The sequence below is a fragment of the Mesoplodon bidens genome (assembly GCF_964165515.1).
Source record: "Mesoplodon bidens genome assembly, chromosome: 12".
In the NCBI taxonomy this organism is placed as follows: domain Eukaryota; kingdom Metazoa; phylum Chordata; class Mammalia; order Artiodactyla; family Ziphiidae; genus Mesoplodon; species Mesoplodon bidens.
In genome coordinates this window covers 52482000-52770357 of record NC_138168.1, presented here as the reverse complement: position 1 = coordinate 52770357, position 288358 = coordinate 52482000, and the positions used below count along the sequence as shown (strand labels likewise).

Here is a 288358-nt window from a genome sequence, read left to right as displayed (position 1 = left end):
GTTTCGTTTCTTTTTATGGCTGAGTAATATTCCATTGTATATATGTGCCACATCTTCTTTATCCATTCATCCGATGATGGACACTTAGGTTGTTTCCAGCTCCGGGCTATTGTGAATAGAGCTGCAATGAACATTTTGGTACATGTCTCTTTTTGAATTATGGTTTTCTCAGGGTATATGCCCAGTAGTGGGATTGCTGGGTCATATGGTAGTTCTATTTGTAGTTTTTTAAGGAACCTCCATACCGTTCTCCATAGTGGCTGTACCAATTCACATTCCCACCAGCAGTGCAAGAGTGTTCCCTTTTCTCCACACCCTCTCCAGCATTTATTGTTTCTAGATTTCTTGATGATGGCCATTCTGACTGGTGTGAGATGATATCTCATTGTAGTTTTGATTTGCATTTCTCTAATGATTAATGATGTTGAGCATTCTTTCATGTGTTTGTTGGCAGTCTGTATATCTTCTTTGGAGAAATGCCTATTTAAGTCTTCTGCCCATTTTTGGATTGGGTTGTCTGTTTTTTTGCTATTGAGCTGCATGAGCTGTTTATAAATTTTGGAGATTAATCCTTTGTCAGTTGCTTCATTTGCAAATATTTTCTCCCATTCTGAGGGTTGTCTTTTGGTCTTCTTTATGGTTTCCTTTGCTGTGCAAAAGCTTTGAAGTTTCATTAGGTCCCATTTGTTTATCTTTGTTTTTATTTCCATTTCTCTAGGAGGTGGGTCCAAAAGGATCTTGCTGTGATTTATGTCATAGAGTGTTCTACCTATGTTTTCCTCTAAGAGTTTGATAGTTTCTGGCCTTACATTTAAGTCTTTAATCCATTTTGAGCTTATTTTTGTGTATGGTGCTAGGGAATGATCTAATCTCAAACTTTTACATGTCCCTGTCCAGTTTTCCCAGCACCACTTATTGAAGAGGCTGTCCTTTCTCCACTGTACATTCCTGCCTCCTTTATCAAAGATAAGTTGGCCATATGTGCGTGGGTTTATCTCTGGGCTTTCTATCCTGATCCACTGATCTATCTTTCTGTTTTTATGCCAGTACCAGACTGTCTTAATTACTGTAGCTTTGTAGTATAGTCTGAAGTCAGGGAGCCTGATTCCTCCAGCTCCGTTTTTCGTTCTCAAGATTGCTTTAGCTATTCGGGGCCTTTTGTTTTTCCAAACAAATTTTGAAATTTTTTGTTCTAGTTCTGTGAAAAATGCCATTGGTAGTTTGATAGGGATTGCATTGAATCTGTAGATTGCTTTGGGTAGTAGAGTCATTTTCACAATATTGATTCTTCCAATCCAGGAGCATGGTATATCTCTCCATCTATTTGCATCATCTTTAATTTCTTTCATCAGTGTCTTATAGTTTTCTGCATACAGGTCTTTTGTCTCCTTAGGTAGGTTTATTCCTAGATATTTTATTCTTTTTGTTGCGATGGTAAATGGGAGTGTTTTCTTGATTTCATTTTCAGATTTTTCATCATTAGTGTACAGGAATGCCAGAGATTTCTGTACATTAATTTTATATCCTGCTACTTTACCAAATTCATTGATTAGCTCTAGTAGTTTTTCGGTAGCATCTTTAGGATTCTCTATGTATAGTATCATGTCATCTGCAAACAGTGATAGCTTTACTTCTTCTTTTCCAATTTGGATTCCTTTTATTTCCTTTTCTTCTCTGATTGCTGTGGCTAAAACTTCCAAAACTATGTTGAATAAGAGTGGTGAGAGTGGGCAGCCTTGTCTTGTTCCTGATCTTAGTGGAAATGGTTTCAGTTTTTCACCATTGAGGACAATGTTGGCTGTGGGTTTGTCATATATGGCCTTTATTATGTTGAGGAAAGATCCCTCTATACCTACTTTCTGCAGGGTTTTTATCATAAATGGGTGTTGAATTTTGTCGAAAGCTTTCTCTGCATCTATTGAGATGATCATATGGTTTTTCTCCTTCAACTTGTTAATATGGTGTATTACATTGATTGATTTGCGTATATTGAAGAATCCTTGCATTCCTGGGATAAACCCCACTTGATCATGGTGTATGATCCTTTTAATGTGCTGTTGGATTCTGTTTGCTAGTATTTTGTTGAGGATTTTTGCATCTATGTTCATCAGTGATATTGGCCTGTAGTTTTCTTTCTTTGTGACATCCTTGCCTGGTTTTGCTATCAAGGTGATGTCGGCCTCGTAGAATGAGTTTGGGAGTGTTCCTCCCTCTGCTATATTTTGGAAGAGTTTGAGAAGGATAGGTGTTAGCTCTTCTCTAAATGTTTGATAGAATTCACCTGTGAAGCCATCTGGTCCTGGGCTTTTGTTTGATGGAAGATTTTTAATCACAGTTTCAATTTCAGTGCTTGTGATTGGTCTATTCATATTTTCTATTTCTTCCTGAGTCAGTCTTGGCAGGTTGTGCATTTCTAAGAATGTGTCCATTTCTTCCAGGTTGTCCATTTTATTGGCATAGAGTTGCTTATAGTAATCTCTCATAATCTTTTGTATTTCTGCAGTGTCAGTTGTTACTTCTCCTTTTTCATTTCTAATTCTATTGATTTGAGTCTTCTCCCTTTTTTTCTTGATGAGTCTGGCTAATGGTTTGTCAATTTTGTTTATCTTCTCAAAGAACCAGCTTTTAGTTTGGTTGATCTTTGCTATCGTTTCCTTCATTTCTTTTTCATTTATTTCTGATCTGATCTTTATGATTTCTTTCCTTCTGCTAGCTTTGGGGTATTTTTGTTCTTCTTTCTCTAATTGCTTTAGGTGCAGGGTCAGGTTGTTTACTCGAAATGCTTCCTGTTTCTTAAGGTGGGATTGTATTGCTATAAACTTCCCCCTTAGAACTGCTTTTGCTGCGTCCCATAGGTTTTGGGTCGTCGTGTCTCCACTGTCATTTGTTTCTAGGTATTTTTTAATTTCCTCTTTGATTTCTTCAGTGATCACTTCGTTATTGAGTAGTGTATTGTTTAGCCTCCATGTGTTTGTATTTTTTACACATCTTTTCCTGTAATTGATGTCTAGTCTCATAGCATTGTGGTCGGAGAAGATACTTGATACAATTTCAATTTTCTTAAAATTACCGAGGCTTGATTTGTGACCCAAGATATGATCTATCCTGGAGAATGTTCCATGAGCACTTGAGAAAAATGTGTATTCTGTTGTTTTTGGATGGAATGTCCTATAAATATCAACTAAGTCCATCTCGTTTAATGTATCATTTAAAGCTTGTGTTTCCTTATTTATTTTCATTTTGGATGATCTGTCCATTGGTGAAAGTGGGGTGTTAAAGTCCCCTACTATGATTGTGTTACTGTCGATTTCCCCTTTTATGGCTGTTAGTATTTGCCTTATGTATTGAGGTGCTCCTATGTTGGGTGCATAAATATTTACAATTGTTATATCTTCTTCTTGGATCGATCCCTTTATCGTTATGTAGTGTCCTTCCTTGTCTCTTCTAATAGTCTTTATTTTAAAGTCTATTTTGTCTGATATAAGAATTGCTACTCCAGCTTTCTTTTGATTTCCATTTGCATGGAATATCTTTTTCCATCCCTTTACTTTCAATCTGTATGTGTCTCTAGGTCTGAAGTGGGTCTCTTGTAGACAGCATATATATGGGTCTTGTTTTTGTATCCATTCAGCCACTCTGTGTCTTTTGGTGGGAGCATTTAGTCCATTTACATTTAAGGTAATTATTGATATGTATGTTCCTATTCCCATTTCCTTAATTGCTTTGGGTTCGTTATTGTAGGTATATTCCTTCTGTTGTGTCTTGCCTAGAGAAGTTCCTTTAGCATTTGTTGTAAAGCTGGTTTGGTGGTGCTGAACTCTCTCAGCTTTTGCTTGTCTGTAAAGGTTTTAATTTCTCCATCCAATCTGAATGAGATCCTTGCTGGGTAGAGTAATCTAGGTTGCAGGTTTCTCTCCTTCATCACTTTAATTATGTCCTGCCACTCCCTTCTGGCTTGTAGGGTTTCTGCTGAGAGATCAGCTATTAACCTGATGGGGATTCCCTTGTGTGTTATTTGTTGTTTTTGCCTTGCTGCTTTTAATATGATTTCTTTGTGTTTAATTTTTGACAGTTTGATTAATATGTGTCTTGGTGTATTTCTCCTTGGATTTATTCTGTATGGGACTCTCTGTGCCTCCTGGACTTGATTAACTATTTCCTTTCCCATATTGGGGAAGTTTTCAACTATAATCTCTTCAAATATTTTCTCAGTCCCTTTCTTTTTCTCTTCTTCTTCTGGAACCCCTATAATTCGAATGTTGGTGCGTTTAATGTTGTCCCAGAGATCTCTGAGACTCTCCTCTGTTCTTTTCATTCTTTTTTCTTTATTTTGCTCTGCATCAGTTATTTCCACTATTTTATCTTCCACCTCACTTATCCGTTCTTCTGCCTCAGTTATTCTGCTATTGATCCCATCTAGAGTATTTTTCATTTCATTTATTGGGTTTTTAATCGATGCTTGATTCATCTTTAGTTCTTCTAGGTCCTTGTTAACTGTTTCTTGCATGTTGTCTATTCTATTTCCAAGATTATGGATCATGGAAATAGAATCTTGGATCAGCTTTACTATCATTATTCTGAATTCTTTTTCAGGTAGACTGCCTATTACCTCTTCATTTGTTAGGTCTGGTAGGTGTTTATCTTGCTCCTTCACCTGCTGTGTGTTTTTCTGCCTTCTCATTTTGCTTATGTTACTGTGTTTGGGGTCTCCTTTTTGCCGGCTGCAGATTCGTAGTTCCCGTTGTTTTTGGTGTCTGACCCCAGTGGCTAAGGTTGTTTCAGTAGGTTGTGTAGGCTTCCTGGTGGGGGGGACTAATTCCTGTGCTCTGGTGGTTGAGGCTCGATCTTGTCTTTCTGGTGGACAGGTCCACGTCTGGTGGTGTGTTTTGGGGTGCCTATGGCCTTATTATGTTTTTAGGTAGCCTCTCTGCTAATGGGTGGGGTTGTGTTCCTGCCTTGCTAGTTGCTTGGCATAGGGTGACCCGCACTGTAGCTTGCTGGTCGTTGACTGAAGCTGGGTGCTGGTGTTGGGATGGAGATCTCTGGGAGATTTTCGCTGCTTGATATTATGTGGAGCTGGGAGGTCTCTTGTGGACCCGTGTCCTGAAGTTGGCTCTCCCACTTCAGAGGCACAGCACTGGCTCCTGGCTGCAGCACCAAGAGCCTTTCATCCACCCGGCTCAGAGTAACAGGGAGAAAAAGTAGAAAGAAAGAATTAGTAGAAGAAAGAAAGAGAGAGGGAAAGAAAGGAAGAAGGGAAGAAAGGAAGGAAGGAAGGAAGGAAGAAAGAAAGGAGGGAGGGAGGGAGGAAGGATGGAAAGAAAGAAGGAAAGAAAGGAGGGAGGGAGGGAGGAAGGAAAGGAAGAAAGACAGGAGGGAGGGAGGAAGGAAAGAAAAAGAAAGTGGAAAGAAGAAGGGTGGGAGGGAGGAAAGAAAAAGAAAGAAGGAAAGGAGGAGCGGAGGGAGGGAGGGAGGAAGGGAGAGTAGGAAAAAAAGAAAGAGCAGGTAAAGTAAAATAGAATAAAGTATGAAATATAGTAGCGTTATTAAAATTAGAAAGTAATTATTGGAAAAAAAAAAAAAAAAAAACCGGACCGATAGAACCCTGAGACATATGGTGGAAGCAAAGCTATACAGAGAGAATCTTACACAGAAGATTACACATACACATTCACAAAAAGAGAGCAGGGGGAAAAATCAAAAATCTTGCTCTCCAAGTCCACCTCCTCAATTTGGGATAATTCGTTGTAAAAAGAGGAAAAGGGCGAGAAGTCTGAAATCTTGCTCTCTAAGTCCACCTCCTTAATTTGGAATAATTCGTTGTAAAAAGAGGAAAAGGGGGGAAAGTCTTAAATCTTGTCCTCAAAGTCCACTTCCTCAATTTGGGATGATTCGCTGTCCATTCATGCACTCCACAGACACAGGGCACATCACATGGACCGTGGAGCTTTAATCCGCTGCCTCCGAGGCTGCACAGAGAGATTTCCCTGCCTCTGCTCTCACAGCTCCCGGGTCTCAGCCTTGGACCTGGCCCCGCCTCTGCGCGTAGGTCGCCGGAGGGCGTCCGTTCTTCGCTCAGACAGGACGGGTTTAAAGGAGCCGCTGATTCGGGGGCTCTGGCTCACTCAGGCAGAGGGGAGGGAGGGGCGCGCAGTGTGGGGCGGGCCTGCGGCGGCAGAGGCCGGCGTGACGTTGCAGCAGCCCGTGGCGCTCCGTGCGCTTTCCCGGGAAAGCCGTCCCCGGGTCTCGGGGACCCCGGCAGTGGCGGGGTGCACAGGCCCCCCGGAAGGCGGGGCGGACAGTGACCCGCGCTCGCACACAGGCCCCGCGGCGGCGGCGGCAGCGGCGGCGGCGGCGGGCCGCGGCGGCGGCGGCGGCGGCGGCGGCGGGCCGCGGCGGCGGCGGCGGCGGCGGCGGGCCGCGGCGGGCGGCGGTGGCGGCGGGCGGCGGCGGCGGCGGCGGGCCGCGGCGGCGGCGGCGGCGGCGGCCCACGCCCGTCTCCGAGGTCCGTGCCTTACCCGCGGCTCGTGCCTGTCTCCGGCGCTTTCCCAAGCAGCCCTCTTAATGCCCTCTCCTCGCGCACCAGGAAACAAAAGGGAAAAAAGTCTCTTGCCTCTTCAGCAGCTCCAGACCCTTTCCCCGGACTCCCTCCGGGCTAGCCGTGGTGCACTAACCCCTTCAGGCTCTCTTCCTGCCGCCAGCCCCAGTCCTCTCCCTGCGCTCCGACTGAAAGCCGATACCCGAGCCTCAGCTCCCAGCCCCGCCCGCCACGGCGGCCGAGCAGACAAGCCTCTCGGGCTGGTGTGTGCCTGAGGGCACCGGTCCTCTGTGCCAGAATCTCTCCGCTTTGCCCTCCGCACCCCTGTTGCTGTGCTCTCCTCCGCTACTCCGAAGCTTTCCCCCTCCGCCACCTACAGTCTCCGCCCGCGAAGGGGCTTGTAGTGTGTAGAAACCTTCCCCCCTTCACGGCTCCCTCCCACTGGTGCAGGTCCCGTCCCTATCCTATTGTCTCTGTTTATTCTTTTTTTCTTTTGCCCTACCCAGGTATGTGGGGAGCTTCTTGCCTTTTGGGGGGTCTGAGGTCTTCTGTCAGCGTTCAGTAGGTGTTCTGTAGGAGTTGTTCCACGTGTAGATGAATTTCTGATGTATCTGTGGGGAGGAAGGTGATCTCCGCGTCTTACTCTTCCGCCATCTTCCTCCGGGGTCCTTGACATTTATTAATTTAAGCATTAAACATTTAGGTGTAACTGGGGACTAATTCATCTTTGGTGTGGATCTGATAAAGCCTGCAGAAGTCCAGATCCCACCTAGCACCTGGAGACTTATTTTTTTCTGTTTTATAATCCATATTTAAGAAATGGATTTGTTTGTTCTCACTGATGGTTTCTAATTCTTGAGAACATATGTATCTGTCTTTATTAAGTCTAGGCAAGATACTAGCTGGCTGGGTGTGAAATATTATTTACCTCATTTATAAAAAATAAACAGTGTTTTACAACACAGTCACATTTGTTGTCAGACACTCCATATAACCCTTATGACAAGTTAATTCTAATTTTTAGTCCAAAAGAACATGAATAGAGCTGATGATCTTTAGCATCCCCTCTCTCACTGTAGAGCCTGTTAAACTCTAATCATCTTCTGAAGACATTTGTCAAGACAAAAGTATAACATGGCATTGGTCGCACAAGCAGTCATTTTGGTATGAATAAAATATTGTTGACTGTCCTGGGCCTTTAACTCTTAGACCAGGAACAATTATAGTTTAAGCTGTATGTTCCCAAGCTGATAATTCTTACACAAAACCTCCTCTTTAGCACCACCATGAGACTTGGGATCTGTAGAAAGCTTCCTAAAAGATCATATTATAATTTAAACTCCTCTTAAATTTATACTTTAATGAAATAAAACCTCTTTAGGGTGATTTGAAAGCACATTCTCCAGCTACAGAGAGAAAGAAAACATCCCTCCCATACACTATTGACACAATTTTATTGTCATGAACTAATAGCAGCAATAGACAATTGATTCAGCTGTCTAATGATTATTAGAAAGCATAGGTTAAGACCAATCATTCTGAAGGTAAAAATCATTATTTGGGGCAGATATTCTCTGGTTCAATTAGTTTATATTCAGTAATTCCATCTAACAAATTATTCATGTGGTTACTTAGGGCCTTGGCAGTTTCGCTGGGAAGCTCTGTGGCTCAGTTTTGCCAAACCAGATGTTTCTTGAGCAAACTACTAGGAACCCTCTATGACTGTGACAGGCAATTGGCAAGTCCTCCTTTGAAAATATTCCAGGATATAATATACCCACTGTGTTTTATAGTATAGAGCTTTGGGACATGATAATTCATTTGTTTTTGTTAATGATGCGATGTAGAGGGGCTTTCTATGGAAAATTTTACTCTTCACCCAAAGATCTTCTTTTGAGTCATCTCAGTGGAGAATTGAAATGACTGTCCATTTAGGCATGAGTTTTAGTTAGATTCCAACAACAACGTCACACATGAGACTGGCTGATAATGGAAGAAGATGGGCTCAGGAGAGACTTCTAGAGAGTGTAACGCCTGATATGGTCATGAGGACATGTGGGCTGGAGTTTGGTAGGGCAAAGGGAGGAATGGTATTCCAGGTAGAAGGAGCAGTGTGTGGAAACAGCACTGCAGCGCAGAGCAGCACAGTGTAGTGAGGAACTTGCATGTTGTTAAAGTGGTAGGAATGAGGGTGCCAGAGGTCGGGAGGGTGGCGGGAAATGAGGCTAAAGCATGGTCAGGAGACAAGCCATGAAGGGCCGTCTGTGTTAACCCCAAATGTCTGATCTTTATTCTGAAGCATTCGAGAGCTCATTCAAGGATTTTAAAAGCAGGGACGTGACACGGTCTGATTTGTCTTTTAGAAATGTTACTCTGGTGACTGTGTGGAGAGTAGGAATGGGTAGGACTGGAGGCGGAGAGGACAGCATTGAAGCAACACCAACAAGAAAGGGCAGTAAGGCAGTGACAATGAGACCCAAGAGCAAGAGAGGGATGTAAGATATTTACGAAGTAGGATTAACAGAACAAATTGGTGGCAGAGAAAGAAAAAGAATAGAATTAAGAATAGTACTCAGGTTTCTGGCTTGGGAAATTAAGTGGATAGCAGTGCCAGTCTCTAAAATAGTGACTGCTGCAGTAAAGTTAGCATCTTACACCAAAATAATGAATTTGATTTGGGGTATGTTGAATTTGCAGGTAGGATATTCAGGTAGAGCCATCTTACAGGCAACTGGGTTACATGAGTATGGAGGTTGGGAGAGAGATCTGGGCTGTGGGTATAGATTTGAGAATCATCAATGCATAAGTGGTAGATAAGGGCCATTGGTTTGAAGGAGGTCACCCAGTATAAGTGAATGGTGATAAAGCAGAGGGCCAGGGATGAAGATCATTGCCCATTAGAAAATCATCAGTAACCTTAATAGCAGCGGTTACACCAGAGCACTGCGGGACAGGAGGCTTACAGCAGTGAGTTAAGTGAATGGCAGGTACAGAGATGGCCAAACCTTTGGACTTTGGTAGAAACAACCAACACAGAAGCATGGGGAGAAATGTGTTCTTTATCAGGGATTTTAGTCATCATTAAGAAAACTAGGAACCTAGAATGAAGACAGTAAAATAACTGATGTGACCATATACTGGATTAAAGAAGTGCTGAATCTGGAACAAAAAAGTTGTCACACATGAAGTATTATACTCATTTGGGGCACTATACCTTGAATTCCAGCTTAATGTGCTTTCAGTTTAAAGAGTCACTCCTCCTTTCCATCACTATTGCAAAGGATAAAGAAAAGACCTGAAGTATTAAGTCAAAAGAGAGACCAAAGGATTACACTTATTAATTGTTATGACAAGTGTTGGATTCCCTAGAAAAACGGGAGGAAGTGGTGGGTCCTCCTCCCTCTCACCCTCTCTAAATGACCTGGCCTACTCACCCAGGAAGCAGAGAAATTGGAAATTAAAGCAAAATCATGGAACTTTCTGGCTGCCTCTAGAGGAGAGGCTCCATCTTGCTGCCAGCGTGCTCACTGCCTGGAAGCAGGAAGGAGGAAGGAGTAAAGTCAAGTCTGTTGTGTGATCCCTGGGGCTGAGGCTGGCAGTGAAAGAGACAGGATAGAGCCTGTTCATCACCTTTTTTTTCAGGCTAACTTTTTATTGCTCTTGATCACATTCTTTCTTGTCTATGCATAGTTATACGTAAATCTTAAAAATATTTCAAGCAAAATTGGAATTATACAGGTAATGCATAGTTTTGTATTCTGCACTTTTTATTGGAGTATAGTTGATTTACAATGCTGTGTTAGCTTCAGTTGCACAGCAAAGTGATTCAGTTATACATATACCCTTATTCACTCTTTTTCAGATTCTTTACCCATATAGGTCATTACAGAACATTGAGTAGATTTCCCTGTGCTATACAATAGGTCCTTGTTGATTATCTATTTTATATATAGTAGTGTGTGTGTGTTATTCCCAAACTCCTAATTTATCCCTCCCCACCACGTTTCCCTTTTGGTAACCTTAAGTTTGTTTATGAAATCTGTGAGTCTGTTTCTGTTTTGTAAATAAGTTCATTTGTATCATTTTTTAAAATTAGATTTCACATATGAGTGATGTATGATATTTGTCTTTCTCTGTCTGATCTACTTCACTTAATGATAATCTCTAGGTCCATCCATGTTGCTGCAAATAGCATTATTTCATTCCTTTTTTATGGCTAAGATTCCACTGTATATATGTACCACATCTTCTTTATCCATTCCTCTATCAATGGACATTTAGGTTGCTTCCATGTCTTACTTAGCTCAAGACATATAAATAGTACTGCAGTGAACACTGGGGTGCGTGTATCTTTTCAAATTACGGTTTTCTCCAGATATATGCCCGGGAGTGGGATTGCTGGATCATATGGTAGTTCTATTTTTAGTTTTTTAAGGAACCTCCATACTGTTCTCCATAGTGGCTGTACCAATTTACGTTCCCACCAACAGTGTAGGAGGATTCCCTTTCCTCCACACCCTCTCCAGCATTTACTGTTTGTAGACTTTTTGATGATGGCCATTCTGACCAGTGTGAGGTGATACTTCACTGTAGTTTTGATTTTCATTTCTCTGATAACTAGTGATGTTGAGCAACTGTTTTTACCTTTGAGCTAAAGTAATCCTGGCCATTGTGAGAACTTTGGCCCAAAGGATGTGTTTTCAGCAATAAGATTAGCTGCAGCTCTTCCTCTCAGTGGGATAAGAAAAAAAAAAGTGGGTACTGTAAAACAAAAGTGTCCACACCCACCCTCTCCCCAAAGAAGAGGGAAGTAAAATTCCCCTCCTCTGTGAAAATATGTGGAAAGGAAAGGAAAGCTTCTCCACCAACAAAGGACAGCACATTCCGAGCAGAGCAGATTGAGTGTGAAATAAAGAATCTAAAGCTATGTCAGCTGAGAATGTTTGGAACAAGAGAAATGTGCCTTAAGTGTGTCAAAATGGATTTATTTAGAAGAAATAATAGCACTTCTTTGCATAGCCCAAGATGGACAATAGGACTAACAGATGAGCATTAAAGACAGAGTGACCATCTGTCCTTGTGTGCCCTGGGCAGAGGGGTACCCCAGGATGCAGAACTTGCAGTTAAAACCAGAGCATTGCTGGGCAAACAAGAACGTTGCTCATCCGGGGTGACAGATTTCCGTTCAATTAAAGAAGGCACCTTTCAGCAGTCAGAACCTTCCAGTGGGAGGTAACAAGTTTGCTGTTTCTGGAGACACTCAGACTCAGCTCAGCGTGAAGCGGCCAATAAAGAGGAGGTAGGAGTCGATAACTTTCAAAGGTGAGCCCACCTATGGAATCAAAGACTTCATGCACATACAAGGTGGATATGAAATGAGGAGGAACATTCCTTGAGCCACCAAGGCAAAGAGTTTCTTTACTTCCAAACATGCCTCATATTCTCAGTATTCATCGCTTTTTTTCTCACAGTTGACTGCTCACAGCTTAAAGTGAGTACAGAGAACAGTGCTGGTGCCCTTCCCCTGAGCCAGCCTTAGGGCCTCAATTAAAAGAAAATAACCAGTATCAACTCACAGAAGCCACCCTGAAGGAGGAAGACCACTTTGGTGTCCTGGCATTTTAAAAATTTTACTGGAATATAAGCATTATCAAATCATTGGCTTGCTTTTGGCATGTGTTTCTTCTTTCTCTAAGAAACTTTTTTGTTCATGTGCTTCACACACACATACACACACACACACACACACACATTCAGGGGAAAAAGGCAAATTTAGCTCTAACAAACCTCAGTTCTTTTCCATTCTGTTTTGCCACCCACCCCACTATCCCTAACACACACACACACACACACACACACACATATTTTTCTTCTGCTAGAAATGGCAAGTGCATTGCAAGTCAGATGCTCTAAAAATGATTTGATTTGACTTGCCATTGAAGACTCATGTCGAATTAAACGGTGGTTGGGCTGGGGAAAGGGAAGTTAGTTCACACAAGCCTCTCAAAGAGAGAAAAAGTCTCTTTCTCTCTCCTTTTTCTCTCAAAGAGAGAAATTTCCTTCTTTCTCAAAGACATTTATTTTAAGACCTGCTTTATTTTGTGAGAGGTGGGCTGGAAAACACCAAAAAGGATATGGTCTGTTATCACAAACTTGTGAGAATACAAAAACGCACTTGTAAACAGTAAGTCCCTAGTTCACGATTAACAGTGGCTTCTGTACATCTTTTAGCCTGTGGACCAAGGGCAGCAATGAGTCACAGCTGCAGGGGTCAGAGCCTCTGTTCCACTTGCAGGAGATTGGACTGGTTCGTGTCATCATAGGAACTTATGGTTGGAATGACTATATGTTCCCATTTTCTTAAGACAGCCCTTGTATAATCATGTTTTTCCAGCCTAATTTTTAATAGTATCCCAGTTTAGATGGTAAATTAAACAATCACCTGGTTATGGCACGTGCACTGGGTGTGGTCAGAATAGGAGCTGGAACTGAATAACCAGTGGCACTTGATTGTAAAGTGTTAGGTTTCTAGCATACACGCATGCTGAGTCCAGGTCTCAAGGAGATGTTTATGTCTGTGTGTATATGGCAATATTTTCTTTATCAATAAATCATTAATTAAAGTGATTGAAGACCACTCAAAACATAATAAACTAGAATCCAAAATATTTCTCAGTACTAATGCCCTTGTGGGCTTTGTTTTGTTTTCATGTTTGTTTAACAATAGGAGAATGGAGAATAACATTGTCTGGCTAGCAGTTGATTTTTTTTTTAATTGGATATTCTTTTTGGCACTGTTGCTGCTTTGCCCTGTCGACTAGAAAAAGATGTAGATTGGACTTCTCATAGGGACATTCCTAGTTTTCACTATCAGTATGCTTCACTGGGTGACCACAGTATTTTAATGGCTAGCTGGCAAAAGTCAAGCCTGCAAATAATTTTGACCCAGGTACTTAAGATTTCAGAAGACCAGAGACAAGATCTAGAACGTAGCCAGCTGGCCCCAAACAGGGACGTTTTACAGATTTAAAGAGCAAGTGTAGGACTGTGACATTCGCAAACTGTCTCAGAGATGCCCACCAATCACCACCAACACAGCAACCTGTAATTAGTATTTAGGAAGAAGGAGGTTTTAAAACAAGGATCATATTGAAAAAAAGAAAAGACTAGAAATATGTCTCCAGAATGGTATGGATGGGTGGGGAGAAAAAGAGGAGGAGAGAGATGGGAAGAAGCACAGCACTAAAATGAAGCTGGTCCTTTAGGGGACTCAGACCTGTCCACAAATGAGGGCGGCCCACCGGGAAGTCTCAGTGATAGAGGCGCCTAGAAAGCTCTACTAATATGAGAGAGTCAGGCAGACAAACCTCATCCAGTTAACAAAAGCTTAGTTATCGCAGGGGAGAGAAGATTCTAAATAAAGCATTGTGCTGTCACTCAACAAATCCTTGTTGAGCATCTGTGATGTGCCAGGCACTGTTCTAGGCGGGGGCATGAGACACCCAGTCAGCAAATGAACAAATAAATTATCAAGATAAATTCAGATAATGAGTACCATGAAGAACATAAGGCAGAGTGATGTAATGGTACCATTATGGGGGAAGGGAGGCACTATTTCAGCTTGAGTTGTCAGAGAAATTCTCGCTAAGGAGATGTGACCTGAATGAAAAAAGGGAGTCATCCTGTGAGTGAAACGACTAAAGACAAGAAAGCAGCCATTGGGTTTGCCAGCATGAAACTCATTGGTGACCTTAGAAAAAGCAGTTTCAGTGGAGAAGTGGCATCTGCTAAATGGGAGTGGGCTGATGAGGTGGGGGCACAATGAATGTGGATGAGGAAGCAGAGACAGAGGTCCAAGAAAGTGGCCCCCTTCAAATCTAAGCTTCCTAAACATTCAAAGGGTGTGTGCACCTGCAGGAGGATTTTTAGGACGAACCAACCTGGAACATTGCTGAGAGGGAGAGTTGGACATGCAGAAAAGAGAAAAGGAGGAAATGCTTGCAAAAACAGGAGAGAATCAGATCCAGAACAAATGCAGAGTCTGGTCTTTGATAAAAGAGAGTACTTCCTCTGTATTAAGAAGAAAAGAAGGGACTCATGCAGGAGTGGTTTTAAATGGGTCTGCAAATGGGAAGTTGAAGAAGTTTCCATCTCATTACTTCTATTTTCTTAATGAAGTAAGAAATGAAATCATCAGTGAGAATGGGTGTAAAGAGAAGATGTGAGATGTGAAGTGAGGGGAGAAAATATAAAATAATTATCTTGAAAGTGGTTGAGTTTACTAGGGAAACACTATAATGTCACGCAGTGCCAAGTGCCTCTTTAAGGGATTTAAATACGATGATGGATTTGTTTAATGTAAAAAACAGTCAGCCTGGTTACTGATTTTTTTCTCCAGCCATACACAATTGTTCAGATGTAGGTGCAAAGAAAGTAGATAGTTGGGCTCAACCAGTGCTAAAGTCAGATGAGTGTGAGAGACAGAGGGATAGATAAGGGAGTTGAGAGTCTCTACAAGGACATGATTATGATTTGAACCATAAAAATCTAAGCTGGGCAAAAAGAGAAGTGAAGAATAGCTGATGGATAATGAAATTGTGATGGAGCGGGCGTGTCAGTGAGGATGTACTAAAAGGCACTAGGTTGTGATGAGATAGTGAAATATGTGAGGGAGAGATTTCAGAGGTAGCGAAGGATGCAGGGTATGTGGTGGCAGTGAGGTGATGTGAAAAAGGTAGAAGAAGGAGTTGCAGCAGAGGAGACAAAGGAAAGAGCAAGGGTTGGGAATGAGCCACATCATGCACTATGAAAAAGCCTTGGAGAACTGAAGCAGAACTGGTTTCAAAGGCTGTGAGCCAAGGATCTCGTTACTGCATGAGGCGAGGTCAGTAGAATATCACCTGGCCGTGCATAATGATGTGTTCTAGAGTCAGACTGCCAGTGTTTGAATGCCAGCTCCCCCACTTTCTCAGAGTCTCCTTCAGCAACAAAATAACAGCAAACACTTACATGGTATTTACTGAGCTCTTTACATACGTTATACCTCACAGGAAACCCAATGCATTAGGCACCCTTTATCCTTGGTATTCAGATGAGAACAAGTTTCTTGGCCTCTATAAACCTCACGATGATATGATAATGATAGTTTCTACCTTACGGAGTTATTGTGAGTTTTCAATGAAATACTCTGTGCAAAGTGATTAGCACACTGCCTGGCTCAGTAGGAGTGTTCAATAAGTGTTAATGAATATTGTTAGATGAGAGGAAAAGGGTTAGCCTCAAAGAGCAGGGTTTAAATGAGAAAGAATAATGGTCTGGAAGCAACACTTGGAAGCAAGGAGGACAATGACCCCACCTCTGGCCTTGAAGAAGATGGAGCATGAAGCAAACAAATAAAACACTACATCAAAAAATTTTTTAAAATCCTGGTTAAGAGTGTCCAACTGGGGACTTTCCTCATAGTGCAGTGGTTAAGAATCCTCCTGCCAATGCAGGGGACACGAGTCAGAGCCCTGGTGCGGGAAGATCCCACATGCCGCGGAGCAACTAAGCCCGTGTGCCACAACTACTGAGTCTGCGCTCTAGAGCCCACCAGCCACAACTACTGAGCCCACATGCCTAGAGCCCGTGCTCTGCAACAAGAGAAGCCCACACAATGAGAAGCCCACACACCGCAACAAAGAGTAGCCCCCTCTCGCCGCATCTAGAGAAAGCCCGCGCACAGCAACAAAGACCCAACGCAGCCAAAAAAAAAAACCAAGAGCGTCCAACTAGGTCTCAGGCAAGGAAAGGAACTGGAGAAAAGAAAGAAAAGCCTACAAATAATTGAATAATTTGTTACTCAAGAAAGGATTTTTAGAGCATGGAGAAAGTGAGGATAATGGAGAGTGTTGAGTTGGAAAAGAATTGTACAGAGGAGTGTGGGTGAGGCTGTATGTCCAGTGGGGATACATCAGACACACAGGCTGACATAGATCTTAACCCTTGATAAAGCTCTGACTCCACTTAGAGGTCATGAGACCAATGCCCATGAAATGACAGCTGTTCAAAAAGGAAAAGCAGCTTGGAAAAACAGGAAACAGGTGGCTCATTTTAAAAGAACTGTGTATATGTTGATCTGACCAGGCAAGATTTATCCTCAAACCCAGCAAACATTTTTTTTTCTTTTTTTTGAGCATTAACTACATGCCAAAGCCTGAGCTAGGTACTTTCACATATATTATCTCATTTAATTCTCACCACCACAAATCAAACTCTATGTATATTAAGACTGCAAAAGTTTAATATATAAACAGAGTGGATTGGTCAGCAGGTAAGCTAGAACATTTCAGAATCCTCCACCCACTTTACCACCAGGAATGTAATGACTGCTTTGAAGGAAACAAGTCAGACACAACTACATGTATTCTTTCCCTTGTTCCTTCCTGTAGTCTACCTCAGTGGATCTTAAAGAATTTCTGTACAAAACTGTACAAAACCACATACACTATCCTGTGTGGATAATTTGAAGGCTTTTCAAGAGTGATTCTGATTTTGCCTTAAGCACCACCTGTATAACCTAATCCCCAAGGAAGATGTGAGTCCTCTGTTCAAGAATTTATTGATACATGGAGAGGCTTGCTTTTTTTTTTTTTTTTTTTTTGCAGTACGCGGGCCTCTCACTGTTGTGGCCTCTCCTGTTGCAGAGCACAGGTTCCGGACGCGCAGGCTCAGCGGCCATGGCTCACGGGCCTAGCCGCTCCGCGGCATGTGGGATCTTCCCAGACCGGGGCACGAACCCATGTCCCCTGCATCGGCAGGCGGATTCTCAACCACTGCGCCACCAGGGATAGGCTTGCATTTTTGGATGATAACCCATATAAAAGGGACAATGGGCAAGATGGAATTGTTTCTAACCCATTTCCAGTGGTTTAAGAGCTAGTTGCCCTGAAATCTCATTATACACTGGGACGTAAGGCAGTGGTACTTTGGCAACTTTCTAACAGAGTATTACATCAAAATAAAGTGCGGTGTCTCCCCAAACTGGCTTAGAGAAGACAAATCTTAGAAGTACAGCTGAGGAAGGAGGAAAAACAGGAGGCAGTAGACATGGGAGAGTGAGAAAAATGTCACTCAGTAATTTGTGAGACGTGTGTGTGTGTGTGTGTGTGTGTGAGGACTTCCAGGAATTCTTGGAGAGAGGGAATTTATAAGAGTCTACAGTCCTGCATAAGCAGGTAGAACAAGGTTAGAGGTGGAAATTTTCAAAAGCAAGAGAAATACTTGGGTGGTAGATTTTAGAAGGATTTGTGGGTTTTGTGGTTGTTATTTAAATATATTTTTGTTACTTGTTTATTTCTGTCTTTTTAGGTTAAAGCATCATTAGGCATAACAATTTATTCAACTGGTTTTCAAATTTACTTTGAATTATTTAAAAAAATGTTTTTACCATTCCACAAAGGTCATGGAATAATGTTTAAAGAACAAGTATGAATGCATACAACTGCAGCACCAAATAGTGTGTCTTTAGCCCCTAATAACTGCAAGATACCAAAATTACTGGCTGATTTATTCATGATTCCAGGTAATAGAGGAAAGCCAAACCCATTGTCTTAGGTTAAGTAAACAAAACATTTGGGTGACTAAATTGGTTTACTTTTCGACCATTACATTTGACAGGGTAGAGCCAACATTAAAATGGTAATGGAAACTTGTTGTTTGTGGTTGATAAACTTAGTAAAGTATTTCAGAAAACAGAAAATAAAATGAGAGTACTTTCTTCCGTCAGATGTTGAAACTATATAGTTGCAAATATTCTTACTTTGCTCTTTGTTAATTGAGAATGTATGCAATAATAATATTTGAAAGACATTAAAGGTTACAATTAAGCCAGGGAAATGCTAATTTCTCTAGAAGAATATCTTAGGAAGGGGTGCATTACAATGGATCAACTTTTATATACACTACACCACTGAAAATACTTTAATAAGCAAGATTGTTTTGAGTAGTTACCAGAGAATCTTACATCTTGTCTTTTAACAATATTTATATATTTATTTATTTACTTGACATTATAATATATAAAATATATTATGGCTGTGTCTATGTGGCTAATAGACACAGCTTTAATTTCTAAAGTATATTCTAGTCCTAAAATTCTATACTTAGGAAATTCTATTGTCAAAAGCTTTCAGAAGAAAAACTAGAAATCCTCATCACAATTGATTCTATCTTCTAGATAATGAAATTGAGTTGCTCTCTCAAATCTCAGTATAACTAGAACAGGATCTCAGAGTTCTTTATTTGGCTCAAACAAAACACCTAATTTTCTTTCCACCTTCATTCATTCTTTTTCCATTTATTGAACACCAACTCTATCAGTTACTGTGTTTTCAGCCACTGAGAAATCAGAGATAAAGGTCCCTGACCAGCAGGAGTTTGAAGAGGAAAATAATTTCAATATAAATGAAAAAGTGCTATGATCTAAGCACAAGATTTAGAATGAGCTCAAAAGACAGACAACGAAACCAGTGGGAAGTTTCTCAGAGGAGCTGATGTCCAGGCTAAGTTTTGAAGGATACATGGTATGAAAAGGGACAGGAAAAATGTGCCAAACAACAATAATAGGATTTGCAAAGACACAGAGGCAGAACATTTGGCCTTTTTCACAACCTGAGAGAGGTTTAATATGATTTGAGTGAAGGCTACAAGAAAGAAATAGCAGTTGTGTTAGGAGTTGAGTTTGGAGAGTCAGAGAGGGGCCAAATAAAGGATCTCCTTCACTATGCTAATGAGTGGGATTTTTTTTCTAAAGGCATTAAAGAGCTATTAAAGATGTTAAATAGGATTATAACATAATATGATTTGAATGTTAGAAAATTTTCTGTTTTTTAAGATGAAGAATGGACTTTATGAGATCGGGCTGAATGTGGAAAGAGTAATAAGGTGATTGTTTCTATCAGTAGATGATAATGCTCAAAATTCAATGAGTGACATGAGAAGGAGATGAATTTGGAAGATATGACAGAGGTAAAATTGACAAGACTCTGACACTAATTAGATATGGTGTGAAGGGAGGAGTTGAAAAATAGACTGTGTCCCAGATTATCTTGGATGACTGGATATCTGTTGGTCCATTGAACAGGACACCACACAGAAGAGAACCAGGTTCAGTAGAGACTCCAATTTTCTGACCAAATTAGGTTTGAGGTGCTTGTGGCACAGTCAAGGGCAAAAGTCCAGGAGAGAAATCTGGGATGTAATATGGATCTGAGATGCACCATCATGCAGGTCATAGTTGAAGCCAGCAAAATAGAGAAGGTCTTTCATAGAAAGTGTGTAGATTAAGAAGAAAAGAGGTCTGAGCACGTAGGCTACTAGTGAGTGCCAATGTTTAAAGGAAATGTAAAGGAAGAAGGATGCCAGAAAAATATCCTGAAAACCATGAAAGATTAGTGTAAAGTGAAAACAAGATGAAAAGTTTTCGTAGACAGAATGAACAAGAATGCTGAACTTTGAGGAGAGATGTAGTAAGCAAAAGACTGAAAAGTGTCATATTTAACAATGAGAACCCTGATGATATGGACAGAGAAATTTTAGTTAATCGCTGGGTGTAGACTGCAGTGAATTCAAGTGTAAAAAAAAAGAGATGAGAGGTAAAGATACTGTTGGCTTCTTGGGAGAATTTCAGCTATAAATGAATTAGAAAAATAATCTAGTAGAGAGAGGGTGCTGTAGGGTTGGTGGGGGTGTGGACTTGTGAATACGTTTGTTTCCTTTGTTTGATATGGAGACTTCAGTGTGTTCATATCCTAAGGAGGAGGAAATCCTAAGAGGACAAAAATACAAGAAAGACCTGTGGTACAAGGAAGAATGCAAAGACGAGTGGAGTCAATGGAACAATGGAGATTAAATTTCTGACAGTAGGAAAAATAATTCCTCTAAAACGGAGGGAGTAAGTTATGTCCTGGTCTAGACAGAGCTATCTTAGTAGTAGGGGGTGGAGAAAGAAATACAAAAATGAGGAGGCTGTCTCCTGATAGACTCTCTGTGATTAAGGAGATAAGAAAATCATCTGCTAAGAGAGATGGGAAAGTCAGGCCTAGGGAAGAATATTTAAGATCTGAAATAGCTTAATAAATTATGGGTGTGCTTAATGGTAAATAGCTTATTGAGATAAAAATAATAATTTCACAAATAAAAGCATTTGTCAAAAGGAAAGAGTTAAAAACTATATTTGTGAATATTTTTACTCCCTGACTTTTGTTTCTTAATTTCATTTGTGTCCTTGTACCCTGCCAATAAGTGGCACCAGTTCTAGAAGGATATTCTACATGATCAACAATCTGCTTTCTATTAGGTGAATTGCAACACTATTGTAATAAACGTAAAAAAATATTTTCCCAACATATTTACTTCATGGTTACATTTATCATAAATTCTGTTATTTTCCAAGATGGTGGAATTCCTTTCTAATACTAGTGGTGGGAGATAGGCCTAAGACTATTTCAATAGGAAAACTGTGTAAATTTACTTTTACATGAAGGGAATACAATGTAACCACAGTGTATAAATCTTTAACAAAGAGCTATATTATAATATATTTTCACTTGTAATTTTTTTCTCTTATCCTGTCATTTTATTTTAATTCTACTTTAGTTGCACTTTGATTTTCTGAAAGGGAAGAGTAAAATTAAATAAATGATACAATGATTTAGACACAGCAGCAGTTTAGCTCAGATTACAGATTGATGATACATAACTGCGTTAAATGAAATATGCTACACGAGTGAGATTTTAAGGAAAAAAATCCGTATTTCATATGTGGTTAATAGTTGAATTCCTATGGAGTCGCATTCCTAAGCCAAAAGTAATGAGCTAAATTCTTCCAGCAAAAACTTTCGGTGGAAGTCTCCCAATAATTCATTGAGAATGTAAATGCAATGAAATGTAAATTAATATCTCCTACAAAGACTGAGCTGGATATTTCTCAAAGTAATAAATTTGCTCAATACATTTTTAAAAATTTGTTTCATTCCTAAAAATGACACAGGGCTACTGAGAATGACAAAAGAGCAGTCGATTGTAGTAATACTGGTACAAAATAATACAAAGTTTGCCGTTAGATATATTATCTTGAATTTGGTACTGTTCCTCCAAAGGAGGAACTGTACTATGTCAAACTTGAGTTCAAACCACTTTCATTTACAAAGTCAACCATTAGTCATTGGCAAAAATTGTTAAACATTTAACCCAATGTTTCCTTCTAGTGTTTACAAGAATTGTACTAGACTGGTGAACAGAAAGACTACACATATAATCTCTTTACTTATAGTGCAGTGCCTGATAATAGAAAATGAATTTGTAATTGTAAATTGGGCAGCCTGTTGATGAACTTTACCTATTAAATTTGAATGCACAGTCTAAGCAAAATGGTTAATTTCAACTAAAATTCCCTTTTAATTCCCCAGCTTTTAGTATCTATAAATGGAAGATTCTTTTTTAAATGTCAAAAAAGTAATTTTAAAAATTTAAAAGCACAAATGAAAAGGGAGTGGGAATTTGTGTGTTTTCTCTTCTCCACCTTTAAACTTAGGACGATTAAATAGTGTGCTTTTGGAAGGTTATATAACACTGATTGTGAGGTACTTAGCAAATGTGCTATCCTGTGTGTTTGTTTATAAAGCTGTCCTAAAGGCCTGCCATTTAAACTTGCAGTCCAGTAGCAATGCCATGAAACATTGGGCAAACATTCAGAAAATAGATGGCCAAACTAACTGATGTAGTATCAGAACATACAACAGAGGGAAAGCTAACTGGCTCAGAAAGACAATTACTGTTAAATTTTTGATTAAAATTAATTTTAAGTTTAGGGTTAAACTTTATTGCCTGCTCTAACTAACTGAGCTAATTTGTCATCATATACTGTTTACCTTTCTTTTTAGTTTTCATGTCTAATTGTAGTAAGAAAAAAATTTACCATTTTAACCAGTTTTAAGCATACAGTTCAGTAATGTTAAGCGTATTCACATTGCTGTGCAACAAATCTCTAGAACCTTTTCATCTTGCAAAACTCAAACTCTGTACCCATTTAACAAGTCCCTATTCCCCCTCCCCACCCAGCTCCTGGCAACCACCATTCTACTCTCTGTTTCTATGAATTTGACTAGATACCTCGTATAAGTGGAATCATACAGTATTTGTCTTTTTGTGGCTGGTTTATTTCACTTAGCAAAATGTCCTTAAGGTTCATCCATGATGCAACATGTGACACGACTTGCTTCTTTTTAAGACTGAATAATATTCGATTGTGTGCATATACCATATTTTCTTTATCCATTTATCCCTTGATGAACATTTGGGTTGCATTCACCTCTTGGCTTATAAATAATACAGCAGTGAACCTGAGTACGCGAATCTTTATTTGAGATCCTTCTAGTGTTTATCTTTTTTTAACCAAATAATTATAAACCACATAAGACCTGTTTACACAGAACATTATATTAATTCTTTAATAACCAGATCTTTTATAGAGAAAGAGCCCAATCAAAATTATGAATAACTGCACACACAAACTATTTTCACTATTTAATTGGGCGATAACATCAAAAACAATAAATACATTTCAGTTATTTGTGAGGTTTTGTTTGTTTATACCTGTTAAGGCCCTTGCCCTGTTGTTTGACTGACTTTAGCAGTCAAGGCAATTAGTCCAGTTCACTTTGTTTCTCTGGCCTTACATCCTGGCAGAGCAGATGGCTGAATGCCATTCTGGGAGAGGTTCAGATAAGGCTTGCATTAAAGGCTGATTATGAGCAGCAGGACTGAGAGGCTCCCTGCCACCCCAAGCCTAGGGGCAGAGGAATCGGCAGGGAAACACAGGAAGATGAGAAGAGGAAATCATTTATACTATTTGTCTTTGGGGTCTGACTTGGGGGGTATGACTTATGTTCTCATTCCTCTCTAAAGAATTTCCTTATCAAAAGACAGTGGATTGGGATTGACATATATACACTAATATGTATAAAATGGATAACTAATAAGAACCTGCTGTATAAAAAAATAAATAAAATAAAATTCAAAAATTCAAAAAAAACCACAGATAGCTAGTGGGAAGCAGCTGCATAGCACAGGGAGATCAGCTCGGTGCTTTGTGACCACCTAGAGGGGTAGGATAGGGAAGGTGGGAGGGAGATGCAAGAGGGAGGGCATATGGGGATATATGTATATGTATAGCTGATTCACTTTGTTATACAGCAGAAACTAACACACCATTGTAAAGCAATTATACTCCAATAAAGATGTTAAAAAAAAAAAAAAGACAGTGGAAAGTCCAGGTTAAAAGAGTTTATTTAAAGAAAGAATGAACACCACTCCAAAAGGTTTTAATTTTAACACATACGAGATAAAATCAATAATGGTAAAAGTTCTAAATTAATAGTATTGTTAATTAACTTCCAAAAATTCTTATTCATATGTTTGAATCAAAAGATGACAACAATATATTATAAATAGTTCTAACTATTAAGTAAAATGGATTCAGTAAAATGAAATTTCAAAAGGCATCAAAATATTTGTCCAACAATGTATAGATTTTTTCCCCAAATTTTCTGCTAAGGAATTCTCTCATTTTCATAAGAAGGAAAAAACATAATAAACTATTATTTTTAAAATGCACAGAAAATCAGTCAAAACAGTGTATTGACCTAGGTTTTAAGAATATGGATTAGAAAAATAATTCATGTTTACAGACTGAGCTTGATGTGGTTAGAAACAATGAAATTTCAAGACTAGACATCAAACAGCACTGCAGTCAGATGAGTCAGGAGCTTTCTGGTGTCAGGTGGACCTTCCTATCACTAGCAGGCTGGTTAAAACTGTGTTCTGTACACTGTAATGAAAAGCTGTTTCCTTCTAATGACTCTATGGTGATTTAGACTAGATTACATATTTAATGTTACAATCTTAGCACAACTAATACTGATTAATTTCACGTTAAGAGTCCCAAAAAAGATCCACAAAAAGACAGCCATCCCCAGTCGTCCTATGTCCAGAGCCTTGCCCTTCCAGAGCCAGGAAGTCCTGAATGAAGTCCTCTAGGAAGCTGATCTTGTTTCCTGTCTTGAAATTAGTTTGGAATAAAACTTAAATATATATGCCTGCAGGACTGTCAGCTAGCCCTACTCAAAAACCTACAAGTCACGTGTGAGGACTCCTTTTCTGATTTGTGAGTTGTTTAAGGGATTGGGGGAGATTTTTTGAGACTGTTTTCAGGGCAATATTATTCCCTTTTAGCAGATCTAATTAGTTAACAAATGGGGGATTGCATTGTCCTGACTTAATGGGAAAGGGATAGAAATAAACATAAATAAATAAATAAATATATAATGCTGGAATGAACAGAGAATGTGAGAATTTAGGCAGATTTCCAAATATTTATCTTGGCGATAAGACAAAACCATGTAATATAATTTACATAAAATGTTTTTAATTATGGATGTGTCTTTCCCCCACCCCCACCTGAAATAAAAGCCAAGAATTCTGTTTTCATCTTTCAACAAGCAAAGCTGCCTGAGAATCTGATAGCTTGACTCTCTATCTCAGTCGTTCTCTGGCTTTGCAAACTTTGTGAAAGAATTAATTGGATGTTTATTAAAATGCTGATTCAGGGGTTTTAGCCCTAGAGGGTCTGATACAATAGGAATCTGATTTATCTACATACACCAGGTGATTCTGAGGTGAACGGTCTGAGAAGCAGGACAAGCTACATAATTTGTGGAGCTCGTTGAAAAATGAAAAGGGGTGGGCCCCTTGTTCAAAAACAACCAGGAATTTCAAGATGGTGACAACAGAGTGTTAAACCAAAAGTGAGGCCCTTCTAAGTGTGGGCCCCTGTGTGACTATATAGGTCACATGCCCATAAAGCCAGCCCTGCTGGGGAGTTTAGAAATGCTGCTCCAGGTAGAGTTGAAGCCAGACAGCCCTACATGTCTCCAGAGACCATAGAGGTGGAAATAGAACCTACCCCATTGCACCAAAAACCAGGCATTAGCCCAGAAGGGACAGCCAAAAATGACCTCTTGTTCTCAGAAATCCTTGAGGAATGGTGAGTTAGGACCTTCTTCTAGAATAGAATGATACCTTTTTAAATCAATTTTTCGGAAAATTCAAGAAAGAGCCAAATGTCAGTAGCCCAGTTGGGGGCCAAACCTGTTTATTTTCATTTTTCTCTCTGATAACTCTTCTATAGTTCTGTCTCATTGATGAGACCACTATGAAGTATAAAGAGAGGCAGAGAAGTTAAAGAACAGTATGGTAGGAGGCTTTTCTCCAGCTGTACACAGGCCTGGCCATGAGCCCCAGCATGGTTGTAAACCCTCTCAGCCAGAAAATGACTGTGGACCAGGATGTCTATTGTCTTCAAGGACTGTCTGTCCAGGGGCTTTCTGCCTGGGGGCATTTCCTCCCCACCTAAAACCCAGGCACAGGATAATGGCTCCTCCTTTCATGGTAAGAGGAAAGTCTAGTGAGTCACAGGACACAAAGGTCACAGTAGAACATTCAGAAAAGTCTGAGCAAAAATGGTAGTGTCACCTGGCAACTGAACCAAGGAAGCGTCAGATTTGCTTACAGAGGTCAGGAACCCACAGAGAATGTGTGTACTTAGGTTACATAGCTCAGCAAAAACCAGCATGAGGGAAACCAAGCCCAGCACAGGAACTGCAACACAGAGTCCAAGAGCTCTGAACAGAAAGTAGCAGCACCGGCCGTAGAGAATTTCTTGAGGCAAGGTGGCAAGTCATCATACGAAACCAATCATGAAGAATAAACCCTTAGAAAAAATGAAATTCTATGTCAATGGTGAAGAGCAGATGAGGATCAGAGGAAAACAAAGAGGGCCCTGGCCAGGACTCAGAACTGTTCATCAGTCCTAGGTTGAGGAAGATAGATAAATAGATAGATAAAAATCTGCCTTATCTTGAGGAGGAAATAGTAATTAAATAAGACCTTTTTTGTTATACATATTTCAATGAATTCTCAAATAATTTCTTTTGTTTTCTAATACCCTGAGTTTAAAAGAGAGAAAACTTCAAGAATTATAAATAAACATATTAAACCAAAATGGATGCCACAGGCTATATATAACATGCATGCTCTTAGTTCCTAATTAGGGAATTACATTTTCCAGGTCACAGATTACGTATAATCCCTGCTACACTGTTAGTTATATCAGGTTGGTCTCGATTGAGCATTTCCAGTTTATTTCATTTTATGAATTGTGTCAAAATAAAACATCCCAACTTGGGTTTATCAAGACAAGTCTTCAAAATATGGGTATCAAATAGTACATGGTTGAACTAGCCTGTATGTGATGCCAGTTAATGAGACAAAAAGAGAGGAAGTGGCAAAGGGAAGTAGGGAATAAAGCATTAGAGTTAGATTAGAATGTGAACAGAAAAGGGAATTACAATAGAAAAAAAGTCTCATGTTCTTCTACTTGAATATAGGCTTCAAAAACTCTACCTTACTACCATTCATTAGAAGAAAGTATTCCATTAGAAGCAAGTATCGGGGGTTTTCACAAAACCATGGTCAAGTCAAGTAATTTTTCTGAACTTCTATCTCATCAATAAAATGGGAATCACCTTTTGGAATTGTTAACATTAAATTAAATAATATATGCATTTGGTTCTTTCAGTTTGTAAGGGGAAATAATGCATATTCTGGTTGCTTCAGTCTCAACAACTATAGCTCCAGGCCTCCTGGATAGAGAAGCAGCCAACCCCCTCAAAAGTGAGCACCCCTGCTCCCTTTGCTTGCAATTGCAGTTACTCTTCCAGCTTCTCTCTCTGTTTCTGCCTCTATAGCTTTTTTTCTCTCTGATCTGCAACTTTGTCTCTTTTCCTATTAGCCTCCAGTGCCTCATGGCTTCTGCTTCCTCTTTTTTGGTGCACATGTGTTCCAAACACTTCTACCTACCCTGGCATCCTACATTCAAACTAGAGAGAGAGAGAGAGAAAGACTGAATGGATTAGCAGACACAATCCAGAAAGTGCATTCCTGCTGGACAGTTCTCCCACCAGGCCCGCTCAAGGTCACTGACTTGCCCATGGACGGTGTCTTCAGATCAATCCTTTGTCCAACCAACTGTAGGACAAATCATGAGGAATCACCCGCGAGTGTGGGTCCTTAGCTGGGACTGCGGAGTCTTTGCTCTAATGTTGGTCTCTGACCCAGGCATGCTCTGGATCAGCTCTGCCTGCTATGCTGTGGGATTTGAAGGATGGTGTTGCTGTCATGCTTGCAACAGAGAGAGTAATCTTTTTTTGGCTTGTAATAATGTATCAGGACATCCTGAAAGCCTTTTCAATAGCTTGTTTCACCTTTGAAAAAGGAAAATTATAGTTTATTTTTAAAGTTTATTTTATCATTATAAATATAACATGCTCTGTTTTTTTTTTTTTTTTTTTTTTTTGCGGTATGCGGGCCTCTCACCGCTGGGGCCTCTCCCATTGCGGAGCACAGGCTCCGGACGCGCAGGCCCAGCGGCCATGACTCACAGGCCAAGCCGCTCTGCGGCATGCGGGACCCTCCCGGACCGGGGCACGAACCCGTGCCCCCTGCATCGGCAGGCGGACGTCCAACCACTGTGCCATCAGGGAAGCCCCAGCTCTGTTTTTTTAAAAAGTTAGAATATACCCCCAAAAAAGTCAGAAAAAAAATTATCTATATTGTTTACAAAAAATTGTAAAGCATGAGGAGATGTTTGTGATCAAATTTTGTTTAATTGACTAAAACAAAAAATAAAGTGGCTGATTCTGTTCTTGTTTCCTTTACTTCACATTCAAATCATCAGGAAGGAAATCGAACTGAAAGCCACCCTCCAAATACAGCTGCTACGATTTTGGTGTAACTATTTCTAGTCTTCTCTGCATGTGTTTTAAAAATCAAAGTTTCAATACACCATGCTAGCCATCTTGTACTCTTATAATTTTTTAGAAGTCCCTAGATGACCCTCTCTAATAATCACACCCCCAATTTTGTGTTCATCATTCCTTGCTAGTCTTTATAATTTGTCCCTATGGTAATGTATCGATAAATAAAACACTGCTCCATTGTGCCTCAGTTTTGAAGTTTATATAAATGAGATCATATTTCATGTGTTCTTCTGTGGCTTGTGTTTTTCTCTCAACATTTGTTTTTGAGATTCACCCACATTGGTACATATTACTCTAGTTCATTCATTGTCACTGCTCTATACTATTCCATCATACAAATAATCAATGATCCATATTATTCTTTCTACCATTGATGGGAATTGAGGTGGTCTTTAGTTCTTTGCTACTATGAATAATGCCGCTGTGGATATTCTTGTACACATCCTCTTTTTCACACAAGAAAATGCTTGTCTTAGTGTTAGCATAATCCAGGGTACAATCTTTGGACGCTGCTACCCTGTCTTCACTCCGTCTCCTAGTGCTCTCAACCAGTCTCATAACTTCACATTTCTTCTGTATGTTTCTGACTTCCAGATTTATATTTTGAGCCCAAAACTCTCCTCCAAACTACAAATCCATGTATCCAAGACTTCAACACCTCCTTTGGAAGTCTAACAAACGTCTTAAAGTGAATATATCTAAAACTAGACCCTCAGTGTTTCCCCTCAAATCCTTTTCTCCTATATTCTCCACATTTCAGGTAATAGCAGTGCCATCTTTCTAATTGGTTTGCCACAAAATTTGGAGTCATTTCTGATGCCCTTCTCTTTCACATACACCCCCATCCAATCCATCAGCAAATCCTGTTGACTCCAACTTTGAAAGACACCCAGTATCTTACCGTTTATCACCACCAATGTGGCTCTCCCCGTTTCCAGCCACCATTGTCTCTCATCTGTATTACTGTAATTGCTTCCTAACTTGTCATCCTGTTTCCGTGTTGCTCTCCCATAGTCTATTTAGCAACTGAATTTTTACTGTTAAAATATAATTCAGATCATGTCACTCTTCCACTCCGCATTTCTCCCACAGTAGATGCCAAAGTGCTCACAATGACTTATAAAGGCCTAAACAATCTGGACCCCATCACCTCTGACCTCATCTCTTAATGCTTTCTCCTCCTTCACTCCACTCCAGCCATGCAGACAACTTGGTTTTCCTCAAAGGTGCCAGAGATGGTCCAGCTTCAGGGACTGTTGTGGACTGAATTGTGTCCTCCCAAAATTCATATGTTGAAGCCTTCCTTAGCCCCTAGTATTTGGGCTAATATATTTGGATATAGAGCCTATAAAGAGGTAATTTAGGCTAGATGAAGTCATAAGGGTGGGGCCCTGTTCTGATAGAATTAATACCCTTATAAGAAAAAACCAGAGAGCTCACTCCCTTTCTCTCTCCAACATGTGAGCATACAGGAAGGTGGAAGCCACCTACAGGACAGGAAGAGACCTCCCGCCAGAAAGTCAACCCTGCTAGAACTTTGACCTTGGACTTTCCAGCCTCCAGAACTGTGAGAAAATTAGTTTCTGTTGTTTAAGCCACCCAGTCTATGATATTTTGTTATAGCAATGCAAGGTGACTAAGACAGTGTCTTTGTACTGGCTGTTCCCTCTGTCTGGAATGCTCTTACCCTGAGTATCTGCATGGCTAACTCTCTTCAAACCTTTGCTTAAATATCCCTTCTCCATGAGGTCTGCACTATGCAGCTATCTAAAATTATACCCTACTCTGAACTCTCAATCCCCATTACCCTGATCTATTTTTTTCCATAACACTTATCAAGTTATGTTTATATTTAATGCCTGTTTTCCTATACTATAATATAAATTCCACTATGACGTAAATTTTGTTCTCTGCTTTATTCACTGCTATACCCCCAGCACTGGAACAGTACCTGTCACATGTGGGCACTCAGTAAAAGTCTGTTGACTGAATAAATAGAAGTGTATATCTAGGAGGCAACTGTCCAAGTTGCTGAGTATGAGCGTGTTCAACCAATTTTACTAGTTAATGTCAAACTCTTTTCCACAGTGTTTTTACCATCAGGACAGGAAGAGAATTCTTCTTATTCTACATCCTTGCCAATACTTGCTATTGTAAAACTTATAAAAACTTCCTAATCTAGTGGGTTGGAAATTACAAACCATTATGGTTTTTTCTGACATATTGTTGATTACTAATGAGGTTGACAGATCTTCATATACTAATTGGCTATTTGGATTTCCTCTTCTAGAAAGAGCTTTACCTGACTTTTTTTCAATTAGATTATTTCTTTCCGTTATTGACAGGAAGGAGTTCGTTATATATACTAATTACTAGTCCTTTGTCAGTTATATATGTTGTAAAGTCTTCTCATTTATTACTCATCTTTCACTATTTTTCTTTAATGAAAAAGAACTGCTTAATTTTAATGTAGTCACATTTATCAGTGTTTTCCATTAGTTTTGTGTTTTTGTGTTTGGTTTAGAAATTCTTCCCAACCCTGGTTCATAAAGACATTCTCAAATATACTCTTCCAAAAGTTGAAAATGTTGCCTTTCACATTTAAATCTATACTCCAACTGGAATTGAATTTTGTGCTATTTAAGAAATAAGATCTCAGTTTAATTTTTTTCCATATTGACATCAATTGTTCCCATACAATCTATTGGAAAAAATCATTTTTTCCCACCTCTCTTCAATAAAACCTCTGTCATATACCCAAAATCCTTATATGTGTGGTCTATTTCTAGGTCCCCTGTCCTGTACCGTTTGCACATTTGACACTGAACCGCTGTATATCTCACTGTATTAATAACTATAGGTTTATACTAAAATCTGGATATTAAGTAGAGCAAATACCTTCGACAGTCTTCTTACTTAAATGTGTATTAACCATTCTCGCTTTGGGCACTTCTACATAAAATTTAGGATCAGTTTGTTACATTTATAACAACCTCCCCCATCTCTAAACAGAAACCCTACTCAGAAATGTATTGGACTTTCATTAAAGCCACAGATCAATAGAAGAACTGACATCTTTAAAATATGGTCTTCCAAACCATGAATATGGTATATCTCTTCTTTATTTAGATCTTCTTTATTAGCTTAAATTTTTGTAATTTTCTCTGTGAAGGTGATGCCCTTACATGATTATATTTATTCCTATATAGGAGATGTTTTGATGATTTTGCTGATAGAGTCATTTTTAAAACTTCATTTTCTAAACATTTTTCTTATTGTAACAAACTTCAATTAATATTTGTATGTTGATTTTTAGATCTAACAATCTTGCTAAATGAGTATATTAACTAATAAATCTTTAGTATATTATTTGGGATTTTCTTCACAATTAAATTTTCTGACAATGATGACAGCTTATTTTCTACTTTGTAATATGCATGCCTTTTTTCCTTGACTTTTTGTAATGTTTAGGCTCTTCATAATTATGATGAATAGAAGTAAAAACAGGGGGCATCTTTACTCCCAATCTGAAAGGGAGAACTTTTAAGATTACAAGATTCTATTTTCTAATTCATTGATTTCTGGTCTGATCTTTATCACTTTCTTTCTCCCACTATACGTGTGTTTCATTTACTCTTAGCTGAGGTCATTGATTTGAGACCTTACTTTTTATCTAGTATAAATGTTTTATACTAGAAATTTCCCTCCAAATACTACATTAGCTGCATCCCACAATTTTTTTATTTGATATTTTTATTTTATTCAGCTCAAGATACTTTCTATTTTCTTTTTTAATTTCTCCTCTGATCCACAGGTTATGTAGAAGGGTGTTATTTACTCTCCAAATATTCAGAGATTTCCATGGATATCTTTCTGTTTTATTTCTAATTTAATTCTATTGTGGTCATGAAACAAGCTTTGTATGACTCTAATTCTTTTAAATTGATTGAGAGTTGTTTTATGGCTCAGAACATGGTCAATCTTGGTAAGTATTCTGTATGCACTTGAAAAGAATGTGTGTTCTGTGGTTGGTTGGAGTGTTATGTAGGTCAAATTGATTGACAGTGTTCTAGTCTTTTATATATTTTCTAATTCTCTACTTTGTTCTATCAATTATTGAAAGAGGAGTTAAAATATCTCTGTCTATAATTGTGTATTAGTCTATTTTTTTGTAGTACTATCAGTTTTTTTTCTTTTTAATGTATTTTGAAGTTTTGTAATCTGGTGCACAAACATTCAAGTTTCTTGTATCCTCTTGGTGAACTGACACTTTACCACTGGGAAATGGTCTTCTTTATCCTTCATAATATTTCTTGCTCTGAAATCTACTTTATCTGAAGTAATATAGCCAGTTCAGCTTTCTTTTGATTAATATTACCATATATTCCTTTTCCATCGTTTTCCTTTCAACCCATTTGTGTCTTTACATTTAAAATGGGTTTTTGCATAATTCAGAAAGACACATGCACCCCAATGTTCACTGCAGCACTATTTATAATAGCCAGGTCATGGAAGCAACCTAAACGCCCATCAACAGATGAATGGATAAAGAAGATGTGGTACATATATACAATAGAATATTACTCAGTCATAAAAAGGAACGAAATTGGGTCATTTGTAGAGATGTGGATGGATCTAGAGACTGTCATACAGAGTGAAGTAAGTCAGAAAGAGAAAAACAAATATCATATATTAACTCATATATGTGGAACCTAGAAAAATGGTACAGATGAACTGGTTTGCAGGGCAGAAATAGAGACACAGATGTAGAGAACAAACGTATGGACACCAAGGCGGGAAAGTGGCGGCAGGGTTGGGGCTGTGGGGGTGTGATGAATTGGGAGATTGGGGTTGACATAGATACACTAATATATATAAAATGGATAACTAATAAGAACCTGCTGTATAAAAAATAAAATAAAATAAAATAAAACAAAAGGGGTTTTTGTGGGAATTCCCTGGTGGTCCAGTGGTTAGAACTCGGCACTTTCACTGCCAGGGGCCTGGGTTCAATCCCTGGTCAGGGATCCCGGAAGCCACATGGCATGGCCAAATAAACAAAAATAAAATGGGTTTTTGTAAGCCACATATAATTGGGTCTTGCTTTTTTATCTGACCATCTGCCTTTAATTGGATATTTAGACCATTTACATTTAGTGATTATTGATGTGGTTGGGTTTAAATCTACCATATTTCTGTTTTCTATTTTTCACATCTGTTGTTTGTTCCTTTTTTCTGTCTTCTTTTGAATTAAGTATGTTTATGATTCCATTTTATCTCCCTTTTTGGCTTATTATCTATCATTTTTTGTTGTTATTTTAGTGGTTGTTTATGGTTTATACTATACATCTTTAATTATCAATTTACCTTCAACTAATATTTTAGCACTTCACATGTAGTATAATAATTTTGTAACAGTATACTTTTATTTTTCCTCTCCCTATCTTTGTGCCATTGTTGACATACATTTTGCCTCTATATATGTTAAAAACTACACAATATATTATTGTTGTTTTTTATTTAAACAATTATCTTTTCAAGATATTTAAATATAAGGAAAATAAAATGTTTTGTATGTAGCCACATAGTTACCATTTCTAGTGCTCTTCGTTTTTCTGTATAGATTCAAATTTCCATCTGCTGTAATTTTTCTTTTGCCAGAAGGTCTTCTTTTATAAATGTAAATCTGAAAATGTCACTCCTCCACAAATCTCTCCAGTGGATTCCAATCACACTTAATATAAAATCCAAAGTCCTAATCCATTATCTCTTACATTCTATATGATCTGGTCCGAGGCTACCTTTCTGATTTAATGTCTCCTCCCACTCATACCTTAATTCTTCCCCAGCCACACTAGCCTCCTGCCAAGGACATGCTTCCCTCTAAGCTTTTGTACTTGCTCTACCTTTTACCTAGAGAGCTCTTAGCCCAACTTATCACTTGCCCTGCCCTCTCATTTTATGGAAATCTTTCTTCCAATATCACCTCATTGGAAAGGGGACACACACACACACACACACACACACACACACACACACACTTCATTTCTTACGCTTTATCTTACTTTCTTTTCAGAGCTCTTAATGCTACTTGAAATCATATTACGTTTTTGTCGATTATCACTTGTCTCCATCATTAGAAGACAAGAACTTTGCTTTGTTCACCAGTATAACTCCAGTGCCTAGAACAGTGGCACCTGGCACATAGAACTGGCTTAGAAAGAAAATTGCTTTTCAATAACTACCTGAGTTAATTCTGGTAACCATTATTATTCTGTATCAAACAAATTCTGAAAAACAGAAAGGCTGGATTCTGGAAAGAATTCAAAAATAATACACAAGTTTGGCAATCTTGCATTGGGAGTTTCTTTTCTATTAATCTAAATAAACTAGCTTTTAATTTCAAAACTGTAATTAAGATTCTGCCTCAGGACAATAGAGGATAAATAACAAAGGACAAGAGAGGCTTTTTTCTTCTTAATTATCCTTCATCCTCCCCAAACCCCCACATTTACTGAGTACACAAAGGCACTAGGAAGGAGGGAAGGGTGAGGAGGATGAAGCGCTAAACTTCCTTGGGAGATGGAAGGAGCTGTCTCCACATCCCTCCTCCCACCATCATAACCCAACAGGTTCAAGCAGATTTTAGAGTCCAAGACTTTGGAAGTGGCTAAAGTCTGTGAAGCTGTTCCAGGGACCCAGCACCAAGGTCCTCTGTCTATGGCCTCTCCACTCATCTTTTCTGTATCCTGCTAGGACAAAAGGATCTTACTTGGAATTATATTATTAGTCCTTAATTTACACTTATTATTTTTAGCTTACACCATACTTAGTCATCATTTCCTGTGATTTACAGTGGTGAATTTATGCTATATAAATTCTGTCTAATGCAAATAACTGCATATTTTATGCTTTTTCCCCCACAAAAATATCCATACTTATAATCAGAGGAGAAACCATTATAAACTGTTATGGTAGTAAATTTGGGATGGGCCTCCATAAGTAAGAATTATCTCCCAAATTCCTTTTACCACACTTTGTTTTCATAATGTATATATTTTAGAATTATTATGCAAAATAACTGCAGGAAATAAAGATACCGCTTCACCTTGGATCCATTCTTTTCTATGCTCCAGGAATCCATGATTACAGTAAGAGTTAGATATTTTGATTATCCTGGTCTTTATTTATATAAAAATTGTCTAAAACCATTTCTATATATATTCCACAGTTTGCTTATAAGATTATTTCAAAAATTAAAAAAAATTATGTAAAGCATTTGACATATAATAAGCATTAATAAATATTAGTATTGATTAATAAGTGATGGTATTACATTTACATAGACTTATCCAAAATATTGTAAAATTATTCTCAAGACAGTCCTTCCAGTTTTCACAAACCTGAATTACAAGGAATCGCTAGTCAAAACTACATACACTGGAGGACATAGGGCGAAGTAACATTTTTAGAAACAGCAATTTTATCATTTCCTCAGTCTATTCTACAGTAAGAGAATGATAGAAATAGCTTTTATTCATCCAGCAAATATGATTTGAGCATCTATTATGGGCCAGATGCTGGAAGACAGCAGCAAACGACACAGGTAGGCTCCCTGCTCCCATTGAGCTTGCAAACTATCATGAAAGAGTGGTATTAAGTGCATGACTTACAAATGTGAAGAGTATTAAGAATGCAATCAGGTAACAGACCCCTAAACTAAAGTTGGTCTGGGTCAAGAAAGGCTTTTTTGAGGAAATGAAATGACTTTGCATTTTATCTAGATATATAGGATTTCATTCTTTAGAGATTCTGAAATACTGGGAACTGAAATTTCAAACTTACATATGTGGTTATAATAATTGTAGTAAAGTCAGGCTTCCCTGGTGGCACAGTGGTTAAGAATCCGCCTGCCAATGCAGGCGACACAGGTTCGAGCCCTGGTCCGGGAAGATCCCACATGCCGCAGAGCAACTAAGCCTGTGTGCCACAACTACTGAGCCTGCAGTCTAAAGCCCACAAGCCACAACTACTGAGCCCACGTGCCACAACTACTGAAGCCCGTGTGCCTAGAGCCCCTGGTCTGCAACAAGAGAAGCCACCACAATGAGAAGCCTGCACACCGCAACAAAGAGTAGCCCCTGCCCACCGCAACTATACAAAGCCCGCGCGCAGCAACGAAGACCCAACACAGCCAAAAATAAATAAATAAATAAATTTATTTTTTAAAAAAATAGTAATTGTAGTAAAGTCATCTTAAGCAGGTGTTAGATTCTGCAGTTGCCAGATGATTATTGTGTATAGTTAAAATTACCTTTGGAAATTCCTTAAATTTACCCCATAATTCAGTATATGTAGTAATATTTATATGATATTGACAGTGTTGAATTTTAACTGCACCCTGTGCTCTTGGAAAATAGCAAAGGTTAAGAAATACCCCCCTGACCACCACCTTTTTGTGTTCCAGGAAATGAATCATTGTAAAAAAATGACCTTTAGATAAGAATTATAGGTACCCCCTGTCAACCTAAATAAAGAAGTAAACTGAGACAAGCTCAAATTACCAGAAATTGAGTTTATTCAGGAATAGCAGAGGAATTGCAATTTGGGAAACACATGCTGTAGCAAGTTATAGGCAAGTCTGTTGAAGGTTTGGGGTGTATTCATGGGCAAGGAGTACAAAGAGGGGGAAGTCCAGCTAGAGTCCAAGCAGTAAGTTCACTGGTTTGAGGATGGGGAGAGATTCTATGAGAACAGTCATTGGTCAGGAGATAAGTCTCCATCTTCTGTAAATCAGGCATTTAAGGAAAATCAGTCTCTCACTTCTTAAGTTCCATTCTTCTGAGGACACATGAATGAGATTCTGCATTTCATATTCTCCAGTTCCATTTTACATTTATTTGTTTGTTCATTTATTTATTTATTTTTGGCCATGCTGTGTGGCTTGCAGGATCTTAGTTCCCCAACCAGGGATTGAACCCGGGCCACAGCAGTGAAAGCACCAAGTCCTAACCACTGGACTGCCAGGGAATTCCCTCTCCAGTTCCTTTTCAGACTGAAATCCTTTCACACCCCCTAGTTACCTATGATGAGACCAAACACAGACCCTCCAAGTTCCCATTCTTTGCTTCATAAATGATTAGCTGAACTGCTCATCCCCACTTATCGCTGTGAACACAATGCTTCTTAACCAAACTTTGGTAGCGTCTCTTCTCCCCGCCAGGTTCCTGAACTTTGGCTCACCCTCAGCCTGAATCAGCACAAAACCCACCTAAACAGGCTGGTTTCAGGGTAAACATCCTCTGAACTACTATCAGATCATGCTGCTGTCTCGTTTCACTTCTCCCCACCTGGTTCCTTCTAGTCTCGTTTACTCCTCTCCATAAAATAAAATCTGCTTTTTTCCCCTCACTCTTGAGATGCTTGCCCTTCCCCCATCTTGCAATAATCCTTTCAAATAAAGTCTCTCCTTACTAAGTCCGGATTTGTTTTTTATTTGACACTGAACGCTGGATACCAACTCAATATCCTCTCAATAAGTACGATACAATCTGCTTTTACTAGCATTTGAAGAGCTTAATATTGTCTCAGTTGTTCAACAGATAAAACATTTATTTGGTGATAGGGCACAAAAACTACGTGCCTTCAAACACTACAGTCACAGGATGCAGGCATCATGAGAGCCCTAAGAGCAACCGAGATTGAAGTAAGAGCAAAGGCCTGTCTTCCACCCCAAGCTCAGGCCAAAATATGTGCTCACTGATGGAATGGCTGGTGAAAACCCCACCATGATTTTTTCTTCCCTTTCTTTCCTGTTTTCCTTTTTTTGTTCTGGATATATACATCAGGTGTGAAATGCAAGTGTGATATGTCTTCTCCATACTATAAAGCACTACAGAGAAAATACAGTATAATCTCATCTATCAGAAATCCTTACAGGACGTGTCACTCTGAAATGTTAGAGATTTGTTCACTTAAATCTCTTTATAGAAAGCTTTCTGAATTGCATTGCATATTTTACTGCTTTCTTCAAAAGGTACTCTAAATATAACTTAACCTTTTCTTGGATGATGTACAATCATTATTATTTTAAAATAAAATTCCACTCTAGTGTAATGCAGTGATGACTGCATGACCTACTGTGGTGCATAAGACTGTGTATTGCTGAGCTTTCTGAGTTCTTTTCCTTCCTCTTCCTCATCTTCCTCCCCCTTGTCCTCCCCTCCTCCTCCTCCTTCTTCTTTTTCTCCTTCTCTTTCTCCTTCATTTTTCATGGTTACTGTCTCCTTTCTACCATAAAAGATCCAATATTTTTCCCCTCTGTTATTGTATCTGCTTGTGTCAGGAACTCTTCTCCTTCCAAATGCTTCTTATTATATGCTTTAGCTTTGGGTGGGGGCGAGGAAGAAGAATGACAGAAATTTCCATACTTCTAGGACGTGTTCCAGAGTATTCCAACTCTAGGGGAGTGCTCCAGGAGCTTTTCTACATAAGAGACCACTCACCTATGAGCAAATTGCATAAGCTTTAGCATTTTGACCTTATTCCCACCTTGGCTGTGCAGAGCTCTGTTTATTTCCTGACTTCCAGCCATATTCCACATGTTGAAAAAGTAAAATATACAGAAAAGAATATCTTAGAAGAGCATGATGATGATAGTTAGGATAAAGGCTAGTTTCTGGAGAATTTGAAGGGGCACACTGATAAATCATGGGAAACCATTTGATTGGAAAGACCAGTTCCGTCAAGTAATACAATTTCCAAATCAGTAGTTTTTTAATAGATAGAAGGATCTGGAAGTGAGATTTAGTGAAAAAGAACATTAAACTTGGGGCGGAGTTCTTTGTTCAAACTAAAGACCTGCCATGCATTAGTTGTGTGCCCTTAAATAAGTGATTTATCTACACTAATTTTTAGTTTCTCAAGTATAAATGGAAATAGAAATACTTGCTCTACCTATACAACAATATTGCTGTCAAGATCAAAAAAAAGTAATATATTTTCGAAATGGCTTATAAACTGTAAAAATATTAAAAGTGAGTGGACAGGGAATAAGGGGGAGGGAGCCTCAGGCTGCTACAGGAGGAAAGCTGAACAAGAACATATGACATTTTCTCAATCAGTAGTTCCAGAAAGGGTCACCTGATCATGAGCTCCAGCAGACCATAAGGCATAACTTTTACCACCATGCTGTGCCTTCTGGGTGGCTGACAGGGTCTTGGTGCTCTGGCTGGGTGTCAGGCCTGAGCCTCTTAGGTGGGAGAGCTGAGTTCAGGACATTGAACCACCAGAGACCTCCCGGCCCCTCATAATATCAATCGGCAAGACATGTCCCAGAGATCTCCATCTCAACACTAAGACCCACCTTGACCAACGACCAGCAAGCTACAGTGCTGGACACCCTATGCCAAACAACTAGCAAAACAGGAACACAGCCTCCCCACCCATTAGCAGAGAGGCAACCTAAAATCATAATAAGGTCACAGACACCCCAAAACACACCACCAGACATGGTCCTGCCCACCAGAAAGACAAGATCCAGCCTCATCCAGCAGAACACAGGCACCAGCCCCCTCCACCAGGAAGCCTACACAACACACTGAACCAACCTTACCCACTGCGGGGAGAGGCCAAAAACAACCGGAACTGTGAACCTGCAGCCTGCAAAAAGGAGACCCCAAATGCAGTAAGTTAAACTAAATGAGAAGACAGAGAAATACACAACAGATGAAGGAGAAAGGTAAAAACCCACCAGACCAAACAAATGAAGAGGAAATAGGCAGTCTACCTGACAAAGAATTCAGACTAATGGTAGTAAAGATGATCCAAAATCTTGGAAATAGAACAGAGAAAATACAACAAATGTTTAACAAGGACCTAGAAGAACTAAAGAGCAAACAAACAGTGACGAACAACACAATAAATGAAATTAAAAATTCTCTAGAAGGAATCAATAGCAGAATAACTGAGACAGAAGAACGGATAAGTGACCTAGAGATAAAATAGTGGAAATAATTAACAGCAGAATAAAGAAAAAAGAATGAAAAGAACTGAGGACAGCCTAAGAGATGTCTGGGACAACATTAAACGCACCAACATTCGAATTATAGGGGTCCCAAAGAAGAAGAGAAAAAGAAAGGGACGGAGAAAATATTTGAAGAGATTATAGTCGAAAACTTCCCTAACATAGGAAAGGAAATAGTTAATCAAGTCCAGGAAGCACAGAGAGTCCCATAGAAGATAAATCCAAGGAGAAACATGCCAAGACACATATTAATCAAACTATCAAAAATGAAATACAAAGAAAAAATATGAAAAGCAGCAAGGGAAAAGGAACAAAGAACATGCATACATAAGGGAATAACATAAGGGAATCCCCATAAGGTTAACAGCTGATCTTTCAGCAGAAACTCTGAAAGCCAGAAGGGAGTGGCAGGACATATTTAAAGTGATGAAAGGGGAAATCTATGACCAAGTTTACTCTACCCAGCAAGGATCTCATTCACATTCGACAGAGAAATTAAAACCTTTACTGACAAGGAAAAGCTAACAGAATTCAGCAGCACCAAACCAGCATTACAACAAATGCTAAAGGTACTTCTCTAGGGAGGAAACACAAGAGAAGGAAAAGACCTACAATAACAAACCCAAAACAATTAAGAAAATGGTAATAGGAACATACATATAGATTATTACCTTAAATGTAAATGGATTAAATGCTCCAACCACAAGACATAGACTGGCTGAATGGATAAAAAAACAAGACCCATGTATATGCTGTCTAAAAGAGACCCACTTCAGACCTAGGGACACATACACACTGAAAGTGAGGGGATGGAAAAAGCTGTTCCATGCAAATGGAAATCAAAAGAAAGCTGGAGTAGCAATTCTCATATCAGACAAAATACCTTTAAAATAAAGACTATTATAACAGACAAAGAAGGACACTACATAATGATCTAGGGATCAATCCAAGGAGAAGTTATAACAATTGTAAATGTTTATGCACCCAACATAGGAGCACCTCAATACATAAGGCAAATGCTAACGGCCATAAAGGGTAAATCAACAGTAACACAATCATAGTAGGGGACTTTAACACCCCACTTTCACCAATGGACAGATCATCCAAAATGAAAATAAATAAGGAAACACAAGCTTTAAATGATACATTAAACAAGATGGACTTAATTGATATTTATAGGACATTCCATCCAAAAACAACAGAATACACTTTTTCTCAAGTGCTCATGGAACATTCTCCAGGATAGATCATATCCTGGGTCACAAATCAAGCCTTGGTAAATTTAAGAAAATTGAAATCATATCAAGTATCTTTTCTCACCACAACACTGTGAGACTAGATATCAATTACAGGAAAAAAAATCTGTAAAAAATAAAAACACATGGAGGCTAAACAATACACTACTTAGTAACCAAGAGATCACTGAAGAAATCAAAGAGGAAATCAAAAACACCTAGAAACAAATGACAATGAAAACAGGACAACCCAAAACCTATGGAATGCAGCAAAAGCAGTTCTAAGAGGGAAGTTTATAGCAGTACAATCCTACCTCAAGAAAGAAGAAACATCTCAAATAAACAACCTAACCTTACACCTAAAGCAATTAGAGGAAGAAGAACAAAAAAAATCCCAAAGTTAGCAAAGGGAAAGAAATCATAAAGATCAGAGCAGAAATAAATGAAAAAGAAATGAAGGAAACAATAGCAAAGATCAATAAAACTAAAAGGTGGTTCTTTGAGAAGATAAACCAAACTGATAAACCATTAGCCAGATTCATCAAGAAAAAAAAGGGAGAAGATTCAAATCAATAGAATTAGAAATGAAAAAGGAGAAGTAATAACTGACACTGCAGAAATACAAAAGATCATGAGAGATTACTACAAGCAACTCTATGCCAATAAAATGGACAACCTGGAAGAAATGGACAAATTCTTAGAAAAGCACAACCTTCCGAGACTGAACCAGGAAGAAATAGAAAATATAAACAGACCAATCACAAGCATTGAAATTGAGACTATGATTTAAAAATCTTCCAACAGACAAAAACCCAGGACCAGATGGCTTCACAGGCGAATTCTATCAAGCATTTAGAGAAGATCTAACACCTGTTCTTCTCAAACTCTTCCAAAATATAGCAGAGGGAGGAACACTCCCAAACTCATTCTACGAGGCCGCCATCACCCTGAAAACAAAACCAGACAAATATGTCACAAAGAAAGAAAACTATAGGCCAATATCACCGATGAACATAGATGCAAAACTCCTCAACAAAATACTAGCAAACAGAATCCAACTGCACATTAAAAGGATCATACACCACGATTAAGTGGTGTTTATCCCAGGAATGCAAGGATTCTTCAATATATGCAAATCAATCGTGATACACCATATTAACAAACTGAAGGAGAAAAACCATATGATCATCTCAATAGATGCAGAAAAAGCTTTCGACAAAATTGAACACCCATTTATCATAAAAACTCTCCAGAAAGTAGGCATAGAGGGAACTTACCTCAACATAATAAAGGGCATATTTGACAAACCCACAGCCAGCATCATTCTCAATGGTGAAAAACTGAAACCATTTCCTCTAAGATCAGGAACAAGAAAAGGTTGCCCACTCTCACCATTATCATTCACCATAGGTTTTGAAGTTTTAGCCATGACAATCAGAGAAGAAAAAGAAATAAAAGGAATACAAATTGGAAAAGAAATAAAACTGTCACTGTTTGCAGATGACATGATACTATACATAGAGAATCCTAAAGATGCCACCAGAAAAATACTAAAGTTAATCAATGAACTTGGTAAAGTAGCAGGATACAAAATTAATGCACAGAAATCTCTTGTCTTCCTATGCACTAATGATGACAAATCTGAAACAGAAATTAAGGAAACACTCCCATTTACCATTGCAACAAAAAGAATAAAATACCTAGGAGTAAACCTACCTAAGGAGACAAAAGACCTCTATGCCAAAAACTATAAGACATTGATGAAAGAAATTAAAGATGATAGAAACAGATGGAGAGATATACCATGTTCTTGGACTGGAAGAATCAACGTTGTGAAAATGACTATTCTACCCAAAACAATCTACAGGTTCAATGCAATCCCTATCAAACTACCAATGGCATTTTTCACAGAACTAGAACCAAAAGTTTCACAATTTGTATGGAAACACAAAAGACTCCGAATAGCCAAAGCAATGTTGAGAAAGAAAAATGGAGCTGGAGGAATCAGGCTCCCAGACTTCAGGCTATACTACAAAGCTACAGTAATCATGACAGTATGATACTGGCACAAAAACAGAAATATAGATCAATGGAACAGGATAGAAAGCCCAGAGATAAACCCATGCACATATGGTCACCTTATCTTTGATAATGGAGGCAAGAATATACAAAGGAGAAAAGACAGCCTCTTCAATAAGTGGTGCTGGGAAAACAGGACAGCTACATTAAAAGAATGAAATTAGAACACTTCCCTAACACCATACACAAAAATAAACTCAAAATGGATTAAAGACCTAAGTGTAAGGCCAGACACTATAAAGCTCTTAGAGGAAAACATAGGCAGAACACTCTATGTCATAAATCACAGCAAGATCCTTTTGGACCCATGTCCTAGGGAAATAAAAACAAAAATAAACAAATGGGACCTAATGAAATTTAAAAGCTTTTGCGCAGCTAGGGAAACCATAAATAAGATGAAAAGCCAACCCTCAGAATGGGAGAAAATATTTGCAAACGAAGTAACCAACAAAGGATTAATCTCCAAAATATACAAGCAGCTTGTGCAGCTCAATATCAAAAAACAAACAACTCAATTAAAAAATGGGTAGAAGACCTAAATAGACATTTCTCCAAAGAAGATATACAGATCGCCAATAAACACATGAACGGATGCTCAATCATTAGAGAAATGCAAATCAAAACTACAACGAGGTATCACCTCACACTGGTCAGAATGACCATCATCAAAAAATCTACAAACAATAAATCCTGGAGAGGGTGTGGAGAAAAGGGAACCCTCTTGCACTGTTGGTGGGAATGTAAATTGATACAGGCACAATGGAGAACAGTATGGAGGTTCCTTAAAAACTAAAAATATAACTACCATATAACCCAGTAATCCCACTACAGGGCATATACCCTGAGAAAAGCATAATTCAAAAAGAGTCATGTACCACAATGTTCATTGCAGCTCTATTTACAATAGCCAGGACATGGAAGCAACCTAAGTGTCCATCGACAGATGAATGGATAAAGAAGATGTGGCACATATATACAATGGAATATTACTCAGCCATAAAAAGAAACAAAATTGAATTATTTGTAGTGAGGTGGTTGGACCTAAAGACTCTAATACAGAGTAAAGTAAGTGAGAAAGAGAAAAACAAATACAATATGCTAACACATATATATGGAATCTAAAAAAAAAATGGTTCTGAAGAACCCAGGGGCAGGACAGGAATAAAGACGCAGACGTAGAGAATGGACTTGAGGACACGGGGAGGGGGAAGGGTAAGCTGGGACGAAGTGAGAGAGTGGCCTTTACATATATACACTATCAAATGTAAAATAGATAGCTAGTGGGAAGCAGCTGCATAGCACAGGGAGGTCAGCTCAGTGCTTTTTAACCACCTAGAGGGGTGGGATAGGCAGGTTGGGAGGGAGAAGCTAGAGGGAGGCCATATGGTCATATATGTACACATATAGCTGATTCACTTTATTATACAGGAGAAACTAACACACCATTGTAAAGCATTATACTCCAATAAAGATGTGAAAAAAATTAAAAAATTAAAAATTTTTAAAAGTGAGTGGACTGTCTAGCTAAACACCGTCTGTCATGAGCAAAGCATCTGTCCACAAGTTTTTTGTGACTCAAGCCTATCATAGCCTGCATGGCAGTTTCCCTAAATTTCCTGATGATACACAGCACCTAGAACTGTGCTTTTCAATTATTGATTGACATGAATCATGTCATGTCATTAAGATGCATTGTTAAATGCACAATCAGATTCGGAAGGCTTTGGTTCCGATGGAAATTTTGCAGTTCTAACAAGCTTTCAGATGGTGCAGGTGCAACTGACCTGGGGGCAGTTTGCTAATCTCCTATTTGTTTGTATGAACTTCATCCCCAGGCTCCCCCAGACCCACAGAATCAGAACCCACATTAAACAAAATGACCAGAAATTAGAATGCATTTTAAAGTCTGAGAGGCACTTTTATAGCTTATAACGATCCTCAAAGTTAGAAATGCAAATTCTCAAACCCTACTCCATCCAGACTGCTGAGGTCTCAGACAAAAATGAGGAAGAGGTTTTTGGAAAATGAAAGAAAAGTGGTCCTTTTTATAAAGTTGCAGAGAACTTGGCTGAATTATGTTTTAGTGTTTTGTAAAAAGTAGAGCTTTTGAGCGATGAATTTAAATATTAGCAGAGGAGATTTCCAAGCAAAGTATTAAAAAGGTGCAGCTTGGGTCCTCCTTACTGCTTTAGTAAAATGTGAGAGGAGAAAGATGAATCAAATAAATAATTGGTAAGCATAAAGGAACGAGAACTTGAAGATTAGGAACATGCTAAGCCTATCCATATTGCTAAAAATTAAGGGGGAGGGGGGAGGCTTGTTCTAAAGACAGGATAGAGGTATGGCTGAACAACTTTTGGTAAAGAGACCATGGGTGTGACTCATGGATTATAATCAACCATCTCAGCAGAAGCTTGGAATAGAGATGCAATTATATCAGCAGTGATACTGCCAGTTTGGACCAAAGGAGAAAGTGGAAAAGAATGAAGGAAGGCTGTCAGACTTCTTGGATTCTACAGGATGGAACCATAGAGTTATTTGGCTGTGAACATGCTTTACCCTTTTAAAAAAAGGGAAGAATGACCCGAAAGGTGATTCAGAGATCATCAGGGCCACCAACTCAGTTTCAACAGGCAGGATAGCCTCTGCCTGACATGAGGTTGTGACCCTTGCCTAGGGTCCACCTAGGCAGGGCCACCACCCCAGTGGGTCCAGAAGGCAGGACATCAAACCAAAGAAGATTATTCTCAAGATATAAGATCTAATGGAATTTGCCTTGTTAGGTTTTGGACTTGCTTGGGCTCCATCATCCCTTCTTTCTTTCCTATTTCTCTCTTTTGGACAAAGAATGTCTATCTTATGCCTGTCCCATCATTGTATTTTGGAAACACATAACTTGTCTGGTTTCGTAGGTTCACAGCTGGAGAGGAATTTTGCCTTAGGATGAATCATACCTCTAGTCTCACTCATATCTGATTTAAATGCTATTTAGATGAGACTTCAGACTTTACAGTTGATGCTGGAATGAGTTAAGACTTTGGCGGCTGTTGGGATGGAATAAATATGTGCTGCATGCAATGAGGATGTAAATTTTGGGATGCCAGGGGCAGAATGCTATGGACTGAATTGTGTCACCCCACATTCATCTGTCGATGTCAGTATGACTGTGTCTGAAGATAAGGTAAAGAGGTAATTAAGATTAAGCGAGGTTGTAAGAGTGGAGCCCTAATCTGATAGGACTGATGGTTTTATAAGATGAGGAAGAGATGCCCCCCCCTCACACACCTCGATGCCTATGCACTCAGGAAAGGCCATGTAAGAACACAATGAAAAGTCAGCTTTCTAAAAGCCAGGAAGCAGGCCCTCACCAGAAATAGTGTGTAATATGACCACATTTTACATTTAGAAAAAAATGGATTCGAGGAGGAAAAAAAAATTCAAGTAGACCAAAGAGGTTGTTATAGCCTGGGTGAGATATGATGGTGGCTTAGACTAGGGTGTTGATGTTGATGGTGGTAAAGCTGTAGAGAAGTGGATAGACTCAAGGGATATTTAGGAGGAAAAATCGATAAAATTTAGTGATGGATTAAATGTGGAGTTGGGAGACAGGGATTGTCAAGGATGTACCCCTGGCTATCGGCTTGTTCAACTGGATAACTGATGGTGCCACTCACTGAGATAGGAAATATTAGAAGAGGACCAGGATTATGGAGGAAAGAAATTCCCATTTAAATTCTGTGTCTATTAGGATACATATAACACATGCAAGTAATACAAATGAACTCTGACTATTTAAGCGCAAGGAAATGGAGAAGAAATGTTATCAAGAGCTCACTAAACCAAAAAATGCTGGACCACAAGTCCTGGAAACCAGGCAGGAATCAAAGCAGGTCCAGAAGTCCAAGAATCAGGGGCCATAACAAGTATCTTTTGACAAGAATCATCTGACCAGAACACCCCGACACTGCAAGAATTATGCCATTTTACTACCAAAGATGAATCCTCATCCTATCTTTATTTATGTCCTCCATATTCAAGCTTACAATCCAAGGTATCAGTGTCTAATTGGCTAGGTCATATGCCCAAGCCTGTCTTCCAAGGGCAGACAAAGAGAGGAGCTAGGATCTTCAGTATTAGTAGTGGGCGGTAAAGCACTTACCTTTCCAAGACTATATTCACTGGGGAATGCCCCAAATAGAAATATGGTTAAATATGAGACAGAAATAAAATGAAAAATGTATGGTCCACACCTTTGGCAGACAAACACTCATTAATATCCTTCTTCCCAAAATTACACTTCCCCCACAATTGTTCTTCCTAATATAATGCATTACTTGTACCACAAAAACACACTCCTTTTCCAAATGAAGACAGTCCCAAATCTCATGAGTTACTCTATCCAGTCACAAGTCTACAAACTCTGGGTAATGTCCCTTCCTCCTCTAGTTTCATTGTGATATGTATTCTGTAGCCTAAAAGATAAATTTTAGAGTTAACCACCACTAATAAGCCATATGTATTATACCCTAATGTAGAGTGTAGAGAAAAGAACTCCACCAGACCTGCAGTTTGGGGCTAGAGGAATAAAAAGTGACCTTAACTGGTTATTCTTCTGTTTCAACCGCAAGGATTCCATGACCAGTTAGTCACTGGCAAAGATCCCTACAGTCAGCCCATTTAATTCCCTGCTGCCGTTACAGAAACCAGACCCACCACTCCTCCAGTGGTGAGTGCTTATCTGTTTTCTGCCACCTTAGGGACTCAATGTTCCTACTGAAATCAGGAAACCCATTTCTATTTCAGCTTCTGCCACAGCCTCCAGAGAACAACCCCTATACCACTTTCGTAATATACCAGAGCTTCAATCACAATGGATGTCTCAAAATCCTAGTGAGTAGAATGTCTTCAGGGCCTGCTGAAGGAACATAGTTATTGGATGAGTGGACAAGACACCTATAATAAATCAAATCCAGTATTCCAAACTCCCAGTTCTTTGTATTATTTTCTTTATATTATTCTAAGACATTTCTGACATCTCAGGTTCATTTGTAAGTCTAGGAGAGTGTTAACCAGCCCAGCTTTTTACCCTCACATGCCATCAGGAATCTCTGGCAAGTGAACTCATATCAATAAATTCAGTTTAATCTAAAATATATTTCTCCATCTTTGGTTATACACCTTAAATTTCTATCCTTATATATGTTTTCCAAATTATTGCTAATATAAATTGATGAAGTCCCACAATCCTTTGTGTGTGTGTGTGTGTGTGTGTGTGCCTCGCAGTTTGTTTGTTTTAAATTAATTTTTATTGGAGTATAGTTGATTTACAATGTTGTGTTTGTTTCTGCTGTACAGCAAAGTGAATCAGTTATACATATACATATATCCACTCTTTTTTAGGTTCTTTCCCCATATAGGTCATTACAGAGTATTGAATAGAGTTCCCTGTGCTGTACAGTAGGTCCTTATTAGTTATCTATTTTATATATAGTAGTGTGTATGTGTCAGTACCAATCTCCCAATTTATCCCCCCCCTTCCTTCCCCCTTGGTAACCATAAGTTTGTTTTCTACATCTGTGACTCTATTTCTGTTTTGTAAATAAGTTCATATGTACCATTTTTTTAGATTCCACATATAAACGATATCATATGACCCACAATCTTTTGATGTCTAAGCCTTCTCCTCCCAGATTTCACTTTTATAACTGGTTCCCTGGGGCTTTCTGGGTTTTAACTCTGGATACAAGTCTGCAAATAATTCTAGTTCCCACTAGCGGTATAACTGCCTCATTTAAGGGACTAGTAGTCACACATTGATTCCATGAATCCTCTGTATCCTTCTAATAAATCCCTCCACTCTCCTTTATTGTTGGCTGAAGGAAACCAGTATTGCTTTCTGTTATTTGCAATCAAAAGCATCTTAACTAATAAAAGAATTTTGAACCAGGAAATAGGGTGTTACAGAAAACGATGAAAGCCTTTTTAATATTATAGGAAGATAATCCAGAAGCTCATGGTATGCAATGACCAAAAAGTAATAAATTATCATCTTTGGTCACCTGCAGCAAGTACCCAATAGGGGTAAAGATTTGGGGGACCATGTTGCCACCACCAGTGAAGGATTCAAAAAATTCAGTGACCATGGGTGGAAGTTAGTGCTTTTGACAGCATTAGAAGTCTTAAAGAAGGAGATGACTAAATTCAAATACTTAAAGTTTTGGCTCACAGTATAAATTAAAACCTAGGAAATTCCAGTGACTATTCTGGAAGTGACTATTCTAGTTCTGACTAACAAAACCTCTCATCTCTGGCAAAACCTAAGCGAAAATCAGACTTTCACCACTCCCAGCATGAATTCTTTTGGGGTTTGCTACATTTCAATGTCAATCTATCCCACTCCAGTGTCAATCTATCTAGGTTTCATATGAAAATAAGAGTTGATTGTTCACAGTGGTACCAAAAGAATTTGGATTACAACATAGAAAAGGACTTCCCCCAAATGCACCTTTGTCCTCAGAAGTAATCCCCACTTTTCTGACTGATCAGGCTTAGAAAATAGATAAGAACTGAGGTCACTCCAGAGGTCCTAGAACCACAAAGGACTGTAAACAGGAGGAACTATCCAGCCAGAACATCAAAACCACTGCAGCAGAATACCATTATTGCCATCTAAGCTAGGGTCTATAAGCCTATTGTTTGAGCAGGGCTCACAGACTTGTGAGTTCATGGTTCTCACCAAACTAGTGTTTGTTTATGTATTTATTTATTATTATTAATGTTATTATTATATATATTTTTGCCACACCACACGGCATGCAGGATCTTAGTTCCCAGACCAGGGATCAAACCCGTGCCCCCTGCAGTGGAAGCACAGAGTCTTAACCACTGGACCTCCAGGGAAGTCCCCAAACTAGCATCTATTTAGACAAACTTTGCTGTGGGTCCCCTATATAAAAACCAGACGAGGTTTTCCTTTCATCTTGTTCTAAGTGCTGAGAGTGTGGCTCTGTGACCAGTGAGAATATTCTCTCTGGTCTCCACCATTCGGAAGGTTGTGTACCAGTGTGCATCTGGTGGCCGGTTGAATAGACTGGGATTCTGATACACAAGGTCACAAGCAGCCTTCTCTTTGTCTGGTTATGCTAGCTTTCAGGAGAGTTTGTCATAAGGAGTCCCAGTCCATAGGGACATTTGCCATCTCAACATTTGTTGCTTTGTTAGTACTGGAAAAGTCTCATCCCACTAGGACCTGCCTGGTATCAAAGATTAGCCGATGTGTAACTGGAGGTGTTTCCCATTACCATGAGAGACTGGAGTCACCGTTTTCACTACACAATTCCTACTGCTTCTGACAACAAAGGTCTTTGCTTTCTTAGGCTAACTCTGAGAGTAAACTTTCTGGATGTTGTAAGGGTTGCATTTTTTGCACCCTCTTTGGGGGCACCTCTTGCATCCTTGGTTAAACTATAAAGAGGCTTATTAGTTTGAGTTGCTATTGAGATTAACATAAGATCCTATTGTCAACGGCTAAATGATGGATCCTTTGATTATATTTGAAAGAGAAAAAAAATTTTTTTAGGGAGCTCTCATCCTAAACAATTGTCTTAATGATACCTGAAGAAAGACCAAGTTGAAAAATGAATACAAAGGAATGTAACACTAGCCTGAGAGACTCCCTTAACAAGATGAAATAATAGAAATTAAAATTCAAACAAAAATTAAAGTCCACATCCAATGTAAATCCCCCATTTCCTCTACTAGTTCCCTTAACTCCCCAAATCCTCCACCTTCCTCAGAAAATTTCTTAAGCATCCAACTACTTATTTTAACTTTCCTTCTCCTACAAGATTTACAGAGAGCATTCTAGTCTCAAGGCCCAGTGTATATAAGTTACTCAGGTAAATGCTGGAAGCCAGTAAGTGAATTTAGCAGAAGCACCCAAGACAGACAATAAAACTTGCTTTGTTGTCTCTTAAAAACTCCTACTTTCCAGGGCTCTATAATCAGGCTCTGCCAGCTTCAGGCCTTCCCAAGCAATGTCCTTCACAGATATGACTTAGGTGCCCCCCCAGCCCCGCCCCCCCCCCCCCGCAAAGGGTTCATGTTACCTAGACAACAACAAGTCTTTTGAATTATAAAGCACTTTTACCTCCACTTTCAGAAGATCCTACCAAATTTAAAGAGGAATTAAAAAGATTAATAGCCATTTACAACCCCACGCACAGGGACCTTGTTTGGCTGCTAAGGGGTATTCTTCCCACCCATGATTATACTGTAGTTATCAGACAAGCCAGATGGCCCCCTGGAAAAAACTCTCCTCACAGAGGAAACAGATGGCCAAAAATTCTCCCAGGCCCTCCTGCAAATGATCAGGAAATGGCTTAACTGGAAGCTGATATTCAAGGACAAATAGAAACATTGGTAGAGGTTTTCTGCTCTAAGGTGAATTAGTTTAAGGTTAAACTGTGCACTCAAAAAGAAGAGCATCCAAACGCCTTTGTTGAATGCTCTGTTCAAACTTTTCAAAGACATACTGCACTAAACCCTAAAGCTCCAGAACATAGAAATCCTCTAATTTCTACCTTGGTAGGAAATTTTCTCCCTGATATAAGATGACAAATTCAAAATAGTATGGCTAGGTGGGCTAATCAACCTCTAAGTATTATAATAAAAGCAGCTACCCAATTCTTTGAAGGTAGATTGCAAGAGTACAACAGAAAAAAAAGGGTGTTAAAGTCAATAATTCTTGATTTGCCACTTGAATCTTTAGAGAAACAAAAGCATAACTCTGAGAGCAACTCCAACTCCACTCATACCCCTTCCTACTTGCCTTCAGACATTTGCAGATGTAAAGAATTGGGACATTGAAAGTACAATTGTCCCGCACAGAAGAAAAAAAAAGAAAAAATATAAACAGTAATTGCCCTAGACTTCTAATATAGATAAATAGACTCCAAATCTCCTAGGAAAACACTTACATTCTTTCCCAATCCCATGAAGTTATAAATCTTACCAAGTCTTTGAAATAGTAACACCTCAGGAAATAAGTAAAACACAGGCCCCAGTCGCCAGAGACTGAAAACAAAGAGGGGAGGCCTTTGAAAATACACACTGCTATAGAAGCTCCCTTGCCCAAAACTGAGTCCACAGCCTCCATAAGATTACTTGTCAAGGGCAAATATAAATCTTAAAAGCCTTCTTCCATAAATGTTAATAAAAAGCTTTAGCCATAACTGATTCACTTCATTGTACAGCAGAAACTAACACAAAATTGTAAAGCAATTTTACTCTAATAAAAAAAAGAGGTATAATTTGAATTCAGTGGTTATTTATAAACTAGTGAGTTTTATATTGTTATACTTGATTCATAGCTAAAATTTTAGAATAAAATTTTTAGATCTCTGTGTCTGTATGTTTATGCAGGTCTATGTATGTACATTATAGGTATGGTGTTTTTCTACCTCCAGATGATATTGCCAATTAATTTGTAAAACAGCTCTATTTAACTGGCTTAAAATTAAGTGTTTATGAATGAAGTATTTCTAAAACTCAGAAATATAGAAACTAATGCAAATGTTTGTGTGTGTGTGTGTGTTTTACGTTTCTGTGATCTGGGACAACCTTTAGTAAATAGAAGCTAATTTAAGTTTGTTGGTTTAATTAAAATAGACATGTCTTCAGAGTTATTAACATTAAATACAATGCAGACATACAATTTTTATTCTACCCGAGTTTACTAGTCAAATAAGTTCATGTTATTTTTTACAAAATTTATCAGGAAGCAAAATAGCTTAGGATAATGACTGACTTTGTCCAATGTCTCAAGAAGTTTTTAACTGTAGTCTAAACATCATTGGTGGGAACAAATGATTTAGATATATATAAGTGAGATAAAAGTTTATAGGTGAACTTTTCAGCAATAATTATGTTTCCTAAAAATTTTTGGTAACTTGAAGCTTTACTAAGTTAAACGATGGTTATTTATTAAATATCTAGATCATTTCCAGATAAGATAAAATACTGAAACATTAATTACTGAATGTTTAACCACTTTTGGCTTCTTATTAAAGAGAAACTAAGATATTTGGATTTGTCAGTAATCATGTTTTGTGCCACATTTTAAAAATATGTACCGTGAGAAAGTGTATGCTTCTAGGATTATGAAATGTATTCATAAATTTGCCAGTTTTAAGAATGCTGATATAACAGTTCGCAATTTCTTACTGCTTAATTTTCACTAGATATTAAGGGTTTTAAGGGTTAAGAATTCTAATGTAATTAAAGCTATTAAAAATAGTAAGAGAAATAACTGTATGCAAAGCAAGTTAGTTGTGTTTTTTTGGCTAAGAACAGGTATGAGGTATGGAGATACTTTTTTTTTTTAAATTTTTGGCCGCACCTGACGGCATGTGGGATCTTAGTTCCCTGACCAGAGATCGAACGCATGCCCCCTACACTGGGAGGCACAGTCTTAACCACTGGACCGCCAGGGAAGTCCCTGGAGATACATTTTTTTTGTTAAGGGAAAAATAAAGTAATTTTGTCCTAAAGTAAAGCTGGTTATTTCAGAATGGGAGAGAGGAGAATAAAGGACAAACTATAGACATAGAAAGTTAGGAAGAGAGAGAGAAAAAAAGAGACAGAAAAGAATCTTTTGTGGTCAAGTTGGCTAAAAATTAAATTGTTAGTACAAGAGTTTTTTTAAAAAGCTTTAATACCAGTAATGTACTTACGCAAAACTAAAAGTTAATTTTTTTATATGCTAAAAGGACATAGTTTTATTGAACTATTGGCTTACTCTTGATAAGATATTGTGAAAGTTTTTTTAAACCTTTTTAAGTAGTCTCTCTAGAAAGCAAAGATTTCTTGTTTTATCAAAGTAATTCACTGTGCATCGTTATCTTTTATATCAAGTCTTTGATTACTTAGGTAAACCAAGTTTTCTTGATATTAAAAGACCTAAGTTTGCTCAGGACTATGTAACCTTCCGTATTTGACTTTGAAATCTTTTATTTTCATTTGATTAAGTGGATAATTATGTATAGTTTCATAGTGATTTGTCATCCTTTTTAGTAAAATGTCCAAAACTTTTGATATATTTTTTTAACATCTTTATTGGAGTATAATTGCTTTACAATGGGGTGTTAGTTTCTGCTTTATAACAAAGTGCATCAGCTATACATATACATATATCCCTATATCACCTCCCTCTTTGGTCTTCCTCTCACCCTCCCTATCCCACCCCTCTAGATGGTCACAAAGCACTGAGCTGATCTCCCTGTGCTATGTGGCTGCTTCCCCCTAGCTGTCTATTTTACATTTGGTAGTATGTATAAGTCCATGCCACTCTCTCACTTCGTCCCAGCTTAACCTTCCCCCTCTCCATGTCCTCAAGTCCATTCTCTACGTCTGCATCTTTATTCCTGTCCTGTCCCGAGGTTCTTCAGAACTTTTTTTTTTTTTTTTAGATTCCATATATATGTGTTAGCATGTTGTATTTGTTTTTCTCTTTCTGACTTACTTTACTCTGTATTAGAGTCTCTAGGTCCAACCACCTCACTACAAATAACTCAATTTTGTTTCTTTTTAAGGCTGAGTAATATTCCATTGTATATACGGGCCACATCTTCTTTATCCATTCATCTGTCGATGGACACTTAGGTTGCTTCCATGTCCTGGCTATTGTAAATAGAGCTGCAATGAACATTGTGGTACATGACTCTTTTTGAATTATGCTTTTCTCAGGGTATATGCCCAGTAGTGGGATTGCTGGGTCATATGGTACAAAACTTTTGATATATATATATATATTTTTTTGCGGTACGCGGGCCTCTCACTGTTGTGGCCTCTCCCCGTTGCGGAGCACAGGCTCCGGACGCGCAGACTCAACGGCCATGGCCCACGGGCCCAGCCGCTCCACGGCACGTGGGATCCTCCCAGACCGGGGCACGAACCCGTGTCCCCTGCATCGGCAGGCAGACTCTCAACCACTGCGCCACCAGGGAAGCCCAACTTTTGATATTTTTGACAAACTTTCCAAAATCAAATTCTAAGTGAAGTTTTGTGGGTTTTTTGGTTTGTTTTTTTTTAACCTGGAAGTACCTTGGGATTTTCCAGAGGGATACTGAACATCTCTAAAGATTTGTTCTCTCTCCTTATGAAAGAGAAATTTAATTTGATTAGTCTTATTTGATATGTTAAATTACATGGGAAACATTGTCAAATAAGAAGATAACACTAAGCCTTCTTTATGTTTTATTTGTATAGGTATATGTCATAAGTGCTCCAGAAATTGTACCAAATACTTCAAAATCCAATATGTCTCAGCATGATGTTATCACTTATAACTCTAATTACTATCTTAAAATATATGTCACAGAAATAACTAAAATTTCCTTGTTAAGAACCTTGTGATGAGCTCTCATCAGATCTTTAATCATGGGCATTTTAAATTCTTCAGCATTTATTATTTTACTCTGATGCTTTTGCAAAAGTGTTTCATCTTCAGAGATATTCATGGAAAGGACTCTGACAAGTACTGATAACTTTCAGGTCATACCACTGAATTGGGTAAGAATTTACAAAACTCTAATGGAGAAACTAACAGCTTCATAAAGCTGCTAACAAAAGATCAAGATCAACAAGAAATAATTACATGGGAGTGTATGAACTGATAAGGATGATTATAATTTTAATGATTTTTTTGTTTGAAAAGTTGTTGGTTCTTTTATGTTTTATTTTTTCAGATTTAAGAAATATTTTTTTGTTTTCTCTCAAGCTACCCCTAACTTAAAGCAGTTTGGTAAGGTATACCCTGTGAACAAAGATAAAGCAATTACTTTTTCTCCCTATGTGATCCCTCTAGAATTTGAAAACTCTCAGTGAGCATTCTTATTTTCATGGCAATACAGTTATTTGCAAAAGTTCAATAAGAATCTGTTCTCCTTGTAACAGGACACAATTGAAAACATTAGTTATATTACCGAGGCTTTGACCGGAATGTCCTACTTAAGAGAGACGTGCATAGACTCGAATTTGACCAGACAGCTTTAAGAAACTAAGATTGAGTTTATGGAGTCAATAAACCCACTTGGAAAAACAACGTGGTATCTTGCCTACAGGGTTCCTAGCAGCCTTACCAGGTGAGTAAGGAAGGTCACTTCCTGGCAGTTGCAGGAACCTCAGGATGTGGGGGGACTCAAGAAGAGAGGAATGTACCCAAATGTATAGGTATTGCAGGCAAAGTCTAATGGCAAGTTCTTGCCTTGCTTTCCTAGCCTCAAGAGGTTTTTTAGAGTTCTGTCTGAGTATGAAAAGTTTCAGCAAAGCAGATTTGAAAGAGCCTATATGATCATTTACCATTCTTGCTGCACGTATGTAAGCAAGCAGGTCAAGTTTATTAAACTAGACTTAATTTGCAAACAAATTAGTCTTATTGTGGTTATCTTTGATAGAAATAGGGATGATTATAGGGAGAAAAAATATGTTTCAGTAATATATCTTTGTGGATATCAAATTTCAGTGCTATTAATTGTCACTGCGGTTTTGTTTCCTACTTGCAAACGGGACTGAATCCTGAATTCTAGTTTTCTCCAATATCTGGCTACAACTCTCCAAACTAATATTTCCAGTTTTTCTCCCACCCTTCTGACTTGAAATCATTGAGAACAAAAACTGCATTTTTTTCCTGATGTAATGCAAGCTAAAATAGGACAACTTGATATAAACTTCAGAAACATCACCACAACAGCTCATATATGGACAATCTTTGCACCTGCTACTGTGTGGACCACTCAGATTATCAAATATATTCAATCCACAAACCAGGAAAATTTATCAAATTACCACTGCTTGCCCTCATCTATCTGAAGTTGCTTTGAGCTTGATATCTAGAAATTCTTCCTTATTGGCTGTCTGCAGAACTCAGAAACTAGATGTATGGTCTACTCCAGTCATTAATTATTGTTTTTCTTTTGTTTCCATAGAAATGCCTCTTATCAAATACCTGAGAGCTAGCACAATATAGGCCTAATTTTGGGATCCCATTTGCATCACCAGTTCCTGAAATGAGTTTATCTGAACCAACCTATTGTCAGGAATAGGAGACTGGTTCAGTGAGATGGAACAATCTACCAACTCAACTTCTGGAGAGTGAAACTTCTTAGGAAAGTTTCAAAGGCAGGATTGAGGGTGAGCAAAATAGGCTACCTCAGAATATGCCACTTTGGCATGTTGATTATTTTTAATTAAACTTACTTAAGAAACAGCCAGTGCAAGAATAATACTGACCCTCTTTGTCCCCCTGAATGCAGAAAATAAGTCTCCCATGTGAAGGTATCCTCCCTATACCAGCATGTAGAAGGCATTCTTACCACCAGAGATAGGAAATTCAAGGCGGAGAAGGCCATATAAACAAACTTTATTACTTCTTTATTAATTTGCAACCCAAGCCCAAACCCCTTTGTTTTGTCAAATCTTCACAAATAATAGTTTCTTTATCTAGAGGGTATAAAAGCTGCCTGAATTGGTTACTTCTTTGAGTCTCATATTTTTATGAACTCCCATAAATATGAAATTAAATTTGTTTTCCTCCTGTTAATTTTTCTCATGTTAGTTTAGCTATTCAACCAGCCAAAGAACCTAGAAGGGAAAAGTTTTCCTCTTCTACATATGTACAAAGGCATTATTGTGGTAAAATTTTAAGGATTTTTTCTTTTTGTTGCCCATACCTTCTAAATTTTCTATAATATATACGTATTATGTTTGTGATAAGCTTATAAAACTATAAAAATGCAAAAGGTAAAAAACAATTAAGAGGAGAAAACATAAGGTTAATGGGTCTATATGAATACTATATGAAAGCAGAAAAATATAAAATTTCTCAGGATATCTGGTTTTTATTGTTTATTGAAGGCATGCAAAATATTGTTTTCTATTTTGGTAGAATTAACTGAACATAGAAGAGTCAGATATAGATTCTACTATAAATTTTATAATATAGTCTATTAAATACTTCTGATTTCTTTAAAAAATAGAATAGTAGTCAATTGTTCAAAATATTTCAACTTTTTGAAATATTAAGTTAAATATCTTGGAGATAGAAGATAGAAAAAAGAAAGAAAGAAATGATATAATAGATATAAAATATTATCCCTTTAGTCTTATCAAAGATCACTGTGTTGGAATTCTGATGCTAGATTCTCCAAGTGCTTAATAATAATTATTATTGTTATTATTAATATATAATGTTATTGTGTTAATAATTAATATTATTAATAGTTGTTATAATACCTTATAGTTGTAGAGCATCCTCTGATATATATATATATATGGTATCTAATTTGATCATCACAACAACCCTTTCAATTAGGAGTCCCCATTATTTTACAGAAAAAAAATGGAAGCTGAGTGTTTGAAAATCCACAGAAATCAGAGCTAGTTTTTTTTTTTTTTTTTTTTTTTTTTTTTTCTTTTTGCGGTATGCGGGCCTCTCACTCCTGTGGCCTCTCCCGTTGCGGAGCACAGGCTCCCGACGCGCAGGCCCAGCGGCCATGGCCCACGGGCCCAGCCGCTCCGCGGCATATGGGATCCTCCCAGACCGGGGCACGAACCCGTATCCCCTGCATCGGCAGGCGGACTCTCAACCACTGCGCCACCAGGGAGGCCCCAGAGCTAGTTTTAAAAACAGGTCTTCTGATTCCTAATACAACTCTCTTGCCCCTGCATCATTTTGCTTAGTGCTTACTCTAAGCAGTTAACTTCTCCTGGAAACATTTTGGTCACTACAGTTCTGTAAGGTACAGTTAATTTAATAGTAATTTTCCACACACAAAAATTATGAATGATATTACTTGTCCATGTTTTACTTAATAGGAAAGAGTGTAGAGTGTGGAAGTGATACATAATTTTAAAACATTCCTATGGTTTGACTACTCAATAAAAATATATATTTCTCAAGCTGAGAATTTGTAGCATTTTCCTCTGTGTTCTTAAAAATCTTTTTTTGACTTTATATTCTCTACTTACTACTTTTCAGGCTTAAATATTTAATAATACCATTTTGTGTGATGTCAACTTCATCTTGTTATTTTTACCATTTTTTGCTTAAGGTATTCCATTGTTCTTAAGAAAGATTCTTATAAATGAGTTCTGAAAGGAAGACATTCTTTTAGTAACAGCTTTACTCAAATATAGTTCACATACCATAAAAACCACCCATTTAGTGTGTACAATTGTAGTAGTACATTCACAGTCATGCAACTATCATCACAATCAACATCATAACATTTTTATTACACCCCCAAAAGAAACCTTGTATCCTTCAGCAGTGACCCTTCTTTCCCCTAGGACCCCAGACCAAGGCAATCACTAATATACTTTCTGTCCCTATGTATTTACCCATTCTAGACATTTCTATATGTAGTCTTTTGTGACTGGCATCTTTAACTTAGCATAAAGTTTTTAAGGTTTATCCGTGTCATAATATGTGTCAGCACTTCATTCCTTTTTATTGCTGAATCATATTCCATTGTATGGATATTCCACATTTTATCAGTTGATGGACATTTATGTTGTTTCCACCTTTGGCTACTGTGAATAATGTTGCTATGTATTATGAATATTGCTATTATGAAAAGTCATATACAGATTTTTATGTACACAGATATTTTCATTTCTCTTGTGTATATACCTAGTACTGGAATTGCTGGGTTATACAGTAACTCTATATTTACCCTTTTAAAAAACTGCTGAAATGTATTCCAAAGCAGCTGCACTATTTTATATTCCCACCAGCAGTGTATGTGATTTAAAACTTTTTTTTTAAGGAGAGGGAAATAATGAAACTATATACACAATAAAATGTACTTAATGGCACATTATGTGTAGCTTATTAATTAATTGAAAAGTATCACAAATTTACGTTTCCTAGCTTTCTTCTTTTAGTAATTTATTCTATCCTATAAACAGCTGTGGAATAAAAGAAAATAGCTCTACAGTTACTTAAGTAAACTAAATTCTTTTAGAAATACTGAAATTAATTTCTTGATAGAGATATATATGGACTTTAATATTAAGAATTTTTTAAATGAATGGCACTTTTAGGCACTTGATATTTTCATTTCTTACTGGGTACTGTTCAAGATATGATATATCATAATAGTTGAATGCATTATACCCATTTAATATTTGGGAGAAACTGGAGAACCTAATCATCTCAGCAGATGCTCAAAAGCTGTTTATAATCTAAGAGCCAGAGTAAGTATCTCAAACTCAACACATATTAAGCCTAGTAGTTTGTAGAAACCCTATATGAGACCCAACTAGTTCCAGACCATTAAGTCTAACAGATATATGGGTCACTGGTTTGGAATTCTTCCCTTCTCTTTTCCTATGTTAATTTCAGTATGTCCCTCCCATTCCCACAGTACAGACCAGTATTAATTATACCAAACAATTAAGACTACCAGTCACACATTCAGTAGATATAATTTGTTCAGGTACTATCTGCAACACAGATCTGCTTTTACCTTAGCCCCTAAATGAAACTATATATTGCAGGGGAATGCTTCAGGTGAACTTGAAAATACGTTCTGTGGACAAAGAACCACAAGTGAATTCCTATTCATTTACAGAGACCCAGGGCTAAGAAAAAGTTGTGCCCTGAAGGACAGTATGAAAGACCAAACATGTAGTGCAAACAGCACATTTATTCTGCAATAAAATTGGGAAGCCAAGTGCTATCGTGTCATAGTTGTAGAGAGTTTCTCCAAAATAGGAATAAGCACATGTGGTTTCATTTCACTTTATTTCATGAAAAAATTTTCAGTTGGGCAGAATAATGTATCATAATTTTTCTCTTTTTCTGAGTTCGTTGGGTTTTTCTGGAAAAGCATGTGATCTTTATGGGACAGAGAATGGAGAGAAAAAATACTTTTTTTTTTAAAAAGAAAAGGCTATTTTTAAAAAATGAATCTAATGAATTTAAATTTAAGAAAAATTTTGTCTCTTTCTCTGGTCATAGGGAAAAAACTTTTTCCTTTAGTTTCACTCAGTTGAGATAGTATACTCTCTTCAAGTCATAAAATTCAAACATTTCATATACAAGGGCTCCGAAAGGTCATTGTTGGCATTCTCTGCCCAGCCTTTCTGCCCTGAATTCTTCTTTTCCTGATTCTTCAAGCACTGAGCAGTAGTATCATTCTCCTCACATGGAGACTTTGCCATCACTCACATTTTCTCAAGGCTTTAGGAAATATAAAGTTGATTGTTTGGTAAACTTTTTGGTCCTATTTATATAAAGAGTGGGGAAACATTGTAGGACGCTCTCCCTACCAAACCTGGGGCTCTTTCCCCCACTTTTTCTCTAGTGGATATTATTTAAATAGAAAACAGAAGTTTAAAAGTGACAACCATGTGAAGAACCACATATCCAAAATTTCTTTCCTGCCACCCTTTTCTGGTTCTTGCTTATAAGAATCCTATAGACACTGTTCTTTCACCACTAGTGAAACTAGTGACATTAGTTCCCTTTTTAGGGGAGGAGAGAAATTGAATTTCTTGAATGCTGTTGTGTCAGACACATTCGTTATATCACTTAATGTAAGAGCCGCAGCAGTGTTATAGATGAAGAATGAGAGATACAGAAGATAGGTGACTTATCACCCATGGTCACACAGCCAAGGACATGCATGTCCTCTATAATAAATTACTCTCTCATTCAAACCCTTGCCCAATTACCTCAGGAAAACCTCTCCAAGAACTTATTTACCTCTTTCAGTTCCTTTGTTAATCAAATCAAAACAAAACAGAAACAAAACACCCTAAGGGTAGCACTAGTGATACACTTGAAACCAAAAAATATGTGTATGTGGTGAAGGAAAACTATACCTAAGAACTTCCATAAACCTTACTGACCTTGCAAGTTGTTTAGAATCTTCCTGAAACAATCATTATATCTCTTCTTCTTCCAAATAAATCTGTTTGTCCTCAGGCTCCATCAATCATGATAAATAAAACACCTACTAATTTAATGCTACTTTGATTACTAGCATTACAACACTATTTTTTCCAACATTTTATTCTTCCCTAGGGTCTTATATATCTTTGCAGAGCAGACTAGCAACCAAAGCACCGTTTACAACTTTGTTTCTATGGAGAGAAATGCTCTAAAATTTCTAAAGAGCTAATGCACGAATACTTTGTGGATCACAATGTTTTTGGAGACTGCTAATATTTACGAAGTGAACGTTCAGAACAAAAACAGATCTTTCAACAGGCGCATGCAGGTACAGAGAGGGCTCCTTGATTCAGCCTCACTCCCTGCCCACTGCCCCCAAGCACACACAAAGGTGATTGGAATTCTATAAAAATTATCTGCTACTCAAGCTATTCCAAAGTAAATTGAGGAGGGGAAAAGAAAGAAGCAGAGATATAGCTGTAAACCCTCAAATGACAAAGAATATTATTGATAGCTTATTTTACAACTTTGGTTAATTCTCATCTTAATACATTTCATGTAAAATTCAGCATTGCCCATTGAAGTATTGAAATTTCAAGATTAATGTTCACAATAACAATTTTTTGCATATTATATTTTGTTTTTTTAAAAATAAAAGCAGAAACCTACTCTGATCTGGAATTTAAAGACAATTAGAAAATCAGCTATAGGAAGATTTTTATCAGAAATCTAACTTGTTGGAGCATTTCAGTATTAATTATTACATATATATGTTAATTCTTTCATTAGATTACTTTTTATTTTTAAAGAACAAAGGTTATCAAAAGGATTCTTCCATAAACCTAGTACTTTCTAGAAACTTCCTACTAAGAAATGTTTTTGCAATTTAATTTTTGAGAACTTATAACTTTATAAAAATGTTTATTCACCAGTTTTCATAAAAATATTGTCACTTTTCCTTCTGTAATCCTGTTTATAATTATCATTATATTTAATTTTAGGCACATCTATGTAAAAGTTAAATCTACCGTTTGTTAAATGTTATTTTAAAAACAGAGAAATTCAAGCAGTCAAATAAAGTGGGGATTTCCTTGTACTTTGGTGGAGAGTGGGGCGATATCTCCAACCAAAACCAGGTTTTAAAAAAATTACTTGATTCTAAAGATTGTATCTTGAAACAAAAAATTTACAAATTGTCAAAGAAAGATACAGAGATATAAGCTTCGAAAAAGGAAAAGGTAAGAATTAAGTTTGCAAGCAAACTTGCAAGAAGTACAAGGGAGTCGCTTCAGGACTGGCTGGCCACAGAAGAAAACACAGTAAGTATTTACACAGAAACGCTGCACAGAATTACTAAGGTTGCTAAGTTTACATTAGACTGTTCATAATGAGAAAACAGCAACTTTATCACAATCACGGTAATCCCAAAGATCATGCTATGTCTTCAGGTAGGCAAGGTAGAGAGTCTAGATTTACAGGACATACTCAAGGTTTTATTATTTGGAGACCAGAACCAGTCCCCTTTATTTTTGCTTTATATGAAGATACAAAGCGTTGTGTTTCCAACTGTAGAATATGTGCTTATGGAATGGAAATCAGGGCAAAGTCTCAGATTTTGCTTCTACAAAATGCACATTTTTACTTATTGAACATTCTGTACTCCTTCCTTACCATGAATACACATGGTTAGTTTTAACGGTTTTATGTGGTTAAAACCGTTATTGGTTTAATTTAGTTGGTATGTCTCTTCAAATACCTTCTCTGTGAATTTTTTTTTACTTGTTTTAGCCCAAATATGAGCATTCCCACGTTTTTCATCCTACCTAACACAGACTGGCACCCTTTAATATGTATCCCATAATCAACCACCCATGCTAGCTTCTTGTTTAACAAGTCACTAAAGGCAGGCTTCACTCATAATAAATCTGTTTTATAAGAAAAACAGATAATAAGACAGCAATCTTAAAATAAGCTACATAAAGGTAAACAGAAATAAACAGAACAGTCCCTTTAAAAGATTTAAACACAATATAGATGAATCAAATTTGAAGTTTTTAGAAAAAAAAATCATCTTTAAGTCCATATGCTAAATTTTGAATGTTTCCACTACAGGATATAGGTTAAATGCTCAAACTGGTTTGATATCAAAATTAAAGAGTGCCAGAATAGCATTAGGTTTATAACCTCCTTTCATCACCACTCTAACATGCATTTATAAGTAGATTTTATTGCTTTTCTGGAACACTTAGTAATATTAATTTCAACATTTCTGAATATTTTGTGGTTACAAGAAATACTTCCATTCTTAAAACACAGTAGTTGAAATAATCATTCCAAAAGAGATGATCATAAAGCGATTGACCTTAATTCCCAGTGATTCAAACTCTTCAGCCTATCTACAAGTTGCAGTTTAAACCAAAAATTATCCTTCCATCATTAAAAACAAAAACATTGTTTTCTTTTTCAGTCCTTCTAAACTTTGTTACCCTGCTTGCATATGCTGCACTCTTCTGGGCGTAGAATTTCATAGCAGCTATAAAAAAAAAAAAAAGCCATACAGTTGGCTTTATCAAACAATAATTTCCCATTAACAGAAACTTTGGGTGTATGACTCATTTTACACAAAACAAGTAATGATGGTTAAAATGAATACTTAAATGAAAACTGTAATAAGGATTTTAAATTTTATTTTCTCACACAGTCTAACACCTGAAAACAACTACATTATGGGCACCTTCCTGAAAGGTGTCAGCTGTTTCCTTTTTTTTAAAGACAACAAGCAGAAACAGAGCTCAAATCACGTTTCCAGAGAAAGGTGAGGGATATAGGATAAGGCTGCTACAAACTAGCTTTCACAAGTGGGAAATGGGAAGTCAGTCAACTCTTTCCTCTCTGATAACCCTTTATTTGCAGAACAACAGGGGAATTACGAACACATTTTGTAAAATAATGCTGTCTTGAAGACAATCTCTGGTGGACCAAGTCCTTACTTCCCTGGAAGTGGTCAAATCCAAGACTTAATTTAAACAGTGTTGAAACTTATTACTTGAAGCTATGGCAGCACAAAACTGTCTCCTTTAAATGGAAAATATGACCAACTTGCATGAGATAAATTAATTTTGAAAGTGGGAGGGGGTGGGGGAGCTACACAACTTTTTTTTTTTTTTAAAGGGGGTTGAGGATGAACACGAAGACTCCTAAGCAACCACAAAACCATTATCAAGTCTCCGGATGCAAAGGGATGTTCGACCGGACAGCCCAAAAGCTGAGCTCAAAAGCTCTCCAAATCACAGCTCCTCACCGAGGGACTTTTGGGTTAACGGCTACTGAGCACTGGGGAAATCCCTGCCTTGGGTAAAAGGAGGGGATAACTGGAGAAAAGACGCGGGTCATAACAATCTAGCAATTCTCTGCAAGACCCTGTCCGTCGTGGCCCTCCTCCGGGCGGGCTCCGCACGGCCAGGCGCAGGTCCGAGGCGCAGGTCCGAGGAGACGGCGGGGAGGTCCCGCATCAGCCCAGGCGCCTCCCGCAGCAACTCCAGACCAACCGCCCCTGGGACCCGGGCCCAAGGCCAGAGCGGGATAAGCTCCCCAACCCCGGGCCCCGCCCGCCGCCTCCCGCCCTTGGCTTCCGCAGCGGGTCTGGCCACCTTCCCCGCCGCCACTCCCACCCGCCTCGCGCCTCCGGGCCCCGCTACCTCCCAGCCCCCGGCCGGGCCCCTGAGAGGCTGCGCTTCCCGTAAACTCCCCTCCCGGCGCTGCCCCCTCTCTGCCTCGGCCCCGCCTCCGCGGGACCCTGAGCCGCGCGTGATTGGCCCGGCCGCGCCATCACTCTCGGGCCGCGTCACCGCCCTCGTTTCCGACCGCCCCGAGACCGGCAGTGGTGTTAGTGCTCGCGGAGCCGCGGCGGAGGGCGTCGTGCTGCCCCGCTCGCTCCTGCTCGCCCGCAGGTCGGCGCGCTAGCCTAGCTGAGCGGCTACCAGCGCTGCGGGGCGGCCGGGCTGCACGCGCACCCGCCAACTGGGAAGCGGAGACACAGCTAGTCCGAGCTTCGGGATGAGGAGCGGACGAAGTTGACGAGCCCCCCACCCACGCTGCGCCTCTGCGGCGCAGAGGTGCGCTGCCCTCTCCAGGAGGTGCCCGCGCGCCGCTCTGCTCCAGGTGTGCACGGGACAGCCCGCCCCCGAGACCCGCAAACTTCACCCCAAGTCCAAAGTGTGAGCTCCGAGGGCGGTGCCGGGAGCCGGACTCCGTGCAGGGGGAGCTGTCCTGGCGGCTCTCGCGGCCGTCGGAGGGCGGAGACCGGTGGAAACTTTTATCACCATCATCATAGTTACTACGTTTTACTGTTGTTCTCCCCGCAGGGCCTGCAGCGAGCGCTCTGTCGCGCCTGTTTGTTTGCCAAAGGAGCCGCCCCGGGGAGAAGACTCGGAGGGGGGAGTTGTCTCCCCAAGGGATACCTGCAGCCCAGGCGTGGGGTTTGGGCGGCCTGGATGCGCAGAACCCAGCCCCGCAGCCGCTGACGCCGGGCGGCGGCGAAGTTTGGCTGCTGAGCGGCGCGGCGCAAGGCCACTGGACAGCGGGCAGCCAGGCGGCAGCGGGAGCGATGCCGGTGGGGGGCCTGTTGCCGCTCTTCAGTAGTCCCGCGGGCAGCGGCCTGGGCGGCGGCCTGGGTGGGGGGCTCGGCGGCGGCAGGAAGGGGTCCGGCCCCGCCGCCTTCCGCCTGACGGAGAAGTTCGTGCTGCTCTTGGTGTTCAGCGCCTTCATCACGCTCTGCTTCGGGGCGATCTTCTTCCTGCCCGACTCTTCCAAGCTGCTCAGCGGGGTCCTGTTCCACTCCAGCCCCGCCCTGCAGCCGCCCGCCGACCGCAAGCCCGGGCCCGGGGCGCGCGCCGAGGACGCGGCAGATGGGCGAGCCCGGCACGGCGAGGAGGGCGCGCCCGGGGACCCCGCGGCCGCCCTGGAGGACAACTTGGCCAGGATCCGTGAAAACCACGAGCGGGCTCTGAGGGAAGCCAAGGAGACCCTGCAGAAGCTGCCCGAGGAGATCCAAAGAGACATCCTGATGGAGAAGGAGAAGGTGGCCCAGGACCAGCTGAGTAACAGGGTGGGGTTCAAGATGCTGCCCCCAGTGGACTTAGCACCCCTCGTTGGGGCGATTGACCGGGATCCGGGCGACGCCGCCATCCTCGAGAAGAGGGAGAAGATCAAAGAGGTGAGTGCACCCGGCCAGTGTCAAAGGCTCTTTCGTTTCCATTTCAGTGTCAAAATAGTTGGGGCCAATTATGATCTGAGGTTGAATCCCGTTGTTCTTAACTTGCATGCTCCGGTGAGCATAAGCCCCACGAGGTAGGTATTAAATACATGGGCAGGTTCTGTGCAAACCTCCTCTTTCACTGCCTGATCCATGGTTAATCGTCCCTGAGAGCAGTGACAGTGAAGCTTCCAAACAGCCCTCTAATGAGGCTTGGACGTGGCTTTGAAATGAAGCTTGCATGTAAACGCAAAGCATCAATCACGCATGGTAGAAATGTTCTAACAGCAAGCCAGCACACCCCGCGTTGGGTCATGTGGCCCCATTCTGCCAGGTGGCATCCTGTGTGTACTTACAGACTATAAAGGTGAAACTCGAGAACTTCCTATCATAGGGGGCACACTGTTGTTTACTTTTCAAAAAATGAAAAATGTAAAAAGCCAGCCTACCGCCTCTTGCATTTCGGGTGTAGTCAGAAAAAGAGTATTCCATATGATGCAACAGGTTTTCCTCCACAGCAGCACAATGATGACAAACTTAATCTAGGACAAACATGGACTTTGCTAAGTCTTTTTTTTTTTTTGATAAGTCTTTCATAATTTCTTTCCTGTGTTTTTCAGTTAGAACTTGTAACATATGGTTAGTTCATGCCTAGCTTAAAGCTGAAGAGGACCTTACAAATCATTTCAGACTGTCATTTTAAAGATGAAAGTTGAAGGGCCCAGAGCCCCAGAACCAGTTAGTGATTGAGTCAGGACTTGAAGCCCGGACTTCCTCTTGTCACCAGGCTCTCTGTGGACATGCCTCCTTTTACAGCTACTCTCCCCTGTGAAACTATGCCAGCCTGGTTTTTTACACAATCCAAGAGCTGCAGGAGCCATATTAAAAGCATTTCATCTCAAATCTTGATTCCAATTTCTAAAATACACTATGAATGGAAGTAATATATTTGTCATTTTTTAAGGTTCACAGAGTCTCTGTGAAAATAAATTTTGTGTTTTGACATTGGGCAGGTAATCAGGAAAGGAAGCTTCCTGATCCCCCCAATTTTCAGAGAGTAAAAAGAATTCTGAGGTTGTGAAGAGGTACTTAGCTTAAGTGGCTCCAGAATGGAGGCAGCTTGGTTGTTGTAGGATTTCTGATTTTAGTATAAAGACCAGATGAATTTGGTTAAGCTGTAATTGAGCAAGTTAAAGTGGATTTGGGTGCCTTTCAGTTTACCCTAGGCAGAATGCCTTGATTCATTCCTCCTGTGCAAGTAGCTTCCTTCCACAGCCCATCAGCCTTTCTGCTTTGAGACCCTTCCTCAGGCACAGAACACTCCTAGACTTGGGGGGGGGTGGATTTTACTCCCTGTGACAACTTCTGTCTAGCAGTTTCCCTTCTCCATGAAATCCTGTCAGTGCTGCAAAACCAGGAAGGTGGAAAAAAGGCTCTGCTTTCACCAACCATCTCCCTCTCCTCTTCATCTCTCAGGCTCCTTGAAAATAGCCGACCAAAACCCATAGATAATTTAGCCCCAAATTTGTATCTGCTTATGTTTCTCTTAAGTTTGAAGCGGTGTAATTCACACGTTTCATGCCTCTAAATTCCTATGCGCTGCCAGTTAGTGCAGATCACAGTTGTCCCAGGAAATTATTTTAAATACTAAAGATGCATGGATGTGAAAAAGCTATCAGTACTGACCAGTAGTGATTAAAAGTGCATTTAGAGCAGAAGCACTAAGACAGTAGCAGTCAATTCAGGACAGCATATTAACAGTATGCATATCTGTCCTTATTAGATCCATGTTATCTATGTCTCTAGATCAGAAGGTCTTAATCAACCACATAAAGGAAATTTATGTAGTCTTCTATGTCCATGTGGTGCTAACATCTTCGCACCTAGATGTTTTGACACTGCCCAGTTTTGCATGAAGTGGTTGAACTAAATGGATTCTTTAAAATTTCATGTTGCCGTGAGAACCCAGGGGGCCGGGAAGCCAGCATGATTAGCTTCATTATTTAGTCAAAGGCTAATGGGAAGAAATGGATTATGGATTTTCATCAGATTAGTTCAGGCAGATGTGTTCCTTTGTAAACCAAAAAAAAAAAAAAAAAAAAAGGTACTCATGCTATTCTAAAAGTACACTGTAAATGTTCACTTTTGGAGAGGAAAGAGGGGTTGCCCGCTGTGAATCAGGCTCTGGACTTTACACATTTAGATTCAGTTCAGGTACCACCATGTATGCCATGTCATGGATCAACGGATCTTTGCCTTGATCTTGATTTTTATTGTTCCTTTATTTTCTAGTTCTCTTCATATACTTAGGTTCTCTATCACACCTGAAAGTACTAACAGTTTTATGGGTAAAATTTAGAAGGTATAAGCAAGTCTAACATGTTGGGAGCTTGGACTATAATATCTGAGCCAAACTTTCATTTTGTAGATTTGGTTTAAAGACAGCCAATGCTATTTTTATATTGCCAACACAGCTGTGTTACTGGTACCGTGGTAAATTTTTAACAAATTTGTGCTAAGGGGAAACACTTTCTCATTTCACATAGGATATTTATTGCCTAGCACCCTTGACAAAAAGGTGCTGCGTGCTTCCCAGTAGTGATCTCTGATGGATGGTAAACATTTGATGTAAAACTTAAAGCCGAAATGAAGACAGCCCCCCACCCTATGAAAACTTTGTAGATAAATTAACTCTGGGATTTCCTTGAAATTTACAGTGCACACATAGTGCCTATATATTCTCATGAGATTGATCTTTTAAAAATTGTGCTCAAGTGGTCCTTAACTTTAAAAAGCACTGGTAGACAAACGAAGCACAGAAGTTAAAGAGCACCATGGAATGTTTAGAAAAGTAGTCCATTTTTCCTTCTACCCCGACTCTTTTTAAAATCAGGAAGTTTTTTTTTTTTTTTTTTTTTTTTTGCGGTACGCGGGCCTCTCACTGTTGTGGCCTCTCCCGTTGCGGGGCACAGGCTCCGGATGCGCAGGCTTAGCGGCCATGGCTCACGGGCCCAGCCGCTCTGCGGCATGTGGGATCTTCCCGGAGATCCCGGACCGTAGCACGAACCCGTGTCCCCTGCATCGGCAGGCGGACTCTCAACCGCTGCGCCACCAGGGAAGCCCCTAAAATCAGGAAGTTTTTGCGGGGAGTCACTACAAAGAGCCTGCACTGTCCTTTAGGATTAGAGCCCTAATTATCAAATTATCAGTGGGATTCCTCCCTTCTCAGACTAGAACTCCTACCAGTCTAAATGGGGTGGAAGTGGGGAGGCTGACAGCCAGCTTTGGGCCTATCAGGTAAGGCTTTCGGACCAGTTAGCTGTAGGGTCACAGTTGTCTTCTCTAGGTTTCTCCAAACAGGCTTTAGTTTTTAATTCCAGAACTATTTATGTAATACAAAGTTGAAAGAAAATTTTCATATTGATGGCTAATGGTGAATATATATTTCTATGCCTTACACTAGCCTTAGGTTGTTCTTGAGTTTATAATTTATGTTCACGACTGACGATTAACCCTTTTATTAAAGGTCAGACATAGGAATAATCTACCTTGACCTATTAAAACATTTTTAATTTGAAACTTAACTTATTTGTGTGGGTAGTAGTGTGGAAAATAATATTTGCAAAATAAGACCACAGTTTGAAGACCTGACTCTGAAGGAGCTTAGATGTCCTTGGGTTACCTTGCCTGTTCTGCTCACCCTGTTCTGAAACACACTGGACATTGAACATGGGCAAATGCAAGACTTCCCCAGTCTTTGGACCTTTCCCAGAGCAGGTAGGTCGTGGAGTGTTTGTAAAAGGCTTCTCTCTTTAACAAGTAAATACATAAATAAAGGTTTCAACAGTGTATGTATTAGAGTAGATGCTCACTGTTGAACATTAATATACAAAAGCAGAAGATTGTTAATGGATAATCAGTTATGCTCAACTTAATTTTCTGTATTGATAATTGATCATTTGTCTGGGAGGAGTATTCTGTCTTCCTCATATTGGGTAACTTAACATTCTTAACATTCATATAAAGGAACTCTATATAGGACCTAGAACCTAGTGTAGGCTGTGGAAAAGAGGTTTAAAAAATGCATTTTTGAGTAAATGCATCCGCATCTCTTAGGTGAGCTAATAGTCTAAACCACTTTGAGAAATTTATGCTAATATTTCACGTGTGTAAAAAGTGTCTCTGGATGAGATCTGAATTTGTTGGACTTCAGCAGCTTAGTTAACTTATTTGTATTAAATTATTTAATAAGCTATGGTAATACAAATTCTTTATTAGAGAGCGTTTAAAGCATGTGTCTCAAGGTCAGAGGGGAGGAAACCCACCAGATCAGTGTGAGGGCTAAATATACATGGGTAGATCAGCACTGCACTGGACCCTGCTTATACCTCATAACCCAGTAGAGAACTTGTGGCCTTTTAAGTTCTTTATAACCTACAAAACCAAAACCAAAAATACATGTGTTTGTCAAAGGTAAGTTTTGGTTGGTCAAAATAGGAGCAGCCGCCCTGTGGGCTCCAGGGATACTATGACATGCCTTTTCCCTAGGTAGGCAGAAATGATACAGGAGAAGCCAGTGTTTGGTAGTTTAAGGAATAGATTGTTTCTTTGGGGAAATTAAGTCTTGACTTTTTCCTCAGTGTTCTTTGTCTAGTACCTTGTTTAGTGTTAAATAATTGAACAGCCTGTAGTCCCCCACCCTTTACTACTAAATATGTTTAAAGGTCCTTTACACAAAGTCTGCAAAATTTTTTTTCTGTTACCAAAAATATGCCATAAAAATTATAACTCTCTGATTTTTAAAAGTAAACATATGCTCTAAGCCATAAAATATTGTATCTGAATGAGACTTTAGAGATAGCTACAATAGAGTCAACTGAGGCACAAAGATTATTCTGGAAATCACTTTGCTAGTTAGTGGTAGAGTTGAGAATAGAAGCCCAATTCTGGATGAATGTTGCTCATTATCCTGACATGGCTTGTCTCCTAAGTAAAATGCCAGAGAGGTGTATAAATTGACTGCCTATATTCATTATTTGCAGACACTAATGTCAGGTGAGTACAAAACATGTACAATCCTGCAGTATTATAACTTTGACCTCGTATTAGTTAAGTTACATTAACTATAGTAATTAAAAAAAAAACTTACTAGGGGCATAATTCAGAAAGCCTCTTCTTTTTAAAGCCACCCAGGGAAAATTTGATGACATCTTTTTCTCCTTATAAAGATATCTGCAGGAAATAGAGGCATTAGTAATCATTCAATTGGTCATTCTTGACAAAGGGAGATGGGGGAGAAATAGGGAGAAAAAAAGAGAAAAGGTGTGGGCCAACGTCAAGGAGCTCTTTTAAACTATAAATGTACATGCTCTTTGGACATTGCACAATGCATAACAGAAGAATGGAAAGCTAATCTGAAGGAGTATGTTTTTTTAAAAGTAAACATATATTTAATGATATCACTTATCTGTGGAATCCATGAAATATGACAAACTAGCGAATATAACAAAAATGAAGCAGACTCACAGATATAGAGAACAAACTGGTGGTTACCAGTGGGGAGAGGGAAAGTGGAGGGGGGCAATATAGGGATAGGGGAATAAGAGGTACAAACTATTAGGTATAAAATAAGCTGCAAGGGGATATTGTATAACGTGGGAATATAGCCAGTATTTTATCATAACAATAAATGGAGTATAACCTTGAATCACCGTACTATACATCTATAACTTATATAATATTGTACAGCAACTACACTTACATTTTTTTTAAAAAGCAGACATGCATTTAAAAATCACACCAGTCTGTGGTCTCTTCATTATAGGAGCACATAGTTCTCTTCACCCAAGTAGGTCCTGGAGATTCTCTGGATGCTTTTACCTGCCCCTGCTCCATTCATTTGTAACAACATGGTGTGGTGAGAAGGGCTAGTTTTGGGAGTCAGTTGACTTGGGTCTGAGTCTTGCCTCTTCCATTTACTAGCTTTGTGACCTTAAGCAAATTGCTTAATCTGTCAGAGCTTCAGTTTTGTCATTTGTAAAATGGAGGTAATAAAATACCCACTTTGTTGGATTGGAAAGTTTAAATGTGATCATCCACACAAAGCACTTAGAATGGTATCAGCTATGCAGGGAGTGGATAATAAATGTTGCTTGCTGTTATTACTGTTATTAATCACTACCTAGAGCCATCAAGCGGAGATTACATTGTTTCAGATACTGTTGAATACATCAGGGAAGTGAGTAATAATGTTTTAAAACGTTAACAAAAACAGTTTAAGTTTGCTTACAGGGATACGTTTCCGGTTCAGGACGATCATTCCAGACAGCTGTGATTTTACTGTGCCACTGTCAACTCTGATTTTCTCACATTCCTGCCAAATTCCAAAAAACTTTTGCTATCCTTAAAATTACATACTTTTCCAGCTTCTGTACTTCAAAATATGTGTTAAGGAATTAGTCTCTTTCTCACAGTCAGATGTGCTTGTTCCTGAAGTACCATCTTCTCAGAAGGATCACAGTTCTTGAGTTACTTCCTTAAGCATTGAAATTGTTCCCCAAAATAGAGAAGAAGAGGGATTAAGTAAAATGCGTTTTAACCTGTTTTGTCTTTGGAGGAATGTTTTTAAGAAGTGAGAAGAAAATTATTTTAGATTTGGCAACAATGTATGTAATTGTGATCAGTTCTATAATCAGAGCTCAATCTGTCACCTGGTAGTCAAAATTCACATAAATCAGCTGTACTTCGTAACTCACAGATTTTGGCCTTTTTTTTTTTTTGTGGTACGCGGTCCTCTCACTGTTGTGGCCTCTCCCGTTGCGGAGCACAGGCTCCGGACGCGCAGGCTCAGCAGCCATGGCTCACGGGCCCAGCCGCTCCGTGGCATGTGGGATCTTCCCGGACCTGGGCACGAACCCATGTCCCCTGCATCAGCAGGCGGACTCTAAACCACTGCGCCACCAGGGAAGCCCGATTTTGGCCTTTCTTGAGAGCTTTGAACTTAGATTTATTAATGTATCAGGCCCAGAAGGACCTCAGAGATGCTTAACCCCGGTAGTCATTTTACATATGAGAAACGGGGCCCTGTGAGCTGTGACTTCCTGAGATTCCCCCAGTGCACTAACTACAGAGCTGGAAACTGCCTCTTAGCTCTCAGGCCCCTGCTCCGCCCGTGACTTCTTGTCTCTAATGAGAACATACGCTTTGGAGGGTGGCTGGCCTGGTCCTCCCTCCTCCTCAGCCCTGAGTAGCAGGCCAAGCAGCAGGAAGCCCACTGAGACCGTCCTAGAAGGAAAGCAACCCTGGCTAGTTCCTTTGCTCTGCAAAATGCAGCAGCACTGCCCCCCGCCCCACACACTGAGTCCTGATAAAGACTTCTGTGATCATTAGGTACTTGAAAGAAAACCAAATGAGATTAAGGCTTAAGAGCATTGAAAAGTCGCAGCCCTCATTCCTGTCATGAATACTCTGGCAGTTGCTTTAGGTACATTAGAGCCCAGCAGAGCTGCAGATAATCCAGAAGAGAGATAATGAAATTAAAAAGCCCATGTAGCCTTTGTTATTTAGTTGACTTTCGTAACTAAAATGCCGCCTCACTTCCTTTTTACTGCCAGTCCATTTGTCTCCCTCGCTCTTAAGCTTATCAAAGGCCCAGTCCCTCATTTGCTCCAGTACTCTCTGGTCACTGTGGTTCTACATCCTTTCATACAGTGACACGCAGGTCATATTATATTAACTTTGACTTGTTAATATTATTAACATTTATATTAACTTTTTATTTTTATATTAAGTATTATATAAATACTTTTTTACGTATTTATATACGTGGGTCTCCCATTAGGTTGTCCTGTCTCCAGTGCCTAGTGTGAAGGTGCTTAGTATAAGAGAAAGACTGGAAGTGAGGGGATAAAAACCTGGTGAAGGGTGCCGAGCTCAGCAGGGGTGGCTTAATAATACAGCGCACTATGCACTAAAACAGTCTTTGTTGCAACACTTGCCTAGGCCAGGAGTTTATGAGAAAAGGTGCAGTAATAATGATGTACATGGGCCTGTGAATGATTGTGGTTGAGACATGAACTTGGGCCATCCAAAGGCCATGAGCTACTGCTGGAATCTTCATATCTGCCAAATCCTTTTTCATGGAAAGATCTTTTTTTGGGGGGCCCAGCTGTGTGGCTTGAGGGATCTTAGTTCCCCGACCAGGGATGGAACCCGTCCCCCCTGCAGTGGAAGCTTGGAGTCCTAACCACTGGACCGCCAGGGAGGTCCTGGAAAGGTCTTTTCAAAGTCCTATGAAGAGCACTTGATTCTTCTAAGGGACAAGAGGGTCCAGAGATAGGGGTCCAGAGATAGGAGTCCAGGGCTCATGGTCCACGCTGGGGGTGGCCACGTCCAGCTTCCCTGAGCTGATGTTTGAGCCATGATTGACTCTAGTTCCTCTTTCACAAGAATACGTGCTGCAACTACTAAAAGGTTGTGTTTCCTCACTGTATGTCTGTCTGTTGGGGCACAAAACAAAAGGACAGACCTGTGGAATGATGAAGGCAGCACGGGGTGTGTACCTAGTCTCAAAATCTCATTCCCAGCTGCCTGAAAATTCACCATCAGTGCCTCCCTTTTGTTGATGTATTGCTTCTTAAAGGCTGCTATTAAAACAATATCACTAAACTTGCCCAGCAGAAATTATTATACTTTGAGATTTATCTTAACAAGGGCGAGAATGGGTTTGTAAAAGAAGCAAGTATCTTTCACTGTGTTATTTCATTATAAAGTAACACTTGCTTAGGAAAGAACATTTTGAAAGTACACAGGAGTAGAAAAAAGAAAAAAAAAATCCTTCACAGTTCAATCACTCAGTCACAAGCAGTGTCAACACTTCCTGCCCCGACATATAGGTTATTTTTTCCCCCAGTTATAACCACACTATATATACATGTTTTTTTTTCATTTTCTTTTAGTGTAATTTTATGATAGCATAGTATATGAAATAGAAGCATCATAGTTTATTTAACCATCCCCTTGGACCTGAACATTTAGATTTTTTCCAGTTTTTTGTTTTTATTTTAAAATACCGAGATAAACACCTTTGTCCATTAAGATTCCAGCTCATTTTTCATTTCCGCCCCCAACCCCATGAGTAGGATTTCCCCTTAAATTCCTAGTAGAGGAAATGAATAAGTCAAAGGATTGTAGTACATTTTGAGGGATGACTTTCCCAAAACAATGTATACTTCCACCTGTAATGCAATGAACCTAGTCTTGGCTCTATAAATTTCATGGGTGATGAAGCAGTATCTTGTATATTTAATTTTCTTTTCTTTAAGCAGCATTTTCTCCTGAGTTGGGTGACTAGTTGGATTTCCTCACTGTGAGTTGTGTAGAACGAGGAGGCTTTTAAAGAAGCAGGATTGGGATGAAGGCAGAGCTTGGAGACTAAGAAGTGGGGTGTCAGAGAAGATGGATCTATCAGGCACATGGCTCCTGAAGGGGGCAAAGTCCTGAAAGGCAGTAGACAGTGTTGTCTACTAAAAACAGCAGCAAAATTTGCCTCTTCCCTGGGCTGGACCCTTAGGATTATAAGTGCCCTTTATTGATAGGAGTACCTACCAAGCATGTTGGAACAGCCTGCTTTCCCTCAGCCAAGACGCAGCCCACCAGCTTCCATCAGCTCATCTTCATTGTAATCGTTGGGGTTTTTTTGGTTTTTTTGTATTTTTGCGGTACGCGGGCCTCTCACTGCTGTGGCCTCTCCCGTTGCGGAGCCCAGGCTCCGGACGCGCAGGCTCAGCGGCCATGGCTCACGGGCACAGCCGCTCTGCGGCATGTGGGATCTTCCCGGACCGGGGCACGAACCCGTGTCCCCTGCATTGGCAGGCGGACTCTCAACCACTGCGCCACCAGGGAAGCCCTATCGTTGGGTTTTTGCATCATATATTTGAGGAAGATGTTGGCCTCTCTGAAGATCTGGGAAAGGAGAGATGGAATCTTCTTTTTTAGAATTCATCAGGATGGCTTCCTAATATTTTAAGATCATAGCTGAAGCTCAGAAATGGTCCAAATAGAATTTCAGAAGTGTTTTTTTTTTTTTTTAGTGGTGCCAGAAAATGGCAAGTCTGACAAAGCTGAATTCTTAAAGAAGAAAAATTAACCAAAAGGAAATTGTCAGTAAGATTTCAAAGCAATATACATGTTTACGTTTGAAGGGGCAGGCTGACCTTTTGTATATTAGAGGCCTTTGGTGTCTTAAATAGGATAAATGTGCATTTTGTCTAAGGTATTTTATTTTAGAATAAAAGAAAAACATGATTTATTTATGAAGTTTAGGCTTTTCTTTTTTTTTGGCTAACTCCAAATGTGTTTTTAGTCATGGTTTTTTAAGGTAGTGAGGAGCTGCACATTTTAAAATGTATTTATATTCTGACCTTGGTTAGTTCATAAAAGTCTGCCAAATGCCAGAACCGTTTAAATTTGGCTTTGAGACTGCATTAACATGGTGAATAATGATTGACATAAATGTACTATATTATTTTTATAAATTGTGGTTTGAGATGATAGTCATCTTAGAATATTTAGGATGCTATTCTCTGAGACATGTTATTTTTGTAGTCAACTAGCAGTGTTGATTGTCAAAATGTATCTAGTCAACTACAAGTTTTCATTTCATGATTAGAAGTGCCTCAACGTCCATGTTGTGATTTCAGGAGTTAGCCTGAGTCAATTTTATAAGGCATTCTTGGTAAGTGTAAAAGGAACTTTATGTAGTGAAAAACGTGTTTTATGATTGGCATGTGTTGAATACATTGTATACATTCACTCATATTAAGCATTTTGGTTAGTCGTCATTATTTAATCCTCCTAGGGCTTGCTTAACTTAGAATGTGTGATGAAGAACTTAGCTTAAAAAAAGAAAAAAGCAGGTGGGGTGGGCGGCTAATTGGAGGAGCATAAAAATGAAGATGATTTATTAACTACTGTTCAAAGCTGCTTTAGCAGTTACGGTGAATAAAAATTATGATTAATTAAGTGTTCTGTCAGTAATAAGATAAAGCCACAGCAGAGGTTAGAAGTACTTCTGTTTTCCCTTACTCTGGGAGTAACGAATCTCTGTGATGTTGGTTCTTCACAGACATGAATCTGTTACAGGACTGTCATGTTAAGAGCAGGAGAAAGAGCTTCCCCTGTATTCGTCCACCGGAGCCAGAGCCCTGGGCCTCACCCATAATAGCACCCAGTAAATATTAGTTGAATGAATACACCTTTTTAAACAAGCGTACCAGGAGGAATTACTTAGGTTAAGTGTGACACCCTCCCCCCCTTTAAATAAGCACATATTCCAAAAGTGGTGTCCACTCATTTTTGGAACCCTTGCTACCTGTCCTCATGGGCTACAAGGCCATTGTCTTGGAGGAGAGACCTGATTTTTTTTTTTTATAACAGTCAAAAGTCATTCAGAACCAGATCTAGTGAATAAAGAGATTCATCAATGTAGGAAACACCTTTTCTAGTTTTAAAGTTGTTTTTTTTTTTTTTTTTTTTTTTTTTTTTTCTTTTTGCGGTACGCGGGCCTCTCACTGTTGTGGCCTCTCCCGTTGCTGAGCACAGGCTCCGGATGCACAGGCCCAGCGGCCATGGCTCACGGGCCCAGCCGCTCCGCGGCATATGGGATCCTCCCAGACCGGGGCACGAACCCGTATCCCCTGCATCAGCAGGCGGACTCTCAACCACTGCGCCACCAGGGAGGCCCTAAAGTTGTTTTTAGAATGATTTATAAAGTGAAAAGCTGTATTCATTTTCTTACATGACTTGTAAACTGGCTGTGAAGGGGGTTCATAAAAAAAAATCTTTTGAGCAGATGTAACATTACTGAAATAAATGTGGGTACTTGTGAAATTCTTTTGAAGGTCGACACTTACTTGAATATAAAAAGTCCTGTTTTGCTTAAAAGTTAGTCTGTTTTATATTTACAGTCAGCATTGTGTTTTTCAGTTCTGTGATTTTTAAATTAGGTAGAGTCCTCATTCATTTCTGTTCATTATTATCTAGAGCTGTGGACTACATTTAATAAGCGTTGTCATTTTTCTTACATTTCAGTTTTGTACATGGTACACCCTAATTAAAGTTAGTGTGGGTTGTTTGTTTGTTTGTTTTTCCTATCCCAGCAAACATTTTTGGGAGGCCATGGTGTTTTTATAAATAGTGCTTACAATACCACATTGAAATGAAAAGTCATAGGTTAGGTTATTTCCTCTAGAGAAATTAGAATTTAATAAAAATTTTCTCTGTAAGAAGGTGTAATATTTTGAGAAAGAACCTTAGTCTTCTGTTTCCCAGTTTAATATTATATCTCCTGAAAAGTGTTGTCTCTTATAAATAATTGCATGGTAGAGGCTCTGTGAATTTATTGAATTTGCACATGGTTCCTTTTCCAGTTCATTCTGCAGATCACTATTAGATTAATCTTCCAAAAATATCACTTCTCTCATGTTGCCCAACTCAGGTTTTAGTGGGCCTCATTTCCTATGGAGCACTGATTCAAATTTTAGCCAGCTTAAGAGTCACCTGGAGAGCACATTAGCACTCGGATTGCAAGTTGCTGCTTCCAGAGTTTCTAATTCAGTAGGTCTGGGTGGGCCCCAGAATTTGCATTTTTAACATATTCCTGTGGGTGATGCTGATACCACTGGTCCAGTGACTACAGTTTAAGAAACATTGTTCTAGAATGAAGTCCCAACTCCTTAGGCTGGCATTCATTGTCTTCTACAAATCTTCCTCAGTTTGCTGGAGTCGCATCCCTTAAATTAGGAAGGACTCTGTGCTTCAGCTAAACTTGCATAGGTACTGTCTCCAAAACACACCTTATTTTATTCTTCACAAATGGAGTGTCTTCTCATTTGCCCAAAAATCTATGCCTCCTTGAAGCCCTCTCTCACATTCCCAACCTTTACTGATCTCTCCCTTCACCGAAGTCATGTGGCATTGATTGTTTCTGTCTTTGGCCTGTTTGTTGTTAAGTTCATGGGCATGGTTATCTTCCATCTGGAGTTTAGACCTCCTCAGTGTGGAGACACCTTTTTCTACTCCATAGGTTCATGGTCCAGAATTTAACAGTGGAGGGCAGTTTGTCTTAAATACAACCAAAATGAGAAACAATTTAAGTATGTCACCAAAATTCTTTACAACCTACTCAGACGGTGAGACAAGATGGTAGAGTAGAAACCCTTCTGAGTCTCCCTTTCCATCTGTGAAATGGGGCTAATAATTCCCTTTTGCAGAGTTCTTCTAAGAATTAAAGTAGAAAATGTATGTGAATCTCTCTGCACGATTCCTGGTACATAGCATTATTCAATAAATAGTATTTATTAGCAACTAGGGATTGATTGGAGTAATAGGTTAAGAAAAAGGATTGTTGGTAAGAACTGGTTTTGAGAAGTCACTTCCAGGAAAGAAAAGGAAGTTTGGGCTGCAGTATTGCTGTGTTAACCAATAGTTGTATTTTCTGCTGTTACCTCCCTGCTTAGTTGTTGTTGCCAAAATTGCTGCTTCCTGTGGCAGGAAAGAAAGCATTCTTTTGCCTCTTCAATTTTTATCTCACAGAAGTGATGGTCGTCCTTAGGAAAACCAGGGAGAGGGTGTCCATTCATCAGTGGCCAGTTACCTCTGGCTTCCCGGCCTGGTGTCACACAAACACTCAGATATGGGAGGAGGAAAAAAGTCAGAGGAGAAGAATGAAATCTAAAATACCTTAAGGGCATGGAAAGAAATGTTTTGTGAGCCGAAAAAACTGAATATGTTTCATTCAGAGATAGCTACGGGTATAAATTTAGCTCAATAATTAGGCATATGGTGCTTTCATTTAGGAAGTATCTATACCCTTTGTGATAAGATCCGTTGATTATTAGAGCTGCTGCAGCTTTAACTACATTGGCAGCAGAGATTCCTAGTGTATTTAAAACAAGAATTGAAGAGTGAAATGGAAAACGGAATTAATAATTTGTTCTTGGTTGGTTTTAATCTGTTCTTTATTAACTTTGTAGTTTATGCCCGGAGGATTAGATTTGGAAACAGAACACCAACTAATGTTCTTAAAGTTTACTTTCTTTTATTGGAACATTATATTAAAGACTTTCTGAAGAATATTTTGGCCGAATTTAGTCTTAACATAAGAGGTGATATGAAAGTTCTTACAATTCAACCTAAAACAATAGAAAACTTTTGAGCTATGATATTTTTAATTTTTAAGTTTTTTCATCTTAAGTTTAAAAGTAGAATTTGTTTAATAAAAACCAATTAAGAAGTAAAGGTATTCTTGTTGGCCATGAGTATGTTTCATTTAGTCTCCTTTTTTTCTAGCTTTTTTTTTTTAATGCCACAGCCCCCCAGCCCCATCTACTTTTTCCAATCTTAGAATTTAAATCTGTTTGCCATTGGTGGAAAGGAAAATAGGAAAAGTTAAAATCAAAGGGTATTTGTATTGCCATGCCTTGTCAAATGCTTCTAAAATTGAAAACAGACAGACGGTTGTAATTATATAAATAGGAAAGAGTAGGAATAGCATGATGTAACAAGCGGAAATACAGAGGTTAAAAAACAGTTGCCCTTAGTGGAGTGGGGAAGAGAGATGCTCTTCTTCTATTTCTTTCTTAATGCTTCATTAATATAGTTTCATTGGGGCTTCCCTGGTGGCACAGTTGTTGAGAGTCCGCTTGCCGATGCAGGGGACACAGGTTCGTGCCCCGGTCTGGGAAGATCCCACATGCTGCGGAGCGGCTGGGCCCGTGAGCCATGGCCACTGAGCCTGCACGTCCGGAGCCTGTGCTCCGCAACAGGAGAGGCCACAACAGTGAGAGGCCCGCGTACTGCCAAAAAAAAAAAAATATATATATATATATATATAGTTTCATTAGAATATGCCTGTAAATCTGGGTTTCAGTGTATGTGTTTCTGTGGTTGTAGTTCTCCATCCACCTGTGATTTGGAGAATTACACTCTAGGTTTTCATAAGGTAGAGGCACTAGAATTTGGGCATTTAGAAGGGACTTCTTTGGGGACCAGAAAGAAATTTGATAAACTGTAATACCAGGACTGAGTTAACCAGTTATAGATTCCTCATCAGGAAAACTACTCTCTGCATGTATGTGTTCTTGATAAGTGAAAGTTTTGACCTAAATACTCTACTTTGACTTTGATGTGGTAATCGAGGTTTAGGATTTTATGGCCAAATACACCACATGTAATTAGGTATTAGTTTTAGCTGTCTTAATTTAGCTTAATGTAGCTGTATTTTTCTGTCATGCTTTTTACCCATGCTGTTAATCATCTTCCATCCTTTTCTGTTTTCTCTCAGAGAGAGGTGGTGCTGATGACACAAAAGTAGATAGCAGAGGGTAGCACAAGTGGGATTACATATATTACATGTCAGATTACTAGTCTCCTTAATAATCCAAAAGTGACTATGCTTATCAGCAAGGACTGAGCAGCACTCTGGCTTCCTGCAACCTTAAGAGGTGGAGTCCAGACATGAGCACTGGCACACAGACAGATCACCTTTTCCCTGACTTGCAGGCACTTGCTGCTAGGTTTTAGAATTCCTGAGGGAGAAAGCTGTCCAGTTACATGATTGGTTAGCATATTTGTGGGCCTTTGGCTCTCAATGGCATTGCTTGAAAGCTATCAGGAAGGAATGCCTTTGATTGATTTGAAATCTCAGGCATCACCATAGTGTTGCTAGGATTTTCCAAAACATGGGAGGATTTTTGAAGACAGCACTTTTGAGAGCTGATCTGAAGGTGTTAAACTAAACTGGCAGGGAGGGAAGCTTCTTTGTCTACTTCTAGGTGAGATTACTGCACCTGTACTTCACTCTGGAGTATACTGTCTTCACAAACCCCAGGGGTACAGAACACATTAGTGATCATAAAAGAGAGTGTCTGTATATAATGCACCCTAGTTTTCTGTCCTTATATAACAAGACCCCAAGTTAGCTCTTTCTTTTATGAAACTGAATTTTGCCTTAATATTTAAAATAAGATTTTTATTCCTTAGTTGACACAAACCTTGGCTATTAGTTTCCAGGTATGTTTCATTTATGAATAACAACAACAATAATAACAATGCCTGATAATTTCCACTTTTTCTCTAGATATAAAATTGCGGTAGCAGTCAAGACTAACTATTTAATTAAAAATACACCTTCTCGGGCTTCCCTGGTGGCGCAGTGGTTGAGAGTCTGCCTGCCAATGCAGGGGACATGGGTTTGTGCCCCGGTCTGGGAAGATCCCACGTGCTGCGGAGCAGCTAGGCCCATGAGCCATGGCCGCTGAGCCTGCGCGTCCGGAGCCTGTGCTCCGCAATGGGAGAGGCCACAACAGTGAGAGGCCCGTGTACAGCAAAAAAAATAAATAAATAAAAAATAAAAAAATAAAAATACACCTTCTTGGTTATAGTCTAAGATATGCTCCCTTCTTTCTACCAATAGAATGCATGTGTTATTTTTCTTTTTCTTAGAATAGTCTCCTTAACTGATTTTCTGTGTAGCTTGATCTATATATAATTAAAACAAACAATAACTAGATTTTTACAATCTCATCTTTGTATACATTGTGTCCCCTTTATCTTCAATTTTAATTCTAGAGTGGTAAAAAGTATGGAAGTAATTACACCATACCATTTGTGGAGTATTTACTTCTAGTTAGGCACAGTGCTAACCACTCTTCATACATAAACTCATTTAATTCTCAGAACAACCCTGTGATTTGTATTATTTTCCCAGTTTTACACACAGGAAATTGAGGCCGACAGGGTTCAAGCAAGTTGCCCAAGGTTACAGAGCGACTGGGTCCTCACCTGGGATTTAACATGGGGTCATCTGGCCCTGGCATACATCCTACTCTCACTGTGCTCACCCCAGTAAATGCCCCTCAGCCTCTCCACCGCACCCACCATGCCTTGGGACCCTTGAGGATCTTACCCACCTTGAGTAAAGCACTGAGATGCCTGTCACAGAGTCACTCCTTTGCCTGAGAAGTATAGGGGGGAAGCAGGAGCACAAAGCTTGACACTACTTTCATCTCAGCTTCTGGCAAACAAAACGCTAAGGGGTTTTTTTTGTGTGTTTTTTTTACACTTAATTCTGCAAGTAAAACCCATGATCAGTTTGTTTGGAAAAGCTGCTTTTAAGAGTAATATTTAGAGAAGCAAGAAGAACTACAGTCCTGCAGCCTGTGGAACAAAAACCACATAAACAGAAAGATAGACAAGATGAAAAGGCAGAGGGCTATGTACCAGATGAAGGAACAAGATGAAACCCCCAAAAAACAACTAAATGAGGTGGAGATAGGCAACCTTCCAGAAAAAGAATTCAGAATAATGATAGTGAAGATGATCCAGGACCTTGGAAAAAGAATGGAGGCAAAGATGGAGAAGATGCAAGAAATGTTTAACAAAGACCTAGAAGAATTAAAGAACAAACAAACAGAAATGAACAATACAATAACTGAAATGAAAAGTACACTAGAAGGAATCAATAGCAGAATAACTGAGGCAGAAGAACGGATAAATGACCTGGAAGACAGAATGGTGGAATTCACTGCTGTGGAACAGAATAAAGAAAAAATGATGAAAAGAAATGAAGACAGCCTAAGAGACCTCTGGGACAACATTAAATGCAACAACATTTGCATTATAGGGGTCACAGAAGGAGAAGAGAGAGAGAAAGGACCTGAGAAAATATTTGAAGAGATTATAGTCGAAAACTTCCCTAACACGGGAAAGGAAATAGCCACCCAAGTCCAGGAAGCGCAGCGAGTCCCATATAGGATAAACCCAAGGAGAAACATGCCGAGACACATACTAATCAAATTGGCAAAAATCAAAGACAAAGAAAAATTATTGAAAGCAGCAAGGGAAAAATGACAAATAACATACAAGGGAACTCCCATAAGGTTAACAGCTGATTTTTCAGCAGAAACTCTGCAAACCAGAAGGGAGTGGCATGATATACTTAAAGTGATGAAAGGGAAGAACCTAAAACCAAGATTACCTGGCAAGGATCTCATTCAGATTCGATGGAGAAATCAAAAGCTTTACAGACAAGCAAAAGCTAAGAGAATTCAGCACCACCAAACCAGCTCTACAACAAATGCTAAGGGAACTTCTCTAAGTGGGAGGAAACACAAGAGAAGAAAAGGACCTACAAAATCAAACCCAAAACAATTAAGAAAATGGTCATAGGAACCGTATGAAATGGTCATACATATCGATAATTACCTTAAACGTGAATGGATTAAATGATCCAACCAGAAGACACAGGGTTGCCGAATGGATACAAAAACAAGACCCATATATATGCTCTCTACAAAAGACCGACTTCAGACCTAGGGACACAAACAGACTGAAAGTGAGGGGATGGAAAAAGATATTCCATGCAAATGGAAATCAAAAGAAAGCTGGAGTAGCAATACTCATATCAGATAAAATAGACTTTAAAATAAAGAATGTTACAAGAGACAAGGAAGGACACTACATGATGATCAAGGGATCAATCCAAGAAGAAGATATAACAATTATAAACACATATGCACCCGACATAGGAGCACCTCAATACATAAGGCAACTGCTAACAGCTATAAAAGAGGAAATCGACAGTAACGCAATAACAGTGGGGGACTTTAACACCTCATTTACACCAATGGACAGATTATCCAAAATGAAAATAAATAAGGAAACAGAAGCTTTAAATGACACAATAGACCAGATAGATCTAATTGATATTTATAGGACATTCCATCCAAAAACAGCAGATTACACTTTCTTCTCAAGTGTGCATGGAACATTCTCCAGGATAGATCACATCTTGGGTCACAAATCAAGCCTCAGTAAACTTAAGAAAATTGAAATCTTATTAAGCATCTTTTCTGACACAACACTATGAGATTAGAAATGAATTACAGGGAAAAAAAAGGAAAAAACACAAACACATGGAGGCTAAACAATACATTACTAAATAACCAAAAGATACTGAAGAAATCAAAGAAGAAATCAGAAAATACCTAGAGACAAATGACAATGAAAACACGACAATCCAAAACCTATGGGATGCAGCAAAAGCAGTTCTAAGAGGAAAGTTTATAGCTATACAAGCCTACCTCATGAAACAAGAAAAATCTCAAACAATCTAACCTTACACCTAAAGGAACTAGAGAAAGAACAAACAAAACCTGAAGTTAGCAGAAGGAAAGAAATCGTAAAGATCAGAGCAGAAATAAATGAAATAGAAACAAAAAAAACAATAGCAAAGATCAATAAAACTAAAAGCCGGTTCTTTGTGAAGATAAACAGAATTGATAAACCATTAGCCAGACTCAACAAGAAAAAGAGTGAGAGGACTCAAATCAATAAAATTAGAAATGAAAAAGGAGAAGTTACAGCAGACACCGCAGAAATACAAAGCATCCTAAGAGACTACTACAAGCAGCTGTATGCCAATAAAATGGACAAGCTGGAAGAAATGGACAAATTCTTAGAAAGGTATAACCTTCCAACCAGGAACCAGGAAGAAACAGAAAATATGAACACACCAATCACAAGTAATGAAATTGAAACTGATTAAATATCTTCCAACAAACAAAAGGCCAGGACCAGATGGCTTCACAGGTGAATTCTATCAAGTATTTAGAGAAGAGCTAACACCCATGCTTCCCAAACTCTTCCAAAAAATTGCAGAGGAAGGAACACTCCCAAACTCATTCTATGAGGCCACCATCACCCTGATACCAAAACCAGACAAAGATACTACAAAAAAAGAAAATTACAGACCAATATCACTGATGAATATGATGCAAAAATCCTCAACAAAATACTAGCAAACAGAATCCAACAACACATTAAAAGGATCATACACCATGATCAAGTGGGATTTATCCCAGGGATGCAAGGATTATTCAATATATGCAAATCAATCAATGTGATACACCATATTAACAAGTTGAAGAATTAAAAACTATATGATCATCTCAATCGATGCAGAAAAAGCTTTTGAGAAAATTCAACACCCATTTATGATAAAAACTCTCCAGAAGGTGGGCATAGAGGGAACCTAACTCAACATAATAAAGGCCATATATGACAAACCCACAGCCAACATCGTTCTCAATGGTGAAAAACTGAAACTATTTCCGCTAAGATCAGGAACAAGACAAGGTTTGTCCACTCTCACTGCTATTATTCAACATAGTTTGGGAAATTTTAGCTACAGCAACCAGAGAAAAAACAGAAATAAAAGGAATCCAAATCGGAAAAGAAGAAGTAAAACTATCCCTGTTTGCAGATGACATGATACTATACATAGAGAATCCTAAACATGCTACCAGAAAACTACTAGAGCTAATCAGTGAATTTGGTAAAGTTGCAGGATACAAAATTAATGCACAGAAATCTCTTGCATTCCTATACACTAATGATGAAAAATCTGAAAGAAAAATTAAGGAAACACTCCCATTTACCATTGCAACAAAAAGAATAAAATACCTAGGAATAAACCTACCTAGGGAGACAAAAGACCTGTATGCAGAAAACTATAAGACACTGATGAAAGAAATTAAAGATGATAGAAACAGATGGAGAGATGTATATACCATGTTCTTGGATTGGAAGAATCAATATTGTGAAAATGACTCTACTACCCAAAGCAATCTACAGATTCAGTGCAATCCCTATCAAATTACCAATGGCATTTTTTATGGAACTAGAAAAAAAAATCTTAAAATTTGTATGGAGACACAAAAGACCCCGAATACCCAAAGCAGTCTTGATGGGAAAAAAACAGAGCTGGAGGAATGAGACTCCCTGACTTCAGACTATACTACAAAGCTACAGTAATCAAGACAATATGGTACTGGCACAAAAACAGAGATACAGATCAATGGAACAAGACAGAAAGCCCAGATATAAACCCACGCACCTATGGTCAACTAATCTATGACAAAGTAGGCAAGGATATACAGTGGAGAAAAGACAGTCTCTTCAATAAGTGGTGCTGGGAAAACTGGACAGCTACATGTCAAAGAATGAAATTAGAACACTCCCTAACACCATACACAAAAATAAACTCAAAATGGATTAGAGACCTAAATGTAAGACGAGACACTATAAAACTCTTAGAGGAAAACATAGGAAGAACACTCTTTGACATAAATCACAGAAAGATCTTTTTTGACCCACCTCCTAGAGTAATGGAAATAAAAACAAAAATAAACAAATGGGACCTAATGAAACTTAAAAGCTTTTGCACAGCAAAGGAAACCGTAAACAAGACGAAAAGACAACCCTCAGAATGGGGGAAGATATTTGCAAATGAATCAATGGACAAAGGATTAATTTCCAAAGTATATAAACAGCTCATGCAGCTCAATATTAAAAAATCAAACAACCCAATCCAAAAATGGGCAGAAGACCTAACTAGACATTTCTCCAAAGAAGACATACAGATGGCAAAGAGGCACATGAAAAGCTGCTCAACATCACTAATTATTAGAGAAATGCAAATCAAAACTACAATGAGTTATCACCTCACACCAGTTAGAATGGGCATCATCAGAAAATCTACAAACAACAAATGCTGGAGAGAGTGTGGAGAAAAGGGACCCCCCTTGCACTGTTGGTGGGAATGTAAATTGATACAGCCACTATGGAGAACAGTATGGAGGTTCTTTAAAAAACTAAAAATAGAATTACCATATGACCCAGCAATCCCACTTCTGGATATATACCCAGAGAAAACCATAATTCAAAAAGGCACATGTACCCCAGTGTTCTTTGCAGAACTATTTACAATATCCAGGTCATGGAAGCAACCTAAATGCCCATCGACAGATGAATGGATAAAGATGTGGTACATATATACAATGGAATATTACTCAGCCATAAAAAGGAACAAAATTGGGTCATTTGTGGAGACATGGATGGACCTAGAGACTGTCATACAGAGTGAAGTAAATCAGAAAGAGAAAAACAAATATTGTATATTAAGGCATCTATGTGGCATCTAGAAAAATGGTACATATCAAGTGGTTTGCAAGGCAGAAATAGAATCACAGATGTAGAGAACAAACGTATGGACACCAAGCAGGGAAAGTAGAGTGGGGGGGAGGGTGGATGGGATGAATTGGGAGATTGGGATTGACATATATACACTAGTATGTATAAAATAGATATCTAATAAGAACCTGCTGTATAAAAAATAAATAAAATTCAAAAATAAAAAAGGTGACAAAGAAAACTAGAGTGTGGCACCCTAGAGCATTTTTGGATATTTTCTGTTTAGTCTCAGCAGTGTCAAATGTCACTGAGAGGCAAGAGAAGGACTAAGAATTGGCCTTTGGGTTTGGTAATAAGCAGGTAGAAGGCGACCCCTACTGGAGCATCTTCAGTGGCGTATTTGCGGTGAGCGCCACGTTGTAGTGGAGATAAGGAAGGACTGAGAGAAGTCTTTCAAGAAGGCTGCCATGAATGGGACTAGAGAGATGGGGTAGTAGCTGCAAGATGACAAGGGACAATGGGAAGATTGAACAGAAAAATAAGTTGTCTGCTGGGCCCTGCTGAGCACACATTTGGGGCTGGCGGCCATGGGTTTGTGATGGTCCCATCTGCTCACTTGTTTGATTTTTCTCTTTAGCAGCATTCAGCAACTCTGCCATATTTGGAGAAGGCAGACTCAACTCCAAATTCCCAGAACAGGGAATCTGACCCAGCAGTAGTTAGGCGTCTAATCAGCTATGGCCAAGGGGTGGAGAATTGGTTGTTAGCACTGGTGCAGCCATGGCACAGAGCCTCCTGACTATCGGGGAGGAGAGGGTTTCCTGGCTACACAGAGGTCTCCCACCATCTCTGCTGCACCCAGCTGCATTTTTCTTATTGGAAGCTTCTCTGTTGTAGGACTACTTGTTAGAGGCAGATTTTCTGTGGTTCTGCTATATGTTCAGTACAGAAAGTTCTCCTGTCATGAAATTGCAGTTCACCAGCATCAGCATTTTCATATTGTTCCAGTATCTATGATACAGGTTTGCCTGAAAAATACCAGTTCATGAACCAAACCTGCCCTGAGATGTTCACTCTTTAATACCTATCATATTGCTGCTTTGATTCCAAGTTTACGATAACAGCAGAAAGTCCTAGCAGTCATCATCTTTTGAAATCCTACCTGTCCATCAAAATACAACTTAAATGTTAACCAGTTCCACAAATTCTTACCTGTTCCTATCCCCCTTCAGCAGAAAATCATTTGTCTTTCTGTGCTCTTATGGCTTGCTTTGTTTAATCCTCTATAATATATTTATTACAGTTTTACTGTTAAAGGCAGCACATGCAAAGGCAGTGAGATGATAGAACTCATGGCTTTGTCACTTATGAACAGCCTTACCCTGTGTAAGTACACAATTCTTTGAGCCTTTCTCATCTGTAAAAAGGACGATAATGCCTACCTTTCACAGCTGTTGTTAGGAGCCAGTGAATGAGTGGATGCAAAACTATTTACTTCCGCTATGATGTAGATATCGATTATTTAAGGAAATAGTTTGGAGGTTGAAAGACCAGGTTTCTAAACCCCTGTCTACCACTTGGTAATTTGTGCCATGGCAGTGGGTGAATTACTGTTCTTTCTTGTCTCAGGCATATTGTGTGCTGTTAGCTTTTATAGCTGCTGCAATAAATTATCACAAACATAGCAGCTTAAAACAATACAAATTAATGTCTCACAGTTCTGTAGGTCAGAGTCTGGGCTTGTTTTTTGGTTTCTCTGCACTGGGTCTCATAAGGCCAAAATCAAGGTGCCAGGCTCTTACCTTCAGGCTCTGGAGGAGGATCCACTTAGAGTTTCTTTCAAATTGTTGCAAAATTCAGTTCCTTGTAACTGTAAGGCTGACATCCCCACTTCCTTGCTGGCTGTCAGCCAGGAGCCTCTCATCTCCTAGAGGCTTCTGCATTCACAGTTTACATAGCCCCTCCATCTTCAAATTGGCAACATAACATTGAGTGTGATGAATCTCTGACTTTCCCCTCTGCTGTATCTCTTCTGCCTCCAGCTAAAGAGTGTTCTCTGCTTCTAGGGGCTCAGGTGACTAGATTAGGTGTGCCTGAATAATACGGGCTTATCTCTGTATTTTAAGGTTGTCTTAATTATCCTCAAGTAACTTTCATTACATCTGCAAACTTTCTTTTTGCCTGTAAAATAACATATTCACAAGTCCAGGGAGTGGGCCTCTTTGGAGGGATTTCTATTTACCACTTGTAGGTACTATGTGTGATCCAGAATGTGGCACTAAGTGCAGTACAGTCCCTTACATACAAGAGTTACTCAACAGCTATTGGTGAATTGTGTGTCCTGTTGCTGTGGTTTGTCATCAACCAAGCTGTTACCCAGGAGGTATTTTGTGCTTCAGATTATGAGTAGGGGAAACCACACCAAAAGAAGCCAGGTTTTATAGTAGTTCCTTTGTGTGTAACCGACTCTAGTTGCTGTATGCAGGTAAATAGGAAAAAGAAACCAGAAATATATTCAGATGTAAAGAGTATTGCTAAATAAGAAAAATATTCTACTCTTTATTCTTAGAGATTTTCTTGAGGCCTTTGATAAAGTATCTTATTTTAATTTCATTATCATTTTTATTTTACAAATGAGTATTCCGAACTCAGGGGTATGTAAGGCTCCTGATGTTATAGACTATTAAAAATCTTGAATGAAAAATAATTCTGATTTGTGTCTATTCTCCATATAGCATAGCAAGTGTAGTATAGAAGTTAGGAACACAAACTCTGGAACCAGACTCCTGGGGTTTGACTTCCCTGTTTGCCACTTATGTGTCTAGTGACCTTGGGCAACTAACTTAACCTCTCTGTACCTCAGTTTCTTCATCTGTAAAATGGAGGTTAAAATAAGCCCTACTTCATAAAGTTGTCATTGAGCATCAAATTGAATCGTGCCTAGTACATGTGCTGTATAAGGATTATTATTCTAATCCAACAGTTTGTTTTAACCATGGCTTCTCAACCAGGGCTATTTTGCCCCCCCACCCCAGGACATTGGGAAATGTCTGGGGACATTGGCTGTCACATCTGGGGTTATATGCTATAAACATCTAGTGGATAGAAGCCAGGGATCCTGTTAAACATCCTGCAATGCACAGAAAATCCCCGTACAGCAAAGAATTATCCACCCAAAATGTCAGTAGTACAGAGGTTGAGAAACCCTGTTTTAAACCAGTGGTTTATGGTTTTAGTAACAACTTCATTTGCAAATAAGATACTCATGTTTCATTAATGACTTTTAAACACTGAGGATGTTCATTCATGCTTGACGGCCATGGGGCCCTGAGTTCTACAGTAAAATAATAATAATAAGAGTAATGATAATAATTGTTTTCCAGTGTTTAAAAAAAATCCTTGTCTATCTACTTATCTATTTTTATATGTAACACAGATTTCACAAGAATGTGTTTAACCTCTAGAATACACAATTAGGTGTTAGAAATACTCTGTTCTTGTGAAGAAATGAGCAGAATTTCTAATTTTCCTAAAAAATTTTCCAGTGAGCTTTCTTTGGGAGATCATAGGAAAGAAATTACTTGAATTTGGGAATTTGCTGTTACTATGTATGTTGAAACAGAGTAACAGTCAAGATAACTACCCACTCTAGTTACCAATTTAGAATTTAACTACATTGTAGTATATGGTCTAGAAAGGCCTGAAACATTTGTGCCAGTGTCATTTTTATTTCTGATTATTATATAAGGCTTGTGTGTTTACTGTCTTCACTCCCTCCCCTCCCTCTTACATGTATCAAATGATTTAGAATATTCTTCAACCAGTCCTTCCTCTCCATTACCCCTCACCCCTGTTACCTCCACCTCAAGTTTAGCTACTTGAGTTGTCTTTCTCACTATCCAGGACTGTATTTATCCATTCTCCCTTTTCACAGAATTTGTCCTTTTGATGACTGGGTCAGTTGGTCATCAATACCTGCACTACCACTAGGGTGCAGAGAACTGGTTAGACTGTCATCCGGGAGGGAAAGCAAAGAATCTGGGTGCATTCCCTTACCTTCCTCTCTGTCATCTCCCTGAAGGAACTGAGAACCACAAGACACAAACACAACAACCTGTAGCTGTAAATTATTATGGATTAAGCAGAACCCGGATATGCTGGGCACCAAGTAGGTGCTGAGAAATACTTGATAAATGATTACATGATTACATTATACAGTTGCTAAGTATTGGTAAAATATGTGATTGTATATAATAGAAATAGATTTTTCTTGTTGTATTTAACAAATTCTTGGCTCATACAAATATCAGCAAAAAGACAGTGTTCATTGCAGTGAGGATGACATCCACTCTGTCCTTTTCAGGTCGTTATGTACCTATAGAGGTTCAAAGAGAAACCCTCAGGCACTTCATTTAAAAGGAACAAACAAAATGTTTTTGATAACGCACCATATCTGCCTTACTTTGTCTTCAGGGCCAGAAACTGGGAAAAGCAGTTTACAGCAGAATTACATTTTTTAGTGTGGTCTTTTGTTGAGCTTCAAAACTTGGTGGTTTTTTGGGGTTTTTTTTTTTCTGTACGCGGGCCTCTCACTGTTGTGGCCTCTCCCATTGCGGAGCACAGGCTCCGGACGCGCAGGCTCAGCGGCCATGGCTCACGGGCCCAGCCGCTCCACGGCATGTGGGATCTTCCCGGACCGGGGCACGAACCTGTGTCCCCTGCATCGGCAGGCGGACTCTCAACCATTGCGCCACCAGGGAAGCCCTGGTGGCATCTTTGAGCATTAAAAGATCAAGCTACATAGCATTTGAAAACCAGTTAAGGCCTTCCTTCAATTTTGAAATGACTGTTATTCAAATTTTATTTTGCCACTTCATAATTTAGAGCCTTGTGATGAAGACTCAGAAAAACTCTTTAACAGCTTTACCAGTGAAACATAGGGAAATGCTTACGTTTCTCCATCGAGAATTAGTTGATATGGGAGAGAGGGACCTTGGATTACAATGAATCGGCAGTTACACAAGCTCTGCTATGGAAGGAACTTTGGTAAACAGGCTTAGCTCAGCAGCAATCACAGGACCATGCCTCTTGCCCATGTAAACATGTAGAATGGCATTTTATTGTGATGGACTGGGGCAGTGACTTGAGGGGACTGGGCTGAAGGTAGAAGTCATGCTAGGAAGACAGTTCCTGTACAAGAGCTGGTTACCAGTAATCCTGAGAATAGAGCTGAGGTGTGAGTCTGGGTTCCAAAGAATATCACCAGCAAGGCATATCACAGTAGTCCTGCGTCTAAGCTGAGCAGAGCCCAGGACCCAGAGGTCCAAGTCAGAGAGAAGAGAAAACAGTGGAACCAGAATTACAGCATTTAGTAACGCTGGTAAGACTTATCACACAGACATACAGCCATGCACAGGTTAGCCCCTTGTGGACAGAAAGTGAATGTAGCACAGGCCTTGTAGCTATAGGCACGCACATGTTCGTGAAAGGAATGAACAGTTCAGCCTGACACAAAGGAACAGGTGGGAATGAAGTTGGGAGTTGGAGTCCAGAGAGTCCAGTATGAAGACAGCAGAGCGGTTGCACCCCACTGCCCCACTGAATCTGTTCTGGAATTTGCTCTCTGCCTGGCTGACAGGTTTCATCTGCTTCCTTCTGTGAGAGCACATCCTCCAGGAGCCAGCCAGTGTGTTGGAGGCTGAGCCTACTGCATCACCCTCATTATTGCCCTGGGTACACATTTGCAGGTTATGTGTTTGATCTATTATTACATTTCAGGACCTCAGATCTTTGCCAGTAAAATTTTAAAATGAGTAGTTAGTTCCTGGGAGGGTATCCTTCTGAGACAGGGCTAAGGAAGCAGGCAGGAGGGACAGATCCCTCATAAATCCTGACAGAGCATCCTGGGAGGAGGCAGAATATTCTCCTCCTTCTGAGAAGCATTTTAAACAAGGATATTCTAAATCAACTTAGAGAGTCTTAAGCCAAGGACAGTATTTTATATTCAGGGCTAGGAAGGTATTTTCTGTTGATGGTAGAAGGTCATACTATGTGGAACAACAGTCTTGTGTTCAGAAATGAAGGATGTGGAATTCTAATATTGTTCAAACAATGAGAAGAAAATATGTAGTACAAAACAGTTTATATGGAAATCAGTAGTTGAAGATCACAAATATACTGACCCATTTTAAACAAGATTTGGTGTAGTTATAATAAAACAGCAAAAAGTTGTGTTCTTTCATACACACACATTTTTTTAACATCTTTATTGGAACATAATTGCTTTACAGTGTTGTGTTAGTATCTGCTATATAACAAACTGAATCAACTATATGTATACATATATCCCCATATCCCCTCCCTCTTGTATCTCCCTCCCACCCTCCCTATCCCACCCCTCTAGGGGGTCACAAAGCACAGAGCTGATCTCCCTGTGCTATGCGGCTGCTTCCCACTAGCTCTCTATTTTACATTTGGTAGGGTATATGTGTCCATGCCACTCTCTCACTTCATCCCAGCTTACCTTTCCCCCTCCCCGTGTCCTCAAGTCCATTCTTTATGTCTCCATCTTTATTCCTGTCCTGCCCCTAGCTTCTTCAGAACTGTTGTGTTTTTTTTTGTTGTTTTTGTTTTAGATTCCATATATATGTGTTAGCATGCAGTATTTGTTTTTCTCTTTCTGACTTACTTCACTCTGTATGACAGACTCTAGGTCCATCCACCTCACTAAAAACAACTCAATTTCATTTCTTTTTATGGCTGAGTAATATTCCATTGTATATATTGTGCCGCATCTTCTTTATCCATTCATCTGTCGATGGACACTTAGGTTGCTTCCATGTCCTGGCTATTGTAAATAGTGTTTTCTCAGGGTATATGCCCAGTAGTGGGATTGCTGGGTCATATAGTAGTTCTGTGTTTAGTTTTTTAAGGAACCTCCATACGGTTCTCCATAGTTGCTGTATCAGTTTACATTCCCACCGACAGTGCAAGAGGGTTCCCTTTTCTTCACACCCTCTCCAGCATTTATTGTTTGTAGATTTTTTGATGATGGTCATTCTGACTGGTGTGAGGTGATACCTCATTGTAGTTTTGATTTACATTTCTCTAATGATTCGTGATGTTGAGCATCCTTTCATGTGTTTGTTGGCAATCTGTATATCTTCTTTGGAGAAATGTCTATTTAGGTCTCTTGCCCATTTTTTAATTGGGTTTCTTGTTTTTTGATATTGAGCTGCATGAGTTGCTTGTATATTTTGGAGATTAATCCGTTGTCAGTTACTTCATTTGCAAATATTTTCTCCCATTTGGAGGGTTGTCTTTTCGTCTTGTTTATGGTTTCCTTTGCTGTGCAAAAGCTTTTAAGTTTCATTAGGTCCCATTTGTTTACTTTTGTTTTTATTTCCGTTTCTCTAGGAGGTGGGTCAAAAAGGATCTTGCTGTGACTTATGTCACAGAGTGTTCTGCCTATGTTTTCCTCTAAAAGTTTTATAGTGTCTGGCCTTACATTTCGGTCCTTAATCCATTTTGAGTTTATTTTTGTGTATGGTGTTAGGGAAGTGTTCTAATTTCATTCTTTTACATGTAGCTGTCCAGTTTTCCCAGTACCACTTATTGAAGAGGCTGTCTTTTCTCCATTGTATATTCTTTCCTCCTTTATCAAAGATAAGGTGACCATATGTGCATGGGTTTATCTCTGGACTTTCTATCCTGTTCCATTGATCTGTATTTCTGTCTTTGTGCCAGTACTATCCTGTCTTGATTACTGTAGGTTTGTAGTGTAGTCTGAAATCAGGGAGCCTGATTCCTCCAGCTCCGTTTTTCTTTCTCAAGATTGCTTTGGCTATTTGGGATCTTTTGTGTTTCCATACAAATTGTGAATTTTTTTGTTCTAGTTCTGTGAAAAATGCCATTGGTAGTTTGATAGGGATTGCACTGAATCTCTAGATTGCTTTGAGTAGTATAGTCATTTTCACAATGTTGATTCTTCCAATCCAAGAATATGGTATATCTCTCCATCTGTTTGTATCATCTTTAATTTTTTTCATCAGTGTCTTAGTTTTCGACATACAGGTCTTTTGTCTCCTTAGGTAGGTTTATTCCTAGGTATTTTATTCTTTTTGTTGCAGTGGTAAATGGGACACACACATATTTGAAGGGAGATAAATTTTACATTTGAGAGAAAGAAATTATAACTCAGCTGAAAGTACATAAAACTTAAATATTTCAACTCATATTGTTAGTTTTACTCGCCAGAAGCACAATATTTAGTAAGTACTATTTTATATATTTTTTAACCAGAGCCCTTTTCAGATAGCTTAACAAGAATGGGATGCAACTTTTAGGGTAATTCAGTTTTTACCAGCACTGTGGATAAGTTCTATTATAGAAGATGCCTGAAGTAATATTTGAGATTTTCATTCAAAAATATAACATAGTCTTCTTCTTTGATAACAATATTTACTTTAATATTTTATCCCATTTTGAACAAATATTTTACTTTTTTCAAGCAAGGTGGAGGAAAACAACTCAAATTGTCCCATGAAGTTACTGTTTTCTGGGTGAATCCAGGAATCCTGACTACATACTTTTTCTTTTTTTAATCATTTATGCCCATCCCCCTAACCCATACCGGTCTTTTAAAACTTGAACAAAGGACTCAACTACCATAACTTCTTTGATAAATCATACTATTTATTATTATACAACTGTTCTGATCAAACCTTTAGAGTAGTTTCAGCTACCAAAGAGTATTATGAAAAGAAATAATCCAGAGAAAAACTTCCTCTTTCCCCAGATTGGGGTATGGTGTAAGTCCAATTTTGATCTGGTCACTCAGGTTTTTAAAAGACAACCAAAGGATAGCTACTCAAATGTTAAATTCATTAGTGATTGGTAATCAGTGAGTTAAGTAATAAACTAACTGTAGTTTGAACTCAAAACATAACAGGGCAGGCTGTCACGGTCTCCTCCATCAGGATGATGCCTCTGGAGTTCTGGGTTTTCACTCATTTATGGTAGCAGAGCTGCCACTGTGACAGCATATCTACCTGCGTCACACCTCCGTTCAAGGAAGGGAGACGAGGGACAACAGGGCTGTCGACAGACCTTGACAAACATCTCATTGACGTGAGCTTTGTCACATAGCTACCTCTAGCTGTAGAGAGATTAGGGAAGCACACATTCGGCTTTTACAGCTTCTCTTCCAAGGACAGGCAAGGCAGAAGGAGATTTGGGTGTGGAGTGAATCAGTCTGCGACAGGTAGAATGTATATTCATAATTTTCCCATTTTTAATATTGGTTTGTACTTTATGTAGTCTTTCTGAATAGTGAAATAACTTGACCTCTGCTGATAAACTTGGCACCTTTTTTTTTCCTTCCTAAATCTATGAAGGTCTTTGCCCAATTTTTAAGCTGTGAACTATCTGATCAAAATTGGAAGTTATTCCAAAGCTAATACTAAGTAATACCGTCTACTTTTAACAGGTCACTGAATCTGGCATATATTTAATTCTGTGCACTTGCCATCCAGCAGCTGTAGAATGAATGATGATTATCTCTTTCTACCAGAAAAAAATCTAGCCTTATCAGAATTTAAAGTTCTAACAGAATGGTTAGAGTAATACATTTTCAGACCCGGGAAATACTTGCCACCACTTACAAAACATCTCAGATTATCTTCAACCCATAGAAAATATGGCTTATACGGTGGCAGTGATACAACGATACTAGGTATGATTGCTTGCCTTAACAGTGGTACCACATATAGTCCAAAATAATTGTTTGCCATCTTCAGTAATAACATTAGTAACATAGTAGAAGTCTAAATAAAACTATAGCACAAAGAGCATTGAAAAATAATCAGTATTGCTATACTTTTCTGGTAGGTATTTAGAAAGAAATCTGATATTATTGCCAATGTAGGGGCAATTTATAGAATGCTGTAGACATTTAAACTAAAATGTCTTTTTTCAGTTGCCTAAAAAAATTATTGGTGTGTTTTCTTGGTGAAGAAGTGTCATATACTATGAAACCAAGAATAAAGATTATGATCTAACACTGCAGGATGCTCAAATGGAGATGAACTTCACTGGAAGGCAATTTTAGATGTTAAAATGTATGTAAAGCAAAATTCTTTTTCAGTGTATGTAAGATATGTTTTTCCACAGGGCACCAGAAGCAAGAGATATTCTCATTTTCATTTTAATTCCTTAATCTACCAATATATTTAATGTTTCTCTCCTGTGTCAGCAAAGTTTTCGAAAAGGGAAAGATGGGAAGGTGGTTTTGCATAGCATGTTTCTGAAGTCTCACTACCGAAAGTTGAGTTTATCCAAAATAATTAAATAGGTAATAGAAAGCAGGCAAATATGTATATCAATAACATGAGTTAACAGTTTGTTTGGAAGCTTATTTGGAAGGCAGGTTCCCCCAGTTGCATGGGTCACATCTTTAGCTCAGTACAGTTTACAGGCTTCAGGGTCAGCCTAAATTCAGAGGCAATCTCCACCCCTGCTAAAGGGCTGACCTTGGGAAAATTATTTAACCTCTTGATTTCTTCATCTGTGCAATGGGACTCTCAGTGGGGAGACTACTTTCCTTGTAAGATTGTTGTGAGGGACTGAGAGAATATGTAAATGCTTTACATATTTCCTGACATGTAAGTGTTCAATAAATGCTGGCCCTTTCTATTAAGGATAAGTACCTTTTTGTGACACACCAATTATGGATTTTAAGTCTTATAGAAGCACTAGTTGCTACTCCAAGTTTATACTTAGGAACTAGCATTTTTGATATTTAGTATACATAAATATTACATTTCATAGGTAATTTTCAAAATAGTACCTTTTATAAAACATTTTCAATATTGGTATGCTCTGATAATAATGTTTAAAACTGTGATCTGCAGTATGCAAAATGATTACTTTCATAATATAAAATTATGGAATCTCGGATGACAAGGAGTGCCCCAACTATTTACTAACAGTGGACAATTTTACGGGTAATCATTTCAGAAGTTTAAGAAAAATTTCCCTGTAATATGTGACATTTTATAACCAATATATATGTACGAATTTTACCTTCAAGAAGTAATAACTTACAAAATTATAATTTGTAATCCTTTAGTTAAGAAAATAGTGATTTCTGGTTTTAATTTGAAAGGGAACACTCATCCTTACAGCTCTCCTATTGATAACAGCTTTATTCATAATTGCCAAAACTTGGAAGCAACCAAGATGTCCTTCAGAAGGTAAATGGATAAACAAACTGTGAGACATGCAGACAATGGAATATTATTCAGTGCTAAAAAGAAATGAGCTACTAAGCCATGAAAATTCAGACATAGAGGAACCTTAAGTACGTATTTACTAAGTGAAAGAAGCCAGTCTGAAAAGGCTACATACTATATGATTTCAACTATATGACATTCTGGACAAGGCAAAACTGTGGAGGCAGTAAAAAGATCAGTGGTTGTAGGGTAGGGTAGGGGAGAGGAAAGAAAAGGGGGAGCACAGGATTTTTAGGGCAGTGAAACTATTCTGTATGATAATATAATGATGGATACAAGTCATTATACATTTGCCAAAACCCATAGAATGTACAATACAATCTTAGTGTAAACTGTGGACTTCTGGTGATGGTGATATGTCAGTGTAGGCTCACCATTGTAACAAGTGTATCATTCCGGAGCATGATATTTGTAGTAGGGGAGGTGGTACGGTGTGTGGGTAGGGGGTATATGGAAAATCTCTGTACTTTCTGCTCAATTTTGCCGTGAACCTAAAACTGCTATAAAAAAAATAAAGTCTATTAAAAGAACATACACACAAAAGAAAAAAAGAAAAGAAATGCTGTATCCTGCAGCTCTCCTCGTGATAACTGAAGGAGAAGACGTCTTGACTCTCTAGGGCTACTTTGCTTGCTTAAAAAAATAGGAAGAAAAGAACATAATTTTAAAAGGCAAATATCTCTAACTTTTGCTTATTAGCAATTTTTTAGATAATTTTTGCTATTTTTTTCGTTTCTCATTAATTATGTTCTAACATCATAGTATTTGTAATGTTTAAAAAAGGAATATTAAAAGAAAATTTTTAAGTTTATTAGTCTTCGTGAACTTGACAAATCTTATGAACAAATCCCTTAAAGGAGAGCATATTTGTTCTAAAACATTATTGTGTCACTACTGCAAAAAAGATAAATGTAGTGAAAATTTGAAGCTGTAGAAATGACATGCATGAGTTAAAAGAATGTTTGGACTTGCTTTATTATTACAAATATTAAAACCAGAAAAAAAATCTTTTGAGATAAGACTCACTGATGAGGATAGTATTTGTTTCCTATGTGGATACTTTTTTTAGACTTCCTTCTTAGAATAAAGGGAGTTTCATGATATCGCAGCAGGGGATATAATTTTCTCTTAACTGCCAGGAAAGATCTGTAGTTGCTGATGTTTCCCAGCTTTGGGAAAGCTCTGCTAGGTCTTTGCCTTGGGACTGGGCAGGGAAGATCAGCTGGCATCTGGCCTGCAAAGGCCCACTTGCTAGCCTGCTAGTTCTTACTTAGCAGGGGTAATCTAACAAAGGCAGTGTTAGATCAATTAAAAATCAACCAAACAAACAACAAAAACCCTGACGTTGAGTGTTTAAACTCGAGTGACAACTTCTGTGGAAAGAGACTACAATCATTAACTAAGAGATGGATATTTTTGAGAAGTAAATAACAGCAAGTCCTAGACCCCTGGCTGATCGAGAGCTTTTCTCTGTGTAAAGAAAACATTCTCACCAATAGTACTTCTTTCCAAAAAGAAATATACTAGATAGTCACATATGAACAAGTGTTTTTCTAATGGCTAACTTTTGAGATGTCAAATTACTCTCTCTTCGAATATTTTAGAGTTATATACGTAAATTTTAGTCAAGTTTTGGGGGTTTGAGGGGTGTCCTCTACCCTCTTCCATTTGGTAATAGCACAGAGTTTTATAAAATAATGTCAGAATTTGGTCACAAAGAAAGAGAACCATTAAATAACATATAACCCAATTCTCTGAGCTAGACCTAGAAAAACTGGCTTTTTCTTAGGAGTGTGAGATGCTGCTTAGAAACAGGACAATCTGTCCTCCACAAGTGGCAATTAACTGGAATTCTCATTTTTTAAAACTGGCTTTATCACGCATTCTGAGTCTTTTTCAAAAGAGATTACTGCTCTAACTGCTCTTTCAGTTCATTGGGAATTAATGTGTATTAGCCCATTAGGGTTCATACAATATTAGCATTAAATAATTACTCCTTTATATATCTCCTGCTATCTTTAAAAAGAAAGTATACTAAATTGGCTGTGGGAGAATTCAGGACATCTGAATCTGAAGAAAATATGAACGCGTATCTATCCCCTCCTTGGTTATGAGGCAGCCTGGGATGCGTGGTAACAAATTGCACACACAGAGACAAGGAAGAAGCAGGAGAGTAGTGGAGAAGAGGAAAGGAAAACTGGCCATCCTTAGCTCTGGTGGTGGTGATAAAGCTCAGGAAATACCGCAGCTGAAGAGAGCAGGTGTCAGCACAGTCAGCAGCTTGGTGTGAAGGAGAGGGACTCACAGTTCTCCATAAATCCAGGGACGGGCAGGGTCGGAGCAGGGCAGAGCCATCTTGTCTGCCTGAGTAGCCTGCACAGCCAGAGGAGAAGAGTGGGGAGACAGAGGTGGAGAGAGAGCTGAATTGGAGGGAAGGAGGGTCCTGAGGGTTAAAGGATACAATGCAGGCAAGAAAAGCTGTTGCTGCCAGGTGCTGTCCTGGAGCCAGTTTACAAGCCCAGCTTGGTGTGTGCCGTTTAGCTGCCAGGCCCAGCCGCATCTCTTTGTATCCCAGGTAGGGCTGGCCCTGTGCATGGAGCAGCAGAAGAGCTCTGAGGCTGTGGCTGACCGTCTTAAGGTTTGCAAGCAGCAAAAAAGTCAAGGCATCCTAAGTGATGCAGGGAAAAGAATCAGAATGAGAGAGTTTGATGCCTCGCTCTTCCTTTGTGCTATGCTGGGCCTCTGCTTCCTCATCTGTAAAATGGGGCAGTAATACCCCAGAGGTATTAAGGAGGATTAAGTGTGTGGTAAATTGTTATCAGGTTCGCCTCCCAGCGCCTTGCAGGTGTTGGACAAAGTTAAGGCACTTTCTCCTTTACAGCTTCTGCAGTTTCACTTGTAGAACAGTGTAGGATTTAGAATTATAAATGCTTTCTGAAGTGTGAACCTACCACTCATCCAGCAGGAAGAGAATTGCTGAGAGGTGTGTGCATAATACTTTGTACATCTCAGGTCTCAAGGACCTCACCAATTCTTGGTAGAGTCAGCATTGATGTCCTGGCAGGCCCTGGACAGTCAAGAGCAGGCACAGAAGGCAGCCTGGGTCAGAAGTGGGCTGGGCACTGCTCCCTGAGCTAGGGGAGAGGGCCAGAGGGAAGCGACATGCCCACAGGCCTACTAAGCACAGAGCAGTCAGGTCTACACATGTGCCCATAAACCAGGTCTTGCAGTGCAGACGGCTGGTCTGTGGGCCATCTGTGGCTCACGGATATTTTTTCCCTTTAGCTAGCATACTGGTTTTTTTTTCTAGACCCCTGGAAAACCTGGCTCAAACCTTGAAAGCAAGCTTAGTAATTTTTTTTAAAGAATATTTTTCCTAATGGCTTTAGCCAGGGCCTTCACTCTTGTTTAGCCTCATTCCCTGTCATTTCCAGTTGCCCTAAACCTGGCCATTCTATTTCTGTCTGGCCCTTGAATTTTCAGTCCCTCTTTTGAGCCCAAGGCAGAGCAGGGCACAATCCAGGGAGCTGGCCCTGGACACAGAACCAAGGATTCAATGTATCTTATCCCTCTATACTAGGGCTGCTGGATGAAATACAGGATTCTGTTAAATTTGCATGTCAGATAAACATAAATACTTTTTTAGTATAAGTATGTCCCACACAAGGTTTTTATTTCCTAAATCTGGCACCCTTACTCTATCGTCTTTGTAATTCACGCCCTGCCACCAATAAGTACTCAATAAGTAGTAATTGTCATTGTGACTTTGGGAAAAAGAACCTTGGAAACAGAATACCTTAACAGCCTTGGGGAAGGGGAGAGAGAACTAATATATTTCAGCTTTCGAAAGAGATAAATTGAGCAAGGTGCTGAATGAGTGTTTTAATTTGATATGTGGTAAAATTGGAAACTATCACGGCTGGGAGGGTTTTTCTCCATTCTGGGTGAGGACAGATAGAAGGTGGCTGGACTCTGGGCTTTCCCAGGACACTGTGTTAAGGGGAGGATCTTCCCAGTACTGTCTTAGGTGGTATCCTCATACCGTTTAGGGTAAGAGGATGCTAAACGCTGTAATTGTGGTAGACTCCAGGCTTGCGGTGTCTGGGGATGCAGAGTTATACCATGCTCTACGTTCTGTCACCTCTCAGTGACACTGACCTCTTTCCTACCCTGTTAATTTCTCTCTCCCTGAATTGCCCTGTCCGCTGTGAGTGTAGCACAGTGTCTGCTTTCCTTTGCACTGCTCTCCCTTATCTCTGTTTAACTCCTGCACCTGGTGGGGCGGTGAGGCGGAGATGCGCGTGAAGGCCAGGAACACTCTCTGGATGTCTCCCTCCAGCCAGACATTATCAGATTTGATCTCCGGACCATGATGTGAGGAAGACAATGCTATTTTCTCTCTCTCTCTCTCTCTCTTTACTTTAATTTTTAGAGCAGTTTTAGATTCACAGCAAAATTGAGTGCGAAGTATGGAGCGTTGCCATATATCCCTCCCCCAACGTCCTGCACCTCAGTGGGACGTTGGTTTCCTTCAGTTATTGTTTTTAAAAATGAGAAACTGAGAGTCTGAGAGATCAGACCCTTAGGCAGCAGGGCTCCGGCTCCCCCAGCTGAAGCCCACCTGCCTTGCTCCCTGGGATGGCATCCTCAGCACAGGGTCTCCTGCCGGCTCACTCTCAGTCTTCATTCCCACAGGGAAATACAGGGAGCAGGACCGCACCAGATAAGAGGAAGGGGCGGCAAGATTGTTGTCGCGTGTTCACGTATCTAGAAATTTTTTTTCCAGTAAGCGAGGGTTTGGTGAAGCTGTGACTTGATTCCCTGAAAATACTTTTTAATCTTGTTTCCTTTCTTCCATTTCCCTGTTCCACCAAAGATTAAAGGAAAGAAGATTGATACAGTGATACAGTGATTGATGCAGTGATCCTAAAAATGAGATCTTTATCTGGAAGTTTCAGACATTACTTTCATGGGACAATCAAGTCATGTCAGACAAAGTTTGGTGGAAACTACTGACAGGCATTTAAAATCAGGGTTGTTCCAAGCATCCATTGTAAGTATAATTTGAAGAGCAAGGGCCACCAATTTCCACTTCAACAATCAGGGAGGTAGACTGACCCCTGCCCTAGTCCTCTGCTGAACTGGATACAGCTCCTTCATGTCCTCTAGGACAGCGGGAATGTGAGTACCACTGGACTGGTAGTTTTATTTATTTACCTTTAATGGGTGTGGAAAGTGGGCTTAGAGAGATTAATTGTCTCAGAGTCACACCGATGTTGGCAGAGCTCAGATATGAACCCAGTTTGTTAGATGCCTGCTCCTGTCACCACTCTTATACATTCCTCCTCAGTAAACGAGGATTTTCTATAAGGACACACAGGGAAGTAAGTAAACAGTCTCAGCAGGCAAAGAGCCATGCCTCATGGAGGAGAGGAAGATAATTCATCAACATTCAGCATTCAGCAGCATAGTTTGCTGTTTTACAGAGGCTCTACAAACCTAACCTAATTCCCCTGGGGCACCATGTAACTAACTGAACACCCCATGCCTGCTTCCCAGTTTATTATTTTTCTCTCCTTGCCTTCCGTCTCCCTCATGGTTTCAACTGCTTCATGACTCTTTCTTGTGGCTTTTTTTCTTTATGTGTTTGTACTTCTCTGCTTCTCCATCACTCTCTGGCCTCCAGATTCTCTGTGACTATCTCCCAGTTGTACACCCCTAGGCAGAGTAGATGATTGGGTTGGTCCATCCGTGGGAGACAGCGTCACACTGCGGGTGCCTCACCTCGAAGGCTCACGGCCAGCCCTCAGTTGTCTCCCTGTGGGTCAGGCACCAGGCCCTGGGTCAGTCAGCTGGGGCCAGGGACCCAGATCACACTGTCAGACTATAGAGATTTTGTATAAGACCCCACAGGATGGCCCTGTAAGTGGGACTTGAACTTGTGTGCTTTTTAAAAGAGGCAGTGAAAGCCCAAAATCCTCATCAGGCCTGTCTGGAAAAAAAGAGTGAGATTTTCAAAAAGAGTTTTAATGTGCCTTATGAGTAACTTAAGATCATGTGATTAAAGAATCAGTAAATAAAAATATTTGCTAAGGGTAGTTCTTAGCAACAAAAACATAGGTTATGAAATCTACACATACCTGGGGAAATTCAAGCATATTTTTCTTTATTCATGGCTTCCCATGCCCTTGATTAGGACATAAAATTGAAACAAACTGTTAGTTACAAAATTTTTTTTAATTGAAGTATATTTGATTTACAGTGTTGTGTTTCATATGTACAGCAAAGTGATTCAGTTATATCACTTTAACTGAATCTTTTCAGATTCTTTTCCATTATATGTTATTACAAGATACTGAATATCGTTCCCTGTGCTGTCCAGTAGGTCCTTGTTATCTGTTTTATATATGGTAGTGTGTATCTGTTAAGCCCAAACTCCTAATTTGTCCCTGCCTGACCCTTCCCCTTTGGGAACCATAGGTTTGTTCTCAATGTCCATGGCTCTGTTTCTGTTTTGTAAATAAGTTCATTTGTATCATTATTTTAGATTCCACATATAATTTATATCATATGATACTTGTTTTTCTCTGACTTCACTTAGTAGGATAATTTTTGGGTCCATCCATGTTGCTGCAAATGGCATTACTTCTTTCTTATGACTAATATTCCATTGTATATATGTAACACATTTGCTTTATCTGTTCATCTGTTGATAGACACTTAGGTTTTTCCATGTCTTGGCTATTGTGAACAGTGCCACTGTAAACATTGGGGTTCATATATCTTTTTGAATTAAGAGTTTTCATCTTCCAGATGTATGCCCAGGAGTGGGATTGCTAGATCATATGGTGGCTCTATTTTTAGTTTTTTTAAAATTAATTAATTTATTTATTTTTGGCTGTGCTGGATCTTCGTTGCTGTGCACGGGCTTTCTCTAGTTGCGGCGAGCGGGGGCCACTCTTCATCGCGGTGCGCAGGCCTCTCACTGTCGCGGCCTCTCTTGTTGCAGAGCACAAGCTCCAGACGCGCAGGCTCAGTAGTTGTGGCTCATGGGCCTAGTTGCTCCGCAGCATGTGGGATCTTCCCAGACCAGGGCTCGAACCCATGTCCCCTGCATTAGCAGGCAGATTCTCAACCACTGCGCCACCTAATAGGAAGCCCTATTTTTAGTTTTTTAAGGAACCTCCATACTGTTCTCCATAGTGGCTGTATCAATTTACATTCCTACCAACAGTGCAAGAGGGTTCCCTTTTCTCCACACCCTCTCCAGCGTTTATTGTTTGTAGATTTTGTGATGATGGCCATTCTGACCAGTGTGAGGTGATACCTCATTGTAGTTTTGATTTGCATTTCTCTAATGATTAGTGTTGTTGAGCATCCTTTCATGGAGTTATGCACAACATTTAATTGCTTTTCTTATTGTTCTCATATTTATAAACACTTGTGAGTGTGTAAGAAGGGAAAACGTTAAGCTTCCATCTTACCTATTAGATTATAAGCATGATAGACTCATGTACATTTCCCTGCTAGTCCTTTAGCATCTTATCACGCATAGTGTAGCGGACACTCAATAAGTGGCACTAATTACTCAGCCCTGATGCCAATTGATAACAAAGTGCTAATCAAAGAATCTTTGGTAAGCATAGAGTCAAGGAGAAGTCATGCTATTTTTTGGATATTTCATGCGTAATTCCAGCTTCTCTGGGTCAAAACCAAGGATTACTATTACAAAATCTCATTTATTTCCCTTCACACTGTATGTTAGCTGTATGACCAATGCAAATATGAATATTCAGGAAAAAATAAAATTCAAACAAAAATCTTCGGTTTGTTTTCAGTTTATCTTTTTTTTTATTAGGGTTTCAGTATGGAATTTGAAATCCTAATCAACGTGGAATTTAGGCCTGTTTTAATCTTTCTACCTCAGATGTCAGGCTGTCTAACCCTAATTAAAGTGATGAAAGACTACAAAACAAAGTGAAGGAGCCTATGAAGATGAAGGATTAATCCTATCTGTGGACATCTTTGTAGTTGAATTTTAAAAGTGACCTTCTTGTCCTGTCAGCTCATGAGCATATGAGTCTGGAAAGAGTAAATGCTTTCATTCTCATGGTCCCTTAGCTGGCTAGTGGCTTAATACTGTAAAATTAGAGGCTAGTAGCATTTTGATGCTTTCAAATATTTGTATGTCATAAATCTGAGTTACAAAGTTGATTTTATATATGACCTGTGAATTTAATCTCGTTGTTGTTCTACACACACACAGACACAAACACACACATGAAGTTTTATTTGGCTTTAAAGTGGTAAATCATTTCCAGAGGTGACCAACCACTGGAATCCATGAACAATATGGCTGTTCCTCATTTCACAGATTCTTGGAGAAACCACTCTTAGAGCTCCGTACAGGGCACTTTGGCCACATTGTTTTCTTTTTCTTTTCTAACTTTGCACATAGAAATCCCATGGGATGAGGAGCCCATTTTGAGAAACGGGTCACAGCAGCTTTTGAAATGCAGGCAGATAAGCAATTGGTGTCAAATTTTCTTTTTGGGGGAAAAAGAGATAAGGAAAGTTAATATATACTACAGTGGTAACTCAGTGAGGTTCTGTCCTAGTGGTACATTGTATAAATGATAATTTTTGACAACAGTCTTCTATAAGAAAGCTTTATGCTGTCTTTGAGTTATTAATAGTACATGGCACTGGTTTCGATTCAGACTTGGAGCTGAAACAAATCATCATAACATTTTTTTTTTTTTCCGTTCTTGCATCAGGTGTATTCCAAAAGCTTCTGAATTTATCCTTGGAATAGGAATGAAGAGTTTACCAAATGCAGTACATTTAATGGGAAAACCAAGTCAAATTGAGATGTAATCTCAAGGTGTTTTTATACCTAGTGTTCATATACCTAGTCTTTTCAGAGGCTCATTGGTTTCTGTTTCTGTGATGTGAAGTTAATTGATCTCAATATAGGCTTAAAATTCAATAAGCATGTGATTATTCGCCATGTGTGCTGGGAGCCATCACACAGGCCATGCTCATGTAATCCTTACATGCACCCTGTGAGGAATTATGATGCCAAGTTTTCAGATAAAGGAAGTCTCGCAAAACTGTGACTCATCCATGATTATGGGACCAATTGGTGGTACGATAGGGATATAAATCAGGTTATTTTACCTTCAAACCTTTTATACTTTCCAACAAAATTAATTTATAAGAGAAAATCTCAAAAACACTATGATATACACATTCTATTGATTGTTAGAAGATCAGCAATCTGATTCATCAAAGGAAGATTCTGTTGTCGACTCGTTAAAGGAAGCTGATGCAGTGTATGGTTAATGCCGTTGGCTTTGGAGTCAGGCCATCACAGGGATGAAGGCTGGCTCCACAGCTGTGGAGAAATGTCATGACTGTGAGTAAAGTTGTTCGTGTTTTCACTTCTAAAAGTCTCAGTTTCTTCATCTACCAAACAATGATAATACAACGCATTTCATAACGTTATAACAAGAATTGAATGCAATACTGAATTTAAAGCATTTAGCAGAGTACCCAGCAGATAGTACAGATTTTTGGGTAGCTATTATTAGTAGCAGTACTGGTGAGATTGGAAGAAAATGTACAAATTGATTTAGAAAGATGTGCATTATTGTTTTCAGGGACATATGAAGACTTTCTTATTAATAAAATTGTATTGATCTCACTGCAGATTTTTAGTGATAAACAGCCTTTACATAGTATTTATAACTTTATATGATGCTTTTTTTTTTTTTTTTTTTTTTTTTTGCTGTACGCGGGCCTCTCACTGCTGTGGCCTCTCCCGTTGCGGAGCACAGGCTCCGGACACACAGGCTCCGTGGCCATGGCTCGCGGGCCCAGCCGCTCCGCGGCATGTGGGATCTTCCGGGATAGGGGCACGAACCCGTGTCCCCTGCATCGGCAGGCGGACTCTCAACCACTGCGCCACCAGGGAAGCCCTATGATGCTTTTTAAGATATTTTAAAATATGGAGCCAGATTAGAATATTTCCAGATTATGTCCATATTTTAATTACTGTTGCTAATGGATTGGGAATAGTGGCATGAATAAATTCTAGACAGGTGAGGAGTCCTCAACCCTTTTAAAAAATGTATGCAAAAATAATTATCTACAGTATATTCTTGGAGTCATTGAAAAAAAAATACAACTATTACACAATAGTTATACAAATTTTTGTATAACTTTGACAGGCTCTTAGAGAACAATTTCTCCCCTTGAAAATTATTCACTTTCTGCTAGAGTTAATATCTAGCACAATAGGTCAGAACTTAGTCTATAAGTCAGGAGAAATTGATTGGTTTTCATTATATGTAGATAAATTAATTTTGTTAAAATTAAAAAAGGTATACAACTAATTTATAGCAGAGAGTTTGGGACTTTAAAAACATTCCTGGGGCTTCCCTGGTGGCGCAGTGGTTGAGAGTCCGCCTGCCGATGCAGGGGACACGGGTTCGTGCCCCGTTCCGGGAAGATCCCACATGGCCACTGAGCCTGCGCGTCCGGAGCCTGTGCTCCGCAACGGAGAGGCCACAGCAGTGAGAGGCCCACGTACTGCAAAAAACAAAAACAAAAACATTCCTGGTACAAGGAGTCTAGGTTGGGAATATATAGAATTAGTCTTCAGTTATATATGTGTACACAGATATGTATGCAAATAAAGATTAATTATATTAAGCTGAAGTTTTCCAAAATCTATGTATACCCGTAGAGTTTCTTTTTTTCATTTCCTATAGATATTTAAAAATACTTCTCCATATAGACTTGGTCAAGATACATCAAAGTGTTTAAAGTCATAACTTTTGGATATTTGTCTATATACTAAGTACAGAGAACCTTATGCAAAAATGTGAATTTTAAGTATGCAGTCTTTGCAGATTTAATGCATCATGAGGATGAAATAGATAAATGTAAGAATGGCTCATCCTTTTATGATAAGCTAAGTTTCTGTTGCTGAGAACTGACTTTTGAAAATATGTATATGAAATAGGATTAAATGGATTAAAAAAATCTCCATTTGTAAACGTAAAGGGATGATGTGTAATTGTGTGTTATGTGTGTGTTCCCACTTATTCATACCCTTTGTCACCCTTTTAATTGTCATCCTTTTAATAAAGCAGTGAGTTTCAATGTTTTAACCTTTAGGTCTTCAATATATGATCTATTTTGAAGCAAAAGCATCTCAAATTCAAAATATAATCCCATTTTCATTTCTTTTCTCAGATGATGAAACATGCCTGGAATAATTACAAACGTTATGCCTGGGGAAAAAATGAACTGAAGCCTGTATCAAAAGGAGGCCATTCAAGCAGTTTGTTTGGTGAGTAGAATGTGCTTTGCCTCCTTACTGACAGTGACTTCTCTCCAATCGACTGAACTTGTGGGTGATGGAAAAAATTTGTGTGATCCTCCAGACTGTGTTGCTAGGAAACTTGCCTACCTGATGGAGTTGTCTGCAGGGAATGTGCATAGTGTGTCCTTCAGACAGAGCACTGGCTGCACTTTAGAACCACCTGCATCCCTTGAAAAAATACTGATGCCTGGGGCACACTTCCAGAGAGCCTTATTTAATGGATCTGGGCACAGTATCATGATTTTCAGCTCCCATGTGGTACCAAGCAGAGGAGCATTTGTTGGCTGCATTAACTGCTTCCTGTCAGGTAAAAGCTGTGTCTTTATCAATAAGCTGGCCAAGGCAGCCAGCCTTGGTGACCTTCACTGTATCTCAGTGACTCTCAACTTTGGCACTAAATTTCTCCTGTTTGTGCAGTGGAAGAGAAAGCGAGGATGGAGTCGTCAGTTATTTAAACTTCCCTTTATCCCCTTTGGCATCATTTTATCGCTTTTGGTCCTCACAGCATCCCTCTGTGATTAGTACTCTAGGTATTAATAACATTCCCATCGTGGAGGTGCAGAAGCTAGGTAACAGAAGTGTTAGGTAGACTCCTTGGGTCACAGAGCTACCCAGTGCCCTGAACTCAATTCCTCTTCAGTTCCCACAATTTTGTCTATAAGTACCAGGATGAAGAGGAGGGAACCTTGGTCTGATGCTTCTGAATTCACCATAGAAAAGATGACCTTCTATACTTTAACTAAAGATGTTAAATCGTATCAAATCATATAACAACAGTATCAGCTGACACTATGTGCCACGTGCCATTTGTGCATCTTCTCATTTAACCTCATTATTATATGTATTTTATAGATGAGAAATATGAAGCTGAGAGAACAGCTTGCCCAGTGTTAGCCACCTACTAACTGGCTGAGCTGGGACTTGAACCCACATGTGGCTAAGGTCAGAGTCTGCTCCTAATCACCCCATTATGCTTTTCCATTTACTTAGGGCCTTCCATGCGTTTGGCTCTCTTTCCAGCACTGGTGTTAATAAACACAATACAAGTCTTTGCCAAGTTAATGACCTAGTGCAGAAGACATATGTGTAGATAGTGAATTAGCAAAGCACTAGGTGGTTCAGTAGATATTCATAGGAGGTTCTGAAGAACCATAGGCTCTCTGGTAGGGAGAAAGGCATTGCAGGAACAGTTAGGAAGAGCTGGAAGAGTGGGGAAAGGGCTGGCTGGTCGATCACAGTGACACACTTTAGAGATGAAAAGAGCCACACCTGGAGTCGTGGCAGTACAAGTAATTTCAGACGTTGCTAGAGTAGTGTTTTTGAGGACACGGTGACTAGTTAACATGGGTGATGGGAGGTAGGAATTGAAGAGAGAAACTCAGAAACTTCATGCAGACTCAAAGGTCTTAATTTTTTATTGTTTACTATAACTTTAAAAAAATTTTAATTCTATTTTTGCTTTTATCTCTATAAGTTGTTCATAGTATTAAGAAGTCAGTTTTGTGTAAATTTGCCATAGTCTTTATCGAAGAGATTACTTGGCTCTCTGTTAATACAGTGATGGTTTTTTAATTTATTATTAAGCCTTAGAAACATACTGAGTCTCTTAGTATGGAATGTGGAGGTGAATAAGACATGACTTCTCTATTCTAAGGAAGTTTACAGACTAAGAGGAGATGCATATAAGTAGTTATAATGGAAGACAGAAAGTGGTGAGTGCAAGAGCAGTGTAAAGTCTTCCTGCTGAGGGAGTTCAGAGGAAATAAACGAGAGTCAGGACTGGCTAGGAGGATGGGAGGAGAGGTTAGGATCAGTCAGGGCTGCAAAAAGAGGGGGCAGAATTCCATTTTTGAGTAATGGTTTCTTAGAGCTATCACTAAACAATTTTAGATCTAATTACATTTAAAGAGTTTTGCACAGGTGCACTTTGATGTAATTACATTAAAATTAATAAGTGTGTTGCTCCTTGGTTTCAGGTCTTTTTTTTTCTCTTGCTAGAGAATGCAATCCCAAATGAAATTTCTAAGAGATTTATTTTCTGCAACTCAGAAACTTTAAAGATTAGTGTACCAATCTATAGCCTGTGATAGTTTTTAGTTTGGTTCTGATGCAACTTTTCAGTTTTCTTTCACTGAAAGATGTTTAGACTGTTCAGTATTCTTGTTTACCAGTAAATTCAGTATTACCCACTTCCTTTCCAAGGTGTGGTCAATGTGCATGTATGGATCTGTCAAAGGTGTTTTACTGAGTAAATATTTTTCTGATATTTTCAGGTAATATCCAAGGAGCAACAATAGTAGATGCCCTAGATACACTTTTTATTATGAAAATGAAAGACGAATTTGAAGAGGCAAAAGCATGGGTTGACGAAAATCTAAATTTTAATATGGTAAGTTAAAAAAAAGCTGCCAATTCAGTTCTTAAATCTCAGTTAACATAAATAAATTCTCTTGTGGGGCAGATTATTGCACTGTACCCTAGCAGAAACAAATAATGCAGTTTTAAGTAGTATCATACTATATTCTTAACTTGCCCTCCCTTACTACACAAATCCATGCCTTTGTTTTTTGGCAAACTAAGAGTAAGGAAAAAGAAATTAATATTTATTAAGACCTACATGTGCCAAGTGTTCTTGTTCAAGTCTCACAACAACCCTGTGAGATGGGTATTATTTTCACACCTTTACAGATTAGAAATCGGAGCCTCAGAGGCTTATCTAGACCACACAGCTAGTTGTGTGTCAGGGCTGTGAGCCTAACACAGGTCTGTGTGACTCCAGTGCTCATGCTTTTGCACTGAACCATGGTGCGTTATTGTGACTTTGTTAGATGAACATTTGTTAAATGGAGCCCAGGGTGTCATGGTGAGCTGCAGTTCAATGAAAGACCACAAAAGAAATTGAAATAGAGAAGTTTATTACTTAACAGATCCTGAGAAGGTCCATGACTCACCCGCAGGGGCCACACAGGGAGATCAAGGCAGAGTACAGACAGGCAAAAAGACAGGACCTGGGGCACATGCCGTTACTGGGGTGGGTGAAGTGCTTTGGGGTTCCAAAGCTAAGGCCAAATTGGTCAATTCAAACCAATTGGTAAGCTCCACAGTGGCCTTTTCTAAGGGGGTGCACAAGGGGAAGGCCCTGGGAGGTGGGGGAGACATGATCACAGAGGGAGTCATATTAGGAACTGACATTTGCTTGGGACTCTGGGGCTGTTAATCGAGGGCACACTCTTGCATGAGGGGCTAGTGTCCATTTAAAGCCCCTGCAAGCCGCTTGGCAAAACAAAATGGCTGCCAAGTCAGTAATACCATGAAGTAGCTCATCTCAACACTCCACATGCATCCAGGAGCAGCTGCATCCACTTTCCCATAAATAAGCCTTTAACCTTTGTTGATTGTAGACCCTTATCAGTTTAAACTTTTTTTTTCTTTTGGCCACATCATGTGCATGAGGGATCTTAGTTCCCTGACCAGGGATTGAACCCATGCCCCCTGCAGTGGAAGCTCAGAGTCCTAACCACTGGATTGCCAGGGAATTCCCAGTATAACCTTTTGTCAATTTATATATGAAATATTTTTTTAAATTTCATATATGTACTATCATTTTTAACAAACCTCAATACCCACTGTACGCCAAGGAAAAGGTTCATAATTAAGGACAGTGGACTCTTCTAATACTACTTCTTGATAATTAAGGAGGGCTACATCTTGTCAGAGCTAATCTAATTCCAGTCATTGCTTTACCTTGTAATGAGGTTGACAGAGAGCTTGTTTTAAGAACAGGAAGAGTTGACCCTGGTGTTTTTGAGTCATTCACTTATGTTTGCATTATTGGTGTTTTTTTAAGTTCAGTTATACATACACACACACACATATACACGTATGTGTGTGTGTGTATTTTTCAGATTCATTTCCATTATAGGTTATTACAAAATACTAAATATAGTTCCCTGTGCTATGCAGTAGGTCCTTGTTGTTTATCTATTTTATATATAGTAGTATGTATCTGTTAATCCCAAATTCCCAGTTTATCCCTGCCCCTTTCCCCTTTGGTAACCATAAGTTTGTTTTCTATATCTGTGAGTCTATTTCTGTTTCATAAATAAGTTCGTTTGTATCATTATTTTAGATTCCACATATAAATGGTATCATGTGATATTTGTCTTTCTCTGCCTCACTTATTTCACTATTGGTATTATTTTAAATCTGAGATTACTTTGCAAAAATTCTTGTAAGCCTCTTGTCTATCTGGTAAGCATTTGATAATATCTGTAAATCTCCATAACCAATCACAAGTAACATGGACAAAGAAAGGGTGTCTCCCTGCCGACCCCTCTGCTTTGTGGAGCTCCTGTTCTCCCACAGACCAAGTGAGAATACCAACATAGTTCAGAGTGTAAAGGTAGCATAAAGCTGAGTCTTTGTCCTACCTCTTTGGATTAAAAACATATATAAATTAAAAGTTTTAATATTTTGTTCCTACTCCTCTAATTGCCATATGTACCCCATTTTGGAGATCACTGACTTAAAGTACAAGCAGATGAGTCTATGTTTAATCTGCCTTATAATTGAATTTAGAATATAAAGGAGACAGTATTCCAATACAAAGGGACCTTGGAGATTGATGTGTTCAGTCTTTTTATTTTAACTATGAGGAAACAGGCCCAAGGAGCGAGGGATTTTGTAAGGGTCTACAGCTCTTTGGTTGAATATGACGTCTGGTAGCTCGGATATTACCAGTAGAACTGAGTGTGAAAAATTAAGGCAATGAACAAAAACTTAGATTTCCTTCTGAGGGTTTACTGTTTCTTAATAATACTTTTTTCCTGCCTTGTTATTTTTGAGTAAATTCAGCTACCTACCAGTAAATAAAAATGAGCTTGTCTTCAGCTTATATATGGAGGAGAGAATGGAGAATGTGTTTCCTCCACCGTCCCTCACCTCCAGAAAGGTAGGGGAATGAGAAATAGATTCTTCCAGAGTCTAATGTTGGAAGACGGGAAAGTAGACTTTAGTGACACGAGACCCGAATAGTGTCCAGGTCCCTTGTCTGGCACATACAGCATTACTTCCCCAAACCTCCCCCAAATACTGCAGCAGTTCTTTGCTTTCATGCCCAGTGGTAGTCTGAGAAACTCTGGAATCATTTATTTAAAAGGACTAAGCAAAAACGCCTCTCAAGGTAATAGACAAGGTAACAGAAGGCAGTTGGCTGGCCTCAGACCATGACCGGGTGACATGAATGTATTCCATGGACCGTGGGGACCTATTAGGAAGCAGAGGGAATCTAATAGAGGATATCAGAGTATTTACTTATTTATTTTTATAAATTTATTTTTTTATTTTTGGCTGCATTGGGTCTTCATTGCTGCGTGTGGGCTTTCTCTAGTTGGGGCGAGCGGGGCTACTCTTAGTTGCGGTGCGTGGGCTTCTCATTGCGGTGGCTTCTCTTGTTGTAGAGCACGGGCTCTAGGTGCACGGGCTTCAGTAGTTGTGGCACTGCACCACCAGAGAAGCCCAGAGTATTTAGAAGAGAAGAAGAGCAAATTCTTTAGCTTCCTTACTTGTAAGATAAAGGGATTAGACTATAGGTTGAGTGATGGCTAAGATACTGAGCTTTGTTTCTTTAAAATTGTATTTTTGTATTTTAATAATTTATTCAATGAGTTGAAAGATTTTTATGTAAAATATCATTTTAAGACCGTTATTGATAGTCTTGGGCTATACCCTTCAAAATATACTTTAAAAATACACTTTTAAAAGCCATAGTCGGGCTTCCCTGGTGGCGCAGTGGTTGAGAGTCCGCCTGCCGATGCAGGGGACACGGGTTCGTGCCCCGATCCGGGAAGATCCCACATGCTGCGGAGCGGCTGGGCCTGTGAGCCATGGCCGCTGAGCCTGAGCGTCTGGAGCCTGTGCTCCGCAACGGGAGAGGCCACAACAGTGAGAGGCCCGAGTACCGCAAAAAAAAAAAAAAAAGCCATAGTCACAGGTCTCAAATTTCTGTTTATTTTACTATTCCTAATTTGAAAGGTCTTGAAACATTTGTTGCAGTTCTTTCTTTGGGTATTGCCATATTTTCCTTGAAAAATATAGAAGTTTATCAATAATATCCAAATGATAATACTTCCCATATCAAAATTAATAACAAACATAAATTCAGGACAGCTATCTTGATTTACTCTCCTAATCTTTTTTTTTTTTTTGGCCACATTGGGTCTTCATTGCTGCTCGCGGGCTTTCTCTAGTTGCGGCAAGCGGGCTCAGTAGTTGTGGCTCTTAGTTGCGGTGCGCATGCTTCTCATTGTGGTGGCTTCTCTTGTTTTGGAGCACACGCTCTAGGTGCGTGGGCTTCGGCAGTTGTGGCACACGGGCTCAGTAGTTGTAGCTCTCAGGCTCTAGAGCACAGGCTCAGTAGCTGTGGCACATAGGCTTAGTTGCTCCATGGCATGCGGGATCTTCCTGGACCAGGGATCGAACCTGTGTCCCCTGCATAGGCAGGCAGATTCTTAACCACTGTGCACCCGGGGAAGTCCCATCTCCTAATCATTTTAAAGTGCTTCAACTTACAATTTTCTAGTTGGCTTTATTATGTCCCATTAGAGAATTTGTCTTATATTCACTCGTTCTACCCACAGATTCAAGTGATTATGTCACCAATTACACCATTTTTTTTTCTGAAAAATAACAGAGGTATTGGTGGCAACAGTGACTTTATTTTTTAGTTTAAAGATTCGGATTGTTCTCTTATCCAACCGGAATGCCATCCTATTTTTCAGGAAAATAAGCTGTAGGGTTCTCTATCCGAAGGTTGTAAATTGACCTCAAAAAGCAACTTTGGATCTTCTTGAATGCCTGAATGAGTTCTTGGCTTAGGTCCAGAGCTCCATGCCATGGAGCATGAAAGGTGACATTTGCCTTAGTATTGCTCTTGTAAAAGCTCTGTTTTAGAGCAGCATTACATCCTAATGGTGCAAATAACTGAGTTAATTATCCTGTCGAATGGAGTTATTTAATGTTTTCTATCCGAATGCTAATCAGTGTCTGCCAAGGGTGATTATTTGGGTTTTGGCTATAAGGATACTGATCTGTTCCCTCTGACCATAATTAGTGATATATAGATTGGACTGCTACTGGAGGGTCCTTCTGGACCTTTGTGGTAAAAACCAATCTACTGACAGAAGATGTTGATTTTGCCTATCTTTATGGCCCAAAGAATTTGCACTTTGTTCATCTAAAGAGATTTATCATGTTACTTAAATATGAAGTTAAAAACTGCTCAGACATATGTTATACCAAGCTATAAAGTTTAATGTTGCTATTTAATCTGTTAAAAGGAGTTGTAATCCTCAGAATATTAATACAACACATACTTTAAAGTACCATTTATAAATGAATGTGTATGCTAAACCTAAACATAGGCAAGGCTTATAGGCAATGACCTGTCTTTAAGCAATGGGTTTGTAAAGTCTGATGTTTCTACTGGTTCTCAGTAAGGTAAAGCATAGTTACTATATGTTAGTAGTGGAACAATTGTTATTAAACAGTTATTGCATTGGTTTGTAGTGGGACGGTTGTTATTAATGCTTGCTTGTTCCTCGCTTATAGTTCATTGAGTAGAAAGCTGACAGGAAGTTTGGAGGAATAGCTAACAAAGAAGTATTCTTTGATCTTAGGGCTCAGAGAAATACTCTTTAAAAAAAACAACTCTGATAATTGGGACCAAACACTGAGAAGAGGATTAAGATATTTCTGAAAATGAAAGTTCTTTTCCAAGAAGTCTTTTTCAATTTAATGCAGTCAATCAGACCTGCCCGCTGTATGGAATCATAAGTTAAGAATTAAGGAGAATTCCTTAAACTTGATGCAGGTTTTATTCTAAATAATTATCATAAGGCCTGAAGGTGCAAAGAAACAATATATCTATTCTTCAAGGAAAGTCTGCACCTCTGTAGTTCTGCAGTCAAAAACTGTGGCTGAATCTGTTCTCCAACCTAAATTTGTTATTAAAATGGTCAAGCCCATTATTTCATTTACTAAAATCTACTAAAATCTATCATTTTATAGATAATTTTGGTAAATAAGTTGCTTATAAAAAATACAACCTAATAAATTTCTCTGAGTTATTTAAAATACCATCTTGTAAGAGGTTGATCTTTTAGGCACTCAGGTTGAAACAGGGATTTTGAAGTGTTCACTTTCCCTCTTGTCTGGATATGGTTAGATTCTTCATGCCTGTGAGCTCCTGATCTGTTTATTGGAAGGACACCTTTCCCAGTAGAGAGATGGAGGATAACGTGAAGGATGGGGGGAGGGAGCCATACAAAATGGCTTATTGAATTAAACTTTTTTCCATTTTAGCAAGCTTTATCACTTTATCTCATAATTTCACATATACGTATAGTAAGCCAGAGGACAGCAATACTAAGGAAAGGGATAAACTTAAGGTGGAAATTATCAGTCTAAGACACCTAAGGCAATATGAGAGATAAGTATTGAAGCCTTGTTTTTCCATGATTTCACCTCTTGATTTTCGATGTAAACTTAATTATACCATATATTTTATTAAATGTATGTATGATTCTGGTTAAGTGTGTTCTTTGATTCAAAGGCTGTTGGTAGAGGAAACTCAAAGTGAAAGTGCAGTGTCTCCAGTCCACATGGTTTTGTGGGTAGGCCTTAAGCCCAAAATATCCACCTTCCACTTGCTCATCAATTGTGAAATTAACTAGCAGGTGCGTGCAGATTAAACAAAGACTGGATCTGCTTCTCAAACTGGTGCTCACATACAGCTATGTACTAGAAGCCATGGACTACATGGGGCATATTCCTGCAATGTGACCTTACTTAAAGATTTAACGGATTTAATCTCATTTAAAACAAACACAGATTGAAGGAGACTACAAAATCTACATTGTTAAGATAAATCCAAAAGATTTTAGTGTTGCAGGCTGTTTGGGGCTTCCCTCCTTTACATACTGTTCTCTGCCTGCCCTAACCCATCTCCTGTCATTAGGGTAAGTCACTGGAAAAGTTTTAGAACATCTTAAAAAGTGCTGCATGAATATTAATAGGATGAATATCTTCATTTAGATTTAATAAGTTTATTTTAATGGAAATCAGAGTCAGAAGTTTATAAAATTGGCCTCAAACCCTCAGATTGTAGAAGTTAACTTTTGAAAACCCAGATATCGTATAAATTGTATCAAGCCCAAAAGGAAGCTTGGTCAGGATACTGTATTTCAAAAGAGGATTTGAAACATGACTCCCATGAGAGTCAGAGAAGGTATATCAGTTTGCATTCTAGTATTTAGAAGATTATGATTCTGGAGTTTCTGATTTTCCAGGAAGCCCTGAGGAAGCTAGGCCTTATTGGTTTACTTAAGCTGAGCTTTTGTGCAGTGGTAATGGCACTTATTTTATTGAGTACTTTACCTGTGGCAGGCATTGTGCACGGTGCTTTACATTCATGGACTTGTAGCGCCTTGTAAGAAATGCACTGTCCCTTTTTACAAATGAGAAAACCAAGGCTCAGAGAGAATATGTGACTTGCCTGGGATCTTGCACTCAGTGGGCTCCTGAACCAACCTTCAGTCCCAGGTCTTTCTGACTCTAAGGTAGTGTATTGATAGTCTGCTGCCCGCAGTCTAGCCAGCCAATTTATGTTTTTATCTTCTTAGTGTTTTTCATCAAAGGATCTGTATGTAAAGAGTGACCTAAAGTGTATAAATTTCAGTCTTCTGACCTAAAACATAATATAACCCAAAATGCTAAGCGCTCTCAAATTAAGGTTTCTAAATAATTTAGATTTAACTTTGAAAAAAAAAAAAGTAGGGGCTTCCCTGGTGGCGCAGTGGTTGAGAGTCCGCCTGCCGATGCAGGGGACATGGGTTCGTGCCCCGGTCCGGGAAGATCCCACATGCTGTGGAGCGGCTGGGCCCGTGAGCCATGGCCGCTGAGCCTGTGCATCCGGAGCGTGTGCTCCGCAATGGGAGAGGCCACAACGGTGAGAGGCCCGCGTACCACAAAAAAAAAAGAAAAAAAAGAAATAAAAGAAAAAAAAAGTAGAAAAAATTATATGCTGGGAATTCAAATGTAATTTTGGTTTTCAAAAGAAGGTAGATATGATGACTATTGAATACAACTAATGGTGATGTGACTTCCTGAGCGGGATCTTTAAAGACAAGAACACAAGTAACTGAGAACCTGTATAGATTCACTAACAAGCCAGATTTGCTTCTTGGCTGTTAGATCCGAGAAATTCAAAAGACAGAACACTGACCTTGAGCGTGGCACTTTGCAAAAACGTCTCTCAATATCTTACAGACAGCAGAAGATAAATAGAATTTAGGTTCTAGAATACATTGCTGGATCAATAACTGGTTGTACCTAGTAGGTGACTGATGGCTTGCTGAAGGTGTATTTATGATGGTGTTTGACATGGCTCAGTCTTCTACAATGCAATAGTTTTCATCAGATGTTTATATAAAAGTCCTGATTATCCAAAATTTTCATAGGAGGAAAAGAGAATGTATATCAAATGAAGCCAAAGCTAGAATAAGAATATAAAATCGGGCTTCCCTGGTGGCGCAGTGTTTGAGAGTCCGCCTGCCGATGCAGGGGATACGGGTTCTTGCCCCGGTCCGGGAAGATCCCACATGCCATGGAGCGGCTTGGCCCGTGAGCCATGGCCGCTGAGCCTGTGTGTCCGGAGCCTGTGCTCCGCAACAGGAGAGGCCCGCGTACCGCAAAAAAAAAAAAAAAAAAAAAAAGAATATAAAATCATCTTAACAGACTTCAGTAGGCAGAAATGTGGAGGACTGTTCTTAGGTTTAAAAACTGAAAAACAAGTACAAATTGAGAATGATAGGATTTTAGGGTTTTATTTATTAGATTTTATTATTAGACATTGTTACCTTTAGACATAAGAAGTATAGTTGTGTGAGCCAAAACAAATTAACGATTCACTTCCTCTTTCCTTATCAGTAATTTTGTGGAATATTAAAGCTTTTACCAATATTTATGTAATATTCAGAGTAATACACATCACAGATAAATTATTCCCATGTAAAGTACTTTAATCAAACTGTTTTAGGTGCATATTACAAATTATGAAATACAATTGAATGAACTCACCAGAGTCTTATATTATGATGCTTTTGCCTAACTCTGACCTAGTATGTGTCTCTCCCAAGTAATATTCATGACCTTCCTTTTGCAAGAAATTTTTGAAAAATTTTTTTAACTTAAGCAATTACTTAGCTTTAGTTTGTTAGATGCTTATACCTTTTTATAGAGAGCATGTGGAAATTAAAGAAAATATACCTCTTTTTTTTCTTCTGGAATTGTTTTCGCCCACTAAAATGTAGACTCCATGAATTTGAGGACCTTATGAGTCTTCATTGCCATGTCCCTAGAACCTAGGACAGTGCCTGACACATAGTAGTTGCTTAATAAATGTTTGTTAAAGGAAATAATATCTCAGATGATTGTGACTAAGCTCATCTGCTGGATATGTGACTCCATATATTAGTTTGCTGTTAGCCCCTGTGATTTCAGTGAATTGTTTGATACCAGGCAAAAGTGAACAATTACTGGGTAGGCCTAACGAACATGAAAAGAAGCTAACAAAAGCTTGAAGCTGAAACCATACACAAGCCCCTGTGTCCCTATCCTCTGAAGCAAAAGGGTTTTTCTTTAGTCTTCTAGGCCTCCCCTGAGTCTCAAAAGGCTGGCTGAAGAGTTAATGATCAGGAAATATGAAGATGTAGAAACAAAGAATAGCTGTTGGCCCAGGAAACTGGTAACAAGTTAGACTATAAATCCGCCACATTGCAGAATCACCGAGCTCCCAGTCCCCTGAAAGATATACATAAAGGCCTGGCACACATTCCTATGTTGTTTTTACAGGAAGCAGGCCCACACCAGATGAAAACTGCTGACCACAAGCACATAGACCCTAGACCATTTGAAACCAGAAGGTTGATGACGCTTGAAATTTCACCTTGATGCCAACCACTCCGAGAATGGTGCACGAGCTGATCGCGCACCCTGCAGCCCCTCCCTCACACTGCCTTTAAAACCCCTCCCCTGAAAGCCATCAAGAGTTCCGGTCTTTTGAGCATGCGCTGCTCATTCTTGTTGCTTAGTGCCCTGCAGTAAACGTTGTACTCTCCTTTACCACACACAACATGGTGTCAGTGGATTGGCTTTAGTGTGTGTGGGCAAGCGGACCCAAGTTTGGTTCGGTAACAAAGTGTACCTACCATCTATTGTAGGTTAGCTGTGCTAAATTATCTAGCAATAGAATGTAGGACAGATCCACGTAGTAGTCAAAATATTGTAAAATAATAAAAGTATTGGCAATAATTACTAATTATATGCCACAATTATATGACCATTAATAAGGATACTTGATGCATTATCATGTGAGGTGATATAGGAGTCAGGATAACAGAGATCTAGACCAGGAATCAGAGTAGTCAAGTTTAAATCCTGTTTCAACCACTTTCTTTTTTTTTGTTTGTTTGTTTTTGCGGTACGCGGGCCTCTCACTGTTGTGGCCTCTCCCGTTGCGGAGCAACAGGCTCCGGACGCACAGGCTCAGCGGCCATGGCTCATGGGCCCAGCCGCTCCGCGGCATGTGGAATCTTCCCGGACCGGGGCACGAACCCATGTCCCCTGCATCGGCAGGTGGACTCTCAACCACTGCGCCACCAGGGAAGCCCTCAACCACTTATTAGTTGTCTGACCTTAAGACAGTCATAGTAACCACTATAAATCTCAGTTTCTCCGTTTGTAAAATGTATGTAAGAATAGTAATTATTTCGCACAGTTGATATAGGACTAAATGACATAGTCCATATAGAGATTAGCACAGGATATAGAGCTTTGTAAATAATAATAAAAGCAAGCTATTATTGATGTATATAAGAGCTGTTTTAACAAGGTACAACATATATTATTATAATCTCCTTTATGCAAAGATGAAATTTCTTTTCTCAGAGAAATGTGATCATCCCAGACCACAGACAGAAAATTTGGGAACCAGCACTAGAACCCAAGTCACTCCAACTTCAAATCCTATTTACATTCTAGCTGTGCTACTTTAAAATGATGTGGGAAGAATTCTAGAATAATGTTGAACTACCAGCAAAAGTATAAAGAGTCTGAATGGTCTTTTGGGAAGAAAAACAGGCAAATGAATAAAATAAAAGAACACAATGGAAAAATAGAATGTCCGGGGCCTGTTGCACCTGCACAAAGAATATTGAGTATTGTAGGGCTTCCCTGGTGGCGCAGTGGTTGAGAGTCCACCTGCGGATGCAGGGGACGCGGGTTCATGCCCCGGTCCGGGAAGATCCCACATGCCGCGGAGCGGCTAGGCCCGTGAGCCATGGTTGCTGAGCCTGCGCGTCCGGAGCCTGTGCTCCGCAATGGGAGAGGCCACAGCAGTGAGAGGCCCGCCTACCGAAAAAAAAAAAAAAAAGAATATTGAGTATTGTATCTAGTGTTGAATAGAGGGAGGAAGTAACTTCATTTTATAAATATTTTTATAATTGTTATTTTAAGAGTCAAAAATTTTTTTCTGTTTACATGTGTTTTGACACTGTTAGAAGGCAGGGCTTTTCCCTCTTGTGTATAAATTTCTCTGGGCAAGCATATAGGATTGAACAAAATTTAAATATTTCGTGCACTTTATCACGGTGATATTTTTCTCAATTGTGTACTACCATTTATATATGAACCTCCTTTATTTTGTTTCCACAGAATGCTGAAGTTTCTGTTTTTGAAGTAAATATACGCTTTGTCGGTGGACTAATCTCAGCTTACTACCTGTCTGGAGAAGAGGTAAGATGAAAAGTGGCATATAAATGGGAATTATGAAGTGTCTTAAAATGATATTCTCCAAGTAAAGTATGCTTTTTGTGATATCCATTAAATTTTCATGTTTTGATGGGCCTCTAGCATATACTGAATTTCTTATAATATGTACTAATTAAATAAGCACACTGGGAAAGTCTGACAGAGCATGTTGTCAGGAAATGTTAGGCAATGCCTTTAAAAAAGCCTGGCTCCATTATGTTATGTATGGTGTGATTAAAACTACAAATTATATATGCCTATGGACAAAGTAAAGAGTTTAGTATAGTGGCAGGTTTGTGGATTTCTTTCTTTAAAAATTATTTTAATGTTAGTATAATATTAACTTAATAAAAACTTTTTTGAAATAAAGCTTGGCAAGTGAGATATAAAAATCAGAGTATTTAAGAAATTGAGGGTGTGAGTGAGATACTCAGCTTCCCAGTGAGAAGTCCTGTAGGCCAATAACCCTACATAAAGTGCTTTGCAACTCCTTCTAGGTTGGGGCTTAATTAATTATCGCTGCTCAGAACAAAGAAGGAATTTTTAATTTAGCTGCCTTTTATTGATAGATTAAGAAAGGATTTTTGTATCATGCTCATGAAGAGCACAGATGCTATTTTCCTGAAAGGTTTTGGACAGCTTTATGAATAACAACCTTAAGATTCCACTAAGAGTCATTAGAATGGACTTCACCTTTAATTTCAACAGTGTTAAAAGCTGACATCAGGAAAAACTGTCACGTATTTCAATTGCATATCAGTCAGATTTGTGTTAGCCTCAGCAATCTGGCTGGGGGGAAGAGGGGATCTTACCTAGTGGTACTAGTTCATGTATTTCTGTGCTCCTTCAAACAAATTTAAGCAGAGCAATATATGCTTAATGAGAAAGACTGCTTTACTTTGTTTCTCGTCTCTCAGATGCTTTCCTAGTCATAACAAAACAGCCTGTACAATCTTAACATTCTCCTTCTTTTTAGATTTTATTCTACCATAGAGATTTTCAAAGTATATAGGTGGCTTCTATATTCCCCGATATCTGTCCTGTTTGTGATAACCCCTGTTCTTCATTATCCCTCTTCTTCCCTTTTTCCAGTCGCAAATAACTTCATTTGTTCATTTTGGTGTAGGATGTTCTAAACGCTAAGCCTGGGAATCCATAATTTTAAAAACTCAAAATTAAAATTAATTACTGTTTTTTTACTAAAGAAGTTTCTGCTTTTAGAATATATGTCTTTGAGTATCCAGTGCCTGTGTATTCTCATTGTTTTTGGCATGACATACTTAGGATGACCTTGGTTTTAACTTCCTTCATCATTTCTGTGGGGTGAGACAATTTGGAGGAAATAAGGACTTATTCATTGTACCTGGGCTCAGATAGGGTAATGGAGCATGCAAAGAGAAACAATTATGTATTTCTTCTAAATATTCATCATGTAGATTAGGATACTTTTTTACTCATAACAGTGTCTTAAGTTTATATACCTGTGTTTGTTTCTATATGTGTGTATGCTTACTAGAGACATATATGTTTATATACTGATATAAATATAATACAGATATAGCTTGCCTACAGATAAAATCATCTGCCTAAGACATTGTAAGGATATTTTTAAATTCTATACTTAGCTAACTTTAGTAAGCAAAAGACTACAAAGAACACCTCCTTTGAAAATAATTATTCTTTTAGTATATATGCTTTGTCCTTATCCCTGTGCAAAACATTCATTGTGTTAATTATATCTATATTTTCTGTATTTTAATTTTATGATAAAAGTTACCTTAGGTACTTCCTTTCTTATATATCAATACTTTTCTTTGTTTCTATGGAATACATTTTTAATTTTAGTTCTTAAAGATTCATCTTCTCAGCATAGTTTTTGCTAACTATTCCCTAAACGTTAGACAGTTGGGTTGCTTCCAGTATTCCTATATTTTGAATAATGTAGCTATAATCAGCCAATAAATATATTTATCCTCTAAAGTGGGATTGCCAAGGAGAAGCGATTAGTATAAGACTGTTTTACCATCATCTCCTGTTTCTTCCTCCCAATTATTACCTCATCACTGATGGTTGCCTTTCATTTGACCAATGCACTCAGGAGAATTAGCTGTCAGGAATGTGATCAAGGAAAATTATTTTACCCTAAGTCTGAGCTTGATCTATTTGTCTCCCTATCAAAATGAAAAATTGGGCATTCGTTTAATAGAATGAACATCAACGTGGCCACATTATGGATTAGTTGGTTTTAGATTGTTGATAAAGTTCTATGCTACACACTCTTTTATAGATCAAGGTATTACTAAGATAGTCTAGGAAAATTCATCTTCTTAAATTATCTCATAGAGGGACTACTAAATCACCATAATTTAACATTCTCATTTCATCACTGAGGCTCAGGAGTATTCTGAGAACATCGTATAAATCACCATCAGAAGTATATAGGCCCACATTTATGTAAGTTCAAGATTCTTAAATTTATGTTACAAAAACAGAAGAGGAAATACCACTGACTTGTGTTATCTGCTTCAGGAAAATTACAATTAGAAACACTGAACAATAATCGAGAATGTCAATGGACCTCTAAACCTACGAAAAGAACAATAGGAACATGAAATACCTGTTGACATATACTTTTATTAGAGGGACATATTCAAAAACTTGAAATGCCCCAGCTCAGTTAAAATATTGTGTAGTGTTATTTTTTTTTAAAAAGCCGAGCCACAAGATTTCCAGAGTCTATATAAGAAATGCAGATAACCACGAGAATTACAAATGGATGGGATAAAAATAAGATGAATACCAAATACTAAATGATCAGTAATAAAAATAAATAAAAGAGATAGCATTGCTCTATTATAAGCTCAACGGAAACGAAAGTCCTCATTGGAGATAGTAAATAGCAGCATCTAGAATATCATTACCCAAATTATGTTCTATAGACCACTAGTTTCTTTAGATATGGCAGGATAAATCTGTATCTGTATACATACTAAAAATAAATTTGGAAAAAGTTACATCCTATATTCTTTCTTAGAAATTCACAGTTCACAGAAAAAGAAACTAATTTTATTTCTCTGTATTTCCATACTTACTTAACTATAACCTCCCTCTTTTTTTTTTTTGTAATGTAACATCTGCTAACACTGAGTTACAAACATTGTTTCCCAGAACAAATTTTGGGAACTATTACTGTAGAATAAGAGTAATCAAAGCAAAAGTGATATTGAAAATTGGCAAATGCAAAACAAGACATTTCAAGAGAAGACGATACATATGGAAAATAGCATGTATGACTATACCACATATTATTATTTGTTTTACAACAGAAATCAGTGGCTGTATTGAGCAGAAAGTAAACTTAATGGGATATAGTGATGCCACAGACTCATAGAGAAGGCTGAAGAAGAAATTGGAACTAGCACTCTCAAGTTGCCACAGAGGATCTCTTTGGCTCAACAATCTCTCTGGGCCACCCTAGAATTAATAAACATGCACTAATTTTTTCCTACCCTTGTCAAGACACAAAGTTCCAGGAGAAAGAGGTCAATTGGCAGTTTTATTTAATGTGGTCCCTTAAGGATCTTAGGAAATGAAAGAGAGCATATGATAAAAAGTCTTCCACAGGGTTTGAATTCAGTATCCCATGAGGACCAAGTATAGATAATTCCTGAATAGGAAATTGAAGGCCCTATTGGAAGGGTAGGAAGAAAAGATGTTTGGGAGTCAAAAAAAAGACATAATTCCACTATGATGAATAAGGGTGTCAGAGGAAATAGACAAGCTGTATGGAAACTGATAATTTAATAAAATACTACTTAGGAAAGCTTTTCCTGATTTGAAAAACTACTTTATTCTGTAAATTGAGAGAGAACATTTAGAACTGACAAGGTATTTAATCCTCAAAGGAAACATTCAAGTAATATGTTTTAAGTATGTGAACTAGAAAAAGTCAACTCATCAAAGCTAAAAAAATTGAAGAATGAGCTTTCATTGAATAAAGGCAACAAGGGCATCTGACCCAAGACTGGGGAAACACATGTAATAGATTTTTACATTAGATCAGTTTACTGTGCCAAGGTAGCCTTCATTCTGAAGGCAGCAAAATAACGTTTTCCCAAATTAACCAAAAGAAATCCACTGCTCCAGACACCCCACTACAAAAGATTGCTGAAGGACTTACTGAAAAAGAGAAGTAGCTAATACCTCTAATTTTAAAAATATCAAGGGGGAAAACATAAAGGAAGTGGGTAGGATTGTGGAGTGGGGAGGAGAGAAATAAGATTGAGAATGTGAGTGTAGTGGTAGAAAGATCTATTTTTTTCTCATAATAGGATTCAGACATTTGGGGTGCTGGACCTCAATTTTGTAGAGTTTGTTTAGTGATGATCCTTATATATACTTTAGATATTAATTTACTATTTAGCATTCATTATTGAAACTTTATAAAATAAAGGAATATGATAAACTGAATAGGTAATATTTTCATTTTAAAAGGTTTAACTTAGCAAAATGATATTAGATTACAGTAATTTTGCTTAAATTTGTAATTGTTTCCATGGTTAATGAGTTAAATTGTCTCATGTTGAATATTTTATTAAGATTGGAAGTTTATTTTGTACTTTAAAAGGGACCTAGGAGTACATGGAATCGATTCTAAAATAATGTACACTTTCATCAAATGAAAATGCTCCCTTTTTTTGGCCTACATTGAATTACAGAAATCATACCTACTCCCTAACTCAGGTTTTCTATGTGTCTCACTCTGTACAAAGCTCTATCCTATATTTATAATTGTTTTTGGAAGCACAGAAGTTTTATTAGCCATAAGAACTTTATCTCAGTAATTCATGAAAGCAGTTCTACAGTTTGCCAAGAATTTCAGCTCCAAAACCTATTCATGGCTAAGGTATAAATGGCAGAAGCTGGTATAGATTTGTACCTGATTGATAAATGTGGTAGACCAAATGAGAGGGCTTGGCACCTAAAGGAGAGGGAAACTCAGAAAATTAACTTGTTTCTTAATGAAATATGTGTATCCCTTTTAGTTTAGCACAGTACTTTGCACATAGTAAGTGGACTACAAATTCATATCAGCGAGAATAGACCTATTATGATGCAGTAGCAACCTCAAAATCTCAACGGTTTAAGACAATATGCTCGACACACTCTTTGTGCTTTGCCCATGCCGCATGCTCTGCCCACAACTCTGCTTCTCATCATCCTCCCTCCAGAGCCCAGACCGGTGCAGCAGCTGCCATCTGAGTCATTTCCATTTGCCAAGGCAGGAGGCAGGGTGTTGAGGTGGCAAAAGAAAACCTGGAAAATCACACACTGGCTTTTAACATGTCTATCAAAAAGACACCTGTTACTTCAGCTCCATCTTATTGACGAAAGCAAGTCACATGGTCACTGTAACTTAACGGGTTGGGGGACAGGATGCAATGTTACCACCACATGCCTGGGAGTAAATAGTGTTAATGACTGCCACAGTAGCCACGGACTTGGGTTAAACTGTATAGCCTTCCCAGCTGCCAGGAGAAGCAGAAGATAGGAATCTGTGAAAAGAGGGGAATTTTTTCAAGGGTCCCCAAACTGGAATTAGTCTGCACCACAAGGAAAAGACTTCCATCCTGTGGCCCTAGGGTAGTAAGTAGAGAGTCATGCTTTGGGTTAGGAAAACATATTCACTGACTTGTCAAGTAAAAGGCTACTCTTCTAGCACTTGTCTACAAAATTCTGTTTCTGCAAGAAACATCTCCTATTCTAGACTTCTCCAACCTTCCAAATTTCAAACAGTAAAGTTGAGAAACCCAGGTAAACTATGCTATAGAAAAGGAATGCCTGTCATCAGTACTGCAGTTGTCTAGTGGGGGAGCTAATCATCGCTCTTCGGCAGCACCCTGCTGTGTTGAGCAGACGTTGTGGACCTGGTGCCTTTCCTCCAACCACTTCCTCTTTGATTTAAGTGTTTGCTCAGACCAGGAACTTGTTGTTGTGCAAAACCTAATGTAAAAGATGAGGTAATATGTTTATATTTAGATTTATAGTGAATCATTTCATAATTTACAATGTTAAAACCAATACTTAAATCATTTTTATTGTCTGAATCATATTGAAATAGATTTCTAATACTAAATTTGTGTGTGTATGTACATGTGTGATTTAAACAAAAGCTGTACTTTTCTAGTAATATTTCTGTATTTTTTTTTCTTTGAAATTATTGCAATGTCCTTTAGGAAGGTATCATGAGGTACCTATAACAAGGAACTTAAAATTTAATGGGTCTAATAGAAAATTCCTGAGAATTGTGATAATTTACCATCTGGTAAGTTCATTTATTTAGTGGATCAACATAGGTTTATTGAATACCTGCACTGAAGCACTGACTGCACTCACTTGATGCTGCAGAAACAATGAACAGGAGAAACAGTCTCCACTGACAAATATTGATTCGTTTAGATGTTATAACAACCCTGTAAAGTAGGAGTAGATATTGTTTTGATCCTCATTTTACATAGGGAAAAACAGAGCACTGAGTGTTAAGTAACTTACCCAAGGGCATACACAGCAGCAGAGCTGGCCTTCAAAGTTGGACAGTCTAGCTACAAGACAGCAAGTAGCAACCAGACATTAGGAATCTCAAACATAGAAGATAGAAGTAGGGTATAGGCTTGAACTTATGAGTCATCAACAGCTAAATGATAATAGAAGGGATAGAAGGGAATGGGGCTGCTGAGAATGCATATAGATTGAAAAAAGGGAGCCTTAACATTTAGGCATTGGTGAGAGGAAGGAGCTAGAAAAGGAGACTAAGAAGTGGTAATCCCAGAAGTAGGAGGAAAACTAATAAATGTGATTATCACAGAAGCAAAGGGAAAATAGTATTTTGAAAAATGAGGAAGTATTCAGTTGTGTCAGAGGTTGCTGCTAGGGCAAGATGTTTAAGGACTGAAAATATCTTTGGACGTAGCAATATGGAGGTCACGGATGACTTTACTGAAAGTACTTTTAGTAGAATAATAGCATATAATCCAAATTGTTTTTGATTGAAGAGGAGGAGGTCTTTTAGAAGGTAGGGGAGGGTAGGATTCAGAGGACAGATAGCCTTAGGGAGTGGTCCCTCCTCCACTGCAGTATGAGAGAGTAGAGGAGAAAATGGGCACACATGTCAGTGACTTAGTAGATTTGGTGGCAGAGATATGAGATGTTTACTATGCGATGGCCCCTGTTAACTGTTTGAAGAAGCATCAGACAAGGACATCTGCTGAGGTTCACGGGGAGAGAATAGACATTTCAGATGAGTGTGTATAATTTGAAATTGTCATTCTAGAGAGGGTTGTGACTAGAGATACATGGTAGAATTTCTGGACAGTATCTACATGGGTGACCATGAATTCATGGTGGCATCAATCCTCAGGTGTATGGTATTTCTTTCTCCAGTAGTGCTCAGCAGTTCAGATACAAGCATGGAGAAGGTGGTTGGTTTGTTTTCATTGAGTTTTGCTAGACAGATGAGACAGAGACACCAAAAAAGGCCTGGATTTTATGGTATTGGCAAAAAGTTTCATTAAAATTATAGACCATAAAGTCCAAGAATGAATATAAGACAGTATGAAAAAAAACAGGTGAGTGATGGTTAGAGAGAAAATGGACTGGTTAAATTGCCTGATATTTAGTTGAAGTAGGATAGTAGAAGTTGCAGTAATTTAGCAGATGACTAGAAGCTCTGGAAGTTAAGGCTATATAGTGGAATGTATGAATAAGATATTTAAAAAATAGGGAAGTCTTGAATGATGTCATAATCCAGGATAACGTCACAAGACTGAGTGATTAAGGAGGGATTTTGCCAGAAGCTATCTGCATAGCTTACTTTGCAATATATTTTAATTGAAAGGAAAAAATAGGTCTTAAAAAAAAAACTTTCAAGCATCAGTGAACTTATTTTTAAATTTGCTAAGATATAAACACTTTACATAATATTCATAAATCCATATGAAAATATGTACTGAACAATGGCTGCTGTTTAAACAAAAAAGAGAAAAATATTCATGCAGTATGAAATTTAAATATATGATTGTTAGACAAACATTCATGACTCTAGAGCCTTAAGAAGTCAGTACAGATGATTAGAGTTGGCAGTAGAAATGTAAACAAAATGCATATTAACTAATTAGATTAAATGCAACTATGTACCTGTGCAGAGCTGTTTCTTTTAAGCTATAATAGATGAAACTGTACCTACAATAAATTTAGTAAATTTGATTGTAGTGATGTGAATTTGTTTTGAATTTCCTTTAGTCCATTCAAGCTGCTGTATGCTATAGTAGAATACCATAGACTGGGTGGTTTATAAACAGTGAACATTTATTTCTCATAGCTATGGAGGCTGGGAAATCCAAGATTAAGGTGCCAGAAGATTTGGTGTCTCGTGAGGGCCAGCTTCTTGTTTCATAGATGTCCATCTTCTCTATATGTCCTCACATTGCAGAAGGGGTGAAAGAGCTCTCTAGGATATCTTTTATAAAGGCACTAATTTCATTCATGGGGGCTCCACCCTCATGACCTAAACACCTCAGAAAGCCTCCACCTCCAAATTATCATCACATTGGGGTTTAGCATTTCACATATGAATTTTGGGAGGACAGAGACATTCAGTCTATAGTAGGTGCCTTCTAAAGTATGTCTTCTAAAGATTTCATTTACAAAGCTTTCTTGTGTTACCATTTTATGATGTAGATTTATAGTTTATGTATTTAAAGTTTTTTTCTTTAAAATGTTTTAGAAGATAGTTTATTGACAAATCTTAGGGTTAACTATTCTAGTAACTTAAGCCATTTCTGATACATTATAAAGTGTTTCTCCGAGAGAGATCTGCTGATATATCTGGATATACAAACATTAATTTTGCATTTGGAAGTTCATCTTATAATTTAGCTGGAAATTCTTTTACATTGATAATAAAATGGACCTAAGCCTTGAGGGTAATGTTTGCTTTTTAACTTAATAATTGATCTTTATTTTAATCTGAGGCATCCCATTCCTCTGAAGCAGTACAAATAGTGACTAATTCCAGGGTCCTTCAAAATGAGGAAATCCAAGAGGTTTAATGATATGGGCATAGAACACAAGAATTTTTTCACAGCTCTTTATTATAAACACTTTTGTTTTTCATTCATGCCATTAGGTAGAAGGTTAGGGTTAGACCAGATAAGCAAAAGAGATTGTCACGTTTGTCTTATAAGTCCCATTTGGTTGATGCATTTATTTGTTTAATCTTATTTTAACAGATATTTTTAAGTTCTTCATATAATAATCGTGACAATTGCTCTAATTTATAAATTGCTGCTAACTTCTGTGTTTCAATTCTTATAGCTAACTTGGTATTAAAATTATTAAATGGTGGCTTCTTACTTTAGTCTTCTGTCATACACTTCCTCTAGTCAGGTAGAAAGTAGACTTATATTCAATTTAGATTTAACTATTAATTCAAATAACAACTGTAGCATGTGTGTTGAGTGTTTTTTTTTAATATCTTTATTGGAGTATAACCGCTTCACAATGTTGTGTTAATTTCTGCTGTACAACAAAGTAAATCAGCTATATGTATACATATATCCCCATATCCCTCCTCCTTAAGCCTCCCTCCCACCCTCCCTATCCCACCCCTCTAGGTCATCACAAAGCATCAAGCTGATCTCCCTGTGCTATGCAACAGCTTCCCACTAGCCATCCATTTTACATTTCGTAGTGTATATATGTCAGTGCTACTCTTTCATTTCGTCCCAGCTTCCCCTTCCCCCACTGTGTCCTCAAGTCCATTCTCTACATCTGCGTCTTTATTCCTGCCCTGCCACTAGGTTCATCAGTACCATTCTTTTAGATTCCATATATGTGCGTTAGCATACGGTATTTGTTTTCCTCTTTCTGACTTCACTCCCTATGATAGTGTGTTGAGTTTCTGCTATCTAATCTTTATGACTATATAATGCATTATGACTAGACTTAGAATAATATTAACCCAGAGTTTAACTCTGAAGAATTAGGTATAGTGGACCTTAAAGCTCTGTCATCTTGTCAGGCTTGCAGTTATTAACCTGTTTAGTTGCTTACGATTCACATCTTTATTCAGCAAATATTATGTGCCACCTATGGTAATTTTGAGCATCTATTATGTGCCAGGCAGTGTTCTTGTCTCTGGAGGATTCAGTGATGAAGAAACTAGACAAAGTCTCTGTTCTCATGAAATGTACGTGCTAGTGAGATAAAATACTAAAGAAGTTCACAGTATAATTTCAGATAGCAGTAAGTGCTGTGAAGAAAATACAATACAATCATGTGATAAAGAGTGTCAGAGAGAGGGGTAGGAAGAGGAGGACTACTTTAGGGTGAATTTAGGGAGCTCAGATTGGAATGACACCATTGAAGATTTGGAGGAAATAACATTCGGAACAGAGGAATCCAAGAGTTCTGAGTTTATGGTAGATTTTTTCTTTTCTTTGGGACAAAGAAGAGGAGGAGGAATGTGATGGTGATGACATTGGTGATAGACCATTTTTTGAGGGTTTATTGTGTGCCAGGTGTACAATATTAATACTGGAGAGATTTCATAATCTCCATGTTGTAGTTACACTGAAGCTCGGACCGGCTGATTCCTGAGTCATGTAGGACTTGGTAGAACTGGAATTAGACCCTGCTCTGTCTGCGCCATAACCCTGTCCACATATTTCCCAAAGCCAACAGGGTTAGTACCACAATCTATCTTTCTTATTTACTTGCTCATCAGTTCAACATCTAACCCTCATGTAATGAGCTAGCTGCAATCTTCTATAACCCATGAAATCTTCCACTTCCTAAGCAACAAAGAATAACTGATATTTGAAAACTAAACTATGATATGTTAACACGTATGAGTTTATAACAGATTTTTATTCCAGTTGTATTTGAAATTATTTATTCATCACATTCATGTCTTTTTCCAAAACAAAGTTTTCCTTGAGTTTTTCCAAATTCTTCTTTGAGTTGCAAGCATTCTCATTTTCCTTCTCTGTGTTTTTATTCTTCATTCCCTCACCCTCTTCATCAGAATAAAATGCATATTGAGGACAGTAATTGATAGCACTGGATGATGTAGATGTATGCAATTTAGAAAAAAGAATAGTATTTTCAAGTTTTGAATCATATTTTCTGATAAAGAAATGTGAAGGAAGAAGGTAGTACATTGTCATTTCAAATGAAATTAAAATAGTTTGGTTTTATTAATAGACATAAATTGTGAAGGTTTACCAATACAATTGGAATGCTTTTATGTAATTAGAGAATTCCAAAAAGAACTTAGAAATAGCTCATAAATCTACCATATGACGATAGCACTTTAATAAATTTCTCCTGACTGTGAATAAAAATTTGGAATCCAGTTGCCTACTTGCTTTTTATATTTTATCCACTTAGACAAAGAGAAGGAAAGCTCATATTTATTGTCATATATCATAATAGTAGCTGCAAAAAAATGATTAAAATATCTACTTCTCATAGTCATTAAGGATTTGCAGTCAACCATTTTCTAGTATGTTTTCCTTCCATTATGTTAACTGTTGTCAAAAGACAAGACTCAAGGGCTTCCCTGGTGGCACAGTGGTTGGGAGTCGGCCTGCCGATGCAGGGGACACGGGTTCGTGCCCCGGTCTGGGAGGATCCCACATGCCGCGGAGCGGCTGGGCCCGTGAGCCATGGCCGCTGGGTCTGCGCGTCCGGAGCCAGTGCTCCGCAGCGGGAGAGGCCGCGACAGTGAGAGGCCCGCGTACCACAAAAAAAAAAAAAAAAAAAAAGACAAGACTCAAAACCAGGGCCTTGGGTTAAACTAAGATTAGATCCAGTAACCTGGCATTCCTCCAGAAGTTTTTCCATTGTGGAATTTCAAGATGCTACCTAAATAATGGGGTTTAGTTAGTACTCAGATAAATGGGTAGTTGCCACACTTTCAAGGATTACCAGTCTCATGTCACCACTGCCTGGCGTGCACTTCCCACTAGTTTTACTTATCCATTCAGTGTATTCCCCCCATCCCCATGTCCAGACAGATGCAGAGTAATCACTGACTCTCCTTATAAATACTCAAAGTAAAATACCAACACTTTGACTTCTTTCTCTCCCTCTTCCCTATCAAATTAGCAAAGACTAAAAACCATGTTAATACCCAGTTTGGTGAGAGTAGGGCAAAAATTTGCACAAACATTGCTGAAGGGAATGTAATTCAATACAGTTGCTTCGAAAAGCTATTAAGTACTATATATATAAGAAGATCCTTAATAAAGGTATTCATTTAGTTCTAGTTATTCAGCATTGGGGAATCTAGCCAAAGGAAATAATCCAAAATGTAATCATATTATGCCTAAAGCAATTAATGAATATATTTTATATACTCAGTACATAGGAAGAGACATCTCAAATATCCAACAGTAAAAGAATAGTGGAGCAGATCATGGAATACCCACATAATGGCATGTTGTACAACCATTAAAATTTATGCTTGTTTACTTACTGACATGGGCAAATATTGAAAAGTAAAGCAAGATATTAAATTTAAAATGTATATGATTATTTTTGACCTCCTTCACCCATTTCTCCCACCCTTCACCCCCCCCATTTCTGACAACTACCATTCTGTTCTCTGTATCTATGAACTTAGTATTTTTGTTTGTTTCTTTGTTTTCAGCTAGAGAAAACAGAATAACTACATAGGAAATTATTCTTAAATGTAAACAACATTTGCTTATAATTGGTATATGATCTTTCCCCTGTCTTTTTGTTTCTCTATACTTAGGTTTTTCACAGTGAACTAGTGCTAATCTTATGATCAGAAAAAATTAAAGGAAAAATTGCAATAAACTTGAAAAAAATCCTTACCAAACTTTTGCCCCTAGGCTTCCTCAGGATTTAGTTGTTCTAGCCTTTTTTAAGGTTTGAATTTTTTTAACTTTTCTTACAAGAATCCAGCTTGTGAAGTCTTGAAAGTCAACTTCTCCCTTTCTCTCCTTTATCTGTTTCATAAAGAAAATGGCTTTTTACTCAGTGATAATTGAATTTCCTTCTTTATAGTCAATTTATAGATTTCCATTTCAGATGGTAGGTTTGTTTACAACAACATCTATTAGATGTTAATATCATCCTCAGTTCACATGGAAATGGAGGTGACACAAAGCTTAAGTAAACAGATTGGTCATAAATCCTTGCACAGTCTCAGATCTAACTACTTAGTCTTTGTATTTTCAAGAGCAGTTTAAAAAGACAAAAGCTAATTATAGTATCAAGATTTTTTTGTTACACACACACACCTATCTAAAGTGTGATACAAAACAGTATGTAGAGTATTTCATACCCTTAAAAAAATATGTTGATTGGAAATCTCTTTGCATTTTCCATCCTCAACCATTTAAAAGCCGAAAGAGTGGAATTATTTGTGATTATTATTATAGACTCAATAATAACGTTTATGTCCATTACTAACATAGAAGGAAATCTGGGACTACTGAGGCATTTGGCACAATCTGTGACTTTGTCTTTCTCTACAGGATCTAATTGAAAGAAGGTATTAGGGAAGACATAGCAGAGAGGCTTTTTCCTGTTGTTACAGCAGTAAATATCCCTTAAGAAACTTCAAAAGCGGGCATGCTTGCTTGAAGAAGAAGAGAGTAAGAGAAAAGCTGTTCAGTGATGAGCCAGGGAAAAAAGAAAACCTTGTCTGAGATATAAAGGAGGTAACTATAAATAGGGGAATGTATAGTCTACCAGACACTCGTGAGAGTTCTCAAAGTCTAGATTCACTTTATGATGGAAACCCAAGGTAATTAGAAACTATTTTTTTAAATTCGTAATATTTTCCTTTATATTTTAAAATCTAAAGCAAATATGGCTATATGGCTACATGATATGAATTGCTGGAGCTTGCTTATGGGTACGCAGATATTGGAAATTTCTATATTTTGAAATACTTTATTTTTAAAAACTGTTTGGGGGAATCCATAGATGTGATGAAAAGCCAAGTGTCTTCTTTCACTGCACTCTCTTCTCACCCTAAAACTCTGCCTCTCCTTCCATTTATGAGGATTAGCTACTTACCTGTGATCCTGTAATTGGAGTAGACGTCTGTGTAATGATCTGAGGCTCTCACTACTTAAAATTGTATTTCTAAGGAAAGTTGCCATATTTTGGACCTACAGGTAAACCATCTGCAAACAGATGTCTACTTGAAATATTCATCGTATTGGAGACACCTACCTAGTGAACTTAAGTAGCTCTTACGGAGTAGAAGGAACATTGCTCTTAGAATCTAGAATCCTGGCTTCTCAGACCCTGTTTAGTGGTTGACTCACTGCATTACCTTGAGTGAGCCATTTTATCACTTTTCAGATTTTTTTCATTAAAGTAATGGAATATGAAATAAATGTCTTTTAAGCATCTGCTAAATTCAGTGCTCTAGAGCTATGATACACTGATTTTCAAGTTCACAGAACGTTATAAATTGGAAGAGCAGTGTGTGGGAGAAGTTTCCTCCTCATAACTCAAAACTTCTTAACTTACTTTTGGGCGTAAACACAGTGATTCCTTCTGATGAAATGTAGATTCGTGCTTCATGCTATATGATGTTTAGATAGTCCAGATACATAAATACCTGGAGTGAAAAAGAAGTAAGAAAGTTGGGCATCTTTATGCTCTGGAAACACCTTGTGTCCTATGGAAGAGAAATTGGCTGGTTGATAGTGGAAGGGAGATGCTAAAAATTAGAGAAGCACTGCAAAGAAAACAATAAACTGCTATAGACACAAACAATTAGGAACATGCACTGATTCTTTACTTATGAATACCTACAGTCTTAACTCCTTCCTTACCCAAAATGTGAACGCAGATTGCTTTCCATTATAATCAGATCTCCCATTTTTAATGATAAACTCAACAAGAATTTTGGCAGCGGTAGCAAGAATGAAAAGGATTTATATACAGCAAAGCTGGCTTTCAGGTGTAAAGGACACAGCCAAACAATTATCTGCAGGCAAGAACTTGGGGAATATTGTTTCCAAGAGCTCTTCCTGATGAATATACCAAGCAACAAGCTTCAGACAACCATAAGACCCCATATCGTGTGACTCCATTTTTATGAAATGTCCAAAATAGGCAAATCTGCAGAGACAGAAAGTAGATTAGAGGTTGCCTAGGACTGAAGTGGTTGGAGGAAATGAGGAGTGACTGCTAATGAGCCTGGTGTTTCTTTTGGAGGGAAGATAAAAATGTTTTAAATATTGTGAGAATCAATTTAGTGTGACTATACTAAAACCAGCGAAATGTATACTTATGGGTAAATTGTATGATGAAAGTGTTAAAAAGAAAAACATTGTGGCTCTGAATTTTAATTGAAAATATTAGTAAAAACTTATGAGATATTTTAACTTAAAATATATAAATATGCATGTGTATCTGTGTGTATGTGTGTGTGTGTCTCCCCTGAAAAGGCCTAGAAACAATGAATCATCCCTAGCACCCAGATTGGGTCTTGAATTCCTATTTCTTACTAACCACGGTTTCCTGGAGAAATGGCTGAAATAGAAAATTTACATGATTATTCTGAAACATCTTACCAAACCAGGTAACAAAGATGCTGACAAAGACTACTAGAGTAATGTGAAAAGGACACAAGGGCCAACTTAAAAGAGGCTTCCTGGGCTTCCCTGGTGGCGCAGTGGTTGAGAGTCCACCTGCCGATGCAGGGGACGCGGGTTCGTGTCCCGGTCTGGGAAGATCCCACATGCCGCGGAGCGGCTGGGCCCGTGAGCCATGGCCGCTGAGCCTGCACCTCCGGAGCCTGTGCTCCACAACGGGAGAGGCCACAACAGTGAGAGGCCCACGTAACACACACACACACACACACAAAAAGAGTCTTCCTCCAGCAAAAGATGAGCATTTTGAGTTTCAGTAAAAATAAGAAATGTAACAGATTAACACCCATTAAGTATGTTTAAGTTGGTAACTTCTTAATGATATTAAAAAGCAAAAACAATTGGTCACCTTCAAAGAATGACAGGGAAGCAATTTATTACCTTGAAAATTGAATCAAGCCTTTGACTGTGTGAACTGTATCACTGGAAACCAAGTAATAGATAAGCCAAGTATATGTTAATAAATGAAAGGGAAATGATAAAAGTAGAAGCTCACCCATTTTTACAACCCCTGATGAGTTAATGGATCCAGGCCATGATTATCAAAGCTGCTGACTTCTCAAAAGGAAAGCAAACCGCATGTGTGCCACCTGATAAAAGAACATATCACCCAGAGTCTTGTCAAAGGGATCAAGTCTCTGAATCCAGCTTCCAATTTGTCAAAAATACGGTGAGAAGAATGTGTTGAACTGCACTACACATGTGCAGAATGAGGCTCCTAAAGTTCAAATGACTTAAATTTGTCCAGATAAATTATAAAGAAATGAAAGGGAAAAAGGGGGGGCCTATGGTTTAAAAAAGGCTTAGAAGTAGTTTTTGTTGTTGTTGTTGTTTTTGCCGTACGCGGGCCTCTCACTGTTGTGGCCTCTCCCGTTGCGCAGCACAGGCTCCAGACGTGCAGGCTCAGCGGCCATGGCTCATGGGCCCAGCCGCTCCGTGGCATGTGGGATCTTCCCGGACCGGGGCACGAACCCGCGTCCCCTGCATCGGCAGGCAGACTCTGAACCACTGCGCCACCAGGGAAGCCCTGTTGTTGTTATTTTTTAAAGTGGGCAAGACTATCTGTCGTGGATGTGCTGTTGGTTGATAAAGAAATCTAAGAGAATAAATGCCAGGATGTGGTTACTTTTGGGGAGAGGGAAGGAGTAACGACTGGGACAAGGCACACAGAGGGCTTCTAGTGGGGCTGACGAAGCCCTGTTTTTTGACCTGGATGGTAGTGACTAGGATGTGCCTTTACACTAGGCTATGCATTCTGTAGGCATGTGTGTCATGGGTGAGAGGATCTATATCTGTGTGTCTTTAGAATTTAAATATGTTTTTAAATAAATCAGTAATAAAAGAGATTACTCAGAACAACAGTCAAGCTTGGTGAAATGAATTTTGGATCTTGGGATATATTTTGGATCTCTTTCTCTCTCTAAAAGAATATTTAATGCATTTGCATTAGCGTGATGTGTATAAATTAGAGATCATATTTCACATGTAAAACAAGCATAATTCAAATATAAAGTACATGTAAATATTCTACATGCCTTAAAGTTCTGGTTGAACAGGTATTTTAACTTACAGCATTCATCTTTTTACTTTATGAAACAGATTACCCAAATAACTTGAAACAATTTTTTATTTACCACTTTTAGTAAATTTTCAAGTCATAAATATACTATATACTTAATAGGATGCACTATGATATGACATATATTGTATGGAGAACACTAAACAATTTTTTCATTAATTCATTCTCATTTTACAACAAATGTTACTTTTGTTCAGAGTTGTTCCAAAACTTGGTTTCAGCAGTGTGGAGTAGTGGTCAAGACCACGGACTCTGGCACCAGCCTGTGGTATTCAAATCCCAGCTCTGCTTCTGCTGGCATTGTGTGAACATAATTAGGGGTGATAACCTTTCCAACCTCAGAAGCTTGTTAGAAGGGTTATGTGACTTAGTAAGTGAAGACAGAAGAGTCACTGGAATATATTGAATGCTATATAAACATCAGCTATTTATTACTTGGACAAAGTCATTTGTGCATTTCAGTCTTTGGGAAATTATATGGCTGAAAGCCTACTTAAACATTCTCATTCCTAGCATCCCTGAACTTGAGCGTTCTTACTAAATGATTGTGTTTTCTCAGAGGTTCTCATCCTATTTAAGCAGCTTAGTAGGGGGCAGTAGTATAAGCAAAGCACGTTGTTCACAGTTTATAGTTTATGTCTGAATATTCGCTTTCAAATACAGTTAGCATGTTACAGGTAACTGGAGTGAAATCTCTTTTATGTTGTTTTTATCTTGAAATGTTATCAGTTCACAGTATAAGTGTATATTATTGCAAGAGCTATAAAAGAGGAAGATGTTTAGGAAAGGAGGAAGGGAGGCAAGAAAGAAAAGAAAGAAGGAAGGGGGGAAAGAAAGAAAGAAAAAAACATGGGGAAAGGGAGTGGCCTTGAAATATTTGATTTGCAGTCCAGTTTAACGAGATGCGTGTGGTCTGTGACTTTAATTAGCTGTGTGATTATTTTATTCACCTATATTTGTATTTCTTAGTGAAAAATCTTTATCATGACATTTCAAATGTAAAAAGTTATTCAACCAGCACAAAACCAGTATGTTGATCCTCCCCCACCCCAATTCTAGATTCTAATCAATCATTGATAAACAAAGCTTAGCCTGTGTGGAAAGAGTTTGGAAAGGCCTTAGGAAACTTTAAAATGTTTACGTATTTAATTTTTCCAAGTTTTCTGAGACATCAAGAAATATTTACATATATCCACTAGTTTCTATTTCTTTCCTGTTGATTTCCTTATTAAGAACTTTAATGCAAAAAAGCCCAAAATATAGCCTAAGAAAGTTGTACATAAATCTTCTTCACAGTATTAATACAAACCATGCCTCATTTTACAGATATTTCTCAATTACATTATTTGAAATCTACAGTATTGGCCTAACTCTCACAGTTGAAAAATAATTGTTTTATTGTTTTTTAATGTGTTTAACCTTGTATGACCAGTCTTACGCTAAAATAGGATAATTTTACCTGTGAACTACCAAAAATAGATACAAGAACTACTTTACATATAAATGGCCCTTTAAAACAATACTATTGTGTGCTGATTTGCCACAGAGTCTGTAGAAGAGAGAAAAAACTAATAAATGCCGTGTTGTGAACCAATAATTAGATTCTCAATGTAGTGTAAAGTACTCACAGGAGGTTCGTTCTTGGCCTCATAAATTTGACCGTATCTTTCCATTCTGATACTATTAAGTGACTTAGAGACATGATTTAACAGCAAAATAAGCTCCTAAACAAAAGTGGCAAGCACATAAGACTGAAATTATGCAGTGATGACTGCTACTCATTTAGGAATTGGCTGTCCCGCTTGCTCTTAAATATCAGGCGAGCAGCAAATGGAGAGTTGGCGATTAAACTGCAAATTCAGCATCACATGGCTTAATACCTCTTGTGCTATTTGTGAAACTTGAAGATTATTAAAGATTTTTTGCTTAGTTCACTACAGAAACAGTATACATTATACCTGTGGCAATAAATATTTTTATTATTCTTTCCAATCAATTTATTTCCCATTCGTATTGAATTACCTGAGTTCACCTAGTTCAGTGCTTCTCAAACTGTGATGTGTATCAGATTTCCCAGGAAGGCTTATTAAAACGCAGATTTATGGGCCCCACTATCAGAGTTTCTGATTCTGTAGATCTCAGTTGGGGCCTGATAATTTGTATTTCTTATTTCTTACAAGTTCCCAAGTGATCCTGATGCTGCTGGTTTGAGAACCACTGACCTAATACCATGAGTCCCTCCTCTTGAAATTAACAGGATTCCTTTTTTTAAAAAAATGAACTAAGAAAATAGACATCCAGATTTGGCTTTCACCATTGTTTGCAAAACCATGTCATAATTTGCTAGATCAAAAATTGAGGAAAACATTTTCTCTATTGGGAATTATAATAAAGCTCTTTAACTAAAACTGGACAAATGTATCAAATTGAGCATAAGCTATTTGGGGTTTCATTTATATTAAGGACAACTCCAGTTAAATAGAGTTGCCCTGCAAATAGAAGAGTCCTGTCATAATCCTGAGGAATGTGTGACACAAACTTCTATCATTACTCTAATATATAATGAAGATCTTTTAAGAGCCTTTTGAAATCTTATTTTCTCAAAGTCCAAGATCCATGTTGGACTTGGCCAGAATTTTTGTTTGTTTTTCTTTTTCTATCCCTAAAAAAAGAGAGATAGTTTCTCTTTTCTAACCCTTATAAAGAGATAGGTGCTTTTTCCCAGGGTCTTCAGTCGTTGTCTTCAACGGTACTGTCTGTAGTGATGAAATTAGGGCCGAAGTAAGAATACCCCACTCTTATTCTATTATGTTAACAGATGAAATTTTCAGTGTTCATGTCAAGTTTTAATCCAGTGCATTGCTGTTTGTTTATTGTTAAAAGAACTTGACTCCATTTCCTTTGCATCTTGATTCTGTGGGTCTGCTGCCTGACCCTTCAGCTGGATTGTGGGCTGCAGCGCACCCTCCATTACTTCTGATTACTCCCCTTTTATCCGTGATTGCCATGTCTTCTACTTGTTTTCCAGTTTCTTTGAGATATAACTGATGTATAACATTGTGTAAGTTTAAGATGTGCAGAGTGTTGATTTGATCACTTATGTATTGCAAAATGATTACCACAGTAGGGTTAGTTAACACCTCCATCACCTCACATAATTATCATTTCTTTTTTGTGGTAAGAATATTTAAGATCTACTCTCTTAGCAACTTTCAAGTATATAATATATTATTGTTAACTATAATCACTGTGCCATACATTAGATCTCTAGAACTTACTCATCTTCTATACCCTTTGATCAACATCTTCCCACTTTCCCCATTGTTCGCACCTGCCCCCCTCCTCTGGCAAGCATAATTCTACTCTGCTTCTATGAGTTCAGCTTTGTAAAATTCCACATATAAGTGATATCATACAGTATTTGTCTTTCTCTGTCCATGAGTCTTTTTAAAAGACTATTCCAGTGCTTTCTGTTGGAGCTGGTTCTTTTTACAGAGCTAATTGGTCAGTTCTTAACTACTGTAGGTGATTCCCATCTGAATGATAACCTTCACGATGTTGACTAGTCTCTCTCACACACACACACATACACACACGCAAATGTACATTTTATTTACATAGATCATATTAGGGTAAGCCTGCTTGGTCTAAAGCTGAATTTGAGATCTTCAAAAACACCTAAATGATACCTTTCTCTACAGTTTTGTACAACTGTTTTTCCATATATCTGATACCTTTGCCAATTTTACATGGTCAGACTAATGGCAAGGATTTGTCTGATTACCTTGTGAAGTACTACAACATTATTGTATTTGTCTTCATTTTCTTTTTGGAGAAGAAATGGAAGTTATTACCTGAGCCTTCCCTGTATATCATAAAATACTACTCTGTGAATGTTTTTCTGTTGTCACACTTCAAAAATACCTGTTATTAGGAATCATTGACCACAACTCTCTTGTTTACTTATGTATTCCAGGTACCTTGTGCAACTTAGCATGTAGTTCATAAGCACTCAATAAATATCTGTTGAATAAATGAATTGACATATTTAAAAGGTCAAAATTAACAGAACAGTTTCCTTTTTGAAAGCTTATAACTTAGAAAGTTTAAACTATGTTAAGGTGTGTGTGTGTGTGTGATTGCCTTAAAATGCATTCAGATAGTACAAGAGTGGCCACAATTGACAAGATAAATTATGTTTCATATTAGTTATTATTTATGCTCATATTTTAAAGAGGAAATGCCTCCCAAATTATTTCAATTGATATATTCAAAACTCTTCTAATAGGAAAAGTATTGAGTTATGTGACATTTTGTATTCTGATGATGATCATTTTTAATAAAAGGCATTGTTTCATTGAATTACTTACGGTACTGTAAGAATATAACACTTATCTATTAAAAACATAGTAGTGCTATCGTGAAATAGGATATGTGAATATATTTTGAAACCCCTTCATTTAGATGAAAAATATTTAAGATGCTTTCAGTCAAGTTAGTGTAATCCAGGGGTTCGCAAACTACAGATGTGCTCATTCATTTACATTTTGTCTGTGGCTGCTTTGACCCTACAACTATAGTTAGTGAGTGAGTGAATGAGCAAATGCCCTCTTAACAGAAATTCCACTTTCAAACATTCAACCTGAGGAAATAGTCATGAATACAGATAAGTATATACAGAGATATTTATTCACTGCTGTTTGCAACATCAACACAGTGGAAACCTAAGTGTCAAATAATAGGGGACTGGTATCTAAGTTCTGACATATCCATACACTGATATACTATATAGCTGTTTTTAAAAAGATGTTACAGAAATCTATGCATTGATGTGAAACAGGAGTCAACAACCGATAGCACAAATTCAGTCTGAGACCTGTTTTTGTACTACCAGAGTTAAGAATGGTTTTACATTTTAAAAGATTATAAAAGAAAAAAATTTTAAAACCATGAAATATAGAGAATGTGCCTGGCAAAGCCTGAGATAATTACTGTCTGACCCTCTTCAGAAAATGTTTGCTGACCTCTGATGTAGAATGATGTATTTAATGTAGATTAACTGGGGATGAATTTAAAACATTACAAAATAGTATGTATGGGAAGATGCCATTTTTCAAAAGAAATGCAATCAATATCATTTAGAAGGTAGATAATTAAGATGTTAACAATAATTGTGTTTGGGTGGATAGGATTGATGGGGCTCTATATTTTTTGTCTATTTGTCTAATTTTATGATTTTTCAATAATGAGAATATATTCATAGTATAATAAGAAAATTAAAAATTTTAATTTTGGCATGGGAAAAAGAATAGGGAAAAGAGAAATTCTCTGAGTTCTAGAATGCAAAGGTATGTTTCTCTATTCTGTAGATGAGGAAGCTGAGGCTAAGAGAGATTAATCAACTTACTTTGGGGCACACAAACATAAGACAGAAATAGCCCTGCTTCCAAATTTTATGTCCAGCAGCATCACTCTTTGATAACTTAAAATGTTCATCCATCAACTGACATATGAAATTATGAACTCTGTGCCCAGAGGCACTTTGGAGGTATCCATGTATGATAAATAAATAAAGGAGAGTGATGCAGAAATCAAAAAACACCAGTTAAATGGGAATAGATGCACAACCAGATAAGTTTACATTTGCTTAGATAGAATGAAGAAAGAGTGGCTAACATTTTGCATTTTTTTAAAAAAAGCAAACAAAACCTATGTAGACATAGGTATTTAGTTTACTTTGTAAACTTACAAACTATTACTCCTAAATAACATACTAATTAGTTGCTTTTTCATACCTATAGAGTTAGTAGTTCAAATGTAGTCATCTGACAAAAAAGAGGGCACATTTCCTGAAGCTCACACCCTGCACTGTAAAATAGACACAGAAGAGACATTTGACTTATCCTCAGGCCCTGGTACAGACAACTGTTTACAAAATTAGGCCGCAACTTGGAAGGAGAGCAAATACACTACAACGGTGAGAAGTCTTCATTGTAATTAACAGATAGCTAATAACAGAAGGAAACAGTAGGATTATAGAAAGCAGACGTAAAAGCTCAGCAGTTTTTGGACCATTTAGTCTGTGGACAAAAAGCCTAATATGCTTAAATTATTCCTGAGGGAACCAGTATCTAACAGCAAAGAACGATGATGATGATAATTATTATGGTCTTTTAAAAGCACGTGTGCATTTAATCACAATCATCTTGTGATTTGGAAGAATGATCCCTATTCACATATTTAGAAACTGAGGCAAAGAGGGTGTTAAGTGAGTTCTCAGGATTGTACAGCTCAGTCATCTGATGACCAGGAACTAGATCTTCTAGCCTCAACTCAGTGTTGGCATGTGATGCTGATGCTGAGTCGTCAAGACAGGATTCATGTAATTGCACTAAATCAAAAGAACAGATAAGCATGTTTATGAAACCTGTACAAATAAAAAGGTTAAACTATAAATATTTTGATGCTCTTTAGAAGTGAAATTTAGTATCTGGAAAAATTCACTAGCAGAGAATGCCTCATAACTCAAAACTGCCAGAAAATCACAATATATTTGCATAGATGAGGCTGTTTTCTTTCATTTTCTTCCTCTTATCTTTCTTTTGAACAAAGGTTTCTAAGCCTGGATTTTGTATATATCAAATGATTTGTGATGTTTACCTACAAATGTAATAATAAACAAAGCAGTCCCCATTTTAACACTATGACATCACATATTAACAACCTTTGTGTGGTAGTTTCCACAAATTCTGTTAGAAATAATAGCTAGATAGGGTACATGTTTTCATAATTCTCTGTCTCTTTAGCAGGCATTATGTTTTCTTAAAAAAAAAGAAGAAAGAAAGATGTTTTCTTTTTGGTGTAAGATGTAAGTTCAGGAACTATATGGCATACTTACCTAATGTTAAATATTATTAACAATAGACTGCATATTTTCAAAACATTATGTTGGCAAGTTTCCCATATTTTTAAACTTAAATTGAGGTGGAAAGATCAGCTCAAAAATCCATCTTTAAGCCCTGTGTGATGACTTGAACTATTATGCTGTTATTTACTGTTCTTGGGCCAATGCTTTAGGAGTTAGAACATATAAGATAACACAGTGTGCAGTACACCTAACGATAATTCTAAGAGTGAGAGCTGTCTAGCCATTGGTTTTCCTCTCCTTTACTGTGCATTTTTGTTTTGTGTTTTTTTTTTTTGCAGTATGCAGGCCTCTCACTGTTGTGGCCTCTCCCGTTGCGGAGCACAGGCTCCGGACGCACAGGCTCAACGGCCATGGCTCACAGGCCCAGCCGCTCCGCGGCATGTGGGATCTTCCCAGACCGGGGCACGAACCCGTGTCCCCTGCATCGGCAGGCGGACTCTCAACCACTGCGCCACCAGGGAAGCCCTTTCTGTGCATTTTTAACTTCCATATCAAATGTATGTTAGAAGAAGGACATACAACTTTCTATTACCATACTATTTCCTTTTCTCCAGCCCCACCTCTGCCCCATTTATCTCTACAGCACATGTAGAGAAATTTTCTTCTTGAGGAAACATTATTTTAAAGGACCCTAATTATTTCTCAAGGTCTTTCCTTCAGACAGCCATTGTAATGTTTCTTGGTGTTGTCATTTATGTATCTTTGCCCTTACAACTCAGAAAATTTCCATAACCAATGAGAACCACTGCCTTTCTCCCTGTCCCATCTCTCAGAATCCTGATGATTGAGAAATCCTTCCACTTGTAAATGGGAGGCACCAAGATGGTAAGTGTTGGGGCTTTCTTGACCCAACTGATGTGCTCTTTTAACAAACCCTTTAACTTGATAGTTAAGGTCATTAGCTTGCCTTCTTTCCTCTGTTTCTTTCTTATCATTTTCTAGAACCTATTAATCTACCTCTCTCCCCTGCTCTCAGTCAGGCTCCTTCTTCTCCCCTTCTGCTTTATATCCTGTCCTCCACCACATTAACCCAGAGTGTGCACAAACATGTACATACTCACCCGCAAATAAACACACATCTGCACCCACAGAAGTTTTGCTCTCCCCTATCACCTAACTCAATCTCTCTTTTTATTTTATTTCCCTAGTTATAGCCTATATCACTCTGTTTATTCTCTGCTTACATGTTGCTTCATATTGTTTTTTTCTGGTGTATATTTTATGTTTATGTAGTTTTATATGGCTGATTTGCCTTCCTGGTTGTAAGCTCCTTGAGATCAGGGATCTTGTTTTTTCTGGTGTATCTCCCTTACCACACTGGGAAACATGTAGTTAAGTGCTTCTTAAGTCTGAAAACCACTTCCTATGGAGCAGAAAAGTACCTTAGGAAGTGTCTTATCTAGTGCCCTCATTTTACAAGAGAGAAAATGAGAGAAGTGAAATGACTCATCTTTATTGTGGCAGAACAGGTGAGTAGTAGACCCTGAACTAGAACTCGGGCCCTGTTCTATGTGTGTGTTACCAAGCCACCTTGACTCTGGCTTACGCTCAGGGAAAGCACTGGACCACTTCCAGGAGTAGGTGGCATTGGTTTCTGCCCACATGGATGCTAGTGATGTCTACTTTGAACAATAGCCTGAAATTCTTCCCAGTATTTCTCCCCATTTTTCATCTTGCCCTCTTAACTTAATCTTCCCCACTTGGGAGCTAGGGAATGAAATTGAACCCTCAGGAAAAAAATAGTATCAGGCTGCAATTTTATTTATTCATTTATCAACCTTTATTCATTTTGACTAGGGGATAGTATAAAAGCAAACTTTAAAAAAGTTTCACTAGCTTAATTTTTTCATGAGAATAAATATCTTTAAAAAGCTAGCTAAGTCTAAAACCCCTGTTCACTAAGAGCATTCTACATCTAGATTTTTTTTTTTTTTTTTTTTTGCGGTATGCAGGCCTCTCACTGTTGTGGCCTCTCCCGTCGCGGAGCACAGGCTCCGGACGTGCAGGCTCAGCGGCCATGGCTCACGGACCCAGCCGCTCCGCGGCATGTGGAATCTTCCCGGACCAGGGCTTGAGCCCGTGTCCCCTGCATTGGCAGGCGGATTCTTAACGACTGCGGCACCAGGGAAGCCCCCTACATCTAGATATTTTGAGTTATATTTTTCAGAAGTTTTTTCTTTCACATACACTTTGTGCTTTCATACATTAGAAACTCAAGTCTAAGGTACAGTTATGTTGATTCTTCTTGGTTATAACCTATGATTACTGGCAGGTTAGCATGCATATCCTTGTTATTTTGAATAAACAAGTTGGGGAGATTTTAATGCTTTAATTTTTCAGAAAAGTGAAGAATACTCTCTTCATCTAATGGCCTAGAGGCTAAAAATTGAATTGTACTGAATCACAGGGAAGAAAAACAAAACAGTTGACAAAAGTTCTCATCTAATTAAATTTATAAATTTAAAAAATGAAGTTCATAATGCAGTTTGACAAATACAACAAATCATTTAATTTAGAAAAACTTCAGTTTAGGGTTTTGATTAATTAAAGAGAGTGCACAAGTTAGAAAGAGGCAGTGAAAGATGTGTACACACTTACATATAAGGGACTCACAGGGGAGATCCCTCCAGATCAAAAGAATTACGTGTATCTGAGATGGTATGAATCTGGCATTCACTTGGCTTTAGCTGTCATCAAACCATCCCGCATCAGAGCATTTAATTAGGGGAATAGGGCGTCTCTGAACCTCAGTTTCCTCATCTGTAAACCAAGATTATTTAACTAGATGACCTTTGATGTCCCTTCCAGCTCTAAATGTCTCCTGGATTAACTATTTTTATATCTTTATTCAAATATTTAGAACTTTTAAGGTTCCACTCTAAATTGAAAAGCCAGAGTAGCTCAGTAAGTACTTATTGGTTGAATGATTAAATTTGACACATATTATGTGCGTTAATCAACTCAGCTAATGATATGTGGGTTATTTCAGTTATTTTCAGCCAAAGATATTTATCAGATCGACGGCATTTTGTGCTGAAAGCTTTATGTAGCAGAAATGAGTAATAGGTAAACTCTGCTTGTACTAATGGGGAATTAGTGTTTGATCTTTTAACAGTGAAGTTTTCAGCATGAGCATTTGAAGAAAGGCTTTGATATTAATTGGACATTTCAAACCAAACCATGTCTGAACTGAAACTAGTTCTTTCCAGAACCATCTGTTCTTATTCATTTCTTCTTTCCTTACTCTTTGCTCTGGTGTGTAAATATTCTTGTACAGTTCTTCAGGGATCTGCAAACTAGAAAGGCAAAGAAAGCCATACATCTTGTTTACAGCCTTGTCTAATCCTATCTGTAAGGGTAAAGTAAAAAGATAAAAGATTTATTTGGTAGGTTCTAAAATCTGAAGTTTTTTTAAACTTTTGATCAAAAACAGCAGTAAGACTGTGATGATGTTATTTAAGTATAATGAAAAGATACAGTTTAGGTATAGTCGTTTTGAAACTCTTAACTTTAGACCATAAAAGTTTTTATTTAAACCTATTTATTCGTTACATGCTTGAAAGATTATTTTAGAAGCTATTTCATAACATTTTACCACCCTTCTTTCAGCAAATTTTTTTAGTTTTGATTTTTTTCTGTGAATGTAATCAGAATCTCCATAATACAGAATCTTTTTGAAGATTCCTTTTGGGTTATTAGATATCTGCCCATTTCAAACTGATTGGTGCAAGTTGCCCCAAAATCCTATTTAGTTTTAATGGTCATTTTTTTTTAAAAAAAAAGAGTATGTCTTCTATAATCAGCACAGATTACATTTCATTACCTGTCATGTTTCATCTTGCCCTCTTAACTTTACAAAACCCACCTGCCAAATATAGGTACCAACAAACCCTGAAAACCAAGATTGGCTAAGAATTGGGTGGCAAATTAACACTTTCTGTCTAAAAAATTATGATAGTTTTGTTTTTTTGCCAGTCTCATTTCAGTACTAGCTTTGTGACTTCTGATACTAGTTTTTTCAGGAATAAATCAAAACCAGAAATTATCAGACCTGCTCTCCCATTTCACTGGGGAAGCCGAGAACCAGAAAAGTTAAGTGATGGGCCCAGGCCTCCCACTGAACTGTAGTAGAGCCAGTCCTAGGATCCAAGTGCTGACCTGGGTCCAGTGCTCCGTCCAGCATGCCTGCCCCGTTTGAAGGGGCAGTGAAGTACCATTTAGTGTGCTTTTTGTGGTCATTTACTTTTGAGCACATTATCTAAGATGTGCTAGTTAAAACTTAACTGCTCTTTAGAATGATTTGTGACATTTCTCCTTCATTCTTTTAACAATATTAACTTTGTTAGCTAGTTTGGAATTTTATTACTCACCATTTTGGGTAGAAAGATGTTCTCTTTGAGAATCTGGATTCCTCCTCCAAGTAACTAACCTCTTCGTGTCTCAAGAGGAGGTAACAAATCAAATATTAAGAATTGAAATTGATTTAGGCCAACATATGATTTCATTTAAAGCATCAAAAGGTTAGTTAATGTTTTCATCCAAAAACTGTTTTGTAATTGTGCCCAAGGTTGAGACTGCAGAATACTTGATATATTTATTTGCAGACAATAGAAACTCGTGGAATAGAATAGAACACTTTGCAAATACTAGAATATTAGTGGTTTCTCATTACAGTGCTCCAGATATATTTATTAATATTTGATTGATTCATTCATTTATTAAATGAACATTTATTGAGTACCAGCTACTTTGCTGGATGCTAGAACAAGACAAAGTCCTGCCCTCATCAAGCTTACATCTAGTGGGGTTGTCAAACAATTAACAAGCAAGCAAATAAGTTAATTAGCATGTGATAAATAGTGGGATGGAAATAAGCAAGGTGATGTATGATAAACAATAAATGAGAATGGCCAACTTTATGTGGGGTTGTTAAGAAAGACCTCTCTTAAAAGGGGACTTTTAAGCGGATTCCTGAAGTTAAGAATGAACCAGGCATGCAAAGAGCTAGGGAAAGGGCATTGCAGCCAGAGGAAACAGCAAAGGCAAAAACCTCAGGATGGAAAGGGTCGCTGTTTCCTTCCTGTCTGTTAACTGAGATTATAAAAACTTCCCACCTACCACTCATAGGAATAATGTGGTGATATCAATAAATTTAATACAAAATGACCAAATTTGGGTTGAATATGTATAATACACAATGAAGGAGAAATGGAGATTTTTTTCTCTACTTTTAAAGAAAAGAAAATTATTTGAGGATACAAGAGAATAACACGAGAAAACATTGAGAGATCTGGATCTTGCCTTCTGTAATGAAATGCTGCATTTTGTGATGCCAGTTGTCAGTGTAGAAGTTCACAGAAGATAAAGATCTTGGCCTGGGGTTGGGACTTGACCTGGGCCTTGGAGAATGAGTGAATTTGGATTGGCCAGCAGGAGGCAGAACAGCGTGTTTCAGGATGAGAGAACTACGTAAATAAGTATACTAAGATGGCATGATACATGCACACGAAAGATAATTATGCAAGAAGATGGAAGTGTTAACTGACCTTGTTGTGGTAATCATTTCACAATATCTACATGTATCAAATCATCATGTGTTACACCTTAAACTTACACAATGTTGTATGTCAATTATATCTCAATAGATCTGAGGGGAAAAACACTTTTTAACAAAGATACTAGGTAGACTGAACTTGAATGAGTACTTGAAACCCTGAAGACTCAAGCTTCAGCCAGGCTGGTCTTTGAAAAAATAGAAAATAATAGATGGTCTGATTCATAGAGGTTATTGAAAAGTCAGTAGATCGTTTTTGACTTGACATTTCATACAACAGAGGGAATTATTATGGTTTCTTGAATAAGAAAGTTGTATGGTAAAAAGAGAAATCAGATAACATAGATACAGATTGATGGAGACAGGAGGGGAAATCCTGGAGAATGGGAAGCCAGGTAAGAGGACCTTCTTTGCTCTCATGCCCTTCATAGTACCTGGTGAAGAAAATATGAATGGACTATGTTCGTATCACAGAAAGGGAATGGGCTGTATATGCGATGTTGCCAAGAACTTTAATGTTGATGCTTAATAAGTGAAGAGAGAAATCAGAAGTCAAAATGCGTGCTCTCTTGAGCCCCAGGGACTGGCTGACCAGTAGTGTCAGTGATGGAACTAGGGACATTTGCCTTGGACATTAAATGATTGATTTCACCTTGGATATCTTAAGTTCCAAAAGACAACAGTGTGCCCAGATTGTGATGTGAGCACAGAAGTAAAAGTGCAGAGCTAGAGTCAAGATGGAAAGTTGAATTTGGGAATGCAGTGATGAGAACTAAAGGCTTAGCTCTTGAGAATGAATGCTTTTGATGAAGAGTGTGTGTTTGGGGGTGGGGGAGGCATACATGTGCGTGTGTGTGCATGCGCACACACACACACATGCACGCACACACAGAGACACGTATACTGGGTTGGCCAAAAAAGGTCGTTTGGATTTTTCCATAACATCTTATGATAACATAACATCTTATGGAAAAATCCGAACGACCTTTTTTGGCCAACCCAGTATATTTGTCTATAAAAATATATATTCATGCACACAGAGAACCCAAGTAGAACGTACCAAAACAGCAGTTGGATTAAAGACAAGAAAGAATTTCAGGCAGTAAATAGGGAAAGTTCTTGGGGAAATACCCTTATCATTTTACTGTAAAAACTACCACTAACCTTTTAGAGTGATGACTATGTGTCCTAAGGTCTTTAAATATAATAGTTCATTCAGTTTCTTTCCACAGCCTTTAAAATAGCAAATGCTATTGTTATCCCCATTTTATAGTTGAGGAAATTTAGGCACAAGTAGATGAAGCAGTTTGCCCAAGATTATACCCAATTTGAAGAAGTAGAGCTGAGATTCCAACATAGGCAATGTGTTTTCAAAGCCTGAGCCCTTAACTCCCATGCCATATGGCTCTAATATTCATGATGGTGTTTTAATTACAAGTCTGACTTCTGTCCTATGTAAGTTTCTTGAGAAGGAGTTAATTAATTAACAGTTTTAAAAGTTGGGTGGAAACTAGAAAGTCAGCAGATGGCTAGGCAGTGATTGGATAATCCCTTATGGCAGAAGAGACCTTGGAATTCTCTAGGGCATGACAGACAGGAAAGGAAGAATATACCTTTTGGCTTATTTTCTTTCTCCTCTTCTTCCATTCACCGTTTGCTGTTGAAACAGGAAATTGTCCACTTCAGAAAGAGTTATAATAATAATTTGCGGGGGGAAAATGGTATCTTTATTTTTTAGTGCCTTATATACTACAAATGTCTGTGTCCTCATTTGTATTCCAGGAATGCTAGTTTATCTAAATTGACTGCCAACCAAATTCTTACATTAAAACTCATTATTTCCTCAACTTGCATTACAAAGTAAGAGTTAGATTCCAAAAGAGGAGGGTTTCAGAAACAGCATCAATATCGATATTACTGAATTCTCCTCAGCCCGGAAGCCCAGTGCCTGGATTTCTCTGCGGGGAGGCTCGGGTCTTAAAGCAGGAGTTAAGGACTGAAACCCCTTCCTCTGGACACACAAGGCTTCTTTGACAGTGGCTTTAATGAACGCTTTCCCTTGCTGGGAGAGGACTTTGCTTTCATCCTCCATGCTTTTCAGGGTTTCCCCAACCTTTCTCACGTCTCCCTTGTTTGAGGAAGAAGCAGAGGACATAGTAAGTTCCCAGCCCACCACGCTTAGTCGTACAGTGTGGCAAGCAGAAGGGACAAGGCACCTGCTTGCTGCCACAGCTCTAACGGGGAAAGCTGTAGCAGTCCTTCCTTCAATGAGTAAATTAACTTAGTGCTTTTCTTTGGACCTAAAACTGTGAAGGGATGTCATCTAATTAATCTTCCTAAAGCACAGGTCTGCTCAAGTGAACTAGCTGCTCAAAAACTTTCAATATTTTTCCATTTTAACGGGATAAAATTCTTAGCCTTACATTTATGAGCCTTCATGATTTGGGCCTATGCTATGTATACCTGACCTTATTTACCAGTATTCCCCCTTTTTGTGGACAGGGAAGCTGACTTATTCCATTTTCTTCTGCAGGCCCCTGCTTGCCTGTGTCTGTGCTTACCTTCAGGGATGCCCCTCCACTCCCCCCGCCTCAGCCTGTCTGTAGTGTCATTAACCCCCATTACACACTGCATACAATCCTCATCTAAATGCCATCTCCACCATACAGCCTTACTGAACTCATCTGAACTCCTAGGTGATTTTACGTTATGCAGTCATTTTATCTGTGTTCCAGATATTTCTGTGCATATATTGCCTTCTTTACTAAATTATTGGCAGAAATTTGTGTCAAATTTAACTTTGTATCTTCCATATCACCTACACTTAACATAAGAGGAAGTTAAAACTGCACAGGGCTGAGAGGATGTATAGATTACTTGTAATAATATGTCTTTTTACAACTTATCCTTTCTCTGTGCCCTAGTAAATAAGCGAAGCCAGAACAGGACCAGAGCTCCTGATTTTCAAACCAAGACTTGCTCACCAGCAACAATGGTTCTCCCCACTGGCTTGCACATTGAAATCACTTGACACCACCTGTGGCGCTTTAAAAAATTCTCACCTGGGAGCCCCAAACCATAGAAATTAGAATCATAGGAGTGCTACCCAGACATCAGTATTATTCAAATCTCCCTACATGATTCTTTGTGCAACCAAGATTGGTAATAAATACTGCACAGCACAATGGCCCCTGGACCATTCTTACTTTCCTAGGTAATTCTATTAATTTGAGAAACTTTTATTTTTTCATATCAAAAAAAATTTAAGTAGAAGCATGTTCAATGTGAGATAGTAGAATAGCACATTTTGTTTTTCTTTCAACAGTAGCTCACTTAATTGTTTAACGTTTCAGATATTTCGAAAGAAAGCAGTGGAACTTGGGGTAAAATTGCTACCTGCATTTCATACTCCCTCTGGAATACCTTGGGCATTGCTGAATATAAAAAGGTAAAACTCTTCATTTTCGACAACATGTTTTAAGTTAACATATTCAAGATTGTGGTCTAACAAATAGACACCGGATGGATAATTACTTGAATGATGTTGGTGACTAACACCATTGGGAGTCTTGGTGTCTGTCTTTGTGTTGATAGTTATTAGTGTTTTTCAGTGTTCCATGGCTTTAGATGGGTTCCCATCATGGGATCGAATGACCCCAAGAGAGTCATGCACACAAGACATGATTCAAGGTTTTCACTGTTTCATGGTGATGTTGCATACTGTCTCCATAAATTCCAAGAGCATCCCATTATCTTTAAAATTGTCATCAAAGCATTTCACTTTCAAAGAAGTCAGTTCCTAAGATCACTTCCCTTCAGTTAAGCTGCTGGTCAGAGATATTGCAGAGATACAACATTTAGACTAATCAGGTCTCCCACACAACACGTTGGTGTAACTGAGACTGGAGCACCTGACGCTGCTCACCCACAGTTGTAAGGAGGGAAGGGGACTGCTCCATGGGCCCAGGTCAACCCATCCTTCTCATCCCATTTGGGTGGAGAACCCTGGCATGCCAAGTCCATGGCAATGTGGCCCCAAGAAACGCCTGGGCCAAATAGACTTTCTGGTATTCTCCCAGGAAGTAGTTTGAATTTTCATGATAGCTTGAGCATTTTGTTAATAAACAATTTTATCTTAAGCTTCCTTCTTAACTCCTTCTCCATAACTAATTAATTGCATGTATGTCTCTTTGTGATGATGGTGAGGATGACAATGATGACAGCTCTTTTGTCATCATAAAATATGAAGGTTTATTCTAGGTACTTTACCCATATTACCACATTTAATCCTCACAACAACTCAGTAAGGTCAGTACTGCTGTTATCTCTGTTTTACTAATCAGGAACTTGAGTCACAGAGAGACTAAGTCATTTGCCTAAAATCATACCATATGTAAACGGTAGAGCTAGAATATGTACTTAGATGTTTATACACACATTGATTCATAGGCACAAGTTAAATGGCTTTCTCGTTTTAGAAACGGCAAGAGGATGCACAAGGTGACTTGGCAAGATTAATGCACATTTCTTCCTAATTATTTATTTTAGTGACATTCCTTCCTAAAATTAATCATGAAAAACCATGAAATTAATTGGCTAATAAATCAGTTAAATTCGTGCTTTGTTTTCATTTGTATGTTATATATCTATACCTTGAAATCACGCTGTACCTGTCTATAATTTTATATGTGTGTGTGTGTGTGTGTGTGTGTGTGTGTGTGTGTGTGTTTGGGGCAGAGGCATGGGTGTTGAGGTAGTGAGCGAGGAGAGTTCAAACCCCTGGGCCATGTTAAACTGAGGTAGTTCTCTATTGCATAATGTGATATCTCAGGATCCATTCTTCCCTTTGGACTCCTGCGTCTTTCTCTGTCAGCTTGGAGATCAATGGCATGTGCTCTGCTGTCTTAAGGTGAAAGTGGGCATATATGCTTGGCTTGGAGGCAGCATGGTGTTGGGAGATCCATGAGAGGTTTTTTTGGCTTATGTAGATCACCTATATTGCCTTCCATATCTTCAGACTTTGTATTTATAGGTAGTATTCTGACCTAGAAACTTCTCTGTTACTTGAGATAAGATTCAGTTACGAAAATACTGCACATTTAACACATATTTTTCCTACTTACCCTCTGAGAAGAATGATATGGGCATAATAGTACACTGAGTTAATTGGTTATCAAGAGCCCGGGTTCTAGGTATCTTATAGCTATTCTAGGTTTGTCTTTAGAGCAATCATTTTAACTCTCCAGGCTTATTTGTAAACTGGAAGTTAGGCTACTTAACTAGTTTTTTTTGTACCTTTTCATGTTTATAGCCCACTCTGAAATTCTGATGAAACACGGCCCTCTCCTCATAAAATGCATATTCCTGAGGACACATACTTTTACTCAGTTTCCAAAAGCTAACAGTACCATTGGAGTCCACCTAGGACCTAAGGGCCCCCCAGGTTTAAAATACTGGAGTGAATGATCACTCCAGCCTTCTACTCTAAGATGCTGTGGAGCTAGTTCTTATTGCTTCCTGGAAGGTAATGGAATTAGTTAAAGGCCTCTGAAAACTAATAGAGGTGTGGGCCTACATCTTTGCAAAAGTTCAGTTAGTTATTGTAAGGTGCTGATATCATTTAATTAATTCTAGCCTCTCTTGAACTCATCATAAGAAATTAGATTGTTTTAAAGCATATTTAACATAGTGTTTATTTTTTACAGCCAAGAGGATTTTTTCCTTAGTTATACCTATCCTTTGTGTACAGTGGAGATGTTTTTCAGTACATAAAGGAGTACTTCTAAAAACTATTCAGTATGGAATCTGCTGTTATCTTTTTTATCTGTATCTCCTGAAAGTTCATTAACTAGGGCTTTAACTTTTTTCTTAAGACCTTATTTTAGATTTACAGTATTTTACATTATTTTACATTAGAACTTTTAATTTCAAATATTACAGGAAAATTATTTTGGGTCAAAAATAATGTGCTATTTCATTTATGTATTCTCTGATGTTTTCATGTTAAACTAGAGGAAATTAGGTGACCATTTTACAACTGACAGGAACACTTCTAACTTCTTCCTGGCAACCGGTATGAATTTTTTATTATATATTTTATCTACTCTCAATTCCATTTACTAAATAGCAGTGGCTTACCCAGATTTGTACAATAAACCTTGGCAAAATTAATAGTAATATCAACACACTAAAATTCATCCTATCCCTTTGCCCAATCACGTACTCTCATGGAATCCTTTCTTCTTCCAGCTGTGAAACTGATTTATCATCTTGAAGAATTTTCTCTAGGGGACAAAAGCAGTGTTTCATATTTAACTGAAATAATTAGATTTCAGGATGTGCTGTTGATGTCAACCTGTACATATATGCTGTTTTCTCTGAATCTCTGTATTTTCACAGTATGGGCCAGGGGACAAGGGACAGCTGGCATGGAGCTTATTTTCGAGTTTTCTGAAGCCTGTCACCAGTAGAAGTTTCAAAGGAGATTGGGAAAAATATGTCTGGCAAAATTATATTTTAATTAACTTCTCAGAATAAGGGAGTATCTATAGAAGGATGCCCAAGAGAAAAAAGTGCTCAAGGATGCTTTTTAGAATAGCTCTGTATTCACTGTTGACTGGCTTTGAAACTCTTGGCAATAATTATGATGGGGGAGGCAGATATGCTGTCTGTAATATCATAATTCTGCTCTTCCGCCTCAATTTTGAAAACCGTAAAGGAGGTTACTGTTTGCCAACACCTATATGTTAACAAAAATGTGAACTTACTGGTATTATCGGTTCACATTCCTCTAGTATCCAGGTTTTTACCTAAAGATAATTGGTTTCTTTACCTTTTCTTTGTTTTAAAAAAAAAAAAAAAAGCATTTATTTTAGTCCCTGCTGTGATGAAGTTTCTGTGCTAGGTCCAGGTAAGATTTTCTGCTTCTTTTCACTTTATTTAAAAAGATAACAGACGTGGTCTTTCTCTCAAGGTATTCATATTTACAGCCTGGTTAGTAAAGCAGAATATATATTTTGTATGTTATACACTCACTCATGTAATTGACAAATGTAAGGTAGTCTGTGCCAAGGAGAGATAATAAGTACTCAGGAGGTTGATTTAAAGCAAGCAGTATTTTGAATTGGGAGGTTTATGTATTTGGAGCCAAAACACCAATAAGCCAAATTAGATTTCAGTATTTGTGCAAACTGAGAATAGCAGAGAACCTAAATAATTTACTCATATCCTGCATTAGAAAGTCTGTCCCAAAATCTGTTCAGAAAAAAAATGTTATAACTATCTCTTCTGCTCCATCTATAACAAATTCTCAATTCAAGAGATGCTATATTAAGTTGTAAGTTAGTTGAAATTATGAGTTGATAACAAGTGGTAATTTGACTGAACAAACACCTGGGTGTTATACACAGTACCTGATTAGAGCAACATGCTTGCTTCACTGATACAACAGTAGAATGAAGATGTGTACGTTATGTAATACCTCTGCTAAAAGGAAAACATTGCCTAGATTCAACAGATTACATTTTGGTAGAACTCAGTTTCTCTAATGCGAAAATGTTAAAATTTGATGTCTGATCTTGTTACTACTATTAGCAAGAGACCCTATGCATATTTTTTTCTCCAACCTAAAGAAGAAAAATCACTTCTGTGGTTTGTAAAATCAAACATTTCACCACTTCCATATTTCTAGGTATAATTTAAGCCTAAGTAAAATATATATACTAATTTGGGGTTTTCTAAAGTATGTTCTTAATTTAAAATAATATAGTTAATATTCCCATTACTCATTTATATCACAGGGCATATAGTCTAGGCATTCCTAGTAATTATTCTGTCTTTACTATGAGTTAGTTTTAGCTTATACTGCTTTATCACTTGTTTCTCTTCGTGTATTTCTCTGAACTGACACCTGCCTGGTGGTTATATTAGGTTAGTGGATCTGTCTACAGCACGTGATTTTATCGCGCACATCAGGGAACGTGCTGGGAAGTGACTGATCTCTATTCTAGCTCTCATTAGTAAGCAAGGAGATGAATGAACCACAACTCCCTTACCTGTTTTTATTTCCTGCTTTGTAAAGCTTTATTTACCGACTACTCTAATTATCCAATGCAAATGCATACTATGTCATTAGTTACATTGCAGTGTGTATTATTATAATTAAATTGCAAATTGCTTTACTTTATCTGAAATGGGGTCTTAATTAAGAATAGTACACAGCTTAAAGTTTTCTAATAGTGAAAGATTATCCTGTATGAAGCATGTAGTATGTATATTGTAACAAACCCCCTTTTTGTGTTTCGTAATACTTTGGTGGTGTAAAATGCTTGAATATTAAATTATAGTTGGTGAGTTTTAATAGACACAAAGTATGAAACAGTCTAATTAGGTTAAATTTTTTTAAAGTATTTTCCATATATCTCCCTGCATATTTACTTGACAGTTGAAATATAAACTTCTACATTTTTAAATTTGCTGACCATCTTTTAAAGTACCTGGTTTCAGATTTGAAAGAGGTGTATTATGTTTTAAAAGGAAGCAGAATACAGTTCTATACTTTAACATCATAAGAATAATATAAAAATTATCAAGAAGCAAATCTGATATGAGCAGATCGAACTTATTTAATGATTTGCTAATATTCTAAGAAGTAAAATAGTACTTAGTTATCCTAAAAATGTTCTGTAGCAGTTATATAGCCCAAATATAAAATCAGAGCTGCATCTTACAATTTATCTTTTATTTATATGTTTTATGGATCTGTTAAGAATTCAAAGATAAGTTCTACCAACTCTAGAAGAGTAAAAAAGAAGTTACAGTCTTTCCAAGTATTTTAAGTGAAACTGCTTTATGTGTTTATTTTTTCTGATTGGATACTTTATTATATTGGGTTTCCCTCTTTTATCTATTTTAATTCATTTGGCTATTTATACTCTTCTGGAAATAAAAATAACCATACTTTGAGGTTTTAAAACTGACACGCACAAAATTACTAATATCAGACATCAAAATATTATTACCACAGTTAAAGCTGCTACTTTTTTTTTCTTTTTTTTATTAGTTTCTGCTTTATAACAAAGTGAATCAGTCATACATATACATCTGTTCCCATATCCCTTCCCTCTTGCGTCTCCCTCCCTCCCACCCTCCCTATCCCACCCCTCCAGGCGGTCAAAAGCTGCTACTTATTAACATTGTCAATACAGCTCTTGGCCTTGGATAATTCACTTAATTAAGTTTGTCTTCTCATAAGTAAAACTAAAATAACAACAATAATAGTATCTATCCTGATGACCTCATTAGGCAATTTTGTGGAAATCTAATGAATTAATGTGTAAAAGAAGATTAATCATTGCAAAGTGCTATGAAATAAATGTAAATTGGAATTATTATTATTAATTTATGGTTTTGTGCTCAATTTTCATTATGAAATTGTGTGTGTTTGTGTATAAAACAGTAAAATAGGACATAGCTAAAACTGACTTGGTTTTGATGCCTTTTTATGGTAATCTTCTGTTTTTAAGCCTCTCAGTGCTTCTAATCCATTCTCAAACTCGAGTCCCATTTTCCTCTGTCAGGAAGGAAGATGGTATTAGTAGAACCAGCTAGAAGTGTGGAGAGAATGTATCCCCATAGTCCATATAGGATCGTGGTGGCTTCATGCTCCAACATATATTATTTTTTAAATTATTTTGGAATAAACCTATAGGATCAAAACTCAGATTCCTCTCTCAAATTATATTTATTGGTGACTTATCGCTTCTAGAAATAAGAACTGTTCAAGCCATGAGGTTTAAGGAGAGTATGAGGCAATAAAATGTAATGTTATTTTCCCAAGTCCCGCATGCCAGCTAGTGCTTAATTAATATGACACAAACCTAGTCTATGAAAGCGTATATATATAGTCTTGCTAGAAACATCCACGTAGCCCTGTTTTCTAGTTCTTAGGCTGTCCTACTTCTATTAAGAGTCTGACTGCTCTGGTTATTTTCTATCAGTGATTCTTAGCCTTCCTGGTGCTTTAGAATAACTGGTGCATTTTTAAAATATCATCGCTGCCTCTCTACCCTACACTCCTCATGGCTTGGAGTAAGGTCCTGGTATTTTTTTAAGCCTGTTCAGCCATTCCAGTATTCATCTAGGGTTGAGAATCACTGCTATGAATCTAGTATTTTTATCCTAAGGATAGCTGCATTTCTCTTCTCAGTTACCTTTGAAAACTTTTCCCTCCCCATTGATTGTCAGTTTAATTCTTGAAATATAGAAATATATTAGGCAATTGGTTTGAAAATACCCAGCTTTAATAGAACAGTGGTTCCCAACCTTTTAGAGTATGTAAGAATTGCCTAGAGGGCTTGTTAAAACACTTATTGCTGAGCCCCTCCCACAGAGTTTCTGATTGGGCAGATTTTTGGTCAGCCTTGATAATTTGCATTTCTTACCAGATCCCAGGTGATGCAGAGGCTGATTGATGCTTCCGGTTCAGGGGTCACACTTTGAGAACCATTGTAATAGAAGAAATGACTGAGACATCCGAGCTGTTTAGATTCTTAAACCTCAGAGCTGCTCAGGGAGGCAGCCAACTCCAAACATCCATGGGGTGGAGGTGGGGGGGTTAGGGGGTCTGTTTCTGTGATTAATTTATTTTTGTTAATAATTACCCAACATTTTCACTTATCCCTAAGCAGTTTGTTGCTCCTAGAAAACAGCTAATTCCAGACCTTAATTACCCAAAAAGAGTTTACATCTCCTTTTTTCCCTTGCAATATATAGTTTTTAATCCAGTAAGACTAGAAAGCAAAGTTTGGGTCATTTTAGCATAGAAGGAGAAAAAAGGCATTTTTAATTAAGGACTTCGGGGTGACTTAAAAAGAAGAGCTATTTCCATAAAGCCATTCATGTTGCTTCAAGCAAAGCGACTTTATTAACAGCAGCTGGTGACCTGTTTTGTATCTGAGAACATTCCACGGCCCATGAAAAGAGGCTAAGGTTATCCTTCCACCAGAGGAAGAGAGAACCTAAGCTTCTTCAGAATCATTTAATCCTCTCACCAAGCTACCGATCACTGCGTCCATGCCAGGCACTTAGTAGCTTGACCAAACTAAAGGCATTTATTTATTGCAAGTGGACAATAAGGATGGCAACAGTTAATTTAAATGTACTTTGTGTATAGCCTCCTCTGTTAAGACTTAAGGGACAAGTAATTCTGAGCAAAGGATGCTTTGCTGTTTCTTAGTCATGCGTTGTGAGGCAGAAGGAATTTGAAGAGCCTAAGGGCAGATGAGCTGTTCCCTTTCTTCCCACTCCTCTGGTCATAATTGAACTTAATACCCAGGTAAATGGGGTTTTCAGTGTCCTTTGTTCTCTGGAGGAGGAAGCAGATCTAATCTGTTTCTGAACAGAGGCTCTAAGAGTCCTCATAACTTCTCCACACCACCCACTCTCTTTCTCCATGAATCTCCATCTGCCACAGACCGCTTCTGCTGTGCTTCTGGTAGGGGAGTGGCAGAAAAGTGATGTGTGAACAGAGTAAACTAGTTATTTTGCTCAACCATGGATTAGATATTGAAAAATATTTTTTGTATATTTTCGTAAGGTCCTGCCTTTATGGCTCAATTACAGCAAATGAGTAATTAAAGTGCAGTAATGTAACAAAGGTGATGTGTAGGCAATTGAGAGACAAACCTATCCCAAGAGGATTGCTTAAAGCCGTTAAAAAATGACTTGTGCTGTGTGGGAAGTCTCTTAAGAGGCCTTCCTCACTCTTCAGTTTTTGGCAGATAGATTCTTGGTACGAAATCCATGGGATTGGGTTGTTAAATATGTCCATGACTTTCCCCATAGCATCCCCACTGTTTAAGTGGGTTAACTCACCAGGAAAATTTTGTTTAAGGACACATAGTTATTTGAATGCAACAAACTCAAAGTGCCTTTCATCCCAAGATTTTCAAATGCACAGAACTAAGGTTTTACAGATTCAGCTTTGTTCACTGTGTTCACACAGTTGGGGGCAAATCAGCCTTGGCAATTTGAAATGTATTCTGTGTGAAGAACTTAGATTAGGAACAAGTCAAAACACATAATTCATACAGTGCCTTTACAGGTCAGCAGTGGAATAATCTTTTCAAGGAGTTACAATCCCAGGTTTTTAATGAAGCAGCAATCAGTTTTCCTGTGATGAATCTCAAGACCAGGCTCACGTTGTTAGTGTGGGGCAGACCTTTCAAATATCTAATAAAGTTTAATCTAAAAGTTATGAAATTGTTTGAATAGGTGTTTGAAAACCAGCCTAGGTCTCAAGGCACTTTCTCAGCCTTTATCATTGTTAATCATTGTAAATAGTCAACTAACTACATTGAATCTTTGAGTCGGAATTGGAAGGTCAATATAAAATATTTATGCTGCAGCCAATAATTTTTAAAGACCTCACAGTCCCATTGGGTACGTGAACCACTCATGTTTCCTGCTTATGTAGTAATAGCTGTAGTTGAACTGTTCTGAAAACTGGGATGAACAATTATTGATTGCAGTCTCTTTTATTAACTGGAAAAAGAAAAGTGATGGAGCAGTAGTAAGAATTAATTGTAATTTACTAATCTGGAAATTAATGTGCAGCTGGGCATGAGTAGAGTCAGTGCAATCTGGTGATTTAGCAATCATGACAAATTATCTTCATCTGTAAGGTGTAGAGTTGCTAGCTTTCCATTATTTGATTTTTAGTAACAGACCCAGTTTTAGGAAGACTTACATGAATGCCCATGTTGCTGTTTTATCCTGGAAATGTCACTTGGAGTCTGGCATTATTAATTAACTCTCACTCTCCCTCTTTGGCATGTCATGCTATAGTTTCTATGGAACATTTGTACAAAACAGTGATTACTGGTAATTGACCTGCATATGTTGAATAATCTTAAGATGCTACTGAGAGTTTAATGTACCTTGTAAATTGAGAGGCTTCCAATTAAGTCGAGTTCTTAAGATAATCACTTTCAAAACTAATCAAGTAATAGGACATTAGTAAAGCTGTTATTGACTTAATTGTGACAAATTAATAAACAGACCCAGTGCAATTACTATAATGGCTTTATCAGTGAGCAGTTTTCCAAAATTTAAGCATAAGTCTATTCTACTCCCTGGAAGTACAATAAAAGTTGCATAAGCTGTTTTAAGGTGCATATCATTCCTAATGGCTATGTGTGTGTACATTGTACAAAGAGCTTGGATTTTTTGTGTTTCTTTCTTTTAAAATATGATTATGTTTATTTCAAAGGCCAGTAAATCTACCTGCCAAACCCTCTTAAAGCATATGATTTTATAAATGATCGTCCATATGGGTTGGACAAAACTATTACACGTTCTTGTGTTCGCTTACCTCTGCTTTTCTATGCCTTGTGCCCTTGAGTTGGTGCCCTCTCTCCTCAGGGAGCTACGGAATGTCCTGTCCCACTCTCTCTGTTCCAAACTGCTGTCAGCATAGTGATTTTTTTATACCTGGTTGGCATTCTGCAAATGGACTTTGGAAAATAAATGAGTTCTGAATTACAGATATGCCATACTTTTTTTTAATATGACAGTGCCAATTCCTATAACTTTGCTGATTGTAAGTATGTAAGAAAATGGCGGCAGAAAGAACAGGAATATAAGTCCTGCTTCCACTACCTTAAGAATAGTGTGACAAACACATATATATTTCTCAAAATACATCAAACCATGTGTTTAAGATGCTGCGTTTTACTGAATATAACAGTATTAAAAAATAACGTGATCGGGCTTCCCTGGTGGCGCAGTGGTTGGGAGTCCGCCTGCCGATGCGGGGGACGCGGGTTCGTGCCCCGGTCCGGGAAGATGCCACATGCCACAGAGAGGCGGGGCCCGTGAGCCATGGCGGCTGGGCTTGCGCGTCCGGAGCCTGTGCTCCACAACGGGAGAGGCCACGACAGAGGCCCGCGTACCGCCAAAAAAAAAAAAAAAAAAAAAAAATAACGTGATCGCATCTCTTCTTTCTCTCAGCCTTGATTTCCTCACTTGTTAAAGTGAGATTAATAAATAGTATCAATTTTACAAGGATAAAGTTTATGACAGGTCTTTAGAAATTCGAGAAGTTGGGGGTCTTTTAGATGCAAAAGAGCAGGTCACTATGGAATTTCAGGAACCCGACATCATTGTGGTCGCCGTCCATATCACCTCTGTTTAAGTTAGGAGGGAAGAATGGATTTTCAAGTAAAGAAGTGAGTGTGTGTGTTCATGTGTGTGTGTGTGTATAATATGTATACACACATCTGTAATTCTAACAAGCTTCCTTTGTGTTCAGTTTATAACTCATAGTCTTCCTCAAACAAGGGAAACATTATAGAGGCCTCATAGTAATTGTCATCATCTGGAACACAAAGGGAAGTACACAGTGGAACTGCCCAGCTGAAGAAGGGTTATTTTTAAATTATTGGGATGCCATAAAATAAGGACTAAAATTGTGGCAATTTCATTCATTATGAGGTATAAAAATTATGGTTCCTGAACTTAACAGGAAGAATTAATGTTAACACTGTATAAATGCATCACTTTTAGCCATTTATTTACATGCAATTACCATAGCTAGTTGCATGATAGAATTTGTACTGCACAATTATATCAGGACAAGTCCATGGTTTTTAAGTGTTTTTGTTGTCTTATCAGTAAATTATTTTTGAGCACTTACCCAAGAACATGTATTTTTATTTATAAATTATATATATATGTACCACTGTATTAATATGTCATGATCATTTTAAAACACTCCAAAAATTGTAAAAGGATAAGATATAGATGAGGAATAAAATTTTATTAAGAGTAAATGAATGATATTTTTAGTGTGAGCTGTATTTTTTTTTAATTTCATTTTAATGCTTGTGATACAGTAAGTGATTCCAAGGTCTTGTTCTGTGTTTATTTCAAAACTTGGTTTGAATTTTGTCCAGGTGGAAAAGATAAAAAGTTGTGTTGATGAGAGAACTGTGGTATTGGCTGATCTTCTTAAAACATGATGCTTGCTTTAAATCCTATTCTTTAATTATGCAAAGAATATTCTTGTAACTCTGCTAGAAAATTTCAGTCTTTCCTGATATCATCATTTCTTCTTACAAACTAATAGAAAATAAGAAAAGCCTCTGGAACTCTTCCTTTGGAAGATTTTAAAACAGGATAGAAAATTCCATTCTCAAGTTTGATACAAATATGAATTTTAAAGGTGAACCACATTCATGCATATTTTCATAAACATCCAATTTCAAAATGATCTTTTCTTGGGTTTCTTTCGAACTCAGATTTCTTTTTTTAATTCTTCTTAAATTGTTACCTTTATCTTCAAGTGATGGGTTAAGCATGCTTTCTTTCTATTTCTTTTCTTCTGTTTTTCTTTCTTTCTTTTGTAGCATCCTACAAACAGCCACTTGTACCAGAATACATCAGCAAATAGGGACACATTTCTTTTGTGAAATGTCAACTCTTAATTAAATACTTTGCCTCAGGACAATCAGAAAAATCTCTGTTCAATGCAGAATATTTGTGTAGTCACTCTCCATCCCTTTACAAAGTGTTATAATATTGTAATTTTTCTACTGTGTAGAGGTCTTGGATTTTTAAGTTAACTACATCAATGACATTCTGTGCTCATAAACCCCAATACATCCGAAGTCGCTGAAAGCTGTAGAACAAGTGAGGGTTCCACTGCCGACCTCTCCTCACTGTGTAGTCTCTACAGGAACCTCTGGGTGTCTTATATGAAACCTTTTACATAAGCACCAAGGGAGGGGAGCAGTGAATATCTGAATATTTAATTTAATAAAGCTTTTTTCTTTTAGATAAAAAATTTAGAAATAGCAGCTCTGATAGTTTCTTCCTGCACTCTAATTAAGAGTCTTGCATTCTGTCTCAAAGGCTACTGCCATAAACAATAAATATCTAAATGTCATTTGCCTTTATCAAGCCTGGACCAATGTCTTATCATTTGGCAGTTTATAATGGGCGTATTGTCTTATTATATTTAGTGGACTTTGATCCTGTTTAGATTACTCTTGAGAATATTTTTTAAGTTGGTTTCGAGGGAAGTTCTAAATTACTTTTAACTAGATATAAATATTATAAGACTACATAATCTTGTGGTATTAATTTTCTCCACTTTAAAGTGGGCCAACCATGGAAGTTTGCCTTAAAAAGTTGTTAATTAGATCAAGAGCTTTTCTTAGGTGAGTGGTTTTAAGATGAAATAGGTCAGAAAGTGCTTAAAGACATTAATCTTTAATATTGATTGGGTATGCAGTAAAATGGCTGAGGGTGTTAGTCTATACTGGAAGAGTGGTATTTTAAAATGGACACCATATTTAGTGCTAGTATCCTAAATTTTTGCTAGTTCAAAGGACTTCAAATCACAGAATTCGCTAATCTATGTTTCTGAGGCTTATGACCAAGAGATGGTGATTTCATATTTATATTTTAAAAAGTTTCAAAAACTGGAATTTATAGATCTATAAGAATAATAAACTTGCTTTTCAAGTTTTTCTAAAGACGGTAAAGCCTAGGGTCTCTTTTCCAACTAAAGATGCTGCAGAATACATTTATTATTTTGTTGATCCTAAAGGAAAAGATGTAAAGGGGAGGAGATGGGAAGCAAGAGGAAGTATGAGTGCACAAGCTACAAGCAGCCAGACAAGCTAATATTAATGCCTTATGCTTCTGCAATTCTCTGTAGTCCACAAAGGAGTTCCAAATATATGTATATTTCAAATTTTCATTAATTTGATTTAATCTAGTCTGGCACAGACATAAATATCCAATTCTGTAATTCAGATTTCCTTTTGAAATAGTTTGGAACAGTTGCAATGAAAATAAATAATTTTATGCTTAAAATTTTTTTCTGATCCCTGGCAGAAAAACAGGGAAGAGAAAACTGTCCTAATATTTTATTGCCATTATAGGCTATCACCATATTTGCCTCTTTGTACTATATCGATCATTCAGCACTTCCAGGTTATTAAAAGTGTTTTAAATGAGTATGGTTGAATTCCACATCCCTCCCAGAATGAAATTTCACCAGTACCCTTCGGTTAGAACTATACCTTTTGTTAAACCCACTTTCACTATTTAAAGATAAAAATAAATGTAAACAAATAGACTCTCCTTTCTAAAGAGTTAAAAATGGAAAATTATGTGCATAGCATCTTTCTTATCTGGGTGAAAGAGCTAGGATTATGTAAATCTTCCCTGTATTCTCTCTTTTAGAATAAAGAACCTGAATTCCTTTTTCTTCTTTTTTTGGGAAAAAAAAAAAAAGATTTATTTTGCAAGTAGGATCAAATGAAAAACAGACACTTTGATAAAAATTACAGATTATATTTTTAAGCCTTTCATGTAGAACATGAATTCTTTTAAACCTTTTTTGTTAGAAACAATTTTTCTTCTTTCCTACCATCTTAGTTACTCTTCTACTTCTGTATTTTCTCCTTACCTTTGTGATAATGTCAAAGTGATCAAAATTTGAAACTGTATTCATTTAAGAGTCTTAGTGGTATAGAAAAGAGTGAAAGTGTTTTTCTGTGGTTCACTCTCCCCCTGCTTCCTTTAGTACTGCGGCCAGGCCCTCAGTGCAGTGAGAGAGGCCTTTGTATCCTCTCTTGTCTTGTCTTGACTTTTCAAGGCATCAATCCTTCTCTCTTCATCTTTCACACAACCTACTTATCCACACCTCATCCTCCCCACTCTGCAGAGATGTTAAGATATTCTCCTATGAGCCTTCTCTAGATAGAAACATCTGGGTATTCTACTGTTAGGTCCTACATTTGTGGCAGTAACCACCCTTTAATCCAAATCTCTAACCCAGTCCTCACTACAGAATGTACTCCCTATATCCTGCTGAGTGCCAGATAGCTCCTAAACTGAACCTGTCGAAAGTCATCTGCATGAGTTTAATCCCCAAACCAGTGTCCCTTCCAGACTGACCTTTTGTTACACCAGTAACCTCAGTTCATCCCGAGGACATTTTGACATACTTCTCCTGATAGCTAGTCTGTCATCAGATCCTATGTACTTCATTCCCATAATATTTCTGACTCCTCTCACAGCCAGGCTTCTTTCCCATTCTCATTTCATCCCCGGGTTCTAGCCCCTGTCAGTTCAGTTCTGGTCTGGAGCAGTAGCTTTGGAAATAGTCTCCCAGCCGCCTCCTCTACCCTCCAATTTGACTACATGCATGTATCTATTATAGCTAGAGTAATGTTCTCAAAACATTATCCTTCTGCTCTCCACACTTTCTCCCCTTAGTCAAGAATCTTTAACAGCTTCCCAAGAGCTATAGGGCTTTTCTTCAAATAGGCATTGTGCTCTCAAACCCCCATGTTCATGCATATTCATTCAGCCCCTTTGCCTGGAAGGGCCCTCTTATACCCCCAACAAAACTCTGCCATTTAAAAAAAAACCTTTACTGAAGTATAGTTAAATTAACAACGTTGTGTTAATTTCTGCTGTACAGTGAAGTGACTCAGTTATACACACATATATATATATTCCTTTTCATATTCTTTTCCATTATGGTTTATCGGAGGATATTGAATATAGTTCCCTGTGCTATACAGTAGGACCTTGTTGTTTATCCATTCTATATATACTAGTTTGCATCTGCTAATCCCAAACTCCCAATTCATCCCTCCCCCACCTCCCCTCCCCCTTGGCAGCAACACATCTGTTCTCTATGTCTGTGAGTCTGTTTCTATTTCATAGATGTGTTCATTTGTGTCGTATTTTAGATTCCACATATAAGTGCTATCATACGGTATTTGTCTTGCTCTTTCTGACTTACTTCGCTTGGTATGATAATCTCTAGGTCCATCCACATTGCTGCAAATGGCATTATTTCATTCTTTTTTATGGCTCAGTAATATTCCATTGTATATATGTACTGCATCTTCTTTATCCATTCATCTGTTGATGGACATTTAGATTGTTTCCAAGTCTTGGCTATTGTAAATAGTGCTTCTATGAACATAGGGGTGCATGTATCTTTTTGAATTATAGTTTTGTCTAGGTATATGCCCAGGAGTGGGATTGCTGGATCATATGTCTGCAGTTTTTAAAGGTCCAGTTATGTCACCTATTCTGTGAAAGATTTTCTTCAATTCCTTTCTCTCTACCTTGTCCCTTCCCCACCCTAGACAAGTTTAATCACCTTCCTTTCTTTGTTCTCCCAACATTTTGTTTCCTTCTACAATTATAAGCTATACCACTGAGTTGTGGGATTTCTAAAAGTTCTGCGTAACTGTGTGCTGAATTCATGGAGATGAAAGCTCCTGAGTGAATTAAGAAATAATGTGATCATTTATTTTTCCCCTCTAAAACAAAAAATGATGCATAGAGGTATAATTAGCAAAACTGTCTTTCTAGTCAATCTCTGTTGTGTAAATAATGGCATTAATTTGTAGTGAAAAGTAATGTAGGCAGCTTTTTACAAAGTGGTGTTTCTTTTTTTTTTAATTTTTATTGGAATATAGTTGATTTACAATGTGTTAGTTTCAGGTGTACAGCAAAGTAAATCAGTTATACATATACATATATCCACTCTTTTTTAGATTGTTTTCCCATATAGGTCATTACAGAGTATTGAATAGTGTTCCCTGTGCTATACAATATGTCCTTATTAGTTATCTATTTTATATATATTAGAGTGTATATGTCAATCCCAATCTCCCAATGTATCCCTCCCTTCCCCTTCCCCCCTAGTAACCATAAATTTGTTTTCTACATCTGTGACTCTATTTCTGTTTTGTAAATAAATTCATTTGTATCATTTTTTTAGATTCCACATAAAAGCAATATCATATGGTATTTGTCTTTGACTTACTTCACTCAGTATGACAGTCTCTAGGTCCATCCATGTCACTGCAAATGGCATTATTTCATTCTTTTTTATGGCTGAGTAATATTCCATTGTATATATGTGACAAACTGGTGTTCCATCTTTTGCTCTTTTTCCTGTTTTACATACCTAGAGAAGAGATTGAGGCTCCCCCATCATCTAAACCTTGAAAACTGGTATACCAAGTCCAGTGATTTATCTAAACAACGTTTAGATTCTCTTATTCTGGCATGATAAGAAAACAAGACTTCCAAACGTGTGAATCATAGGAAGGATTTAAATTATATCTGGATAATTTAAGAAGGATATAAGAAGAATGGGATGGAAGATGTTTGGTTCAGGTAGGCTGATTTTAAAGGTAGAGAGAACACTTTGGGAAAACATCTTCATAATTTTCTAGTATGAAAGCATTTTAATTAGAAGATGAGGTAGAAAGTAAGTTCAATTAAGAATATGTAAATGCATGAATCTTTGGTCCATTGTATCTGGAATGATAAAAGTGGAATATCACAGTGCAGTGTGTCAGATAACTCCCCATTAATCACCGACCTACTGCCCAGACCATGGCCCAACAGTACATTTCTCTTGCCTTTGCCTTTTTTAAAAAAATATTTATTTATTTATTTGGCTGTGTTGGGTCTTAGTTGCGGCACACGGGATCTTTCCTTACAGCACGCAGGCTTCTCTAGTTGTGGCGCACTGGCTCTAGAGTGTGCAGGCTCAGTAGTTGCGGCACATGGGCTTAGTTGCCCCACAGCGTGTGGAATCTTAGTTCCCCAACCTGGGATTGAACCCACGTTCCCTGCATTTGAAGGTGGATTCTTAACCACTGGACCACCAGGCAAGTCCCAGCCTTTGCCTTTTAAACTCTGGGTAGATTCCTTTTGTGTGAAAAAATAGTTTAAGACTCAAAAATACAGCTTTATTTCTTTACCCAATAAGAGTGTACTTTTCATGAGCATTTTGATAAGCTGTTTCAAGGGTTAATGATAGGGTAAAACAAGTTTCAGTAATACTTTGGCAAGACAAGAAAGCAAATAGACTGGTGTAGAGCAAGCATAGAATTGTAGAATCAGCAGAAGGAACGTGTGGTCCAAGACATATTCTGTGCTTGTTATCTGAGGTCCAGTTATATATTTGTCGTAGTTGCTGCAGTTATATTAAATAGGGGAAGTGCTGGCACAGAGAAGCTGCTCCGGGAAAATGGTCTGGGAACTAGACCTGTGCTTCCATTGCAGTGAGTTAAAGGAACCTGCTCACTTATTCAGCAGTCATCAGGTGACCACCCTCCTCATTCCAGATCCTGGGCTAGGTGCCGGCGATAAACTGGTAAACACAAACACTTTCTTGGTGACTCTTATGGAATTTACAGTCTATGGGAGAGACAGACATTAATTAATCACAAAAACATATCAAATCTCAGGGAGGGCAGAGACAGCTGTCCTGAAGAAGTGATTTTCAAGGTGAGATCAAGGGGATGTGTAGATGAGATCTAGGTGAAGAGGAAAGAGTGGACTATCCAGGCAGTGGGGCCCATGAAGGAGAATTTCTGTGTCAGAAAGGAGCAGGGTAAGGCTGAGATGCAGAACAAAGGCAAGGCTGCCGGGAGCCCGGAGCAGCATCTAGAGAGGAGCAAGAACAGACTCCTGTTAGGAGTTTCATAGCTCTTTTGATGTCAGTGGGAAGTCATTGAAGATTTTAAGCAGCATGAGCAACGTGATCGGGCTTCAGTTTAGCTGAGTTAGGTTTACTGCTCATCCCTGTCTCGAAAGCCAAAAAACATACGACCAAATCATGCCCACTCTCAGGAGCTGATGATTTTAGATCTCTGTAGTTTACTTCTTTCATATTTAACTTTTCCCCAGAACACAAGCCTATGAAGTCCTGCATGTGGAAGTTCACAGTCAATTAGGTCCTCAAAATGCTGGGTCCAGTTTTAAATTTGGTCTTCTGTCACTGGTTTAGCCATCAAGCAGCAATCTCTAAGATTTCCATTCAGTTGAAATGATCTCTGAAATCAGATTGTTTGACAAGGGACTGCTACCAAAAAAAGACCTAACTTAGGAGAAAAAGCCTGTGTTTTTTGTTTTGTTTTGTTTTTTTTGCGGTACGCGGGCCTCTCACTGCTGCGGCCTCTCCCGTTGCGGAGCACAGCCTCCGGACGCGCAGGCCCAGCGGCCATGGCTCACAGGCCCAGCCGCTCCACGGCACGTGGGATCTTCCCGGACCGGGGCACGAACCCGTGTCCCCTGCATCAGCAGGCGGACTCCCAACCACTGCTCCACCAGGGAAGCCCAAAGCCTGTGATTTATACTAGTAGCAAGTTTGTATTTTTCAGTTCTGTTTACTTGTTTTGGTTAGTCAAAAATGAAGACTGAAAAAATGAACCTGATCATTTAATTTGGAGAAGAGAACAGCATGTAAAATGGATTCAGGTTCAAAATTGCTACAGCTTGAGATGAGTCCCACCATGAAAATCCTGAACTCAGAAAGTACAGGTATGCAGCATATCTTTATCAGTTTATTTTATATATGTTTAAAATAGATAGAGAAGAGGGCATTACATTAGTTGAGAATGTGACAGAGGAAGTAGCACTGCAGAAAAATAAGAGAAAGGTTCATGAAAGATGTAGCATTCTACTCTTGTATTGGTAAAGCACTTATCCTCATAGGACGTAAGTGTGTGCTGTTGATTATCAATCAAAAATGCTTGCAGGGCTTCCCTGGTGGCGCAGTGGTTGAGAGTCCGCCTGCCGATGCAGGGGACACGGGTTCGTGCCCCGGTCCGGGAGGATCCCACATGCCGCGGAGCAGCTGGGCCCGTGAGCAATGGCCGCTGAGCCTGCGCGTCCGGAGCCTGTGCTCCCCAACAGGAGAGGCCACAACAGTGAGAGGCCCGCATACTGCAAAAAAAAAAAATGCTTGCAACTCAACAGCATTTGTGAAATATATATTTTTTAAACCAGCATAGCAGAATTTATAGATAAGTTATATTTCCCAAGTTGTGTTTCATAGAATATTACGTCCATGAGATATTAATAGGTGATCTATGGAAAGAAAATAGCCCTGGAGGTAAATGTGAACACTGGGTTACAAAGGTTTCCTCACTGTAGGCTTCTCAGAGCAATTAACTGGCCAGTGTCAAAGTGCAGAGTGCATTGCTAATCTCTGGTATAGAGCTTTTTCACAACACTGTTTTCCAGACTTGTTTCACGTGGAACCTCTTTTAGCCAGAACAACTATTGCCATTTCTGATCTACATTTCTTGTCTCCAGAATACACTTTCATAAATTACTGGTTCAGATGAATGTTGTTATGTGTCCTCCAAGGAAGTCATCTTAGTAAATATATCATTATTCCAGTAATAAACTTATTGTGAGGAATATATTTGAAAATGAACTGAGATGTCATGTATTATTCATTTATGTTAGTTACTAATGAGAATACCATGTGTTTAGCAATATGAAATCTTAATCTCAAAAAGTACCCACTGTAGAAAATTAGCATTATTGCTTATTTTTATGATTCTTTTTAATTGCAAAAGAGCAAACTTACATGTTTGCCCTCAGTGAGAGGTTTGAAATCTGAAGGTTAAGTAGCAGGAGTAGTGGTAGAGTTATACATAGTTACTCTGTGATGCTTTGTTATAGGTCAGTATGAGGGCCCACACTTTTTATTTCTATATTTTGTAATTTTTTAAAGGTATAAGATTGACACAAACTATAACTATTCATTTTCATCTATGGACAAGCAAAGCATCTGTATTTCTATTTAGAAAAAATTTAGTATTGCCTCCATGTTTGTTTTTTAAAGTTTTTTAGATTCATTCTCAATTTCCAATAATCCTGTTACTAAGACAGTAGTTTAGCAATTAGTTTCCTAAGAGTCTGAGCTTCCCAAAAAAGTCTGACTTATTTTATTTTGTAAGACAAAGTTAAGGTGTATAGTTACAGAACTCTTATTTTTCTGAATTACAGGTACCTTTCGTGTGCTAACAATTTATTCCATGATGCATTTTTGAATGGCCAGTCAAGATGGTTGAGTTTCTCAGCCAAAAAAAAAAAAAATTGTTAAAAGAATCATTAACAAATGTTTGGGAATTATCAATATATATTAAAGAAAATCCTAAGTCAATATGATAATATCATGATATTTGCAAAGTGTGATCATTTTTATTGACCAAAGCTTTGGATTCATCATAAACACATTAAATACCAGTAGGGTTAGAATGAAGTTAATCAGATTCTTTGCTTCTGGACTAACGGTAAAACTTTCTTCAATTAAGTTATCAAGGAATAAATATGCTGGTGAACAATCAAAAAGTAATTACCGGGGCTTCTCTGGTGGCGCAGTGGTTGAGAGTCCGCCTGCCGATGCAGGGGACGCGGGTTCGTGCCCCGGTCCGGGAAGATCCCACATGCCGCGGAGCGGCTGGGCCCGTGAGCCATGGCCGCTGAGCCTGCGCGTCCGGAGCCTGTGCTCCGCAATGGGAGAGGCCACAGCAGTGAGAGGCCCGTGTAACGCTAAAAAAAAAAAAAAAAAAAAGTAATTACCACAAAGCTATATTACAAGGGTCTCTCTGAACCACGTCACTTATGCTAGTCTAGTAAGTTTAGTATTCCAACATTGTTTAGCATTCAGTTGAATATGTTAACCTAAGAGCTAGAAAATCAAGCAGTTTTTTCTTGTCTCCTTTTTCACTCCAGTAGGTATTTTGCATATTTAGAAAATGTTTGGTTTTCTAAGCATCAGTGTAGAGCAATGAAATACTGTGGGTGTATTTCTCTCTAGATGTCAAATTTTTAAATAATTTTAATGAGTAAAATAGTCTTTGGTAAGCTATTGTTTTTAATAAAATTTATAATTTCTTTTTCTCTTATTATAAAAGAAACTACATTAATTGGAGAAAATATGAAAATGTAGAAAACAAAAAGAAGAAAATAATCACTCACAATTTCAATCCCATGTAAACACTTTATATATCATTCAATGCTCATTTTCAAGGAGTCAACAATGAAATCATATACTTTCTTCCCATGCTTTTTTTTTCCTTTTCATCTACTTTATTGAGATATAATTTACAGGCAAAAATGCACCCATTTTAAGTGTAAATTTCAATGAATTTTGACAAATATATTAACATATACTTTGTAACCACCACAATCAGGTATACAGCATTTCATCACTCACCAAACTTTGCTTGTGACCTTTGCAGTCATCATTCCCCTCATCTGACTCCCAGCAACCACTGATATGTTGCTGTCACCATAGATGACTTTTGCCCTTTCTAGAATTTTATACAAAGGGAATCGTACAGTAAGTGCTCTTTTCTGGTTTCTTTCATACAGCATAGTGTTTGAGGTTCATTAATATTTTTCTGTGTATAATAGTTAATTCCTTCTGATTGCTGAATAATACTTTATTTTACGGATATACCATGGCTTATCCATTCTTTTGTTTATGGACATTTGTGTTATTTCCAAAATTTGGTCATCATGGATAAAGCTGTTTATGAAAAGTTCAAGTTTTTATGTGGACATGTTATGTATTCGGTTCTCTTAGGGTAAATACCTAGGAGTGAAATTGTTGAATCATACCAGTTTTTGTTCCTGACTCTCTTTTCAAATATGTTTTAAACAGCCTCCGAAGATAAACTATCTAACATGGCTTGTAGGGCAGTGGCAGTTCTGTTTTGTATTGTTTTGTTGGGGGTTTTTGCTGTCCAAGATAATAAAGATAATGCCCCGTCCTGGAGCAGAAGTTGGGCAAGCTTGTTAGCAGCTCCTTTAAAAGATTAAGGTTCCTCGACTGTAATACAAAGCAACCACATGTGTAGCGTCCACCCAGGTCGCTGTGCCTCACCCCTGTGTGATGTGAAGGCAAAGGAACTGATGTAGCTATGAAGCTCATGCTGCCTGCTGTCCCTCTTTTTCTCCTTTCCTGTATTATTAAATAAGAACATATATTTTTACATATTGGTATATGATCTATATATCTAGATATAATGTATAGTTGTCCTAAGGATTACAATCTACTTTGAGTTAATATTCTATTTCAGGTAAAATACAGGAACTTTACAACTGTAAACAGTCAGCCCTTGGTATCCGAGAGGGATATGTTTGAGGACCCCCTCAGATACCAAAATCCAAGGATGCTCAGGTCCCCTGTATAAAATAAAATGGCATCGTGTAGTTGGCCCTTTGTATTTACTGAGTATTAGTATTAGTTTTGTTTGTTTGTTTGCTACTGGTAACAAACAATCTCAGTTTCTTGCTTATCTGAAAATACGTATTTCCCTTTTACCTTTGGAGGAAGGTTTCATCAGATACAGAATTTTTAGTTTTCAGATCTTTTATCAACATTCTGAATATGTCATTCCTTCAGCTTGTAACTTCCATTGATTCTGGTAAGTCAGCCGTTACCTTGTCATTATTTCCCTGTATGTGATTTGCTGTTTATTTTCTGGCTGTTTTCAAATTTTTCTCATTATCTTTGGCTATCAGAAGTTTGACTCTAATATACCTAGCTAGGTGTGGGCGTCTTTGTATTTATCCTGCTTGTGTTTACTGCATTTTTTAGATTAGCAAATTCATGCTTTTCAGAAAAGTTGGGAAGTTTTCAACCATTATTTCTTCAGATATTTTTTTCACCTCTTTCTCCTTCTCTCCTGGAATTTCAGTTACACTTCTGTTGTGAAAGTTTCTAAATGTTCTCCTCAGGACTCTGAAGCTCTATTCATTATGTTTAAACTGTCTTCTTTCTGTTCTTCAGATGTGATCATTTTTATTAATAGCTTCAAGTTTACTGTTTATTCTGCCCACTTCTTTGGCAAGTTCCACTTTAATTCTTTGAATGTATTTAAGTAGTTGCTTTGGAGTCATTGCTAAATCCAGCCTCTAGATCCATTCAGAGTCAGTTTCTGTTTAACTGTCCTTCTTCCTGAGTATGAGTCACGCTTTCCTGTTTCTTTGCATATCTAGTCATTTTTGGTTAAAAACTAGATATTGTGGATATGTTTGGCAACCTTTGATGTTCTGTGTTCTTCTGAGGATGATTTTGTTGTTTAGTAAGCAGTTCGCTCCTTTGGGTTCAAACCATAAGCTCCGCCTCCCCTGCAGTGTGCAAAAGCTCAGTTCTTTTAGCTTCCAGCTATTGTTTTTAATCTGGCCTCCTGGGGAACTTTCTTATACCTGTGCAGTTTAGCATTCTGTCAAGGTTTGGGGCAAAGTTTGTGGTAGCATTAGCAAGCTCTGTCCTCTTACACTTGAAATCAGTAAGGCTTTAGCTTTCTGCCTTCTGAGTTAGGCCTGGATTCAGGAGTAACCTGAGTCAGACAAAGCCACAAACTCACAAATCTCATAGGGTGCAGTTCTGCCTTTCACAGGTAAGTGTTCCTCTGGTTTCTGTCAGCTGTTTTCCTCGTGACCCAATGGTATCTTATTTAGTGGTCCTCCAGGGATTTGGGCAGAGAGTATACTCAGATTTTTAGTCCCACTCCTTCTATGGACTACCCCTCCCCCCCACCACAAACACACACACACACACACACACACACACACATACACATACATTTTCAGCTACTCTGCCAACCTTTAACTCTGTCTAAAGTAAGATTGAAATTTTGTGAGATCAGGGGAAAAGTCACTAACTCGAACTCTAACTCATTGCAGTGGCTGTCTTTCAGTGGTCTGTGCTTTTTTTTTAGATTAAGCCTGATTTTGGTCACTTTCTAGTGCTTTTAAAAGGTAGATAGATAGATAGATACCTGATTTTATAATTGTTACTTACTGGAGGATTTCCAACCAATTCCCTTCACCATTACTGGAAGTCAGAAGTCCCTTCATTTTTTAAAAAATATTAGAAAGAATCCTCCATGTTGTTAAACATTTTCTTACAACATGGCTGCATACTATAAGATCTTCTAAATGGGCCAGAATTTTAACACTTTCTATTATTGTTAGATAGCCAAGCTCTTTTCAGTCTTACATTATAATACCCTAATGTACAAGTCATTTATTTATACTTGGAAATATAAGTGTTTATACTTGGTAATAGAATTAAATTATTTCTTAAGGATAATTTCTGGAAAATGGAATTATTAAATTAGTGAGTCTGAATATTATTAATATTTTTGATATATTTTGGCAAACACCACTGCAGCATGGTTGTACCAGTTGTCAGTGTTACCTATGAAAATGAGGTTACTTATTTCCCTTCAAGTCACATAACTTTAAATTTATTATGAGTTTTTTTTTTTACTTAAAGGATTATTTGGTTTTTATAAAGCAAAAATTATTCCTGACTATACTTTTTAAAAAACTGTCTCCACATACTATACTTACATTTGCAAGAGTCACAGTTGTAATATGGTTACATAATCAAAATAGTAGAATAAATAGGAACTTTAGTTCATTTAGTTTAATTATTAGGCTTTTTTTTTTCAGTGCTAAGAATACATAGAAAATTTTTAAATTTCACTTTAGGGAACTAATTCTAAGGTATTTTAGAATGAGTTTTATATGTATTCCCTCTCTTCTCTTTTTAAAATTGCATTATTGAGATATAATTCATATACCATACAGTTCACCCATTTAAAGTGTACAGTTCAAAGGTTTTTAGTATATTCACAGAGCTGTGCAGCCATCACCACCACTGATATCCCTTCATTTTAAATAATAAATTGAGAATACTAGATAGAGTCCTGGCAAGGTCAGTGAGTAGAGAGTTTGTGGAACAGAGAGAAGAAAGATTCTGCCACAAGGGGAGCTGGACTTTCTCCTCTCTATTTCCTAACTCTGCTCAGGATGTTAGCTATAATTATATAAATAACAGTTTTGGGGCAATTTTGTGCATGTCAAACTGTGGAAAGCTAAACATGGTGAGGAAAGTTTCCTATGCCAATGTCAAAGTAAACTTTAGACAGTATTTTTTTGATAGAGGTGAAAGGTGCTAATAAAAATAAAGTGACAACAACCAAAATGAAAAACACTGTAAACTTCTAGTATTAGATGAAGCCTGTACTATTTCTCTTATGCCAGCAGTACTACAGCCAAAAAGAGCTCTGTAAAAAATAATGGTTCTTGGGGCTTCCCTGGTGGCGCAGTGGTTGAGAGTCCGCCTGACGATGCAGGGGACGCGGGTTCGTGCCCCGGTCCGGGAAGATCCCACGTGCCGCAGAGCGGCTGGGCCCGTGAGCCATAGCTGCTGCGCCTGCGCGTCTGGAGCCTGTGCTCCGCAATGGGAGAGACCACAACAGTGAGAGGCCCATGTACCGCAAAAAAAATAATAATAATAATGGTTCTTTACATTTTGAGGTCAGTTGGTTGATGAGATTGGATAATGACTAGGTATTACATGATTTGAAGAAATTATTAATGTTCTTTGGTGCCATATGATATTGTGGTTATATAGGAAAATGTCCCTATTCTTTGGAGATGAATACTGAAATATTTCATGAGTAGATATCTATAATTTCATTAAAATAATTCCTCAATGGATAAAGAAATGTGGCACATATATACAATGGAATATTACTCAGCCATAAAAAGAAATGAAATTGAGTTATTTGTAGTGAGGTGGATGGACCTAGAGACTGTCATACAGAGGGAAGTAAGTCAGAAAGAGAAAAACAAATACCATATGCTAACACATATATATGGAATCTAAAAAAAAAAAAATGGTTCTGAAGAACCTAGGGGCAGGACAGGAATAAAGATGCCGAGGTAGAGAATGGACTTGAGGACATGGGGAGAGGGAAGGGGAAGCTGGGATGAAGTGAGAGAGTGGCATGGACATATATACACTACCAAATGTAAAACAGATAGCTAGTGGCAAGCAGCTGCATAGCACAAGGAGATCAGCTTGGTGCTTTGTGACCACCTAGAGGGGTGGGATAGGGAGGGTGGGAGGGAGACGCAAGAGGGAGGAGATATGGGGATATATGTATATGTATAGCTGATTCACTTTGTTATACAGCAGAAACTAACACAGCGTTGTTAAAACAATTATATTCCAATAAAGATGTTAAAAAAATATTAATGATAATTCCTCAAAAGAATACTAATATGCTTACATATAGGTGGAGATGAAGCAAATATGGCAATATAAATATTAACTAGTTATTAAATCTAAGTGGCGGGTATATGGGTAAATGTAGGTGTTTACTGAGCTTTTGCTTTACTTGGTCTATGTATTTGAAATTTTTTATTAAAAATACAGTTTATAAAAGTAGATCTGTGAATATTCTAAATATGAAACAAGAATATGGTCTTAACAGTGTTTAGTCTGCTATTTATATAAAAAGGGATGGATATTTATTCATATTAGTTAGCATAGGCAAAAAATTTATCTTTGAAAAGTGATTCAAGAGACAATAATGATTCTCTGTGGGAAGAGGGAATAGGAAAAGAGAAGATGAGGTAGAAATTGGAAGTAAAACTTTACTTTTTTAATGCTTTTAATATTTTGAAACATATCTAACAAAAAAATACATTATAGGAGAATATGGCCCTAAATTACCATTAAGAACTGGATCCTAAAAAAAATAGAAAAATAATTTTTCATGCCCAAAAGACTTTTCAGATTTTGGTAAAGCATTAGGCTTGTGTGTATCTAGTAACTATTGTTGACCTGGACATTTAGAGTTCATTTTGGGGACATTAAAAAACTGAACTTGCTTTATTTTGTTGCAAGATTTCAGCATCATTTTTCTTGTTATCTCTATAGCATGTTTGCACTGGGGAGTTTTATTTTTTTTAAAAAGTATATTATGAGTCAGTCATATATATATTATTTTCTTCTTTTTTAAAACAGCATCTTGTTTCAAATAATGAATACTGATTGGTCGTTTCTCAGTTTTCACTGCTAATAAATTCCTTTTGCTCTCCTAGACTCAGGTAGTTGGCTTATTTTCATGGCCCTACCATATTTAGCAGCATAAAAAGTGGCATGATGTAGTATGTGAAAAGAGTTAGAGCTCACATTCAAGAAGTAGACCTAGCATGGAACCCCACCCCATTCCTGCCATTTAACTGAAGACCTTAGGGAAGTCACCTAACCTTGCTAAATCCCAATTTCCTTTGTTAAATAGTAAGGTAATATTACCTATGCAGTTGTTAAGAAGATTAATTGAATTATATAAACAACCTCCTACCTGTCATGCTCTCATCTAAAAGAGGCACCCATTGCCTATTTTTAAAGTGTAAATTACCAATAAGTCTGTGAAGGACTCTTATTTTTGACATTGGTTATTACATTGCTTCATTATTTATAGGTAATTCTAACAAGAATGAAATTTAAACTATTTCCCTTGCAAACAAGACCTTATACGAATGTAAGTTTAGGACTTCCCTGGTGGTCCAATGGTTAAGAATCCACCTGCCAATGCAGGGGACAGGGGTTCGAGCCCTGGTCTGGGAAGATCCCACATGCCGGGGGCAACTAAGCTCATGCGCCACAACTACTGAAGCCCACGCGCTCTGGGGCCCACGTGCCGCAACTACTGAGCCCGTGCTCCACAACAAGAGGAACCACCACAATGAGAAGCCCTTGCACCCCTATGAAGAGTAGCCCCCGCTTGCAGCAACCAGAGAAAGCCCACGTGCAGCAACGAAGACACAGCAAAGCCAAAAAAAAAAAGCTTAATTAAATTTAAAATTTAGGTTAATTTCAAGAAATTATTTACAACAATGTCTACTCAAACTTGCCAAGTAAAATACATTTTTGAGTTACCAACTCTTTACCCTTTAGAATTAAGCTTTAAACTTCCTATTGGGTTTAACCCATTGGTTCACAGTTGATTGGATCAGCGGCTCTGGAAATCATACTGTCCTTTACAAACATTAGATATTTACTGTAGTAAAGTAGTTGGCATAATGATCAAGTTTGAGCCTAAGAAAGATTTCTGTGATAGTCTTTTGGAAATCATTCTAAAATGGATGTTGTTGTGTAAGTGCTCTTTCAGCAGGGGATAATTTACGAGAACAATCTTTAATAATTTGCTATGTATATGGATATTTATAAGTATGTGAATTTTTTAAATGATGATGCATTAAAGACTCATAGTTGATTATTTAGCCACCTTGAAGAAAGGATATACTGTACCTGTCCAGAACAAATTAAGATTTCTTACCTTTGGCTAGGATGGGGAGAGGGGGAGGGGAATCCCTGGGCAGGATTTTCATATTCTTCCTGATTAATATGTCATCAGTCTGTGCAGCTGTCTCTTACTACTAGGATTTTTTTTAATTAATTTATTTATTTTTGGCTGCCTTGGGTCTTCGTTGCTGCACACAGGCTTTCTCTAGTTGCGTCAAGTGTGGGCTACTCTTCATTGAGGTGCGCGGGCCTCCCATTGCGGTGGCTTCTCTTGTTGCGGAGCACGGGCTTCTAGGAGCGTGGGCTTCAGTAGTTGTGGCATGCGGACTCAGTAGTTGTGGCGCACGGGCTTAGTTGCTCTGCGGCATGTGGGATCTTCCCAGACCAGGGATTGAACCAAACCCGTGTGCCCTGTATTGGCAGGCAGATTCTTAACCACTGCACCACTAGGGAAGTCCCTAGGAATATTTTTTGAATTACCTTTTTCTAGAGGACTTGAAAGACATGTAAGAGCTTTCTTAAAGTGCTGCATATTTGGTAGCTTTACAGCAATTAAATTGCTTTAAGGAAGTTGGCTGTTAATGGTAGCAATTTGTTACACTTTTAAAACTTGGGAATGCCTTACTTTGTTTCCTTATTACTTGCATTATAATTTCTACCTCCAAGTGAACATTTGGTTAATTTATTTTTATTGAGTAGATATCTCTAACATTGAAGAGAAAAAAAACAAAACCAGATTTCTTTTGGTTAGCTAAATGTCAGTTGCTTAATGCAAAAGATAAAAATACTTTTCTGGACTAAACTCTTTATATTTTCAAAGCACTTTCATGTGTATTATCCCATTTGATCCCGCTAAAATAGTAGGAGGTGGGTTGCATAGGTGTTACTTTGTTTTAAAGATCAGGAGATGGATGGCTTAGAGAGTTTAAAGGACTTGCCCAAGGTCACACCTAAAAAGTCTCTAAATGCTTAAATAATCTTTAAAGATTATGCAGCCCGTTCTCTGATTTACCTGTAGCCTCTCTGTTGTCTTTTTGGATAAAATATTCTCCATTATTGTTTAAATGCAACTTTTTTTCTCCTCCATTAATGGGGAAATATTGATGAAACTATTAAATCTCTACAGGGAAGAAATAAATCAGTAACTTTGCAGTAGGATCAGAAAGAAATACTGAGAGAAATTAACTTTAGAATACTTAAATATTCAACAGCTATAATTAGCTAAGCTATTGAACAGGTGCGCCTAATACAGTTTTTTTAAAAGTGTTACATGACTTGAGAAACAAAATACTTATAGTTAAAAATGTAAATTTTATGCTTACTTATATACAATAATACTTTGATTTTCACTGTTGAATCTAACTTTTAAAAGAAGAAGTTATTGCCCAGATTTTCAGGATTTTTAAAGCATAATCTTGGGTGAGAGGAGAAGACTTTGTAAATAGGACACAGAACCCCGAACATACATAGGGAAAAAATTGGAAATTTTTACCAAATAAAAATTAATATAGCTGCAAAAAATGGCTAAAATCAAATGACAAACAGCAACTTGGGAAAAAATTGGCAAAACACATGATGGATAAACGGCAAGTTTTCTTAATGTATAAAAAGCTCTTTCTAAAAGCATTAGTATGAATATGGATGGTTAATATAGCATAACTATAGTATTTAAAAATTAGAAGAGATCTACCTGTTTATCAGTAGAGGATTGGCTTAATGACATGTGATTATCCATTTTATGGAATATTATTATGCAGCTGTTAAAAATGATTATGCTAGAAAGTGTCTGTGATGAGCTGTTAATTGAGACAGGTACCTTACAAAAGTAATGTATATAATATAATATATTTTATTGGAAAGAACAAATCCTTGAGATATATATCTATATAGATATATATCTGTATGTTTGTATGCATATGGGTGGAAAACATTGGTTAACTAGGATTTACAGGTGAGAGACATTACAAGGGGGTAGGGATTCAATATTTAGCCGTTTCTCAGTTCATCTTTACATTGTTTCATTTATAACAATGTGTATACATTACTTATATAATTTTTTTAATTTATAAAAAGTAATAGAAGTGGGAGAGACAGTAACACCAATACATAAATGAGACAGTTTCATAAACATGTACTTCTCAGAAAAAGATGCACATTGGCCATTGAACATCAGAAGCTCATAAATAAATACAAATTAAAATAGCATGTTATTTAAAATAGGATGTTATTTTTCACCTAGCAAACTCACCAAGTTTTAAAACTTTGATAAATACCCAGAGTTAGTAGCTAGAATGTTCTCATGCACACTCAGTTTGTGTTTGCACACAAACTCGTTAGAAGGTAATTGGATGGTGTTTATTAAATTTTAATACATACTTTATGACCTGGAAATTCCACTAGTAGGATTTTATCCTAGAGACCTACTCATGAATGTGCAACATTGTTTTGTTTTGTTTTTTTGCGGTACGTGGGCCTCTCACTGTTGTGGCCTCTCCCGTTGCGGAGCACAGGCTCCGGATGCGCAGGCTCAGCGGCCATGGCTCACGGGCCCAGCCGCTCTGCGGCATGTGGGATCCTCCCGGACCGGGGCACGAACCCATGTCCCCTGCATCGGCAGGCGGACTCTGAACCACTGCGCCACCAGGGAAGCCCCTGCAACATTGTTTATAATAGCAAAACTTGAGAACAGAGACAAATGATTGAATAAGTCACGGTACACCCACACACTGAAATACTATGCAGCTATAATGCAGTAGAGCGCCAAGGTACTTAACTCTTTCATGAAACACAGTATGTGGTAATATGTATAGCAGACTTCCGTTTGTATAAAAGTTCTGTCTAGTGACCATGTACTAGGAAATTTCAGAAGAGGTTCCAGTAAATTATTGATGGTGTTTACTCTGAAAAGTATTAGGATCTAGAGTATGAGAAGAGAAAGATTTCTTCAAACTGAAAATTTCCTCAAATTGAATAAACTGATGTTTATAAAAAAAACTAAAAAAGGAAAATTAAAATGATCAAATTTGACTTTGTCCTTGTAATTATAAATGATGGTTATTATAGCAAAATCTGAGAGAGAGAACTCATGCTTTTCTTTATCATGCCTGCTCCTGTGTCAGTCTTTTGCATCTTCTTAAGTAGCATCAATACCCACCCAGGTGCTAAAGCCGAAAAAACTAGAAATCATCCTTGATTCCGGTCTTCCCGCATCCCCAAATCCGGTTCTTCCTCCAGACATAGCCCGAATCCCTCCATGTCTGTCCATCTCCACAATTAGCACCTAGTCCAGGCCACCATCTGCCTCTTGCCTAGATACCTGCCTGCTTGCTTACTTCCAGGTCTTGCGCTCACATAGTGCATTCTTACCACAGGGTCCAGAGGGAACTTTAATAAAGCAAATCAGATTTTATCACCTCCTATTTAAAACCCTAGAGTGAGTTCCCATTGCACTTAGAGTACATCCAACGCTTGCTCTGGCCTCCCAGCCCTGGGGGATCTGCCCCTTTATCAGCTCTCCAGTGTCCCTGTCACCACGGCCACACAGCCAGCCTCTGTTTTCACACTTTACAGAGTCATGACCCCTTAGGGCACTTGCAGGAACCATTCCCAGGGCCTCACTAACAGTTTCATGTTTATCTTGCTTGTCTCAGCTTGAAACTCTCTTTAACATGATCTTCCCTACAAACCCACCTCAAGACGCTCCCCGTCAGACTCTGTCACATCAGCCTGTTTTATTCTCCTCTTAATGCTTAACATTACATGATAATTGTGCCAGTTTCCACATTGACATCCTACTATTAACTGAAGTAGGTTATCGTAAATTCCAAGAAAGTACATTTTCCTCAAGGACCCAGGAGAGCATTTTCATTTTGAATGGGGGAGGGGGGGAATAGCCCATAGACATTGTTACTGTTCTTAAATTGGCATTCATGGAACAAGAAGACACTCATCAGAGCTGTAACATTTATTTTGCACCAAGACTAGCCCCAATCCATAAAACCCTGGAATCCTCCTACTAGTTCATTGCTTTATTTCACAACAGCTCATTTCAGACCAAATCTTTCTGGAAAATCTGGTCTTACCTTAATCTAGTATAGTTTGTCCTAAGCCTAGCCTCTCCCCTTTCATTCCAGATTCCTCTGGAGATTCTTCTCGTAATACCACCAAACTCTATCCTAAGTGGGTTAAGAACAGCAGTGTTCGGGGCCTAATAATTACATAAAATTCTCTGAGCCAGCAAGTTTGCACTGAACCTTAAATGAAAATATAAAGCCCAACCTCCATTAGCAGAGGGTAAAGAAGGAAGGGTTTTTTTCTCTCTTCCTTTTCCTTACAGGTAAAATGAGAGTGGTTATTATTTTCTAATTTCAAAATACTATTTCGATGTTTTCATTTTAGCATTTTATAATGTTTTCTAACAAAGTTACCAAAAGCTACATTTTTATGTCAGCACTCATTTATCTGATTATTTCCTTAAAGGTAAAATAAGTATGATTGTATGGTCTCAAAGTACTATACTCATGTATTCACTTGGGCATTTTACAGAGCTAACACACATTAAATAAAGATTTTTAAAGGTTAGTTATGTTTGTCAGTGCTCATATTTTGAATATTCTACTAAGAAATAGGTAGTTTTACTATCAAAGTTCCACCAAGCATTTTGCTTAGTATTTTGAAACATTTTTCAAATGTTCATATCAGCATTAGGAGGCTACCAAAAGTTCAGACCATGTAAACTACGCATTTTGATTATTCTCACTTTGTGAAAGTTGTTAGGGGGTTAGTTACATTTTTTTTAGTATTTTTTCCTATAGTATAAAGAATCTTAATTACTGAAAATATATAAACATGTAAGTTAAAGGTAAACAATTGAAAGTGTCTATACATGTAAAATAGTTTAACTGTAAGTAGTAAACCTTAGACTACTTTCTGAATTTTATAAAAAAAATGAGTTACAGTAATATTAGAAACGGATTGGTTGCTGAAATATATAAATGCATCAGTCATCAACTTATGGCATTTACTATGTGAATATCTATTTTAAGGGGCAGTGGTGGTAAAAGAAACAATTGTATCTCCACCTTTAGGTCTTATTCTCAGGTTAGAGAAGTGAATTTCAGCATGTGGAAAGATAAATAACAGAGAAGGCAGCACATAGCTAATTATACAAGATGAACCTTTAGCACTGACTGTATTTTATATAAGGATGTCAGTGAGAGCCAAAACAGAACAGTCGTTGATTTCATCATAGTAGCTCAAAGTTCTGTTGAGGACACCTGTCTATTTTTTTTTGGTTTTTTTTTAACATCTTTATTGGAGTATAATTGCTTTAAAATGGTGTGTTAGTTTCTGCTTTATAACAAACTGAATCAGTTACACATATACATATGTTCCCATATCTCCTCCCTCTTGCGTCTCCCTCCCTCCCACCCTCCCTATCCCACCCCTCTAGGTGGTCAAAAAGCACCGAGCTGGTCTCCCTGTGCTATGCGGCTGCTTCCCACTAGCTATCGATTTTACGTTTGGTAGAGGACACCTGTCTTTATTGTTGAGTTTTCCTCAACAATTTATTCTTCCTCTTTATTCTTTATTCTCAATTGTCCTCTTTATTCTTGTGTCATGATTTTTCCTAATCTTTATGTTTTTAAAACTTTAGTTGCCACACTGTTTCATAACACAGTTTTCCACAGTCTCGGAACCATACGCTGTACGCAGAAGGCAGAAAAATGAGAATGAAATAGCTTGGTAGCTTTATTCTCCAGCATCTGTTCAGAGTAATCCCTGAATCTGTTTGTTCTTCCCACAAGCTATGCACACATTTTTGTTTGCAGGATCCTTATGTAAAAGTTCAAAACTAATGCTACCATTTCAAATGATAAGGTGGTTTAACTAACCATCTAGTTTCTTTTGGCTGATTAGATTTCCATTAGATGATAAGAGAAATATCTAAATTTACATAACGCAGCTTAAAAGAATGCCCTAGTTATTAGCCCTGATTACCTGTATATCATCTGTTTTCTTGAACTTTCTTGCTGATTCATCATTGGGAATTTGAATAGCATTTAGCTATATTTTCTCACTACAGGTTCCTTAATTTAGCATTTGTTTCACTGATCTTGCCTTAAAAACAATTTATTGCCCACCCTGAAGTATAATGATAACTAATTTATTAATCATTAGGGAATGTCTAATGCCCTAGACTTTGGGATTACACAGGTGCATAAAGCAGAATCTGGGTCCCTGAGGATCTTAGAATCTAGTAGAAAGGAGAAATCCTGGCCATTCTGGTTGTGGAAAGAGACTACTGTATACCATTTGGTAAATTAAAAGCCTGGGATCTGTACTGATTTCATTTATCTTGATCTGTAGATGAGCCATAGACCCATAGAATGAAAGGCAGAAAAAGAGATGAATAAACATAGCCAAATCTGACTGTAGTCTTGGATCTTAAGTAATGTTTTGGAATGATGTTATGTGTTAAACTCTTACAATAGTGGAATAATTGTATCTAAAAGGAAGGGAAGTTCTGGCAAACTATTATTGGTGAATTACCATTTGGAAGATGGACTATACTATGCTTCTGTTCCCTCCTGAGGTTTATTCGAAAAGTGAATATAGATCCTTGTCTGTAACTTCCACCTCTCCAGTTTTAAAGGACTTAATGTGATTTCAACAAATGGATCTGAGCTATCCCAGGAGTTCTAGAGGCTACCAAATGTGGTGAGATACAATAGGCCCACGTTGTAAAGAGAAATAACTGTAAATAGTGGACATTTATGCCTCCAATACACATTCCGAAATCCATCCATTATCGGTTTAGACAATTCAACTAACATCTTCCAGCTGGAATCAATGTAGGCATTTTTATTAAGAAATGAGTTAGCTTTATAAAAGGTCCAGACATACCACTAAATTGTTTACAGTGGGAAAAAAAAAACTTAAAAAATAAATTAGCTTCAGTGTCCATTAATAGGGGTATGTTTAAGTAAATTAGAGTATATCCATTCAGTCAGATACTATGCACTCAACAACAACGATGATGTACATTGATTGACATGGGAAATGTCCGTGAAAAATGTAATGTATATTTAAAACAACAGGTAGAGTATGATTTTTTTTAAGTGCGATAAATTAAATGTATGTGCATGCCCACACATCCTAAGGGCACTGAAATGCTTTCCCACCAATACTGCCTTTTGGTGGTGGTCTCTGACCTAGTGATAGAATATCCCAGTTTGCCCAATAACTAGGCAGAAACTACATTCAACTTATTTTCAGTCTGTTGAAAGTGGTTTGGTTAGCAAGGAGGTCTTACCCAAAGGGCAGCTGGAAAACAGAATTTTAGCATCTTTGAACCTTAGGAGCAGGTTAGTTATGGAATTAGAGAGGATTTATCATCTCAGTCTTTGTAGCCCCCAGCCTATCCTCCAATCAATCCAAGATAGTCAAATATAAGGACAGCAGTATTGACTGTGAGACTAAACTAAAATAATAAATATTCAGTTTCGATTCTGTCTAAAATAAATACCTACAAAGTGGGACAAGATATGGATAATTTTAAAAAATTATTTGGGCCATTGCTTAAAAAACTTAAGTATGAAAATTCTTTGGAGATACAAACCACATGCTGCTGTTCAGAAGCAGTAAGTATTGGATTATGAATTAATTCAGTCAAGTGGCTACCCTTTATTAGCCAGCTTTCCCTGATAGGATAGCCCTCAGGAGACTAGTGCTCCCCAGTCAAAATTTCTGTGCATGAGCTACAGTAGAATCTTGACTAGTCTTAGAATGCCAGTCCCTGGATTGTTGGTCCAAGTCTTAATGAGGTCTTAGACTACAAACTTGAAAGATTGGCGCTGTGCAAGCCTTTGCAGGAAGGAAGCATTTGTAATAAGTGAAGCTGAAATTGCTTAATCTCAAAATCAATTAGCTTTGGGGATACATTTAAATGAAACAATCATCATGAACTTTCCAATTATTTTTTTCCTAATCTATGCTAAAATCCAAAAGGAATATTATTGGATTATCTGCTCTTTTGAATTAAATATCCCTGTGTGCCCTGTCATTTGCAAACATAAGTAAACATATACCATGCTATATAGAATGTGGGAAATTTTTTTCTTCCAAAACTTGTTAACTCCGTAGCCGCAAGGAATAAGCTGTATTTTGGACTATGAACTTGAAAGGAGTTTGTTTACTGATCAGCTAATCAGAAATTATTCAGACAAGAATCCTCAAGAAATTTCTTTATTGGTCCATTTCCCATTTCGCAGAGAAGAGCAAGCAGCAAGGAAGAGTAAATTGAAAGTCTGTAGCTAATCAAGACTTTAGAACTATTTAATGTTTTGCTTACATATTCATCTGGCAACTTTTTAGAATTGTTTCAGTTCTGTAAATTCTTTATTTGTTGCATTTGATTTTATTACGTAAATAAATGTACTTGTTAATATTCCAAATTGTATCTGGGTAGTAACTATAGCATATAACTTCAGGTACCTAGATTTAAGATTATTCTGAAGGCGTATACCATCCATCCAGAGCAATCCTCCAGCTACTTGATTCATTACAAGCTCTGGCAAAAGAGCAGCTCTCCCACAGGATTCAAACGTGTGTAGAATAGCATCATTAGTACGGTACTTCCTTCCTCTGGAGCTATTAACCATTCCCAGGAGAGAGAAGAGAAAACACATAACACCCATTGCTTATCAGAGTTACAAGTTCAGTAAATAATTATACCTTCTTGCTTGTGAGTGCAGTAGAATGAGGAAGTATATTATGGCTGCTGCTAAACCACATTCAAATTACAGTCTCTAGAGCAACAACACAGTAATCCACATTTTCAAAAGAATCATAGCAACTCAATTTTTTTTTTTTTTTTTTTTTTTCTGTACGCGGGCCTCTCACTGTTGTGGCCTCTCCCGTTGCAGAGCACAGGCTCCGCAGCCATGGCTCATGGGCCCAGCCGCTCCGCGGCATGTGGGATCCTCCCGGACCGGGGCACGAGCCCACGTCCCCTGCATCAGCAGGCGGACTCTCAACCACTGCGCCACCAGGGAGGCCCGCAACTCAATTTTTTAAAAGACATGTTTCTAATTGCAATTGCCATAATCAGTTATTTTCTGATGTGATGTTTTATTTTCAAAGAATTATTACCTGTGTAGAATACTGAAATTTTAAATTAAATTAAAAGTTGAGACACATGTATTAAATAATACTCCAATTTAAAATGGAAGAACTGGAGCTTGGAGGAAACCTAAATAAGTTGAAATTAGAATGATAGCAAAGTTTGAAGTTCTATTCCAGGATACTTTGAACCAAACACTTGACAGCTCCCCAGTCATGTTAATTGCCTTTTTGTGTCTGTATATATTTCCATATGCCGAGTCATCATTTTGGCTTAAAATGCAGTCATTATAACAATATTGGCAATATTTGGCTTAAAATGCAGTCATTGTAACAATATTGGCTATATATATATATATTTTTTTATATATATATATATATATTTTTTTTTTTTTTTTTTTTTTTTTTTTTTGCGGTACGCGGGCCTCTCACTGTTGTGGCCTCTCCCGTTGCGGAGCACAGGCTCCGGACGCGCAGGCTCAGCGGCCATGGCTCACGGGCCCAGCCACTCCGCGGCATGTGGGATCTTCCTGGACCGGGGCACGAACCCACGTCCCCTCCATCGGCAGGCGGACTCTCAATCACTGCGCCACCAGGGAAGCCCAATATTGGCAGTATTTAAATGTTCTTCCCTTTCATGCCTGCCTTATGGAACATACAGTTTCTGAACACAAACTGTTATTTTATCTTTAAAATATTTTTCTAAAATATTATTAGTGCTTGTAAAATAAAGATAGAGAACATGATTGCCTTTAAAATACTATGATAGCAGAACTAAAGTTAAAGACATTTAAAATCCCCTATTCTCTCAAATTAAATTCATTTTGAGCCAGAGGTCTAGAAAGCTTAGCCTTTGGTGTCGTGGGATGCCCAGGGCACCCTGACTCCCAGACCAAGGGAGCAGAATCTTTCTTGACTCATTTCCCTTTATCACAGACTCACCATATTCATGTCAAATGCCCACTGTCCATATATATTATTTTATATATGCTGTATTTAAAATGGATACACTGCTGTATTTAAAATGGATAACTAACAGGAACCTACTGTATAGCACAGGGAACTCTGCTCAATATTATGTAACAATCTAAATGGGAAAAGAATTTGAAAAACAATAGATGCATGTATATGTATAACTGAATCACTGTGCTGTACACCTGAAACTAACACAACACTGTTAATCAACTATACTGCAATATAAAACAAAAAGTTTAAAACAATTAAAAAATAAAAATACCAAAAAAAAGAAATTAGAGCCATACAAATATATAGATTTTTCAGTAGACTCATAGAATTTAGAGACAAAAAAGATCTTAGAAATTGTTCTGTGAGTGACCAAAACTTGGTTCTGACTCACTACACATTTGCTGTGCAAGCAGGCAGCCACTTCCCCAGCACACAGGTATTTCAGCTGTGATGGCCCATGGCATGTGCCTCATGCTTTTCAAAGGCCAATCTCCATGTCTTTGCAGCTTTGCCTAAGAAAAGGCAAATGACCTTATTTAATATCTAGATATAATGATGCCCTATCTGATTTCTTGAAACCCTTCCCTGATTTACATTTAAGAGCCAGTGTAACCATTGATCTTATCATTTTACTGAAACACATTAATTTTGTAGATTGGAAGAATGGCAACCAAAGCTATACTTTCATATAAACATATATGTATTCGAAACCCAGCTTCCTTTCTGTTCACGTGATATATCCTTTGCTAGTGCTTTTAATGTTTTGCTCCCTATATAATTAGTGATACAGTGCTGTTTTCCTTCTGATATGAATGTGTGCAAAGACAAAGAGATTATATATATATATATATATATATATATATATATATATATATATATATATGAATCTTTTTAAATCTTTTTTTTAACATTGAAATTTTTTCAGTATATCTCTGATTTTCTCTTGATTAACCACATTAATAGCAGAGAACAAATGCCTGCATACAAAAGTAATTTGAATTTTACTTAGTACATATACAGCTTAAGTTTCACATCTGAGTGTGCTGCCACAGGCTCTAACACCCTGAACTTGAAAAGAACCAGTCCCTGAAGATCTGGAAACTGGGCTGGGCTCCTTGGCATGCCATCCTCTTCCTTCTCCAGGGTGAAGTCATCATTCCCTCTTGCCCTGATATTGTGGCTTTTATAGTTTTCTGGAACATAGAAATTTGGAGTTTTGCTAAATAGGTTTGTTGACTTTGGTCAGTGATAGAACGGTTGGAATAAAAAAGTAACATGTCATGACGGCAAATTAGTGACCGATTACTGTATGCATTTGCCATACATTAATAAAATTTGAAAGTAGCTGTTCATCCTATTTGGATGATTGGATATTTCTTTTATCTAAGCCAAGGATGAAAATAAAAACTGACTCTCAGTCCCAGAAGTTAATAAATGTAAGGCATTTTCTAAAATAAATGAATATGTGGTTTTCAGATCTCTGTCTTCTATTTCTGTTTATTTTTTATTAGGTTTACTATAAATCCGTGTTTGGGAGCAAAATCTAGATTTTACTCCAAAAAGAAACAGGGAATAAGAGGGTGGCAGCCTACAGTGTCAGATACTAGAGTGTCATCATTGTTTTCCTTTTCATCAGCATCCTCAGCATGCCTGTGGCAGAAGCAGTGACAGAACTGGAAGGGTTTACCCAGGGTTGTGAATGTGTAAAATGAAAAACAAAGGGGATAGGAAACCTAGGGGACACCAAGAGCAGTATGTCAATGGGGCCAACTTAGAAAGAGAGGAAAGTGAGAAATCCACAAGCCTGCAAGGTTTGGCTTCAACTTAACTTTGCAGCCTTCTCTCCTGCCACCTTCCCTTCCCCCCACTCACCAGTCTCAGGAGCTACCTCAGGTTCCTGGCTAGCCCTTCTGCTGTGTGTCTCTCTGTGTCCAGATTCTTCTCTCCATTCTTCCCTCACTACTTGTTATTTACCCTTCAAGAATCTACTCAGGACTCGCCTCGAAGAAGCCTTCTGTGATCCCTTCCATGTTGGATTGCATGTCCTGGCCCTAGGTGCTCAGAACGCTTCACACATTTAACTTGGCACTTACTGTATGTGATTGGAATTATTTACGCTTAGGTCTTTCTTTCCCATTACGCTATAAGGTCCTTAAGAGTGCTTTATTCATTATAAGGGTCCTTGTAACCCAGTGCCCTGCATAGTCCCTGGCAAAGTGTAGGCATGCAGTAAGTGTGAGTCTGAATGAAAACCAAAATGTGGGTTTTCAGCTTTTGGGAAGAGAATTTATTGGTCAGGAGAATCATTGACTTTATTTGAATTATCACCTGTGTTTGACATTTTAAGTAGCTCTCCAGAAATAAACTGTACCCAAGGGTATGACCATGTCTCAAGAGCCACTTTATGTGTATTTGTGTCAGTGTATGTGTAGGACTAACTCTTTTTAAAAAGCATTTCACTAAGATGAGCCACAAGGCAATAATTTTTTAAGCTTATTGCTTTGACCTCTTTTAGATTTGAATCACATAATTTTGTTGAAGTTCTTGAGCGTAGATTAAATAGGTCATGGAATACATGAGTGCCTTAGAAAATAGGTAAAATTGTGTGAAGGGAAACATAAGGAAGGAAGTCTAGTAAATGGGGAGGAAGTTTAAATCAGGGTGGAATGAGTATATAACTAACGAATCTTTGAAATATATCTTATATCCAAGAAAAAGGTTGTATATAATGTGAATGTCTATAAAAGTCCCTGGACTCTCAGACTGAAATTAATTAAAATGTTGAAAGGCTTAATATGGGATATGGAGCATGATAGGGGTGTTTTGGTCTGATTTTGTTTTATATTCTACTTGGAATGGGTATATATCTCTTTATGGCACCTGTACCTTCTAAAATATTTGTTCATCAACAGCAAGCACATAACAACTTCTTTCTGACTTAAGTCAAAAGTGATTTTCAATTTGAAGATAGGAATCACAGCCTGAAACCAGTAGCCAAAGAAAGCAACACTGGATATTTTAAAATATACAGAGCAAACTATTAGCTGAGGTGCCATTATTCAAACGCTGTCTCTTTCACTTCTACTACTTAGAGCTGCGAACAATGGAATCATTCTGACCCATGACTCTTGACTTTCTTCTCTTCTTTAGTGGGATCGGAAGGAACTGGCCCTGGGCCTCGGGAGGCAGCAGCATTTTGGCAGAATTTGGAACTCTGCACTTGGAGTTTATACACTTGAGCTACTTATCAGGAAACCCCATCTTTGCTGATAAGGTGAGCTTCTCCAATAAGCCTCGCACTGCAAAAAAGTACTTGTTGGAAACAATATCCCTCTCGGGGGAGGTTTAGTAATACGGAATGTGGAAAAGAACCACCAATTTTAATGTAGCCCTTTATGAAGTTTTGGTACGTGCAGCATTTCATTTAACCAAACTGTAAACCATTCTTTTCACGGCACCATTCTAACGCAGTGCAAGAGGGCCTCGCTTACATGTCTGATTCTCTACACCTCAAGCAACTAACTTTACGTCTCTGAATTTTTTCCCGTATCTAAAACTATAGTGTTTTGTGGACTGTGTGAACCATATACATGAGGGACTTTTTAAACTCAAAGTGTTTTACAAATGCAAAGTAGCAATTGAATCAGTTCCTAATTTTCTAGAAACCCACCCATCACCCCACCACTCTGCCCTTAGCTTTCACCCCACTTGTCAGCTCCGCTTTACAGCAGAATTCTTTGGAAGACTTGTCTGTGTTTGTTATCTTCTCTTCTTGACTCCCACTCCCTTGAATGCTCTCCCGCCGGGCTTTTCTCCCAGCCACACTAGTGAGGGCTGTGTTGCCAGATCCAGTGGTCATTCTCACCTCTCCCTCTCCCTCCCTCTTCCTCCCCATCTTCCTCTCCCTCCCTCTTTCCCTCCCCATCTGCCTCTCCCTCCCCCTCCCTCCCCCTCTCCCTCCTCATCTTCCTCTCCCTCTCCCTCCCCATCTCCCTCTCCCTCTCTCCCTCCCCCTCTCCCTCTTCCTCCCCCTCTCTCTCTCCCTCCCCATATCCCTCTCCCTCCCCATATCCCTCTCCCTCTCCCCCTCCCTCTCCCTCTCCCTTTCCCACCCCATCTTCCTCTCCTCTCCCTCCCCCTCTCCCTCCCTCTCCCTCTCCTTCTCCCTCTTCCTCTCCCTCTCCCTCCCCTTCCCCCTCCCTCCCCCTCCCCTCCCCCTCCCCTCCCCCTCCCCCTCTCCCTCTCAGCATCAGCACACTTGATCACTTCCTTCTCCATGGGCATTCTCTGCCCCTGGCTTGCCTCCATCTTTGCCAGGTGCTCCTTCTCAGTCTCCCATATTGGATCTTCTTCATCACCCCAACCTCTAAACATTGGAAAACCCCAGGACTCAAACCGGGGCCTCTTCTTTTTACATTCACTCTCTCCATTATTTCATCCAATCTCATGACTTTACATACTGTCTGTAGGCTGTTAACTCCACAATTGTAATTCCAATTCCAACCTGTCCTCTGAACTCCAGGCTCTATAGCTAAGTACCTATTCAGCATTTCCACTGAAAGGTCTATCAGACAACTTCCACTTAAAATGTCTCAGACTCAGCCCCTACACTGGCTTTTACTCTAGTCTTCATTATCTGGGTAAAGATGCCTCAGTTTACCCAATGGCTCAGACCAGAAATCTTGAGGTCATCCTGGTTCCTCTCTTTTTGGTAAACCTCAGATCCAATCCATCAAGAAATCCTTTGTAGGGCTTCCTTGGTGGCGCAGTGGTTGAGAGTCCACCTGCCAATGCAGGGGACATGGGTTCATGCCCCGGTCCAGGAAGATCCCACATGGGGCCCATGAGCCATGGCCGCTGAGCCTGTGTGTCCGGAGCCTGTGCTCCGCGACGGGAGAGGCCACAGCAGTGAGAGGCCCGCGTACCGCAAAAAAAAAAAAAAAAAAGAAATCCTTTGTATCCCGTTACCTGTGCTGCTACCCTAGTCCAGGGATCCATCATCTCTTACCTGGACTGTGCAGTAGCCATCTGAGTACCACTTCCTCCCTTGCCCCCTCAGTCACACTGATCCTGTAAAAACACAAGTTTTCAATGGCTCTGCGTCACACTCAGAATAAGATGAGCCCACATTATGGTCTGTGAGACCTGCAAGATGTGGGCCCTGGCCACCTCTAGGCTCTCCTACATTCTCCCCTTTGCTTCCTCACCTCCACCCTTGGTGGTCTTGCCAAACCCACTCTTTTCTCAGGGCTTTTTTGTACTTGCTCTTCCTTCTGCCCACGTGCTCTTCCTCCATTGCTCTGCATGACTTACTCCTTCCTTCCTTTAAATTTCTGCTGAAACCCTCTCCCAGTAGCCTCCCCAGACCACCCTGACTAACAGAGTACAGCCTCACCACCTCACATCACTCTGTCCCGTTACTCTCTTGTATTTTTTTCATAGCATTTATTACCACCTGATATATTTATTTGTTTGTTAGCTGTCTCACTCCACTGGATGCAAATTCCAAAATGGTAATGACTTTGTTTATCCACTGATACATCCTAGTTTCTTCTATGGTGTCTGGCATATGGTAGACTGTATTCACTTACAGTTATTATTTTTGTAAGCTGGTGGCAACTCTCTTTGCTCTAATTCTGCATCATTTAAACCAACTTTTTTCTTTCTAACATGGAAAAATGTAATCAAGAAAGAGAGAAGAATGGCACCAAACTTGTTTTTCATATTTTCATAGTAACATTCCATTTTCTATTGTAGGTAATGAATATTCGAACAGTACTGAACAACCTGGAAAAACCACAAGGCCTTTATCCTAACTATCTGAATCCCAATAGTGGACAGTGGGCTCAATGTAAGTCAAAAGTTAAGCATTGTTGATACAGATGAACTTATTTGCAAAGCAGAAGTAGAGACACAGGCGTAGAGGATGGAAGTATGGATACCAGGGGTGGGGAGTGAATGGTGGTGTGATGAATTGGGAGTTTGGGATTGACATATATACACTACTATGTATAAAATAGATAACTAATGAGAACCTACTGTATAACACAGGGAACTCTACTCAGTGCTCTGTGATGACCTAAATGAGAAGCAAATCCAAAAGAGAGGGGATATAGGGACTTCCCTGGTAGTTCAGTGGTAAAGAATCCGACTTCCAGTGCAGGGGACCCAGCTTCGATCTCTGGTAGGGGAACTAAGATCCCGCATGGTGTGGGGCAACTAAGCCCATGTGCCGCAACTACTGAGCTCATGTGCCTCAACTAGAGAGCGCAAGTGCTGCAAACTACAGAGCCCATGCACTCTGGAGCCCCTGCGCTACAATTAGAGAGCGAAAACCCGCATACCACAACTAGAGAGAAGCCTGCACACCACAACTGGAGAGAAGCCAGCGTGCCGCAAGGAAAAATTCTGATGCCTCAACAAAGATCCCACGTGCCACAACTAAGACGCGACTCGGCCAAAAAAACATAAATAATTAATTAAATTAAATTAAATTAAAATTAAATGAAAGGGGCTTCCCTGGTGGCGCAGTGGTTGAGAGTCCGCCTGCCAATGCAGGGGACACGGGTTTGTGCCCCGGTCTGGGAAGATCCCACATGCCGCGGAGCGGCTGGGCCCATGAGCCATGGCCGCTGGGCCGGCGTGTCCGGAGGCTGTGCTCCGCAACGGGAGAGGCCACAACAGTGAGAGGCCCGCGTACCGCAAAAAAAAAAAAAAAAAAAAAAAAAAAAATTAAATGAAAGAGAGGATACATATATATGTATAGCTGATTCACTTTGCTGTACAACAGAAACTAACATGTTGTAAAGCAGCTATACTTCAATAATTAATAATAAAAAAAAGTTAAGAAATTGTTTTAGCTCTTTATGATACCCAGCACTGTTCTAGTAACAGAGGGAAGGAACACCAAGAAAAGCACAAATCTTGTTGGAGAATCTTTAGGAAAGGGGAAAGGGAGCATGGTTCCTTTAATAAATAGGCTTCTGTCATAAGACAGACTGTAAATGTTACCAGGGGAACTAGATTGTTTATTTTTCATGCATAACTATGAGCATGATGATCTGTAAGCACATTTAAAGCTGTTAATCAGAAAGGGAATATCTGGTCAGGGTACTGTGGGGATGCTAGCCTATAATAAACTGGTTATATAGATAAGAAAATTGTTCCTTTTTGCTAATGACTAGCAGGGTTTACCCAGACTAGCTAGAGTATTCTATTTCATAACATTTTCTCTTTCTGTTTGGCTACAGGATGGGCGAGGAGCCTGAGCCTTTAAGGGTTGAGAAATTGTAAGAGCAAACAGGGTACTTCAGTCAATTTTAAGCCAGCAGATAAAGGCTTCCTGCCAGGGGAACCAACTTTACCGTAGAAGAAAGTATTGTGCTAGAAGCCCTCACTTCAGATCCTTAGGGACTCTGACCAGGCATAGAAAGATTCAGAGTAGCTGAAAGAAGTGTTCTCAAGCTGATTTGGAAAAACAGTGGTAGATTAAGCAGCACCTGAGAGCAAATGAAAAATCCTAAGTGAGATGTCTAGCTGTGCCGCAGATGTTAGCGACGTCTTGAAATTTTACTCTAATTTGAGTTGTTTTCTTTATATTTAAATATGATATTCCTAGATGATTATGCCTCACTGTTACTTTAGAAGTATTTTTCTTAAAGAATAATGTAGTAGAAAAAATGTGCTAAAATCTATGTCTGTGTTAATAATGTCTATGGAAGGCCCTAGCATTGAGACCACAATACCGTAGTCAAGGTTGCCACTTAACCTAAGTGTGGTCTGCAGATCACTAGATGTCCCTGAAATCTCTCAGGGGAGCTACACAATCAAAGCTTAATATATTTTTATAATAACACTAAGACTTTCTTACTGCCTTTTTTACTGTGCTGACAGTTGCAGTTACATTGCAAAAGCAATAGTGGGCAAAACTGCTGAAGCCATAGTGATAGCCATGGCAGAGACACCAGATAGTACTAACACCAGGCATACCTCAGAAACATTGTGGGTTCAGTTCCAGGCCACTGCAATAAATCAAATATCACAATAAAACTAGTCACACATTCTTTTTTATTTCCCAGTGCATATAAAAGTTATGTTTAAGGGGCTTCCCTGGTGGCACAGTGGTTGAGAGTCCACCTGCCAATGCAGGGGACACGGGTTCATGCCCCGGTCCGGGAAGATCCCACATGGCCACGGAGTGGCTGGGCCTGTGAGCTATGGCCATTGAACCTATGCATCCGGAGCCTGTGCTCTGCAACGGGAGAAGCCACAACAGTGAGAGGCCTGCGTACCACAAAAAAAAAAAAAAAAAAGTTATGTTCACACTATACTGTAGTCCATTAAGTATGCAGTAGTATTATGTCTAAAAAACACTGTATATACTTTAATGTAATAATACTTCATTGCTAAAAAATGCTATCCATCTTCTGAGCCTTCAGTAAATCATAGTAATATCAAAGATCACTGATCACATAGACCATAAAAATATAGTAGTAATGAAAAAGAAATATTGCGAAAATCTTCAAACAGAGACACAAAGTGAGCAAATGGTGTTGGGAAAATGATGCTGATAGACTTGCTCAATGCAAGGTTGTCACAAACTTTCAATTTTTATAAAACGAAGTGTCTGCTCTGCGAAGGGCAATAAAGCAAAGGGCAATAAAATGAGATATACCTGTGGTCATATCCTTCACTGCAGATAACAAATAAAAAGATGCCAGTTTCACTCATGAATGCTCTTAATGAAGCAAAAAATTTACTGATTCTAGTAAATCTTAATCATTGAGTACACATCATTGTAATATACTGTATGATTAAATGGAAAGGACGCTTAAGGTGTTTCTACTGCATGATGAAAAATAGTGGTTGCCTCATAGAAAAGCACTCGTGTGATTGAGTTGCAAGCTGAACTAGCCGCATGTTGTTTCACAAGTCACCATATTTACTTGAAAGAACTACTGAAGACAAACTGGTTATTCACACTTGGGTAACTGATAGACGTGGTCGCAAAAGTGAGCACATTGCTTCAAGGAAAACTGACAGTATCTGTGCCAAAGGTAAAACTTGAGCTTCTAAATGAAAATTAGAATTTTGAAAAACTTGGACATTGCCACCATAAGCTTGATGTCTTTCACCAACACTAAAAGACTCTTCTGCTGAGATTGGTGATGATATTAACAAATATGGTTTTTCAATGTTGTATAATCAAATGTATCAACATCTGGAAGATGTGCATAATTCAGTGAACCAGTATTTTCCAAATGACCAATGCATGCTGCTATAAAATCATGTGTGAGAAAAAGTGCATTCAAAGTGCAAGATGGCCCAATGGATTTTAATGTAATAGTACAAAAAATAATTGATGTGGTTTCTAACTCCACATTGCAACTGTTAAAAAACTTTGACCACTTGTCAAGTTTTGTTGTAGTACCAAAGAAAAATTACCCACAATTATCTGAAAAGACTATCAAAATACTCTTTGCTTTCCAACTGTATAAATGTGTGAGGCTGAATTTTCTTCATATATTTCGGCCAGAACAACATACAGAAGCAGCTTGAATGTAGAGCAGATATGAAAATCCAATTGTCTTCTAGTACAGCAGACATTAAAGAGATTTGCAAAAATGTAAAATGGTATCAGTCTTCCCACTAATTATTTTTGTTTTGTAAAATGTAACATATTCTTATGAAAAATCTATATATTAATATAATGGGTATATTATTACTTTAAATAAATTAATAAAATACTTTAAATTGTTTTAATTTCCAATATGGTAAGTATTGATAGATGTTACATAAACAAGTTATATAGGCTGCTTATTCGTTTTTGAGAATGTAAAAGGGTGCTGGGGCTAAAAAGTGTGAGGGCCACTCTAGTATTTGGGATAAAATAGAACCTGAGTAGCTTTCTGAGTTCAAGATAACTAGATAAGATTCTCTGAAAGGACAAGCGTTTTTAAAGTTCTTCTCACGAAAGATTTCAAAAGTTGAAGAAGAGTCTCTATGATTTACTTTTTTCTTCCTGTGATATAGGATTTAGAGGTCACTATGAAGAGGGACAAAAAGAGTCAGTTGTTCTAGAACATCCCAGCTTCACCTTCTGGGTCACCGATACACTATGTATTTGGCCATGCTTCCTGGTACAAAAGGCCCTTTGTAATTGGATTGTTTATGGGCCAATTCCTGATGGAAAAACAAATAGGGTTCACGAGTCCCCTGTCTCTCTTCCCCCACCCCCATCCTGTGTTCCAGCCACAAGGAAGACACACTTTGTTTTATTCCTTAATCAAGGTCTGCTTGGCCACATCCAGTCTTGGCTTGTGCTGTTTCCTCAGCCCTTTTCCTGCACTTCTGGCTCTACCGAGAACCAGCCCAATCTCCATTTCTTCTAGGTGGCTTTCTTCAAGACACTGCTTGGAAATTGTTAGCACCCACTCCTCTGCCCGCCCCCTTCTTCCTCCTCTGTCCCAACAATTTGGGTACTTTCTTATCACAGTCTTTTCCTAATGATTCATATACGTACCCATCTTCCTATGGATCCAAAACTTTTGAGGACAGTGACTTCGTCATATTTGTTAACTCAGCACATAGTATCTAACAGCTAGTAGGAGCTTACTTGAATTTTGTGAATACTCATGCAGTCCGTATCCAATCTGACTTTTTCTGCCTCTGCTTTTAACAATGGTTCTGTTTTTCCTCTCTGAACAATTTGTCTCCTGCTCCTCAATTGTGGCTGAGAGGCAGCGTCTGGTCCTGGTCAGTGATAATATCTCTTGACTGTTGAGGCCAAATATGGGGCTCCGTGTCTTATAAACAGAACAATTATCACCCTTCTTCAGTTAACATAACAACATTATATGTGTGTGTGTGTATCTATAAAATATGGTGTTACTAGTATCATTGGGGGATTGCTTTGAGGAGAGAAGTTGAGATTCAGATGAAGTCTATACAATTAAGAAGTGAAGATACTGAGTATTTAATCCTTTTTGTCTTGATTCTTTTGCTATTTTTTTTCTCTTTTTAAGTATTAGGAATCCTTTTATGTGACCTAATCCTATTGAAAAGAAAAGAATATATTACCCCTTTTATAAAAGAACATAATATTTGAGTAGCTATTATACACATTATGTTTAGAACATTTGGGAATAAGGATACCATATATGTTCTTTCTAGAAGTAGACAGTCCTTTCCTGCTGATAAAATCAGGCATGTTCTCTCTTATAGCCACTAAGATATTTACACAGGACTTTGTTGCCAACACAAATAGTCATCCAGACATGGGGGAAGCTTAGTGAGTGATATGCTAAATTATCAAAAAGACCTTTTGTTGTTTCTCCTCTATGTTCCTTTATGTTCCTTTATTTTGATTCTTTCCAAATATAAAAATTTTATAGGCAGGAAAATAGAAAATTAACTAGCACTTAGCAACATTAATTAAAACAAATATGTAAACCCTTTTCCTTTTTTAAAAAAATAACCAAATGCCCAAGCTTGCTTCTTCCTTCTTTATAGAATCATAACCCGAGGGAGAAGAAAATGTAGCTGCTTCTGGCTGTTAGTTTTCAACTCTCATTGCTTTAACCCTAAAGGACATGTCTGGATCATGGCCATCATTTCCTATTACTTCATTTAGTCCCCGTTATTTTGACAGTAACTGGACAGTGATTTGCTTTACCACACATCACTTGCATTTGTCTCCTGCAATCATGTTTATAACAACAGGGCTTATTATCGATGAGATAGTACTTAGTCTATTTAGTTTGTAAATGTCAGAGGTTTCTGTGGCGATTTATTTAGGAAATTGTAAAGGTCACTTCAAACTGCTATTTTAAGGATCAGCCTTACAATTATAAAAATACTAATTTTACATTAAAATTAAAACTGTAATTCTGGACTTTCTGCAAAAGAAAATCCATATTTACTTAAAAATATAGCCCTTCTGGGCTTAATAGGTGTAGTCCTTAATAAGACTGACTTAAAAGAATTTTGCTTTGTTCATCAATTTTTTACTGAGTACCTACTATGTGCAAGATGCTTTTTAGGAGCTGATGTGGACTGGGAAACATAATAGGTCTGGTCCCTGCCCTCCTGGATCATAATCTTATGAAGGAGACAAAAAAAATTTCACCACCTTATGAAAGTGCAGGTGTGGTACGCTTGTGCTATCAGAAAGTGTATAATGAGAGAAAGTAGTGGGCATCAGATATGAAATATGAGTAAGGATTACTAAATGAAGGTAGAAGGAATCAGGGAGCACACTTCAGACAGAGAGAACAATGCCTTTAGAATCCCTGAGGTGGGAAGGAGCCTGATGGTTTTGAGAAACCAAAAGAGGGACCATATAGCAAGAGGGCAGAGAGCAGATAGAGCAGGACTGATAATATAGAGAAGATTGAGGTCATACAGGGCCTCCCAGGTCTCCAGAGACCCAGGATTTGACTCTTCATCATTGAAGGCTTCAAGTAAGGGCTGATCTAATTCACATGTTAGAAGGGTTGCTCTGGCATTCATTAATGTGGGAAATAGATTGGAGTGGCACTGCCATCAGAACTTTGTGTGATGATGGAAATGTTCTGTGTCTTCCCTCTTCAGTGCAGTAGCCACAGGCCACATGTATGAGCACTAGTATGGCTGAGGAACTGATTTTTTTTTTAATTTTAATAAGTTTAAATAGCAAGATGCTGTCACGGTGCAGGAGACAGATAATTTACCATTGCAGACTCAGGCAGGGCATAGTGGTAGCTTGGGCCAGAATCATATTAGTGAGGACAGGAAGGAGTAGATGGACTTAAGAGATACATTGCAGGGCTTCCCTGGTGGCACAGTGGTTGAGAGTCCGCCTGCCGAGGCAGGGGATACGGGTTCGTGCCCAGGTCCGGGAAGATCCCACATGCCGCAGAGCGGCTGGGCCCGTGAGCCATGGCCGCTGAGCCTGCGCGTCCGGAGCCTGTGCTCCCCAACGGGAGAGGCCACAACAGTGAGAGGCCCGCGTACCGCAAAAAAAAAAAAAAAAAAAAAAGAGATACATTGGAGGTAAAATTAGTAGAGTTCGGTAACTCATTGAATATGGGGGTGAAGGAGAGAAGAGGTAAAGAATGACTATTTGATGTCTGACTTGTGCAGACTTGGCAGGATGATGGCGCCACTTAGTGAGAAAGGGACCAAGGCTAAGATAAGGTTGAGGAGGAAAAGAGAATACATTCACTTCTAACCTGTGTTCAATTTTAGGTCCCCATGTCCAAGTGGAGTTATCGGGTGGGACTGAGGAGAAAATTGTCTTGACAGTAGTATAAAAACCAATTTACTTTTGTGTAACTAAATCAACTAATAAAGGTTTTATTTTTTTAATAGATACATAAAGTTAGTTTCGAGTTATGAAACTTCAAATGCAAATTTCCCAAATAAGACTACCTTATTAATGCACAAATTCCTTATGAATTCTAGGAATGATATTTCAAAGAGAGTATGTCTCTGTTTTTGTAGGTAAATATGCTCGAAAAGTAACAGTATTAATTCAAGCGGTAGGCAAAAGAATATGTACATTTAGTGTTATATGTTAGAGAGCAAGTGATTCCAAGTTTGAGACCCTGTGTGGGCTGAAGAATTAGTTGGCACCTTCCAATGTTATAATCTCATTTAGCCCCTCTTAAGCCTCAGTTTTCTCACTTTTAATGAGGATTACCTACCTATAAGTCAAAGACTGTGTGTATAGCAATAATATAAATATGTAGTGGATCTAGCATAATAAATGACAGTGGAGGGGGACTGTAGGAATGGAGTACATTGATTCCTCCCTATCTGCAGGGGATTGGTTCCAGGATCCCAGGGATACCAAAATTCATGGATGCTCAAGTCCCTTATGTAAAATGGCACAGTATTTGCATATAACCTATGCATATCCTCCAGATACTTTAAATCATCTCTAGATTATTTATAATACCTAATACAATGTAAATGCTATGTAAATACAGTGTAAATGCCATGTAAATAGTACTTGGCTGTGCATGGCAAGTTGAAGTTTTGCTTTTTGGAACTTCCTTGAATTTTTTTATCATATTTTCAATCCACAGTTGATTGAATCTACTGATGGGGAACCTACAGATATGGAGGGGTGACTATTAAAAAGAAAAACTTCTCCTGCCCTGTCTTCTTTCTTACCGCTCTCAAAGGATTTTGACCTTTTAGATTGATAACACTACAAAACTTATCAAATAATACAAATTATAATACAAGAAGCTGAGGAGCTTCTGGTTATATTGCAAGCCAGTTTTGTTTTTGTTTTTGTTTTTAATTTGATGATACTCATACCTTTGACATAGTTTATTATTGAGAGATAAAGCAATTAAAAATATATTTGAGTATGGTGAAACATTTTAAATTGGTATTTTTACTAAAGAAACAGAGTTAATTAGGGTTAATTATATATTTTTTTATCTGCATGTTTACAAAACTATATTGGTAATTATTTAAAGTATATCACATTAGTTAACAGCACATCTGCTCATTTCAGAATATCTTTCTGAAAACAAGAGATTTGTTGGAATTTAAATGTAACATTGAGTTGCAGTTGACTTAACAGTTTTGCATCCTAGTTACTAATATGATTTTACTGCATTATCTGAATTAAAGTCTGAATCAGTCTAAAATTCATTTCCCTCTCTTTGCAGATCATGTATCAGTTGGAGGACTTGGAGATAGCTTTTATGAATATTTGCTAAAGGCATGGTTAATGTCTGACAAGACAGATCTACAGGCTAAGAAGATGTATTTCGATGCTATTAAGGTAAACCCAAATTTAAATCATTGTTGCCACTCAACTAACTTATAACTTGCATTTTAATCAAGCTTTAATGAAAAAATGGAGTACTACCTGAGTGGGTTACAAAATGTTTCCAGCTAGGTAGAGTTCAATATGTGCTAATATAATTATAACAATAATAATCATACTTGATAATGTTTAGTTCTAATATGGCAGTTACAAGTTTTTTTCATGGTTCAAACCTCAGTTAAGATTCACACATCTGAAAAAGGATATTTTTCTTCAACAAGTATGAGTTCCCTATTAGAGTCACAGTTAAAATTATGGAGAGGAAAAAATCCTCAATTTATTATATATTCTAAAAATTGAGGAAGTTAAAATTGCCCGAGATTACAGACAATCCTAATGGTTACCTCCCTTTGAAGTAAACTTACCTCCAGAGATAAATAGACAGTACTTTCAAATAAAAATCTGCGGGCTTCCCTGGTGGCGCAGTGGTTGAGAGTCCGCCTGCCGATGCAGGGGACACGGGTTCGTGCCCTGGTCTGGGAGGATCCCACATGCCGTGGAGCGGCTAGACCCGTGAGCCATGGCCGCTGAGCCTGCGCGTCCGGAGCCTGTGCTCCGCAATGGGAGAAGGCCACAACAGTGAGAGGCCCGCGTACTGCAAAAAAACAAAAACAAAAAACTGAACTAATCAAACTAATATTTAATCGAAGATTATTAATAGTTTTCAAAGATCCTTTGTGATGGAGGAGGAATGAGAGTGAACAAATATTTGAATTACCTTCTGTGTACTAAGTAGTGTGTTAGATACTTTAGGTAGTGTTTGTTTCCTTAAATAGTTTTTTTTTAATTTTTATTTTATATTGATTAACAACGTTGTGTTAGTTTAAATAGTTTTTTTAAGTGAAATGTAGTTGATGTATGATATTATGTTAATTTCAGGTGTACTATATAGTGATTAGACATTTGTATATGTTATGAAATTATCACCACAATGAGTCTATCTGTCCCCATACAAAGTTATTACAATATTATTGACCATATTCCTTATGCTGTATATTGCATCCCTGTGGCTTATTTTATAATTTGGAGGTTTGTACCTCTTAATCATCTTCACTTATTTCTCCTGCTCCCTCATCCCCCTCCCCTCTGGCAACCACCCATTTGAACACTTAGGTTGCTTCCATATCTTGGCTATGGGAAAAAATGCAGCAGTGAACATGCAGGTGCATATATCTTTCCATATTAGTGTTTTTGATTTCTTCAGATAAATACCCTAAAGTGAAATCGCTGGATCGTATGGCAGTTTTATAGTGGCTGCACCAATTTACAATCCCAAAATAGTGCACAAGGATTCCCTTTTCTTCATATCCTCACCAACACATGTTATTTGTTGTCTGTGATGATAGCCATTCTGACAGGTGTGAGATGTTATCTCATTGTTATTTGCATTTGCATTTCCCTGATGATTAGTGATCTTGAGCATCTTTTCATGTGTCTGTTGGCCATCTCTCTGCCTTCCATCTTCTTTGGAAAAATGTCTATTCAGGTCTTCTGTCCATTTTAATCTGGTTATTTGTTGAGTTGTATGAGTTCTTTGTGTATTTTGGATATTAATCCCTTATCAGATATATTTTCAAATATCTTCTCCCATTTAGTAGGTGGCCTTTTCACTTTTTTTTTTGTTAGTTTCCTTCACTGTGCAAAAGCTTTTTAGTTTGTTGTAGTCTCACTTGTTTATTTTTTATTTTATTTTCCGTCCCTGAGGAGACAGATAAAAAATATAGATAGATATATATATACACACATATATATGTGTATATAGATATATATATATTGCTAAGACCAATGTCAAAAGAGTGCACTGCCAGTGTTTTCTTCTAGGAGTTTTATAGTTTCAAGTCTACACTTAAATCTTTAATCAATTTTGAATTTATTTATTTATTTATTTATTTTTTTTTTTTTTTTTTTTTTTTGTGGTATGCGGGCCTCTCACTGTTGTGGCCTCTCCCGTTGCGGAGCACAGGCTCCGGATGCGCAGGCCCAGCGGCCATGGCTCACGGGCCCAGCCGCTCCGCGGCATATGGGATCCTCCCAGACCGGGGCACGAACCCGTATCCCCTGCATCGGCAGGCGGACTCTCAACCACTGCGCCACCAGGGAGGCCCTGAATTTATTTTTATATATGGTGTGAAAAAGTAGTCCAGTTTGATTCTCTTGCATGTAGCTGTCCAGTTTTCCCATCACCATTTATTGAAGAGGCTATCTTTTTCTCACTGTATATTCTTTCCTCCTTTATCATAGATTAATTGACCATATAAGCATGGGTTTATTTCTGGGCTCTCTATTCTGTTCCATTGATCTATGTGTCTGTTTTTGTGACTGTACCGTACTGTTTTTATTACTGTAGCTTTGTAGTATAATTTGAAAGCAGAGGGTTTAATACCTCCAGCTTTGTTCTTCTTTCTCAAGATTGGTTTGATTATTTGGGATCTTTTGTGGTTCCATACAAATTTTAGAATTATTTGCTCTGGTTCTATAAAAAATGTCTTTGGTATTTTGATAGGGACTGCATTGAATCTGTTGATTGTGTTGGGTAGTATGGTCATTTTAACAATATTTATTCTTCCGATCCATGACCATGGTATACCTTCTCATTTGTTTGTGTTGTCTTCAGTTTCTTTCATTGATGTCTTATACTTTTCAGAGTACAAGTCTTTTACCTCTTTGGTTAGATATATTCCTAGGTATTTTACACTTTTTATGCAGCCATAAATGGGATTGTTTTATTAATTTATCTTTCTTATAGTCTGTTATTAGTGTATAGAAATGCAACAGATACCTGTATATTAATTTTGTATCCTGCAATTTTACTGAATTTATTTATTAGTCCTGCTTCTTTGGTAGTGTCTTTAGGATTTTTCTATATATAGTATATCATCTGCAAAAAGTGACAGTTTTACTTTTTCCTTTCCAATTTGGACTTCTTTTATCCTTTTTCTTGTCTATTTGCTGTGGCTAGGCCTTCCAAAACTATGTTGAATAAAAGTGACAAGAATGGGCACCCTTGCCTTGTTCCTGATCTTCTTGCTTTCAGCTTTTTATCATTTATTATGATGTTGGCTATAGATTTGTCATATATGGGCTTAATTATCTTGAGGTATATCCCCTCTGTATCTACTTTGTTGAGAGTTTTTATCATAAATGGATGTTGAATTTTGTCAAAAGCTTTTTCTACATCTATTGAGATGATCGTATGAGTTTTATTCTCCAATTTGTTAATGTAGTATAGCACATTGATTGATTTGCAGATATTACACCATCCTCGCATCCCTGGGATAAATCCCACTTGATCATGGTGTATGATCCATTTCATTTATTGTTGAATTTGGTTTGCTAATATTTTGTTGAGGACTTTATCATCTATGTTTATCACTGATATTGGCCTGTTTTTTTTTGGGGGGGGTGTTTGGTATCAGGGTAAAACTGGCCGTATAGAATTTCAGAAGCATTCCTTCTTCTTCAGTTTTTTGGAATAGTTTGAGAAGAATAGGTGTTAACTCTTCTCTAAATGTTTGGTAGAATTCACCCATGAAGCCAACTGATTCCAAACTTTTGTTTGTTGGAACTTTTTTTTTTATTACTGATTCAATTTTTTTACTGGTAATTGGTCCGTTAATATTTTCTATTGATATTTCCAATTCCATCTTAGGAGATTATATATTTCTAGGAATTTTTTCATTTCTTCTAGGTTGTCCATTTTATTGGCATATAAATGTTCATAGTAATCTCTTATGATCCTTTTTATTTCCATGGTATCATTTTAACTTCTCCTCTTTCATTTCTGATTTATTTATTTGGGCCTTCTCTTTTTTTCTTGATGAGTCTGGCTAAAGGTGTATCAATTTTGTTTATCTTTTCAAAGAACCAGATCTTAGTTTCTTTGATCTTTTCTATAGTTATTGTGGTTTTTTGGTCTCTATTTTATTTATTTCTGCTCTACTAACTTCGGGTTTTGTTCTTTTTCTGTTTCCTTTGGGTGTAAGTTTAGGTTGTTTATTTGAGATTTTTCTTGTCTCCTGTTGTAGGCTTGTATTGCTATAAACTTCCCTCTTAGAACTGCTTTTTCTGTGTCCCATAGATTTTAGATCAATGTGATTACATTTTCACTTGTCTCCAGGTAGTTTTTTATTTCTTCTTTGATTTCTTCAGTGATCCACTGGTTGTTACTAGTGTATTGTTTAGCCTCCACATGTTTATGTTTTTTGCATTTTTTCTTGTAGTTTATTTATAGTCTCATAGCGTTGTGGTGAGAAAAGTTGCTTGATACGATCTCAGTTTTCTTAACTTATCTATTTATTAAGTCTATTTGGTCTAATGTGTCATTTAAGGTCAGTGTTTCCTTATTTTCTTTCTGGATGACCTGCCTATTGATGTGAGTGGGGTGTTTAAGTCCCTTACTATTATTGTGTTACTGTCAATTTCTCCCTTTATGTCTGTTAATATTTGCTTATGTATTTAAGTGGTCTTATGTTGGGAGCATATATATTTACAATTATTATATCTTCATCTTGGATTGATCCCTTGATCATTAATGTAATGTACTTTTTTGTTTCTTTTTACAGTCTTTGTTTCAATTCTATTTTGTCTGATATGGTATTGCTTCCAGATTTCTTTCCATTTCCATTTGCATGGAATAACCTTTTTTATCTATCAGTCTGTGTGCCTTTAGATCTGAAATGAGTTTCTTGTAAGCAGCATATATATGGGTCTTGATTTTTCATCCATTCAGCCACTCGATGTCTTTTGATAAGAGCATTTAGTCCATTTACACTTGAAATAATTATTATACATGTGTACTTTTTGCCATTTTGTTCATTGTTTTCGTAGTTCTTTTTTGTTTCTTTCTTATTCTTTTGCTCTCTTCCCTTGTGATTTGATTACAGTCTTTAGCTTTATGTTGTGTTCCTTCCTCTTTTTTGAGTGTGTGTATCTATTATAGGTTTTTAGTTTGTAATTACCAAGAGTTTCATATTGAACATCATATGTATATATGATTATTTTAAGTTGATGATCTCTTAAGCTTGAATACGTTCTAAGCACTCTACTTTTTTTTTTTTTTTTTTTTTTTGTGGTACGCGGGCCTCTCACTGTTGTGGCCTCTCCCGTTGTGGAGCACAGGCTCTGGATGCACAGGCTCAGCGACCGTGGCTCACGGGCCCAGCCGTTCCGCGGCATGTGGGATCCTCCCGGACCGGGGCATGAACCCGTGTCCCCTGCATCAGCAGGCGGACTCTCAACCACTGCGGCACCAGGGAAGCCCTAACCACTCTACATTTTTATTTCCCCCACCACATGTAATGTTTTTGATGTCATATTTTACATCTTTTTGTTTTGTGTATCCATACTACTTATTATGGATATATATGATTTTACTACTTTTGTTTTTTAACCTTCTTACTAGCTTTATGTGGTTGATCGACTACCTTTACTATCTGCTTGTCTTTACCAGTGATGTTTTTCCTCTCATAATTTTTATATTTCTAGTTGTGGCCTTTTCTTTTCTGCTTAGAGGAGTCCCTTTAACATTTCTTATAAAGCCAGTTTAGTGGTGCTAAATTCTTTCAACTTTTGCTTGTTTGTAAAACTCTTTATCTCTCTTTCAAATCTGAATGATAACTTTGCTAAGAAGAGTATTCCTTGTTATAGGCTTTTCCCTTTCATCACTTTAAATATATTGTGCCACTCCTTTCTGGCCTGCAGTGTTTCTGCTGAGGAGACATCTGATAGTTTCATGAGAGTTTTCTTGTAGGTAACTAGTTGCCCTTCTCTTGCTGCTTTTAATAGTCTTTATCTTTAATTTTTACCATTTTAATTATGATGTGCCTTGGTGTGTCTGGTTTGGGACTTTCTTTGCTTCCTGGGCCTGGATGTTTGTTTCCTTTCCCAGGTTAGGTAAGTTTTTAGCTATTGTTTCTTCAGATAAGTTTCCTATCCCTTCCTGTCCCTCTTCTCCTCCTTGGACCCTGTAATACAAATGTTAGTATGCTTGATGTTGTGCCAGAGATCTCTTAGATTAACCTCACTTTTTAATTTCTTTTTTTATCTCCTTTCTGTTCAACTTTGTGTGATTTCTACTACTCTGTCTTCCAGATCACTAATTCATTCCTCTGTATCATCTAATGTACTATTTATTCTTTCTAGTATACTTTTTTATTTCCGTTATTGTATTCTTCAGCTCTGTTTCTTCCTTATATTTTCTAACTCTTGTTTTTGAAATTCTCACTGTATTTATCCATTCTTCTCTTGAGTTCAGTGAGCATCTTTATGATCATTACCTTGAACTCTTAATCAGGTATATTGCTTCTCTCTACTTTGTTTGGTTCTTCTTCTGAGGCTATGTCTTGTTCTTTCATTTGGATCATAGTTCTCTGTCTCTCCCTTTTCCCAATTCTCTATGTTTATTTCTATGTGTTAGGTAGGTAACTTACATATCCTAATCTTAGAGAAGTGGCCTTATGTGGGAGACGTCCTGTTGGACTCAGCCTCTTACATAGTTTAGATATGAAATTAGAAATTTTTAAAAAATATAATAATAATAATTCATAGGGGAAAAAATGGATATTTGTAATTCCAGTGATGTTGCCATTGTTCTAAAATCAGTGTCCCTAAAAGGAATTCTGGGTGATTTTACAATAGACCAACTTATTTGTTTTAATATAAATACAACTTGCACTGCTCTAGTTGACTGGATTTAATATTACATTGGTTCCCTCCAAGGTCAGTAGTGAACTTCAGTAAGTAGAGCAGACACAACTCTTTACTATTTCACATATAGGAACCAGACACCTTAGTTAGAACATTGGCCTTCATTTCGCACAGCCTTTAAAGGACATGATAAACATTAAAAGCAAACTAGGATATGGTCCATATGGCCTCTTCAGGTTTATTTTTCTTCATTCCTATGAGGTTTCAGGTTTTAAACCAGGGAGTTCTCCATACAGTATGGTTTCCATTATGTCATTTTTAATTACAGTCCTGGCAGACATTTTAATTATTGTAATTTTAAAGTGGCCCCCTAAGATCTTGATGTTCCAGGAAAGGCAACTTTAAAATACTCTTTGAAATACTTTTCCTCCAGTTTTGAGAACTATACCCACACAGCTTTTAGCATATTGTATTTAGACAAACCATTGACAGGAAAATCCATTAAGAGCAAATGAAGTCAAAGTGTTTCCTCTTTCTCTTAATAGTAAAAACACTTCCAATCCATTGTGTGTTTTCAACATAGAAAGCAAAGCTAGAACAGTTACACTTCTGATTTTAAGAAGTAGTCAATGTCTTACATAATAAAGTTTTTTTGTATTGCTTGTACCTTAAAATATCATTATTATGAAAGAGAGTATCCCTTACAATATTGTTCCAGACAGTTGAGTTACTGGAGATGTAGACCATCAGTTTTAGCTTCCAGTGCATTTTGGAAGTCATTTAATCCCAGAGTGACATGTTTTCTTTTGTTGTGTTAATAACGAAATACTTTGAGTTTTCAACTGGCTGTTATGGCCTCATCTGGAGGCCATACTAAGAATCCATAATGGTGGATGCTCATGCTTCAAGAAAGTCCATTGGAGTGAATGATACCTGGGCAGGTGATGTATTAGGCATTTAGGATTCTATAGGCACAGCCAACTAATTTTTTCAAATATAGAAGGATGAAATCACAAAATATACAATACTCTTTTTTCCTAATCAATTCTCTGTAGGCTTGACACAACATTTTTTAGAGCCACTAAAGACTATTTTTCCTCCTTTATATTTATTTACATTTTCCCATTGCCCCACAAACATTGTTTTAAAAGTCTTGGAACTTCATTGTAATTTATTTTGAGAGATAGCAGCTTGCTCAGAATCATGCCAAAAATAATATAGTGCTTTATTCAGGATCTGTAACAGGGTAATAATGTTTCTCTAATGCATGCTCAAAAGCTATTACTCTTGCCATGTAGAAAGAATAATTTCTTGGGTGATGAACAAGTATCTGCTTGAAGGACTTTACTGCAATTTGTGCTATGAGAAGTATAAATAGCTAAGATGTTCAGTTGCATTAAATAAGAATGAAATATTAATGTAATAACTAGACCATCAATAAAATTAGCTTAACCACAGTTAATGTGCACAGTAGTGCGTTCATTTATTTCTTACCATCTTAGTTTCATTTGTTTATTTCCAATGAAGGAAGGAGAGGTTTTATCTACCTATGCATTCATTTTCATTCATTCTTCTGTATCACAAGTTTTGTCTGTTATCTACTACAGGCATGCCTCAGAGGTATTGTGGGTTCAGTTCCAGACCACTGCAATAAAGTGAATAACACAGTAGAGCAAGTCACATGAAATTTTTGGTTGCCCCGTGCATATAAACTTAATATTTACACTATACTCTAGGCTGGTTAATGTACAATAGCAGTATGTCTAAAAAAACAATGTATTTACCTTAGTTAAAAAATGCTAACCATCATCTGAGTCTTCAGTGAGTTGTAATAGTAATGTTAAAGATCACTGATACAGATCACCATAACGAATATAATAATAATGAAAAAGTTTGAAGTATTACGGATTATCAAAATGTGACACCGAGACATGAAAAGAGCAAATGCTGTTGGAAAAACAGCGCTGATAGACTTGCTTGACACAGGGTCACTGCAAAACTTCAATTTGTGAAAAATGCAATATCTGCAAAGCACAATAAAGCAAGGCTCAATAAAATGAGCTATGCCTGTATTCCCAAATGTGATTCCTAAAATCTTCTCTTTTTTTATAATAGTATAACAGTTATAGACACAATCATAGCCCTTCTCCTTCCAAGAAGTAATTGGGGGTGTAGGGGAGCATTTCCTGTTAAAGTAATTAAAAATAGTAATGCCAAGCACTTACACTACAATTTTGTTTTTTTTTTTAAAGGGCCTATTTTATTTTGTTTATTCAAAAGAATATCAACAGTCCTGGAGCAGAAATAAAAGGTGTTTAACAAGCCACTTTTGTAAACATCATTTCTCCCAAATTTACAGACCTTTATTCTTTTTAAAAAAAAAAAAACTTATTCATTGTATATTAATGTCCTTTTTAAAAGAATTATTAAGGAGGAATTTAATTCAAGTGTTACCACAGTGGAGATGTGATGATGATAAATGACCTTTATCAAGTGCTAATCACAGTACTGACTGCTTTATAAACAAAATGTTGCAGTTTTCTCAGTGCATACTACTATTCCCATTTTATGCATAAGGACACTGAGATTTAAGGATACAGTAAGCAAATTACCCACAAAGTTTACAGATAGTAAGTGTAAGAGCTGGAATTTGAAGCCAAGCAATCTGATTGACTCAAGAACAGCTCCTTTTTCCCACTCTGTTTTGCTACCCCTCCAAGCCTAAGAGAGAGAAAAGAGGGGTAATACCACCAGCCTGGATTTTATACACAAATATGGTCTGTTTACCATTCATGGTAGAGCCTGTGCTTTGTGTTGTTTCTCCATTTGTGAAAATGGAAATGCACTAAAGCAGCTCTTACCACTATACCAGTGGCCTATCTTTGAAAAGGAAACAGCTTTTTCAGTATGAGGACTACAAGTGTTTGGGCATGGAACCAAGCAAAACCTACTGGGCTTGCCCAACAGTGTTAAGTCTAACTAACGAAACTAATAAGGCATAGACTAGAGGACATATACAGAGAGCAATAACATGAAATTTCAGGCCGAATTCTATTTGTAGTAACAAACTCAAATCAATCGTGAGTGATGTTTTATCTTTTTTTAATGTTGTGGTGTTTTTGGTATAAATCTGAGAAAAGATTACAAAATGTTGAAAATAAGTATTATTTTCAGGCAATTGAGACTCACTTGATCCGGAAGTCACGTAACGGACTGACTTACATCGCAGAGTGGAAAGGGGGCCTCCTGGAACACAAGATGGGCCACCTGACCTGCTTTGCGGGAGGCATGTTTGCCCTCGGGGCAGATGATGCTCCTGAAGGCCTGACCCAACACTACCTTCAACTCGGGGCTGAAATTGCCCGAACCTGTCATGAATCTTACAATCGCACATGTGAGTACCTGTTACTCTTCATACACAATCCACGTGCTTTTTATTTCATTCTGTAAGGAACTTTGTCCATTTTGTCCATTTGTTGCCATCAAAAGAACATCCACCATGCCTGATGAAACTTGATGATCATGATTAATATCTTAAAGGAATTTCTATTTTTACTTTAAGAGGCATTACTCTTCTATATAAAAATATTTACCTTTAGTTTACCAAGAAACAAAAATCCAGGCCATAAAGGGTTAAGTCTGTCTACCTTATTGGCCCTGCTTTAGGTAAATAACATTGGGTGAGAGTCTCTGTCCCAGTACAAAAGAAACTTGTTATGTTATAAACCATTATTAATCTTCCCAGAATCTCCATGAAATGTATGATGAGTCTGGCGGCCTTCTTATAAAAATAGGAGTTTGATGTACAAATACTAAATAACCTTCAAGACATAATGACTTAGAATTCTCAACCACTGCTAGCTCACTAATAAGGTGGTGCTTTGCACCTACCCAGTGGGTGCTCAGTAAATGGTGGTTAAATGAAAGAAAATAAGGGATCATTACCATTTTCTAAAATGGACTCTTTTCGATGAATAAATTATAAAGGTATATTGAATATTGCTTATTATACAGTGTTTATAATTATTCCTTAAAATGATTGCTTTGGCACCTCTCTTGAATGTTGTAAGGTACTTTCTAGTTTCATTTAAGTTATAGACACTAAACACTGTCTAGGACAATAACCCTTGTCCTCCGTTGCATCTCCTTTAGTTGTGAAACTGGGACCAGAAGCTTTCAGATTCGATGGCGGTGTTGAAGCCATTGCTACGAGGCAAAATGAAAAATACTACATCCTACGGCCAGAAGTTGTTGAAACTTACATGTACATGTGGCGACTGACTCATGATCCAAAATACAGGAAATGGGCCTGGGAAGCTGTAGAGGTGACGTTTTAGTTTGCTTATGTTTCTTATAGAAAAATGTCTGTGGAAAAAATGTTCAGTGATACCTATAAATCCAGCATATCAACTTTTCTATGATTTTTAAAGCTTAAAGTTTTGACCAGCCATCTTTCCATTCAAGACTGAGTGTTTTCAGTTAAGTCATCCTATATCCCTGGCTTCAGCTTTGCTTTATGTAACAGTGATATAAATATACATACTCTGGTGTTGAAGGAGAAATCTAGAAAGGGATATTATAAAATTAAGTTCTTGGGCTTCCCTGGTGGCGCAGTGGTTGAGAGTCCGCCTGCCGATGCAGGGGACACGGGTTCGTGCCCCGGTCTGGGAAGATCCCACATGCTGCAGAATGGCTAGGCCCGTGAGCCATGGCTGCTGAGCCTGCGCGTCCGGAGCCTGTGCTCCGCAATGGGAAAGGCCATGACAGTGAGAGGCCCGCGTACCGCAAAAAATAAAAAATAAATAAATAAATAAAATTAAGTTCTCATGACTATAAAAAATGTGATCAGTTAATTCCACAAAGGATTATGGGCAACTTGGGAATAGTTACCCCAACCTGCTCTCTGTTTCAAGAAACCACTATGTGATTGCTTCTTTTAGTCTTTGGGCATGAAAATGATAAAATATGCTTTTAGTTAGAGTAAATTAGCTACTTAGAGCTAAATTTTAGAAAGTACCTACAGAAGAACTACTTTGTACAAGAATATTCCGATACTAGTCTCAGGATTCGCCGAATATCTATAAGCTTCCTATCTGTCCAGTGTATTATTTGAATTGTCTTTGTCACTTCTTGAGTCTCTTCCTGCTGAATATGGTGTATCATCTTCCTAAACTAATCTGTTGAACACTTTGTGTGCTGAATGCCAGCAGAGGCGCCCTTCAGGATACGCATCAAACAACGTCTATTTTTTTTTTTTTTTTTTTTGCGGTACGCCGGTCTCTCACTGCTGTGGCCTCTCCCGTTGCAGAGCACAGGCTCCAGACACGCAGACTCAGTGGCCATGGCTCATGGGCCCAGCCGCTCCGTGGCACGTGGGATCCTTCCGGACCGGGGCACGAACCCACGTCCCCTGCATCGGCAGGCGGACTCCCAACCACTGCGCCACCAGAGAAGCCCACAACGTCTAATTTTAAGAGCTATTATTCCAAAAGGAGTGAGAGGATATTCAGGGGTTAAGAACAAGCAAATGCTTTAATTACATTCACTTATTGTCCAACACTCTTTGTTAGAAAGTTAGCTGTCTTTTAAAACCATTAGGAGTAACTTCTCTCGGGAAATCTAAAATGAATATTGCCTTTATGTAAAATTTAACTGATATCTCAGGAAGCCATTGATGAGTCTTGCTTATTACCCTCTTCATTTAATGTGTGTCTTATAACCAGTTGTCAGTCATTTTAAGTAATAGCAATTTTTTAGGCCTCTTTGTTTTTGCATAATTTTCTAATTATGGTTACTCAGTTGTAATTTCAGTTTCTTTAAGTTTATGTTTTTTCCTCTGAAAAAAGTATATTAAAATTGAGGTTCATCTAAGCCTTGGTGATTGGGAATTATTTTGGTCTTCAATAGGCCAGCAAAGAAATTAAGGTTAGGGCTTCCCTGGTGGCGCAGTGGTTGAGAGTCTGCCTGCTGATGCAGGGGACACGGGTTCGTGCCCCGGTCCGGGAAGATCCCACATGCCATGGAGCGGCTGGGCCCGTGAGCCATGGCCGCTGAGCCTGCGCGTCCGGAGCCTGTGCTCCACAACGGGAGAGGCCACAACACGGAGAGGCCCGCGTACTGAAATAAATAAATAAAAATAAAACTTTAAAAAAAGAAATTAAGGTTAATTCTCACCTTGCAAATCAGTTTAAATTGAAAATACCAGTAATAACATATTTCATCAAATATAAAACACCATAACTGATAAGAAACACCATTTTATATACCATTAAGAAAGCACAACACTACCAATTAAATTATGACATTGCCAATTTTAGAGACGTTAAAGTGTGAAAAATATATAACAGAATTGATCAAAAGTGGAAGAAGTAAGTAAATACTGTCATGTGGGCAGGAGGATTCCATTTGCTTGGTTCTTTGTGGGTAGGTGCATTGTTTGTTTGTAGGGTAATAAGGTTGGTTTGACATGTTAGGATTTTTATCTATTAACCCCTTTTAGAGTAGCATATGATGTCAAATTGTTAACTTGTCACAACACAGGAATTCCCTTTGTTTTTGCCAGTAGTATCAATAACTTCTGTTAGAACTTGAGGTGTAGTGGGGAGGGAGAAGTGCTAGGGACTCTTGGCCTTTTGTAAAGCACGAAGATCATAGAGTTAGAACGTATGGCAGCCCTTTTTTTCCTTTTTTCCTGTGTCCCATCTCCTCAGCCCACCCTATGTCTCAGCTACAGCTGCAGTGGGCAGCACCCTGGCCCACGGGCAGCATGACTTCCAGCACCCAGTCTTGTCAACTGTGCTGGCTCAGAGCCCCTTCACAGGCAGCTGGCTGTGGTCTGGGAAACCTGGGAGAGTCTGCAGCCCCAGGCGCAGTCCCTCAGCCAGTGAGGTTTTAGAGTTGATGGATAACTATCCAGTCTTGCTCCTCTGAAGAATAATTCTGAGATGCATTCTAGATGGTTCCTTAGAGGGTTTCCAGGGGAGCAAGCCCCCCCGTGCACACAGCAGTGACCTGATCAATGTGTATTTCACTGGCCCTTCTCCCTTCCTTGTTTCACTATCCCCACTCACTCGCTCACTTCCTGATATCACCTCCCCCAAAATCTCCCTGCATCCGATCCTTGTCTCATGCTCTGTTTTTAGAGGAACTCTTGCCCAGAGGCTGAGAGCCCCAAGAACAGATTGTGGTGAAATGATGTTCTGATCAGACTAAGCGGCCTGGTTACATAGCCACTTCCACTGTGGAAAAACTGTAAAACCAGGGCCTATTACGGGGGGCCCAGGAGAGCTGCTTGTCCCCAGCTTCACATCCCTAAAGTCTTAAAATTTAGATGTGACGTGAAGGTTTTTCATTTTTTGAAAGTTAAAAATGCCTCTTCAGCATCCCCCCCCTTTTTTCCTTTTAACTTACCAAAAGCCTCAAAAAATAAAAATAGCTAGGCCTCTCTAAACATCTGAAAGGCCCCTGTCACTGTGCTAAGTGTGTCTTCATCTTGAGTTTTATTCGTTTTTTTTTAACATTTTTATTGGAGTATAATTGCTTTACAATCTTGTGTTAGTTTCTGCTGTATAGCAAAGTGAATCAGCTGTATGTATACATATGTCCCCATATCTCCACCCTCTTGCATCTCCTTCCCATCCTCCTTATCCCACCCCTCTAGGTGGTCACAAAGCACCAAACTGATCGCCCCGTGCCATGGAGCTGCTTCCCACTAGCTATCTGTTTTACATTTGGTAGTGTATATATGTCAATGCTACTCTCTCACTTCATCCCAGCTTCCCCTTCCCCCTCCCCGTGTCCTCAAGTCCATTCTCTACGTCTGCATCTTTATTCCTGTCCTGCCCCTAGGTTCTTCAGAACCTTTTTTTTTTTTAGATTCCATACATATGTAGTAGCATATGGTATTTGTTTTTCTCTTTCTGACTTACTTCACTCTGTATGACAGACTCTAGGTCCATCTACCTCACTGCAAATAACTCAATTTCATTTCTTTTTATGGCTGAGTAATATTCCATTGTATGTGTGTGCCACATCTTCTTTATCCATTCATCTGTCGATGGACACTTAGGTTGCTTCCATGTCCTGGCTATTGTAAATAGTGCTGCAGTGAACATTGTGGTACATGACTCTTTCTGAATTATGGTTTTCTCAGAGTATATGCCCAGTAGTGGGATTGCTGGGTCATATGGTAGTTCTATTTTTAGTTTTTTAAGGAACCTCCATACTGTCCTCCATAGTGGCTGTATCAATTTACATTCCCACCAACAGTGCAAGAGAGTTCCCTTTTCTCACACCCTCTCCAGCATTTATTGTTTCTAGATTTTTTAATGATGGCCATTCTGACTGGTGTGAGGTGATACCTCCTTATAGTTTTGATTTGCATTTCTTTAATGATTAGTGATGTTGAGCATCCTTTCATGTGTTTGTTGGCAATCTGTATATCTTCTTTGGAGAAATGTCTATTTAGTTCTTCTGCCCATTGTTGTACTGGGTTGTTTGTTTTTTTGATATTGAGCTGCATGAGCTGCTTGTATATTTTGGAGATTAATCCTTTGTCAGTTGCTTCATTTGCAAATATTTTCTCTCATTCTAAGGGTTGTCTTCTCGTCTTGCTTATGGTTTCCTTTGCTGTGCAAAAGCTTTTAAGTTTCATTAGGTCCCATTTGTTTATTTTTGTTTTTATTTCCATTTCTCTAGGAGGTGGGTCAAAGAATCTTACTGTGATTTATGTCAGAGAGTGTTCTGTCTATGTTTTCCTCTAAGAGTTTTATACTGTCTGACCTTACATTTAGGTCTTTAATCGATTTTGAGTTTATTTTTGGGTATGGTGTTAGGGAGTGTTCTAATTTCATTCTTTTACATGTAGCTGTCCAGTTTTCCCAGCACCACTTGTAGAAGAGACTGTCTTTTCTCCATTGTATATTCTTACCTCCTTTATCAAAAATAAAGTGACCATATGTGCATGGGTTTATCTCTGGGCTTTTTACCCTGTTCCATTGATCTATATTTCTGTTTTTGTGCCAGTACCATACTGTCTTGATTACTGTAGCTTTGTAGTATAGTCTGAAGTCAGGGAACCTGATTCCTCCAGCTCCGTTTTTCTTTCCCAATATTGCTTTGGCTATTCAGGGTCTTTTGTGTTTCCATACAAATTGTGCAATTTTTTGTTCTAGTTCTGTGAAAAATGCCATTGGTAGTCTGATAGGGATTGCCTCAAATCTGTAGATTGGTTTGGGTAGTACAGTCAGTTTTCACAATATTGATTCTTCCAATCTGAGAACATGGTATATACATCTCTCCATCTGTTTGTATCATCTTTAATTTCTTTCATCAGTGTCTTATTGTTTTCTGCATACAGGTCTTTTGTCTCATTAGGTAGGTTTATTCCTAGGTATTTTGTTATTTTTCTTGCAGTGGTAAATGGGAGTGTTTCCTTAATTTCTCTTTCAGATTTTTCATCATTAGTGTATAGGAAGGCAAGAGATTTCCATGCATTAATTTTGTATCCTGCTACTTTACCAAATTTGTTGATTAGCTCTAGTAATTTTCTAGTAGCATCTTTAGGATTCTCTATGTATAGTATCATGTCATCTGCAAACAGTGACAGTTTTACTTCTTCTTTTCCGATTTGGATTCCTTTTTCTTCTCTGATTGCTGTGGCTAAAACTTGTATCCATTCAGCCAGTCTGTGTCTTGTGGTTGGAGCATTTAATCCATTTACATTTAAGGTAGTTATCAATATGTATGTTCCTATTACCATTTTCTTAATTGTTTGGGTTTTGTTTTTGTAGGTCTTTTCCTTCTCTTGTGTTTCCTGCCTAGAGAAGTTCCTTTAGCATTTCTTGTAAAGCTGGTTTGGTGCTGCTGAATTCTCTTATCTTTTGCTTATCTGTAAAGGTTTTAATTTCTCCCTGGAATCTGAATGAGATCCTTGCTGGGTAGAGTACTCTTGGTTGTAGGTTCTTCCCTTTCATCACTTTAAATATGTCCTGCCATGCCCTTCTTGCTTGCAGAATTTCTGCTTAAAGATCAGCTGTTAACCTTATGGAGATTCCCTTGTATGTTATTTGTTGCTTTTCCCTTGCTGCTTTTAATATTTTTTCTTTGGATTTAATTTTTGATAGTTTGATTAATTTGTGTCTTGGTGTGTTTCTCCTTGGATTTATCCTGTATGGGACTCTCTGCACTTCCTGGACTCGATTGACTATTTCCTTTCCCATATTAGGGAATTTTTCAACTATAATCTCTTCAAATATTTTCTCAGTCCCTTTCTTCTTCTCTTCTTCTGGGACCACTATAATTCAAATGTTGGTGTGTTTAATGTTGTCCCAGAGGTCTCTGAGACTGTCCTCAATCCTTTTGTCTTTATTCTGCTCTGCAATAGTTATTTCCACTATTTTATCTTCCAGGTCACTTATCCGTTCTTCTGCCTCAGTTATTGTGCCATTAATTCCTTCTAGAGAATTTTTAATTTCATTTATTGTGTTGTTCATCATTGTTTGTTTGCTCTTTATTTCTTCTAGGTCCTTGTTAAAAGTTTCTTGTATTTCCTCCATTCTGTTTCCAAGATTTTGGATCATCTTTACTATCATTACTCTGAATTCTTTTTCAGGTAGACTGCCTATGTCCTCTTCATTTGTTTGGTATGGTGAGTTTTTACCTTGCTCATTCATCTGCTGCATATTTCTCTTTCTTCCCATTTTGCTTAACTTGATGTGTTTGGGGTCTCCTTTTCACAGGCTGCATTTTCATATTTCCTGGTGTTTTTGGTGTCTGCCCCCAGTGGGTGAGGTTGCTTCAGTGGGTTGTGTAGGCTTCCTGGTAGAGGGGGCTGGCACCTATGTTCTGGTGGGTGGGGCTGGATCTTGTCTTTCTGGTAGCAGGGCTGCATCCAGTGGTGTGTTTTGGGGTGTCTGTGACCTTATTATGATTTTAGGCAGCCTCTCTGCTAATGAGTGGGTTTGTATTCCTCTCTTGCTAGTTATTTGGCATGGGGCATCCGGCACTGGAGCTTGCTGGCCATTGGGTAGAACTGGGTCTTAGCATTGAGATGGAGATCCCTGGGAGAGCTCTCGCCGATTGGTATTATGTGGGGCCTGGAGATCTCTGGTGGTCCAGTGTCCTGAACTTGTCTCTCCCACCTCAGAGGCTCAGGCCTGACACCCAGCCAGAGCACCAAGACCCTGTTAGCCACATGGCTCAGAAGAAAAGGGAGGGAAAAAAGAAAGAAAGTAATAATAATAATAAATAAAATAAAATAATTAAAATAAAAATTTATTTTTAATTATTAAAATAAAAAAATTAAGTAAAAAAAAAGAGAGAGCAACCAAACCAATAAACAAATACACCAATAACTAACAAGCACTAAAAACTATACTAAGATAAACATAAAAATCAGAAAGAAGTCAGTCGCAGACAGCAAACCCCAAGTCTACAGTTGCTCCCAAAGTCCACCGCCTCAATTTTGGGTTCATTCGTTGTCTATTCAGGTATTCCACAGATGCAGGATACCTCAAGTTGATTGTGGAGATTTAATCTGCTCCTCCTGAGGCTGCTGGGAGAGATTTCCCTTTCTCTTGTTTGTTCTCACAGCTCCTGGGGTTCAGCTTTGGGTTTGGCCCCGCCTCTCTGTGCAGGTTGCCCTCATGCGTCTGTTCTTTGCTCAGACAGGACGGGGTTAAAACAGCGGCTGATTACTGGGCTCTGGCTCACTCAGGCCGGGGTGAGGGAGGAGTACGGAATGCGGGGCGAGCCTGCGGTGGCAGAGGCCGACATGACGTTGCAACAGCCTGAGGCACACAGTGTGTTCTCCCAGGGAAGTTGTCCCTGGATCACAGGACCCTGGCAGGGGCGGGCTGCACAGGCTCCTGGGAAGCGAAGTGTGGATAGTGACCTGTGCTTGCACACAGGCTTCTTGGTGGCTTCAGCAGCCGCATTAGCATTTAAGCCCATCTCTGGTGTCCGAGTTGATAGCTGTGGCTCGTGCCCATCTCTGGAGCTTGTTTAGGCAGTGCTCTGCCTTCTGTGGGCAGACAGGGAACGAATCCCCTCTCCTCACACACCCCAAAACAATGGTCTCTTGCCTCTTAGGCAGTTCCAGACTTTTTCCTGGACTCCCTCCCGCCTAGCTGTGGCGCACTAGCCCCCTTCAGGCTGTGTTCACACAGCCAACCCCAGTCCTCTCCCTGGGATCTGACCTCCGAAGCCCGAGCCTCAGCTCCCAGCCCCGCCCGCCCCGGTGGGTGAGCAGACGAGCCTCTCGGGCTGGTGAGTGCCGGTTGGCACCGATCCTCTGTGCGGGAATCTCTCCACTTTGCCCTCCGCACCCCTGTTGCTGTGCTCTCCTCCGTGGCTCCGAAGCTTCCGCCCAGCCAACCCCTGTCTCCGCCCGCGAAGGGGCTTCCTAGTGTGTAGAAACCTTTCCTCGTTCACAGCTCCCTCCCAGAGGTGCAGGTCCCATCCCTATTCTTTTGTCTCTTTTTCTTTTGCCCTACCCAGGTACGTGGGGAGTTTCTTGACTTCGGGGAGGTCTGAGGTCTTCTGCCAGCGTTCAGTAGGTGTTCTGTAGGAGTTGTTCCATGTGTAGGTGTATCTTTGCTGTATTTGTGGGGAGGAAGGTGATCTCCACATCTTACTCCTCTGCCATCTTCTGGACTAGTCTTGAGTTTTATTCTCAGGACAACCTCATGTTGAGAAAAGGCATGCTTCCTGGGTCCAGGAAACTGAGGCTGCAGCTAGGGAGTCTGGAGCTGGGATTCGGCCCCCACCTCTAAAACGTTAGATTGTCTTCTTGACTACTCTGGTTCACCACATCAGGATTGGGGGAGAAAAAGAATGAGTGGAGGTGAACTGAAAAGATGAAAAACGTTTGGGCAGTGCCTACCCCCAAAACAACTCTTTTTTCTATAATAAAAGAAGGAGCTTATAGAAATTTCTATAGGAGGGAGGGTTAGCTGTTTATCATGCCTGGTCCTCTCTTTAGCTTATTTCTTTATTACCAAAAAACTTCAAGGGGCAAACCAAGAAAAACTTCTGTGGATAAAATCTTTTTTTTAAGGAGATGTCTAGAAATAGGATTTCATTATGTTCAGTAATAACAAATTCACCCATTTCTTCTAAATCTTGGTTTTTTGTTTCCTTTTTTACAAATAATTTTTGGCCTACTCCATGTAGCTGGTATTTGACTTTTTATCAGAAAGAACTGTTATCAAAAAAGAAGGAAGGAAAGGGCTTCCCTGGTGGTGCAGTGGTTGAGAGTCCGCCTGCCGATGCAGTGGACACGGGTTCGTGCCCCGGACTAGGAAGATCCCGCATGCCGCGGAGCGGCTGGGCCCGTGAGCCATGGCCACTGGGCCTGCACATCCGGAGCCTGTGCTCCACAACAGGAGAGGCCACAGCAGGGAGAGGCCCGTGTACCACAAAAAAAAAAAAAAAAAAAAAGAAAGAAGGAAAAATATAATAGGACCTGAAAGTTCCTTTCTTCAGGCTTTTCCCTCACTTAGCTCTTTGTCTGAAACTAAGAATATAATTGAAGCTTTTTTTTAAGTTAATTGTTCTTATATTCCCCACGGCTTTTAAACAGTACCAAACCAGGAGATGGGTGTTTTTTTATTCACATAGCCTGCCAGTTAGATTTTCTTTCACCTGGTAATTAAATGCTTCTCCTCTGGGCCCCGTGCTCTCTCCCTCTGCCCTCCAGCCCTAGGGTGCAGAATCAATATCCTCATTATCAGTGTCTGCAGATGGAAGCTGAGCACTCAGCACCACATTCCTGCTCCCTGCCTTTGCCTCCCATCTCACGTTTTCTGGGCTCTGCATGCTTAGAGCCATGCTTTCCTCCAAAGCCCTTTTCTAGCCAATGAAGATTTTTCTCAACTAACATGGCAAGATCTATGCCGTATCTTGGTACTTGAGCTAAATGGGAGGAAAATATGATGTAATTATGCACATAAAAAAAGAGGAACAGGGCTGTGATCTGTAAAAAGAAAACTGAAAAATAAATGAATAATGACATGAGAACCTAAGAGTAACATTTTTTCATGTTTCCTATGTTTTCCTTATCTCATTAAAAATTTTAAGGGGCTTAGGCTTACACTTTATTATTTTTGTCCACATTCTATGAATTAGAACCAGATTTCCAATGACAGTTTGTATACAGTGGAAACCTTTATTTGACCATTTAGTTATTAGAATTAATAGGATGTGGTGAATAGAAAATAACTTTCCTGGAGATGACTATGCCTGGGAACCAGCAAAGCAAACCAATGTAATTTCCAAATACAAAGAGCAGTCAGGTTAGCAGCAGCTGACAGAATGGAAGGCAAGTTATTTTAGGTGTTACCTAAATTTTCGTTCCCACACTGCCCAACCCATGTCTTTTCCCATCTCTGACTGTAGTACTCGTTGTAGTCAGGCAGCTATAGAAATGTAGGCTCATTTCTCTCTTCGTTGTTACCAGTGGTTTCATCCCATCTTTCTTCCATCTCAGACTAAAGAAAAGAAAAATGTATGTCAGAAATAGATACCAGCCATGTTTTTTTCACTGCTTTCCATTTTCTCTTTTATATCTGTCAGTCACCAATATCACTCAGTACTCCACAATCAATTTTTTTAAAAAAAGATATTCTGATGATAGTAGCAGCTGTTTTTGGTCCAGTACACTTTCTCAACCAGCGGTTTAGAATCCCAGTTGACATGAACAATCTCTCTAGACCAGGGGTCAGCAAACTTTTTCTGTGAGGGCCAGAGAGAATTGGGCTTGGGGGCCCTATGCATTTACTCAACTCTGCCATTGTAGTGAAAAAACAGTCACACACAATATGTAAACAAGTGAGTGTGACTGTGGTTCAATAATACTTTACTTACAAAAACAAAAAGCAGGCTGGATATAGCTTGTGGTCTGTAGTTTGATGCATCCTGCTCTAGACCATAAAAAGAAATGGTAAAAATCACTGAAATTCCAGAACTAAATGTAGAAGTGTTTCCAATTAGATGAGATATACCATCCATATGTCCTTTAACTTTTCATACTTTATTTGCATTTACATGTTATGGTTTTTTAAATTTTCACCTGAAACTATTGCAATCTATCATTCCATTTGAATCCTTATTTTATTTAAATGTGAAAATCTAATGGTAAAAGTTTGTGACCATCAGTTTACTGGCATGTGACCATTTTTCCCCCCTCTTTGTGATTTAGGCCTTGGAGAAACACTGCAGAGTGAAAGGAGGCTATTCAGGCCTCAGGGATGTTTACTTCCACAAGGAGAGCTATGATGACGTGCAGCAGAGTTTCTTCCTGGCAGAAACACTAAAGTAAGTAAAAATTATTCTGGATGTATGTGACTAAGATAGCTGAAGAGATCCTTTCTAGTTGTCTTTATCATGAACACATTCAAATAACATCAAGCATGACTGCTTCCGAATGCCATTCTACATGCATAGCAGTAATTGCAGGTGTGTTTTCATCATCATGTAAGTTCGACGACTTGGGACTGCTCTGTATGGTTCTTGTACATGGGGACCAAAGCACAGAGCAGCTCTTTCTTCGGCATTAATGAGTATACCCCTTAAGGTTTTGCTATACTTCACGGTTGTCCATGATTCTCCCATAAGATGAATGGAGACATTGATGTGTTTTTTTTCTGTCTCTTTGTGGTTTCACTGGCTGACAGGGTCTCTCAGGCCTCACATACCCATGTTTCTCTCTCCAGATATTTGTACTTAATATTTTCTGATGATGATCTACTTCCACTGGAACACTGGATCTTCAATACAGAGGCACATCTTCTCCCTGTACTCTCTAGGAATATAAAGAAAGTTGAAGTCAATGAGAAATAAAAAGACATTTTATATTTTACTCTCCTCCATTCCCTTCACTGCATACCTTAATAATTCTTTTTCTGGTGATCAGGCATATGATGAATTTTTATTAGTAGGTCTGTGATTATTCTAAGTTTTAAAATTGTTTTGCAGTCTTTTATGTTTATTATCATAGGCATAGATGGACCTAAATTCCTTATTGTAGCCTTTATTATTCATTCAGTGAATAACATGGTTTTTTGTTTGTTTGTTTGTTTTAAGTAATCTTTTATCTCTGGAGTTCATGAAGGTGTAGTATCATTTTTATTAAACTGAATAGAATGGTATACCAATGACCTCTTAATTACAATTTTGATTTGACTGCAAAACTTTTTCCTCCTCTATGAGGAGATGATGTCTGCTTTAAGCTGTAATGTTTTGCCATGTTGCAAAAAGCCATAATAATAAATTAAATAATAAAAAAGCTTTTTCCTTTTCAATTTCGTGTTAATCTGGTTTGTCTATCCACCAGAGACAGATCTTATAACTGTGACAGGTCTATCATTATTTGATAGAATATCTGCTAAAATACTTTACTCACATTTTAATTCAAATTAGGATGTCATCCCAAAAGGATCATCTCCTCTTGACCTCATTTCATTGGATCCATGGTATCTTTTTGTTGGTTACTTATATTAGTGTTTCCTAATTTGGGAATTAGTTCTCAGGGTTTATTTTAAATGCCCTGTGTCATCTCTGGATCATGTACTGGTTAATTTCTTCCATTCTTTACCACACAGTGAAGTGAGCTTCCCAGTTTTTCAGAGCTCTGCTGTTACCGAATTATATTTTTTAAAGGGAAATTGTATAACTTTTAGTGTGTTAGCTTTTGCTTTTATCTGAATATATGAAGAAATTGGGGCTCTCTCTGAAGAGAGGGTGAGTATTTCATATGGTTTTTTGTTTGCATTTCATCTTTAATTCTTTTTTCTCGAAAAAAAGAAACCATTACATTTTGTTCAGGTTTTTCAGATTTGAAAAGAGCCCTTTCTCAAATGTAGTAAATTATTTCATTTCAGTTTATGAAAGCAGGATTTAACTCTGAAAGAATTTTTGCCAGTGTATCTATTCATGGTCAATTGAGGAAAATCTAATAAACTTTTAGGCCAAATTAGGATGTAGTGTATTTTGTCTGGTTAAATTCAACATAGCGATTTCTGCTTAGAAGTAATATATAGGAATGGACACTCCCAATCCCCTACAATCCTGTAGCAGATCAAAATAATTATGATTATATGACTCTTCAAAGCATTTTTTGAGATTTGAATGGCTTTCCCAAAAATAGATCTGGTGACACCTTGTGTTTTCTTATCATATTTGTTCATATTTTATATATATTCCCGTGAAAGGACTAATATGATGATGCATATAATGAGGTACAAAGATTTTGACCACCTGCATTTTCAACTACAGTATCAGCAATTTCATGTGATTCAACCTAATACTTTTTAAGACAATTATTTTCTTAGATCTCAATAGACTTAGTTGTTTTAGCTATTTCAGCTTTTGAAAGTGTTTCAAAAGATTTCCTTTGTCTGAAAGGACCACCTTGTGTGACCTGCCCTTTTTCAATATTATTCATTCAAACAATAAATCAATAAAATTAGTAAGTGAAAAAGATCCCTTAGTACGTCATGATTGCTATTCCCAGGACTTCAAGGCAAAATATAAAAGATTCTTGTTAAAATTGGGCCATATGTATTTAGATTATAATTTTCACATGAATGTCCTTGGACTAGCAATTTAAATTAATTTATTTTCTTTGCTTTTCAATCTGATTTGAAAGAGCACAAGCTGATAGGTATTTCTGCAGCAGATAGGATATAAAAATCAGGTTGTATGTACACACTGCACTATGACGTACCTTTTGTATTCTGGAATAAATAGGCAAGAAGATTTTACTGTGTGTTGCTCGGCCAGTGGCAAGAACAAAGGTATTTCAATTCTAGAACGTGGATATTTTAACAAAACCCAAAACACCAAAAATGTAAACAAGATAAGAGATTAATATTATGGTGATGTAATTTAATTAAAGTTATATTTTGCATTAATTATTTTAAACAACTGAAGTCCTTCGGTAAATGCTGTCTTTCATTCATTTTCAGCAAAAACGGTGCAATTAAGTTTACATATGTTTTCACATCCCAAAAGGTGAATAATTAAAATAGCACTTAATTTTGTGTTTCTGCATTTGTTTTGGGATACGTCGTGCAATTAATATTACACATATAAGTTGTATGGCAGTTTACAGAACTCAGTGATGTTTGTCATGATGCCTTCATACGTGCTACCAGTTCTCTCCCTTGATTGTTTCTGATTTGTACTTAAATCCATTCTGTCATTTCCAACTTTATATAAACCTCTAATGTTATGGGAAATGATAGCTCGACACATAATTTTTAAAAAACTATATTTGTAAAATTTCTCTATTGTAAATAAAGCCTTTTAATATATCTCCTCATTTTTTTTCCTTTTAAGGAAGCTTTTGAATATGTTGGGATGAGTGTGTACAGTTGCAAATGGAAATATTAGATCCTAACAGTGATTCCGTACCACACCCGGCGAACTGTGATGAGGAAATATTTCCCATTAAAAACTTTAAATTGCAAATAATGTTGCATAATCATCTTTAGTTAATCAAACAGTTTTATTAAGAATCTAAAATATGGTGGACACCAGGGCAGGTAGGGTAGAGGCAGGGAGTTGGCGTTAGAAATAACATACAGAGTATGGTCCTTGCTCTTAAGTTTACAGTCCAATTGAGGAGATCAAACTCCCCCACCACCACCACCGCTAAAACAAAACAAAACAAAACAGCATTTCGTTGTGTTAAATGAGAAGTTAATTCTGCTGTAGATGGTCAGGCAGGCAGGAGGTCACTAGGATTTGAGTGGTCAAAGAGGCTTAGTAGAAAAGAGACAACTTAAGCTACAAGAGAGCCTACAATATTTTTTTTAAAGCGTAGGTTTTTCAAATTCAGGTGGTACTTTTTAAAATGTTTCAGACGTTTGGGTTGCTGTTCTCTCTGCCTGGAACTCTCTTTCCTAGATGTTTTTCTGGCTCATTCCTCACCTTATTCAGGCCTCTGCTCAGTTGGCACCTTATCAGAGTGGCTTTCTTGACAAATCAATATAAAATTCCCCATCACCCTTTGCCCCTGACTCTATTTTACTTTCTATTTAACATTAGTTATATAACATATATGTTTCCTTAAGTGTCTGTTGTATGTCTAACTTCTTAGAATTTAAGCCCCATGCAAACAGAAAGTTACTTTATTGGGGCTTTCTCTCCCTGCCATGTCCAGTGCCTAGAGTGGCATCTCACACTTGGTAGTACACATTGAATGTTTGGTTAACAGATGAATGAATGAATAAGATTCTACCTTATATTCATAGGCTTTGCTACAGCTATTTGCAAATGTCTTAAAAGCAGTACATTTTTTTAAAATATTAAGTACCAGTATTACATAACATGCTGTTGTTTTAAATAAATAATCGTAAGAATGGGTAATTTTTTTATTGCTACATATAGTAGTTTTAGGGAAATATAGAGTAAATTGGTATTTATGACTGGAATCAACCCTCAACCAACAGGTTTTTTTTTACTCCATTTATATCATTAAGGTACCATGTATGGCCTTGTGTAAAATACACACCAAAAAAATTGTTAAGTCATGATTTCTTTAATACTGAGTTTTTTCAGAGTTTCTGTTTGAATAGCCTACTATTGTTTTCTGTAACTTAATCTCACAGTCCCTATATCATATAAAAAAAACTATTTCAATAGCATGAAGCAAAGAAATTGGTTTTTCACTTAACGTAGAGTTAGTCAAATGGGAACCTTCTGAATTCAATTATTTGTAACACAAATGACGTTGGTTGTGTTTACTCTGTTGGTGACAGGATTATTTAAAAAGATTCTAAGCATGATTTTTATTCATACTAATTGTCAACCATCCACACAGTGATGGCAACTTGGCAATCAATACATCTAATTTCTGATAATTATATGTAGACAGTTGCTTAAATTTTTAGGAAAACAACATAGATCTTTTTTAATTTAAGCACAGAGTTCATTATCTAATTGACCTTCTAGCTCCTTAGGTTGGGGCTGAGGGGAAATCTTATTTCATCTTTTTAACTGATGTAATGACCCAGAGACTGATCTCTGTTTTTTCCTGGCTCATTCCGTCTACATTGGCCAACACATGAGTCATAATCTTTACAAAATGTTTGCCAGGCATCAGATATGCACATAAACTATTAGAACTACATAGGAGTCTAGACAGCATTTAGTCCAACTCTCTTATTTTAAATATGAGGAAATTGGGGAATTTTCCCAAGGTCAGGAACTCTTTTCTGTCCTGGCTCTGTGCTACCAGACACAGGGATTTGGTAAGATTTATGCTCATAAGAAAGAACAATATATGAGAGCATATGTTATATCCAACCAGCCACTCCGACATAAAGGTGTAAACTCAGAGTTCACCCTTGGAAATTGGTCTAAGGCTGTATTTCTCAAGGTGTGGGCTACAGTTCACCTGTATCAGAACCTCTTCTAGGTCTTGTTAAAATACAGATTCCAGAGCATTACCCTAAATTGAGCAAATCAAAATTGGGGGGTGGTCTGGAATATCCATGTTTAATGAGCTCTTTCTGTTATTCCTATGCATACTAAAGTCGAGAGCCACAGTTTTAAGTTATAGGTAGGTGGAAGTCCTGAGATAGCAGAAGAAATCATGAATTAATTAGCAAGTCATGACAAGCATATGTACCTTTTCCTGAATTTTTGTTTCTACTTCAAGGTTTAAGCACAACAACAACTTGAAACATAATTTGGATCATTTTGGAAAACGTAGATTCATCCTTTCACAAAAGCATTTCTGAACACTAAGCCGTACACCTAAATCTTTAAGAAACAGATTTACATTGGATTTTTAAACAACTCTTTTCTTATTGAGGTAATCTTAAAAGTATTAACTTCAATCACTCCTTTGTTTCATTTGCTTTCTTCTCCCAATAGCTGCTTTTAAAGTCAGTTCTTAAACTGTTTCTTCTTGTTGAATTTTAACATGACTGTCACTTGCACAGACTACACAGAATTCCTAGTTTGGCCACGTGCCATGTAAATATATAAGATGTTCTTGGAAATGACCTCTGAAAAGGACCTTCATTTCCACCCACACCCACCTATGCCCCCCAACCCCTGCCGCGTTTTTACATTCATTGCAATGCTAATCACCAAAGATTTTTTGACTTATGATCACTTTGAATCTCCTTAAGACATGCTGTTACTTACTAATAAATTAATGTAATTTTGTGTTACAGATCCATTTGATTCCCCAGCAAATGCAAATTACCATGAAAGCTTAGAGAGAACAGTCATAGATGCATAGCAACTTTTCCGCATCCTGGGATATTTTGGCCTTAGGCTATGAACACGTATTAATTCATAATTCTGCAAAAAGGGCCATAAAATATACTGATTTTCAAGTAGCATTTTCCAGAAAATGACTAACACCTGAGAGCTCTTTGTTTTGTTTGTTTTATTTTGTTCTGTTTTTTAACTCTTTTAGGAGAAATAAGTGATGATTCTCATTCACAGAATCTTGAAGAACTTTGTTCCTGACTTTCAATTTTTATAGTTGTTGGTGGAAAGTAGAAACACATAGCTTTGAATCACTGCTTAGAACCAGGATGGGAGGTCACCATATCAACTTCTTAAGGCAAACACAGTGCTATTGGTCCCATTTCATGGACGTGACAGCTTTGGCTTCTTGGGACCCAAGGCCTCTATTTTAGTAAGTGACAGAAGGAGAAACAGACTAAGTCTCTTCCTTCTTTGTGAAAAACCTCATCACCACCCTGCCAGTCAATACAATACTTTAACCTCACTAGTTAAAAAAATCCTAAGTAAATTTCACTGCTATTCACACTGCTATCTGCTATTTCCAGATTTATAACTTTGTGACTTAATGTAGTCTTAGCAAGGAGTTGCAAAATTCTATATGTTTTCAATGCCACTATTAAACTAAAATCCCTCTAGTCTCTTTTCTCTATATGATGCAGTAGAGAAGGGGTAGAAAGTAGGTACAGTTGGGCCAATGGGAAGCAGACTTCACTGAGAAGACAACTGAGTTCCAAACGTGGCTCTATTATTAACTTCCCGCGTGATTTGGAACAAGCCCTTGAAGTCTTTACGTCTCAGTTTCCTCATCTGTAAAATGAGAGGAGTGATCAGCCTAGGTGGAGCAGCTAGGCTATGCCTTCAGTGTTGTCTGTTGTGGATGCTGGAGCAGGAAACAGCAGTACACAAGCCAGGAATGTTCCATCCATGGACTAGAGGCCACCACGCCCAAATTATAAGACATCAAAACCTTCATTTTCTCATCTGTAAAATGGGAATAATAACACCTACATCGTGAGGACTAAAATAGCTAATATACGTACATGTTCTTAGCTCTATACCTGGCAGGATTATGCCTTCAGTCCCTGAATCCCAGCCCCTATTTCTAGCTCTGTAAGAAAGAGCTAGAAAGAATCATCTCTCTACCTTGGGAAGCCTCCAGCTCATTTTGTTATGAGAACACATTTGCTGTTATTTTGCTTGCCATTTCCAACCAAATAGCCTAGGCTTTTTTGGATGCTGTCCTTCAATCAGACTGCTTCAAACACATATTATTGCTCATCTTCCAAGGTCAGAGTTTAGCTCTTATTTTCTGACATGAGAACAGAAATATCCAGTTCTTTCTTCACACTAGTATGATGCAGTAATTGAAGACTTTTCCACATATTTTTTATTGAAGAACAAGAGGTTTTCTTTTAACATTTGTAGAAGAAAAGAAATAGGGTTCAACCCACCTGATTGCTGCTCTGGTAAGAGCATTACTATCAGTTGTGTCACTGGTATATTCAAATAATCCCATGAAAGTAAAACAGTGACTGCAAGCTAAGAACTGCTTTTAAAATAGAAGTATAGTTTTGTTTTCATCCCAGAGTAGCTTTGGAAACCAACAAATTCAATTTTATGAACTAGGAAAGATGGATGAAATAACTTCTGAGGGAGCCAGCGTTGCTTCCAAAATCAGCTTACATGTTTGAAAAGCACTTATAGTGACTTAAAATAATCATATCCAAAGAAGAATGCATAAAGTGGTTTTGATTGAGAGTTCCCTTACCTGTCCCCCTCCTCCAAAACAAACAAACAAACAAACCCTTAGTTTCCACAGCAGTGGAGACACGCATTAGGTGAGAGTGACCCTTGCCTTTTCTTCTGGTACTTCCCACCCCCTACCCCGCCCCCGCTCCCGCCCCCGGTGACAGAAGACTCTTCACTCCTGAAGAGGGGCTTGCAGTTCTGCCCCAGATTCTGCCTGACAAAGTCACACGGTTCCCCTCCCTCCCGCAGCCACACTCTTGCTGACTTTCACTTTTCTGGACTCTACCTGAAATGGCCCTCCCTGTCTGTCTTCTACTCTTCCTTTAAGTCTCAGTTTACATGTTTGTGACCTGTCTGCCTCTCTCTTCCCCCAATTTGTTCTTGCTTCTTCTGACTCTCCAAAGGACTTTATGCAGCCTCCTATTCACATGCATCACACCCCAGTGTCACTATATGTTTACTCATTCATTCATTCCACAAATGTTTATTATGCACCCAGAGTGTATCAGACACTATCCTAGGTCCTAGGGATTCAGCAGAGAGCAAGTTACACTTGCTTCTTGTCTGCACAGAGCTAAAGACTAGAAAAAGGGCAAATATGCAAAAATACATAAAATTTTAAAAAGAAGGTGCCATGGCTTATTAATTAATATAAATATAAGACAACATGGCATCTGGCATATATTTGTTTTCAGTCTGGTTGCACCCATCCTGCACTAGCAGGTGCTCAGAGAGCATCTGGTAAAGAGTGAACAAAGTGCTAAGAATGAAGAAAAAGTCTCAAACTTTTCTTCAAAAAAGTATAAACAGAATTTTCATCTTAAGTTTGACTGCAACAGAATACAGCCTCTGCTAGGCCCTACTAACTCAAAGTGGTATTTCTATCTCCAAAACTGAATGCAGATTCTATTTTTAGTGGGTAATCTAGTGTTTACCTTAACTGTGAGATACCTAATTATAAGCTGTCATTAGAAAATTTTATTCACTGTACTTGCAAAAGCAAACTCACCAAAAATAGGACAATTTTCTTATCTTTTAGTATGTTCCAAATATATCAATTGTCTCAGGGGAAACCCACAGGAGTCCAAGCTGTATAACCGCGTTTTAACTGCTTCTGGACTACACACTGCTGGCAAGGTCAACAGACACACCAGAGACTCTCTCACCATTAGGGTTAGGCTTGTTTGTTTATTTTGTTTTGGGGGGATGAGGGGTTGTTTGTTCATTTGAGCCATCATAGATAAAGGCTGCTCACACATCTGAGACTGGCTTCTTCTGGTCAATGAAACACACGAGGGGCCCTGTCAGTGATGTAAAGGAGAAAGAACTCCTCTGTAGTTACTGCAGCCTTTTTGTAATCCTCTCTAGTAATAGGACCAAGGATTTTAGGACTCAAGCAAATCCATTAATAATTACATTGTAATTTTCTTCCTAATAAGTTCAGCTTCCTTTTCCCAAGCTGGCCTTTCTTCAACCATTCTAATGGTGACAAAAATGACTGATTAGAATTTTCACTCTCATCCACCTTATCTTCTTGTCTCTAACTTCTAGTGGAAGTGCTAATATAAATGAGCAAATAACAGAGAGGGAGAAAAACAAGGGCTCTCAGAGAGATTAATCGGTCCCTGAAAATCTGAAAGTGACTTCTGTCAGTATTACAAGTCAATATACAGGATTTCTTTAAACGCTAGATAAAAACCATATAATATGTCAAAACCATGATTAAAACGTAAATAAAAATAATGAATCTTCACAAGATCTTGGATTTATTTTTCTGTTTAAAAAAAGGTATACAATAGATGTTTTTCTTCTTTCCCCCTCCTCATATAATGATGATTGCATAAAGGAGAAGTTTCAACATTTCCACATTGTGTATCTGGGCTTTTAACCTCTCCCAAAGATCAGATAAAGGCTGCCAAACCAAAAAGCATTCTTGGCTCATGTACACAGCTCATTCTTTAAATAGGAGATTCAGCATGTCCGAGCAAGAGCAAAGACTCCTCCAGGGTCTTTATCTATTGATTAAAACTGTACAGGCTATTCTGCTTAAAATGAGTCTTGAATACTCTCTAAAATAAATTTTTATTCTATTTTGGAGTAAAAGGTGTAAGGGGAAAAATGAGACATACATACGTCCCGACCCTGCAAAAATATGCTATATTACATTTTTTGCCCATGATATTTCTATAAAAAGCTAGAAGCAAGAAAAAAAAATCTATTTGGCAACGAGATTGTAGTTTATCTCCTGAGAGGAAAATTCAAGACCAAGTGCCAATTACTACTCCACTGGACAGAGGTTACTTGGCAGCTCCCCAATACATATTAGGAACTGCCCTGAGACCTTTATTTAAACTACTGACATGCCCCACGTCTCAAAGAAAGTTGGAGAAACCTTTCTTCTGTGATTCTAATGGTTACGATACCAAGATTCCTAGATTCTCAGGAGCAGGCATCACACTGTGAACAGATTTGTCTAAATTGAGAATTCCTCCAGTTTCTTTTTTGGTCATTAGCTTTGTAATTATTACAAGTGGTATATCAGCCAGGGAAACAGAAACCACTCAGTCTCAGAAAGAAGAAATTTAACACAAAGAATTAGTTACATCGGTGATAGAAGAGCTGAGACGCCAAACAGTGGATGGTGAATTCTGATGGAAATTCAGCAATTAGCAACTGTAGTATGCCACTATCTGGGGCAGAAGCGGGAGAGACACAAGGTGGACGTGATGTTACCAGTGATCAGAAGTGATTGGAGCATGAACTAGATCGACAGTGGAGGACTCACAGCAGAAACTGAGACCACAGAGGGAAGGAATAATCCAAGAGGAGCTAGAATCATGAAGGTGATACAGCAACTGCTAGAGACACCACTAAGAAGCACAATCAATAAGAGAAATACACTGGCCTCTTCCTTTCCCCTACCTTACAGTCTTTTACCAATGCTTCCATTGGTCAAGACTACCAGGAAAACAGAGCAAAGAAGTCTGGGAAATGTAGTTCCCTGAGATGCAGAGCCAAGCTGAGGAAGTTCAGGGAATAGATATGAGAGGAAACAGGTAAACGTCACAAAAGTAGCTATAGCTAGACTCACCATTTGGAACCTCTGCTTAGCTTGAGAGGTCTTCATTGAAAAGACAAGCCTTAAGGCTACCAGCTGCTAGAAACTAGCAGATTGAGAACCTTGATTGCAAGGATCCATGAGTCCTCCCTGAGCTGCAGAGCAAAAATATTGAACATATTTTTGAGCCTTCATATCTCAGTGATGAACTTGCTGGTGAGAAGCCACATTTGCCCATCCGTGAAAGATCCAAAAAGTTTAACAAGTGCTTTCAGTCAAAGAATAGACTTCAGAGAAGGAAATCTGTGAGTCCATGAAGTGCTTGTTCTCAGAAAATAGGACAGATAAGCCTAAAATAAAACCTGAAGAAGGTATGGCCATCAAAATGATCGTTTTAGATGTCAGTGATTAACCTTTGGTCACCCTGCTTTGGATCACAATTGATCTTAACTCCAAATTTTCACATGACTGGTAGTAGCACTTTTCTAAATCTTTATCTGCCAACCCAAATACATCAGCCTAGTTTTATACCCCACTTAGTGGAACATAAAAATGATGAAAGCTAAATGGTCTTCCGAGAGAGGACTTAGATTTTTTTTAAAAACACTGACCCTATTAGGTTAATAATACTCATCAGCATAGAATCCTGATTTTTTTTTACTTACTTAAAGACATTTTGGAGTATTTTTCTCTGCATTGTTCACTGGGTTTAGATGGAAATGCCTACTCTTCTAAGCCCAGTTCAAAGGTCACCCATGAACCTCTCCCAGTCTTCCTCCTTTTTGCTGTGTTAGCATCTTGGATAAGCCTAAATGGGTGTACTTATTACATTATATTGCAATTATTTGTTGCCAGTCTCTCTCTCTCTACTAGTGATTTAGACCAAAACAACCTATCAAAAGCAATTTAACTTCATAAATTGGACAAATATAAGGCCGGTCTGCACTATAATTTGGTCCAAAATTAATATCCTCAGTCACTGTTGCCAGGTTTGATCACTTTGTTATAGAATAGTGTTTTGCAACAATTTGTGGGTCCAGAATTTAAGCATTTTTGTCATTTATTTCAAAATTAGGAGCAGAGCTTTTCTTATTTGCTAAATTATTTTTTTTCAGCTAGTTGTTGCTACTCTGTGTTATTTGTAAAAGTTGAAACAACCAAAATATCTAATTTGGGAGGTTGGTTGAAACAAATGTCTAGTACTAGGTGACAAATTGGAACAACTTTGAAGTCCAAAATTGATTGCTAGAAAACAATATTTAAGATATATTTTCCTTTTTATAGAAAATATTATAATGATGCCTATTCATCTTTGACTGTAGCTCATAGTATATAATAAGCATCTAGTAAATGAGTATGTGCTATAGACTGAATGTTTGTGTCCTCCAAATTCATATGTTGAAACCTAATTCCCAATGTGATGGTATTTGGAGGTAGAGCTTTGGGAGGTGATTAGGTCATAAGGGTGGAGCCCTCATGAATAGAGTCAGTGTCCTTATAAGAAGAGATCCCAGACCCCAGAGAGCTTCCTTATCCCTTCCACCAAGGGAGGACACAGCAATAAGACAGTCATCTGTGAACCAGGAAGAGGGCCTTCATAAGACATCGAATCTGCAGCATCTTTTTTTTTTTTTGCGGTACGCGGGCCTCTCACTGTTGTGGCCTCTCCCATTGAGGAACACAGGCTCCGGATGCGCAGGCTCAGCAGCCATGGCTCACGGGCCCAGCCACTCCGTGACATGTGGGATCTTCCTGGACCGGGGCATGAACTTGCGTCCCCTGCATCGGCAGGCGGACTCTCAACTACTGCACCATGAGGGAAGCCCTGCAGCATCTTCATCTCGGACTTCCCAGCCTCTAGGACTATCAGAAACAAATGTTTGATGTTTATAAGCCACTCAGTCTATGGTGTTCTGTTAAAGCAGCCCAAATGGACTAACAGTATAAATGTAATTTTGTTTTTTTTCCTTCTGATTTCAATCCATATCAATAGGTGGCACCCACTCTTTCAGGCATTCAACAAATGTATATATTGAGAGAGCTTTCTTTGTCAAAGATTTCGTGTGAGTCTGTTAGTTCAAGTTTGATTCTACTGAGCTGAGATGCTCTTTTTCAAAATGGGAAATAAACATTGTTTCTCTCCCTACTCTTCTCTCAGTGTGTTTCTCCAATTCCCAGCTCCCCACATTCCCTACTCCTTCTCCCCAGATGTTAAGCAAAAGTCCATAAACCATATGCTGGAACAAAGTTATCCCTCTCATAAGTTATTTTCTGCCCCACTGTAAGAATTTCATTCAGACAACACTCCTGAGGGCTCTCCATATCAGAGCTGTATATTACCGCTACAGGCAAGGAGAGAGAAAAAAAGAATTAGCAAGCTCATAAATTGTTCTTGAGTGGTTATCTACTTCCAAAATTACACAGGAGAGTGTGATTGCAACAGGCATTCTTTTTAACTGATCCTGTCAAAGTGTGGACTGGTGTCATTTCCAGTGTATAATGCAGAAGATGTGAAATCTAATTTGGTATATTAATGAACATTAATGGTTTATAATCGGTTTATAACAAGAAATCAGTTAAACAAACAAGCAATTGACTTGCTTAAAATGTAATTAATAACATTACAAATTCAGGTCAGAATTAAATTGTTTTCGGCAGGACCTTTGTCGGAGTTACAGTAAGGTGCAAGCCCATCAGAGTACTACGGAGAAGTGGTTTTTTCACAGAATGAAAAGGACTTCACATACAGTATACACCGCAAAGTACATGTCCCACAAAGATTGGTGAGTCGGTGTGCTGTGATTTTTTAAAAGATTTATTAGAATGAAATAAGAATAAAGAGGCAGTTTGGATTATAAGAATGTAAAGGTCATATTTTAAAGCAATTTCCATAAAAGAAATTATTTGCTGCAACATCGACCAAAAGTTTTAGTGCTGAATTTTTAAATGGCCAATGCAAGTAATAATAATAGCAACAATAATATCAACATTCTCATATTTGGCTCTTTATGACATATCTTTTCATACATTATTTCATTTATTCATTCTAATAGAGAAAATGTCACATACATATGTGTATGTGTGTAGTGTGTGTACCTGTTTCAATATAAACAGCAAATTTGGGCACATTTCTAGAGAGCACACCAAAGAACATAAACACAAGAAACTTCTGGCATGGTGTCAGATGAGGAGTTGTTGACCTAGAGGTCTATGAATGGGGCCTGTGAGTGTACAGGGTTCCTCACTGTCCAAAAAGTCTTCCGTAAGCCGAAATGGAAGAAGCAATTACCTTAGGACACATCTTGCTAACGGATGCACAAAATAAATTGAGATAGAGCCCAGATGTTCACAGACACATTTCAAAGCTATGGTGCCTGGATGCTGAGATGCTGAGCATAGTTCCCAGGGAAGGAGCTTGGTGGTGACATTGTCGCTGCTCGAGGTGTGAGCTGCCTCTGTAACGGCTTCACTGCAAGACACATGCTGAACACCATTTTCACTTCTTGCCTTTTTTGTAAAATCGAAAATCCTCCTTGGATTTCTTTTGGTTAGCGAAAACAAGTACTAACGTCGGTCTTTGGTAAAGTGGCATAAAGTGAACTTTCGAAAAGTGAACTTACGAAAATCAAGGTATACCTCTATGTGCATTTTTCAGGAATGAGGATCTAAAACTTTAACCAGACTCCCAAAGTGGGAGGAAGAGAGTCTGTAACCTGAAAAAGATTGGAAACCACTGTTGTAGCTAGATGCTACAGTTAGCAAGTTAAATACTGTAGCTCAGTTAACCTAGGAATTCTCCAAATGTAGGTTCATTGCACCATTTAGATCTAGAGAATTCTGCTAAAATTGCTCATTTTTCTTCTGTGATCCCAGTTAACATATGGTGAAGAAGTTGAGCCTCTTTTTTATTCATTTGGGAGATTTTATTAGAATACAAAGGAAGAGATGCACATGTGAAAAAGATGTTGCTACTGTGTGTGGCACCCTGTGTATTTTCTGCTAGACCAGCAATCTGGGGCAAGAGGCAAGCTGCGTCCTGGTGAGCTATACACTTCGGGAAGCCAAGCAGATTCTCTCAAGTCACCAGGATGCTGTTTTTAAAAACTGTTTTATGTATTTGTTAGGTCATCAAAAAGTGACAGTCTCAATCCTGAGACACACTTCTGTTACAAAGCAACTCATGAACAGAAAATGTATATCCATTGGGAGCAAAACTAAATCACCCAGAATCACCCAGAATTAACTGAAGCATTGCCATACTCGTTCCAACTACTGAGATTAGCTGCAGATACCAGCTTCTCGCAATGGGAAGTCATACAGAGGTGATTTATTTTCATTAGGTCCATTTTCTAAATGCTGTTCCTGAGAACATGTATCGGTTGCCTGTATATCATCAGCCAGGACCTGATCTGTGCTTGTGTTCTGATTTTCCTCATCAAAATATTTCCCCCAATACTCTGTTTTATAGTTATATGTGCAATCGATCCCTATATAGGAATTTATGTTGAAATAGATACCACAAGCTAGGAAATGCTAAATTAATTCCATTACTCTCTTTAGTGGGGAAGAAAATGCTTGTTGTTGACCAAATACCAGCCTAACTGGCAGCTCTCTGACTGGGTTAATATGTCCCAGAATGGTGTTCCTAGCAGTTGGAGTGTTCATTAAAACATTAATTCTGGGTCTATCCTAGAAACACTAACACAGTGAGCCAGTAAGTATGAGAATAAATACGAATGTTCCCTTTCACCAAGAATCCAAGCCACGTGTAACTTTCTGTTACCAAAGCCACTGAGATTAGGAAGAAAATTGTCCTTAATGCCAACATAAACAAGGTCAGCTAATAACAGGAATAAAAACAAGAAAAACAAAACAGAAACCAGAACCACAAGCATAACAAGTAAAAGGACGGGGTCAATGGAGTTCAGGGGAGAATCTGTTCTGAGGAAACAGATTATGAAGAGAGCAGTGAAATGTCTGCATCCTTCAAGCCAGTGGACCCCAATTGACCCAATTCTGCCCTCACATTATAGAGTTCCGCACAATGTCTCCATCCCCAGACCCTAATTAAAAACAGAAATGACAAAACCACTGCAGCAACATAACCCTCTGGGGCTCAGCTGCCTTTCTGCCCGGAGAGCAGCCACGCAGGTAATACCTAGTGCCACTGCCCCACTGGCTTCTCCTCGCATCCTCTCGGGCTCTGTGCTGCCCTGGTAGCTCCAGCTCATGCCTTACAAGCCCCAGCTCTTTGCATCCATCATTTCCTAGAGAGCAAATCCTTCGAGCAAGGCTGAGAGCCAATTCTGGATTTGACAGGTGTCTGACTTGGAGAGATCTCAAGCTTGTGTCTTGAGCACTCAGCATGGGCCCAACAGCTTGTGTTGCTTTCAAGGAGGGCTCATTCAGGACCTTCCTAAGTACCACAGAGCTTGGTGCCCTGTGACCTGGAGCGTGCCACCTCATCCGAATGCCAGCAAACCTGTCAACCAGGAAAAATAAAGCAAAGCCCTGTGTTCACGGCCGTTAACTCTGGTGTCCCTGCTGTGAGGGAGCAGCCGTCTGATGGGGAAATCTAATTAACAGGCATCTCCTGAGCAGCCGATGATGTGCCCTCCACCTGGACAGGCCGTGGGTTCTGAGATGGGAGAGCAAGATGGCCGGCTTTAGAGTTTGAATCCAGCTCTGTTTCTTGCTAGATCCAGGCTAGGGTGACCTTTCACTAAATTGCTTCCTCAGCTATTGACTGAGTGCCTGCCACCTGCCAGTCATGATTCCAGGTGCTTCAGAGACAGCAGTGGACAAACAGGCCACTTATATTCTAGCAGAAGACAATAAATGTCATAAATAAGGAAATTATATCAATGTTAGAAGATGAGAAGTACGGGACAATATAGAAGTGGGACAAGGTGAGACAATCCCAAGAGCCGGGGATGGTACCTGCTGTACATGTTGCAGTAGGAAGATCAGGTGGTCAGGGTGGACCACTGTGGAGAATGGGAGATTGGCAGAAAGGCATGAAGGATAGGAAGAATTAGGCAGGGAGTTCTTTGGGTCATCCAGGGGAAGAGTGTGCCAGGCAGAGGGACTGGCTAGAGCAAAGGATTTAAGACACAGTGGGGCATGGAGGTCAAGGAGCAGTGAGGAGACAGGGCAGGAGTGGAGTGGGTGAGGGCAGGAGAGAGGGGAGAGGAGTGCGGGCGGGGGCGAGGGGACCGCTGTCAGGAGCAAGCCCCCGTCTCGGCTCTCGTCTCCCCCTGGGTACCATGGATATAAGAGGCCTTCTGCGAGGGGCTGTGAGAACATGATAATAGGCATGAAAGGCTCTGCAGAGCACAAAGTAGAGCCTCCATAAAGATCAGAAAAATTTCTCTCCACCTCTTTAACCTCAGATGGCATAACTAGTGCAAATGAGCCCAAAATCAGGGCCGGGAAATGGAAGCTGTCCCACAACAGAGTAGCAGAGGGCAAACATTTTAAAACAAGGTGTCTTTTTTACAACAAATTTGAGCCTTTTCACCCCCTTCCATACCCACCCCTCCAGCCAGCAGTCCAAGCTCTTGGCCACCAAAGCCCCCCCCCCGCTATAGACCCAGGGTCGAGGGAGAGAGTCAGAGATGCAGGAACGTTTTTGTTGTTTTTTTTTTTTTACATCTTTATTGGAGTATAATTGCTTTAAAATGTTGTGTTAGTTTCTGCTGTACAACAAAGTATATTAGCTATAGGTATACATAAACCCCCATATCCCCTCCCTCTTGTGTCTCCCTCCCACCCTCCCTATCCCACCCCTCTATGTGGTCACAAAGCACCGAGCTGATCTCCCTGTGCTATGTGGCTACTTCCCACTAGCTCTCTATTTTACATTTGGTAGTGTATATATGTCCATGCCACTCTCTCACTTTGTCCCAGTTTACCCTTCCCCCTCCCCGTGTCCTCAAGTCTGTTCTCTAGGTCAGATGCAGGAACTTTTGTTCACAAGGGGGTCCCCTTCCCCAGCCTGATCTCCCCTCCCCCATCCCACTTCCATGCCTTTGGGGTCCTATCCTGCAGTACAGTGTCATGTGGACCCCCTCGGGGTGTGCCACTGGGTACAACTAAGAGTCCCCCATTTCACTGAAGAGCGAAACGTGTGGACCAGCAGGTTCTTGGGAAGGAGGGGTGCAGACTGGAGAAGGGATAGCAAGCAGCTGGGGGCCTTTCCAGGAGAGAAATGCTTGGTGCCAGGGAGTCTGGAGGGCTGCCCCTCTCTGGCGCCTCCCGGGGGTGGGAGAAGCTAGTCGCCACTTCTCTGGCTGGGGTTTCACCTCCCTCTCTCATTGCCAGTAAGAGGTAGTAAAATGCTGACATGGAAAGAGAGCAATCCCCCGCTTCCTACCGTGGAGGTGCAGGTGCTTGGATGGACGTCCACTGCAGCCAGACTTCCCAAAGCCAGACCATTTCTTGCAGCAAATACCTCTTTCCTTCACGCAGACCTCCCTTGCCAGGGAGGAGGCCAACACAGTGAAGTGCTGTGCATTCCTCGCCAGCAGGACCATAGGCTGTGGTTTCCTTTCTAGCCCTGACCTTACAGCCTGGAAGGAGGAGAGAAGATGACAAGTGACAAGAAGGGGCAGGAGCCCTCGTGGCCGCCCGAGGACCTGTCCCACTGGTGTGTGACTGAGTTCCAGGAATTGTTCACCCCAGCTGTCTGCCAGCAGCTACCTCATTCCTCTCCCTCTACCGAGAACGAGCTCTCCCTCCCGGTTCCACGCAGGTCACAGCTAAAAGAGTTGGGTCTTAGGTCAGAGACACAATTCCTGAATCCCAGCAAAAGCTCGCCCTTGTCTATGTTTACTAAGATGGGGCTTCAAAAAGAAAAATCAGGCAGGGACTCTGGCCTCAATGCTTTCTTAAATGAGTTGGGGAGAACAAAACTGGCACGGGAGACCAGGGTGAGCTTTGGAAGAAAGCGTACAATTAATGTGTGATAAGCAATGATCAAAAAGGAGGAGAGCCAGGAGACCTGGAAGCTTCTATGGAAGATGAAGACTCTAAGAATAAGGCCAGCAGGGCAACCAGACTGAGGACGGGATGTTAAGGACGAGTACAAAACAAATTGCGTAAGCGGGGTGAGGCCAGCCTAAGTAGGATGTTGAAAGCAGGGGGAAAAGTTTAAAATTCTCCATTGAGAAATTCTCCATTAAGAAATGTGGGGTCACTGAAGGTGTCATGCATGAGGCTTATGCTGCTGAGGAAAGGGCAGCTGCACATCCCATGTGAAGCCCCCTCCAGACAGCACATCACACGCTCAGTTCATCACCAGGAGCAAATGCTGCCCTGGTGCCGGTGAGTGGGCAGCCACAGACAACCGTTCTTCTTGCGTGGATCAGATCTCTGGGGAAGCTCCTCGACCCCGAGACTGTATATCTGGCAGCCAAAGAAGGCTGCCAGGACATGGGAAGTTCTGCATATGAAAATAATGTCAGCTGCCTCTGGAAGGGAGGCTGGAAGCAAAATCACTCTGAAAACTCACAGATGGCGAGCACAGACTGCACTGCTTTGGCATCCTCCATTTTTGTTCTTTTATTCTGCATTTCCAGGTTCCAACCACAGTGGGAAATATTTCATCACAGACAGAGCGCTGGGTTGGGTAGAGGGAGGGGGCCAGTGAGGAGGGGCTCCAGGGTCCCTTACTACTTGAAAGAATCCTCTCCTGAGGCTGTTGCCAAAGCCTCACCTACCAGCAACAGATGGTGGCCAGGACTCTCACAGCTGACCCCTCACCCTACACGTCATGTCCTCTGTCACTTCTAAATCCACCCACGAAGGAAGGAGCTCTCTCTTCTCCCTTTTCCATCTGGCAAGCACTTCCCTTGGGTCAGGGCTTCTTCGTTCCCTACTCGGTCATCACAGCTTAGCTGGAGGCTGGGTTGTGGGGAGGATGGTTGCTGCTGTGAATAGAACCACTGCTTGTATGAAAAATACACCCTCTCTCTCTCTCTCTCTCTCTCAATATTATCCATGGTTGAGAGCACTGACGTCTTCTTTCAGTGAACAGTTAGGGCACACGTACTCCGTGCTCCACGGCAGGTGCTAGATGCTTATGTGGATGGTCTGTGTGGTTGCTGAACCCCAATAACTCTCAGTGCCTTCACCCAGCTCCGGTCTGCCCATCTTCACTGGCGCTCTGGGAGACCACATGCTACACAACAAGGCAAGAGCCAACTCTGCAGAGAACCTCTGGAAAAAGTCAGATGTAAAGAACCCATCTGCCCACTTAGCAGCCTCTCAGCTCTAATCTGGTTTTGTTACCAGTCAAATCGTTGCCAAACCACAGGCCTCTGTGTCTCCTGGTACTAAAGGACAGACTGAACCTTGGCTTCCTCATTATGCAACTTGGCTAAATGTCAGAGAATCAAGAGGAGCTCCGGTCAGGCAGGCGCGAGGTCAGCCCCACTGGGAGTGCGTTGGCAAGGGGGGCATCTATGAAGGCAGCAGCTGGCCTGGCCTGGCCACGGATGTGGTGAATATTTGGAGGATGCTGGGCCTGTTTGGTGGAGGTCGATGATCTCAAGGAGACCTGCTCCAGGCTCCTACAAGTGGAGCTCCAGCCAGTGCTGAGATTGGCTCTTGGAAAAGATTGCTGGCGCTCTACCGAGCAACACACGCTGAGGCAAAGGTTAGGCTGGGAGAAGTTCCCAGCTCTCGTTATGAGATACATTCTCAGTCTTTTAAAAGACAAACCCCAGGTCTCGGCCTCCCTGCCTCTGAATAAGATGTCTCGCTCAGCCTTACTCTACGCCCACCTACCATTAAAGGTAAGGAGGTGAGGGCTTCCCTGGTGGCGCAGTGGTTGAGAGTCCGCCTGCCAATGCAGGGGACACGGGTTCGTGCCCCGGGCCGGGAAGATCCCACATGCTGCGGAGCGCCTGGGCCCCTGAGCCATGGCCGCTGAGCCTGCGCGTCCGGAGCCTGTGCTCCACAACAGGAGAGGCCACAACAGTGAGAGGCCCGCGTACCGCAAAAAAAAAAAAAAAAAAAAAAAAGGTAAGGAGGTGAGATGCTCATCCCGAGGGGCTGGATCCCACCAATACATTCTGGCTCCCACTGCATTCCTGAGTTATAGGGAATGTTCCCCTAGTATCTAGTCTTTCACAAATACGTGGTGTTGTGCTCTGTACCACGATATTTCAGAGTAGTTTCACTCAACATCACAGAGTGTTGGCAGTATTAACCGCCTTGTAAAAATATATTGGCAAGGGTTGCTGGCCACGTGATACTTTTTTTTAAACCACAGTGTTTTGGCTACAGTGAAGTGCGTATCACTTGTTTAAAATTCATGCGATTAATTAATAAATGTCTGCTTTAATCCTTCCTGTCATCTATTTCGAGACCAAGTGTTCCTTTTGTTCTAAAACCAGAAATCCCAAGAATGAAATATATGGCTGTGGACTTGGGCGTGTTGACAGTTACCTGCAGCCTCCCTCTACCACCTTTCCTACCCTGTCCTTGCCTCTGTGCTCATCTCATACCTGGGACATGCAGCTTTCCAACACATGACTCCAGTTCCCCTGACTTTCTAAGGATTTCCTTTCTTCTGGAACAGCCAACCTCTCAGGGAATGGTAACCCATAAAATATCTAAAAGCAGAGGTGGGCACTTAGCATCCTAACCCTCTTGACCCTCTTCTGAGCCACATGACCATCTTCAGGGCCATCCTGTGCCATTAGCTGTGGCTTATTATGCAGTCCACTAAGCCTCTATCCCCATGGCAGCTGGAGATCATAGGCCAGCAGCCGTAGGGATCTACACAGGAACCTCCCCAGTGCAGGGCTGGGGACCAGAACTCGCTCTGTGTCTTTAGCCTCATGGCAATTTCTATTTAGCCCAGTTTAAAATCTACTGTATCCACTTAGGTCTTAGCCACAAAAAGGCTACCTCTGGACAGTCAAGGTAAGCTGTCTCTCCTGCTGTGGAGACTGGCATTCTTTATGTAATGTGTTGGGCTAAAGTACACCCGTCTCCTCTTCTAATGAGATCTGCTGCCCCACACTGTGTTTATAGAATCAGCATGTCCTTGAGTTTGTATTAGAGTCCAGAGTAGTCTTCAGAGGGTTACAAGGGGCATAAACTCAGGAGGTTGGTTAGGTCAGTAGGTGTTCAGGGTGACTGGAGGCTACCATAAAAATGCACTTACCTTTATCCTTTCCACCTAAAGAGCACACTCCTGAGTGGACCCCATCAATCTCAGCTTTTTCAAAACCCTTCTTTGGGTGTCAGGGAAATGTCCAGGGCATTCAGACAGCCCAGGTGGGGTGGGGGAGGGGCGGGGGGCATTGTAAACCTGGCTGAAGTAATGATGCAGTTCAGTAGGTAGTCACAAGGCTAGAGGAGTAGGAATTATTGGGTCTCTATCTTTAAAAATGGACCGTCAGCAAACTAATAGCTGGTAACAACGTTTGCCTTTACCCAAAGTCACTAATGAAATTCAAAAAGTACCAGTGTTCACTCAAATATACTGCCCTGAACAACTTGGGAGAAAAAAGATTTTTAGAATTGATTCTAAGCACACAATCAGGCATGCAAACAGAAATTTATATTTGATTTTCACTGCAGTGTTATTTATAATAGTGAGAAATCAAAACTGACCTACATTGGGATAAGAGAAATAGCTAAATAAAACGAAGGCACATCAATAAGTCAGAATATTGTATAGCCATTAAAAAGGATGTTAACCAAAAAGATTTAACACTTTAGGAAAATATTTATGATTAAAAAAAGCAGAATAAAAAATTATGTGTGTGTATACACTACCAAATGTAAAATAGCTAGTGGGAAGCAGCCGCATAGCACAGGGAGATCAGCTCGGTGCTTTGTGACCACCTAGAGGGGTGGGATAGGCAGGGTGGGAGGGAGACACAAGAGGGAGGGGATATGGGGGTATATGTATATGTATAACTGATTCACTTTGTTATAAGCAGAAACTAGCACAACATTGTAAAACAATTATGCCCCAACAAGGATGTTAAAAAAATTTATGTGTGCAGTATGAGTAAGGCTATATTAACTGTTCCTAATTTTATGTGGGAAGGTTCTGTGTCATTTTTATTGTCTGTGTTTTCTAGATTTTCGGTCAGGGACATGTATTACTTGTATAATCAGAAAAACCTAAAGACAGGACTAGAGATTTTAAATGGATAAGAGAGTCATTTTACATAGGATATATTAAATGTGTCTCAAAATAGTTAACTCCCTTACTGCATGAAAATACGATTTAATTTCCACATACAATTCATTAATTGAATCAATATTTATTAATACCTATAATTTGCTGAGTAATTTATTGACTCGTGCAACAAATATTTATTGGAGACTGAGCAGGGGATACAGAAAATAGCAAAATGTATTCCCTGCCCTCTTGGAGCTAAGTATCTGCTTGGAATTACTGATACTGAGATACAAGACAAAACAAAAACAAAAACCTCCCCTCAGGCAACTCCAGAATCCGGAGAGAGAGACAGACAAGTTCATAGAAGATGATGATACCTAGCATAGGATTAATACTCTCCTGAGGGTACATGTGGTGCAGTGTAAGCAGATGTCTCAAGAAAGGAGGAAAGAAAGCATAATCGGCTACTGGTCAGGAACCCAGTCCTCAGCCCAAATGCAGGTAAACTCCTCATGGTTTCATGAGCACATGAAACCATGAGGAGTTTCTTTTCCTCTTTTGGCTTATATTAGCTCCCTAACTGTTTTGTTATCCCTCCTACTCAAGGGGTTTCAACTGTGTTCAAAAAGACAGCTTTAAAAAGAGTCCATTTTCAATTGAAAACAATCAAAAAAAAGATCGGAGTTCTCCATGTCCATACCCAACCCACTGCCATGCAGAGGAGTCTGCCACTGCCACAGACTGAATGTTTTTGTTCCCCTCAAAATACATGTGTTGAAATCCTGTGGTGGTAAAAGGAGGTGGGGGCCTTTGAGAGGTGCTTAAGTCATGAGGGTGGAGCATTCATGAATGGGATTAGTGCCCTTTGTAAAAGAGACCCCAGAGAGCTCCCTCCTCCCTGCAACCATGTGAAGACTCAGCAAAACAGCCATCTATGAAACAGGAAGCAGGCCCTCACCAGACACCAGATCTACTGGCACCTAGATCTTGGACTTCACAGCCTCCAGAACTATGAGAAGTAAATTCTGTTGTTTACAAGTCACCCAGTCTATGGTACTGTCTTATAGGAGCCCAAGTAAAAAAAGGCAGTACCCAGTAGACAGACACCTATGTTTGTTAGGAACACTGAAGAAACCTTGGCTTAACAACAATGCCAGAAAGCCTAGAGCCAAGGCAAAGCTGGAGAAGGGGCTACTTTGTTCGTCAGCCTCCCTCTTTACACTTATTAAACAGCTTCTAAATGTCTCAGTGACCCACGGATACAATCCTACATTTACATAGTACTTTACATAGGAGAGCCTCATAGGGGTAAAAATCCCAGAGAGCCTAAATGGGACACTAGTTTCGTATAATTAGCAGCAGGGGACCATTGACTAGCCCCTGCCCAGGTCTGTTTGCTCAAAAGGATGTCTACAAGCAGTTGTTCTTGTTTTGTGTGCTGTTCCTATTCCTGTTACTGGGAGGCTGACTGGAGGAAACATGGAGATGCAGGGAAGCAGAGGAGAGCAGTAAGTGAAAGATAAGGGGCTAAGATCGATGGGTGGGACGGAAGTTATGGGAAGGTGAGATACTAATGAAAATGCGACCTCACTGCACCACGTGCTGATGGGGCTAAGGACATTCAAGTTCCACACACCATCTCTTAAAAGACCTACTCTTCTCTCTGATCATAAAAATCATATAACTGATTCTTAACCCTTGAACTTTCAAGAATCTCAGTCATACTTAAAGCTTAATTACAGGGACTTCCCTGGCGGTCCAGTGGTTAGGACTCCAAGCTTCCACGGCAGGGGGCACGGGTTTGACCCTGGTCGGGGAACTAAGGTCCCACATGCCATGCAGCCAAATAAAATAAAATGTATAATAAAATAAATAACTAAAGCTTCGTTACAGAAACTGGGTAGCCCAGCCCAGCCCACCCCCCAAGATGTTTTTCCTAACTTAGTCTTGACTTTCTGCTATTGTATGTAATATCCTTGTTCCTGGCTCCTTGATTTTATTTTACCCTTATTTTCTTGTATCATGCCTGTGGTCAGCAGATAAAAATCTTGCTTGGTGGAAAGCTGAGTATTTAACAACAAATACATGAAAATGTGATCTTCAGCAATAGTCCTGGGAAATAGTTATCCCTGTGCTGGGTCTTGGTTTTCCAAATGCGGAAACTAAGGTGAAGATGTGTCAAGTAGTGTACTGTTGTGTTACCTTGAGTATTTGCACGTTGAAAGAGGGTGGTGCTTTAAGAAAGACGTGAATTACGGAGTAGAATTTCTAACATGAGTAAGGGAGAGCTTTGCCTTTTTCATATACCAATAAGCATAGTTCTGTCAAGTGATGTTATGCTCTTCTTACGGAAATATAGCTAAATGATAAAAAAAAGAAAGAAAAAAAGATGGAAAAAGAATTATCAGGGGCTTCCCTGGTGGCGCAGTGGTTGAGAGTCTGCCTGCCGATGCAGGGGACATGGGTTCGTGCCCCGGCCCGGGAAGATCCCACATGCCGCGGAGTGGCTGGGCCCGTGAGCCATGGCCGCTGAGCCTGCGCGTCCAGAGCCTGTGCTCCGCAACGGGAGAGGCCACAGCAGTGAGAGGCCGGCGTACCGGAAAAAAAAAAAAAAAAAAGAATTATCAGGTGGCGTAGAAAGTAGTGTTTGGCTTCCAAGGGGATGCAGACAGGAGGGCCAGGTACAGAATGAAAAGAGAAAGGGGTGAGGGAAAGCTGAGCAGCTTCAAATGAAAAATTAAATTAATTTAAAAATCTAATTTAAAGCAAAATAGAGCAGCAGATGTGGAGGGAGTTAAAACTCCCCCTTGGATTGTATTCCCTAAACTTTCCTGTTCTTTCATTCAGCTTGAACATCATCCTACTTATACCAAATAGCAAAACTGGATTAATTAAGAAATAAAATACTCCAGACAGTTCATTTCTAGGGATTGTTTGTACACTGCATGTATGAGAGGAAGAGAATGCTTGCAATTTTAATTTCTCCAGAAAGAAAGACCACCGACACTTTCTACCTGAAACTTTTAAAGCGTGTTTCCTGTGCGACCATCCTAATGATCTTTAAGGTCAAGAATCAAGTATTAGTAAAATACATATTTATTTTTGCAGTCCATTTATTCTTTCAACACATACGTATTGTTGAATAGCTTCTGTGAGTCAGAAGCTGTGTGAGCTTCTGTGCTGTGTTTTAGAGACAATTTGAATGCCAAGATACAAAATCAAGTCACAGGTCAGATCGGTCAAGACTTCTGAGTAGTTGTCATCCGTAAGACAGGTCATACCAAGAAATGAGAGAATAGAACTGCTTCTATTGTGCTGTTACAGGACAAGTGTAAAATAAAGCAGCCACTGAGGAGCCCCGCTAGGAATCTTGTGTTTTTCATGAGGTGAACTTCCACTCCCTAGAAATGTGTGACTAGCAAGTCAGGATGCCCCATCCTCCCCCTCAGAGCTGCTGATTTGTCTCCTGCTGGCCACGGGTCTGACACCTGCCAGAATACCTTACAATTTAATCAGGGATGTTTTCTGGTTCCACCCTCACCTTGTATAAAATCATTCTTTATACACTGGGCTTTCTATTTAGTGAAAGCTCTGTTGAAGGTGTTAAAATGTTTTAAAAAGCCAAACAACAGCTTGATTGAAATCTGCTTTTGTATTTTCCTTTCTGTACGTGTTTAAGCATCACAATAAAATGCATGTTCTAGTAACCAAGCAGGAGAGACCAGCTGGGAATATTTGTGTGCAAAGGAACTAGTGTTAGAAAAGGTGAGAAATCTCACTAGCCAACAGCAACAGCAATAAAAACTAACATTTATCGAATGCTTACTAGGTGCCAACCACTGGGTTAGTGCATCCACACTGGGTTAGTTTTGGGGGGCTGCCATAACAAAGTACCACAAACTGGGTGGCTTAACAGAAACTTATCATCTCACAGCTCTGGAGGCTAGAAGTTTGAGATCAAGGTCTCAGCAGGGTTGGTTCCTTCCCTGGGCTGTGAGGAAGAATCTTTTCATGCCTCTCTCCTAGCTCCTGGTGGTTTGTTGGCAATCTTTGGCATTCCTTGACTTGTAGGTGCATCACCCCCATCTCTTCCTTCATCTTCACATGCTGTTCTCCCATTGTGAGTGTCCTTCTGGGTCCAAATTTCCTCTTTTTGTAAGAATATCAGTTGTTTTGGATTAAGGCCCACCCTAATGACCTCATCTTATTTTGACCATCTGCAAAGTCCCTATTACTAAATAAGGTAACCTTTGCAGGTACTGGGGATTAGAACTTCAGCATCTTTGGGGGGAACACAATTCAACCCACAATATGTGTATCGTCTCGTTCAATGTTGTAATGGCTATGACTGTCACCATTATTACAAACTGGGACTCTGAGGCTTGGAAATGGAAGAACCAAGGTTTGAATCCAGACTATTTGACTCAAAAGATGATGCTCTTCATCACCACATGGGGTCTCCAGAGGAGCATGAGGCACTCTCCTGACCTTTCCGCCACTTGACTCTAGGTTACGCTCTGTGATCATCCAGTCTAATCACAGGTATACTAGCTATGAATGATTGAGCACCTTCTATGCATATGTGCCTTATCTCATTTAATCCCACCAGACCACTTTGGAAGTCAAATACTCTTTACTCCAGTTCACAGATAAGCAAATTAAAAGTCAAAGAAGCTGAGAATATTTGGCAAAGGTCGCAAAGTAAAGGTTGAGCCAGGATTCAGCCCATTCTCCTCCCCACCTAGATCCTGAAGATGTATCTCACCCCACTGTGTTTTGCTGTCTTTGACACAGAGCTCAGAGAACATTAGGCTATCATTCGGTCACATTAAAAAATAAGAAGTCTGGGCTTCCCTGGTGGCGCAGTGGTTGAGAGTCCGCCTGCCGATGCAGGGGACACGGGTTCGTGCCCCGGTCTGGGAAGATCCCACATGCCGCGGAGCGGCTGGGCCCGTGAGCCATGGCTGCTGAGCCTGCGCGTCCGGAGCCTGTGCTTCGCAAAGGGAGAGGCCACAACAGTGAGAGGCCCACATACCGCAAAAAAAAAAAAAAAAAAAAAAAAAGCAGAAACTAACGAACCATTGTAAAGCAATTATACTCCAATAAAGATGTAAAAATAAATAAATAAATAATAAAATTTAAAAAAAAAAAAATTACAATCAATTTAAAAAAATAAAAAAAAATAAAAAATAAAAAAAATAATAAAAAAAAAAAATAAGAAGTCCAAGTAAATCTCACCAGTGCTGTTTTTAAAAGCGTGCACAAAACAAATCCCAATTCCTAAGAGTTTGAATCAGCCAGGGAAGATACAGGAAAATAGCCAATGTTTGTATGATTACTTGGGCAACCTTGCCTGTGTTTTATAAATATGTAATGACTAATCAGCCAGGGCAGCCGAGGGATTTTTCTAGATGTGGGTAGTTTTCATTTGTGCATGTTTGCCCAGCTATGTGTGTAGAAAGGGAAAAGACTTCTAACTATTTAGCATAACCATGAAACAAAACAAAAGGAGGAAGCATTTCACTCATGCTTAGGTAAGAAATTTTAATCTTTCTTATATCTGTGTGTGTGTAATTTTGGGTTCATAGCAACTGACAGACTATTTAGAACAGAAATGTATTGAGTGCAAAGAGAAGAGAGCCTTGGGCCCTGGGGATGTGTGCTGAAGAAGGACAGTTGACGTTTGGCAAGTGTCAAACACCAATAGCCATTGATTAGGAAGAGTCCTTGGCAAAACAATATTAAGATTTTCTGGAGGTTGTTGACCATCACCCGTTTTCAGTTTTCTGACATTCACAAAAACAGACAAGCACAGATCCTGTCTCCCTGGAGCTTTGCAGTTTGCCAACTCTGTGAGAGCCTTGGCAGCTTTATAGTGCCATCGTGTGGCCACTTCTCAGTCTGTTCCAAAGTTCAGCTAGAGCCAAGCCTGGCAGGGAAACTGACTGATAGACAACCATGTTGGGCTTGTGAGAATAGGGCTGACTAGTCCTCTATCTGATACAGGCAGCAATAGTGTGTGTGCTGGGGGAGGGGAAAGTCAGGCTGAGAAGATCCCTGGAGACAGAGCAAGGGTGGGACAAGAGACTCCAAGCAGCTGGCCTTGGCCGTGTAGGCAGGCAGCAGAGGAGAGGAAACGTACCCACTGGGAGTCATGATATTTGCTGCCTCACTCAGGATTGGAACCTGGAAGAAAGTTAAGCTTCAAGAGAAGGAGGAGGAAGTAGCAGTGGTGATGGTAATGGTGGTGGTGGTTATAATGGTGGTGGTGGTAAAGGTGGTGGTAGTGGTGGTGATGGTGGTGGTAATGGTGGTGATGGTGGTAGTGGTGGTGGTGGTAATGGTGGTGGTGCGGGTGGTAATAGTGCTGGTGGTGGTGGTGGTAATAGTGGTGGTAATGGTGGTGGTGGTGGTGGTGGTGGTGATAATGGTGGTGGTAGGGTGGCCCATTTTGTGGGCATCTGGGGGAAGCAAGAAACGTGAAACAGAGCCTGCCACTGTTCCACAGGGTGTCTTAGTTCCTCTAATTAGAGTTTGGGGACCTTGCCCTATCCTGGTGAAAAACTATATTTGATTTCCTAGAAATGCAATGGCCGTGACTTGGAAAGGGCAGGGCTGCTGCAAATGCAAGGCTGGGGTGTCAGATACCTGGGCTTGAAGTCTAACTGTAAAATCCTAAGCACATTTTTAGCCTCTCTAAGTTCAGTTTCTTCATTGTACATTAGGGTGTTTGCTTCATGGAGCCATTATGGGGATTCAAGGAGACGATACAGAAGAGATTTAGCATAATGCCCAGCATATAATAAACAGTAAACATTAGCTGTCACTCTTACTGTTACTATTACTGTTATTAATATTATCCTTTTGGACTAGGGCATCCTCCTCATAGCTGGTCCCCAAAACATCCACACTTATCTGTGGACAGGAATCGTGGCCATAATATACAGAAGGTGGATGTCTTTTTGATAAGACTTGCAGACTACTAAAAATAAAAAGCCACAGGATCTAGTCAATGCAGCTGTTGGGCCTTTCATGTTAAAAATTCCAGTCAGTAAGTCAGAGAACCTAAGTATATCCATCAACTTTTGATTTGCATTTTTTATATTACCTGTCCTTTCCCAACCCCTTGGTTCTCTGTGGTAATATTTTTTTCTCCTGACACTCACTGTATCAGTCAGAGTCTCAGCAGGAATCAGATGGTATCCAGAGGAGGAATGGAAGAGACTAGGAATAGAGCTCTTTACGGAGGTGTACCTGTACTTTCATGTATCTGTAACACAGTATACCTGGTCATCCAATCCCCAAATGCCAAGCCAACTCTGGGCTCTATACTTACTTCCTTACCCCTTGACCTTCCTACATAAGGTCAGATGTGCAACCCCAGTCAATCATGCCCTGTTTCCGAGTTGCCGTTTCTAACGCTCTATAAAGCTGGCTGTTTCTTAAATTCCCTAGGGAAGAATGCACCCCTGTTTGTGAGGCACTGTACTCCCCCCCAGTCCATGGACTGCTTCCCCTTGAATATAGGACATCAATCTCGTGACTAAAATGTTTTAGCTTTGTCATTAGGAGGAAGCTGTGGCTGCAACTCTGGGAGCTCCAAAGCCAGCAGGGGCCACCCCACTCTGCCCCAACAGGAGCTGCAGGCTTAGTGGAGGAATTCAGCCATGGGCCAGCAGTGAGGGAGCAGAGAGAAGACCTACCATGAGTGGACTCTCCCCCTGCCTGTCGTCCCCTGCCAGTGCCTCCCAGGGACTGAGCCCAGTTGGAAGCCAGAGAGCAAGGGGAGCACTGGACATGTCATCCTTAGAGGTCAGCAGAAGAGTGTGGAGAATGGATGGAGAAGGCCAGATGCAGAGGGACCAGCACATTCACATGACATTATGATGCTTATCCATCCATGCTGTCCCTTTGCGCCCTTTAAACTCTCGAAAGAAGGGGTTGTAAATCTCAAATGAATCAGACCATAAATGTGTATGTCAGTGACACAAGCACAAGTGAAGGTGCAGACAAAATAGAGGCACGGGGCTTCCCTGGTGGCGCAGTGGTTGAGAGTCCGCCTGCCGATGCAGGGGACACGTCTGGGAAGATCCCACGTGCCGCGGCCCTGGTCTGGGAAGATCCCACATGCCGCGGAGCAGCTGGGCCCGTGAGCCATGGCCACTGAGCCTGCGCGTCCGGAGCCTGTGCTCCGCAACGGGAGAGGCCACAACAGTGAGGGGCCCGCGCACCGCAAAAAAAAAAAAAAATAGAGGTATGTACCACCCATCTAGAGCGCCCACCAAGACAGCGCACCTTGCAGGCCAGGGACCACCGGCACTGGAGCTTCCAGCAGCTCAGCCCTCAGCTCCGATCCAGGAAACAGCATTGAGGCCATCTCTTAGCTGGTGGGCCACAGCTCTGTTATCAGGGAGCGTGACTCTGGAGGTGAAGGGAATAGTCCATGGAACGGACCCCCATGCCTCCCTTCTTCACCACAAGCCAGCAGGATCAGGAAGCAGAGCAGTGAACATCGCTCTCCTGCTAACAAGTGGAGGATGCGTTCCCCAAGTCTTCAGAGAGGACGCAGCAAGGTAAGTCTCGGGGGCAGATGCCCAGCACCTGGGCCAGGCTGCCTGAAGCAGCAGTTTGGGGTAAGAGTGTGTGCTGGCCTGCAAGGCGAGGCCAGCACTGTCAGAGGGTGGGCTCCCTCCCCCTGGAGGAAGGCAGGTGACCCTCCTTCTTTGAAGGCTTCCATAGGGTGCAAGTCCCAGGCAGGTGGAAACAATATTTTCTGGAGTGAGGAAACCAGCCCTTCCCATCTGGCTGTGCCTTCTCAGAGCAAAGCCAACCTAACAATCGTGTTAGCAGAACAAGCTCCCTCCATGCCTCCCTACCCCTAACCCTGACCCTCCATATCTCTCTCTACTTTTTAAATTGTGGTAAAATACATGTAAAAGTTATCATATAATCGTTGTTAAGTGAATAATTCAGCAGTGTTGAGTGCATTTACGTTGTTGTAAAACCAGTCTCCAGAACTCTATCCATCTTGCAAAACTGAACTCTATACCCATTAAACAATTCCCTACTGCTTCCTCTCCTCAGCCGCTCTACTTTCTGTCTCTAGGGATCCGACTACGCTAGATCCGCTCATATAAGTGGGATCAAACAGTATTTGTCTTTCTGTGACCGGCTTATTTCTGTTAGCAAAATGTCCCCCAGGTTCATCCATGTCGTAGCATGAGTCAGAATTCCCTTCCATTCTAAGGCTGAATAATATTCCATTGTATATATATTCCACATTTTGTTTATCCATTCATCCATCAATGGACATTACGGTTGCTTTCACCTTTTAGCCATCGTGAATAATGCTGCTATAAATACGGGTGTACAAATATCTCTTCGAGACCCTGCTTTCAATATTTTTAAAGTGTATACCCAGAAATGAAATTTCTGCATATCTCTTTAGTCACCTCCATGTCAACTGTTTTCAGAGGTCATAGTGGAGGAAGAGCCTAGGATTTGAAGTCACAGCTCTGGGTTTTAAGTCTCCATACTAACCACCTCCTGGCTATAGAATGTTGGGTAAGTTTCTTAACATGTCTGAAACCTGAGTTTTTCTTTCATACAGTTGGAAATAGATCACCCACAGTATTAGTTTTTTAGGGATGGTGTAACTAAGTACTGCAAACTAGATGCTTTAAAAAACCGCAGAAATGTATCCTTTCACAATTTTGGAGGCTAAAAGTCCAAAATCAAGGTATCAGCAAGTTTGGTTCCTTCTTGGCAGCTCAGAGGGAGAATCTGTTCCATGCCTGTCCTCTAGCTTCTGGTGGTTGCTGGCAATACCGGCATCCTTGGCTTTCAGCTGCAACCAATTTCACCTGGCTCCATTGTCACCTGGCTGTCTTGCCTTGTGTATCTGTCTTCACATGGCATTCTCTCCTCTACGTGTGTCTAAATTTTCCCCACTTTACAAGGACACCAGGCACTGGAATAGGGCCCATTCTAATCCAGTATGACTTCATCTTAAGTTGATTACATCTGCAAAGACCCTATTTCTAAATAAGGTCCCATTCACGGGTACTAGGGTTAGGAGTTCAACATTACTTTCAGGAAGACATAATTCAACCCACAATAGCTACCCTCCAGGATCTCTGTGAGCATTAATGCATTTTGTAAATGCTGAAGCATCACACTGGATGGGAGTAAAGATCACGTCTAATCTGACATTTAGCTTGTGTGCCTTCTGACTGCAAGGACTTCCTTCTCCCTTTGCTGCTTGTTCTGGAGTGTTAAGTCCATTCTTGCTTATTGAGTGCCCCTGTGGTTCTAACTGGGACTGCCTTCGCTGTGTGTTGTTAAATGTTCAATGCCATTTTCATCCCTGGGAGAAGGGAGAACATTAAGCATGGACTTCAATAGATCAAGTCAGCTCCTTACACTTTCTACTTTTTGTTGCTTTTGGTGTCTGAAGAATGCCCCCTCTGCTGCTCTGCATTACCCACCTTGTCCCAGAGGACAGGCAGAAATGTTGTGCCTGGACGCTGTTGGGAAGTGAAACCATCCGGGCTGCAAGGTCATTGCATCCTTCCCTGACTTATTCAATTGTCGCCACCTCCTTAAATACCGCACCCCAGAGAGGCCCAGGCTGCCTAGCTGATATACTGTCTTCAGATGTTTGTCCGTGACCTCCGTAACGTTCTTCAAGCTGGGACACACAAAACAGATTTACTGAGAGTGGGAACAGAAATGATTCACTCTCAGTACTTTAACTATATTGCTGCTAAATGGCTTACTTACCCCTGAACGCTGTTCTCTAGAACAGCGTTTTCCAACATACGAAAATCAGCACTTCTAGAAGAAGTAAAATTAAGGGATGATTATTTGTGTTTAAGAAGGATTTGTTATGTGATTCCTGAAATGAGACTATAATAACCATAATAACAATATAAGATTTCACTTAAAATTTTTCTGAGCTCATCTATTGAAAAACAAACAGACAAAAAAGGTGTTACTGATTATCACATAGACTCTTCCAGATATACAACTCTGGGACCCTGAGATGGGCTTTTAAAGGAGTTCAGCTGATCTCCCCCGTTCAACAGCTCAGCAACCCTACAACCAGGACGCTAGCTGGGATTGGTGCCTACCCTGCACCTGACTGTCGAAACTGCAGGCAGCCAGCAGAAGTGACAGACATGTTGACACAAATTTCTCAGATGCTTGGACAGAGCCACCTGGTGATTTATTTACAGAGGCAGCTTTGCTTTAAGAGCAACTCTAGGGCAATTTGAGTAGGCAGGTTGCTAAACCCTAAGGCAAAGTCAGAGTTTAACAGCGTGTTTTTTTTTATGCTCTCTGTATGTAGTTTTAATGAGCTATGGCTTTCTAGTGAAAGAATAAAAAAGAGCAATTCCTCATAGAAACAAATCCAAGCAGGAGATCAGAGACACAAACAGCCACATTCTCCTCTGGCCCTGACACCTATTCGAGGCCATGTGACAGAGCCCTGGGTTTCACACATCTAGACAGACGGAACATCAGGGTAGCTTATCTCCAGTTGTAAAAGCCTGCTTAATGCTACTAATAGTGTAAGTAATTTTGCTGGGAAGCCTGGGGAGGATTCTTCCATTTATTACCTAGTGAATCAATTCTAGCTTTAATAGAAAAGACCTGCGCTGTAGCCCACAATGCACAATGAAGTACTGCATGGAAATCCTAGCAGGGTTTTGATGCCAGGGTTTTGAAAGGGAAAGAGAGGCCCTTCTTCACCTCCCTTTCACCCATTTTCCTGCTTGGAGTGTGGGAAAGGGGATGCAGAGGCAGCGTCTGTTCTTCAGCCGGTGCCCCTGAGAGCCGAGACTGCCTTGCAGGGAACTGAGACCAGCGAGCCAGGTTGCAGGCATTGTGTTGCCAGCCACTGAAAGGTGTGGATGAGATGATGCTGATTACAAGGACTGAAGGAAAGCGGAGAGCAGGGTTTGGAAAATGGCTGAGAAAGGAAGAAAGAAGTGCACTGTGAGTCTAGGAAAGTGGATAGTGCAGATTGGGTGCCTCTTGTGCATTTGTCCTTCAAAAATGAGGCCCGTCCCGCCTGAAGTTCACTTGGCTGCTTCTTCCAGTGGCCTTCTCAGAGGCCGGGGAAAATGGAGAATCATTTTCCCTGAAGAAGCAAATCTGACCTGAGGACCCATGAGCATGGTGTATGGCAGGCAATAAAGACACGGGGCTAGAAAGTTTATTGTCCTGCCCCCTTTCTCAGCGCAGCTTTCCACCGTCAGCTCCTGTCCCTGTCACAGCAGGGGCAACTCACGAGGGCAGAGTGCACTGTTTTCCTACCGGATAACAGCCTTGACTTCTGCAACGCTCTAGTATCCATACTCCCTCTCAAGCCCGTTTTCATCCACGTATTTGAAAGCACACTCCGCGGCCTGGCCCTCTCACTCACAGGGGCTGTGCCCGTCCCTGCGAAGTGCAGCCAAGGACCCGCCAGGCGCTGCGGCAGCCCCAGGCCTCACTCCCACCTCGCACAATGTGTGCATCTGAAGGGGGTGGGTTTTCACTTGCTGTTACTGAGTTGGCAGTTTCTTACCTAGAATCAGAAAACCCTAGTCATTTTCTTGAAGGAAAAAAGAGGACTTGAACTTAACCTTTATTAACTTAACCCTTTATTTCCTTTTCAGAGCTGCTCCTCTAGAGCAGCCATGGGAAAGATGTACAAAACTGCAGCCTGGTCCCTGACGATAAAATGCCAATAAATTTAGTTTTAAAGGGGTCACTAAAAATCCCCAGTGGTGTTTTTCTCATCCCTTAATAACAGCATTGGACTTCCCTGGTGGCGCGGTGGTTAAGAATCCGCCTGCCAATGCAGGGGACACGGGTTCGAGCCCTGGTCCGGGAAGATCCCACATGCCACGGAGCAACTAAGCCCGTGAGCCACAACTACTGAGCCCGCGTGCCACGACTACGGAAGCCCGTGCACCTAGAGCCCGTGCTCCGCAACAAGAGAAGCCACTGCAATGAAAAGCCCACACACCACAACGAAGAGTAGTCCCCGCTCACCGCAACTAGAGAAAGCCCGTGTGCAGCAATGAAGACCCAACGCGGCCAAAATAAATAAATAATAAAAATTGAAATTAAAAGAAAAATAACAGCATTATGCAAAAGTGTAATTCTTTAAGGAATTGCTTAGAATCGTTTCCCCCATAAGGAAACAAGTTCCAGATCTGCTCTTATTCACCTGAATCTTTTCCTACCCCTGTGCTATAAAATGTGTCAGGGGATATTCTTTAAAGTGTCACTTTTTTCCCCACTAGTAACCCTGTAGGTAGGACATCGTGCTCGACAGAACACTCATGGTTAAAGATTTCCAGATACTGGCTGGAATATTCTGAGAACATCGAGGCGGCTGTGGTAACCAGGAACCACCTGCCCAGCTCTCTTCCCCAGCAGCACCGGGCCAGACCCGTGGTTTTGACACTAGACCCTCTTACAAAGAGGGAGTTCCTCTAGGATTCTCTTAAAACCTCTCAGACACAGGAAAAAGAGACTGAACCAACTTGGTTGTCTCTGTGATTCACGTTACTGCTCTGTGACACCCTGGGGAAGTCACCAAAAAGAGAAAAGAGAAAATTTGATTCCGTGTCATGATTTGGACAGACTGAACCTGCACTGCGGAATGGGGTCAGCAGAATAATACCCACCCCCAAAAGTGTCCATGTCCTGGCCCCCAGAACCTGTAGATGCGTTACCTTACATGGTAAAAGGGACTTTGCATATGTGATTAAGTGAAGGATCTTCAGATGGAGCGAGTTTCCTGGATTATCCAGGTGGGCCCAATGCAATCACAAGAATCCTTATAAGTCAAAGAGAGAGGAAGGAGGGTGAGTGCCAGAGGGATGGGGTGTGAGAAAGACGTGCCTGGCTGTTGCTGGCTCTGAAGATGGACGGGCCTGAGCCAAGAATGCAGGCAGCTTCTAGAAGCAAGAAAAGCCAAGGAAACAGATTCTCCCAAGACCCTCCAGAAGGAATGCAGCCCTGCCTCCATTTTAGCCCACTGAGATCCACCTCAGGTCTCCGACCTCCAGAACTGAAGGTAACGTATCTGTGGTGTTTTAAGCCATTGAGTTTGTGGTAATTTGTTACAGCTGCCCCAGGAAACTAACACAGGGAGGAAGCTGAAAACCAGTATTCTCTAGAAATCAGTGAACTAGAGATCCCAAGGTAACCATTCACATTTGGGTAATTTACATATCTCATTTGACCCTTCAACTACCCCACTAGAATGTAAGCCATTTCACGAGCAAATAAGCTGTGTGAGGGAAAATTCTGTGTTTTGTTTACTGCTATATCCTCAGCACTTAGAGAAGTGTCTGGTTCGATAAATGTTGAATGAATTCATCACTCAGTAAACATCACTCTGGGCCAATCAGGTAGGTTTAATATAATCCGCAGGCATAGTAATCTTGGTTAGAAATGACTAATATGTTTATCTCTACTCTCCCCATTCTATTCCAAGCCACTGTCCCCCCAGCCGCTTCACTGATCTAGCCTCAGCCATCCCTCCTCCTCTCTCTGTACTCCTCCATATTCTAGCCTGAGTGATCTTTTGAAAACACACACCGGAGCAAGTCTCCTTTCCTCCTACCCCAGGTCCTGGGACAGAGAACAAAATCGACGACAGGTCTGACCAACCTCCAAAACTGTGAGAAAATAAATTTCTGTTGTGTAAGCCTCCCAATCTATTGGATTTCGTTATGGCAGTCCAGGCCGACTAAGAAAATGCCCAAATGTTTGTAGCATTAATTTAAATTGTGCAATGGTTCTGGATAAGAAGATTACAGCAAAATTAATTTCTGCTAAGAGGGTTATAGTGGATATCTGCTATTTTGCCAGCTCAATATCAATACCCCCTATTCTTTTAGTAACAGCACCTGATTTTACTTTGGAGCATACTGGATCTTTTCCCATTACCACCCCAAACCTATCACTGCAGCAGTCTGGGTAGAATTGTCAATTATGCCATACCCTTCCTCTTGCCAAGAGGTGGCCCAGGCCAGACTGTTGCAGGAATTTGAAAACTGAGCACAGTGACACAAGAACTGAAAGGTACTGGAGCTAATTTATTTTGATGATAGTACCTAGGAAAAAAATACTGCCTAATGAGTTCTACTATCTAGATTCCTGAAGCTACCCTAATTCCTGCCCATTCCAAAGTCTGCTTGGTCAGTTGTTTCTTCGCTTTGGTGAGACACCCCATATTCTCAAAATAAATTATTTTCTAGTTTTAATCAGATTTGGTGTTTGTTACTTGCAACCAAAGAACTCTGACTGATCCGTGGGTCTGTCAAATCTGTGCTATTGATCTTTTCTTAATGCCAATGAATTATTTTTATATGATTATGCAACTAAAATGCATATACACTATTGAAAGCTATTTATGATTTGAAAACTCTTAAAAAAGAGTTTAGTGATTAACGTACTGTAGAAAAATGTACTATATTTCTGGAAATATTCTTCTGATTTTTTTTTATCAGTAAGAGAACCCTAATATTTAGGGCCATCTTGGTAACTCATCTGGACTTGATGAGATTTCTCTTCTGAACCATTTACAGAACAATGAGGAAAATAAAGAGAATAATATATGTTTTAACATTAACATGGCATGATGTCACAGACCTGAGGAAGAATAGAATTCACCTAGCAAATCAATTTCAGTCAAATTCTAATTTTTCTTTTGCATGAAGTTGGATTTGGTTTTATTGTTCTCAGCCTATTTTAGCTGTTCTGAAAATCCACATCAAAGATGTGGAGCCAGACAATGAGTCAGAAGGCGCTCTGAAGGCAAATTACCGTGACTTTTGTGGTAGCATTGGTGAATTGAAGAAACTCAACTCGCTTTTCTAGGCTTGGTACATTTATGCTTTTCTCTTTTGATGAAGAGGAATGGAGGATGGGGAGATGCTTGATGTGTAATGATGAATATTTAAGAAAAATTCGTTTGCTCACTGAAGTAGCCCTGACATTTAAAATTACTTTTTAAGAACATTTTATTTGCATTTTTTTATTGTGAAGCATATTCTTTTCACAAAAAGACTATATAAAAATGTATCAGTAGTATTTAAAGAACCATGGCATTTGAAAAATAGAACATTACCAGTGCTCCTTTCCAATTACTTCCTGATCCCTCTCCCACAGAAGTAATTACCAGCCTACATTTTGTATTGATCATTTATTCTCTTACTTTTCTTTACAGTTTTATCTCATATGTATGGTCTCTAAAGAATATATTCTGCATATTCCTTTGTGATTTGCATCTTTTGTTCAACATTGTTTTTTAGATTACTTAAGATTGAAGCATGTACCTTAGTTCATTCATTTTGCATTACTATATAGTTTTCTACTTGATAAGTACACCATAATTAGTTTATCCATTAATGGATTATTTATAAATTTTTGCTCTTAAAAGTAAGGCTTCTGTAAACATGTTTTTCTATTGCACACTTGCAAAACTGTCTTTAAAATATATACTGGGAGTGGAATTGCTAGATCATGGGTTGTGCAAAAGTTCAACTCTCCTAGGAAATGCAAATATTTTTGACATGTCTGTACCAGTTTATCTTCCCACGTGCAGGCAGGTGACAGTCTTTATTGCTCTATACTCTTGGATTGAGAGAGACAGCATGGCTCAATGGCCCTAGGGCCTCTCTCTCACCAGAAGGATGACAAGAGGATAGGGGACCCACACAACATAGTTAACTCTTCTGTCTTGATTTTTCCCCATGTGGTCCTAGTGAGTGTAATTGTGTCTTTTTCATGACAGGGAGTGGTAGACTTCTAAAATGTTGTGAGTCTGTTACATGTGCAATGGTAGCTATGGTAGCTTGCATCCAAAATCGTTCTCAGTGAATCTTGCTTCTTAACATTCACCTCCTGATACACTGCACTCCCACAATAAATACAGCTGATCTGCATAAACAGTAAGATATTGCAGAAATGGTGGACTATGATTTCTGAGGCAAGCTTACAAAGGACAGCACAGCTTTGCCTGACTTTCTTTTAGATCACTTGCTCTGAGAGAGGCCAGCTGCCATATTGTAAGGATATTCAAGCAGTTTCTCCATGTGGCAACAGCCAACAGCCAATATCAACTTGCTAGCCACGTGAGTGAGCCATCTTGGAAGCAGATCTTCCATTGCTAGTGAAGCCTTTAGAAGACTACAGCTCATCTACCTTCTTTTTTCCCTCTTTTTTAAATTGAAGTATGGTTGATTTACAAAGTTTTGTAAGTTTTGGGTGTACAACATAGTGATTCACCATTTTTAAAGATTATAATCCATTTATAGTTATAATATTGGCTATATTCCCTGTTCTGTACAGTATATCCTTGTCTCCACTAATTTCTTGAGTGCAACCTCATGGGACATCCTGGACAACAATCACCCAGCCAAGCCACTCTCAAATTCCTGACCCACAGGAACTATTAGATAATAAATGTTTGCTGTTAAGTTTGGGGGCAAAGGAAAACATAACTTACAAGGCTTATTTTGGTTTGGGTTTGCATTTCCCTGATTGCTAATGAGGTTAACACCTTTTCCTATGGTTATGGACTTATTGTGTTCCTCTTTTGTAAGTATCTGGCTCCTGTGTGTTTTCTCCATTTTTGTGTTGGTTTGTCTTTCCTTACTGATTTTTCAAAGTTTTTATATATTCCAGATACTAATCTTTGTTGATAATAAGGGTTGCAAATATCATCTCTCAGTTTTCGTGTTGTTTCTTTATTCTTGTTACTGTGTCCTTTGACAATCTGAATTCTCAGTTTTAATGTACTTTAGTGTATTCATCTTTCCCTGCATCATTTGCACTTTTGTGTCTTCTTTAAGAAACTCTCCCTTACTCAAGATTTTGAAGCTATATATATGGAAGCTGGATTTTCACAGATCATTGGAAAAAGGAGACTATTTTGTAAATGGCTTAAGGACAATTTGGTTCCCATATATTTTTAAAAACCTGAAAATAGATCCTAACCTTTTATCATAAACAAAAGTCAATCTAGGTGTTAAATACCTAACATGAAAGGCACAACCATACAGTTTTAGAAATAACATATAGGGAATAGCTTCCATCATAAAGTGACTTCATATTTAACCTTTAATCATATAGCAATTCCACTATATCAGTTTTCATTTAGGTGTTACCTGAATATCTTTTCAGTCATTTGACTTTCAATCTTTCTGTGTTTTTATGTTTATGTATATCTGTTATAGAGAACATACAGAGGATTTTATTTATTTTGATGAAACTTGTCTTAACTAGAGAGTTGTGATTATTTATATATTTGGATTTATTTCTAGCACTGTATCATGTACTTTCTCTTTGTCTTAACTTTCTGGAGTTTTTTTCCCTAGCTTTCTTGCCTTCTTTTAGACTGATTAAAATTCTATTTTTCCCATCTCATTTTTTCTTCTCCATTTCTTTGAGAGTTATACTATTCCTAGCCTTTTAATGGCAGTCCAAGCTATTTTAATACACATACCTAAAAAACTATAGTTAATCTTTATTCCCCTCCTGAATAACATAAGAACCTTAAAAAACTTAACTCCTTTCCTCTCTACACCTTACAAGCTTATTGCCGTCTAGTCTTTTGGCTTACCTTATTTTTTTCCCACAAATAAAACATTATTATTGTTTTATACAGTATGTGTTTATATCTCTCCACATATTTAGCAATCCTTTTGCTCCCCATTCCTTCTTGCATCTCAAACCTTCCTTCTCCTCAAAGTACATGGAAACTTCAGAGTTTCTTCTAATGAGGATCATTTCATGGCAACTTTCCATTTTGCTTTGTAGCCTGAGTCTCTCCAGAGGGGATTTGTGTTTGCTTCTGCCAGTCATCCAGGGGCACCACCAACCTGAAACCACTTCAAATTACATTCTACACATAAGGCTTTTTGTGGCCACATGGGTAGGATGAATTCAGAACACACAGCCACTTGAGATCAGCATAGAGTTACGAATTCTCAACGGAGTTGTTCCTTGCCCTTTCCTTGGTGCCAAGGTCAAGACAGACAGGTTTTCTCACTTTCCCCTTCAGGGCAGTGCGTTTCACTTCTTATTCACCCTGAGACTGAGGGTGTAGCTCTTCGGGGTCTCAGCTGTATGTGAATGCCTAGCATCAGTTTTTTCACTTGGAGGAGGCCCTATGTTTCACCTCCTGCCCCCCTACTCCCTGCATTGATCAAACAGATCTCAAGGTCTCCAAGGTTTGTCAGAAACCTCAGAGTGATGGTTGGTTTGAACTTGCTTACCTTCCAGAATTCTTCTTTTCTCTTCTGTTTGGGAGGTTTTTGGTTTTCTTACTTTCAATGTCAGTTTACCAATGCAGGTGGGAAGGAAAGGAGACTTTTAAAAACTATCTAAGATTTGACTGTTTCAAATAGGAAAGTTATGCTGGATAGCTAATCTACCACATTATCTTTCTAACATTTTTTAATCAATTAGATAATTCAGAATAAATTAGTAAAACAATCCAGAATAAATTAAAACTCATGTGAAAAAGCCTGTATAGGAACTGAGCTATAGAATGCAGTTGGCGACAACCAGTTAGAGTTTACTTATGTGCCAAATACTTGCCGAGATTTCTCCTCTGAACACAGGTTCTCTCCTGAGAATTTACTAATTCTCAAACCTCTGATGAGATTATCACTCATTGGTCACACAAAAATATCCACAACTGAGCATAAACAAGCACAATCAAACAAGATTTATGTCACCCAGTTTCTCAACTCAGTGAGAAGTCTCAGGCCAGTAATATTTGTGAACAAAGTCTGTCTTTATTGCCCGGTTTGGCTTTTTGTCCCCTGATATTTTCAACACTAAGTGTTGATTAAAATGAAGGGAGCATTATGTGAGCATCTGGGTCCCAGCTCAACCCACCCTCTAAGCTCCTTACTACCAAGGGAAAAGCTAATTGGAACCTAATGTTTCTGAAAGGTATAACTTAAAGCCAAGGTAGTAAATAGATTTCACCTCAAGTGCCAACTTCCAATAATTGCAGGAACTATGGATCACTGTGCTGGATTACAGGACTATATCCCCATTCCGAGGAAGAAAGAGCTGTAATCCATTAAATATGTGTCTCAGGGGTGGGATAGGTAGGGCAGGAACAGAAACATGTTTAAAAAAAAAAATCAGGGCTTCCCTGGTGGCGCAGTGGTTGAGAGATCGCCTGCCGAGGCAGGGGACAAGGGTTCGTGCCCCGGTCCGGGAAGATCCCACATGCCGCGGAGCGGCTGGGCCCGTGAGCCATGGCCGCTGAGCCTGCGCGTCCGGAGCCTGTGCTCTGCAACGGGAGAGGCCACAACAGTGAGAGGCCCGCATAACGCAAAAAAAAAAAAAAAAAAAAAAAAAAAATCAGAGATTGAGTAAATAAGAAATTTGCAAATGAATGAAAAGTGGCATTTACAATTAGAATTACCTTTCTCTTCAAAACTGTAGGTTTGCTATGCGCAAGTTATTGAACCTGGGACCTAGGCAGCTGCCGCAGACCAGCTGACAATTTTAATGATCTCGCGACGTTGAAGCTGTATCAGAACCTCAAACAAGAGTTCTTGTCCTCTAGCCAAGCCAGCCTAGTAGGAATTACCAGGGTTTGCAGCCAACTAACTTACTGTAAATTGTATTGCATTTGCAACCAAAGGCTGATAAGAGAAAAATATTTAGCAGGTAGGGGCAGACAGGGGACTGAAATTCATTCTGCAGTCATTAGGGACTGAATAACATTGTAAATGTGTTCTTTATTATGAGAAAAATGACATATAGTCTGATGTTCAATATCATTAAAATCCATAGGGAATTTGGCATTTGTTATTTTAAAACAGAAAAAAAAGAATATTTTTATAGGGAAAAAAACTTTAAAATTTTATTCTCAAAATAGGACATGATTATGTAGGGAAGGATATATAATCAAGTTAGCTAGAAATGGAATTTTATTCATTTGCATGATTTACTCAGAAGAGTCAAGTGTAAATTACTGAATTGTTCTCCATCTCATAACCTCCTTTCCAAATACTAGTCTGAGAATAAATTATAGGAGTAAATTTATTCCTCTTTAACTCCCCCACCTCATCTCCCACTCTTCTACTGTTTTTCTGTTTTGAAATACATCTACAGCATAAAACATAATACAGGGTTATATTTTATGATTGAGTAGATTAGGTTATAAAAGTATATGAGGGCCCTCCTTACAGAGGAAACAAACCTTTGAAGAAAGAATAATGAAGAACTCTGAGATTGCAGCCCAGAAACCTGCCCAGATTTCTCAGGCAGAAGTGTAAAGGGAAGAATCTTGTTTCCACACTTACCAGGGTCCATTGGGCTATTTGGGCCTTGCAACTCTTTAAAATTATTGTTTTATTTAATTCATCCAGAACAATCTTTGAGGAAAAATATTTCAAATTTGACTGTGCTCAGAATCTTTGTTTTTAGATTGAGCCAAAAGGAGACATGCCCTTTGGCTTAGGAAATACACCAGCATCAGGAAATACAATTCTGACCCTGAGATTATAGCAAATACCCAGTTAGGGTGGACCTTGGTGGGGTGGGATAGAGCATTATTCTGAGTTTTTATCTGATTTTCAAATTAGGTTTCAGAGACCTGTTATAAAGACCAGCTCTTATCACAAGGATTCTGGCTATTTGATGTTGATTTAAACAAATAAATATGTAAATTTCCACAGGGCGGGGCAGCATCCAAAGGGGCTAGATTGCTAATTTTCTTCATACCATTTGGGTTTTCTAACACACTTTCCTATAAATCAATCCGAGTACTTTCATTTTATTTTAAACTACTATTTATGAGAACAATTAATTAAATTCTCTCCATGATGATCCATGTGCCCTCTTTTCTTTCTTCAATTTTTTAAGCTGCTTGTGTCTTTGGGCCAGTGCGCCAGATTGTATTGGATACTGTGGAGACATCTGGGTCTGATGGCCATCGAATCTAAGGCATTTCTTTCTATTCCCTGGGTAAGATGCACAGGAATCTGGCAGTATTACACGAAATGCTTATTTCAGAAACAACATACTCTTCCCTGAGTCGGGGGTTCCCTAAAATCTCATTTCTGGAGCTTGGAAGTCTCACTCTAATGGTAGTTCTCAGATTGTCCTCTGACTCTATGTAAATCACATAAATTCTATTTAACAGTTGAAATTATTTAACTGGAAAAATATATGACCCATATTCTAAATATTGACAATCTCTAAGTGTTTAATTTCTATATAGTTTTTTTAATATTTAAATCCTTGTGAGCCTTTGTTCCTATACCCTGCTGTGTATGCTACATAAAGTTCAGTGTGTTCCTGCGCCATGAAGTTCAGGAAATTTCTGTAATATGGATACTAAGAACCTTAGGTAAAGCTTGTTTGCTCCAATGTCTAAATCCCTCTGGCGCTCTCTAGTGGATTAAAATAAAATGCACTTTCTACAATTCATCTAAGCAGTTGTACGAGTGAAATTAGATTAAAATGCACATAAAGACAAATTATGAGATGCATTTACAAAAAGGCAATAGATCTCCAGTGACATGAGTCTGGGTCCTAAAAGGGTGGAAAATCTCCATCATATCTGCTTCATGGCTGGTTTTGCTGGGGGGAGCCTGGGGGTAGGTAAGCCACAGACAGAACTTTCCCATTGCCATCCCCAGCAGATTGCATTCAGGCATCTCCGCCCAGGCACAGAGCTCCACTGCTGACTGGAATCTCTGAGGACAGAGCAAAATGAAGTTTATAAAACGCAGTACATGGGCTTCCCTGGTGGCGCAGTGGTTGAGAGTCCGCCTGCCGATGCAGGGGATACGGGTTCGTGCCCCGGTCTGGGAAGATCCCACATGCTGCAGAGCGGCTAGGCCCGTGAGCCATAGCTGCTGAGCCTGCGCGTCCGGAGCCTGTGCTCTGCAAGGGGAGAAGCCACAACAGTGAGAGGCCCGCCTACCGCAAAAAAAAAAAAAAAAAAAAAAAAAAAAAAAACGCAGTACATTTTATGTTGAATTCATGTCATTCACTGTACTCAATGCATATTCTTCCACTGAGAAATGAGAAATTAAAAGGAAATTGACTAAATACCCGCATGTGCTCAAGGTACATAACCCTGCCATGTGACATGTTGGGCAATATTCAGAGGTATCAGGCTATGAAGCCAAATTTACAGGCATGACTGAGTCTGGCTACTACCTTTGCATTACTCCTAGGACTGGAGGAGTACAGAAGTTCTTCCTTTGGGGTGGCCCTTGATCCAAATGTGCACTTTGCTCAGGGTACTGCCAATTCCGCTATTACTGCAGCCAGCAACTCGGGCCAGCCTGGGGGGAAACCAGAGTGAGCCCTGTGTCTCTGATTAGCTCACCTGGGGTCAGGAGGGTTAGCCCTAGAATCAGTCTCTGAGGTTTGCAATTCAACCCCCTCATTGAGCAGATAAGGAAATAAGGCATTGGAATCCAGATCTTCTATATCTCGCTTAAAAACTTATTCCCAGTGGAGTATTCCAAACCAATGGAGTAAGTATCCCGAAAGGATATAGAAGATCTGCTGTCTTGTTGCAACCTAAAGATCTTGTGAATGGAGAAGACACATCTTGAGTAGTATAAAGGGGCCACTGTGAGTTCAAATACATGCAGTCACATTTAATCCTATAACTACTGTAATTGGTGTTATAAACAAATCATCCCTCAAATCCAACCAACCACTCTGCATCTCTTTCAAATCTGCCTTCTTCTCTCCATGCCCATGGACACCATCCTGGCCCTAGCCAACTGCAGTTACCTCCCTGACTCTGCTACAGCCACCCTCTTCACTATATTTTTCAAACTATAGCCCAGTTGCTATTTTTTAAATGCCAATCTCTTCAAGTCACTCTTGCCTAAAACCTTTCAATGTCTTCCCATGTGCTTAGCAGAAAAATTCAAACTCATTAGCGTAATTTGTCCAGCTGGCTATGTACCAGCTGGACATGTACCAATTCAGGCCATAGTGGTCTAATTATAGGTCCTTAAATGCGCCTTAGTCATTTAAGCTTCCACCCTTCATAAATGCTCTTTCCTTGCCTGAAACAGTCCCCACCTTCCCCTCTTTGTTGCTTTTCCACCCTCTTCTCTTAGCTACTGCCTACTCCTTAAGCATCAGTTCCTCAAAAAGGACCCCTGCTCTCAACCCCCTTAGCACCCTGTGGTTCCCCTCTCAGTGACATTCACCATCTTGCACTCACTTGCCTCTGTATCCCTGACTGGACAGTAAGCAGAGAGCCTGTCTGCTTTATTCTCTCTCACTTCCTCCCTGTGTATTTGGCACAAAGTAGGTGGTCTTAAATGAATATCTGTGGAATGAATGGATGGATGAGGGAATGACTTAAGGAACAATTCCACACTGTACATGCTCATCACCCTTCCTTGTCAACCTTTCCCTTCCACCTCTCAGAACTGTGACAACATCTTGGGAAATAAGGGGACATACTTGGTGTGAAAGAGCCCCCCCAGGTGACATCAGGGTAGCTGCCTCACTCTTGCTCTCCTGCCTGGTTGGAAATTCCTGATCTGTTCAACCCCCTAAGTTCTAGACCTGCAGAAGTTAAATGATCTGGCCAAGATCACATGGCTACTTAGTGGCAGGGTCAGGTGTCCTAATTCCTGGGCTAAGTCCTCTTCTGTGAAGCTCAATGACATTGCTAGATACCCAGAACATGCCCTCTCATAGCCTGCACAAGCTTAGATATTTTTCTAAAGAGCAGAGAACAGTCTGAGCTACCAGTTTCCCTTGTCAGTTCCTAGATTCTGTCCTCCCACTGTTACCCCCACCCCACCCCGTCCCTAACCGTGGTAGGCAGAATTCCATAGTACTCCACTATCGCCAGTGCACGCATACCTTTTCCCAATTATTCAGTGAAACGCTAGCCTAGGTGCTACTGTGAATGGATTTTGCAGATGTGACTTAGGTCCCAAATAAGTGACTTTCAGATAGGGAGATTATCCTTAGTGAGCTTGACCTAATCAGATAAATCATTAAAGAGATTAGACTCTTCCTGGAAAGAGAGTCAAACATGAGGGAGATGTGATGCAAAGGAGAGTCTCCAATGCTGACTTTGACAATGGAGGAGCCATGTGGCAGGGAACAGTAGGTAGCCCCTGGGAGCTAAGAGCAATGCCACCAGCAGAAGTTGGAACCTCAGACCTGCAACCACAAGGAACTATATTCTGCCAACAACCTGAATAAGTTTGGAAGATGACTGCAAGCCTCACATGAGAATCACAGCCCTGGCTGACACTTAATTTCAGTCTTGGGAGATGCTGAGCAGAGAACCTAGCCATGGCATGCCCAGACTTCTGATCTATAGAACTGTGAGCTAATAAGTGATTGTTCTTTTAAGGCTTTAAGTTAATGGCAACTTGTTATGCAGCAAAAGAAAGCTAGTATCCTCTCTACACTGAAATGACAAAAGATCACATTGAGGAAAATTCTGTGAGGCAATATATTGTGGCACTTAAGTGCACAGGCTCTGATACAAGACACCTAGATTCAGATATGGGCTATTTTCCTTACTAGCCATGTGAATCTGAACAAGTCACATGGCTTATCTGCGCCTCAGTTTCTTAAACCATAAAATGGAAGTAGTACTTATCTCATAGAATTGTTATAAAGATTAAATGAGATTTACATTATGTTAGGTGCTTAGAACCGGGATTGGTATGGAATCAGCAATCAAAAAAATACTAGCAGCTATTACCTGGTCCACCTCACCAATGGTGTCGGGAGACAAAACTTTACCTCTACCTGACTTCGGTTTTCATCTGGGACTCTTTAACAATAAGATAGATTAACAAGATAAAAACACTTTATTAACACATGCAGCACATATCACACAGGAGAAACCTAAATCAAAAGCAGCTCAAAGCGGTGGCTTAGAATTTCGGCTTCCATAGCATATTCAACAAAGAACAATACATTTGTAGAGAAATAACAGGAAAAAGTTAAGCAGTTTTAGTCTTCCAAGGATAGCAAACTGTAGGAAGGTAAATATATGAGAGAGAAATATAATGGAGTAAGTTTTGTTTACAGATTCCTCTGGTGCCTTCTCTAGGCTGATAAGATTCTGTCTCCAGTAGAAGGAGAATTTATACGCTGCTTTTAGGAAAAAGAGGAAACTTCTTCTGCATTTGCTGCATCTTAATTGCCTTCAGCTCAAAATAATTTTTATGTCAAAGAGGCATATTTGGTGGTGACCTATTCTGGTTTCCTTCCATGACTACCTTAAAATTAATTTATATCACATTTTTCTTTTCTTCAACAACAACAAAAAAGTTACTTATCATTTACTATATTCCATGCATTGTGCTAAGTGCTAAAGGTATAGAAAATGTAGAGATGGAAAAACAGAGTCCTTGCCCTGGTCTGGTAGGGGAGGCAGTCAGACGTAATGTCAACCTTTAAAATAAAAAGGTAAGCAGTTTAGCCAGCAAAATCAAGTTTATTTGGGAATAGCAGAAGAACTGCAATTCGGGACATGCAAACTACTGTGAGCTATAAGTAAGTCCATAGAAAAAAGGAGAGGAGCATTCTTTTATAGAGGAAAGGAGGAATTGAGAGAGGTTGTTTCGAATGAAAGTGTATTGGAGGAGAGTGAGAGTTCAGGGAGTCTCATTGGTTGAGTTGCAGCAGTTTCTCATTGGCTGGGCCGTTGCTGGGCAAGGAGAAAATCATCCTTCTCCTGCTGGGGTATGTAAAGTAAGTGGTATGAGTGGTATGTGTGTGAGAACTCCACCTTCAGGGCTTCTCTACTCCATTTTGAGTAAGGTTTTCCTTTATTCATTTTCACATTTTCCCCTTACGATCAAGCTCTTTCCTCAGAAACATCACTTATCAAAAATCAGGTTTTCTGTATTTAGTAGTTTTATCCCTAGATGCCAGGAAGGACCTTTCCTGTCTGTCATGTCCCACATCGGAGGGAAAGTGTACAGACTGGAAACCATTGAGGCCACACTTGAGTAACAAGGAAGGGTAGGAAGGAGAACTCTCAGGAATTTCCCATCTAAACTCTGTCTTATTAAGGTCATAAGCATTGGAGATCATCTCAAAGTGTTGAGCTAGCATTATCTTATTGGGTATGTCATTTCTACAAGGGTTTGACATGTAATAGGTACAAAGTTTAAAAATAATTATGCCAAGCAAAATTTTTTTGAATGTAATATGACAAATCCAATTTGTATCATGTTCCTAAACCAGGACCCTAGACTTGAAGGTAGCCAACTGAACAAGTGAAAGCACCATGGAGAGTCAAGTGAAATTTGTTGTAACCAATATGCTTGTTCCTTGATCTTGTGTAATTGAGTTTCTACCTCTACAGAGGCATTTATCCTTGTTCAGCAAGTACGTAATCAAGCGCTATGTAATTGTCCAAAACCTCTTTAGCCAATGAGTCAAATGATCATTGTTGTGCTGCTGATGCTTTGGCTGTAGAATTGGCTAGCTCTTCTAATGTTAGGGAGAGACTTTTGATCATGCATTTACTTCTGATCTCTTGCATTTACTCTGACACAAGGGAGACAGACTCACTCTACAGAGGCAAACCCAGAGTCATATATGACTCCTGGAAGTTCTCATTTAAGGCAGCCATAGAGGCTTAATGGGGTGGACCAATGGGAATCTTCTGGTTTGTTATGGATGTTAACAGGAACAGTTAAAAGTCCCAATAAGCTTTGACCTCCAATTCACCAGTTGTCTAAATAGCCATGTAAATGCCATCCACCACAGACAAAAATGAAACCAGGTGGAGTGCAGAGAACTCCAGCTAAGGTCTAGTTATCGACAGATTCATCAGCTGGAATTTCTTGACTGACCTTTTCAAGCCAGTGATCAGAGGAATTGGGATGACATTCTGGGAGGTACTGTCTCATCCTTTAAAAACTCTTTCCAAAAAGGCTGGCAAAGAGGAGTTAGCCTATTTGTATTTCCCTTGGGTGCAGGGAGACAAATCATATTTAGATAAGGAAAAGAATGTTAAGAGCAAAGGTCATACAATTGGCAAAGATGGAGGTGTTAGTTGAGCAAGTACAGTTTTGACTGGGGAAATGTTGAAACAAGGTATGGGAAAACACCTGGTTGTAACAGCCTAACCCAATAGGTAACATACATAGGTTTGTGTGTCTAATCAGTTGTGACATTTGAGATTAAAGAGAAATTGGTTACAGGTGAGAACAAGGAGCCTCCAACATCATGAACAGATTGGAGTTTCCTGTGACAGGTCCAGTGGTCAGAAAAGTTTTCCACTTTTGCAATAGATTGGAAAATATGGATAAGAGCATTGTCTTTCCAAGAAAGAGAGGGAGAAAATAAGGTAAGAAGCAACAGCAAAAAAAAGTATACAGGCCTGGTCTAGTCATCTTGGGAAAGCTATCTCCTTCAGCTATCATCTGCTTCAATTCCTGGAAATCTTTATTTCCAGGTCACCACCTGGTATACAGGTGCAGTCAGGGCTTGATGCTTTCTTTAGATATGACACAAGAATCCAAGAGTTTACTCCTTGGAGTTTGGTGGCACAAGGATTGGTTAATAGTACCTGATAGGGGCCTTTCCAGTGGGGTTGAAGAGAGTCTTTCTGGAGAAGTCTTTTCTAAGAGACAGCATCTTCGGGCTGCAAAGTGTGGTGTTTGAGGTCTTCATCTCCCGGGAGTGCTCTGTGAAAAGACTGCTCTACTAGAGCATGGTTATTTTCAGTGGATGTAATTAGACCTTTTCAACACTGAAGTATATCTCCTTTTATTGGTTGAAGATCAAAAGAGGTGAAAGATAGATGCATGGGGGCAGCCAGCAATTATTTGAAAGGGTGAGAGTTTATGAATTTCAAAGGAATAGATCTAAGACTTAAAAGCAATGCTTTTGACCAAGGTATTTGAAGGGTTTCCACAAATTTTGCCAATTGGGTTTTGATGATGCTGTTAGTTTGTTCAACTAGTCCTGAAGACTGAGGGTGATAAGCACCGTGAAAATGCTATAGGACTGTCCAAACAGCACAGACTTGCTGTAGTACTTGACCAGTAATGGATTCCCCAGTTGCTATGGAGCTCAAGAAGAGTTCCCCAGGTAGGGATAGTTTTTTCTAATAGTATTTTAGCCACTGAAGAGGCAGTAGCTTGTCTACATGGAAAGGCCTCAAACCAGTGGGAAAACATACAAACCATGACTAAAACATATTTATATCCATGAGACAAGGGAGGCTGAATAAATTCCACTTGCAGTTCACTGAGTGATTTAAAGAGTCTGGAAGCAGTGCAGACTGGTTTCCCTGGATTATACTTTGAACAGGTAAGGCAGATAAAGTTGGTGCTTCTTGCAGTCTTATTAATATTTCCCTACCAGTATTGATTCATAGACTTTATTATTTTGTCTGCAGACCAATGGTTTAATGTACGTGCAGTAGTCAGTAATGGGAATTTTAGTCTGTGACAGGACTGGATTGATATTTGGCCTATATCAAAGTTCTCTCTTTCTTCTGAAACAACAGTTATTAGATTTCCAATATTGTTTTTCCTTTTCTGGGGTCAAGTTTTGGGCACCTCTAATCAATTTTTCTAGATCATCATTTGGGGGAGCATCCCTCCAGACCATGACAAAGGTTGGGTGTTGACTCCTTTGAGAGCAGTGTTCTTGGTGGAAATATCAGTGAGGTAGTTTCCTTTAGTCTCCAGGGAGTTAAGTTTGGAATGCCCAGGGACCTTAGTAATAGCCAAAGTGGCTGGTAGGAGTAAGGCATCTAATACATTTTGAACATGAGAACCATTTTTAATTTTATCCCCATTAGAGGTAAAGAAACCTCACTGTTTCCATAGCATTCCAAAGTCACGGGCTACCCCTAAGGCATGCTGACTATCAGTATAAATGTTTGTAGTTTTGCCCGTGACTAGAGTACCAGTCCGAGTGAGAGAGTATAATTCAGCTCATTGGACTGAGGTAGCCAGAGGCAAAGGTGCCACCTCGATGGCTTCAAATGGAGTTGCAACTGCATATCCAGCACAACATTTACCATTTTAATCCTTTAAATAAAGACCATGGGTAAACCATGAAAACTCAAGAATGGTTAGGGAAGTTTCCTGTAAATCATTGCAAGGGGTCAAAAGGTGATTTGCTAGAGTTGAACAATCATGAGGAATATCATCAGTAGAGAAGGCAGGAATTGTGACAGGGTCAAAGTTATTACAGAGTGAAAGAATTCTAAGAGA

The 288358-nt window shown here is 38.9% G+C and overlaps 1 protein-coding gene across 3 annotated transcripts; it reads left to right on the top strand.

Annotated features, from left to right (window-relative positions):
- The first annotated feature begins 66810 nt into the window (after positions 1 to 66810).
- MAN1A1 (mannosidase alpha class 1A member 1) lies at positions 66811 to 248737 on the top strand. 3 transcript variants are annotated; one of them, XM_081250808.1, is made up of 13 exons: positions 66811 to 66913; positions 67117 to 67967; positions 112592 to 112688; positions 114995 to 115110; positions 126492 to 126572; positions 159709 to 159803; positions 201570 to 201693; positions 204177 to 204270; positions 213086 to 213201; positions 223066 to 223285; positions 224044 to 224216; positions 235091 to 235206; positions 235605 to 236192. In XM_081250808.1, the coding sequence occupies exons 2-13, from the start codon at positions 67359 to 67361 to the stop codon at positions 235729 to 235731; spliced, it is 1968 nt and encodes a 655-aa protein (XP_081106934.1). In that variant the 5' UTR covers positions 66811 to 66913; positions 67117 to 67358; the 3' UTR covers positions 235732 to 236192. The 3 variants fall into 3 exon arrangements, with proteins under 3 accessions (XP_081106934.1, XP_081106933.1, XP_081106932.1); XM_081250807.1 differs by lacking the exons at positions 66811 to 66913; positions 235605 to 236192 and adding an exon at positions 248627 to 248737 and having other exon boundaries at positions 67223 to 67967; XM_081250806.1 differs by lacking the exons at positions 66811 to 66913; positions 235605 to 236192 and adding an exon at positions 237640 to 238188 and having other exon boundaries at positions 67223 to 67967.
- Positions 248738 to 288358: the final 39621 nt, after the last annotated feature.

Excerpts from the sequence above, each read along its gene's own strand:
- MAN1A1 (XM_081250808.1), top strand. The coding sequence starts at position 67,359 with ATGCCGGTGGGGGGCCTGTTGCCGCTCTTCAGTAGTCCCGCGGGCAGC. Across the intron at positions 112,689-114,994 it reads CCATTCAAGCAGTTTGTTTG|GTAATATCCAAGGAGCAACA; the intron begins GTGAGTAGAATG and ends TGATATTTTCAG. Across the intron at positions 204,271-213,085 it reads TAGTGGACAGTGGGCTCAAT|ATCATGTATCAGTTGGAGGA; the intron begins GTAAGTCAAAAG and ends CTCTCTTTGCAG.